This window comes from Prionailurus bengalensis, chromosome E2, assembly GCF_016509475.1.
Source record: "Prionailurus bengalensis isolate Pbe53 chromosome E2, Fcat_Pben_1.1_paternal_pri, whole genome shotgun sequence".
Lineage (NCBI taxonomy): Eukaryota > Metazoa > Chordata > Mammalia > Carnivora > Felidae > Prionailurus > Prionailurus bengalensis.
This window is the reverse complement of record NC_057352.1, coordinates 54,698,964-54,953,903: the sequence shown is the minus strand read 5'-3', so window position 1 is coordinate 54,953,903 and position 254,940 is coordinate 54,698,964. Positions and strand designations below refer to the sequence as shown.

Below are 254,940 nucleotides of genomic sequence, written 5' to 3'. Positions count from 1 at the left end.
AAGAGTTACCAGTGCCAGGAGCAGCATTCAGCCGGTGGTGGGTGGGAGTCACAGGGTAACTTCCCCGGCTTCTTCACCTCTCAGGTGGGAAAACTCACGTATATTCCGCCACAGTCTCCCAGACTTTCCCAGTGGAACCAAGCCTCGTGTTACCTATAGTGGCTGCCTGCTCAGTCACACGGTGCCTCTTTCCCTGACTCATGCCCCCACTTCCCCTGTAGATGCTCCCCCCAAAACTATTTGCACTCAAGTTCTTTTATTATTATTTGAGAGAGAGAGAAAGCGAGGGAGAGAGAGCAAGTGCGAGGGGGGAGAGGGGCAGAGAGAGAGAGAGAGAGAGAGAGAATCTCAAGCAGGCTCCAGGCTCAGCACAGAGCCAATGCGGGGCTCAATCCCACAACCTTGGGATCATGACCTGAGCCAAAATCAAGAGTCGGATGCTCAACCGACCGAGCCACGCAGGCGGCCCGGCACTCAGGTTCTTAACCCAAGGTCTGCTTCCAGTAGAACCCAGTTGTCTTTATAACTAGAAAAACAAATGCAATCTATTTTATTTAAAAGATAACAGTGGGGGCGCCTGGGTGGCGCAGTCGGTTAAGCGTCCGGCTTCAGCCAGGTCACGATCTCGCGGTCCGTGAGTTCGAGCCCCGCGTCAGGCTCTGGGCTGATGGCTCAGAGCCTGGAGCCTGTTTCCAATTCTGTGTCTCCCTCTCTCTCTGCCCCTCCCCCATTCATGCTCTGTCATCTCTCTCTGTCCCAAAAATAAATAAACGTTAAAAAAAAAAAAGATAACAGTGGTTTGGCCACCTCGAAACTCTGTCTCCTTCATCTCTGGCTCTTAAACTCCATTCCAGGGTCCTGCTGTGGAGCCAGATGTAGACGTGTGAGAGTGGGCAGTCACGTAACGCCCAGCACCTGCTCAGGCAGAGGCTGTGGCCACATGGCACTCTTTGGGCGGCCTCAGGTGCACACAGATTTGCCCAAAGGGACATAGAAAGTCATGGTGGTGTTGAGGAGTGTGGCAGAGGAGGGTGGCAGAAGCAGTGGGGCAGGCTGGGCTCCCTCTGACCTTGCCTCATCCACAGAAGGCACTCATTTCTCTTGGCCTCGTGATTGTACAGGGAGGCTCTTTGTACCCCAGTGAGTGTGGGTTAGTATGGTTGGGTCGGTACGGTTCCAGGCTCTAGAGTCAAACCAAGGTGGGCTTGAAACCTGGAGTTGGCATTCGGTATCTCTTTGACTTTAGATGACTTACTGAGTCCCATGGCTCATGTGATTTTCGTGAAATTAAATGGCAAAAATGCACAAAGGACTGTGTACGTGCCATAAAATATAAGTGTAGCAATTGTAACATTGGTGAATATGTGTGTCCACACATACAATACACATATGTGATAATGGGTGTATACATATACATATATCTGTGTGTGTGTTTATCTCCAAAATATAATTCTGTAGTTTGCAGGTTCTCTTAGCGCCAGAAAGTGTGCCTGGCATATGCTCTGGGATATATATCTGCAGAGAGATGAGATCCATAAAGGTAAGATAAGGATCTATTTTATTCAAAAATTGGTCTCAGTATTGGAACTATTTTTTTTAAGGTTTATTTTTATTTTTGAGAGAGAGAGAGGAGAGAGACACAGCATGAGTGGGGGAGGGGCAGAGAGGGAGGGAGACACAGAATCCGAAGCAGGCTCCAGTCTCTGAGCCGTCAGCACAGAGCCCGACACGGGGCTCAAACCCATGAACCACGAGGTCATGACCTGAGCTGAAGTCAGACACTTAACCGACTGAGCCGCCCAGGTGCCCCGCAATATTAGAATTCTTAAATCTACACAGAGGTAGAAAAAACAATACAACGAACCCCCAAATCTCCATCAGCCAGCTCCTGTGGTTGCCTAGTATCACCGGTCTCGTTTTACCACGTCCCCCAGCATCGCGCTCCTGGAGTACTTTGCCGCACGTTCCAGGCATCGAGTCACGTCCGCTGGCATCTCTGGTTTGCCCTGTACCGGATTTAGCCCTGTTCGTCCTCACCTGGGCCTGAGGACCCTGCGGGGAGCCCCACAAGTCGGCCGCCTGTCCGGGGCCACAGGCTCTCGATCGTCCCTCCCCGCAGCCCCGAGGACCCACGTCCCCGCCCTCCACCTGTGTGCTCTCTCCTCCCAGGTGCTGACGTGTGGTGCTGGTTTTGAGGCCGTATCTCATGTGTAGCCAGGTAGCTGCCCCCTGCTTCTCTAGACTTCGCCGGAGTAATTCATGCTGAGCGTCTGTCTCGACTCGGGGAAGGCGCCGCCGCATCCACGTTTCACAATAAATATCTTTTTAAACGGCCTGGTGTTCAGGCTCATTTCTCATTGCCAAGGAGGCTTTTGACTGATGACCTGAGGAATTGCCTCCCTGTGAGTGACAGGGTAATACAGTATCACAGTCTCCTCTTCTGTCCCTACAGGAGGCTGGGTGAGAGCTGTGACTTTAAGTGCCGCAGTCTGCTTGCAGCAGAGGCATTTACCCCAGTTACGCCCCGGCTTCCTCTGCCCCCCTCGGGGCTGCTGGCTGCCAGCCAGACAGGCAGGTCCGTTTTGGGGCGTTCCAACAGAGATGCGTTTTCACAGGGAATCCATGTGAAAGGCCTCCAAGGGCAAGGTGAGGCAGGGCTCCCTGCTCACTAGGCTCTGTGAACACCCTTGCTGGAGGCTGCAAGGTGGTCCACAAAGGCATGGTTTCACAGCCACCTTGAACTCCCCTGAACACGGATGTTCTACCAGGGAAGGAGCTGTGGTTACAAATCTCTCTGACACGGGGGCCCCAAGCTGCAAAGGCTGGTCTTTTTTTTTTTTTTTTTTTTTAATTTTTTTTAATGTTTTGTTTCTGTGACAGAGAGAGACAGAGTATGAGTGGGGGAAGGGCAGAGAGAGAGGGAGACACAGAATCAGAAGCAGGCTCCAGGTTCCGAGCTGTCAGCACAGAGCACGACGCGGGGCTCGAACTCACAAACCGTGAGATCATGACCTGAGCCGAAGTCGGTCGCTCAACCGACTGAGCCCCCCAAGCACCCCAAAGGTTGGTCATTTTAAGATCTCCACAGGCCCAGGCCACTCTCCGTTTGTGAAGCACCTTCTTCTTACATCACATCGGCCATGATAAAATGAACCTGTGTCCCACATGAAATATAATTCACATGTAAAAGCTGAGTTACGGGTAAGTAAAGGCATGGAACACATTCTTTCCTAGAACCTTCTGTGAGAGCATGGTCCCGTGAACATGAAGAGGCCTCGAAAATGATGGATCATAACTTTTTACTCTTCGACCAGACTTACTTACTATTACAGAATCACGGAGGGCCTGAAGAAGTCACCTCAGTTTTTCCAGCTGTACATTCCTGGGTCTCATGGAGGAACAGAATTCCCAGGTCTGGAGTTCTGTGATGTAGAAAACAAGCTTGCAATCCCAGCTGACTCACCGCGGTGGCAAAAGCAAACCTGACCTTAGCTTTCTAGGTGACCTGGGCAGGCTTTTCAGTCTTCGGATGTGAATGGAATCCAGTTTGGATTGACTGAGTTGTTAACTCTGCTTTAAGGATTGATGATGCTTCAAAGCCCCTAACCGAGCCTGCCTCGGAAGTCAGTGTATATACAGTGCCATAAAAGAGAAGGGTCTCGGGAGCAGAGTTGGCTGGAGGCCACGAGGGGGCTCCTGAGTGACTCTGGCCTCTTCACTCGGCTTCATCACCGGTGCGACCTGCCACCAACAGTTTGGTTCTGACTGTGTCCCTCCAAATTAAGACACTGGAGTCTTAGCCCCCAGCACCGCAAAATGTGAGTGTATTTGGAGAGAGGGTCTTTAAAGAGGTAATTTAAGGGGCACCTGAGGGACTCAGTCGGTTGAGTGTGTCTGACTCTTAATTTCGGTTTAGGTCATGATCCCAGGGCCATGGGATCGAGCCCCATGGCGGGCTCCATGCTGACAGTGTGGAGCCTCTTGAGATTCTCTCTCTGCCCTTCATCCTCTCTCTCTGGCATTCTCTCCTTCCATCATCCCCCCCCCCAAATAAATAAGTAAATAAAATATAGAGGTAATTTAAGTTAAAATGAGACCATTAGGGTGGTCTCTAATCCAAACCGAATGGTGTTCTTATAAGAAGTGGGGAGAGGCCTCAGAAAAACCAGCCCTGCTGGCACCTTGAACCTGGACCTCCAGGCTGCAGAACTGTGAGCAAGTAAGTTTCTGTGTTTTAAGGCCCCGCAGCGTGTGGTACTTTGTTATAGCCCCTCTAGCTAAGCAACACCTCTCTAGTTGTGTTAATGGACGTCTGCCTCAAGCCTTTTCTCTGGGACTCCCCTTCCCCACTCCCACCCTAGTCCAGTCCTTCCAACCCCCTACCACGGGCTGGTGTCTGAACTCCACCTGTGTTTGTGGCTTGGGTGTTCGTATGCACGTTTCTGAAGCTAGCTCTCGAGACCCGTGACCGTCGTGGCTCCCGGATCCTTTGCTGAGATGCTGTCGTGGGTCTTGCTTGCCCATCATCCTTCTTTTGGGAAAACTCCCTTCTCCCATTCCATGTGTTTCTAGTAGGGTAATCAGTCATGGGAGTTTCTTTGCCTTTCCGCCACTGAACCACTTGTCCGACGCACTTCCTGTACCCATATTCTTGACCAAGAAACATTTCAGAAGGAGAATCGAACAGTTTTGGTGGCAAACTCAGGAAAGAGTGGAAGGTGACATTGCTTTTCTAGCTTGGGCATCGGGATGGATGGTTGTGAGGCTGAACGTGGAGGGAAGAGCAGCTTTGAGGGGAAATGACGCACTTTGGCTTTCAGCAGCTCCCAACTGAGCGGAAGAATCAATGTCTTAGGAGGGTTCGTTTACCACTGAACGGGGGAGTCTGGAGGCAGAGAGACCAGGGGAGAGACAATAATTGATCCCGGGGTGAGAGAGAGAAAAGTGACGGTATTAACCAGCCTTCTCCCATCCACAGCAAATGCCAGATTCAGCAGAGCCCAGATTTCAAAGGTGGTCCTGGAGCTGTGTTAAGAAGCGAAAACCAGGGAGACGTCATTATATTGCAGTATAGAAGGGAGAGAATTGGAAGTTCCCAAGGGTGGTTAAGAGGTGAGGGGTGAGAGAGAAAGCTGGAAGCAGGGGGGCAGTAGGGCCAGAGATCCGCCATAGCCTGGAGGGTCCCATGTGGAGCAGGGTGACGGGTGTCGCAGAGGCCGAAGAAGCTTGAGCGCAAGATGTACAATGTTGCATTTTAAAGTCTCCGCTTTGCTCCACCCCACCTAAGCTTTTAGTTTTCTCCTAAGCACACAGACTTCTTTTTTTTTTAATGTTTCTTTATTTTTGAGCGACAGAGAGAGCGCGCGCGCGCGCGCGCGCACACACACACACACACACACACACACACACACACGCGCGCGAGTGGGGGAGGGGCAGAGACAGAGGGAGACACAGAATCCGAAGCAGCTTCCAGGCTCCAAGCTGTCAGCACAGAGCCCGATGCGGGGCTCGAACCCACGAACTGTGAGATCATAAGCGGAAGCCTGACCCAAGTCAGACGTTTAACCGACTGAACCACCCAGGCGCCCCACCTAAGCACGCAGACTTCTTGGTGCTGTTTCTTAGATTTTGTTTTTGGAAGGAAATTGAGGAAGGGTCTGAGTGTTGTTGATATTTTCAGCAAAGTGAGCGCATCCAAGATACGGTATGATGCGGGCACCAAGGGGACCCAGCTGCCAGGTGGGTGTCACTTGTGCGTCATCGGCCTCAAGTCCGACCTCACCAACCGGTTGGTTCCGAAGCCTGCTTCCAGGTTCTTGCATCCTACCTCACGTGGAGGTGCTCAGCAACATGTATGGATTGGCCGATTGCCTCAGAAAGGCTCCCCTGTGAGAAGTCCCCGAATGACCCACCTTCCAGTTCCGTCTGGTGGCCTGGCCCTGGCGGTGCTTGTCCAAAGATAGCACAGAAATTGCCCGTCGCCACTTTGAGATCACAGAGAATTGGCTGCACTGAAAGAGGCAAGGTTCACTCGGCAGCTTCAAAAACATTTTTTTTTTCCAGCCAAGTTTCTGTTCTGCTAGCAGTTCTTGCTTGTGACCTAGAAGCGGCCAATGCCCCAGGGAATGATGCTGTCTAAACTTCCTCCTGTTTACTGGCCTGCCCTCCCCCTTCCCCCACCATTGGGCACTTGTGCTTCCCAGCAGCCTTTGCAGGCCAGCCCTTCCTGCACCCCACAGCCCCGCTCGGACCCTCATCCTATCAGATTCAGGCCCGCAGCTGGATGGCAGCCAATCGCAGCCATGAATGTTGGCACCGGGCTTAAATCCACATCGGCCTCCCTCCTCCCTGCAGCGGGTCCAGTCTGGTCTTCCTGTTCTAACTTCTCTCTCTGTTCTGGCCAAGGTGCGTGTGCAGACTTTCTTGGTCCAAATCGTACTCGGACAGCTGGGATTTGTGTTACTACAGGCATTCTGAACTTTGTGGATTTGTACTCTGGAAATGTTGTCTGTAAATTAATTCTGCTTTTGCACGCTGGGTTTGTTTGATCCATTAACATATGCACACCACCCCCTTCCCCCGTCTCAACTTTAGGAAATTCCAGAGTCCCCTTTTCTTTGTCTTTGAACAGAAGTGATTACTTGTCCAGTTGCCCAGATCTGGCTAGGAGCAGGGCCAAGAATCCCCTCTTCTGTGCACCACTCTGCCCACATCCATCCAAAATCCTCTTAAACACTCACACTCATTGCCCTCACCACTATCATTTATTCATTTACAAGAATATGGAAACCCACTGTGTGCCAGGGACCAGGCTGGGTGCTAAGGGCACAGTGCTGAAAACAGCAGTACCCATGGCCCTGCCATCCTGGAGCTTGGTGTCTAGCGGGAGACATAAATAAGTAAACAGTTTGACCAGCGGATGTAATAGGGAAAGATGAGAACACCTAATGCAGACTTGGAGATTCAGGAAGAAATGCCATTCGTGTGGGGCCTACGAGATGTTGCCATGAGGCGGGGAGAGCCGGTGGGTGTTGGCATTCACTGCAGCCTTAAGCCACGCCATACATCTGTCATACAGGCAAATGCCATAATAGCACCAGACATAAGGAAACAGGGAAGGACGTTGGCTCAGTGGTTTTTCCATCTCTTGGTTCAAAGTCTCTTCTGAGGCAGCCTCTAAAAATGGAATTGCGGTGAGCTGCTCGTCACTTTTAGAGCCTGTACTTGGTAGAGTCGAGACTTTTGACTCCGGAGGGTCAAGGCTGGTTCCGTGTCCTAGCGGATTAGCTTATCACCTTGTGGGAACGCTCCACTTGGAAGCCCTCCAAGGTCAGCCTCATCTTGAGCTCCGCTTTCTGGACAACTGGCCGTAAACTTCCCATAAGATGAGTGCCTTAAGAATACGTGTCGAAGGTGGGCAGCTGGGGAAAGAGCACCTATTCATTTTACATACGTGAAACCAAAGCAGCCAGTCATTTTGGAAATTTCAGTGAAATTTGGAGTTATTTCAGGTGACTAAGAGTAGATAACATTTACTGAGCGCTTGCTGTGTGCTCAGTGCCAAGTGCCTGATGGGTATGACCTCACCTCATCCTATAACCACCCTGGGGAGTGGGAGCCACTGGTTCTCCAGTGCGGACGTGAGGGGAACGAGGCACAGCCAGGCTGAGTGACGCGACCCCTGTGTCATGCATGGTCAATTGCCGGGCAGGGGTGAGCCTGGACTCCTGGCCCTGCTGCCTCTCAAGAGTATTACTTGATCTTTGTTTTTTCCTGCACGGACCTGGAGTCCCTTCTAGGTCCCTGGGTTGATTCTTCAGGTTAAGGTTTGGTCTGGGCGATCTGAGCATGAGAAGGGTGAGTGTGTGTGAACTGGCAGTTCACAGCGGCCTTGGCTGGGGAGGTGGGGCTGCAGATCCATTCTCGAGGCTTCTACGCGCCCTCAGGGCCACTCCGGGGTGTGTGGGTGGGAGCAGAAATCCAGCACAGCTTCCCATGTGGAGCCCAAAGGGGGCGCTCCTTTTCACTTCTGCAGCGGCGTCACAGCTGGCCCTGGCCCGCTCCCCTGCACTCCAGCATTGAACAACTTCCCCCCTCCCGCTGGGATGCACCACCCTGTCTGGCCTGCCCTCTGGTGCAGACCCCACTCCTTTTGCCTCCAGGCCCGTCCCGTGTAGGTTTGAGGCTTTGTAGAGTCAACATGGTTCTTGTCGCCCTACCCCAGCCTCACACTCAACTGTGGACATCTAACATTAGGAGGTGGATTCAGGTTCCTGACTTTCCAGGGAGTGGAGTTCCAGCAAGAGCAGAGCATGAGGGAAGGAGAAAGAACGGAAAGACCAGAGAGGGGAAGAAAGAGCATGGGCTATCCATCTGAGGTCACTAAATGAAACCTTAAGAGAAGGGGGCCACACATCCCAGACTGGGTCCAATCCCTGCCACTCAGCCCTTCTCAGCGAACGTGGGAGATAAGTTGGACCTGTGGGGTCAGCAGACGTTTACAAATAGATACAGAGCAGTGGGTTTTCTCTTAAACTTTTTTGATGTTTATTTATTTATGAGAGAGAGAGAGAAAGAGTGTGAGTGGGAGAGGGGCAGAGAGAGAGAGAAGGAGACAGAATCTGAAGCAGGCTCCAGGCTCTGAGCTGTCAGCACAAAGCCTGACATGGGGCTCCAACTCCCAAACCGTGAGATCATGACCTGAGCCGAAGTCGGACGCTTAACCGGCTGAACCACGCAGGTGTCCTGAGCGTTGGGTTTTCGATTTCCTCCAAGTTACCTGTAAGAAATATTAGATGACAGATATGCTTGGGAAGCTAGCTTCCCTGGCCGGAATAAGAAATAAGATGACGTTTGTTTCTTTTTAAAAGATTCGTTATGTTCCCGCAATATAGGGATCCGTGTCAGGGTTCATGCACACGTGTCTGTAGTTGTGCCCACTTACGTGTGTCCGTGCCGGTGTGTGACCGTGTGCATTTGCATGTGTGCACATGGGGCTCTCTGCCTGCAGCCTTGGTAAAGCACCGTGTCACCGCTGCTTTGGAAACAGCATTCTTGCCCTGGCACAGTCGGGGACAAGGGGCGCGACAGGCTGTGAAGTGACTGTGGTTTGTGATTCCCTCAAGCACGTGGAGGCTCTCAGGCAGTTGGTTCCTTCCCTCAGGTCCGTGAGTACTCCTGGGCCATGTAGGTAACACGATGTGGGGAGGTCCCATTCAAGAAAGTTGTAAAGCCTTCATTCGGAAGCCAATCCGGAAGAGAAAGCCAAGAAAGGTGTCGTCGTGCTCTGGGATTCTTGCTTTTCACTCCCTGAAGACTGACACCAAGTCCCCCTTTCAGTGAGGTGTCGTCCAGAGAAGGCAGGTGGGGTATGGTGGTGCCTCTTGCCGGCCTCCGGGGGACACTTTTTAGGGCATCCTGGAGAGCTTTACATAATGGGATGTTAGCAGCCACGTTATATTTTGGGGCAGAGAGGGTTTTTGTGATTCCCACGGCAATGAGGAAGCATCCAGTTAGAGTGGTGCCCTTTCGGGAAGGCTTTAAGTACAAACGTAGATTTATACGCAATGTGTGCTGGTGCGCTTTTTAAATAAGGCGCTTATACTCATACCTTAATAAAGAATGTCATTCAATCATTTAAGATCTCTAGGACCTAAACAGCAAAGATCCAGGGATGACAGATGCAGCCCACGTTCCGAAGGAGTTCGTGGACAGCTGCGAAAGTGTTTGATTCAAGAGATAGTTGCAACGAAGTGTGATGCACGCTAAGGGGAAGTTTCAGGGGTGGCGGAACGGGTACCAGGTGTGCGTGTGGGGGAGGGTGAAGCCAGCGGGGGGTGAGGGTGCGGGTTCTTCTCCCTTTCTCTCCCCAGGCTCCATCTTTGTTCACATCAGCCGGGGCACTTGTTGTTCCCAACTGATGTTCAACTGAGAAGTGAATGGTAATGAATAAAGAACGTCAGTGTCAATATTACTTGGGGGGGAAGAAAAAACTCCCCCCAGCAGGCTCTACAGGATTATTATCTGACAGAGAAAAGTACAGACTGCAAATGGGTGTGGCCGTTAGTGAATATTAAAGTGACTTCTCAAATGATCACCGAGTGTGAGTGAGAATATGGATGCTAATGATCATGACAAGAACAGCTGTCATTTATGTGGTCTACAGGATGGCAGGTGCCCTGGGAGAGGACTCTGCATCCCTTGCCTCATTTCGTCCCCACTCATCCTTGTCCCCAGGGTTTAGTTGAGAAAATTGCACCTCAACAGCGTTGACAGGTAGCAGAACTTCAGATGTCTATGTTTCAAAGGCCTGAGTCGTTTCCACTGACCCCCCCCGCCCCCCATACCCACGGCAGACAGACAGATGGACTATGCACGTACAGTTGTAACGGGCCTCTCGGAGACCGATCAAAATCAACTGCTCTCCTTGTCCCCTGTGCCCACTCCCACCCGCACGATGGGACACGTTCTTGTCTTGCCCCTAGTGGAGGCTGAGATGGGCTTTTCCAGCCACCCTCATATAATACACAACACCCTGTTCACTATACGTCCTGAAGGTTTCTCATCTCAGTAATGGGTATATTCCATCCAACGTAAGGGTCCAAACTCCAGACCTCCCTAACGGTACACTTCGGCTGTGTTCTCCCCTGGCTGGGCCTGCTGCTGACTGCAAGCTGGTGGTGGGAGAGGCTGGGCCGTCAGCCCCACCCCCGTTTCTCTGCCTTTTGCCTCCCCCAGTGTGGTAAACGGTTTCTGATCCCTCCAGGGTCCAAGTGGCGGAGGGAGGAGGGGTCACGAAAGGACAAAAGGTTTTACTGGTTAAGTCCTGTCTTGAACTTGCTGCCATATCACAAGGTTGCATGAAGAGAATATAATTTTAGCACCACACACAAAAAAGGCAGATTTGTTTAATTTTGGAGGAACACTGAGAAATAGTAATGATCTCCCAAACTAACTGAGCTCGTTTTCTGTGCTGTACAAACACATACACTATCAGAAGTGGCTACAATTACTTTTTCCCATTTTATTGTTAGGGAAACTGAGGCTCTGAGAGTAACCTATCAAGGTCAGATAGCTCATTACATGGGAGACCAAGGATTAGGGCCCAGAGAATCTGACTTTAGAACTTGGTCTCTTAACCTCTCTGCTATGTGAAGTTGGATATCTATCAGAGAGGAAGGTATTATTCGTTACCAACTTGACAATTTGCCTTCTTTCTTAGTCTAGGGAATATTGCCAGACTGGATAGTATTTCCTTTTAACAGCTGGCACCAAAGCAAATTTAATGAAAATGAGTAACCTGAAAAAAAAAGAAAAAAAGCCCCACTTTCTGAAATTGTACTAATTTATGATCATAAAGGGAACTCTTGTGTTTGAAAATAACCAACAACTCAATTGGATGATGTGTAAAGAATCAGGAAAACAAAACAAATCTCAAGGGAGCTCATTTGTATAACTAGAAACTATCTCAAGAAAATCATTTCTTGGCATTGCGTGATACTTGGGAGCGTATTTCATACAGTCAAATTCGCACCCAGAAATAATTTGTTGTAGGAAATAAGACACCCTCCCCTCAACACATGGCTTGCGGGGAGAGAGGAATACATCACTGATAATGACTATCACATATACAGCTTTTATGTCAGTTGCTGTATTTGTCCCTTTCCCGATGCTGTAGTTTACTGGTACTCACAACAACTTTGAAGCACTTTTACATATTACAGTTTCCCAAAAGCATGTTTAGTTCAAGGGATTGGGGGATTTGGGGTGGAAGTGAGCAGTGTGGAGTGGCTGCCTTGCACACACCAGTCTTCACCCCTTTGTCTAAGCCGCCCCCTCTGTACGGTCCATCTACACTGTCTCTACCTGTTGAACTCCTACTCATCATACAAAGCCCACACAGATTGTCACCGCTTCATGGAAGTCTTTGTCATCACCACAACCAGATGTGCCGTCTGCCTCTATTGGACCGCAGAATGTTTTATAATTCACCTTTGCAACATTCTTCCTTGTATGAGAGTTAGCCTATCTTTGTCCTGATTAGAGAGTTGTTACTTGCGAGGTAGCATAGTCCGGCTTGGGAGCAGAGGGTGCCAAGCTAAGGCCCCCAGGCCAGATTCTCCCCACTGCCTATGTTTGTGCAGCCCTTGGGATAGGAATGATTTATGTATTTGTTAATGGTTCAGAAAAAGTTAAAAGAATAGTATTTCACGATATAGGAAAATGATAGGCAATTCAGATTTCATTGTCCAACACTTAATTTTTATTGAAACACAGCCGTGCTCTTTTGTTTATGTATTGCCTATGGCTGCTTTTGCACTAATACGGCAGGGTCGAATACTGATGACACCGACCGTGTGGCCCACAGAGCCTAAAGTATTTTCCGTGTGACCCTTTACGTTTGTTGACTTTTGCTTTAGAGCAGGTGTTCTATCAGCAGAACTTGGAGGGCTCGTTAAACCAGACTGTCGGGCCCCACCCTTATAGTTTCTGATTCAGAAGGTCTGGGGTGGGTCCTGCGAATCTGCATCTCTAACGAGTTCCCAGGTGGCCCTTCTGCTGCTCGTTGGAACCCACACTGTGAGAATCGCTGGTCTAGCGGTAAAGGATGGTCTTTGAAATCCCAGGTATGTCTGTAACTATTGTGTCATTTATCAAAGAGCTAACCTCTCTGTATCTAAGTTCTTTCATCTGTAAAATGGGGCCGTGACAAGTTGGTCAGGTTGTATGGTGTCTGTCAAAGTTCCAGGAACATGTGGTAGGAAGTCAATAAACAGCTGTTGGTTTCCTTCCCTCCTTCCTTCCCCTCCTTCCTTCTTTTCCTTCTCCCCACCCTTCCTGAGCAGGAACGGTACGTGTTCGCTCACTGACCCTGACTGAATTGCCTTTCTTCATGAGGCTGCTTGGGAATTTTACAGCAGTGGACAACTCATGATGTGTCTCCTTCCAATAAGGTCCTTTCATGTAACTCAGACAAGTCGGGCAGGGAAAACCCTTCTTACCCAATTTACCCAAGCATATACCGTGCCTAAGCTTCTTCACTAAGGAACAAGATTAAGATGGAGGTCTAAAAAAGAGACAGTCTGTCTACTTCTGAGAAGTTTTCAGGATAAAGGCAGAGGACAGGGTTTAAAAAATTAATGGTTGCCCTTTAGTTAATTGTAATCAGGTGGTTTTGTCTCTCTTCCCAGGAGGAATGATAAAGGGCAAGTACTTCAGGAACAAAACCATGCTGACATCTTCAAGGAACCAGATAGGAGTGCCCCCACAGAACTATATAGGTGATTTGAAAGGAGCTTTTTTTTTTCTTGAGCCGGGCTTTAAAACCACAGTTAAATTAAGCACACAAAAAATACTAAGTTTTCCCTAGGAATATTTTTCTTTGAAACTTAGCCATTCCTGCTTTCATAAAAGGGTTATGAGAATCAAGTGAGATAATTAATATAATTGTATTTGAAAATTGTAAAGTGCTGTGTAAATGTGAGGGAAATCAGGTTTCCCACATTAAGCCGCAGTGTAATTAGGGGAGAAAGGGCGCAGTTTCTTGGATGACTAGCAGAGGCTGCAGAGGATTAAGGGGGTGCTGGAGGACCCCACTTCTTTCCATCTTAGCCCCGGGGAACGTATGCACCTTAATTTACCTGTTAAGCTAATTATAGAGAAGGCCTTTGAACCTTCTTGCTCTCAAATTTCTTACTTTCTTTCTCTACATGTGGCAGAACTGGAAAGAGGAATTAACCTCACGGGTTCCCTCCACCAGGGCACAAAACCTCAGTTGTTTGCTCCCGTTAGGCCCAGTTAGAAAGGGTACTTTTCCACTTCACTTTTACATTTTTGCCCTAGCGCCCCCCCTACCCATGATCTCTTTGACTTCTTCAGCCGTGGTGACATTTGCAAATCATGTTGTTGCACGTTCCATAACCTTCTTCTACTGTCGAAAACCATGTTTTCAGGCATTGGTGTGCGAGTATATACTTACCAACTAGCTCTCTGGGAACATGTATGGAGGTCTATACTCAACATGACTGATTTAAAGGACGTGTAGCTTACACTTTACAGCTGGTGACAAACGACACGATATTCCTCGTTGCAAAGTCCATAAAGCCATCCGATTTTCACAGCATGCTTTTGTTGATTTGTGTCGAATTCTTGTATCCGTATCCAACCTAGGGTTGCCACTGGTCAGCAAGTGTAGTTTTGACATAAATCCAAAAATTGGTTGGTTGATATTTTCCTTCATGTTTATTAGCAGGATACAACTGACAGACATAGGGGATGTTCGTCTGTGATATGAACGACTCCTTTGCTGAACTGGATAATAGCAGTGAATACCGGAAGAATTTTTCCTTCATTTTTTATGGGATCATGACTACAGAAACAATACACGTTTAATTTCATTTGCATGATTGGTTATTTGCATTTGCTCCATCACTTCCTTAAGCCTAGATGATCAGTGAAATGATGAATCAAGTCCTGATTTGTAGCACTTACCGATTTCTGTGGTGTAAATGCTCCTAATGCTAGGAACTTGGGCTCTGACTTGGGACTTCGGTGTAGGGTATGGGCCTTCAGATGGGGTATCGGGCTCTCCCTGGCTTGCCCTCACCTCCAGTGTCTGCCCTCCAAGTTGGGAGTGTCAGCTAAATTTTCACCGTTTGCTACCTGTTCTTTGCTAATTTTACTTCTTTTTGCTTATTTCTTTCAACTTTAGAGGTGGGTTGTGGATATATCATTCTTAGGGGTTTCTCATATTTTAAACATTGCAGAGAATTTTGAACACTGTATAGAGGGAGAAAATGAAAAGCAGTCACAATCTAATTTCTCAAGATGTTGATGTAGTTCTATTGGTTGCTTTTTTGATGCACTCAGATATAAATCTCACACTTTCCTTCTTTAACCAAATTAGGATCATAGTATACATTCATTTTTAAAGCATTTTTTAAAAATCAGAGTATGCCATATATGCTGAAAAGTGCACAGATCAGTAAACTATTGCTATATGAGAATACCTCCATGAACACTACCTGGGTAAGGTAGTGGAATTTGGAGAGGTAGCGGTCTCTCTGAAGCCCCTCGTTAAGCCCCCTGCAAATCTGTCTCCTCGCCCTTTTGTCCAAAGTGAAAGGCTATCCTGTCATGTACTGTAAGTTAATTTTGTGATTATTAGGCTTTACCTTATAATTAGAAGCCTATGGACTATATTCTTCTGTATCTGGTTTCCCTTTCTTAGCCTTATGTTTGGGATTCATTTCTGTTGTTGTGTGTAGAATTTATGCATTTGCACTGAAGTTTTTTTCTCATTATATGCATCTACCATAATCTATTTATCCACTCTACTTTTGATGGATGTCTGGGTTGTTTCCAGTTTGCGTCTATTTCGAATGATGTTGTTATGAACATTCTTTTAATATGTTGGTTAGCGCATATGTGCCCTCATTTCCATTGGGTAATCACTACGAGTGAAGTTTCTGTGCACCCATCTACCTGCAGATGTCAGCTGTAGGTCGCATACCTACAGTTTCAGGAGGTGATGCCAGGCTGCTTTCCTCAGTGCTGGTGACCACTTATACTCCCCTCGGTGGTGTAGGACACTTCCCGTTACCTCCCGTTCTCACCAACACTTGGCATTGTCCTTGTGCTTTTGAACTTTTAAAAACACAATATCACACTGTGTTTATTTGTGTTATTGTCTCATTGTTATTTGTTTCATTATTTTTTTTTTCTGAAATTTATTGACAAATTGGTTTCCATACAACACCCAGTGCTCATCCCAAAAGGTGCCTCCTCAATATCCATCACCCACCCTCTCCTCCCTCCCACCCCCCATCAACCCTCAGTTTGTTCTCAGTTTTTAACAGTCTCTTATGCTTTGGCTCTCTCCCATTCTAACCTCTTTTTTTTTTTTTTTCCTTCCCCTCCCCCATGGGTTCCTGTTAAGTTTCTCAGGATCCACATAAGAGTGAGACCATATGGTATCTGTCTTTCTCTGTATGGCTTATTTCACTTAGCATCACACTCTCCAGTTCCATCCACGTTGCTACAAAAGGCCATATTTCATTTTTTCTCATTGCCACGTAATATTCCATTGTGTATATAAACCACAATTTCTTTATCCATTCATCAGTTGATGGACATTTAGGCTCTTTCCATAATTTGGCTATTGTTGAGAGTGCTGCTATGAACATTGGGGTACAAGTGGCCCTATGCATCAGTGCTCCTGTATCCCTTGGATAAATTCCTAGCAGTGCTATTGCTGGGTCATAGGGTAGGTCTATTTTTAATTTTCTGAGGAACCTCCACACTGCTTTCCAGAGCGGCTGCACCAATTTGCATTCCCACCAACAGTGCAAGAGGGTTCCCGTTTCTCCACATCCTCTCCAGCATCTATAGTCTCCTGATTTGTTCATTTTGGCCACTCTGACTGGCGTGAGGTGATACCTGAGTGTGGTTTTGATTTGTATTTCCCTGATAAGGAGCGACGCTGAACATCTTTTCATGTGCCTGTTGGCCATCCGGATGTCTGTTTCATTATTTTTAATGGCCATATGCAGTTTACGGTGTAGAGCAGGGATAGCAAACTTTTTCTGTAAAGGGCCAGAGAGTAAATATCTTCAGCTTGGTAGGCCACACAGTCTGTTGCAACTACTCAACTCTGCCATTGTAGCACAAAGGCAGCTATAGACAACATGTAAGTGAATGAGTGTGGGTGACTGTGTCCCAATAAAACCTTATTTATAAAAACAAGTGTAGGGGCGCCTGGGTGGCTCAGTCGGTTAAGCGTCCGACTTCAGCTCGGTTAAGCGTCCGACTTCAGCTCTGGTCACGATCTCGCGGTCCACGAGTTCGAGCCCCGCGTCGGGCTCTGGGCTGATGGCTCGGAGCCTGGAGCCTGCTTCCCATTCTGTGTCTCCCTCTCTCTCTGCCCCACCCCCGTTCATGCTCTGTCTCTCTCTGTCTCAAAAATAAATAAACATTTAAAAAAAAATTAAAAAAAAAAAAACAAACCACAAGTGTTGGGCCAGTCTTGGCCCTTGGGCCATAGTTTGCAAATCTCCGGTATTTAGTTTCCTGATTATAATACTTTTCAAACTTGTTTTTAATCAGAAAAAAAGAAAACTTAAACCTGCAATAAACATCATCTATTTGTTTAATACCTACTGCGAGCCAAACACTGTGCTTAGTTTTGGGAATCTGGTTGCATATCACTTGCTGACAAATTCCTCGTGGATCCTATGTTCTGATTAGGGTAGACTGATGATTACTATCCCTGCCCTCCAACAAGAAGTGAATCTTTTTTCTAAAATTTTTTAATTTTTTTATGTTTATTTATTTTTGAGAGAGACAGAGTGGAGGGAGAGAGAGAGAGGGAGACACAGAATCTGAAGCGGGCTCCAGTCTCTGAACTGTCAGCCCTGAACCCGACACAGGGCTTGAACTCACAAACCATGAGATCATGACCTGAGCCCAGGTCGGACGCTCAATTGACTGAGCCACCCAGGTGCCCCCCGAAAAAGTGACTCTTGACTGAAACTCACTATGTAGAACAGATAAAAGCAGAACTGTTTGACTCAGAAATATTGAACTCAGCATCCTAACAACGTGGCCACTTTCTGGCCCCAGTAGTTCCCCGTGTGTTCAATGCTAGGGCTCTACTGATCACAGCTTGAAAACCATGACGAGACTATCAATTGTAGCATGTTGACAGTCTTTTGTTATTATATCACTGCTTTGAATTTTTCTGTACATAAATCTTTGATCACGTTATTTCTACAATAGATTTCTAGCAGAGAATTTAGGAGGTCAAAGGATGTAACTATTTTGAAGGCTCTTGCTCTATTTTGCCAAAACATTTTTCAGTTTGTGCTACCATGAGCAGTGTGATAGGAGTTGTATCTCACCTTTGCCAATATCCAGGATTGGCATTTAAAAAGCATTTGCAAATTTTATAGGTGGAAAATATACATTTCAATTCACATTTCTTTGATTAGTTGAGTGCCAACCATTTTTTTATATTTAGTAATCATTTGCATTTTCCCCCTCTGAATTGATGAGAATAGGACATTTTGAGCACAATGGAAATAGAGTTTTGAAAAGAAATTAACAAATCACCTTTTTTCCTCAGATAGCAGAGTTTGAATTGGAATGGGGTCATGGTCAAGAAAAGCCCATTTCTGTAGAACTCCCCTTGTTATACAAGCGTGTATTTTACTCCAGATACATTACTGTTCTTAATTTGATAAAATATAATATTACTTTTTGAATGTTTAAAACACTATTTGCAATTTTACAGGTACAGATTCAAGTGTGAGAGAGAAACAGCATGGTGTCAGATGGTGAAAAATGAAACTAGATATAATAAAAGTAACGAGGTGTGTGTGATGGCCTGAATGCTTGTGTCCCCAAACCCCTTTCAAATTCATATGCTGAAGCCTAACCCCCCAATGTTATGGTGTTTGGAGGTTGGATATTCAGGGAGGTAATTAGGTCATGGGGGTGGACATTCACGAATAGGATTAGTGTCCTTTTAAGAAGAGATATGCGGGACGTCTAGGTGGTTCAGTTGGTTGAGCATCCGACTTCAGCTCAGGTCATGATCTCACAGTTTGTGAGTTCAAGACCCACATCGGGCTCTCTGCTTTCAGAGCAGAGCCCGATTCAGATCCTCTGTCCCTCCTGGCCCCCTCTCTTTGTCCCTTCCCTGCTCATACTCTCTTTGAAAAATGAATAAACATTAAAAAAAAAAAAAGAAGAGATATCAGAGGGATGATCTCTTTCTGCTCTCCACCTTTTGAGGATTCAAGGTGAATCTTGTCTGCACGGAAGCAGGAATGCCCTCATCAGACAGTGGGTCTGCCTGCACCTCGATCTTGGACTAACCATCCTCCAAAACTGTACGAAATTGATTTTTGTTGTTTAAGCCATCCAGCCTATGGTATTCTGACTGAGATAGAAATTTGGATTAGTCAATGTAGCTTATAATAAAAAAGCTAAGAAAGAGAGTTATCATAAGATATTAGCTCACACTTATGGAGACAGAGAAGTCCCACAACCTGCCGTCTGCAAGCTGGAGAGCCAGGAAAGCTGGTGGTGTAGTCCGAATGCCTGAGAGTCAGAGAACCGAGGGTATAGGTTCAAGTCCAGATCCAAAGGTCTGAGAATGAGGAGCACTGAAGCAGGAGAAGATGAATGTTTCAGCGTAAGCAGTCAGGCAGAGAGTGAATCCCACCTTCCTCCACCTTTTTGTTCTATTTAGGCCCTTAATGGATTGGGTGGTGCCCACACACAGTGGGGAGGGCCATCTGCTTTGCTACTGTCTCAGCACATGCTTCCCTCACCCGAGTCACCCTGCCTGTTTCCTTCCTGCTCCCAGCTCAGAGTTCTTGAACGTCCTCAGGGAAGCCTCACCTGATCCCTGAGATTAGGTCAGGGCCCCAGTTCTGTGAACTCCCTGACCCTTCACTTCTCTGGCATCATCACAATGGTAATTAAATAACCAGTTGTGCAGCTCAACCTTTGATGTCTGCATTATGGTTTCCATGTCAATTAGGGGAGAACCAACTGGAAGGCAGAGTCAGAGAAGTTTTATTGCCCACATACCACACCTCACACCCTACCTGTTAGATAACATCCCAGTCCAGATATTGGGGAGAGAGAGAGAGAGAGAGAGAGAGAGAGAGAGAGAGAGAGAGAGGAAGGGAGAGAGGGAGAGGGACTCATGTATTTATTTTTAAGCTGCATTTCTCTTTTTTCCTCTGATTCTGACCCCAATGGAGAAAACATTATCAAGGGTGACAAGATACATTACCTTGTTGTCGCTACCTTTGTCCCTAATTCTGGGACATCCCTTCCTTCCACCTTCTTGTGAGCTTTTGGCTCTCTGTCTTCAGCATCTGGCCTGAAATGCCATAGAAACTGGGTTTTTAACATCCTAGTGCTTGATTATGCCCCACCCATTATTTCCCAAAGGTGTGTGGGAAACCATCACCAAGGGAAGGGTAATGAGCCAAAGGGTTATCACCTGGTGGCTGTGTTCGCCAGACAAAAGAAACACAAGGTGGGTGGTGGGATAGTGAAACATGACCTAATCCTGGGGACTAGACCCCTGATACCAAGCTGTAGAATATTTGAGCAGTTACTCTGAAGTCATAGGCTCATACCATTAGGCCAGAGATAGGCTGTAAATCCCATGAGTGTGGGGACCTTGGGGGTCTTGCCTACTTCTCTGTCCTAGTGTCCTCACAGTAGTCTAGCTCATAAATTTGTACCCGGTAAACATTTGTTAGGTGTGTGGAGGAAATAAATGTTTATTCAATTTAAATGTTTATTTATTTTGAGAGAAAGAGAGAGAGACAGAATCCCAAGCATACTCTGTGCTGTCAGCCCAGAACCTGATGCGAGTCTTGATCTCAGGAATGGTGAGATCATGACCTGAGCCGAAATCAAGAGTCGGGTGCTTAACCGAGTGAGCCACCCAGGTGCCATGATTTTCCATTTAGAATTTATTTTAGTGTAGACCATGATTTAGAGAACTAGCCTTGTTTTCCCCACCAGTGATCTGTCTGTAACTTCAGTGGTGAATGTCGAATAATTTATCCTTTTCGTATGGACTTAAACCACTACACTTACTGTATGCTAACCTCGTATCTGTACTTGGTGCTTTCTGTACTTTTCTATTCTGTTTGTGAATCTGTTGGTCTATTTGATCCCATCACCATCACCCTTTTAGAAATTGTCCCTGATTATGTTTTCCCAGTAGCCAGTAGTAAATTTCCTTATTTTTATGGAAGGATCTTATTTTCATAGATTGTGCAAGAAGATAGTGCTTGAATATCCTTAAAGCTCAGAGTCAAAATCACAGAATATTATGATACTGCATTGTGTTAATATACTCCAGTTAATGTATACAGCACAGCTAGTCATTTTATTTCCAATTGTGGTGTCATATTTTAAAATTAAAAAATACAGAATGTATTAAAAGTACATTCTACTGAAGGTGGCTGTTTACCGGGTTAAAGGAACTTTCAGCAGCTCGCAGCAATGTCCTTTTCTTTCTCTGGACAATGGTGAGTGAGTTGGAAGAATCTTGACCTTCTGGTCTTCTAGAGAAGACTAGGAAGCAAAAGAAATTGTAGAATACATCATGCATTTCTGGAACGTCTCCTCCTTCCTCATTACTAATTTTCAAAATCTGCTTGGCTATTCTCACTCCTTTATTATTCCTGATAAACCTTACAATTATTGTGTCAAATTCTGAAAGGGAAATCCTGCTGATATTTTGACTAGAATTGAATTACATTTAAAGATTAATTTGGGGAATTTTCAGGTCTTTGAAATATTGAATGTTTTCATCCAGGAGCATGATATGCTTTTTTTTTTTTCTTACTCTGTTGTCTTTGATGCCATTTAATCGCATTTTTAGACTCATATGAGTCCTACATCCTCCCTCTGTTCCTCCCTCTCTTTTTCCCTCCTTCTCTGTCTCTCATCTTGATTGTAAGTGGATGTTTTTTCCCCCACTAACTTTTCAAAACGAGCTATTTACTTAAAAAATAATTATCGGCGTCTGGTTGGCTCAGTCAGTTAAGTGTTTGACTTCGGCTCAGGTCATGATCTCATGGTTCATGGGTTTGAGCCCCACGTAGGGCTCTGTGCTGACAGCTCAGAGCCTGGAGTCTGCTTTGGATTCTGTGTCTCCCTCTCTCTTCTCTGCGCCTCCCCCACTCATGCTCTGTCTCTCTTTCTCTCTCAAAAATAAATAAACATTAAAAATATTTTTTATTTATTTATTTATTTTTTCAACGTTTATTTATTTTTGGGACAGAGAGAGACAGAGCATGAACGGGGTAGGGGCAGAGAGAGAGGGAGACACAGAATCGGAAACAGGCTCCAGGCTCTGAGCCATCAGCCCAGAGCCCGACGCGGGGCTCGAACTCCCGAGCGAGATCGTGACCTGGCTGAAGTCGGACACCTAACCGACTGCGCCACCCAGGCGCCCCTAAAAATATTTTTAAAAAATTAAAAAAAAATCAAGTGCTTGCATAGTGGCCGTCTCATTCTGAGTAATCCAAGCCATTTACTTAAATGTGGTAAAATAAATATAATGTAAAATTTAACATTTGAAGCATTTTTAAGTGTGTAGTTTAGTGGAATCAGGTGTATTCACATTGTTGCCCAAGCACCACTGCTAGCCATCTTCATAACTGTTCCTTGTCGCAGACTGAAACTCTGCCTCAGGCCATTGTCTTTTGAGTAACCAGTGTGATCAGACATTTTAGAAAACTCTGCTATTAGTCTCAGTTATTTTACAATGGATTTTTTGGCCCATTTTCAAGGTATATATTTGTGTTGTATGCAAATATAGCTAAGTCTGCCTCCTTTTTTAGGCAATGCCTCATTTACTTTTCTTGCATTATTACAGTGGTATGTGGAACTTCTACTATAATCCTAAAGAGCAGAAGTGATTATGGACCTCTTTGTCTTGTCTATCTTAATGAGATTGCCTTTAGCATTTTTAAATCTTTTTAAAAACATGCTTATTTATTTTTGAAAGAGAGAGAGAAAGAGCACACGTGTGCAAGTGGGTGGGGGCAGAAACAGGAGGGCACAGAGGCTCCAAAGTGGGTCCCACACTGACAGCAGAGAGCCCGATGCAGGCTTGACCTCAGGAGCTGTGAGATCATGACTTGAGCTAAAGTTGGACTCTTAACCAAAGGAGCCACCCAGGCACCCTAGCATTTTTTTAAATGATAGGTATACTGTTACTTGGTGGCCGACTATTTGATAAGGATATTCTTTGCTAAATTATAGAAGTGTATTTCAATCCCTATTTTGTTGGGAAATTTTTTATTAATCAGGGATAGATGCTCTATCTTATAAAATACTTTTCTACCTTTATTGAAGTGGGCAAATTTTTTGCTATTTAGCCCTAGTAACATGAAACTATTTTTGCATTCTTTTTTTTAAATTTTTTTTTAACATTTATTTATTTTTGAGACAGAGAGAGACAGAGCATGAACGGGGGAGGGGCAGAGAGAGAGGGAGACACAGAATCGGAAGCAGGCTCCAGGCTCTGAGCCATCAGCCCAGAGCCTGATGTGGGGCTCGAACTCATGGACTGCAAGATCATGACCTGAGCCGAAGTCAGATGCTCAACCGACTGAGCCACCCAGGCACCCCTATTTTTGCATTCTTAAACTTCATTTTGTTGTAGCTCTGATTCTCTTAATATGCCACTTTGTTAGGTTTGTTTAAATGTTACTTGGAATTTTAGGGCTATACTTAAAAGTGAGATTTCTGAGAGAGGAATTTTATTTTTTTATTCTTAAGGTTTCCTATTGGTATTTTCTCTCTCTCATTTCTGTTTAAATTTTATCTTCTGCTTAATTGGCCATTTCCAAGAATTAGTTCTCAGATATACGAGTTCTGCTATATTTTCTAAGTATTAGTTTCTCCTTACTGTAATCACTTACTTCTTTTTCTATAGGTTTATAGCTTCATGTGTTGAATGTTTTATCATTTCTTGTTTAATAATGAAAGCATTTAAGACTATGAATATTCACATGAATACAGCTTTGACTGCATTCTGTGAAATTTACTATTTGTTGTGCTTGGAGCTATTTTCTAAATTGTCTCAATATATAGATTTTACTTCCAACCTGACCCAGGAGCTATTTTCTAAAGAGTTTAAACTTTTCTGGTGATAGAGTGGTGAGAACACAGGCCTGTACAAATTCTATTTTTGAAAAATTTCTGAGATTTTCTTTGTAGATAAATAGAAAATGGGTATTTTCTAGGTATACCTAATTTATTTAAAACAGGAAGTCTGTTAGTTTACTTTTTTTTGTCAGTTCTTCCTTGAAAATTTTATAGCAATTGCTTTATGTGTTTTTATGCCAGTACATAAAGGGTCTTGACCATTGCATGCTTATTGGTTCTGCCTTTACCAGGTGGTTGCATTTTGTGTGACGGGAGTGTTCTTGAAGACCTTGCAAATCCAAGACTGATTTTCCATTGGAATAAATGTAAAGCGTGTGGGAGAGGGTATTCTTGGTGTGCATAAATCATTAAGAGTTGTGGTGTATTTTTGCTTTAATGATTCTTTGTTTTTCAGTGTTCTTCTGATATGAATTTCAAAAGGTGTACGATATCATAATGGCTTGTTTTTTAAGTTTAGTTACTTATTTTGAGAGAGAGAGAGAGAGAAAGAATGAGTAGGGGAGGGGCAGAGAGAGAGGGAGAGAGAAAATCCGAAACAGGCTCCACACTGCCAGCACAGAGCCCAACGCAGGGCTCAAACTCATGAACCATTAGATCATGACTTGAAATGAAATCAAGTCATGCGCTTAACTGAGCCACCCAGGTGCCCTTAGCTTCCATTTTAAAGTTTTTGGGGTTACCATTTGTATTATTATTTAACAAACATTCTTATAAATATACAAATAGTTTAACATTCAAGTTTAACAATTACTTTTTATTATAGGCTTATTTTTACTGTGTATTATAGTAAAGTAATAAGTATCCACTAAAGTCATCTGCAGAACTTCTAGTATTTAGCAGCAATATGGGTCCCAGGATAATGACAGACGATAGTCAAAGGGTCTATTTGTTTTCTGCTAACATGGTGCCATCATGTGGCAACATTAATCATCATCCTTCCCATCATCACTGTCAAAACAAACACTATGTAATATACATGGCAGGCTGTGTTCTAAGTACTTTAAATATATTAACTCATTTAATACTCGTGACGTCATATAAGATGGTGATTATTATGATTCCCACTTCATAGATGAAGAAGCCAAGACACAAGTAGTTAGAGCAACTTGTCCAGGTTACAGAGCTTGTAAATGGTGTCACTTGTAAACAGCAGGATTAAAACACACACAGCCTGGCTCTGGAGTCCCCAGTCCTAAGTGCCATGCTATTTCACTGTTTACAATTCACTTGGTTGGAAAGTTCTGTTAATATTGCTGTTTTTCAAGAACTGAAAATGCTGGGCTTTGTATTATTTCAAATTTTGCACATAAAGTACACTTTTTAAATTAGTTTTTTTAAATTTTTCATTTAAATTTTAGTTAGCCAACATACACTGCAATATTGGTTTCAGGTTTCAGTGCAATGTACAATTCAGTGATTCATCACTTACATACAACATCCAGTGCTGATAAAGTACAATTTTCTTAAGGTGTTTATATTCTGCTATTTAACTTACCTAATTCAAAATCACACACAATGTATCTATACTGTTTTTGCTAAATTGCATTACGGAAAGCTTGCCTGAGTTTATATCTATATTATAATCTTACTACCATTATTAAAAAGCAATCTTTGTCAGCAAGGGGAAATGTAAAACAACCTGTTGTTTTCATTTGCATCTCTTACGGAATTAAAAATAACTTTTTTGACCTTTAGTGTCTCTTCTGTAGATTTCCTGCATATGTCAATTTTTCTTCTGGGGTTTGAGTATTTTGCTCTTTGATTTCTGAAAATTCTTTCTGTTTTAAAGATGCCAACCAATCCTTCACATCTAAAGCACCGTGACATAATAGTACAGTTGTGTTCCGTATGATTCTGAATTATGTTTGTTGTAATTTTTTTGTTTGCCTTTATCTCTGAATTTTCTTTCTGAGTTTTTATTCAGTTAATAGAAAATTTACATTTTTAAAAAAAAAATTTTTTTTTTCAACGTTTATTTTATTTTTGGGACAGAGAGAGACACAGCATGAACGGGGGAGGGGCAGAGAGAGAGGGAGACACAGTATTGGAAACAGGCTCCAGGCTCTGAGCCATCAGCCCAGAGCCCGACGCAGGGCTCGAACTCACGGACTGCGATATCGTGACCTGGCTGAAGTCGGACGCTTAACCGACTGCGCCACCCAGGCGCCCCGAAAATTTACATTTTTATGTTATCACCTCAGTTGCTGATTCCCTTTGTGATTTATTACATAAGCATTCCTCCTACCTCAAGAGGTTGATAAATGTTTAATAATACTTGTTCTCTTTTTTTAATGATACAGTCTTGTTTCCTTTAACTCTTTATTCCAGCTGGGATTTCTGTTTGTGTGCGGCAAAAAGAGAAATTCTTGGAGTGAATCTTTACATTCCTCTTGCAGTTGTCAGTTCCTTGTGCTAACATAATTTATTAAAATCACTAGATCTGATTTTAGGTACACCTTTAATTAAATTGATGTACGTGGTAGATCCCATCTCTCAGTTACTGGTTCTGTTCTACCAATTCCCTTTGTCTATTTTCATGTGATATCACACTGTTTATTGCACCTTGAGATAGCGGTTAGGGCTGGTCTGACTCCACTGGTATTTTCTTCACCAGCCAGATTTATCCTCCTACTTTTATTTAAAAGTTAGATAGCAGGGGCGCCTGGGAGGCTCAGTCGGTTAAGCATCCGACTTCGGCTCAGGTCGTGATCTTGCGGTCCGTGAGTTCGAGCCCCGCGTGGGGCTCTGTGCTGACTGCTCAGAGCCTGGAGCCTGTTTTGGATTCTGTGTCTCCCTCTCTCTCTGACCCTCCCCCGTTCATGCTCTGTCTCTGTCTCAAAAATAAATAAACGTTAAAAAAAAAATTTAAAAAAAAAAAAAGTTCGATTGCAGAGGCATTTAGAGCATGGGCACTGGAGCCAGTCTTCTCAAGTTCAAAACCCAAAAACCTCAGGCAGGTTGCGTAACCTCACTCTCTGCCTCAGTTTCCTCACTTGCAAGTAACAGCAGGTATCTTCTAGGAGAACAATAGTAGTATCTTCTGCGTGGGGCGATGGTGAGGGTTCATGGAGCCATGGACCGTATCAGAACTGACACCTGCTGCAGGGAGTAGTAGGAGCTCTCGACTCACCAGTCGCCTCGGGCCTGTGACATCGCAAACGGGGATTAACGTGTACAGACTGCTTCCTCCTCACACGGCTTTCTGAGAGCACTTACTGGCTTATATCCTTTATTTTAGTCAGTTAGTCAACGTTCGATACATTAGAAACTACTATAGCATTCTGAAAAGTGAGGGCTTGCAGACCAGCACAAGATGGTTACTTTTGCTTCCTTATCAAGCACATGCTGTTCATGGACAAATCTGGAACTCAGTCTTCTTTCCTTATCTCTCAAGGCTGGATAACTATTAACAGAACTTACCAGATAAATATTTGTAGCTTTCTTCATAGGCCACACGTAATTTTCATTTAGATGCTTCACAGATACTGTAATTCTTTTGTTATTATTATGGATTGGATTACTTTTTAAAATGTTTTCAAACTCATTATTACTAGTATTAGAGTTACAGTTTTTTTGAATATATGTTTTAGCAAGCCACTTTACTCTTTTTCCTTTTCCTTTCACTGCTTCCCCTGAATTATTTTCCTTATTATCATTCCCCCATCGTTGTCTGGTTTACCAACTATACTTTCTTTTTCTATTTTTCTTAGCGTCTTCCTTAAATTTTTCATGACATATTTGACTTAGGTTTAAAGTTAATGAATGTCTTCGTCCTCTTCCCGAACTTAGGAAGACCTTAAAGTGGTTTATTCTGATCTCCCCTGTCATCTTCCATATTTTTATTATTTAGTGGCTCCCTCTTACTTTTTTTTAACACTTTTTTAAATACTTACAGATTCACAGGAAGTTGCAAAGATAGTACAGAGAGATCCCTGTATCGCCCACCCGTTCCCTCTAAAATTTACATCTTTTTTTATCGTTAATTTTTTAATGTTTATTTATTTTTGAGAGAGAGAGACAGAGTGTGAGCAGGAGAGGGAAACAGAATCCGAAGCAGGCTCCAGGCTCTGAGCCAGGAGCCTGACATGGGCCTCAAACCCACGAACTGCGAGATCACGACCTGAGCCGAAGTCAGACGCTTAACTGACTGAACCACCCAGGCGCCTCTAAAAGTTACATCTTACGTAACTATAGTGCGATATCAAAAAACAGGAAGTTGACACTGGTTCAATGTCTGTTTGCAGTTCTGGGTCGTTTTCTCACGTGTGTAGATTTGTGTGACCAGCACCACAATCGAGATACGGAACTGACCCACCATCGTAAAGATCTCCCTTGTGATACTCCCTTTAGTCTTACTGTCACCCCTCCTCTTTCACCAGCAACCACGAATCTGTTCTCTATCTCAATAACTGTCTCGCTTTGAGAATGTCATATAAATGGGATCATACAGCATGAGACCTTCTGAAATTGGCTCTTTTCACATAGCATAGTGTACCTGAGATCTCTCCGTGTTGTTGAGTGTATCAATAGTTCATTCCTCTTTATTGCTAAGTAATATGCCACCATTTTGTTTTATTCCCCCAACATTTGTGGTTTTTGTTGTTATTACTCTTAGGTTTATTGATGTGCTTGCCAGTTTCTCTACTTACCATTATTTCTTGCATCTCTCTACTTCCTTCTGAGTTCAATTTCCTACTTTGCAAAAGTACTACAGCCTTTAGTTAAGTCTTTCAGTGGGGGTTTGTTAGTGCTAAGTTCTTTCCATCTTTGTTTATCAAAAATTATCCTTTATCCCCCTTACTCTGAATGGTAGTTCAGGTGGATAGATTTTTCTAGATTCGAAGTTATTTTTTCACAAAACTTTGAGGATATCCCATCAGACTTCTGTTGCTGTCAAAAAGTCCCATCAATCTAATTATTGTCTATTTACAGGTAATTTTGTTGACCTTCTTTTGCCGAATACCTAACCCCCTGCTCCCTCCACAGCTTTTTAAGGTTTTCTTGTTGCCTTTTCACTTCCACAGTCTTAGCATGCTTTAAATTGTGAATTTATTTTTATTTATCCTCTTCTAATCTTGGAACAAATTTCTGAAATAAAGAGTTATGATTTTTTTAAGTACTGAAAATTGTTAGCCAATATGTATGTATGTATGTATGTATGTATGTATGTATGTGTTTATTTATTCATTCTTAATGTTTATTTTTGAAGGACAGAATGTGAGCGGGGGAGAGACAGAGAGACACAGAATCCGAAGCAGGCTTCAGGCTTTGAGCTGTCAGCACAGAGCCCCATGTGGGGCTCGAACTCATGAGCTGTGAGATCATGATCCGAGCTGAAGTCGGCCGTCCAACCGACTGAGCTGCCCAGGCATCCCAGTCAGCATACCCTCTTCCCTATATTCTTTCTCTGAAGTCAAGAACAATTTATGTACAATAAAATTCACCTCATTTAGACAGAATGTTTGGTGTATGTTGACATCCATGATCATGTAACCACCGCTAACATCTGTAACAGGGTATTTCCATTGTCCCAAGAAGTTCTTCTGTCTCCTTTGTAGTTGATGCCCTGTTTCCACCCCATCCCCTGACAACCATTCATCTGATTGATGTCTATAGTTTCACCTTTTGCAGATCATCATATAAATGGAATCATACTGTGTAGAACCTTTGTGTCTGGCTTTTTTTTTTTTTCTCCCTCAGCATAATGCACTTGAGCTTTGTTGATACTGTTGCCTGTGTAGTTCCTTCCTTCTTATTCCTCTGTAGTATTTCATTGTAAGACTCCACCACCATTTATGTATTCACTGGTCAATGGGCATTCAGGTTGTTTCCTGGTTTGGGCCGTTATGAATTAGGCTGCCATAAACATTGGTGAACAGGTCTTTGAGGGACAAATGTTTCATTTCTCTTGGGTAAATATCTGGGATTGAAACTGATGGGTCATATGGCAATTGTGTGTGTGATTTTATAGGAAACGGTCAAACTGTTTGCCATGGCATTTTCTATTCACACCATCACCTTGTATAGACATATATTTGCTCCATATTCTCACCAGCACTTAGTACTGATAGCTAAAAAAAATTGTCCGTTCTAATAATGTTGTGGTGTCTCATTTGGTTTTCATTTGCATTTCCCTAGAGACCAATTATAATGAGCATCTTTTCATGTGCCTATTTTGTCATCTATATATCTTCTTTGGTGAAATGTTTGTTCAAATATTTTGCTCAGTATTTTAAACCAGGCTTTTAAAACTGTTGTGTTTTGGGAGTTATTTAAATATGCTGAATATGAGTCCTTTGTCAGATATTGTTTTGCAAATATTTTCTCCCAGTCTGGGGCTCATCTTTTCTTTTCCTTAACTATATTTTGAGCAGCAGATGTTTTTTATATTTTGATGAAGGCTATCTTTTTATGTTCTTTCATAGTCTCTACTTTTTGTTTCCTGTGAAAGAAATCTTATGCTTCCTATGATCACAAAGATTTTCTCTTATGATTTCTTCTAGAAGTTTAACACTTTAGGTTTTATATTTAGGTCTCTGACCTAATTTTTGAATTTGTGGTTGAGGTAAGCACTGAAGTTCCTTTTCCCATTTCCAACCAATTTTGAAAAGTTACATTTTCATTTCCATTTAGTTCAAAACACTTCATAATTTTATAATTTCTCTGATTTCTTCTTTGAGCCATGTATTATGTTTTAAGTGTTTTATTTTGTTTTCACATATTTGGAGGATGTTCTAGTTATCTTTTTTAAAAAATAATGTTTACTCATTTTTGAGAGAGAGAGAGAGAGAGCATGAGCAGGGGAGGAGTAAAGCGAAGGGCACAGAGGATCTGAAGTGGGCTTTCCACTGACAGCAGAGAGCCGAGGCAGGGCTCAAACACCCAAACTGTGAGACCATGACCTGAGCTGAATGAAGTCAGACGCTCACCTGACTGAGCCACCCAGGCACCCCTAGATATCTTTCTGTTATTGATTTCTTTCTTTCTTGTTTTAGATTTTAAAATATTTTTATCATGGTTATGTTCAAACAAAATTAGAATTCCATTGTGGTCGGAGAGTGTATTTTGTATGACACAGATATTTTAAATTTATTGAACCTTATTTCATTACACAGAATATGATCTATTTTGGTAAATGTTCTGTGGACTTAAAGAGAATGTGAAATCTTGCTGTTTTTGCCAGAGTGCTCTGAGGATGTCAGTTACATCAAGTTTATTTGTTTATTTATTTTTTAAAGTTTATTTATTTATTTGAAGAGAGAGAAAACGTGAGTGTACACAAACAAGTGGGGGTATGGGGACAGAGAGAGAGGGAGGGGGGAGAGAGAATCCCAAGCAGGCTCCACACTGTCAGCACAGAGCCTGCTGTGGGGCTCAGTCTCACCAACCATGAGATCATGACCTGAGTCAAAACCAAGAGTCAACTGACTGAGCCACACAGGTGCACTAACATCAAGTTGATTTATTGCTGGTCAAATCTTCTGTGTATTTGCTGATTTTCTCTTTGTTCTATAAATTATTTAGATGGGTTTTGAAATACATTCTAATCATGGACTTGTCTATTTCTCTTTGTAGCTTGATTGGTTTTTTGCTTCATGAATTTTGAAGTTCAGTTATTAGGTGCATACTGTTTAGGATTGTCGTGAGTTCTTCATGAATTGATCCCTTTATTATTATGAAGTGATTTTATTTACCTTTGGTAATATTCTTTCTTTTAAAATATACTTTGTCTGATTTTAATAGATCTACCCTACATTTTTTTTCGTTAGTGGTAGTATCCTTTTACTTTTACCTATCTGTGTCTTAATATTTGAAGTGCTTTTCTTGTGGGCAGCAAATACCTGAGTCTTGTTTTTTTTTTAAATCTAACCTGAGAGTCTGTGCTTTTTAATTGGTGTATGTAAGCAATTTACATCTAATATGATTCTTAATATGGTTAAATTTAAATCTATAATCTTGCTATTTCTTTTCTCTTTGTCTTATCTATTTTTGTTCCTTTTTTTTTTTTGTCTTCTGCTTTCTTTTGGTTTGAGTTTTTTGTGTGTGGGGGGGTATGATTCCATTTTGTTCCCTTTGTTAGCATATTATAGTTAGCTCTTTGTTTTGTTATTTCAACTTGGGGGTTTATAATATAGATCTTTAACTTATCACAGTCTGCTTTCTTGTGATATTACGCCATTTTACGTCTGAGAACTTTACAAGAGTATACTTCCATTCTTCCATCTCTTCTCCCTATCCTTGTGCTATTGTGAGTTATACTTTAGTTTTACATATATTATAAATCTTATTCTACATTGTCATATTTTATACAGCCAATTATGCTTTTTGAAAAACAACTTTACTTAGGAATAATTCACCCATTGGAAACATACAATTGAAAGATTCTCAGTAAGTTTATAGAGTCGTGCAGTTATTACCATAATCCATTTTTGTCACCCCTCAAAGGTCCCTCATGCACATTTGCAGTTAATCCTCATTACAACTTCAGCTCTGTGCAATAACTAATCTGCTTCTGCCTCTATAAATTACATTTTCTGGCATTTCACAACACGTCATCTTTGTGTCTGGCTTCTTTTGCTTAATATAATGCTCCTGAGATCCGTCCATGCTGTTGCTTGGGTTGGTAGGTTCTTTACTTTCATTGCTGAGTAATTTTTCATTGTATGGATGTACGTAGTTTGTTTTTCCATTTGTCCATTGAAGAACATTTAGATTGTTTCCATTTGGGGCTATTACAAGTAAAGCTGCTGTGAACATTCACGTCCACATTCTTGTATGAACATGTTTTTATATTTCTAGGATAAACACCCAGGAGTGTGATTTCTCAATTGTATGGTAGTGTATCTTTAACTTTCTAAGAAACTGCCGTGCTGCTGTTTTTTCACAGCGGCTCTCCCATTTTGCATTCCAGCCAGCAATATGTAAGAGGTCCAACTGTTCCACATTGTTGTGAGCACTTGGTATGGTCAGCATTAATTTTAGCCATTCTAATAGGTGTGCAGTGGTATCTCATTCTGGCTTTAGTTTGTCTTTGCCCAATAGCTAGTGAAGTTGAACGTGTGCCTACTTGCTGTTTCTCTGTTTTTATGAAGTTTCTAATCAAATCTTTGTCCATTTTCTGTTTGATTTTTTTTTTTTCATTTCTTACTGAGTTTAGAGAATTCTCTATATATTATAGATACACCAACTTTCCAGGTTGTGTGATTTGCCAATGTTTTCTCCTGGTCTGTAGTTTGTATTTTCATTCCATTAATAGGGTCCTTCATAGAACAAAAGTTTTAATGTTCAACCTACCAAATTATTTTTAATGGATCTTGCTTTCAGTGTCATGTCTAAGAACTCTTTGCATAAATCTGAGTCACAAAGATTTTCTCCAATATTTTCTTCTAAAAATTTATAGGTTAACATTTGTTATATAAATGACCCAAAGATGGTTTCTGTTTATTGGCCCCCTAGGTTGTTCATTTCTTCACTGCAGGCTGAGCCTTAGTAGCTCCAAAGCCCATCGGTGTAAGTTTTTACACACCCTGATCTTTTTAAAAATATCCCTAAACAAGCATATGTAGAGATTGCTGACTGTGCATACCTTATGAAACCTCACCCAGCATCTGCTGAACATTAGAAAAGGTATAAATCCCCAAGGAGCTCTCTGACCAAGAAACTCTGCTACATGGCTGACTGACAGCAGCTAGGCATGCATCCACCCTCTCTGATTCTCTTCTTCTTCAATGGTCCCCTTGCCCTTCTCCCATCTGATTGATAGCCAACCTCTGGATGGTTTCATACTGTGAGAAATTTTTTTTACGCAATCCTATCCAACCTCCACTCAATAAAGTGTATGTGTTCTGCCTCTCACAGTCGTGTCTTTTTCTTTAATCAGACTCCCAATCCCTTGAACTCCCTAGAACATTTTACATTAAAAAAAGGTTTTTTTTTTAATCTTCATTTATTTTTGAGAGAGAGTCAGACGGAGTGTGAGTGGGGGAGGAACAGAGAGAGAGGGAGACACAGAATCCGAAGCAGGCTCCAGGCTCCAAGCTGTCAGCACAGAGCCCGTCTCGGGGCTCAAACTCACGAACCGCAAAATCATGACCTGAGCCCAAGTTGGACACTTAACGGACTGAGCCACCCAGGTACCCCAGGAACATTTTACATTTAGATCTATGATTCCCCAATGAGTTAATTATTCTTGTATAAAGTATGATTTTTTTTTTTTTTGCTATGAGTTCCATTTGTTCCAGTGCCATTCATTTAATAGGATATCCTTTCTCCGTTTAATTACTTTTGCATCTTTGTTGAAAATCAGTGGGCCATACTTGGTTGAAAATCAGTGGGTCTATTTCTGCACTCTGTATTCTATTCCATTATTGTATTATTTTTAGATACTATTGTGAATGGAATTGTTCTCTTAATTTCATTTTTGAATTCTTCATTACTAGTACATAGAAATACAACTAATATTTGTATGCTGATCTTAGATCCTGTGACCTTTATAAACTTGTTAGATATTATATTGTAATATAATATAATGTTAAGTTTTCTTTTTTTATTGCTTGGTATCTTCTACATATAGTATCATGTCATTTGTCAAAAAAAACAGTTATATTTGTTTATTTCCAATTTTAATGCCTTTTTTCTGTTATTCTTTTTTTTTTTTTTTTTGGAGGGACTTTATTTTACTATCTAGACTATCCAGTATTATGTTGAATAGATTTGTTGAAAGCAGACATTCATGCCTAATTCATGATCTTAGGGGAGAATCAGTCTTTTACCCTTCAATATGATAGAAGCTGTATATTTTTCATATATGCTCTTTATTGCATTCTTGGGTAAACCACAGGGTAAGAATATACTTGGTGTCGTATGTAATTTGCTGATATGTTGGTAAATTTAATTTGATAATGTTATGTTTAAGATTTTTATATTTATGTTTATGATGGATAATGGTCTTTAGTTTTGTTGTAATGTCTTTGCCTTTGTTATCAGGGTAATTTTGTCTTCATAGAATGAGGTGGGGAATGCTTCCTTCTTCTCTGTATCTTGAGCAAATTTGTGAAGAATTGGTAATATTTCTTCTTTAAGTCTTTGATCATATTCACCAGTGAAGCCAAGTTGAGTTTTCTTTGTATGAAGATTTTAATTATGAATTCAATTTCTTTACTTGTTATAGGTCTATTCAGAATTTTATTTTTCTTTTTGAATGAGTTTTTGGAATTTCTTTTTAAGAATCTGTTAATTTTATCCATGTTGTCTATTTTCTTTGGTCTAAAGTTACTCATAATATTATAATTCTTTTATTTTTTGTAGAGTTAGTAATATGTACCCTCTTTTGATTTTGCTTGTTTTCTTTTTCTCTGTTCTTTTCTCAATTGGTTATGCTCAAGGTTGTCAATTTTGTTGATCTTTTCTTTAAAAAAATTTTTTTTCAACGTTTATTTATTTTTGGGACAGAGAGAGACAGAGCATGAACGGGGGAGGGGCAGAGAGAGAGGGAGACGCAGAATCGGAAACAGGCTCCAGGCTCTGAGCCATCAGCCCAGAGCCCGACGCGGGGCTCAAACTCACAGACCGTGAGATCGTGACCTGGCTGAAGTCCGACGCTTAACCGACTGCGCCACCCAGGCGCCCCTTGTTGATCTTTTCAAAGAACGAACTTTTGATTTCATTGTTTTCTGTTTCCTGTCATTTATTTTACTCTTGTTATTTTCTTAATGTAGATGTCAATTATTAATTTGAGACTTTTCTTCTTTTCTGATATAGGCATTTAATGCTGGTTCAAACTGCATTTCATAAACTTTGATGTATTGTGCTTTTGTTTTCATTCAGTTCAAAGTACTTTATAACTACCCTTGTGACTATTTCTTTGAGCCATTAATTATATGGAAGTATGTTATTTAAATTCCAAATAACTGGGTTTTTCCAGATTTCTTTCTGTCATTGATTTCTAATTTAGTTCTGTTGTGGTTAGAGAATATGCTTTGTATTTCAGTCCATTGGAGTTATTGAGCCTTGTTTTATGCCTAACATATAGACTACCTTGGAGAATGTTCCATGTCTGCTTAAAAGGAATGTGCATCCCTTAATAACTGGATAATGTGTTCTAAATATGTTAAGTTGGTTGATAGTATTGTCCAAGTCTTCTATATCATTACTGAATATCTGTGTAGTGTTTTGTCAATTACTGAGAGGTATTGAAATCTCCAGTTGTTACATTGTCTATTTCTCCATTAATTCCATCATTTTTTGATTCATGTATTTTGAGGCTTTTTAAATAATTGCATATAAACCTGTAATTGTTATATCTTTATGGTTTATATTGACCCTTTTCATCTCTAGTAATATTTCTTGTTTCAAAGTTTATTTTGTCATAGATTAATATAGCCACTCTAGCTCAATTGTTACTTAGCATTGTAAATCTTGTTCTATCCTTTACTTTCTGCCTGTTCATGTCTGAATTTAAGATGTGTTTTCCGCAGGTGGCATACCATTGGCTCTGGCTTTAAAAAAAAATTCCAATGCGATAATCTCTGCCTTTTGATTAGGATATTTAAACTATTCATGTCAATCTAATTTATTTATATGATTGTATTTATATAGGTCATTTTCCTCCTTGGTTTTTATGTCCCCTGCCTCCTTTGTTCCTGGGTTCCTCCTTTACTGCCTCCTAGTGTATTACATAAATATTTCAGGTTTCTATTTAAATTCCCTATAGACTGTGTACCATATTTTTTAGTTGTTTTCTTAGTGGTTGCTGTAACAATTCTTATATGCATCTAAATTTATCACAATCTATTTCAGATTAATACAGGCTTATTTTATTTTATTTATTTATTTTTTTGGTTTTGAACCTTTAATAGGAAAAAATATATATCGAGTTCAAGAACACTGTTTCACGTATCACTGGGTCAAGGGTTTGGGATACACATGACCTTGAATCAAGAGATACACAGTTACAGAATGAAAAACCAGCCAACTGGCACCATTAAGTCTCGGTTTCCTCCTCACTCAGCAGCACGCTGGGGATCCCACGACTGATGGGAAACAGACGTCCAGACTCTGCGCACTGCGGGGTGCCCTCCAGCACATCCACCTCCAGCAGCATGTGGTGCATCTTCCTCAGGAACTTCTCATCTTGCTCATACCCTTCAATTGGCTCTTTGGGTACCTCGACCAGGTGCAAGGTATCCGCTGCCCATAGAAGCGCTGCCCACTCCACCTTGTTATCATACATGCCACAAAGTTGGGGTTGACTCCACCGGGTTGATGCGGACCTCAGTGGCCTGGAGGCGCAGAGGGAAGCCGTGGGGCCCCACCCCCCCCACATGCGAGCTCAACAGGTTGTGGGCGAGCAGCTTCATGTCACCAAAACATACACTCCTATCCCCTTTTTGTACTTCTCTTATTGTATACATTGCATCAATATATGTTAAAATGCAGCAATACAGTGTTATAATTATTGCTTTATGCAATGTAAACATTTTAAAACAAGATACAATAGAGAGTATACAATATATTTATTTATGTATAATTAATATAACATTAATATTTTACATTGACCTACATATTTCCCATTTCCAGTGATTTTCATTTTGTACATTCAAATAACTGACATCATCTCCTTTTAGCCTGAAAGGCTTCCTTTATTAGTACTTGTAATATAGACCTGTTAGCAACAAACTCTCTTAATTCTCTTTGTTTATCCGGGAATGCCATTCTTTCTATTAATTTTGTGAAGGATAGTGTTGCTGAATATAAATTAGTGGTTGACAGCTTTTTCTTAAAGCATTTTAAATGTCACCCTCCTGGGGCGCCTGGGTGGCGCAGTCGGTTAAGCGTCCGACTTCAGCCAGGTCACGATCTCGCGGTCCGGGAGTTCGAGCCCCGCGTCAGGCTCTGGGCTGATGGCTCGGAGCCTGGAGCCTGTTTCCGATTCTGTGTCTCCCTCTCTCTCTGCCCCTCCCCCGTTCATGCTCTGTCTCTCTCTGTCCCCCAAAAAATAAATAAACGTTGAAAAAAAAAATTAAAAAAAAAATGTCACTCTCCTGCCTTCTGGCCTCCATAGTTTCTGATAAGAAGTTTATTGTTAATCTGTGTCGTTGGGAGGGGAGCTGCTTTTGCAGTAGCATGGGGCTGTGGCCAGGATGACCCTGTCTTCACTACCAGTGTCCTGAACTCTGCCCCAAGCCCCACAATATGATCCCAAGCTGGTGGTGGATGGGGCATGGGGGAAATAATATAAAAGTGGCCTACACATCAGACCCGCAACCAACACGACTAGGGACCAGGACCGGAGTGTCTCTGGGTTACCAGACCAGGGACACATCTCTGGCTGGCTGGACACCTGGCCTTGTCCTGGTCTCCTTGACATCATGTCATTTTTCTCCTGCTACTTTCAAAATTTTCTCTTTTTCTTTGGTTTTCTATAATCAGGCTATGATGTTTCTCAATGTGGATCTCTTCGTTTACAACATCCTTAGAGTTTGTTCAGCTTCTTAGATGTGTAGATTAGTGTTTTTATAAAAATTGGGAAGTGTTCAATCATTATTTCTTAAAAAGAAAATCTGCCTCCTTCTGTCTCCCATTGTATGTATGTTGGTATGCCTGATGTTTTACAATGTATTTCTTTTTCTTCTTCTTCAATATTTTTTTTCCCTATTTTTCAGACTGGATAATTTCTACTGATCTATCAAGTTCACTTATTCTTCCTTCTACATTCTGTGGGGTTATATAAATATATAATGACATATATCCATCATTATAGTATCACACAAAACAGTTTCTGTGCCTTAAAAATTCTGTGCTCCTCCTATTCACCCCTCCCACCTCCCCACCCCTGGCAACCACTGATCTTTTTACTGTCTCTACAGTTTTGCATTTTCCTGAGTGTTATATAGTTGGAATCATACAGTATGTAGACTTTTCAGATTGGTTTCTTTCCCTTGGTGATTGCATTAAGATTTCTCCCTATCTTTTCATGGCTTCATAGTTCATTGTTTTAGTGCTGGATAATATTCCAGTGTCTGGGTTTGTCGTTTATTTATCCATTAATCTACTGAAGGATAATATGGCTGATTCCAGTTTTTGGCAACTGTGAAGAAAACTTTTATAAACATCTATGTGCACGTTTTTATGTGGATATGTTTTCAAGTCCTTTAGGTTAATACCAAGGAGCAAGATTGATGCATCATAAAGTAAGAATATGTTTAGTTTTGTGAGAAATTGCCAAACTATCTTCCAAAATGGCCGTACCATCTTGCGTTCTCATCAGAACTGAATGAGAGTTCCTGTTGCTCTACATCCTTGCCAGCGCTGGGCATTGTCAGTGTTTCAGATTTTTTCCATTCTAGTAAGTGTATAGTGGTATTTCATTGTTGTTTTAATCTGCATTGTCCTGATGACATATGATGGGGAGCATATTTTCATGGACTTATTTGCCATCTGTATATATTCTTTGTTAAGCATTTTGGTCTATTTTTAAATTGGATTATTTATTTTCTGGATAGAATTTAACTTAGCTATGGAGGAAAGAGAAGCTTCCCTGAGAAAGCCATAACTCAAAAGAAGAAACTTGAATGATGAGTCAGAGTTGGATAGGTCAAGAGTTAAGAAGTGGGAAAGAAAGAAAAATATATAGACAAAAGGAAATAACTCCAATACAAGGAGTGAAGAGGAACAGTCGCTACATATGAAAAAGACTGGAGGGTAATCAAGTAAAGAGGACAGTGACGCCTAAAGTATACGGGATCAAGAGTTCTCTAAGATTATTTGAGACCTGAGATATTTTTCCTAAAATAATAACCAAAATGAAAAGTCCTAAACAGCTGTAAGTGGTGGATAAGTAGGTTACATGAAAGATCTCTCTGGTTGCAGAATAGTGAATGGATTTAGGTGCAGGACACAAGATTGGTTGCTAGGAAGCCAGATTTGAGGCTATTATAGGAGTCTAGTTAAAAGATAATTGTGCCTTTGACAGGGTGGGAGTAGTGGGGGTGAAAAGAGATATACAGACATGACAAATGCTCAACGTGTTGAATCAACATGACTAGGTATTTGAGTGTATGCAAGAGAGAGAGAAAAGGAAAAAATAGCTTTGGGATTTCTGGTTTGAGCAGCAGAATAGATTATGGTGCCATTTACTGAGTTAGGGAATAATGGCACAGGAACACGACTGGGAATGGGAGGGAGAAACATTGTGAGGTCAGGTCTAGCCATATCCAGGGAATCAAATATGTGGATCTGGATGGAGCTCGTGGGAAAGGAGATTTAAGAGATATGGATTCGGGAGTTGTTGACATATTCATGGTAGTGGAAGCTCGGTGAGAAGACGGAGTTGCCCACAGAAGCTGTGTAGATGGCATCAACAAGAAAGACAGAGTCTAGAAGACTGCCCAACTTTAGGCTGGATAAAAGGTGGGACCAGAAAAGGAGAATGAGTAAACCTACTTAGAAAAGGTGGATAAGGAAACTAGGAAAGTTTGACACCTTTGAAACCAAGGAAAAGGATATTTCTCAAAAAGAATACACAGTGGTATCCAGTGTGGCAGGGAGGTCAAGCAAAATGAAGGCTGGAAAGTGTCCTTTGGATTTACTTACAAGAAAACATTGGTTTTTCTTGGTGAGAGAAGTTTCTCAGCGATAGAAGTGGAATGAATGGAAATCACAATGAGTTGGGTGAGGATTAAGTTGGAGGTAAAGAAAAGAAGGTTATGAGAATAGACTGCTCTTTCAGGAAGTTTGACTATTACCCTAACTTCTGGATTGGCTAATCCAAAGGCCACTTTTCAGTTCTTTATTTTTCTTTGAAAACCTGATCCTTGTATGTCTTGGTAAGGGTGTTTATTTGTCAATTTGGGTTATCTTATTCTCAAAAATTAAAAATGCTTAGTTTGTATAAATTCTCTCCAACCATGCTTTTGAATATTTCTTTAATCTACTCGCTCTGTCTTTTGCTGCCCAACATCCACTCATTAACTGAATATTTGTAATCTATCCAATTTATCTGCCAACTTTGCTAATATTTTCATTTTCATTCAATATTATTTTAATAATCGACTTTTAAAAATTCTGTGTTCCTCAAGATTATTCTGTGTGTAATTTAATCAAGTTTGACAACACAAATCTTTACCATTTTTCATACCACTGTTTTCTTTTTTTGATCACAATCTTTTATACTGGTTGTTGCTTTATGTCAGATTGTTCTTATTTCAAGGAAAATATATCCCTGTATCTTATAGAAATAAGACGTGGATCCTCTTTGAACTCTTCTTCATTTCATGAAGTTTAGCAGAAGATCATTTATCCAGGAGTCTACATGTAAGAGTGTATGATGGAATTATTATATGCTTGCTATATCCTTATATTTTTGATTTTTTTTAATGTATACTTACTTTTGAGAGAAAGAGAGATAGAATGTGAGCAGGGGAGGGACAGAGAGAGAAGGAGACACAGAATGTGAAACAGGCTCCAGGCTCTGAGCTGTCAGCACAGAGCCCGATGTGGGGCTTGAACCCATGGACTATGAGATCATGACCTGAGCTGAAGTCGGAAGCTTGACCGACTGAGCCACGCGCCCCTCTGTCCTTATATTTTTGAAAGAAAAAGCATGGTCTGCTTTTCAAAATCATTTATTATAATAACAGAAGAATGATTTCCTGATGATGGGGAGCTCCACTGAGCTGGGTCTGTGATGGTAAGACTGGTAATGGATGGATGAAGAATACCTTTATCCAATGCTATTTTATACTGTGAAAAGCTCATACATTTCATGGGACCAATGTCATTTATTACGGAGCAGGAGATGGCGCCTATGTAGAGGCCGAAAAAGAAGCCCGGAAAAGAAAAGCAGAGGAAGGCAAAGCGGATGACGGATCTTTCCCTCAAGGCTGCGCCACCATTCGGTCTTTTGGCTTCTGTGCGGCTGTGACGTTAAATCCTGTTGATAAGGGACCCTTGTACATCCCTCTCTTCAGATCAACATGGATTTCCTGGAAAATAAAAACTTCATTAAAAAAAGGAATTTGTCATCTTTATGTATGTGTCACTTTTTAAGGAAACAAGTGTAAAGCAAATTCTTTCTGTGTGTGAGAATTGACCAGTAAATGTATTTGCTGTGTTTCCATTATGAAATATTTAGATGTATGTTATGTTTTTCCGTTTTCATGGTGCACACGTTGACCCCAAATGTTTCTCGTGGGTGCAAAGTGGTGATTTGTGTTAAACACATTCTTCAGTTACATCGCATGAAATATTTATGTTTCACTCTTCCGGGATATATCTCTCTCTAAAACGAATTTATTTTTTACTATGTCATAGGTCCCACACAATATTCTAAAATATCTTTTGAAAAAAAAAAATCATTGTGTTTGTTTGTAGCTAAGTAATCTAAATCTGGAAATAACATTTTGTTCTGTAACAGGTCAAATCGCGGACATTCTGGCTAAATGATCTTCCTTTTGTAAAACGGTTTTATGGAAAATTCTTCTTTGAAACTTTCTTGAGCTTTACTCCTTTCTCTGGAGGTTCGGAACATTTTATGATCTCTCTTGATTTCTTCTGTCATCTCCAGGTGGACTGTGCTATTTTTGGTGTGGTAAGGGACAGGAAGAGCAATTGATTCCCGCCACAATAGCTGACATCACCAGTCAACATTCAGAAATTGTCAGACAAGTAATTTAATCATCTTATTATCCAATTTTTTTTTTCACACAGCACAGCTTTTGAGAGAGGTGAGTCAATGTAGATGGTTTCATGTTTGCAGTGTTGCAGGGATAAAGTTGGAAAAGGATAGCAAGATGATCCTGTACTCAGTTGCTCTCAAGCTTATAGGCTCAATATACCCATCTTACTCATCCAGAAGGGAGTTTATTATCGGTCAGCTGCAAACACACCTCTCGAACTACATCTTGCTTCTCTCCACCTCCCTCTTTCATTTACATGTACATTCACTATGAGATGCACAGGCTCGGTGTTTCTCGGAGACATGATCTGACATATTTGTTTAATTCTGATTCAGTAATTCTCTTCCGGTTATTAGAACATTACGTTCTCAGTGATCCCATACATTTCTTGCCGCATACAGAACCTCATACTACAGCCACTCTCCAGATGTGATATTTAGCCAGACAAAAATGGTTTTCTTACTGAATGTACTGTTTTTCAGTCCTGATACTCCACACTGATTTTTATTTTCTGCCTATTCCTTGAATATACAGTAACCTATCAATACCCAGCGCTGGAGAACAATTAGTATTGTTCTCAATTCTCTCACTCCATAAGGATGTACAATGGATGCTGGTTGGTATTCTCTCCCATATCTGAGGTTGATGGTGGGTTTGTGTGTAGTGTGTCCAAGCTGTTACTGGTACATAACAACAGTTTAATAAGATTTCCCAAATATCCAAATTGTCTGGGCAAAATTAATGACCTTTGTAAGTTGTGTTGTGTTTTACGAAAAGGAAGAACTGTGAGGCCAATGTTTTTAAAAAACCGAGCGTGAGATTATTGAAGCCCTAGATCAAAGAAGGAGGAAGGAAGTATCAGAGGAGAGAATTTTGCCCCTTTGATTGTTTAACTGCCAAATACAGGAATGGCCAGGGCTATTCTGGCCGCTGTCAAAGATGGTGGAAGGACTGGATTCGTTATTTTGCAGACATTATAGAATGTCTGTTATGTGCTGGTTCCTGTGCACAGCAGGAGTGACCCCCTATGTGCACACTGCTCACAGGAGTTTTACTGCCTGGTGAGTGAGTGGGCAATGGGGTGAAAAGCAGACACACCAACAGATAATTGTGGCACAGAGTAGTAAGAGCTGTCCACTACGTTTTTTACAAAACGCTATGGCATACACCAATTGTTCAGAGTAGCATTATTCACAATAGCCAACAAGTGGAAACAGCCCCACTGTCCAACAACGGATGGATGGAACAAAATGGAGATTACTTGGCAATGAAACACAATTAAGTACTAATACACGCTACAACATGGATGAACCTTAAAAACATTACGCTAAGTAAAAGGGGTCAGATGCAAAGGACCACATATTGTATGACTCCATTTATGTGAAATGTTGAGAATAGGCAGATTTATAGAGACAAAGCGGATTAGTGGTTGCCTCCTGTGGGGAAGGATGGGGGCGCCATGGCTTAGGAGAGCAGGTTTCTTTTTGGAGTAATGAAAATTTTCTTATATTGATTGTGGTGATGGATGCACAAGTCAGTATACTAAATACTATTGGGCTATACACTCTAAGTAGGTGAATTGTATGGCATGTGAATGATATCTCAATACAGTAGCTGAAAAATGTTAGAGGAGCAAGGAAAATACCTGGGTTGCTGCCAAAGTCATGGGGGTGGGAACTTGGGAACCAACATTTAGAGGGCGCATAATCATGACAGCCTGGGAGGTGAGCACCATCACCCCCATTTTCAGAGATGGATGTCACTTGTCCTGGTTACAGAGCAGAGCCAGGACATGGACCCCAGTCTGTAGGTCTCCAGTCAGCACCGTCTCTTACTTCACAGAGGAAGTGATATTTACTTTCCTCCTTGAAGTACCAGCAGGAGCGCACAAGGCAGAGAGGTCCCAGAGGGGCATTCACATGGAGAGAAGCACACGATCAGGGGTCCTGGCAGAAAACAGGTGGCGCGTGCCATATGGATAGTTTGAGGAGAGGTGGATATAGTGACTGCTTAGGGTATGAGCAGAGTTTATGGGAATCAAACTGGGAACAGTGACAACCCAGGGCATTACCATCCCAGGCCTGAAGGGGGACAGGGAGGAAGCCATTAAGAGAACACAGCTGGGCAGCTGTGTACATGGGGCTGGTTCCTGGAGAGGAGCACAACAACAGCAACCTGGCGTGGGGGGAGCCCAGGGAATAACTTCCCTGACCCCTTCTCCTCCTTCCCTCTGATCTCTGCTGGTCCCTATCACTGGCTGCACCTAAAAAGAAGCCAGATGGCAAGAGAACCCATTGATGTAATTCACACACGTCTTCCTCATAGGGGCAGAGAAAGGCGTGTAACGTAAAACTAGAGGGCAGCACAGGTATGGAGAAGTAATGTTAATGGCATGTTCTAGGAATGGTAATTACTTCAAAACTATTTGTTTGTTTTTCTAAATTTTTATTTAATCATTAAAAAATTTGTGTATAATTAATATACAGTGTTATATTCCTTTCAGGTGTATAAGTAAACAATTCTATACATTACTCAGTGCTCATCACAATAAGTGTACTCTTTTTTTAAATTTATTTTTATTTTTTTAAATGTTCATTTATTTTATTTTTTATTTTTTAAAATTTACATCCAAATTAGTTAGCATATAGTGCAACAATTATTTTAGGAGTAGATTCCTTTGTGACCCTTACCCATTTAGCCTATCCCCCCTCCCACAACCCCTCCAGCAACCCTCAGTTTGTTCTCCATGAGTCTCTTCTGTTTTGTCCCCCTCCCTGTTTTTATGTTATTTTTGTTTCCCTTCCCTTATGTTCATCCGTTTTGTCTCTTACAGTCCTCATATCAGTGAAGTCATATGAGTTTTATCTTCCTCTGACTAATTTCACTTAGCATAATCCCCTCCAGTTCCATCCGCATAGTTGCAAATGGCAAGATTTCATTCTTTTTGATTGCCGAGTAATACTCCATTGTATATATATACCACATTTTCTTTATCCATTCATCCATTGATGGACATTTGGGCTCTTTCCATACTTTGGCTGTTGTTGATTGTGCTGCTATAAACATGGGGGTGCATGTGTCCCTTTGAAACAGCACACCTGCATCCCGTGGATAAATGCCTAGTAGTGCAATTGCTGGGTCGTAGGGTAGTTCTATTTTTAGTTTTTTGAGGAGCCTCCATACTGTTTTCCAGAGTGGCTGCACCAGCTTGCAATCCCACAAAACTGTTTATTTTAATCATTAATTCCTTAAAATTTTTTTTTCCTTATTTTTGCTGATTCCAGCAGCTTGCTATTCATTCTATTTTTTCATTCTGTTTTCTCCTCCTTGTTAATTTGGGTGTTCTAGTGAACTTTCCTGTTTTGTTTTGTTTCCTTTTCTTGAGTTCATAAGACATCTATATGTTATTATTTGCTAACAAGATTCCAATGATGATTTTCTCAAGAAAGGCACACTGTTTCCCCAACATGGTGTCCTGCTCCCTGATCCCAATCCTGAGGGAGATGAAGCCCCTAGAATGTTCCCTTTCCCACTTTCCTCCTCATCACCCCCTCCCCACTCCTTAAGGTGAGATCTTTGCGACATTTCACTTCCTTTCTTTTTTTTTGTTTTAAAGTTTATTTATTTTGAGAGACAGAGAGAGCACAGGTGGGGCAGAGAGAGAGAGAGAGGGAGAGAGAGAGAGAATCCCAAGAAGGATCTGCACTGTCAGCACGGAGCCTGATGCAGGGCTTGAGCTCATGAACTGTGAGATGATGACCTGAGCTGAAACCAAGAGTCAGACGGATACTTAACTGACTGAAGCCACTCAGGCACCCATCTCTCTCTGTCCATTTCTTACTCCTAGGTTTGCCTGGGATTCTCTAGGACTTCAGTTCTGGGTTATTATGAGAATCCCCTCTGTCATATGTCCCTTCTGCTTCCAAAGGACTTGAGTAGCATTCACATCACCCAGTGCCCAATCGTCCATTACTATCCACTTACCTTTACCTATCTGTGTTGTAGTCACTGTTCATCACTGTTTTCTCTCTTCTCCATCTTCCTCTATCTTAAAGTCTTTAATAAAATTCTTCCCTTTGAAAGCCTTTGATTGTTTTCCTCAGGTGGGAGTTGTGCGTGGTGTACTCTCTAAATTCTCACATGTCCATGAATCTCCTTTCACCTTGACCAGTGACTGCCATCTTGACTGGGCAGAGGAGTCCAGGTTGATTTCTGCTTGGTCATTGGCAAATGTTATTCCATCAACTTCTAGCGCCCAGTGTTGCTGATAGTAAGTCAGATAACACTTGTATGCTTTCCCTTTTGCAGATAATTTGTTCTTTCTGTCTGGGAGCTTATCAGATTTTTTATTTTAATTTCATTCAGGAATTTTACCAAGACATACCCACATGAGTGTTTTTCTTCATCAATCAAGTCTAGAACTCTGGGAGTCCTTTTAATCTCCAGACTCTGGAGCTTAGGAAGGATTTTCTTTTATTACACACTTTTATTTATTATTACTTATTTATTTTTATTCAAGTATAATTAACACACAGTGTTATATTGATTTCAGGTCTACAATGTAACGATTCAACAATTCTATACATTACTCAATGCTCATCATGATAAGTTTACTCTTCATCCCCTTTACCAATTTCACCCATCTACCCACCAACCTTCCCTCTGGTAACCACCAGTTTGTTCTCTCTATTTAAGAGTCTGTTTTTTGTTTGTCTCTTTCTTAATTTTCTTTTTTTTATTATTTTATTTTAATTCCACTGTAGTTAGCACACAGTGTTATATTAGTTTTAGGTGTACAATATAGTGATTCAACAATTCCCTACGTCACCCAGTGCTCATCAGGACAAGTGACCTCCTTCATCCCCATCACATGTTTCCCCCATCCCTGCACTTACCTCCATCCTGGTAACCATCAGTTTGTTCTCTATAGTTAAGAGTCTGTTTCTTGGTTTGTCTCTCTCTCTCTCTCTTTTTTCCTTTGATAATTTTTTTTTTGTTAAATTCCACATATAAGTGAAATCATATGGTATTTGTCTTTCTCTGACTTATTTCACTTAGTGTAATACTCTGACTCCATCCATGTCATTGCAAATGGCGAGATTTCATTCTTTTATATGACTGAATAATATTCCATTGTATGTATGTATACCACATCTTCTTTATCCATTCACCTACCAATGAACACTTGGACTGTTCCTCTATCTGAGGAAATTGTAAATAATCCTGCAAAAAACATAGGGGCATATAGATCTTTTATTACACACCTTAAAATTATTGCCTTTTGTCTTGGAATTCATATTATTGCTCATAGTATGTCTCCTAGACCTAGCTCCAGGTCTCACCTTTCCTCTCATTTGCCCATTTGTTTGCTTGCCCTATGCAGTGAGAGGTTTTTTTCCACGTGTTTTCCAGTCATCAGTTGGTATCACGTCAAAGACTAGCCTCTCTTCAATTCATCCACTGAGTTGGCCAATGGTAGAGCTGCCAGATGAAATACAGACCCGCCAGTTAAATTTCATCTCAGAGTGAATATTTTTTAAGTATATTGGAATATAGCATCTGAAGGATATACTACAATTATTTATTGTTTATATGAAATTCAGATTTAATGGAGCCTCTTGAAGTTTTCCTTATATATGCTAAATCTGGGAACCCTATTCAATGGAGAAATCATTTTTTTCTCAGGTCCAGACATTCTTTTTGTGTGCTGCATTCGAATCTCCTGAACTGCCCTTGTTATTTGCTTGTTTGGGTTGCCCTCTTTTGCTTCTAGAAGCTTCATTTCACTGGCCAAATGTTTTATTTTCTCATATTGGTCTTCCTCTCTCTAGCTGCTGGCTTTCCTTTAATACATTATTTTAAAAACAGTCATAGACCTGCTTGTTACAGCTCTCCAAATAGAGGCTGATCTCTGGTGGAAGATAAAGGGATTTCTACTGCAGTGCAGGGATGCTGTATGTGACAGAAGATGGGCAGGAGTCCCTTGCTGAGGGACTGGGAAAGAGCATCTTGGTGCCAAGATGTTTCTGCTCTTCTAGCTTCAAAGATGCAGAGGATTGAGCCCACCTGTTCAGTATCTCCATGGCTGTTAAGGGGGCCCTGGATACCAGATATAATTGTACAGGACTGATGCTGGCTGTCACCTCAGGAGTCACTGTATCCCCATGGCCCACACTCTTTCTGTCACTTATAATCCCTGCCTCAAGGTTCTCAGATGCTGGCCTTATGGCTCTTGCTCTGCTTAGAATGAGAAAACTCTACAGAATCTCTGCGCACTGGAACCCATTCCCTCCCCCCTCCCTTGTCTGTACATGCAAGAAGCTGGCCATATAAAGAGAGGAACAAGATAGTAGTGGAAAGGGGAGATGGGTGTTGGATGCATTGAAATACCTAAAAGATGCATATTGGTACAGAAAATAACTATCAGATTGGGTGTGGGTAAAAGACCAATGATTTTTTTTAGTATTAAAACTTAAAAGGGTTCTGTTCTCAGAAAGTGTCACAATTGTCTTTAAGTTTTCACTCCATTTTAAAGAAACCCAGGCTGAAAATGAGAGAGGAGGCATAGAGGTGTGGTTTAAGCAAGAAAGATAACAGAGGACTCTTATCCTGTGCTGTCCAACACAGCCACATGCGTAGCTGTAGCCACATGCATTAGTACAGATATAGAGCATTTTGATCTTCTCAGGGAGTTCTGGTTTTGCTTATTAGTGTATCCTTGGTACCTAGCAAATAATAGGACATCAATAAATACTGGTTGTATGGAAGATTAAGTGAAAAAGTTAAGAGCTTCATGATCACAGGTGTGCATCCAATGGGTTTTATTCCTTCAAGGAATGAGGGATGGGCCCCCAGAGACAAGAGCATATTTCATTCACATTTATGCATTTGACCCCAAAAATGTCACCGGATTTTGCCACCTATCTACAGTGGTGTTTGGAAAAGGCTATAGACTCATAAGTAACCAGCCTTTTCTTTTTCTTATCAAAGTATTGGGAATAGCGTGTGCTAATTTAAGTGGGCTGCACGGGGAAGAAATAGCGCTGCAAAAGAAAAAAACCCTCGATATTACTTAATCTCAAATGATAACCAATAATTGCACAAGGAATATTAAGGATCTTAAAAATATAAGCAGCCTTTTACATTTCCTTTGACAGCTTAAATGTATGCCCTACCAATTAGAAAAGGATATAAAGTTCATTTTCAAGGACTTGAAATGAAAAGGCAAATGGCAAAGCATATTGCACGACCAGCGGCTGTGAATAACTGGTTATCCCAGGGCTCTCCATGCCTTTGTGAAATAAATATCAATAAGGAAACTTCTTCTTACATAAATAAACTGAAGGAAATATCTTGATTTGTAGAACTGATAGAATTTCAAAACAGGAAAGTCTTCAAAGCAGATGCAATAAAAAAAGAAAAAAAACACAAAATATTTCTTCCCAAGGCAACATTCCTTCTCTAGATACAGGTGGGCAGTCTCTTTGTTGACCTTTCCCCTTGTTCTGAAAGCTTTAGTGGTGACTTGGGCACCATTTGTTTCATCCTGGTCTTGAATAAATGCAGTGGCCTGAGTGTCAGTCCCTAAATAAAACTCTGTATTTACAAATTTTCCACCTTGAGAATGAAATACGCATCTCAAGTACAAGAAGAAAAGGACATGACAGCTTTGCATTTTTCTAATTTGTGGAGACAAAGGAATCTTCATAACAGCAGCTATAGGTTTGCTCTTCAAAATCCTTGTACTTTGTCTATATACTGTCTCCTTTCCAGAATCTTGGGGCATCTGAAAGACTCAAAAGCTATGTAAATGCAATATGTTAGTTGTTGGAAACAGAGTAATTCCTTGTCTTTCCCTTGTCTTCTTATTGTTGGGTTGACAATATTTGTAAAGTTGGCCACATTAAAACAGATGTGGAGTAGAAACAATTGTAGTATGATAGTTAAGCCTTCCAGCTTTGTGCAGGACCACACTCTCTTGTCTCTTTTCCTGATCTTCTTTGCTTTGCTTTGTTTCCTTTGACACAGCTGATGGCAACTTATTCCCTCTTCCTGACGGAGAAGAGCCTATGCAGGAGTGTTGGAGTCTCTTCCAATGGCCATCCTTTTGGGTCCTCAAGTAGAGTTACTTTGAGACCTTGGTGCAGGGTCAACATTTTTGAGGAGAGGAATGATTTAGTAACCCCGGAAACACAGGTTGCCTTATCTAGGAAGCTATCCTTCTTCTTCCTCTCTCACAGTATTATAAACCATTCTCTTTTGTGTGGCACTGCTGTACTCAATGAGATTTCTGCACCAGCACTCACCACACTTGGCTGCAGTTAACTGTTTTCCTGATCTCTCCTCCCCTGACACTTAACTTGATTGTGAGCTCCCTGAGAACAGTCTTAAGAAATATTATCATCACCATAATCATCTCTAACATTTATAGATCGTTGACTATATATCAAGACCTGTGATAAGTGTATTACTGTCTAATTTAAATTTTACAATAATCTTACAGAAGAGTAAACTGAGTCCCAGGGAGGGTAAATGACTTGTGCAAATTGGTAAGTGGCAGAGCCAGGATTAGAACCCAGATATATCTGATTCTGGGACCTGAATTCTGGGATCTGCTTTCTCAAGACTTATTCATGTTCAGATATCTAGCCACTAATAGAGATCATAGCCCAAAGCAGTACTTGGCCAACATTTATTAAATGGGTGAATGAGAGTGTGGTGAATTAGAAAGACCAGCCCAGGCAACAGAATAAACACAAGCAGGGCTGCTCTTGGCCAAGCATGGAAGGAGGCCATTGTTTTCTTCCCCTGCCCCCACCTTAAAGGATGTCTCCTAATATTCTAATGGACTACCATAGCCTTTCCATTTTCCCTTCTAGTCACATTTATTTTTATAGAGGATGGGATCAATTTATGGATGTGGTCAAGATCTAGGAGTAATGGCATTGTAATGGAATATCAAATTTTAAGGAGATATAAGAATACAAACCTGCTTTATGCAGCCCTGTTAGATTCAAGTCTATAGGGGGTTCATGGGGTTTAAAGACCCACAAAACTACTCAATTTCGATGGTTAACAGCCTGGTTTCTCCTAATTGTGCCTCTCTTCGACTGTGTTCTTTTGGTACTATTGGTTTGCCAGTGAATGGCCTGGGTGCAAGCCCCCAAAGATGAGTGAAAGATGAACAATTCATCCAATCATTGGGATTTGCTAGCATACTAAAATTAGCTACATTAATGGTCAACCAGATGTTTTGGCTTTGGCCAGCAAGACAAAGGCAATTTCTGTATACAAACTGTTTAGGAATCTTCTTCATGGAGTCCCGAGGGAGTGCATCATGGCAGGCCAGTCTTCACCCAACTCCATCACAGGAGGCCAAAGATGCATCTAACAGCCCATGCTTTCTTGTTTTTTGTTTTTGTTTGTTTGTTGTTTGTTTGTTTTAGATCTGAAGCCATTGTCAGGTGGTGTTTCCTAGCATTCAGGAGCTAATGGGACAAAATGACAAGTGAAAATCATGTTCAGTAGATCAGTTGTTGCCAAGTGAAGGCCATCTTACCCCAAGGGGACATTTGCAATGTTGAGGGACAGTTTTGGTTGTTGAAACCAGGGAGAATACTACTGGCATCCAGTGGAAAGAGGCCAGGGATGCTGCTAAAAATTCTACAGTGCCCAGGACAGCCCCTCATAACAAATAATTATCTCGACTCAATGTCAGTCGTGCTGAGTTTGAGAAACCCTGCAGTAGAGAGGTCAAAACCAGGAAGCAAAAACCTTCCAATGATGAAAAAGGGTGGTTATGGGGCTAAGAGTAAGAAGCCAATCCAAACAGTCAGAACACAGGTAGATTCTGAAGTATTAGAAGCAAAGATCAAAAAGAAGGAGCAAAATGAAAGAAAGCAAGAAGATTGCAATGGACTATTTTGCAATGCCTGAGGTTCTTTGAACTTGTGTAGTGTGGGAGTGGGCTTGCTCAATTTCTAGGCATGGATTTGGAGTACATGCATTAGTAATAGCAGGTGAGCAGTGCTCCAGAAATGCAGTTGACCACTGGATGGATCCTAACCAGACTAGTGGTCTGGAAGGATTTTCACAAGACATGAGCCACTACAGCCATTAATTAGTCATCACCATATGTTGGCACCACACAGATTCACCAATTCAAAGCATTTGAATGACCTGATTTAATTTCTGTGTGTTTTCATTTCTTCTTTAAAGTGTCATTTCAGTGGACCATAGAAGAAAGTGAATTCATTGATGATGTTTGTCTTGAAATGTCTTGATAGGATCATGATGCAGTATGGTAGAAAAAAAAATTTCTCCCAAAAAAATCACACACACACACACACACACACACACACACACACACACACACAGTTTCTGCCATTGGTGGGAAGAACAACATGAATATCAGGGGTGAATGACTCTCTGATGGAGTACAATACTTTGATGAGACTGTGTGGTTCAGAAAGATGAGCCTCTGTTGTGTGGTTTTTTCTTCCAACTTCCACACAAAGCATAGACTTGTGAGGGTGAGTTGAAGAGGCTTCTCTCACTAAGATAATAAGGATTTTAGTGTTGATGGGTAGCCTAACAAGGAGGGTCTCAGTAATGTGAGAAGAAGGCCCCAGTAATATGACAGGAGGCAGCACCCTAGGTAAAATTGTGGCAGGAGAAACTGACTGTGGAGGAGGAATTATGAAGAACTATATAAAATTGGTGCAGTTTTAGGGGTTTTAAAGAAACCACTTCTGTTATCCCTAAATGCCCCCATAAAAGTTAACCACACCCAATAGCTTTGGATAGTGTTGTGTGGAGGGAGGGGGAAGGAAGGAAGAATTGTGTCAGAGGAAGCAGAGAAAAGAGACGACCTGTAGAAATATAAACCTTACTCCAATTACTCCCCCTCTCCATTTTCAGACCCAGGGAGAGTCCTAGGACTTCTGCTAGTTCTGAGATGGTGGCTTGAACCATGTTATTTGGATAATAAAAGAAAATGTGCCTGCAGCAAGTCAGAGTAGTAGGGACCTCTGGTTTACATAGCTGAGTCAATGACAATTGTCAAGCAGTGATGGCAAAGTGGGTCCTGCCTTTCCATGAGTCTCCTTGGGAAAGTGTTACCTACACAGATATCTAGAAACTTTCTTATGGCTTTCTCAAGGTCTTTTGGTGAATGTGCAGCCTGAAGCTTTTCCCAGGATCTGGAATCTAATTCTTTCTTGCCCAACATGGCTATAGGAAAGAGAGGAAGAGAGATGTGATAGGAGATGGCTCTGAGGTGGGATGGCTGGGGGTTGCTTGAGTTGGAGCCCAGTGATACCAGAGATCTGCTGGAATCACTTTCTTCAGAAGATGGATGAACTCTACATCATCTTCCAGAGCCTGTCCCCTGAAGATCTCGGTTTTGCTGCATTGCAAGGATCATGTCTGCTGTGCCTCCTTGCAGTTCTGGGAGTGCCCAGCTGCCAAACCCAGCGCAAGGGACTGTTGAAGAGGCTGTTTGCCAAAGACGAAGAATTAGAGATGCCAAGGCATTTGCTGCAGTCACTTTTCTTGCCCAATCTTTGTCATCTTCCATTAGTCAGGAGTGCTAATGAACCGTCACAGAGTGTACAAGTGACAATGATTCACCTTTCCCCAAGCCTACCAAGGCTGTTTAAATGTAGCTGTAGAAATCATAATGCTTGTGCATTATTGCTGTGCTGTGGGTCCCATCAACTTCTCTTTCTCCTGGGTTTTTGCTCAACTAGTTCTGACACTTTCTATCTCCCCTCCCTTGTTCCTTCCTTCCCTCTCTCTTGGCTTTCCCCTGGACCTTGCCCCTAAATCCTTACTCAGTTGATTCTTCCTTATTGCTCACATCTTTGTTCAAATGTTACCTATTTGGAGACACCTTCACTGACTTCCCAGTCTACTGTATTGTTCTCCCATCCTCCTGCCATTCTGTAGTAGTTCTTAAAATAATACTCGCCACTATCTGCATTGTCTTGTTTAATCCCTTCTTTCTGTCTTTTTCCTTCTACTAGAATATAAGCTCAGTGCAGACCAGGATCTCATGTAACATGTTCACCCTTGTGCCCCCCACTATCTCTGTACTGTGCCCTGCATGTCAGATGTTCTCAATAAATATCCATTTAGTGAATGACCAAGTGAATAAATGAGTGAAACTATTCTAGGTAATGAAAACTTTATGGTATTTTCTTAGACCATTCTTTTTTTTTTAATGTTTATTTATTTTGAGAGAGAGAGAGAGAGAGAGAGAGAGCGAGCGAGCAGGGAAGAGGCAGAGAGGGAGACAGAGAATCCCAGGCACTACCAGTGCAGAGCCTGATTCAGGGCTTAAACTCATGAATTGTGAGATCATGACTTGAGCCAAAATCGAGTTGGATGCTTAATCAACTGAGACACCCAGGTGCCCCAGATCTCATTTTTTTTGTGTGTCCCTGTGGGTTTCCCACCACATTCAGAATTACGGTTTATCTTTCCACGTATGCAAGCCCTATCTAATCAGAAGCTGGTCTTTTTTTTCTTAATGTTTTATTTATTTTTGGGAGAGAAAGAGTGCAAGTGGAGGAGGGGCGGCGGGGGTGGGGGGACAGAGGATCCACTGTGGGCTCTTGCGGACAGCAGCAACCCTGACATGGGGCTCAAACTCAGGAACTGTGGGATCATGACCTGAGGTGTCAACTGTAAAATGGAAGTAATGATTGCTCCTACCTCATAGGTGGTAACCCCATGGGGACCACGTGCTCGGAGAATTAAGGAAGTCTCTGTGAATGTTAACTTTTATGAACCCAGCATGGTTGGGTCAGGATCACAGATTTCAATTTGCAAGACTTTTTCAGGGAAACAAAAAAGTCAGTCATGGGTTGTGGCTGTGTTCTCTAGTGGGACAAGCATGGAGCAAGGATGTGAAGGGCCAAAGATCAAGTTGTGTGTTGTGTCCACAGCAAGAGGAAGAGCCTTGGAGAGAAGGCGTCCAGAGAGGATGAGAAGCAGACCAGGGCAGCAGAGGGAGGAGCCAGGAGCGGCTTGGGGGGCTGAAGTGTGGCTGCAGATGATGAGGTCAGAGAGATGGGATGGCAGCAGAGTCAGAAGACCCTGGAATGCCATCCAGGACGTCCTGGAATATCATCCCGGGAGCTTGGGATGTCATTTGTTGTTAACAATAAGGTCAGGATCAAGATGAGACCATGCTGGATTAGGGTGGGCCCTAAAGCCAATGAGTGTCTCTACAAGAGACAAAAGGATATGGAGACACAGGGAAGAGGGCCTCATGACGACAGAGGTAGGGGTTCGAATGATGTGATCACAAGCAAGGGAGCTCCAGGAGCCACTAGAAGCCAGAGAAGGCAAGGATCCTTCCCTAGAGCCTCTGGAGAGAATGTGATCCTGTGAACCTCTTGATTTTGGACTTGGGACCTCCAGAACTGTGAGAGAATGAATTTCTATTGTTTTAAGCCACCAAGTTTTAAGTAATTTGTTATGGCTGCTTTAGGAAACGAATCCAATCTCTTAGAGAATTTGATGAAATCTATGGATCCTCTCTCCAGAAAAAAGCATGCATGTATGCACACACACGTACCATTTTGCTTTCAATTTAATGGATGTTCTGAAGCTCACCGATGGGGCCCAAGGGTAAGCACTCTTCCTCTAGATAATGGGGCATCATTAAGCCGACTGGGTCTGAATTTGAGAACAGTAATCATGGAAACCACATAGAGATGAATAGGAACTAAGAGATTTTAAATACTGAGAATTAGTGCAATCACTTCCCTTTTCACACTTTTGCAAAATACTGCATTATTTTTTTCTGGAAACATTTAAATACAAAAGAAAATTAATAAGGTTGCTTATCATGTATCCCAAGGCAGGATTTTTAATAAAACAAAAAGGAACAATAATTTTTATTTCTGCAGTATGCTCGAAAATGATGGTACTGCTGTAAAGAGGAAAAACACCCAAGAGTAAAGACGGTCTTGTCCCAATTCAGTGGAATGGGGTGGAGAGGTGATTGCATTGTTTGCATTTTGTGACTTCTGGGGCCAGAGGTGAGGCTGGTGCTAAAATTTCAATACCTGGGGTGAGGCAGGTGCCTGATGAAGTTGGTGGTCATGACCGAGCAGCTCTGGTGAGAGGCGGGAAAAGCCTTGCTAGCCCTTGTCACGGAGAAGGGACAGTGCCTTGAGTGGGGCTCTCATCCCTTGGGACCCCACCTTCCTTCCCAGCTCTGTGGCAGTGACCCCTCTGCCTTTACAAATTGGGGTAAAGGTAAAGGTCCTGCTTCTTGGAAGATTCTTTATATATTTAGGAAATAACTTTACTGGGATGCTGGAATATATTTTCTAAACCTGAGGGGTGTATTTTTACTACCATTGCATGATGGTGGAGAGAGGAAGAGCAAGAGGTTCAAATCCAAATGTCACCTTGTGTGCACTTGGATAAGTCACATGTGTGAGTCTCAGTTTCCCTGTTAGAATAAAAAAAGTTGTTAGTGTAAAATCAAATGATAACTTCATTGTGGAAATTGTAGTTTACTCAGTCACCATCTCCATCCTTATTTATTTATTTATTTATTTATTTATTTATTTATTTATTTTTGCTAACAGCATCCCAGTTTATTCAAGGGTAATAGACCCTTTCTCAGCCTGGAGGCCTGTGTCATAGATCTGGATAAGCTGATGAAAGGGTGAGTTTGCCCAAGGAGGCAAGGCTTCCAAATAAAAGGACAAAGTCTCACAGGATGATAGCCCTCTGTCCCTTCTTCATTCTGCTTTGAATGTTGGATGTGATTTCTGGGGCTGCAGCAGCCATCCTGTAACCACAAAGATGTAGGCAGTTTGTGAATTATGGCAGAACAGTAAGAGAAGGAGCCCAGGTTCTGAGTATCCAGTATCAGAGGGAGCCCAGTATCACTGAGAAGCTGAACCAAAGGCAGCTGTCACTAACTTCTAGGCTTTTTGTTATATAATTAAATAAACTTCTGTTTTCTACGGCAGACAAATGCAATCTTAACTATGAAACAATGTGTATTCATCCCAATACTTGGCAATAGTGAGAGTTGATAAATGCCAAGAACTTTCTCTTCCTTCCTTCTGGTTTGGTTTAAGTTTTGGTTTTCCTGTGTTATTTCCCAAGGACCCCATTTCTTTTGTGCATACTTTCATTACACATTTAATTTTATTCAATAGCATCTTATTTGACCGACCGTCACCTACCAACCAAACCTACCTTTCTTCAACATAGCTGAAAATCCAGGGGAAAAAAATTAGTGGCAGCTGTGCAGAAAATTAGATGCAAAAAACTTCATATACTCTACAAGTTGTATGAATCTGAAAGCAAGAACCTAAGCAGAGAACCTCAATTCTTACTCATAACTCATGTACTCTAACTTTAGACACAATTTTTATCAGAACTTGGCTAAGTGGTTGGAAGCATGCTCAAAACATGGAGGTTATGACAACATAGGAAGAGACTAAAAAACCTATCAAAAACAAAGATATGAAGTGAGCATTATAGTGAGTCATTTAGTGTAGCTGGAGGCACCATGTACGGTTGAAAATTCCCAAGGGGATCCCTGTATCACAGCACAGTGTGAAAGTTGACATTTCTAATTATCCAGAGACATATAGAAATGGTTAATCTATGCTCCATATATTCTGCCTAAGGCGGGAGAATGTTTTAACTGCTTTTGAAAAGTTTCTATGTTTTTTAAAGCTTTTGGTTGAAAACAGTAGGCTTCTTACATCTGGAACATTTCACTTCAAATATTTGGATAAATATGTTATCTTGTTGCCTGGATATCTCTCATGTTTAGAGATTATCATCCTAAATTCTTAATCTATCTCTCTGCCAATACCTGCTACAGAGCTGAACCATTATGGACCCATTAATCTGACTCACCTTTACTTATACAGGCTGTAGGGCATTATAACCTCATTTACCCTTTCAGCTTTTACTTTCAAGAGTTTGTGTCACACTTAGAAGACTTCAAGTGGCAGAAGTTGTTCTGGTTGGGTGGTTGATCTCAGGATCTCAGGAACCTTTGGAATGCTTTGTCTACAAGGGAAATACGTAATTTTCAGAGTCCCGCGTTACAAAACAAGAACTGGCTAGATAATGATCCCCGGGGCTAATGCTGCACCAGCTCTGGCATGGAAGGAGATAATGAGTGTTTTTAGTCTGGATCTCAACTATCAGTGCCCTTCAGGTAGGGGAAGGAACATAGACCCTTTTTCACTCCACTGTTCGAGAGTAAGATGGTGAGGGAACACAACAGGTGAAATGGACACAGATGTAGGATAAAATTCTAGAGAGAGAGCTCAGGGTCACTCAGTGGATAAAGACATAGAAATCCTAGCATGGGACGTGTGGAGCTGCAAACTTGGGAATCCGGGCAGACGAAACTGGAACAGAACATGTTTCTCCATTACTCTTGGCTGTCATGCATTCCTTTGGAAGGACAGGGAGTCCGATCCGAGCCCCTGATGGACGAACGATGCAGTCCTCATGACCGACCTTGGAATCACTCATTCTCAAAACGTGTTTTGTCAACTTGATGAAACACTAACTTAACCCCCAGTCTTGTCCATTATAGGTATTTGGACTGAGAAGAACCAAGGTTATGACATCCTGAGGGGACAGGCATCAGGTGGACAGTACTTCTATGTCAAAGGCTCTTCCTCTAGATGTCCCTGGATTTATATTCAAGAGGAACAAGACACTGAAAATCCATACAAAATTCTATGTCTAGCTGTACATGTGCACTTCCAAGGCCAGTCCATCAATAGCTTTCATTATATTCTTAGAGCTCTGTGACTCTAATGGGATTGAAGCAACATAGCCCTTTAGGATAGCTTAAAAATGTACTCGGGGCACGTGGGTGGCTCAGTCGGTTAAGCGGCCGACTTCGGCTCAGGTCATGATCTCGAGGTCCATGAGTTCGAGCCCCGCGTCGGGCTCTGTGCTGACAGCTCAGAGCCTGGAGCCTGTTTCAGATTCTGTGTCTCCCTCTCTCTGACCCTCCCCTGTTCGTGCTCTGTCTCTCCCTGTCTCAAAAATAAATAAAAACCTTAAAAAATTTTTTTAAATGTACTATTTTTAAAATACATACATAATACATTGTTGTGGTTTTTAAAAAATGCATTTGAAGAAAAAGGGAAAAAAAAACACCAAAGGCCAATTATTTAGCTATGTTTCCAGTTTTAGATATTAAAAAATTATGTGTGTATACAAATATACACACACAACAACTAAAATATACATGTGTACATATAATTTATATGATATATAGTAATAATAAAATAATGGGAGATAACCAAATATTTTTAAATTGTTTTTTCCTTTTTAAATCATGTATGTCTTTTCTTTTTTTTCTTTTTCTTTTTTTTTTTTTTCAACGTTTATTTATTTTTGGGACAGAGAGAGACAGAGCATGAACGGGGGAGGGGCAGAGAGAGAGGGAGACACAGAATCGGAAACAGGCTCCAGGCTCTGAGCCATCAGCCCAGAGCCTGACGCAGGGCTCAAACTCACGGACCGCGAGATCGTGACCTGGTTGAAGTCGAACGCTTAACCGACTGCGCCACCCAGGTGCCCCTCATGTATGTCTTTTCTTGTAAATATACATGTATATAATCATCCTTAATGGCTATGTAGTATTCCAATATATAAATGTATCATAATTTACTTCACCATTTAAGGCTTTTTAAGGTATTTCCCTATTAAAAAAGACACAGGGATGTTATGTATGTGTAAATGTATATATTTCTGCCCATTTGTCCAGTTATTTTTAAGGGTAAATTCCAGGAAATAGACTTTCTGAGTTACTTTTTAAGTAAGTCTTCAATTTGCCAAATTGCTTTCCAAAAAAAAATTACACTCTTAAGAACAGTATAGGGGAGTGCCACTTTCCCTATTCCTTTGCCAACATCAGACATGATCATATTTTTTATCTGTATTAATAAAATATTCAGAAAAGGAATTCAGCATTTATTACCATTTATTTGGTGATTACTGAGGTTAAATACATCCTAACAAGTTCTGTGGTTAGTCTTATCCTTTATTTTGAGAATTAACTTTCATTAATGTCATTGGCCCCTTAAACATTAATCTTTTCTTCCCCACTCATAGAACTTTTTATATATGAATCCTTCGACATATAAAATTTCCCAGTTTGTTGTTGGCTGAATATTTTGTAGAAAAGAAGTTTTAAACTTTGATGTGGCCAAAGCTTTTAATTGTTCTATTTAAATGTTGTTCTTCCACATTATATTTAAATAGATATAAGATTATATAAACATTTATCAATAGCTTCCTCTAGAGACTTCGTATATTCTTTGTTACATTTCATCTTTCTACTTCTATATCACTCAACTTTTCTTTAGGATATTCTTGGTAATGAATGATCCCCAGATTTCAGTGACTTGTAATAATACATATTGATTCCTCATGCACTTTACTTATTGGCTGTGGGTGAGTTTTGGTACTCTTCCAGGTATGCCTTTGTGTGGGACTCACCCTGAAGGAGCAGCCTATAGCCCTTTCTCGTGACTAAGGGACAAAGAGTGATGGTGGAACCATTTAATGGCACCACGAACTTGTACTAGGATGTGGCATGTCTCTTCTGTTCACATTTCATTGGCCAAATGAAGTCACATGGCTAAGTCTATGTCAGTGAGGCATGGAAGTATAATTTCATAGGAAGGGCAGTGGACAGTTCAGAACTAATTACAGCCTACCATATGTATATTTGGAGTAGGGTTTAACTTTATATACTTTCCAAGTGCTCAGCCAATTGTTTCAATAAAACTTAGTCTTATTTTCCACGCTGCTCTGTGATGCTATTTTTTCACATGCCACTATCTTACAGATCCTTCTTTTAGTTCCTGGACATTGGGTTGGGTTTTATTGATTTATTTTTCTAGCCTTGCACCAAGACTGGTAGTACTTTTAAAATCATCTCGGGGGGCACCTGGGTGGCGCAGTCGGTTAAGCGTCCGACTTCAGCCAGGTCACGATCTCGCGGTGTGTGAGTTCGAGCCCCGCGTCGGGCTCTGGGCTGATGGCTCAGAGCCTGGAGCCTGTTTCCGATTCTGTGTCTCCCTCTCTCTCTGCCCCTCACCCGTTCATGCTCTGCCTCTCTCTGTCCCAAAAATAAAATAAAAACGTTGAAAAAAAAAATTAAAAAAAAAATCATCTCTGGAGGGTGCCTGGGTGGCACAGTCGGTTGAGCGTCCGACTTCAGCCAGGTCACATCTCGCGGTCCGTGAGTTCGAGCCCCGCGTCAGGCTCTGGGCTGATGGCTCAGAGCCTGGAGCCTGTTTCGGATTCTGTGTCTCCCTCTCTCTCTGCCCCTCCCCCGTTCATGCTCTGTCTCTCTCTGTCCCAAAAATAAATAAAAACATTGGAAAAAAAAATTTTTTTTAAATAAAAAAAAAAATAAAATCATCTCGGGAAAGGCCCACTCTATTTCCCTTCATTTAAAAAGTGTTAAATATTCTCTGCATTGATTACTTGAATTTTTGAAAACCTGTATTTATTTCCAAAAGGAAGTCCTATTGAGATATTGGTTGGATTGTACTATGTTTGTATTAGTTTAAAGAACTGATTTGTTTACAATATGAAGTCTTCTCATTCGTGGACACAGTATGCTACTTAAATGTCCAAACTATTTATGTTTTTTAAGAGTTTTGTAGCTTTAAAAAGCGTGTCTTAAAATTTTTTTCATGACATTTCATCGTTTTTGATACTTTTGTGAAATCATTTTCTCCTCTGATATTTTGTAAATGATTACCACTAGTATGTGAAAAAGCCATTGTCTTGTTTCATACATATTTTTAAAATAAAATTAAAACTCTGAACTCATTTTTAAAAAATTTTTTTTTCAACGTTTATTTATTTTTGGGACAGAGAGAGACAGAGCATGAACGGGGGAGGGGCAGAGAGAGAGGGAGACACAGAATCGGAAACAGGCTCCAGGCTCTGAGCCATCAGCCCAGAGCCCGACGCGGGGCTCGAACTCACGGACCGCGAGATCGTGACCTGGCTGAAGTCGGCCGCTTAACCGACTGCGCCACCCAGGCGCCCCTCTGAACTCATTTTTAAAAAATTATTTAGTTTTTTAAATTTTAATTCCAGTATAGTTAATACAGTGATATATTAGTTTCAGGTGTACAGAATAGTGACTCAACAATTTTATATATTACTCAGTGCTCATCACGACAAGTACACACCTTAATTCCCATAAGCTATCTCACCCATCCCCCACTCACCTCCCCTCTGGTAACCATCAGTTTGTTCTCTATAGTTAAGAGTCTGTTTCTTGGTTTCTCTTTCTCTCTCACTCTCTCTCTCTCTCTCACTTTTTTTTCCTTTGTGTGTATACTTATTTGTTTTTAATTGATTCTTTTGGCTTTTGAAAACAAATAGTCATATATACTATTGTAGTTTACATTTTCATTTATTTTTCTGACTTACTGCACTGGCCAAAAATTCCCAAACAATATGGCCAACCGTGGTTATTTCAGGCCTTGTTTTCCTACTCTTGATTTTAGAAGAGGAAATCTTATTGATATTTATGAACTATTTTTCTCACCCTAGTGCAGTAGCATTGTTTAACCAGGCATGCAGTTGAAGTTCATCAAAGTGTTTTCTTATTTTTTTAAATGTTTATTTATTTTTTGAGAGAGAGAGAGAGAGAGAGAAAGAGAGAGAGAGAGAGAGAGAGTGTGAGCAGGGAAGGGGCAGTGAGAGAGTTGGAGATACAGAATCTGAAGCAGGCTCCAGGCTCTGAGCTGTCAGCACAGAGCTGGATTCAGGGCTCAAACCCAAGAACCATGAGATCATGACCTGAGCCAAAGTCGGATGCTTAACTGACTGTGGTGAATCAGATTGATGATTTCATAATATTGAACTATCCTTGCACATTTGGAAATAATGTTCATGGGACACAGTGTATTATTCTTTGAATATATGGTTTTATTTAACTTGCTATAATTTTTTGAATGACTTTTGCATCCATATTTAATATGGTAATTTGTCTTTAAATTTCCCTCTTTTGGGGGTACTTTTGTCAGATTTTTTATGGTATCAGAATTATACTGATCTATGAAATTAGTGTCTCCCTCTTTTTCTACATTTTGGAGCAGTTTCAGGAGTATTGGAAATAATTCCTTTCTTAAAAGTACTCACCTGTCTGGTCCTTATACATGTTGGGGAAAAATTGTTTTGACTTCTTACATTGTCGTTGGTGTTTTTGACTTTTCTACCTCCTCTTAAGTCAATTTTAACTATTTATAATTTCCAGTACATTTTAAATTTCATCAAGATTCTAAAATCGACATAGCATCTAAAGTATCTTGTACCATGTAAAATATTCAGAAGCTATAAATTTAAAACAATTTTGAAATTTCAATTTGCAAGATTCTTAGAGGTTAACAAAGCCCAAGCAAAGGTGTCAACTCTGTGTGCCACCAACAGATGGCGATAACAGTCACTTTATATTGCTAATTTTGATTTAAGAACAAATGGACTTTGAGTTCTTCCAAAACCTGATCACTTCAGAACGGAAGACCTTTTTATGATACTTAGCATTATGTAATTGCGCCCTGTGTATTCCTTTCCCTTCCTGCTTCCCTCATTTCTTCCTTCTTTCCTTCCTTCCTTTCTTTTTCATTCTCTTTTTCTCTCTTTCTTTCTTTCTTTCTTTCTTTCTTTCTTTCTTTCTTTCTTTCTTTCTTTCCTTCTTTCTTCTCATTTCATTTGTTCCTCCACCTCGCTCCTTTTTTCCCTCTCTCCCTTCTTTCTCTTGCCTAGTCTTGGAACGTGTTGGTGTTTTCAAAGAATCAGAGCTTAGATTTATTTTTTGAGTGTCCTTTATATCTTTGTTAATTCCTTGGTTTTAAATTTCATATCTTTCCCAGTTTTTTAAAATTAAGTCCTTAGTTTATTTGTTTTCAGTGTTACTTAATAACGAAAGCATTTAACTCCATAAATTCCGCCACTGATAAACACACCTTGCCTGTACTCTGTAGTTTTGACACCACCTGTTTTTGCTGTGATTAACTTCTAAATAAGCTGTCATCGCAATTTTGATATATTCTTACACATAATTATATAGGACAGAGTTTATTTTACATTCCACGAAGGGAGAGTTCAGCATCGAGAGTTCAGCATCCAACTCCCTGCAGTTATGAAGTCATAGAGGGGAGCAAAATTGTCATAACATGAAATGTTCGTGGATGAATTAATCACTTAGGAAATTGGTCTCATCCTCAAGGTCCCTTCACTAGTGAGATCAGGGGCTTTACCTGTTTAGCTGGTCAGATCTCTTTGTCCAGTCACCGCTAGCTGATTGTGGGGGTGTTTTCCTGACAAAACAAAGCACACACATTATCTTGGATTAAAAAGAAAACCTGCAGAATTTTGTAAGGTTGAAGGTGATGTTGGAGAACTGCTAGAATCACCCAAATTCCTTTGACAACTAAGGCTGTGGCAGAATACAAGAGAAAGAAGTTGAAATTCTACAAGGTAATGACATGATAGCTTCAGAGGAGTAATGTCCAAATAGAAAAGCATTGAAAGGACCCTTGGGAGACTGATAAAAGCTTTCATCTTTCTTTTAGGAAAAACCAGTCTTTTTATTATTCAAACACGAAGGATGTTATCTCAGGAGATCTCAAATTTTGTTGGGACAAATATGCCAAAATCAATATTTTTGTTCTTTAATTTCATTAAATATGCAATAAAATAAACTTACCGTGACAATTTTTTTTTGTTTCATTTTTCAAGATAATGTTCCACTCCAACTTTTCTCCAATGCTCATTGTGAAAATTTCGAACTTCCTTTTAAAGGGATTTACTTTAAAAGGATTATTCTCAAGATCAATTATCTTCAGGTAATGCCTGTCACTAACATGTAATTGTATTGAATTTTGAGTTTTATGTTTATATGTTCTATATTTGTCACTTTTATAATTGTCAGAAAAATGTACTTTTGCCTCACCCCACTTTAAAAATTAAACTTACTAATTTTATGATTTAGATTATGTTTTTTATTTTTTGTTTATCTTCTAGTAACAGTTTATCTTCTAGTGCTGATGCGTCACAAAATCACAGTATTTGTGTTAATTTTTCTTTGTATGTCTAACACTTGTTTCTTTATATATTTAAATGGAGTTTTGTCAGAACAGAGTAACTCAAAAAAGTTATATATGTTATTTTAAATTTGAGGAGTATCAAGCGTTCAGTGTTTCATATGTATTTTTTAACTTCTGAAAAGCTGTGGGAATTGATAAGTATTTGCTGACTATTGCACCATTCTTCATTTTGAACGATACCCATCACTATTATAATGCGTCCCCCTTTGTCCCATTTAGTTTTCTTGCCTCGATTTCTTTTCCCTCCAGTATTCATTTTACCATGTCTTCTTGTGTTCTCTTATTTTTTGAACATATTATATTGCCATACATATACTATACATGTATGTATATATACATGTATATATGTTATATGTGTGTGTGTGTGTGTGTGTGTGTGTGTGTGTGTGGCCAATTTAAGAGAATTTAAGAGTGTTTGCTACCAGGGCGCCTGGGTGGTTCAGTCAGTTAAGCGACCGACTTTGGCTCAGGTCATGATCTCTGGTTCAAGCCCTGTCAAGCTGTGCTGAGAGCTCAGAGCCTGGAGCCTGCTTCGGATTCTGTGTGTCCCTCTCTCTCTGCCCCTCCCCCCTCTCACGCTCTGTCTCTGTCTCTGTCTTTCTCTCTCAAAAAAATAAATAAACCTTAAAATTTTTGTAAAGTGTTTGTTCCTCTTAAAGGCATTTATCGCATTTACTTTTATTATTATAATAAATATTATTACTCTGACCTTAACTCCTGTCTTTTTGTTTTTTACACTTCTTTGGTATCTCCTTTATTTTCTATCTTACTTATGTTTTGTGGACTATATTGACTTTGCTTTTATATTTGTCTGTGTTTTAGAGGCTAAGAGATAGTGTGAATTCTTGTGGTGGTTAACTTTAGTGTTTCAAATTTATTCTCTGGTTGCTTTTTTCTAACTGCAGAGTCAGGAGCAAAGGAGTGTCTTTGGGCTTCCCAATCCTTCAGCTCCAAGTTGAGACAAAGTATTTAGTACAGTTTACTTCCCCTTTCTACACAGGTTTAAGTACAAGATATTATTACATTGTGACTTTTACATTCACTTTCAGTTTTACAACTAGATTTAAAACAGCTATTTAGACTTAACTATTTTGAATGATTTTAGCGTTTATTGCTGGCCTCTTTATGGTTGTTCCATTCCTGAGGCTTTTATTTTGATTGGAGTATAATATATAATTAGGGAAACTTTTTTCAACAAAGTATGTTTTTTGAATTCTTGTTTATATGAGAATGTTATTGTTTTACCTTTACATGTACATGACTACTTTCTTTGTATAAAATGGCTAACATTTTAGATTTCTATAAAGTGGGAAGTCTTTAGCTCACCACTGTTTTCTTCTATTATATCCTTAGATTTTCCTTCTGCTCTGTTTTTCCTCTTCTTCAGTTGCACCTTAAAAAAAATTTTTTTTTTAACGTTTACGTTTGAGAGAGAGACAGAGTGTGAGTGAGAGTAGGGCAGAGAGAGACAGAGACACAGAATCTGAAACAGGCTCCATGCTCAGAGTGGTCAGCACAGAGGCCGATGCGGGGCTTGAACCCACGGTCTGCGAGATCATGACCTGAGCTGAAGTCAGACGCTTAATGGACTGAGCCACCCAGTCTCCCCGCCCCTGCCTTTTTTTTTTTTAATTTAAAAAAAATGTTTACAGTTACAGTTTTTAAACATCATCTTTTTTCTCGATTCTCCCTTGGTTATCTTACTTTCTCTTTTTATCTTAATCCTTTGTCTTTTTATTTTAAATTCTGAGAGGTATTCTTAAGGTTGCTGTCTACACCACATACTGTCCTTTATTATCTGTAATGTTGATTCTCATTCTGTGACAACATTGTAAGTTTCCTTGGAATCTTTTGTATGACTCACCTCCCTTTTTCTCGCTTTCCTTTGCCCATTCATCTCAATCTTTTCCTATGATGCTCTGATCATTACTTATGGCACCTATTACTTTTGCCCTTTTTTTAAGAATCCCAACCAGGTTTTTAAATTTTTCTTCTGAATTTTGGAATAGCTTATCTTTGGAGGCATTTCTTCCCTAGATTCTTCCTCTTGAAATGTTTCTTGTTGTTTAGGTAGGTGTTTCTCTCAGATAAATTCACTGTCTTCCCTCCTATTTTGTGATAAAGGAGAATGCAATCACTGCCTTATGGACATCTATATGTTCAGAAAAATGTAATATTTCACTCTTCTCTTAATGAAGAGAAAAATATTCCTCCTCTTAGTGTGTATTTTTAGCTATGTGTTAATTGAAATTAATACAACAATATTTTCCTCCAGAAAAAAACCTTGGCTTTCATGGCCTCGTACCTATCCCGGAGAGATCATTTCTAAAAATGCTTTTATTTGTTACAGAATGTTGCTTAAAAAAAACTTTCCTCTATATCTTAGGATAGTTTTACATTTACAGAAAAATTCTGAAGAAGTACAGAGAGTTCCCATATACTTCTCACCTGGGTTCTGCTATTATTAACACATTACATTAGCATGGTACATTTATCATAATTAGTGACCAACACTGTTACATTATTATTAACTAAAGACCATACTCTATTTATGTTACCTTAATTTGTACCTAATATAGTTTTTTTTCCATTCCAAGATCCCATCCAGGATACCACATTACATTTAGTCATCAAGCCTCCTTAGACTCCTCTTGGCTGTGACATTTTTTCAAACTTTTGTTGTTTATGATGAGTTTTTGAGGAGTACTGGTGTGATATTTTGTAGAATGTCCCTCAGTTGGGATTTGTCAATTAGACTGGGTTCATGGGATTTTGACAAGTCACAGGGCTAACATACCATTTTTATCACATCATATCAAGACTGCATACTGTTGGCATGACTTACCACTGTTGACCTTCATTTTGATTACTTGGCTGAGGTTGTGTTTATCAGGTTTCTCCACTGTAAAATTACTGTCCCCTCCCACTTTCTTTTTTTTATTTTTTTTTTAAAAATTTTTTTTTTTTCAACGTTTTTATTATTTATTTTTGGGACAGAGAGAGACAGAGCATGAACGGGGGAGGGGCAGAGAGAGAGGGAGACACAGAATCGGAAACAGGCTCCAGGCTCTGAGCCATCAGCCCAGAGCCCGACGCGGGGCTCGAACTCCCGGACCGCGAGATCGTGACCTGGCTGAAGTCGGACGCTTAACCGACTGCGCCACCCAGGCGCCCCTACCCTCCCACTTTCTACATTGTGCTCTTTTAGAAGGAACTCACTATGTGTAGCCCACAGCTAAGGAGTGGGGAGTGATGCTTCACCTTCTTGAATGTGGCATATCTACATAAATTATTTGGAATACTTCTGCAAAGGAAATTTGTCTCTGCTCACCTATTTATTTATGTATTTATTCATTCATTCATTCAATAATTCATTTATATCAGCATTGATTCATGAATATTTATTTTATACTTTGGATATAATCCAATGAGACTTCATTTATTTCATTGCTCAAATTGGTCCAGCTTTGGCCATTGGCAGCTTTTCCAGTTGGCTTCTTTGACTTGCCCTCATAATTATGGGCCTATTTATTAATTTTGAGCACTTTCTTATTTACTGGTAGCATAAGATATTACAGGCTCATTTTATGTATTTCCTACCTTCATCCTAGAATCAGCCATTCTTCTGAAGAGCCCTGTTCTTTTATTGGAGAATGGTATTTGAAACCAAGATTTGGGCATTAGATGTGCTCAATACTACTGAGGTGTCATTACTCCTAGGCCCCTTCAGCTGACAGAGCAAAGAGATATGTGTGTGTATACTAATCTGTGTATATACACACATCTGTAAATATCTGTATGTAGCTAGTTGTATCTATATCAAGCTAAACATGATTCTGATGTCTCCAACTTCAGCTCATCACCGTATGAATCATTCTAGCCTCCCCGCATTGCTGTTCTGTAAACTCCCACTCCAGAACATTGTTTTACTTTTAAAATACCATTTTCTTTTAAAAAAAAGTCTTGGTTTTGGGGGTGCCTGGGTGGCTCAGTCGGTTGAGCATCCAACTTCAGCTCAGGTCATGATCTCGTGGTTTGTGGGTTTGAGCCCCGTGTCCGGCTCTGTGCTAATAGCTCAGAGCCTGGAGCCTGCTTTGGATTCTGGGTCTCCCTCTCTCTCTGCCCCTCCCCTGCTTGTGCTCTGTCTCTCTGTCTGTCAAAAATGAATAAATGTAAAAACACAATTTGAAAAAACAATGTCCTGGTTTTATAAATATACCTGTTTAGGTGTGTACACATTATATACTTATTGTAGAATGTTTACAAAATTCAACAATGTCTATGGAAGAAAGCCCAAATGTACTATATTCAATCAGTGTTAACATTTTACTACACACACACACACACACACACACTCACACACACACAATTTTATGAGCAAAACTAATTACACGAGATACACTATTTTAAAAAGCAGTCTATTTATTTATTTTTGAGAAAGAGAGTGAGAGAGGGGCAGAAAGAGAGGGAGAGAGAGAGAGAGAATCCCAAGCAGTTCCATGGTGTTTTCACCACAAAGTCCGATGTGGGACTCATTCCCATGAACCAGGAGATCATGACCTGAGCCAAAATTAAGAGTCAGTCACTTAACTGGCTCAGTTATCTTGGTGCCCCTAGATACACCATTTTTTAATCTTTCCTTTCACACTCAACTATGTATGTTGAGCTTTTCTTCCACGTCATAGCTATTCTTAAAGGTCATGAGTTTAATTACCTACAGAATATTATTAACCTTTTGGATATTTACATATTAATAATTTTTGGTGTTATAAATAATGATAATAAGTACTCCTAAACATAAGTCATTATGCACATACCTGATTTTTATTTAGAAAATTTTGTGGAAGTTAAATTACTGGGCCCTAGGGTATGACCATTTTAAGGAGAATGATAAACAATGAAAATTTTTCTTCCAGAAAAGATAGCAACAATTTAGTGTCCTGTCAACATTGTATATGAGCCATTTTCTCTACATCCTTAGCAATACTAGGTATTGGAAAATTTTTTAAAATCATCAATCAGTTAATACATTAATTGCTATATATTTTTTACATTGAATTTCTTGTACTACAAGTGTGTTTGGATAGTTTCTTTTTCCTAAGTTAATTTCCCATTATATATGTTCATTTCTCTGTTGCCTATTAATATTTTGCCCATTTTTTTAGTTAGATTAATTAATTAATTAATTAATTAATTATTTAATATAGAGAAACCGCACGTGTGCATGTACATGCAAGCTGGGGAGGGGCAGAGGGAGAGAGGTAATCTTAGACAGCTTCCATGCCTAGCGCTAAGCTTGACGTGGGGCTTGATCTCATGACCGTGAGATCACGACCTGAGCTGAAATGGAGAGTGTGACATTTAACCAACTGAGCCACCCAGGAACCCTCCCCCCCCTTTTTTTATTGTTTCAAAGTGACATTGTAATGTATATTCAATATTCAAAGTAATTCAAAATCATTTATTCAAAATAAAGTATATTCAACGTAGAAAACTTTAAAAACAAGGAAAATACAAAGACATAAATTACCCATGATCTCATCACTCATTGTGATTTCATTGTGATTATGTTCATTTAAATGTGTCTATTTACATACCAGAAATCAGTATTTTACATTTTACGTATGGTCAATGGGTAAAATGATATGTTGGACTCCTTTTGTAGTCTTTATTAATCACTTAGTGTCATATCATTCATATTTCCTCAGCCAACACACAATGTCCTTTTCTACTTAAAGGGAAAGACCTCTTGGGAATGAGTTTCCATGCATCTATGTGTCTTTTCTGCAACCTTCCTTCATCAAGAAGTCCGACTCCATTCAACAGGTTGATATGGACCCAAATCCGGATCATCTATTTCCATGGCCCCATTCTCCATGCCACAGGATTTCTACAGGATTAGCCTTCACCCTACCTCTTGAAATTGTGAGCCATTGCATTCCCGTGTGCTGCTGCTGCTGCTACTTTCCTAGCCTTGGGGCAGGAGATAGGAGGGATGGCTACTTCTGCTTTATCACTACATTCCAATCACATACACAGGCTTGTCTCCGAATTTTCCATAGCCCAACTAAGTTACTGCTGTAACATTTCACAAAACCTGTGTAAAGACCTTGCAATGAAAGAAGATAAATTAAACACAGAGAAAATTGAAATCAATTATTGGACTAATCCTTGAGACCACGGACAAGTTCCTTCCTCTGAGTCCCCAGCTGACACTGCCAGGGCCACTTCCTTGTCTGGGTAATTCTGGTCGTGGTTCAGCTCATTTGCCTCCATTCTCAATGGCTTCCTAAGATGCCTTTCTCTTTCACGGAGCCTCACGTTCCCTCCCCACTGAAAGTACTCGTTCGTCATCTCCAGATTGAGTCCCTGCCATGATGATTGACAGTTGCGGCAGCCACTCCTCTCAGAAATAGAAATGAACCTAATGTTCTGCCCGTAGTGATGGGGCTTGTTTTTGGACACCTTCTCTCCCAACATTGTAATGATTAGTACCTTTTTGAAGGCAGGTTATTCAGTACAAAAAAAATCCCCCTATAGCCTAGCCAGAATTTTAAAAGACACAGGCGTAAAGCTAATCAGGCATAAAGCTATTTGTAACTTCAAAAGGCTGCAAAAATTCATCGACAGGATGAATAGCTCTTGCACGACCACATCATGGAGCATTATGCAGCTGTAAAAAGAAGAATTCCAAGTAATGCTGAAGGAGATATCCAAGATATAATGTTTAGTGAGAAAAGCAAGGTAGAGAAAAATGTGCATAGTATACTAGCATTTATCTAGGAAATGACGATATATGAATGTATGTGCAGATTTGTTTATATTAAAAATTCAATAATACCCCATGAAATAAAAAGGTTTGCTACAAGGGGAGGGAGGAAACAGAGTGGAGAAAAAAATGGTAGGAGCTAGACTTCCCTCAATATATCTTGTTTGTAGATTTAACTCTGGAGCCATGTAAATATTTGCAAATTAAAAAAAATTAAATAAAAATAAAAATATTGTCCCTAAAAATCAAAATCAAAAAGGAAACATGGAAACAAATGAATGTAAATGTGTAGTGAGTTGGTGACTTAACCAAGAAGTTATTTCAAGTGACTCTAAAACAAAGTAAAGTGGGGCACCTGGGTGGCTCAATTGGTTAAGCATGCGACTTCAGCTCAGGTCATGATCTCATAGTCTGTGAGTTCAAGCCCCGCGATGGGCTCTGTGCTGACAGCTCAAAGCCTGGAGCCTGCTTCAGATTCTGTCTCTGTCCCTCTCCTGCTCATTCTCTGTCTCTCTTTGTCTCAAAAATAAACAAAAACATTAAAAAAAAATTTTTAAACAAAGTAAAATGACTGGATATCTCTTGTGGCATGTACCCTAAGGGCTAAAAGACCTACAAAAAATTTGTAACTTTGTCCATTGAAAAGGCCCCCAAATGATGACCTATCTATAAGCACAATTTGGTGTTCACTTTATGGTAACCTAATGCCATTTCTCAGTAAAAAGAACAAGGGATCATTGGTGAAATAGTGGATTCCAGGTCTGGTGCAGGAAGTGGTTAAGATGTCTGAGCATCTTCTCAAACCAGAAAGCAAGGATGTGTTTAATGTCTCAAGAACCAACAGGAAGAGGCTCCTCCCAACTGCCAGAGGCTCCTCCCAGCCAAACTAGGACCAATTTGAGCCATAAGAAGAGGAACATTGGGGTGAAACATACTAAACATGTTAAAATTCACGGGTTCATAAAGACACTGAAACAAATGTATCCTGATTCTTTGGAGACGTTGGAGAACCAACTCATGATTTGGAAGACTGATAAATAAAAGGAACGAATGAAACTTTTAGCCAGCCTTTCCTGTACAAAAATATCTTAGGACAGCCAAGGAGTTGATCAGGAAAGAGTTCATGGTATTATCCAATTGATAAATAAGGAAGACATGATAGATAACACCATTTTGCAACCCCAATGAAATGAATCTAGTGAAGAGTCATCGGTGGCAGCTAAAATCACAAAAGATAAGCAGACATATTCCTTATGGCAAGTGCACAACACCAGCTATGAAGCCCTCTTAGCCCCCAAAACAAACCCAGATTAGATCTAGCTACCCACTTGTAGGAACTACTGGGGAAAGAAGTACATGCTAAGTGACACTACTGACAAATGATCTAGTTTCTCTAACAGCACCAACAACAAACTTATAAGGAAAATAAAAAGGAAAGAGATACCTGAAGTTTAACAAAATTTTAAGAGGCACAGCAAGCACGTGCATGTGTAGACGTTTGGATGCTGATTTATACAAACCAATTGTCAAAAAGTATTTATGGGACAACAGGGGAAATTTGCACATTGGCTGAATATTTGATATGAAGGAATTAGTGTTAATTTAGGTGTGGTGGTGGTATTGTGGTTACATTTCGAACATTTAGAGATACATATGGACACATTTTCAGAAGAAATGATAGGATGTCTGAGAGTTGCTTCAAAATAATCTAGCCTGAGGGGTGAGGGAATGGGGTGGTAGAGATGGAAGCAGAATGGCCTTGGACTGTTGTTTTTGTACCTGGGTAATGGGTACATGTGAGCTCACTACATTGTTCTTTTTCTTTTGCATAGATTTGGAATTTTCATATTATAAAACAATAAAAAAAGAAGAGAAAAATGAGAAGGAGAAGGAAGGGGAGGAGAAATTTTCCTGTAGGGCTTCACCAGTACATTTGGTTGTGTTTCCTTGGGTTTCCTTGTGTTCCAGAAGCTTGTGGTGGCAAAGGGCCCACTCAGGTCCTGTGCAGGGGGCTCTGGGCCTCTATTCTGGGCTCCTCTGAGGGAACTTTATGAATGAGAACATGCACACTCCCCTCCCAAGATGTAAGAGCAATGAAGCTTAAATGTATTTAGTTAAAAGAAACCATTTCTGTACAATCTTCAAAGATGTAATTTTACCTATAACAAAGATAGGTTTTACACGATTCTGTAGAACTATAATTCTCAATGTGTGGTCCAGTCAACCTTGGGGCCACTGAAATCATTTCAGGAATCCATATGGTCAAAACAATTTTTATAATAATACTAAGATATTTTTGCCTTTTTCACTCAATCTCTCACAGGGTACTGGAGAGTTTTCTAGAAGTTACATGATTCTAGATAACTTGATTGCTCTGGCAGCTAACAGAGTGCGAGCTTGTGTGTTATTTTTATGTGCGTGAATTCCTGTGTTTTAAAATTTTTTCAGCTTAACAAGTCCAAATTCCTCCTTCTTACAAAACACACACACACACACACACACACACACACACACACCTAAAAATTTGATATTGTTTCCTTCCTAGAATCCACTCATCTCCCACCCTAAGATTTCTTAGTTAAGACTCCGGATCAAATACTTGGGTTTTCTTTCTCCTGTGATGGTCTCTGCAAAAAATCTTTTCCCCAGTACGCATTGCCCACAGGGACTATGGGCTACTTTAGGCCACAGAAGCTCTACCTGCCCCTTGTAAAGCATGTCCCTTGGGTCATGGCCTTTTCTTCTTGCATCGATTAAGATAGGGCACCAATGGTTCTTACCTTGTTGAAATGATAAAATGATACAACATGCATATATTAACTGAGTTCTGCCTATAGTGGCTAGAAGGAATGGCAGGTTCACTGGACGTCATGAATAGCTCAACACATTTTCCCTTCTTTTAAGGTCAAAGAATATCTTGGTTGGGTTTTCCAGAAGGTCTTTTTTTTTCTCTCTCTCTGTCTTTCCCTCATTTCTCAGCCCCACTCCCAGCCCCAATAACTGTGGTCTTCCCCCCCCATCCCCCGCTCAGTTCTCACCCCAGATTCACCCTCTCTTCTTAATGTCTTCAAGGTTCTGAAAATTGATCCTGTTGCCATCCTCCTGATACAACAGCAGGTCCATACAGCATGAGTAAGGAAGCAAGAAAGAAATGAAGGAAACAGGATGGTCATGCAGCCCAAGGTAGTTGTTCAAGAGTGGTTAGCCTTCCTTACTGACTGCCCCATTTCCAGAGTCCTAACTCCATCAATTTTTATTCCAATCCATTGACCAACACCTTGGTTTTTATCCTCTCCATTGCAGCCCCCCTGTTATCACTCCCTTTCCCCTCTCTTCTTCCACTGAACACACCTGGCTAATTCCAACCTTGGTTAAACCCAACACCCAGCTTGGCCCTGAACAACTAATGTGACTGGATAAACCACCACCATGTTTACTGGTTGATTAACTTATTAATACAAATATCCAGTGGGTCTTTAGTACCTTCCTACAATGCCACTCTATTTTCCTAGTCAATCCTACTCTTCTCTCTGAGTTCTTCTCATATTTTTATTAAATGTTTATTTTTGAGAGAGCAAGTGAGCAGGGGAGGGACAGAGAGAGAGGGAGACAAAGAATCCCAAGCAGGCTCCACTCTTTCAGCAGAGCCTGATTGGGGGGGGGGGAGGGGAGGCTCCATCCCATCATGACCTGAGCTGAAATCAAGAGTTGGACACTTAACTGACTGAGCCACCCAGGTGCCCTGACTTCTTATAGTTTTAGAGCTGTCCTCAAACATCAAATACTAGAAACATCATACATTTATTGTCTAAATATGGGTAACTTTGGGAGTGAAAGGGGATACTATTAATAGATTTGGGAGACAACAGACTAAACCAATGTTGTTCCAGGCAAATCACATTCCCCTATCTGATACTTTCCTTTCCCTTGACTTTCATCTGGTGATTTCATGGCTAATCTCATGGAGAATACAGAAATAAGAGAAATGGGTTCCAAACCTGCCAACAACTTCATCTACATCCATGTGCTTGGACTTCCTTGTTCTTTTGGTGGATGGTATATTAGTTTCCTGTGGCTGCCAGAATAGCTTACTATAAACTTGGTGGCTAAAAACAACAAAAATGCATTCTCTCACAGCTCTGGGGGCTAGAAGCCTGAAATCAAGGTCTTGGCAAGGCCACCTTGGTGGTTGTTTGCAATCCTTGGCATTCCTTGGCTATGCACACATTGCTTCAATCTCTGTTCGCATCGTCACATGGCATTCTCTTGATGTGTTTTAGTCTCTATTTTCTCGTCTTATAAGGGCACTAGTTATTGGATTAGGGACAAGCTGAATGTTATATGATCTCATCTGAGCTAACTACATCTACAAGCAAGGTCACATTCTAGGTTTCTGGGTAGACATGAATTTTAGAGGACACTATTCAACCAACTACAGAGGGACTCCCACTTCCAACCCCTCCACTTTGGCCTTCTGCATCTCTTCCCCATTGGCCTTTTCAAAGACTCTGTTCCAGCATTGCTCTCTTCTTCCTGTTGCATGACCATTTCCTCCCATTTAGTGCGTCATTCCTATCATTGCTCAGACGTGCTGTCATATTGTCTATATTAAAAACCCTTCCCACATGTAGTGTTCCCCTCCATCTACTGACCCACTTCTCTGCTCTTTATAGCAAAGGGCCTTGAATGAGTCACCTGTGCTTACCATCTGCACCTCCTTTCTTCCCAAATTCCCTCTAACTCGCTTTAATTTACACTTCAACTTTACTGCTCCGCTAAACCTCGTCCCATCAGGGTCACCTGAGATTTCCATGTTGCCAAGTCGTATGGTCAGTGCTCTTTTCACCCAAACTCTCACTGACGTTTAATGATCAGCCTTCTGTCTCTCACTTGGATTTGGGACACAGCACTCTCTTGCTTCCTTCCTGTTTCAGTCCCCTCATTCTCAGATTTCTTTGCTGGCTCCTCACCTTCTTCTTCCTGGTCTTTAATGCTAAATGGCTTTAGGCCCTCTCCTCTTTTGGGTCTTCGCCCAGTCCGTCAGTGACCATAACTTGTCCCTTTGCTTGCCATTGGTATGCTGACCACTCCTACCACATGTCCAGTCTGAGTTTCTGACTTACATGCTGAATATTCCTTCATCTTCATTTGCATACCTAATTCACATCTCAAAATTAACATGTCCTAGGAATAAACTGTTGATTTCCCCCCTCCCACGATTTATACCACCTACAAAATGCACCCCCCCATTTACGCATTTCAGTAAATGGAACCTCCATTAATCTAGCCTCTCAGACCAAAAATTTAGGATTCTTTTACTTCTATACATATATCTTCGTGTTCCCTCAATCCAACCACTCCCCCCCATCTTGATGCCATCCTTCTTAAGCCATGACACTAGGATCTTACATCTGGACTTCTGTAATGCTGTCCAGCATCCCTCTTGCCCCTCTCCATTCCATTGTTTACCCAGGAGCCAATCCTATCATGCCATTCTCTTATCCACTCCCCTCACTGACCTCTCATTTCACTTAGAGTGGAATCCAAATTCTTTGCCTACAAGTCCCAACATATACCTGGACCTTGGTTAGCTCTCTGGCTTACTTCTTCCTGAGTTCCCTCCTCTTCACCTATATTGGCTTAATTGCGGGACCTCGAACATACCAAGCTTCTTCAGCCTCAGGGCTTTGTCTTTGCTATTTTCTCCCTCTGACATTCTCTGCCCTCTGATTTGATTTGTGTTCTCTCTCACTTTGTTCAGGTTTCAGCTCAAATGTCACCACTTTAGTGAGGTCTTGCCTAACTACCTTATCTAAACCAATTCCCCCTTCTGGTCCCTGTATGCACCCATCTCAGTTCCTCTCTGTCATCTTACTTAGCTTTATTTTTCTTCGTACGTCATATAAATACCTGAAATAATATTATATATGCATTTTGCTTTCTTGTCTGTTTCTTCACTGTACTGTAAACATCGTGAGGGCAAGGCGTAATTTGTATTGTTCAGTGAGAATAATACCTAGCATGTTGTACTGGGTAAGTATGACTTTACTTCAATTATTCTTATTATTGAAGTAAAATATTTTTCAATTAATGCTAAAAATAAAGTTTAATTAGTAACAAGAGCTTCTGTATGGCTTGAGAAAAATATTCCTTTTGAAGGTTTTGATTTAATGACTTTCTATAGGAATCTTGAACATTCAAGTATATTAGTGATACATATCAAGTTTGAAACTGGCATTGGTAGGTTTTTTAAAAGGTAATTTATTATTCTTTAAAATGTTTATTTATTTATTTTGAGAGGGAGAGGAGAGAGTGAGAGAATGTGTGTGTGCGCAAGCAGGTGTGAGCGGGGGGAAGGGCAGAGAGAGATGGAGAGAGAGAATCCCAAGCAGGGTGACCTGCTCTGAAATCAAGAGTCGAATGCTTAACTGACTGAGCCATCCAGGCACCCCAGGTATTAGTAGTTTTAACAGTAATTACAACAAACACCATCATTCAGCCCGTATTGTAGTGGTATGTGCTTTGCATGGATTATCTTATCTAATTCTTAAAACAGCTCTATGGGGTATTTATCACTTCAATTTACAGGTGTGGTGGGGTGATTTAAAAATATGCCTACAAATTCTTTGATAGCCCTCCCTTTAAAAGGTGGGGGCCAGTTTGCCTCCTCTTGTGTTGGGGCTAGGCATAGTGGCTTAGTTCTAAAGAATAAAATAGAATATGGTGGAAGTGACAGTGCTTAGCTTCTAAGATGAGATGCCCAAAGCCATTGTGACTTCCTCCTTGTACTTTCTCTGGGATCACCCAATGTAGGTCTTAGTTTTCTCATCTTTAACATGAGTGGTGTGGACCCGACATCCGTAGTCGTACAGTTTGACGTGCTAAAGATCGCCTCTGCATCAAACAAGGTTAGCATGGACCAACACATCAGCTTAATTAGGGGCTCTGTTCTAGAAAGACCTGAAGCTTTGGCAGTTTTGCTCTATTTTGTTGGGTTTTGGGGACTAGATGAAATGATGTGAGGGTACTCAAGCAACGCTGTGACGAGATCTGCATGGTTAGGAGCTGAAGCTCCTTTGTGTGGGCACCATCTTGGAAGTAGAGCCTCCAGATTCAGTCGAGCCTTCAAATAACTGCAGTCCTAGCCAACATTTTGACTGGAACCCCAGAAGAGACTATAAGTCAGAAATTAGTGATTTCTGAAGCTGCTCCTGAATCTCCAACACACAGACACTGTGAGATAAGAAAAACCTTTTGTTTTAAGCCACTAGGTTTTGGGGGTAGTTGATTGTGCAGCAAAAGATAACAAATACATTTGGAAATGGAAAGACAGAATGGTTAAGTCAAGAACCTCACAGCATCTAGCCAGTAGTGGTGATGCAAGAGTTCGAACCCAGGCCTTCTGACTCTACGGTCTACATGTTAAACCACCATACTATACAGGCGGTCAAGATTCACGTCTCAAGTCATTGTCACATTGTAATCCGCTGTCAGGGCAGTGAAAACAATCTGTCCTTGGCTATTAAACTGGCTGGTCTTGCTCCATCGCAAGGTCATGTTCTAGGCAGCCACTGACCTTGCTTCTACGTCCTCATTCTGCCCCAGGTTTGTTCCTCCAGATAGTGGATGCCTATCTTCCCACTATGCTTTCTCCCATTCCTTTGGGCTTCTGCTCATCCCCACTTCCAATCATGTAATTCCGGTAAAGCTGCCAATCATTGTACTCTCCTTGCCCCATAGGTGGGTGTGTGAGTTAAGCTGGCCAATCACAGAGTACTATCAGTGACTGACTACAGTAATTGGGCCAAAACAAGAACATGTGATCTACAATCAGCCAAGCAGAGCCTTTGCCTGGGAATTTTATGTGTTTTATGTTATGTTATGTTATGTTATGTTATGTTATGTTATGTTATGTCCTGTGAGATCTTGAATCCAGCCAACCCTGAGAGCAATTCTATCCTTTTGTAATCTGTGTGAGTCAATAAATTCTTTGTTTTAAATCAGTTTGCGTTGAGTTTTATCACTTGTCCCTGAGTTATGAGTAGCATGAAGAGCTTATCCCAGTTTTTGGAACATTGTAGGTGTCTTCCATTCTCCATGAGCAACAATGGGTCCATGTCATCTGAAGAACCTGGAGCAGAACTTTCCATTGGTTGGGTCAACCTTCCCACAGAAGATGAGGAACCTTCCCTTCATCCTTCAGGAAGCATCTGGCTTTTCTGGAGGCCAGCAATGGTCTGGAGGCAAGCTCAAAATAGAACAATGTTATGACGGATAGGTCTCTCAGTCACTCAGTTTAAAACCTTAGTCATCTCTGTATCCTTTCTTTCCTTAGTTGCTGACCCCTCCCCCAACTCCCAACACATACACACACGTACACACACATCCTGTTAGTCATCAAGTCCCGTTGATTTGGATAAAATGCTTTATGGAAGTAAGTGGAATAACCATAATGAAAGTTGGTGGCTGGTGAGGTTCTTCCTTGCAAGTCCAGTTTTCTTCATTTCTATTGCCACCACCGTGGACCACGGCAATTGGTCTCCCTGCCTCTAACCTCAACCTCTGCAGGCCATTTCTCATATTTCTTCTAGAATTTGTCTTCTAAGGCACCCTTTTGATTGCCACATGTTTTTGATGGATTTGCAAGTCTTCACCAGTTTTCCACTGCTGACTTGCTAAATTGCAAACCTCTTAGCTTGGCATCCAAGACTCTCCATGACTGACCTGCATTTGCTATCCAATGTCCTATGACCTCCACCGATCAATCTTCCAGTTTTCTAGCACCCCTCCCATTGCGGCACTGCCCACCACCTACTCTTACCTCTTTCCCAAATTAAAACACTGTCCTTCCTTTCCTAGGAGTCTTCAAGATGCACTTCAATTCTACCTCTTTCATCAGCTATCCCCTGAGCATGCCAATCCACAGTGAATATCCTCTTCTGTGAACTCTGTAACAATTGCTGTCTAGACAAGGGTTTTTCAAAGTGTGCTCACATTCCCAGGGAGCATTTGGCCAGCACAAGTCAAGTTTTTGGTGTTTTTATAAAACTAGTGATTATATATTCAAATTTGGCTGAGCAGATTATTTCCAAACCCAGTTTCTTTCTTGTCTTCTACTTCCAAATTACATCCTCATGCTATGGTGGCACGTTTATTCCCAAGTACAAATTAAGGATCATTAAAATTTGTTTTGTGACCTACAGATTGAGAGCTATTTATTATTGTTATTTAAAACCATAACCATTGGGAAAATAGTATGAAAAGGGGAGAGAATTGCTATAACTATTTCTACAGTTTTTAAACCAAATACACTTTGTTATTTCCACACACTCACCCTTCTCCCCCCCGCCCCCACTGTTTTAATATGGGATTTTAACTAGAAATTGGTATAAAATCTGTTGTATTGGCATAGCCTGACAAACATTCATTGTGTGCTCACTCTCTGCCAGGAATAGTGATAGATGCTTGTGATACAAAGATAAACAAGCCCCTGCAGGAAGAGGAAGAGTTTTCCAGATGGATTCCATGTGGAAGGACATTCTAGGCAGAGGGAACAGCATATGCAAACTCACGTATCCTAGAATGAGCCAGACGTGAAAACTTTGTGGTTCAGATTCTAAGAAATTTTTTTTGAAATGAAAAATTTGATGTCCTTTAAAAGTCTGACAGCTTCTAGATTAAACCCTTTCTCTTTGTCACACATTCTCCTTCAGCATCTTTCCACAAGGGCAGTTCAGGGTCCAGATTCAGACACGAATAACCTTTATTGAGTTCTGCTGCTATATGCCATTTCTTATACACATAGATCCCCTATTTGATTCTGACATCACTTTAGGTGTTTATCACCATTTCCAATTTAGAGATGAGTATAGCGACATGTCCAAAGTCTCATACAGAGGAAATGAAGGAGGAAGGATGTGAATTACGTCCATTTCTCATCTGGAGAAAGTAACCAACTAGGCATTTTGGGGGCTGTGATGTGGAAGACCCTTCTTCCGAGTTCAGAACCGCCTGTCTTCCCAGGTTCTGAGTTAACCGTATCTCTTACAGAGAGAAGTCTTTAAACAGAAGGGAGACCATTTATCCAGGATCTTGGTAGGAACAGACGACTTGATTAAGGAGTTTGGACTTCAGGGAGCTTCTTCAATACCTCGAGCTGGAGCCTGGCACATAGTAGGAACTCCTCTGTGTGGCACGACTGAATCCTCCTCACGTCTGTGAGGCCAGTTTCTCCTCTTGGATTCAAAGTCCCTTGAGGGCAGGGTCCCGGTTGAGCCTGTCTACGGACACCCGTGTAGTTGGGTAGCCTGGAAAATGTTTGCTGAGTAGTGGATGAGTGAATGAATGGGGGGAGGCGGCTGTTGAAGGAAGGCCACGCCTGGCTCTAAAGACTTTCCAGGGTTTATGGGGTGCTGTCTTGGCGCCTCTGTATGGGCCATGTCGTCCCTCCTCCCTGGGGCCTCCACGTCTTACAAACCAGACTGGAGGGAGGGGCTATGTAGCCGGGGAGGGGCTGCAGAGCCCCAGAGGGGCCAGGTCTCCCGGGGTGGCGCCCACTCCCTCCCTGGGTTGGGGGTGGTAGGTGGGGGGTGGGGTGGGGTAAGAGGTGAGGCCCCCGGTCGGCTGAGCCCAGCTGGGGCCCCTTCCCTGCGACCGGCCACCGCTGCTCTCTACCTGCCTCCCCGGCCGCCCCTTCGCGGCCCCGGGGCCGGGTGCGCCCGGCGGGCACCTGGCCGGTCACCCCCGGGGGGAGCCCCGCCGCCGCCTCCGGAGCCGGCCCGGGGCGGCGGGGCGGGCCCTGGCGCTCCCGGACTCCGGGACCGGTCCCCCGGGGCGCGGCCGGGCAGCCGCCCCCGCCCCCCCCTCCCCGGGGGCCGGGCCGGGCTCCCGGGGGGCGGGGACTCGCCCAGTGGCAGCAGCGTCCGGGCCGGCGGCGGGCGCGGGGCGGCTTCCTGCAGGCGGCGCCGGGGCGAGCCGTTGCCCGCTGCAGCCACCGCCGCCGGGTCGCCGGGTCGCGGGGGCCGCGGCGCTCGGGCCGCGTCGGTGCCTCCCGGGCGCGCTGCGCGGCCGTCGCTGCTGCCCGCGCTCGTGCCGCCGCCGCCGCCGCCGCCGCCGCCGCTGCCGGTTACGCCAGCCCCGCCGCCGCCCGCTCTGATTCTGCGCATAGGCAGCCCCCAAGCCTGTCATTCTGCAAAAACACAGTTTACTCAACACACCACACACACACTCACACACACACGCGCGCACACACACGCGCACACTGGCCCCCTCGCGCACAAGCACGGAGGGCGCGAGCGAGCAGACGCGCACACCCGGCGAGCCAAGTTCCGCAGCCTGGCATGGCTTCTGGGGACCTTTACGAGGTACGGGGACGCGGGGGCGCGGCCGGCCCCGGCCCGCGGGGCGGCGGGCGGCGGCGGGCGGCGGGCGGCGGGGACCGGGCCGGGGCCGGGGCCGGGCGCGAGCCGGAGTTGCCGAGCCCGCGGCGGCGGCGGCGGCGGCGGCGGCCGGAGGGCGGCGGGGGCCGGGCGCGCCTCCCGCCCGCCGCCCGCCCGCCCTCCCGCGGCGCCCGCGCCCGCTCCCTCTTTCTCTTTCTCTCGCACACACACTCTCTTACTCCATCTACTTTGCGGCCTTGGAGGGGAAGGAGGAAGCCGGGCGGAGCCGGGGCGGGGGAGGTAGCGGTCCCGGGGAGGTGTTTCTCGCCCGACGAGCCGCCTCGAGTGCAGAAAGTACAGGTAAAAGTCGGCGCCGGACGTGCCGGGAATGCCGGGGGCCGCGCGGCGGCCGGCGAGGGTGCGGGGCGGGGGGTGCGCGGCCCGGGCTGGGCCGGGGGCGCGGGAGAGGAGGGGGGCGGGCGTGGGAGCGGAGCCCGGCCCCGGCCAGGCGGGGTCCGGGGGGCTGGGGGGAGACCGCGTGGGGGTGGGGGCGGCCGGGTGGGGGTACGGGGGACACCCGCCAAACCGCTCCCCGGGGCCACCAGGCCGTCTCCCCCCTCCCCCCACCTGCTGCCCCCGCCACGGGCTGGGAAGCCCTCCAGGCCGGGGCGTGGGGGCGGTCCTTGCGGGTGTCGTGCACGCCGGGGGCGAGAGGGGGCGCTGCAGAGGGCCCTGTGTGGAAGGGAAGAGAACATGGAAGTCAGAGGTGGGTGGTAACATGTTGCTGGAGGACGTGGGATGTGAGCCGTGCTCTCGACACTCTGCGTCACCCTCAGTGGATACCTGTCTCCGGGTCCACCCAGGTCCACACAGGTAGTGGCCATCCTGGGAGACTTTGAAAGCGTCTCGAAAGTGGTCAAGGAAGACGTTAGTCTGGCATCCGTGAAACAACGGAGGAATAGCCGTGGCCTCCGGGAGCTGGGTTGTAGCTGGCCCTGGACACAGCTGTTCCAGCTTTTGGGTTCCCGACGAGTGGACAGAAGGAGAAATGAGCCCCACACCCCGGGGAGAATGCGTTCAAAACGGTGTTGGCCCCAACCAAGATGGGTGTCAGAATAAGGAAGTGAAGAGGCCAGACGTCTTCAACCAGAAGGCCTAGTGATCCTCCAAGAAACCAGCGTCACCGCTCAGCCTGGACCTATGCTACCCGCGCACGAATCTGTGAACCCTAGCCCTGCTTCTCGGGGCTCCTGACTAAATCGAGACGAGCACCCCAAAAGGGTGAAATTAACCTAGTGGGTAAGAAACTGCAGAAGTGATTCACCCACGAGAGACTGTAGGGGTGATTCACCTACCTTGAGCTTTTCCCCCTGGGCCCTCTGGGCGGCTGAAGCTTTTCAGATGGTAGATTTGCTGGCTGCAGTGGGAGAAGAATGGAGAACAGGCAGATTAGCTCTTGGCGTCCTGTGTGACCAGGGTCTTTGGAAGATTGTGGACTTGGTGAGGCCCAGTCATGGACCACCAGCCAGTGGGCTCAGATGGGACAGATGGGTGATATTGGAAGTCTTTGAAAGAACCTCTGCAAATTGACCTCTTCTTAGCCCTATTGCCTTCCTCATCCTTTTGCTGATAAGGAAGGTGAAGTTGGGTAGAAAACTGGTGTAGAACTTTGGCAGATCAAGGCCAATGCGTGGTGCAAGCCCTTTGGTCTGTTTCAAGATGGCGGAGCAATTTCTGAAACCAGAAGTTGAAGCACAGCAGAATGGGAGGTCTGATTGGACTTTCCTGAGTATCAGCAGCACTGTTAGGATATTGGTCAAGAGTCGATACTGTTCAGGGGCAAAACTCGACTCCTTAGGAGTATGGATTTTTCTGTCCACTGATACTGAGTCAACTTAGAGATACTCCCATTGCCTGAGTGCATCCTGAAGGTGTTAAGAGGATGTATGAGGAGCTGTCAGTATTTCTACATTTAAAGTTTGGAACTTATGAACCTTCTGGGGATAATTTCTTGTTTAATGTTCACTTGAAACTCTCCTCCTTAACACTGGTAATCATAGTTGGTTAAGGGGAATTTTCACACTGGCCTTAGAACTATGTTAGCACCTCAAGAGTTCTTACTGGAGAACAGGACAATAATAATCATTACCTCTGTGACAGTAGGTAATTGTACTAGATGTAAAATAGTTTTCCCATAGCTGATTATTGGCATCATCGTTACTAAAAGGGCTAAATTGCATTACAAGAGTATAACCAGTGTCAACATTTTCATAGTCTGTGTCTGTGTTATATAACCTATACTGAAGAATTTAATTTGTTGTCCAAATTTAGCTTGAAAAACAATTAAGTGCTGGGAGCTGTACATTTCTAGCATATATATTTCTAACTTTACATTGTTGTGTGTGTGAAAAATAGGATGTTGATTTGAGGACAGATCTTGGAATACCTAGTACGTTGATTGACCTTGAGAGAAAAAAAAGAAGAAAACTGATTTTACTCTCATTTATGGTATTACATTAATTGACTATTATATTCAAGTATATATAAAATGGCTTCTCGTAACCTCTAAGAAACCACATCTTGAGTGGGCTGAGAACTATTATATTTGTAATTGATGCACTGTACCTGTGTGTCTACTGACATTATCCTTGACCCTTTGTAGTGAAGATGTGGTTTGGATTGTAGAGATTCTTCATATTCTCTTTGGTGCTTCAGATAATTTAAAGAGTCAACCCTCTCCTCAGATAGAATTTTTTTTTTTTATGGAATAGGTACAGAAAATGAAAAAATGTATGTAATGGCACTCTTCATAATGAGGAAATACAGAGTCAAGCTCACTTTCCAAAATTTTGGACCTTGACAGATGGTTCCACTTTGTTTCCCCTGTAGAAGACTTCTCATCTCACCAGAAGGTGTGTTGTAGCCATCGCCTATAGAAAGGTGATCTTAAACATTGGTTGATCTTCTTAGAGTCAGGTATCTGGCTACAAAATGAAATGCTAATCCTGATGCTCAGGTCTACATTCTGCTAAATATGATGGTCATAAAGTGGCAGTCTGTGAACAGGTTTGGGCTATTTGTGTGTGTGTGTGTGTGTGTGTGTGTGTGTGTGTGTGTGTGTTTGCCTCCACAGTAGATAAGAAAAATGGATTTGAGTACCTTTAGATGGTACATGTGATCTCTAGTTTGTCATTGGCTCAATGCTCCCTGGTACCGCGTACCCATTCTGCTTCACTCGTATATTACTTACCTGCCTCCAGCAGGCATTAGAGTTTGCAACCCCAGAAATTTAGTTAATCTATTCGCTAAATGTTTGGGTATCAGGAAGACATAGGGAATTAGGAACCTGGTTCTCTTGTCTTGTCCCTCTCTGTGTCCCTAGCTTCTTGCACATTCAAATACTTGTTGACAGAGTCAGTGAACAGAAGACCGAATTAAGCGTGGATAAAGTACCTTGGCTGACCTTTCTTATCCTCATATTGAGTGTTACCTTCTGTTCTCTTTTCTTCCCCAGCTTGTGATCTCTCAGTGGTGGCAACACCATGTGTACGGGTAGCTCTTAGTTCTCCCTGAAAGGAAGTGTGGCTGAGTCTCTTTCCCGAGAGCCAGTCTGTTATTCATTAGAAGGATTGATCGCATCTAAGCTTCAACCATGTGGCTTTCCATGTGGCTGTTGGGTGGTGTTTTACACCCCCTCCCTTGTGATTAGCTGACAGTTGTGGAGGCGGTCTCTCTCTACTTCTTGGGCAAAATTGTTCAAAGAGAATGCTGTCTGTCTGTAGACAAAGTCAGTTGTGGCCAAGATGAACTTGACAGTGATAGTTCCTTTTGGGTTTGTCAACATTCAGTTTATGTATGCATCCCAAGGTTCTATCCTAAAAGCAGGAAATGTGCCCTATGTCTTGTTTTTGGGTGGGGGTGTTGATAGGCATGCATGCACCCATCCATATGTGATATATACGTGTGTGTGATTATGTGTATGTTTGTGTGTGTGTGAATACTGCATTTCATTCCAAATAAGATAAATAATAATAATAATAGGTTAATTTTAGTTTTGTTGAAAGAAATTTACTTCTGTTAAAAATCAACTCTGCAAAAGTGATGACCATGGGCATTTCTGCCCTCGTGTTCTGCAAAATCACACACTAAAAATATGGGAAGATATAGGCTTATTGGGAAAACAGGATTGAGGCAGACTGCTGAAAACTTATGGAACTTTGTAACCGGAAACAAAACCAGACGTGACTCTGATAAAAATACAGCTTGGTTAAATCTCCACCTGGCTGGTGTTTGCCCTCAACAGGTCAGTCTATCCTTCACAGCATTCAGACTGGGTTTGTACCTCTCTTCTCTCTGTAGGTCGCCGAGGGCATTTGCTTCTAAAAGACACCATTTTCATCAAAATTAAATCCTCCCCAGAGCATAGCCCTCGTCATTCATCTCTATTGGGAGAAATGTTTTCATAGCTTCTTCATCTGTAACTTCTAGCTTCGCCTGGCAGGTTAACGTAGTGGAAATCATAGTGGTTCTTAAAGCCACAGTCTGCTACCACTCATATTAAAGGAAGGCACTGGAATGCATTTCCAGCTTTGTTCTATGATCTTCATACATCATTCAGTCTTTCTTTTTCTCTGTGACAGGGCTTTCCTATGATTGCTTCAGAATATTAACAAGCTAGGAAAAAGAACACAAGAGTCAACACAACTTACTTGTTATACTGACATCGTTTCCCTATTTACCAATCATACCCGAGGCAATTCCTGTCAAATGCGTAGTAGCAGAATAGATGATCAGTGATACAACTTCTCGAATCTCTGTACCAGTGTTAGAAGGGACAGATCTCTGCAAAGAAAATTTATCGGTTCAGTTGAATCGATTCACCTGGTGAATATTGAATGGAAGTATGATTCTCCCATCTTTTGAAAGTTATTTTAAATTGTCGTCTGTGGGCAGATACCAGCTTATTTTCAGGTAGACTTTTATGTCAAGTCATTCTTCATTGCATAAGATCATTTCTTCAGGGGATTAAACTGTCCTTGAAAGGAGTTTAGATAGCTCCTTGCTACGGAATGGTTCAGGCATGGTAGTTTTCAAAGATCTGACATATTAGAGACACACATTTAGAGTCCAAAGTTATAGGTCTTTCCTCATCTCTTGGATGGTGAAGACAGGTATAGATGTGGCTGAATTCATAGCACAATCTTTCATATGTTCTTTTTACATTCATAGAACACAAAATATATGGCATGCACTAGGGAAATGGTGAGATTGTGTTCTCCAGAAGTCTGTGGTCTCGTGGAGATATAGTTAAGAAAATGGGCAGTTTACAGGGCAATGGGGAAAGCGTTAATACGGGGGAAGATGGGGTTCTGTGGGAGCACAGAAGGCTTATTAAAAGATGTGGTGGCTACGGAGGAGTAGAAGTTAGGAAATGAATGGTACCCATCCCTCATCCCTTCAAATTGAGGGAAAGGCAGGAGTTGAGGGATAACTCTTTGGTTTTCATTTTGGTCTCTTAGGTGGATAGTGGAACCAGTCATGGAGATAGAGAGCCTGGGAAGAAGCATTAATTGAAAGTAGTGAATCTGTGGAAAGGACAGTGAGTTGAGAGTGTTTGTGGAACATCCATGTATAGATGTCCACTGCCATGGTCATGTGAGCCTAAAGCTCAGAAGGGGCACCTGTTATGGGGGTTTGGGAATCATTAGTGTATAGATCATAATTAGAGCCAAAAGACAACGTGTAAACCTGAGGAGGGCCCAGTGATGGAATATTGGAGAAAATGGACATTTAAAGGATAGAAGAAGAGAGAGAAGTGACACCAAATTTACAAGGACTAGCAAGAGAGGTAGGAGGCTTTGCTGTTGCAGAAGGCATTAGGAAATTGCATTTCAAGATAAAAGGTCTACAGTGGCCTTTGGAGTTAACAACCAGGAAGTCATTGGTACCTTAGGGTGCATCTATTCCATAGAGTGTGTTGGTGGTGGGTGAGGGAGGACCCGATTGCAGTATGATGGTGAGCAAGGGGATGTGGGAATGTGGATGCAGGGACATCTTCTGCGGGCAATACTTTTAAGAATCTTGGGCATGATAATGTAGATAGAATGAATGTGATATCCGGGGGTGATGTTAGAGCCTGGATCAGCCATCTCCATTCCCCTGGTTCTGTACAAGGCTCTGCTACTTTGGATGATTTGGATGACAGTTGTCATGTAGACAGTGGGTATTGGACTTACATTTGTAAAAGAAGGGATTTTCCATAAACCCTACAAAGCCCTCTCCTGCTGACCTACGACAGTTGGGTCTGACATCTTCAGTAATTTAGCTGGAGAAAAGAGTAGAACACCTATAATGTAGTCATACAGAACCTTTCTAAAGGGGTTGGTCAACAAAAAGATCTCGCTAAGTTGAGTACAAGGAGGTAAGTAAATTTTTCATTAAGGATTTTTCATACCAGCATTTTTCCGAGAGGAGAGGTATGGTGGACAGATCACTATGGTGTTATTGGTAAATGGACATGATGGAGTTTTACGTGTTAACTTAGCTGGCTCCAGTCCCTAGTCATTCTGTCAAACGCTAATGTAGGTCTTGATGGGAGGCTATTTTGTAGATGTGATTAAAGTCCACAATCATTTGCATTTAAGGGAGATTATTCTGGATAATCTGGGTGGGCCTGATTCAGTCAACTGAAAGGCCTTTAGAACTGGGGCTTACTCGAAGAAGAAATTCCACCTGTGGATAACCGCTTCAGCTGGGAGGAGTTTCAGCTTGCCCTTCCTAATGACCTGCCCTATGGACTTTGGACTTGCCTAGCCAGCCCCCTACCCCCCCCCCCCCAACCACATAAGCCAGTTCCTTGCAATAAATCTTTTAAGGTGTATATCCTAGTGGTTCTGCTTCCTTGACTGAATCCTGATTGGTACAGTCAGGTTTCTGGTGCACACGCTACCATTTGATAACAGTGTGCTGTTAGCGGCGTCCCCTAGGCCTTGGTGGCCTCTACCGTACGATGGGATCTCTTCTGTGTTTGAAGTCTCTCCGTCTGATTGAGTCTGCCACCTCTTCGAATAAACCTCACTTATTAGGGGGTGTCGTCATCTCGTCTTGTCTGCATGTGTGAAGGGCTTCAGGAGCCCTGCCAGGCCTTGGCATTCTGGCACAGGGCACTCATTCTTGAGCGTGGTGGGCACGCACGGCCATGCCAGGAATTCCCCAACCAAGGGGCCCCCACCCTATTCTCACTTTCTTCGTCAGGGAATTTTCCTCTCTGGTTTTCATTTCCTTGTCTTCTAGTCCAGTGTTTTAAAAATGGCATCGTCGTGGGCCTTACTAACAAGCCATGGAGCTTCTACAAGTTCTGGATTTGAATTTTCTTTAAAAATAGTCATTTTCTAAATAGTCCATCGATCAAACATTTATTATATGTCTACTGTGTGCCTAGAACAATGCCAGGTGCTGGAACTGCAGCCACAAATGTCTTTTAAACTGTCGTTCAGAATGTGATAGCTAAAGGCCTAACTAACACCCACATATGGTTATACACCACGCTTTTAACACATTGGGCTGTTCAGTACATTAAAAGGAACAGCCAGGTCAACTCTTTTCTTTGGTGAGGAGACCTCAGAATATAGCTTTTCCTGCCATCTCTGGGCATATATTTGAACTTCTGGTAAATGCACTGCTTTAGCAACATTTTAGGTCTGCAGCATTCTTAAAAATTCAGACCTGTTTATATCTCCTCACATAAAATGATACAGGCAAATATGCTTTTACAACACAACGCACCCACTCAATGAAATACCACTCAAGGTTCAGATGGTGGTGGTTGGTGAATATTCTGGACATGGTGTCATAATCAGTGTGTGATAATAACTATCTCTTTGTATTGTACCAAAGGTGATACTGGGGTTTATTGAGAGTACCAGGCCACTTTGCCCTGACTTTTTAATTTGAGAGAAGGAATGCGGGTTGTTGTTACATGTTAGATGGTCAACCACAAAATACATTTCCTCTGTTTCTTCTTTCAGACTTTAGGGTCACTTAGAATGCAGAATACCCTCAGCTTGTAAGACAAGATCATGAAAACAAAGCAAACCTAACCTGACACTACTCACAACCATTTTTTATAGCAAATCAAAGATTGCTTTCTTATTTACAAGCAGACCAAATGCAGAAATAAATTGTTGAGGCTGTAATAGGAAGACAGCTGATGTTCTTGGGCCTCATTGAAAAAATTCGTTATTAATCAAAATAGGCTGGCTTTATTGCTCTCATGAGTTATAAGAAAGTAGCATCACTTAAACTTACAAAAGGCTTCTACACTAAAAAATTATTGCACGTATCTGATTTTATGTTGTTAGGTTTCCTAGAACCATTTTGATTGGGAAAAGGGGTCCATAGCTCAGCTCCAGGGTTTTCTGCGAGGCTCTAAGCTCTCTGAGGGCAGGACCATGTCTGTATTAGTTGTGATGGCATTCCCAGCTCTTGGCACTTTACTGGGTACATGGAAGCTTTTCAATAAATATTTGTTGAATGAATGATTGAAAATGTTTGAAGCTGATGTGCTTACGCCACCTTGGCCTTCTCTTGAGTGAGCTTCCTTTATTGCTTCCCCTATGGTTTTACTCTCTCCCTTTACTAAGATGATGCCTTCAGATTGTCCTTGATGTTCAAGATTCCATTTTGCCCTCCACCAGGTCTTGTATAGATTAGGTAACAAAAGTCCCTTAAAGCCAGTTGGAACATTCAAGGCATTGTCCTTCTTGATAACTGAGTGGAGAGTGGCCATCCTCTGAATCCGGCCTGTGACAGAGCCCCTCTCACACGGGCACACACAAAACTGTGGTTTGTAGCTGCCCCTACTGTTTGCATCTCTCTGCCTGTTGGCTCTGCTCTAGCCTCAGTGGCTTGGCCCCTAGTTTGATATACACCATGCATTTTAGGGGGGTCACCTGGAACCAGACTCAGAAATGGAGAATTACAGGCAGAGGGTTTACTGAAGAAGGCTCTCATGAGATACACTCGTAAGGAAGTGAGGAAGGCAAGATGGGAGAGGTGGAGAAGCTGACTTCCAGTCAAGTTACAGTTGAGATCTCACCTGGTCCCACCAAAGGCTCTGCACCTGTGATAGCCCTTCAGAAATGACCTAAACTGAGGGCAGGGAACGGGGCCCTTGTATCCCTGTACCATGTAGACACTGCTGGTAGGCTGTCCCATGGTGAGTGGGGAGGGGTGGGGGTGTATTCTTGGGCAGAGGGCAGTTCCCTTTGAGGGACACAGCTGTGAACCTTCTGCAGCAGAGATCTTGCTACACGCGGAGGGGATGGGCATGTAGACCCTGAAAAGAAGACCTGGGTGTAATATCACATGATCTACTACACTATCAATTCTTGCCATTCATTGATTGGTGAGTCTGTCGCCAATCCGTCTGTCCAATATGCATCTGTCTCCCTGCTTCTATTTTATGTTTTTGGTGCCTCCCTTGAAGACATGATTTGTCATTTGCCTGCTTCTTGGGAAGCCCAGGTCTTGAGTACTGACAGACCAGCCATGTGTTAAGATCATGCCTGTGGTTTGTTTCCCCACACAGCATGTAGCACAGGGTTGCGAGCAGGGAAGTATTTCAGATGCCGTCATTTCTGTTGGGTCTCCATCCCTTATTCTTGAACTGTTTTCCTTGACTGATTCTCCCACTCCTGAGGTGCCTCTGTGTCCCCATCTTCTGCTGTCTGTTTCTTAAAGTTTGGAGATTCTTAGAGTTTTGACCTTGAGTTCTTCTGCTGATTATGATGCAGTGGCTGTGTGGATGATTTCCAAGTCTCTGACACTTGCCTGGATTTTTTTCCCCCTCAACTCCAGGGCTATCCATCTAACTCCACTTGGACTCTTTTCACTCAAAATATCCGAAGTTGAACTTATGATCTTCCTGTGTAAATCTTGCTTCTCTTTCTGGGTTCCTAGCCTCAGTAGTACCTCTATCCATTGGTCTCTCAGCTAGAAATATGGCCTCCTTTATTTTGCCCAGGCACCACGTATATTCTCTTGGATCAGCATCCTGCCTGTTTCCTGAATCTGTCCTTTTCCCCTGCATATTCTCTCTCCCCACTTGAATTCAGAAGACAACTCCCACGACTTAGATCACTCCAGAACCTCTTAGCTGATATCTCTGCATATGGTCCAGTGTTTCCCCAAATGCTTATAAGGATCTTTCTCTAAAATACCAATGTTCTCATGTCTCCTGATGAAATACTATTAAGTGATGTATTAGCTCTTTGTGATGTGACCGCTTCTCACTTCCTGCTGGTTCTCCGCTTATAGCTGTAGTCTCTTCAGAGGTCTGCTCTTGGTTTCTGAAACACTCCACATGCTCTCTTTACTCATACCTTTCTGAATGGCTGGGGCGCTCTCTGTTACCAACCCTGCCACCTTTTTGCTTGCTTAAATCCTGTTCGTCCTTTATGTCTCAATTTGGATGTTGCTCTTGGCAGACCTTCCCTGGCTCATCAGGGGTTTTCTTTGGGCTCCTGTAGCACCCCATTCTTATCTCAGTAGAGCATTCACTTCAATATGTTGTAATTTATTATCTTATTTTCTGAGTCTCCTACCAGGTTTTAAGTGTTTTGGGGGCAGGGATTCTCTCTGTCTTGTTCATTCTTTAGCACCCAGCCCATGCAGGATGCAGAAGGCAATCTGGGTAATGAAAGAATGAATGTATACAGGTCTTTCATTTACATAGACGTTGAAACTGATCTTGACAACCTGTTTTGTATGGAGTTTGAAGGACTGTCAGTCTTTCAGTTTTCCTCGGGGCATCTAACATTCAAATCTGTGTTCTATATCTTTTATTGATCAGTTGATCAGTGGACATTGGTTTCTTATAGGCAGAACTCACGGACAGTGTTTGGCTTTGTAATATCAGTAAAGCTAATGCAGTCTTACAGTCAAAGGACTGCCGAGTCTTGGGTTTGGGTCGCAGTTAAGTCATTTGCTTAGTCTTTCACCAACATCTCCAAGAAAGGATCGAAAGCGAGGGCCTCTTTTACTCTACTGAAGGAGACAAAAAGCTTGAAATGCTAGAACTGGCTATTTTCTTCACTAAATTCTGAGTGCATCATACATGAGCTAGACGATACCTTGCCGGACTCTTCCCGAGAGTTGCTTGAAAATCGTGACATCGTTATTGCTTTCTCGTGCAAGACTTACTAAAGGAGGACAGTGAGGCTCAGCACAGCCTTGAGTCGTGTTTAATCCTCTTGGTGATGAAGAATGGGATCAGGACCCGCCTCACCGACTCATACCACAGGCCTTGACATTATGGGAAACATTTGATGTCTAAACTTTTCCTGGAAATCCAAACTTATTTGTGAACTATTGGAAGTCCGACTGAGTAAGGAAATCCAAACCTCCTGTCAGGACAAAAGGTGAATGGGTAAGATTTTAGTGTCTTATTGTTTACATTGCTGTATTGGCTGGTCTGCGTTGCTCCCTGAAACCACATTCACTTTGAAGAATGTGGTACACATGGCGACTGGTGAAACCGACTTTGGTGAGGGTCTTATAGTTAATAGAAGGATAAAGGGAACCACAGAGAGGTTGGGATGCAGACACATATGGACCTTCTTCAAGTGATAGACCTAATTTTCTCTCTGAATTGGTGTGTATTTTGGTACTAGGCAGAAAGTCATAGCTTGTTTTCTTACCTTGATCATCACACATGGAAGAGATTGCAAAGTCTTTGATATCTTGAGGCATTTCTGTTTTACTACCCTGGCCCTCCCACTCTTGTGTGGCCATGTCTATGGTGTTATGATATTTCAGGGAAGCTGGTGCAAATCCCGGTTGCTTTTGACGTAATGAAACAGTATGGTCTTTTGAAGAAATCTAATCTCTGGTCCTGGCTGATGCATGAAGAGGTTAGTGAAGTGCAATTTCCTATGATTCTCTTTCAAGATAATATTTTGTTTTAATTTTAAAGTTCTAAAAAATGTTTATTCATTTATGTTGAGAGACAGAGAGAGACAGAGAGTAGGGGAGGGACAGAGAGAGAGGAGAGAGAGAATTCCAAGCAGGTTCACTGTCAGTGCAGAGCCTGATGTAGGGTTCAAACTCATGAACTGCAGATCATGACCTGAGCTGAAATCAAGAGCCGGGCACTCAACCAACATAGCCACCCAGGCGCCCCTAAGATGATCTTAATGGTTAAAAACAGTAACAATAGCATTCAGTGAGTGTTTACTATACATCATACACTGTCTAAATTCTTCACATTATCTCATTTAGTACTTCTTCTGGGATGGGCACTAATTTTTTTTTAATCCCCATTAATGATTCAGAAACAGACTCACACCTACCAGATGGTAGAACCAAGATTTAAACTAGGTCATCTGAAGGGTGCCTGGGTGGCTCAGTTGGTTAAGCGTCCAATTTCAGCTCAGGTCATGAAGTTGCAGTTCAGGGGTTTGAGCCCTGCATGGGGCTCTGTGCTGATGTCTCAGAGCCTGGAGCCTACTCCGGATTCTGTTGTCTCCCTCTCGCTCTGCTCCTCCCTGCTCACGCTCTGTCTTTCTCTCTAAAAAATAAATAAACATTAAGAAATTATAAAAAGATAAAATAAACTGTTCATCCGAGGTACCACCACTTAGCTCTTGTTAAATTATAAAATGCCCCCGGTTTCCCTTCCAACTTCCCTCCTTTTCTTACTAGGTGGTACTGTAGCTGTTGCATTGTCTGTACCTGTGCTTTGCGGAGGATCATAGGCACGGGTAGGTGAGTGTTGCACTGAGAACAAGAATATTCTTGCTTGTGTAGTTCCACGCTGGTGTTGATACCCCTGCCATACTTAAATATAGACCTATCAACTGACCTTTAAAAAACCCCTTTTAGGATTTTTGCCAAGAATTCACAGAAAGCTCTCTAGTTAGCAGTTTGTACAACAGGAAAATCAGGGTATGTGTTTCTGTTCTACGTGCAATTCTTATTTTCCAGGAATAAAAAATACTGCCGGTCATCCTTCTACAACTTTCTTTTTTTTTTTTTTTATGAAATTTATTGACAAATTGGTTTCCATACAACACCCAGTGCTCATCCCAAAAGGTGCCCTCCTCAATACCCATCACCCACCCTCCCCTCCCTCCCACCCCCCATCAACCCTCAGTTCGTTCTCAGTTTTTAAGAGTCTCTTATGCTTTGGCTCTCTCCCACTCTAACCTCTTTTTTTTTTCCCTTCCCCTCCCCCATGGGTTTCTGTTAAGTTTCTCAGGATCTACATGAGAGTGAAACCATATGGTATCTGTCTTTCTCTGTATGGCTTATTTCACTTAGCATCACACTCTCCAGTTCCATCCACGTTGCCACAAAGGGCCATATTTCATTCTTTCTCATTGCCACGTAGTATTCCATTGTGTATATAAACCACAATTTCTTTATCCATTCATCAGTTGATGGACATTTAGGCTCTTTCCATCATTTGGCTATTGTTGAGAGTGCTGCTATGAACATTGGGGTCCAAGTGGCCCTATGCATCAGTACTCCTGTATCCCTTGGATAAATTCCTAGCAGTGCTATTGCTGGGTCATAGGGTAGGTCTATTTTTAATTTTCTGAGGAACCTCCACACTGCTTTCCAGAGCGGCTGCACCAATTTGCATTCCCACCAACAGTGCAAGAGGGTTCCCGTTTCTCCACATCCTCTCCAGCATCTATAGTCTCCTGATTTGTTCATTTTGGCCACTCTGACTGGCGTGAGGTGATACCTGAGTGTGGTTTTGATTTGTATTTCCCTGATAAGGAGCGACGCTGAACATCTTTTCATGTGCCTGTTGGCCATCCGGATGGCTTCTTTAGAGAAGTGTCTATTCATGTTTTCTGCCCATTTCTTCACTGGGTTATTTGTTTTTCGGGTGTGGAGTTTGGTGAGCTCTTGATAGATTTTGGATACTAGCCCTTTGTCCGATATGTCATTTGCGAATATCTTTTCCCATTCCGTTGGTTGCCTTTTAGTTTTGTTGGTTGTTTCCTTTGCTGTGCAGAAGCTTTTTATCTTCATAAGGTCCCAGGAATTCACTTTTGCTTTTAATTCCCTTGCCTTTGGGGATGTGTCGAGTAAGAGATTGCTACGGCTGAGGTCAGAGAGGTCTTTTCCTGCTTTCTCCTCTAAGGTTTTGATGGTTTCCTGTCTCACATTTAGGTCCTTTATCCATTTTGAGTTTATTTTTGTGAATGGTGTGAGAAAGTGGTCTAGTTTCAACCTTCTGCATGTTGCTGTCCAGTTCTCCCAGCACCATTTGTTAAAGAGGCTGTCTTTTTTCCATTGGATGTTCTTTCCTGCTTTGTCAAAGATGAGTTGGCCATACATTTGTGGGTCTAGTTCTGGGGTTTCTATTCTATTCCATTGGTCTATGTGTCTGTTTTTGTGCCATACAACTTTCTTTAGAAGATTTTCAGGTCTTTCGGGCACCTGGGTGGCTCAGTTGGTTAAGTGTCCAACTTCAGCTCAGGTCACGATCTCACTGTTGATGAGTTCAAGCCGTGCATCGGGCTCTGTGCTGACAGCTCAGAGCCTGGAGCCTGCTTGGGATTGTGTGTCTCCCTCTCTCTGTGCCCCTCTCCCACTCATGCTCTCTTTCTCTCAAAAATAAATAAACGTTAAAAAATATTAAAAAAAATTTTCAGGTCCTCAGGCTAATAGTTTTGGGGCTAGAGGTTTGAAATCAGCTACAGTAATAGGTGCTCCTGTGTCTTCTCAACTATCTTAGTTTCTTCTCTCCATTATTTGTTCCCTAATATATTAAAAAATCAGGTTATAAAGCACATACATACTCACAGAAAATTTTTAAAAAAGAAAAAGCAGAAAAAATAGCTCATGATTCTTTAATTTAGCAGTCCACTTTTAACATAGATGTATATCCTAATCCTTGTCTACTTACATAAAGAATATCCAAGTATATGTATGATAAAACTAAATATGAAATTATGGCCATACTATACAAAACATTGTACAACTCTTTTATTTTATTTTATTTTTAAGTTTATTTATTTATTTTGAGAGAGAAAGAGAGCATGAGGGGGGATGGCAGAGAGAGAGAGAGGGAGAGAGAGAATCCCAAGCAGGCTCCCCACGGGCAGTGCAGAGCCCGACATGGGGGCTTGAACTCACGAACTGTGAGATCATGACCTGAGTCAAAATCAAGAATTGGATGTTTAACCGACTGAGCCACCCAGGCACCCCTGTGCAGCTCTTTTAAACAATATAAGTATTTCCTTTATTTAATCGTATCCTATAACATCATTTCAACATGCTGTCCCATATAATTCATCGCCTTGTACTCTCTTAGATTCCATATTTAGCTTGTTTTTAAATTTTCACTATTTTAAGTCATATATAACTAAGCTGTCTTTAGACATCTTTGTATATGTTGCTGGTACTTCCTTATGATAAATTTGTTTATGGGGAAGTTCAGTGAGTACACCCTTGATGAAAACTTTTGCTAATACTGCCGATTGCTCTCCAGAAGGGATATGCTTGCCACACAGTAAGGGTATTACCAGCCTTGACTGGCATGTTTATTTTACTTGGCTCTTAGCATTACTGGTATTGTTCTTAAAAACTGTAATTTATGAGGTGTTTTTCATTTCTTATTGATATATAAAGATTTAAAAAAACTTAATTTAAGGGCGCCTGGGTGGCGCAGTCGGTTAAGCGTCCGACTTCAGCCAGGTCACAATCTCGCGGTCTGTGAGTTCGAGCCCCGCGTCAGGCTCTGGGCTGATGGCTCAGAGCCTGGAGCCTGTTTCCGATTCTGTGTCTCCCTCTCTCTCTGCCCCTCCCCCATTCATGCTCTGTCTCTCTCTGTCCCAAAAATAAATAAACATTATTTATTTATTTTTGAAAAAAATAATTACCAAATTTATGCATCAGGCTCTGTTTTGTTCTAATTTATTTTGAAAAAAAAAAATTAAAAAAAAAAACTTAATTTAATCATTGTCTATAACATTCATTAACAAAAAAGATATTTTTTTCTTTCTGGTTAGTTGTTAATTTCTTTCTGGTTAGTTGTGATTTTTTTTTTTTTTAATAAGGAGCGTGACTTAAACATTTATACTAGATTAGATATATGTCTATTTAAGATTCTTTCTTTTTCACTTTCTAAATTTCCTCCTTCCTTATTTGCTTCCTTCTTTCCTTCCTTGAGGTAGAGAGAAAGTTCTCCTTGTGCGAAAGCCTATACCGTTGATCTTAAGCCTCTTCTGTTTCTTTTATGGAATAATTTTTGTACACTTAATATAACCGTAATTTATTTTGCTGGATGGTGTGAAGTAGGGATATGCTTAGTGCTGTGGTTAATCTGTTGTTTCAACACCACTACTTATTAAACGATTCATTGTTCTCCCTCTGATTTGAAATGCTAGGTTTATCTTTGATGAAATTTTTGCATATAGTAAGTAATATGAATGTGTTTTTGAGTATTCTCTGTCGTATGGTTTTAATTGTTGGGGTTTTAGGAAACATTTTATTGTTTGGTAATTTGAGTCTACTTTCATAATTCTTATCTCAAAATACTGTGATTATTTCGGTTGATAAAGTTCCCAAATAAGATCCAGATGAGATTCTTCCTTTAATTGCACTAGATTTACAGATCACTTTGGGGAAAGTTGACATCTTTGAGATCTTGAGTATTCCCATTCAGGAATCTATTTCTCCTCGTTCACTTAAACTCTTTTCTATGTGTGTTAGCAAATCTTTCTAGTCTTCTTGATACAGATCCTCGGTTTATTATTAGGTAGTTTAAATTGTTGTTGCTTTTGTAAATAGAGTTTATTATTGTTTATATATTAGAAGAGTGATTTTTTTGTATTTGTTTTTAATTATTCACTTTCTGAATTCTTATCAGTCTAATGTGTTTCAGTCAGGTCTTTCTGGCATTCTGGACACATAATCCTCAAATAATCTTACTGTTCTTTCTATTAGTTATACATTTCCTGTGTTTTTCTACTCTTAGTTTTATTAGCCAGAATTTTCAGAAAGCGCTATAGAATAGTGTGATAGCCAGCATTTGTATCTTATTTCTTTCTTCTGATTTAATAAAACTACCCTTTGTTTCACCATTAATTAAGACAGTGGCTGTTGATAAAAGGTAGATAGGATGTTTCCCATTAATTAAAGTTTCTGTACCTCATTTACTGTTTTCTTTTTAACAAGGAATGGGTATTATACTTTATTAGGTATTTTTTTCATACGTACTAAGGTTATCATGGAATCGTTCTCCTTATCATAAACTTGCTGTAATTTAGTAACTGTAATTTCCCAAGGCGAAGTTTCCACATTTTGAACGAAACATACTTGGTGCCAATGCATTTTTAAATTTTAATATTTTGCAAAGTTCGGCCAGCTGCTATGTGTGTTTAGGATTGCAGTATTGATATTCAGAAATGTGGTTGGTCTTTGGTTTCTTTGTGTGTGTGTACCAATTTACTCAGATTTTAATGTCAGGATGATGCTGGTTTCATGAAAGTAATTGATTAACCTTTTATTTTTTCCTCTGTTTTTGGAAATAGTTTATACAACATGTCAATTAAGCTTTCTCTTGAATATTTTTTTGAAAGAAATAAGTTGATTATGATATTTTCTGTGTCTGGAATATTTTTTGGAGACAAAGTTTTTTAAAAATGTTTATTTATTTTTGAGAGAAAGAGAGAGAGAAAGAGAGAGAACATGCACACATTTGTGGGGTAGGGGCAGAGAGAGAGAGAGAGAGAGCGAATCCTAAGCAGGCCCTGCACTGTCAGCACAGAGCCTGATGCAGGACTCGAACCCACGAATGGTGAGTTCATGACCTGAGCCCAAATCAAGAGCCAGCCAGATGCTTAACTGACCAAGCCACCCAAGCGCTCCTGGAGACCATTTTTGGTAGCATTTTCCATTGTTGATTTTTTTTTTTCAGGTGTCCTCTTCTTGAGTAAATTTTTGGTAATTTATATTTAGTAAGAATACCATTCATATGTCTCTATTTTAACATTTATTTGAAGAGGTGTAAATAGTTTTATATTTTCAAGATCTCTTTCATATATAGTATTTGGTAATGCTTTTCTCTTCCTAAGGCTGTAACTTCATGATTTTCTTCTTTTTTCCTGTTTTTTGGATTGTCATCAGTTTGATTCTTCTGTTGATTTTTTCCCTATAAAATCAACCTTTAATTAAGCTTTATTTTCCCATTTCACTGTTTCTGCTTTACATGAATCATTGCGATTGTTATCATTCATTCCTTTATCTGTTTACCTGTTCTGCTTTTATTTCTGAACTATACTACACAAACAAAACTGTATATAATGTATGTGTAAAATTTAATAATAGTAATAATTACGAGTGTACTAAGCACATACTTTAAAAAATAGGATATATTTTCACCCCTTCTTCTGCCCCTTTCTCCGTGTATATCCATCCCTCTCTCTGAGAGGCAACTGTTCTTCTGAATTTCTGGTTATTTCCTTTACTTTCCCTACAGCTTTGCAACATAATTTTGGATCCCTAAAATTTACATTGCTTCATTTTTCCTGGGTCTGGACCTTATAGAATTGGATTCAAATTGTGTGAATTCTTGTGCATCTTGTTTTTTGCTCAGTGTTATGCTTTTGAGATTTATCCTTGTTCATGCGGTTCATTTTTTTATTGGAGTATAATGTTTCTCTGTAAGAATTTATGAATATATGTATTTACATATACACAAAAATCTAGTAAGATACAGTATATGGTATTATATAATATACAGATATAAGGTATGCAAATGTGTGGAATTCCTTGACCTGTTTTATTATGGTTGGACGTTTGGCCTATTTCAGTTTCTTGTTTTATTTTCATGCTTTGCTGTTACAAACAGTATTGCTATGAGTAATTTTTGTCGCTTTCTCTTGGCACATCCACAGCAGAGATTATCCGTTGTAAATACTTTGATGCTGGATTCCTGGGTTCTAAGTGTACTCAACTGTTCAACTTTTCTAGATTATACCAAATTCATCAAATTATTTCCAAGATATTTATGTGTTCTGTAGGCCTCATTTATTCCTAATTTTCTAGCTACTTGAGTTCAATACTTAACTTCTTTTCACATTTGATATTTGAAAATAAGAAACAAAAATATTTACAGCTATGAATTTTTTCCAGAGTATGGTTTTGACTACAGAAGTTTTATCATGTAGTCTTCTCTAATTGATATTTTTTCTAAATACAATACATTTTCAGTTGCTATTTGCTCTTTTACGCAAGCGTTATTTAGAAGAGTGTTTTAAATTTTCCGTATAATAAAATTAATATTATTTTTTTGATTCTCCTTTTGTTGTTCTTAGCTTCAAGTTTTTATGCATTAATTGGAGATTAAGACAGACATTTCACTCCTTTTTGCAGGGTTACTAAATTTTTTGTGACTTAATATGTGATCAATATTTTATTCATATTTGAAAAATGTATAGTTTTGGGAGCACAACATTTAATATCTATATTATACAAATTAACATGTATTGATAATTAAGATATGTACCTGGTAAATGAAGCTATTTAATTATAGCAAGTAAATTGTTTAGATCCTTATTGACTTTGTCAGGAGACACAGCTTGAAGTCTCAAGGTCTCCTTGTAGATGCATTTATTGGGTAGGTTTCCATGACAGTGCATATGGGTAACATTTATTGTGAATACTAATATGTCTGAAAGTATTTATGGTATCATATTTTATATTTTCTGTTTATCATGCTTCTTTGTCTTCCTTTTCTTGGGATTATTTTATGACATTTCTTTTTCTTTTAGTATTCTGGTAGTTATGTGTATTACTTATTCAAAGTCTTTTTTTTTTTAATGTTTATTTATTTTTGGGAGAGACAGAGTGTGAGTCGGGGAGGGGCAAAGGGAGAGGGAGACACAGAATCCTAAGCAGGCTCCAGGCTCCCAGCTGTCAGCGCAGAGCCGGGCATGGGGGTCGACTCCACAAACCATGAGATCATGACCTGAGCCGAAGTCAAGACACTTAACTAACTGAGCCACCCAGCCGCCCTGATTATCTTTAAATTCTTAACAAACTTAAAACAAAATGTTTATTTATTTTTGAGAGAGATTGAGCAGGGGAGGGGCAGAGAGAGAGGGGGACCGAGGATCTGCAGTGGGCTTTGCACTGACAACAGTGAGCCTGATGCGGGGCTCAAACTCACCAACCATGAGATCATGACCTGAGCCGAAGTTGGACACTTAACTGACTAAGCCACCCAGGTGCCCCTATAGTCTTAAAAACCATATTTGGAACTAGTTTTTCTAGTAGCGTCTAGAGGCAAACAAGTGTTACACTCTCATTCTTGAGCAAGATAAGCGACTCAGTCACTGTTTTCTCTCTGTCCAGCCTCTCTCCTGTCTTTTAAATATTTTAATTTTAATTTTATATTCAGATTTTTGTTATTATTGTGTTTTTATACTGTACTTACTTAGGCATTGCATCCTTAACATTTCCTTAAGTAAAGTCGGTAAATTATCAACAACGACTCAGATTTGAATAGAAATTTACTTATCTCCTTACTTCTTACATTCTTTTATATTCCATAATTTTCTTTTTTCTTGGACTCGTGTTTCATGATATTGGAGTGTTTTTCTCAGATTGCTCTTTCCGATGGGAAAAATGCATGGAAAAAATCTTCTGATCCCTTGAACATGTTATAATTTTCTAACTTAGACAAGTCTTTCTTTCTATTTTACTAAATCTTCCTCTTTTGATCACTTGATATAATTTACAACAAATTACTGACCGTCTATATTTTAGAATAAGTTCTACTTGGTGGTGATGTTTGTTTGTTTAATATGCGATCAGTTCCTCCATTTATTCTTCCTGTCGTGGCCTCTGCCTGTATCTTACTAACCTTACCTTTCTTTTTGTACTTTGTCCCTTCTGACCTTCCTATTGACCTTTATTGTATCATGTTTCATCCTATGAACTATTCAAAATACTCTCCCATCTTTGCCTCGAGTGCTCTCCTTTTGCTACACGTGTTAATTTATGTCCATTTTTTGCCTGTTATTTCAGATGTCTCTTTCTGTAGGAATTCTTCCTTAGTATCTGAGACCAGAAGAGGTTTCCCTGTCTTGTTCCAGTATCATCCCTTTATTTTTTTTTCCGTAGGGCTTATTTTGATTTGGAATTTATTTGCATGACTTTTGGTTCATGTCTGTCTCCTCTGAAGTTCGTGAGGGAAAGAGCTTTGTCTCCCTATTCCATAATCCTGGCCCCTAGTCCAGTGAGTGATACATAGGAACGTGCAGTGAGTGTCTGTTGAGTTAATTCTGCTTTGGCTTGGTCTCTTTGGATTTCTTTTTGTTTTAATGTTTTTGTTCTATTTTATCCATTTATTTTAGCGTGTGCTTATTAATTGCCAAAATTACAAATATGCACCGTAACGTATTATAAAGTGAATGCCTGTCTCCTTCTCATCGGGTCTTCACATTGTAGAAATGCTGTCAGTCCCTGAAGCCCCCTGTGCTTGACGTGTGCTTTGGCCATTCCTTTACCTCTTTAAGCAGGATAGTGATTTTCCCTTTTTCGTTCCTGAGGCTGCTTACATTTATCCCTTTTCTCCTTTTTTTCCCCTGAATATTCTTGTCAGTGGTTCAATTTTTTTTTTTTTAACATTTTGGGTGACTCTTAGCTTTGTGGATTTTTCTGTTGTATGTTTTCTATTCCATTTATTTCTCCTTTTATCTTTATTATTTTCTCCTTTCTCCTTTTTCTGTTTTCTTTTTTGTTACAAAAATTCTTTGCTTTAATTAATTTATTTATTTCAGTCTTTTAAAGTTTATTTATTTATTTTGAAAGAGAGAGCGAGCGGGGGGTGGGGGGCAGAGAGAGATGGAGAGAGAGAATCTCAAGCAGGCTCCATGCTGTCAGCACAGAGCCCAATGCAGGGCTTGAACTCACAAACCATGAGACCATGACCTGAGTAGAAACCAAGAGTCAAATGCTTAACCAACTGAGCCACCTAGGTGCCCCTGTTAAAAAGTTCTTAATGTGGTTGTTAGTTCATTAAATTTCAACCTGCCTTTCCCCCTAAGTATATCCATTAAAATTATACCTTTTTATTTAAGCACTGCTTTAGCCATATCTTGAGTTCAAAACATTTTATGGTTTTCCTTTCGATTTAGAAGTGTATTTCTTAATTTCCAAACCTGATGGTTTTCTAGTCATTTTATTGAGCTTTAGATTAACTGTGTTGTTAGAGAAAATACTCTGATAGTGACACTTTATTTTTATTTTTTTCTTATTAAGCTTTTAGTTTTAATTCCAGTGTAGGTAATATACAATGTTATATTAGTTTCATGCTAGTGAAATTAGTTTCAATACAGTGATTCAGCACTTCCATACGTTACCTGTACTCATCACGACAAGCGCATTCCTTAACCCCATCTCCTGTTTCACCCATTCCCTCACCCTCCTCCCCTCTGGTAACCATCAGTTTGCTCTCTATAGTTAAGAGTCTGTTTCTTGGTTTGCCTCTCTCTTTTTTTCCTTTGGTCATTTGTTTTGTTTCTAAAATTCCACATATGAGTGAAATCGTATAGTATTTGTTTTCCTCTTATTCCACTTAGCATTATACTTTCTAGCTCCATCCATGTCACTGAAAATGGCAAGGTTTCATTGTTTTTCTTATGGATGAATACTGTTCCGTTGTATGTATATACCACATCTTGTTTATCCATTCATCTGTTGATGGGTGCTTGTGCTGCTTCTCTGTCATGGCTATTGTAAACAATGCTCCAATAAAAATAGGGGTGCATATATTCTTTTCAATTAGTATTTTCATATTCTTTGGGTAAATACCCAATAGTAGATTGCTGGATTGTAGGGTAGTTCTATTTTTAACTTCTTGAGGAAACTTAATACTCTTTTCCAGAGTGGCTGTCCCAGTTTGCATTCCCATCAACAGTCCATGAGAGTTCTTTTTTCTCCACATCCTCGTCAACACCTGTCTCTTGTGTTTTTGATTTTAGCAGTTCTAACAGGTATACATGATATGTCATTGTAGTTTTGATTTGCATTTCCCTGATGATGAGTGATGCTGAGCATGTTTTCATGTGTGTGTTGGTCATCTGTATATCTTCTTTGGAGAAATGCCTGTTCATGTCTTCTGCCCATTTTTAAATTGGATTATTTGTGGTTTGGGGTGTTGAGTTGTATGAGTTCTTTATATATTTTGGATACTAACCCATTATCGGATATGTCATTTGCAAATATCTTCTCCCATTCAGTAGGTTGTCTTTTTGTTGATAGTTTCTAATCTGAATGATATTGACATGTTTAAACATGTTGACACTTGCCTTTTTAACCTAATATGTGGCTACTCTTTCTGTTTTGTGTGTATTAAAGCAGTTGTATTCTGAATTTTTTTGTATAGCATTATGGGTATGTCCTTTGTGTCAAGATTATTAATTGTATATTCAAATATTTAGCTTTTCTGAATTTTTGGTCTGCTTATTCTATCAGTTATTGAGAGGAGTGTATGAAAATTTATGTTCTGATTATGGATATATCTGTTTCTCCTTGTAATTTTATATTTTGATATAGATCTTCCATTTTTACATTATACATTTTGAGTTTTTGATGTTAGGAACACACATATTTATAATTTTTATATATTTCTGGGAAATTGATCCTTTTACCATTATGAAAGAATACCCCTTAACTCTAGCCAAGCTTTCTGTTTTAAAGAATACCTTGCCTGAATAAAAAAAAAAAAGAATACCTTATCTGATATTAGTAGAAACACAGCATATTCTTTCAACAATGTTGGCATGGCATTTCTTTTTTCATCATTTTACTTTTAGCTTTTCTGTATTCAAATGTTTTAGATGTGTTTTTATGTGGCATGTTAGGATTTTAAAAAAAACAATAAACTTTATGTTTTAATGAGAATATTTAGACCATTTATATTTAATATAATTATGCATATATCTGGGTTTAAAACTAAGACTAAGAAATTTTTTTATCCCATTTTACCTCTATTATTTTACTTTTCTTTTAGTAGTTACTCTAGAGATTACAACATACACATTTGACTTAAAATTTAATGTTAATTAGCATGTTACAGTCTTCTTGGACAATGCAGAAGTCTTAGAAATCTTAATGTTCCAATATGTCCTTTTTTGCCTTAGATGCTATTGTGTTCCTAACCTGACTTGTTTAGGGAGGGCTATAACCAATGCAAAGAAAGCTTGTGGACCTTAAGAGAGGTTAGTTTAGTTTAGTTTTGTTTTTGAGAACAAATTGGAAAAAAGGAGGTCCTTGTACAACTGTATGGCAATTCAAAATCATCTTCATCACAGCTGATACCCTTCTTCCATCTCCATTCTAGAGAAAATAAAATCATTCCAGGCCTCAGTTTAGTTCTACAATTTTTTTTTTCCAAATACAATTCCAAGAACACAGGTATAGGTAAACAGGCACAAGAGGAGAGAAGACAACATTAGTCGTGAGAACTGGCAGAAATACCAGACTGTACAAGCAGATGTACAGGGGTTCGAGATGTTGAAATGTCAGACAAAGATTTTAAAGTAACTATCCTTCATATGTTCAAGGAGCTGAAAGACCACACTAAAAATTTCAACAAATATATGGAAACTGAGAAAGAACAGCTTTCTAGAACCAAAATATACAATACCCCAAATTAAGGTCTCGGGGGAAGAATTTAAGACATACTGGACACAAATGATTAAATAGTGAACTGGAAGGTGATTTGGAATATAACAAAAATGAAAGAGGAAAAAATGATTAACAAAGAAGACACCGTGAAAAGGTTTAATGTGCATTCAGATGGAATGCCAGAAGGAAGAGGAAAAGCAGGGAGGGAGAAGGGCTAGGCATTCCCCTAAATCAGTGAAAAATGTCAACTCCATAAATTCAAGTATCCCCATAAACACCATGCCAGCCAGAAGACAATGGAATGGCATCTTTAATACACTGAAGAAAAATCATTGCAACCTGAGAATTTGCTACTCAATAGAAAAATCCTGGAAGAATGAATGTAAAACAAAGATTTTTTAGTTGAATAAGAATGAGGATAATTTGTTATTAGCAGCTTCTCACTAAAGGAAATAATAAAGAGTGTTCCTCAGGAAATAATTTCAGATGAAATGTTGGAGATGCCTAGATTCTTAGACTTCCTTCTAAATATTTTTAATGCATTCATTTACTTAATTATTTAAAAAATTGTATTCATTTTTGTTTAGGTAAAATATCCTCATGGTACAAAACTCAAAAGGAGCAAATTTACAAATAGGGAAAGTAGTTTTAAATTCTTTTGTTCTGCTGTTTTGTCAAGAATGAAATAGAATTTTTAGTGGTTATCTGCTTTTTAAGCAGTTTTGTTGGAATAATCAACAGTCGGTGGTGTTATATATACATATATGTATTATATACATTATATATATGTATATAATACATATATATATATATACACACACACACACATACATATATAGGAGGAGCATGTGTATGGGTAATGTAGTTTTATGCGCTCTTACAGATGTGCAGATGGAAAGTATGGTTTTTTTTTGTCCTTCCGCATGAACAATATTTAGTTTCACTGGTTGTGAAGACTTTGTTGCATGTTTGTTTCTTTGAAAACCATGATGCGGAGGAGAAGTCTGATGCTAACATGATTAAAAAATTAATAACCTTTCTTTCTGGTTCTTCTAAGATTTGTTCTTTTATCTTTTAAATTAAGAAATTTTAGAAGTATATATCTAAAATGGAGCTTTCATTAATACGGGTTATTACCTGGTCTTTTCATCTGTGAAGTCCTTCAGAATTTTGTCATTGGGTATTACTTTCTTCCTTAAATTGTTTTACATTGATTCATATATTGTAGTTTTCCTGGATATACCCTCAGTATGTTTTTTTTTTTTTTTATAATTTTGCTCATCATTTTTTTTTCCTCTTTAATTCTCGGAGAAATTTTTAGCCCGTCTTCTAATTCACTATTATGATTTTTTGCAGTGACTATTGCTGACTGGCCCCATTTGTTTTGTAAAATAGTTCCATCGTTTGCATAAAACCTGGTTCTTTATAGCATAAACAGCACAGAAGCTTGTATTTCATTTAATCCTGTTGTACTTAATTTATTCTTAAACCCTTCTTTGCCTGTCATAGGTATCATATTTTCAATATCATCGAGAATACACAATATATACTGTGTAGAGGCTTGCGAACGTTTCTCATTACTGTTGTACTGGGAAATGGGCAATCCCATTTGTCAGTTTAGTCTTCCTACTTTCATCTATGCAAATATGTTTGTAATTTTTTTTGCAGTGCCCTTATATATGTTTATTTGTCCAGTGTTAGGAGTTTAGCTGAGATTCTGCCAGCAAAAGTCGTGGTCTCTGTTCAGAGTTTTCACGCTGACGTGAAGGGAGCCAGGAGGAGTTTATACTTCTTGCACTTTTGCTTTGCCATATTAGCAGAAAGAACTGTAGCCAGAGTGTTTATATACCAGAAGTTTCTAATCTGTGCTGAAGGATTCCTTCTCTGTGTTCATGGTGACAACCTCGTATCAGCAGGCACAGGGTCCCTTCTCTAACTAACGAGGCTTTCCTCATTAGGAGCCAGCCACACAGTGACTGTTATTTTGCCTAGCATGCCGATGCTAAGGGATGATAATAGCATCTACCTTTTAGACTAAAAGAATTAGTTGAGGCAATGCTTGTTAAGTTTCAGTATAGTTACTTGCACCTAATAAGTGCTCAATAAATGTTGGCCTCCACCCTTACCTCCGTCAGCTTATGCTTGGGCTAATGTTTTTCTAGTTCTGTGGCTCTTTGATCCATCATCTCGATCACACAACGACTTAATAAATCACAGCCGATTAGAATGTGACCGTATACCTGAATACACGTGACCTTTAGTACTTGAAACCCTTCCATTTCTTCCATTTACTCATGAAATGTGGAGCCATGGGCTCTAGGCATGGCTGAAGCACATGGTTGGAGTTGTGGGGGGGTGATAGTGTAATGAACGTTTGGTGCCTGCTGGATGTAGGCTGTCAAATTTCACGTTAGGAAGTTTGGTCTTGATTCATAGGTAATAGGGAGCCCTTGGAGGTCTTAAAGTAGGGGGATGGTGGTTAGAACAATGCTTTTGAGCTTTGTGAGTAATAGAATCGTGTTAGTAACAACAGCTAGCGTGTATGAATACTCTTATGCCAGTTGCTCATCTAAAGTGCTTTATCTGCATCATGTCTTTTAATCCTCAGGCCCCTTTTTTACAGACATGAAAGCTGAGTCACTAAGAGGCTGTAGAAGTAAGTTACAGAGCTAGTCGATGGGGGAGGCAGGGTTTGAACTCAGGCTCTTGTGCTTCAAGTAAGAGTCCTGGAAGAATGGACACCAGGTAGTGCAGCTGAGAGCTTCTTGAGGCGTTGCCTTTGGGGTTAGTAGCAAGAGCAGCGAGGAGAGGGATGACCAGTGATGCTCCACAGGGAACATGGTGCCATTTGGTGACAACTTTAACTCTAGTTCCTTTCCCACCTTTTAAGAGAGCTCCAGATCCTCCAGTGCCTGACACAGAGTAGGCGCTCGGTAAATATTGGCGGGATGAATTCTTCGGTGCCGGCCAGCATCTCGTTCTCTAGCGTCCTGTGACTGTGTAGACAGAGCAGAGCTTCTACTGAGTGCGTAAGGGTGGCCTTGGCCACCTCTGCTGCTCACGCCTCATCTACCGTGTTCGTGATTTGAAGTCTTTGCGGATGCCTTGGGCAAGAAAGAAATGATTGGAAACAAAATTATCTGCCATCACGTGTTCAGATGTTATGACCACCTGATGGTTTTTCATTTAGATGGCCCATTTTCTGTAAATGCCGTTGAATAGTGGAATCTGAAAGCGATGAAAACCCTGTGCCAGCATCAAGGGCTGCGGGTATTTTCCCTGTTGCATGAAACCCCTGTTGAAAGTCACAAATGAAGCTTTCCTTCCCTGAGAAATGCAGCGTGGTATATTTAGTCTCCTCAAAGGAAAATCCGCTCAGAGAGTTCTTTGAAAAGTGCTCTGCAGAAACACAGTTGAGGTATTCCTTGATATAGTTTGGCATTTAGGGAACAAAAGGAAAGATCCGTCTATGGATTTGTTATATAGTTGAGTCAAAGTTCTATCCTGCTGGAGGCTGATTGTCTTCTATTTCTCTGCCTTTTTGGAGACTGTAAAAAAGGCAGTATGGTGTATGGGGGGGAGTGCACAGGTTCTGGGGCCACATGCTTAGATTCAGAACCCAGCCCTGCCACTAAGTAGCCACGTAACCGTTGGAAGATTTACTAAACCAGTCTGTGCCTTAGTTCACTCACCTGCAAGATGGAAGTCGTAATAGGGAGTAATAGCCGGCTTCGTAGGGTAGTTGTGGGGCGTTAAGTGGGTTAGTATATAAATCTCTGTATATAAACAGTGCCTGATGTGTATTAAGCACTTCGTGAATGTTCTATTGTGATAGACGCCTGCAAAGATTGTGTGACTGGTACTTCTTCCATTTTTCCCCATTGATCTCTGTTTTGTGGTGTTGCTTTTATACTTCTATCTGGGGAGGCAGTTTTGCCTCATGTTCTGGAGCTCAGAATCTGCAGTCAGATGTGCGATATACATGGAGTCAGCTCCCTGAGTTACTAGTTGTGTTACTTTGGACAATTTCTAGACCTGTTAAAACCCCAATTTTCCCATTTGTAAAAGAGGTTAAATGAGAGTAGTCCCTACCTTACTGGGTTGTGTTATTTTTTAAAAGCTTTGATACTGATTCCTATCCTTTTTTTTTCTTCTGGAAAGCTTATACCGGTTTACGCCTTCGTTACCAATTGGAGAATGCTGTTTTTAATTAAACACTGACTGACACTATTAACTATTAAAAAGCCATCAGTAAATTTATAGTTGAAAAATGGATTTTCACTTTATTTAGGATTTTCACTTTAATTTTTAAAATAAGTTTATTTATTTATGTTGAAGGAGGGGAGGAGAGAGAGAGCGAGAGCGAGTGAGCACAAGTGCAAGTGAGGAGAAGGGGCAGAGAGAGAGGGAGAGAGAGAACCCCAAGCAGGCTCTGTGCTGTCAGTGTGGTGCTGGACATGGGGCTCGATCCCATGAGCCATAATATCATGACCTGAGCCGAAATCTAAAAGTTGGACGCTTAATCGACTGAACGACCCAGGTGCTTCTGGATTTTCACTTTAAATTTATTCTTTGATAGTAGAGGTTAAACTTTCCCCTCTGTGTCTCATTGGCCATTTGCAGGTCGTCCCTTGCGAATTTCCTTTCCTTGTCTTTTGCCAGTAACAGTTGTATTACGATACGACTCACATAACGTACAATTGACTCCTTAAAGTATGCAATTCAATGGATTTTAGCATATTTACAGAGCTGTGCAACCATCGCCCCTCCGTAAAAACCCATACCTATGAGTTGTTATTCTGTATACTGCCCCCTGCCCCAGCCTCCAGCTGTAGGCAACCCCTATGGATTTGCCTGTTCTGGACATTTCCTATAAATGGAATCACATACTGTGTGGTCCTTCTGTCTGGCTTTTCTCACTTAGCAGTGTTTTCAAGGTTTATCCATCTTGTAGAGTGCATCAATCCTTTATTCCTTTTTGTTGCTGATTAATATTCCACTGTGTGTAGATGCCACATGGACACGGTGGGTTTATACGTTCACCCACTGGTGGACATCTGGATGGTTTCACTCTGCCTATCATCCAGGTACAAGTTTTTATGTGGAGGTAGGTTTTCATTTCTCTTGGATGCTAGTGATATGTCTGTGTTTAACTTTTTGAGGAATTGCCGGACTGTTTTCCACAGCATCCCTATTATTACTTTTAAGTTTTTATTAAAATTCCAGGGGCGCCTGGGTGGCTCAGTCGGTTGAGCGTCCGACTTCGGCTCAGGTCATGATCTCATGGTCCGTGGGTTCAAGCCCCGCGTCGGGCTCTGTGCTGACAGCTCAGAGCCTGGAGCCTGTTTCAGATTCTGTGTCTCCCTCTTTCTCTGACCCTCCCCTGTTCATGCTCTGTCTCTCTCTCTCTCTCTCTCTCTGTCTCAAAAGTAAATAAATGTTAAAAAAAAAAATAAAAAAAATAAATTCCAGTTAACTACAGTGTAATATTAGTTTCAAGTGTGCAGTACCGTGATTCAACCCTTGCATACATCACCTGGTGCTCATCAGGACAAGCGCCCTTCTTAGTCCCCATCTCCTGTTTCCCCTAACCCCCTCACCCACCTCCCCTCTGGGAACCATCAGTTTGTTCTCTGTAGTTAAGAGTCCGTTTCTTGGTTTGCCTCCTCTCTTTTTTTTCCCCTTTGCTCATTTGTTTTGTTTCTTAAATTCCACGTGAGTGAAATCATATAGTATTTGTCTTTCTCGGACTTATTTCACTTAGCATCCATGTTGTTGCAAATGGCAAGATCGAATTCTTTTTTATGGCTGAGTAATACGCCTTTGTGTATGTATACCATATCTTTTTTATCCATTCATCTATTGATGAACACTTGGGCTGTTTCCATAACTTGCCTATTGTAAATAATGCTGCAATAAACCTAAGAGTGCATGTGTCCTTTTGGATTAGTATTTTCGTATTCTTTGGGGAAACACCCAGTACTGTGATTACTGGATTGTAGGGTAGTTCTACTTTTGACTTTTTGAGGAGCCCTTCATATTGTTTTCCAGAGTGGCTGCCCCAGTTTGCATTCCCACCAGCAGTGCACGAGGGTTCCTTTCTCTTTGCATCCTTGCCAATACCTGTTGTTTCTTGTGTTGTGGATTTTAGCCATTCTGACGGGTGTGAGGTCGTATCTCATTGTAGTTTTGATTAGCATTTCCCTGACCTGTTATTTTTTAATTGGGGTAGGAAGTGCTTTTCTTAGAGGCTGCTTCTTTCTTGCTTGCTCTTTAAGTTAGGGATTTAAGATCTTTGTCAGATTTGTTGAAAACATTTAGCCTGTTTGCTTTTTAATATATATTATACATATGTATGTATGTATGTACAATTTTTTGTAGTTAAATCTATTATCTGTGTCTTTTGTCATTTCCTCCGTCACTTTTAAACTCACAAACCTTCTGCCAGCAGGGATTAGATGAATGTTAGATGAATGTGGCGCAGGATGTGGGCCAGCCTGGCCAGCCTTCGTCTGTTCCACACCTTGCAGTGAGCTTTTGCGCTGAGGACCCATGACACCAGAGCCCTATTTATTGGGCTCTGCAGAAAGAGGCACAAGGCAGAGTGGCACCCCCTGTCCATTCCCCGCCCTCCCTCCCTTCCAGTGTCTCCCAGGCCACACGCTCTCACGGTGGAAGTGGCTGGGGGAGGGCCTTTCCCGTGGGTGCCCTTTCCAGTTGTTTGTTTTGTTTTCATGGGAGAAGTCATCAGAGGCAAGTTGGTCCCCAGAGCATCCCTGAAATAACGAGGTGGGTGCTAAGTCCACTTCAGCTCCTGGCAGGGCCTCTGTTTCCTTAAGAGTCCCTCCCCCCCACCTGCTGTCCCCACCTGCAGGTGTCTTTCCACCAGAAAGCAGCTGGCATCTGCCCCAGCCTTTTCTCTCTGAATCCGGGCTGCCTCCTCATGGCCTCACTTCTCAAAACCTCATTAAGACCGTCAAGGTCTGTATGTGATGTTAGTCCCACCACTTTATATTACTCAAGGGGATCAACACAGTCTCCTGACCATGACAAAATTAACTCTGTTTTATTGCACATTTAGATGAAAATGTCCTATTGGACACTAAAAGTAGACAGCATGCTTTTTTTTTTATTATTATTTTAATTCTCGGACGTCCAAAGGGAAACCATAATAGCAATAGCTTGTGCACCGTTCTCAGTTGCCAGACCGACACTGCCCTTTTGCTCATCCTCTCCAGTGAGATGAAAACCAGGGGGACCTGTAAGAACTCATTTATGCGATATTAATTTAGCTTTTGCTTGGCGTATAATCAGTATGGAATTAATTCAGGCATATTCTGTGAGGAGCAGAATTCATCCTATTCCGGGTTCCTAACCAGTTGACACAGCTCCATTCATTTGCCACGTCTCTTTCTCCACTGATGGAGATGACTCCCGTGGTCGGTACCCGAGACCACGGATGCTGCTGTCTCACTGCTCGTAAATGTGCATCAGCGAGTTTTTACTCTCTCTTCTTTTCTGTAGATCTGTTTTTGTCCTGGCAACGTACCCTTTCATTCATTATAAATATTTTAGTATTGACACTGCTTGTCTCTTTTAATTACTCACAGTAAAAGATTTTACTTCCTGTTCTCCCGCTGGGATAGGGATTGGAATTGGATCCGTCTTAAAGTTTAATTTGGGGAGATTTCGATACGTTACTCTCTCCGGTCTTCCTCTCTGGAATAAGACACCCAGCTCCATTGTTCCAAATCTCTTTTTAGATCTCTCAGAACAGTTTTGCAGTTGTCTTTATATAGGTCATGTATATTTCTTAGGGCCGTTCTTAGGTTTGATACAGTGTCTGAGGCTGCTACCTAAAGAAGGTTTAAAATCATGTTTTATAATAGCTGTTGCTGGAATATAGGACAGTATGTGATTTTTATTTATTCATTTTATATCTACCTACTTTTATTAGATGCTTATTTTTATTAAGTGCCTATATTTCACATTATTCTTTTTGAAAACATATTAAATCAGACCATATTTAAAGACTTTTTTTTTTTTTGGTCTCGTCGTTTTTAGCATTTGTAACTGTCATATCTTTTATGTACATCCCTGATTTCTCCACTGATTTTCCCGGGTACCCTATTTCCATTTCAACACCCCCTCTCGCACCTTGTATCCCCTTCCCTACTTTGTCTTTTTTCCCTAGTTCTGAACACTCTTTGATGTACTATATATTTCCATTAAAAAAAACCCACAAACCTTCTGTATGGTCTCCCAGGAAAGTGTAAGCTCTTGGAGGATAGGGTTTTTTGTTTGTTTGTTTGTTTGTTTGTTTGTTTGCTTTTGGTTATCTTCACATCTCTATCCCTGAGACACAGCACAGCTTTATGCCTCAGCAAATCTCTGTTGAGTGAATGAATCTGCATTATTTTGGAACTGCAGATTATAATCTGAGCTCAGAGTTCTGAAACTCTAAAGTGGACTGGTGTTCGCTTCTCTCTGACTCTGTTTTACCCTTTCCGATCAGAACGACCCTGGTCTCTACTGGACGTGGCTTTGAGCAGCTCCAGTCGGTTCTCACTGTCATTCATTCTCAGTGCCCACTAATCCCAGCAGTTGTGTTCTTTATAAAGTTGCCCTTAACATGGAATCAGCCAATATTGAACTATTCCCCCAGGGGAAATAATAGGGTTTTGTTCTTTCCAGCCTCTGGTCACACTTTTGCCAGCCTATCTATGTATTTCCTCGTTTCATGTGTGTGTTTGAAGACGCTTTGTTTAATACATATTGTTGATTCATTATGAGCCTTGAACTCACGGCCAGCCGCTCTATCGCTCCCACCTGAAGGAAGCTCATCTAACACACATGGCGTCCCCACAGGGCCCATCACAGCCTTCCTGTGCTTACGGACACCAAACAGCACTTGAGCACTGTTCTTGGGGCTAAACAGCAAAATCACCAAAAAGCACACAAATGCAAAATGTGACACGAACAGACCCCCACAGAGGACACCTGCCTGCCGTATGAGCTGGAACAAAAAGGCAGAGCCTCCCCTCTTCCCACCTCAGCTGGGAGCATGCCAGTAGGATGATTCCCACTTTCCCCATTCTGTGCATGTCCCGGAATGAGCACTGAATCCCCTGGGTACCGATTTTGGGGGTTGGACACAAATTTTAGTAAGTAGGCAAATTCGTGTATAGGGAATTTGCGAATAATGAGGCTTGAACGTCCTTTCATTTGCTACGATTGTAGCATCTTTTCCCCGTGGTAGAGCCACCTCCCTTGAATGGCCTTTCCGTCTGAAGTGACTTGATTCTGACAAGTCACTGAGTCTTGATTCTGACAGCTTGGCAGCCGTGAGCTCCCTTTGGGTCTCCACGTCGCCCACTGTATTTGGCCAAAGTTCTCTTCTGTTCCTTCCCCCATTGGTTCGTGTCCCTCTGGAGCCAAGCTCACCTCTTTGCCCGGTTGTATTCTCTCAGGCACTTGCTTTTTTCTCTTTCCTGAGATTGTCCCCACCTGCATGGTCAGAATTTCCTTTAGGGGCTCCCTTGAAGTTCACTTGAACCGTTTTTTTCTTAGCATCCCTGAATAATAGACATAGCTTTTGAACCTCAAAATGTTTTCAGTTGGCTTTTCTGAGTTCGGGTTCTCAAATGGAGGCACACATCTAAATCACCCGCGTGGTTTTATGAAATACCGTTGTTCTGGCCTCACCCATACATCCCGAGTCAACAGTGGCAAAGGGTGTGGTCTACGTATGGATATGTTAAGAAAGTTCCATGGGTGATTCTAGAGTGAAACGTGAGAGGCAGTTGTATTGAGATACAGATTGTGATAAAGATGACTATAATTAAAAAACATCAAAACCATGACTGACAACATTTATGATACCTTCAGTAGGTATCAGTCTCATTAATAAGGAGCTCCTTGTGTGTTTCAGTCCTATAACCCTTTGACACAGGTACCTGAACCCAGATTTACAATGAGAATATAGATGTTCACTTAGCTTCTAGGCAAATGACTGGAACCCAGATGGCTGCTCAACCTTAGTGGTTCAACCCGAGCTTCTGCCAGAATCCCCTGTAGGGCTTGTTAAAGCAGATTACTGGCCCTATGCCCTGAGTGTCTGATTCACAAGGTCTGGAGTGGGGCCTGAGAATTTGCATTTCTAACAAGCTCCTTGGCTGAAGTTCTTTACCTTCTTTCCTTTGTTACAGTGGATTTGTAGCTTTTCCTTTATTAATAGCTATCTCTATTCTAAAATCAACATGGCGTGGTCCACTGGGTCTAAAATCAGCAGGGTGTGGTCTAGATGGTCAGAAATCCACAGGGTGTGGTCCACATGGTCTGAAGTCTGTAGGGTGTGGTCCACATGATCTGAAATTCACAGGGTGTGGTCCACATGGTCTAAAATCCACAGGGTGTGGTCAACATAGTCTGAGGTCCACAGGGTGTGGCTCACATGGTCTAAAATTGACAAGGTGTGGTCCATATGGTCTGCAGTCCACATAGTGTGACCCACCTGATCTGAAGTCCACAGGGTGTAGTCCAGTGAATCTAAAATCAGCAGGGTGTGGTCTAGATGGTCTAAAATCCACAGGGTGTGGTCCACATGGTCTGAAGTCTGTAGGGTGTGGCCCACATGGCCTGAAATTGACAGGGTGTGGTTCATATGGTCTGAAGTCCACAGGGTGTGACCCACCTGATCTGAAGTCCACAGGGTGTGGTCTAGATGGTCTAAAATCCACAGGGTGGGGTCCACATGGTCTGAAGTCTGTAGGGTGTGGTCCACATGGTCTAAAATCCACAGGGTGTGGTCCACATGGTCTGAAGTCTGTAGGGTGTGGTACACATAGTCTAAAATCAACAGGGTGTGGTCAACATAGTCTGAAGTCCACAGGGTGTGGCTCACATGGTCTAAAATTCTCAGGGTGTGGTCCATATGGTCTGAAGTCCACAGGATGTGATCCACATGATCTGAAATCCACAGGGTGTGGTGCACGTGGTCTAAAATCCACAGTGTGTGGTCCACATGGTCTGAAGTCTGTAGGGTGTGGCCCACATGGCCTGAAATTGACAGGGTGTGGTCCATATGGTCTAAAGTCCACAAGGTGTGATCCACGTGATCTGAAGTCCACAGGGTGTGGTCCACATGGTCTGAAGTGAATACGGTGTGGTCTATATGGTTTAAAATCCACACGGTGTGGTCCATGCGGTCTGAAGTCAATAGGGTGTGGTCCATATGGTTTAAAAGTGACACAGTGTGGTCCACATGTTCTACAAGGTGTGATCAACATGGTCTGAAGTCAGTAAGGTATGGTCCATGTGATCTAAGATCCACAAGAGTGTTGTCTACAGGGTCTGAAGTCTATAGGGTGTGGTCAACATGGCCTAAAATCAACAGGGGGTGGACCACATGGTCTGAAGTCAACAGGGTGTGGTTCCTACCACTTTCACCTGCCCAGTTAATTCCTTTTATTACCTTTATGCATTCAGTCCACAGAAGCACTTCCCCTCAATGATTCTTTTAACTTTTTGAGAGAGAACTTGTCATTAGGGTGAGTCCAATCCTAAGTTTCTATGGTTAAAAAATTTTTTTAAATGTTTTTATTTATTTTTGAGAGAGACAAAGTGAGAGCAGGGAGGGACAGAGAGAGAGGCAGAATCCGACAGGACACAGAATCCGAAGCAGGCTCCAGGCTCTGAGATGTCAGCACAGAGCCTGACATGGGGCTCAAACCTATGAACCATGAGATCATGACCTGAGCCAAAGTCAGATGCTTAACCGACTGAGCCACCCAGGTGCCCCCTAAATTTCTATGATTTTGAGACTATGTCCTCGGATAACTGGTCACATCTGAATCTTCCTGCACTCATCTCATTCCTCCTGTGTTCTAGATGAATTCCTCAGTGTTGTGGTTAGTGATTGGTCTAGCCTATAAGAGTTTTATCTTTCTGCCAACAACAGAAGTCTAGGTGAGATGATTCTTACAAGGAATAAAATCATTTGGGCAATGTTGTTGTTTTTTCTTTTTTTTAGCATGGCAGAGGCAATGCACTTTCTCAGGTTGTCGAGGATGCTTCCTTAGGGCTTATTTCCATTGACATTAACTTCTTGCCTAACTTAGTTGGGCCTTGCCTGTTGAGTAGATTGATGCATTCGCAAGTCGGATAATACTGCAGTTGCATGAGGGCAACCTGCTAATTTTAAAGGAGTCCTATAGCACACCATCTTTGTAAAGCGATCCGTGACACTCAATTAAAAAATCTAGATTTTCGCCTTTTCCCCCGAAAGGGAAATATGCCTTGCAGGTTGGAGCCCTGATTTCTGAAGAGAGTCTTTGTGCCTCTGCAGTCAATTTACCCAAAGACAGTGATTTCTAGGAATTCCTGTAACTCTAGTAATTTCAAACTAGTCTGAGTCAATTCTGATAGAATTTAGGACAGGACCTCAAAGAAAGAAAAAATAATACACTTTAAGATTTTTCCACATATTTCAGGGAATCTTAGAATTCCCCTGATAGTTTCCCGGTCTTAGGGAAACTTTTGCAAGTGTGGTTACACTCGAAGCAACTTGTGCAATACCTGAGCTGGTTATTATTATAAGTTTGTGTGTTTGTTTTCCTCAGTGCGGGTCCTCCGTCGCAACCACATGTTTGTAGTTAGGCATTAGCTTCCAGGTACCGTCTCATACCCCTGAGTGTGGTCTGTTTTGCTGCCTCGAGGGGAGGATAGGTTGTCACCCCCTGTCCTCTTACCCAGATGAGCGGCAGACACTATCCACAACCAAAAAGAAGAATTTGAATGCTGTACTCATAGCCACGAGCACAAAAGTACGCCAGTATTTATAGTGCTTACGATTTAGTTATTGTTTCCGGGCCATTCTTTCAGCGTGTTGCTTTAAAATGAGACGGTATTCCTTTGGCATATGGGTCACAACCCGAATCAATAGTTAAAATCATTCACTTACCCGAGAGTACACATGTGAGGCCAGTTCATGTTGAAGGGCTTGCTAAAAACCACATTACTTTAGGACTGAACCTTGTTGCATATTTAATAATCGTCAGTACCTATTATATTATATTATAATATATTATTATATTACATAACACCTTTATTTTTATATTGGAAAATTGTATTGACTACACTAGCCCAGTTATCTTCCATATGAATTTATGCAATCAATTTTCAAGTAAAAAAATAAGTACTTGGTAGGTGGGATTAGAATGGGTACTTAATTTATTAAACTTGGGAAGAGCGGACTTATTTATAATAGACCAATTGGCTTATCTCTCTCATCAGCCCAGGTCTCATATATGTCTTTTGGTAATTTTGTTTGTTTGTTTCCTTCATGTGGATTTTACACATTTCTGGTTATAATTTTTCCTATGTATTCTGTTTTATTTTTCTTGTTATTGAGAAATATATCTTTATTATATTTCCTGTTTACTAATTTTATAGGGGAAATTATCGGTTGACTATTTTTTATAACATGCCCTATTTTTTTGATTCTCTTATTAGTCTCCTGCGTAATTTTTGTACATTTGAAAATGTTTTTATTTATTTTGTTTATTTGTTTTATTTAAATGTTTTATTTATGTTTAGAGAGAGAGCGAGCATGAGCAGGGGAGGGGCAGAGAGAGAAGGAGAGAGGACGAACTGTGAGATCTTGACCTGAGCTGAAATCAACGCTTATCTGACTAAGCCACCCAGGTGTCCCCAGTACATTTTTTAAGTTCAGTTTTACCTCAAGCAAATAATGGTCAATTTCTCTGTCCTTCCTGATAATAGATGCTCTCATTTCTTTTACTTGCTTTGGTTACCAGTGTTGAATACTTTTATGTTTCTTTACCGGGGTGAAATACTAATTGTGATAGGTGCCTTACCCATGATTTTAATGGGAATGCCTGTATTATGTCACCTGAAGTTTGATGTCAGCAGGTGGTTTAAGACTAGGGATGTTCTTCTGGTTTTAGTTTGCTATTTTTTAAAAATAGGGAATGACTTATCAGATGCCTTTTAAAAACTATTGAGATTGTGTGATTTTTTTCACTAAGTAATATGATTCTGTTTATTAATTTATTTTTTTGGGGACAAATCCTTGCTGATAGAGTTGTATTTTCCTTTATTATCTTGGTGGATTTAAAAAATATTTTGGTAGAAGAAAAAGAAAACATAAAAAAATATTTTATTTAGAATTGTTTTGTATATATCTCTAAATAACACCAGGCTGTAGTGTGTGTGTGTGTGTGTGTGTGTGTGTGTGTGTGTGTGAGATTTTTCTGTCAAGGTCACTAAATGTCATAAAATGAAAAGAATCATTCCTTTTTTTTACTGCATCTGGAGCATTTTCTAAAGCTTCAGAGATCATTTTTTAGCAACTTCTTCATATTCATATGTAGCTTTTGCTTATTTTGATGTTCTTAATTCTTATTAACTCAATTGTCTTCATTTGTATTTATTTAGAAAATTCTCTATTTCATTGAGAATTTTCAAATTTCTTAAGTTGTAAATAATTTCCGCTCATTTTTGAATGACTGCCATATTTTTTTGCTAATTATCATTTTCCGTTCTTTATTGTGTCTGTATTTTCTCGTTTCCTTTAATTAGACTAGATAGAGGTTTGTCTGCTGGCTATAGTTTTTCTTTATAGTAGTGTTTTTCAGAGAACCAGCTCTTGAATTCTGCTGGTTTTTAATGAATTCATTTGTGCTTTTAACCTTATTAATGCTTTGATTCTGTTTTTCTTAGGTTTTGTTTTGCGGTTCTCTTTCTAACTTCTTGAATTGGATTGTTGGCACATTATACTTTCATATTCAGTAATAAAACCATTATACTTTCATATTCAATAATAAAACCAATAATAAAACCATAATTTTGTTATGATTATAGTTTTGGCCATATCTCTATTCTGGCATATGCTATATGGTCTTATCATTATGGCTATTTTCTAACTAATTTGTAATTTCATTTCTTTCCCCATTGACCCAACAATTATTTAAAAGCATCTTTCCTAAGTGGCCCAGGGTTTTGTGTATATGTTTGTAACTTTTTTAATAACATCGTAATGAATATTTTACATTTTTTATATCTAAAATTGTCCTTTTAGGATAGGTTTCCAGAAGCAGGATTAGCAGGTTAGAGGTAAGAGTATTTCTAGGTTTTTTTGATGGATATGGCCAGATTAAAAAAAACTTTTAATGTTTATTTTTGAGAGAGAGAGAGGGAGAGGGAGAGGGACAGAGCGTGAGTGGGGGAGGGGCAGAGAGGGAGACACAGAATCTAAAGCAGGCTCCAGGCTCCGAGCCGCAAGCACAGAGTCCAACATGGGGCTCGAACCCATGAGCCATGAGATCATGACATGAGCTGAAGTTGGACGCTCAACCGACTGAGCCACTTAAGGCACCCCTCAGCCAGATATGTTATTGGCCTTTTTGGCTTTGGAGCTATGCTTCTTCTTGGTTGTAGGTATTAAGAGTCATTCCCATTAACCTTAAAAAATTAAAAAAAAAAGCGTCATTCCCCACAGCTACCAGATCTCTGTAGCCTGTGAAGTGCTGAGTGTGTCCTCCACTGTTTTCTTCTCTTTCAAGCGAGGTCTCTGTGGTGAGAGGTCAGGAAGCCCTTTCTGCTCATCCTGACATAGACCAAGATGCCCCGACTCCTTGATAGATGAAAGCATAAGAATTCACAGTTTTCTCCACTCTCCAAATGTGAGCAGCCTCCCAGCATCCCTGCTGACACACGGAAGTGTGTTGACACATGCTGAGCAACCAGGAAATGTGTGGCATTTTACATGTTGTGCCATCCTAAAATACCTCTACTCATTAAATGGAACGTGGATGAGGAAACCAAGACTCCAGGGGAGGGGAAGTGAGAGCTGACACCTGAAGTGGGCGGCCAGTAGGGATTAGAGCCCCTCACTATCCTGCCCCATCCACTTACTGCGGGGGTGGGTTGTGCAGGTGGCCATTGCCCAAGTTCAGGAGTACAGTTCTGACGCTACTCCTGGGAAGTCATGTGGGCTTCTCACCCAACCAGCAGTGTCCCCCTTCCCATCTGACACCCTTCTCTTCTCTGCTGCGGGAGGGTCCCCTGGTAGCCCATAGCTTCCCTGGTTCTTTAATATTTGGGAGGAAAGAGGGCAGAACCCTGTCATGCTCCCAAATGAACTTTAAAACCTTAACATAGTAATATATTACCATGTCTCCCCATGGATTCCCCTGCAGAGTCCTTCCTGGTGGAGGATTCTTTTCACCTGCACTGTACAGATAAGGGCTTAGGATGGCTCAGTGACTTGTCTAGAGTCATACCATTGACAAGCCGTGGAACCTCATGGCTAACCCTGGACTGTCCTTCTCAATGGTATTATTCCTGGCTGCATGAGGCCGCACTTTCTGGATGGGCGGATGTGACAGCTCTCAGATCCTGGCGTATTTTCCAAACTATATGAAGTTTCTCTGCAAAAAAATCCTCTTTCCTAATGAGCATCCCTTCACTTCTGATACTGGGGAGGACTTGGCTGTTGGCTTAATCTCCATTTGTCCTGAATCCCAGACTCTTGTCCATGTGGCCCTCAGAAAGCCATGTAGTCTCAATATCTCACCCTGGACTCTGACCCACCCTGTGTTGTTTCAGCCCTTCTTCCCACGTGGACCAGTGACATATTCACCTCCTTGTTGGCGCATCACAGATGGGCAATGACTGATTACAGCTTGGGTCTAACAAACAGCTCCGTCCCCTTCCCTGTGCATGGTGGTGGCTCTTGGGTGTGTGTTAGAGACTAGGTTTATGCCAGGCCTGTAACATGGGGATAAAAAGTGTAGTTTGCCTCAAAGGGATACTGTGGGGATCACATAAGATGATGCGTAAGGCATGCTGCCGTCATCACTGTCCCACCGTGACCCACGCTCCCGGGGTCTCCTTCGTCTGTTCTCCCCAGAAACCTGGGCATTTACCCTGGCTTTTGACAAAATGGATTCTATATTCTGCAAATAAATCCTTTGTCAGGAATATGTATTTTACACATCTTCTCACCATCTATGAATTACCTTTTTATTTCCTTAATTGTGTCTTTTGATGTGAAGTTATTAACTGTCAATGAAGTCTGATTTATCAGTCTTTTTCTTTGTGTTGCTTTCATGCTTTTTGGGTCCTGGTTTAAGAAAATGATGATGAAGAGAGTCTCCTGCGATAGCTTCCAGAAGATTCACTGTTTTACCCATTGTGTGTAGATAGATGGGGAGTCTGGAATTGATTGTTTTGTATATGATGTGAGGTGTAGGGGTCAACCTTCTTTTTTTTTTAATGTTGGGAAGCCACTGTTTCTTAAAAAGGCCATTCTTTCACTATTGCAGTGTTTCCTTTATGATAATTTGATTGACCATATATGTGTGGTTCTGTTTCTTTGACTTATTGAAGACTAATATAAATGAGGATTTTACTATTCTGCAGGGCTTAGAACATTGACTTCATTTGCCCCACTTTTTATTATTAATCTTGTCTCATTTTAATTCTACATCCATTTTTTTGACCCTATAAGCCACCGTATTGTTTTCTGCCATGAAATCAATATTCGTTGATATTTACTCACCTGTTTATTCTTTTTGTTGATTTCCACTTTCTTACATTTACAAATTTCAGTATGGGAGAATTTTTCTTTTTCCTAAAGAATTCTTTTTTATTTTTATTTTTTTTTTTTCAGTTTTGTTGGTGACAGTGGTGTCCTCCTGAGAGCTGACTGGATACCTCTCTTTCTATTTCTGCGTTCGGTGATATCACGTTGGTAGCTTAAACTTGGCTGTGGCGGGAATACTTACACCACAGAAGCTGGCAACTACAAATTGGTGCCTTTTTGTTTTTGTTTTTGTTTTTGTTTTTTGCCATTCGTTAAACATTTACTAGCACATCACTGATTGGTAGCGAATTCTTTCGGTTGTTGTGCATCTCAAAGTGTCTTTATTTTACTTCACCTTAGGAGAGTATTTCCGTAGAATAAAACATTCTAATGGTATTTTCTCTCAGCTTTTCTATTTTTTTTTTAAGAGACAGAGCCAGAGAGCACATGCATGGTGGGATAGGAAGAGAGAGAGAAAGAGAGAGAAAGAGAGGGAGAATCTTAAGCAGGTTGCATGCTCAGCATGGAGCCTGACGCAGGGCTCAATCCCATGACCCTGGGATCATGACCTGAGCCAAAAATCAAGAGTCTGACACTCAACCAGCTGAGCCACCCAGGTGCCCCTCTTTTGTTTTTATTGAGAACTCAACTATTGGTTTTACTGTTGCCTGCCTTTCTTCCTTCCTTCCTTCCTTCCTTCCTTCCTTCCTTCCTTCCTTCCTTCCTTAAAGATAATGTGACTTTTTTCCTCATCTTGCTACTTACTGGTTTTCTGAAGTTTTTTTTTTTTTAAAGATTTTACTTATTTATTTTTAATTGATTTTTTAAGTGTTTATTTTGAGAGGGGGGTGGGGAGCGCAGGGAGGGGAGGGGCAGAGAGAGAGAGGGATGGAGAGAGAGAACCCCAAGCAGGCTCTGTGCTGACAGAGATCATTGTGGGGCTTGATCTCATGAACTGAGATCATGACTGAAGCTGAAATCAAGAGTTGGACACTCAATTGACTGAGCCACCCAAACACCCTTTTAAAGATTTTATTTTTTTAAAACATTTTATTTATTTTGAGAGAACGCAAGCAGTGGAGGGGCAGAGAGAGGGGAACAGAGGATCTGAAGTGGGCTCTGTAATGACAGCTCTTGAGCCCAGTGCGGGGCTTGAACTCATGAACTATGAGATGGTGACCTGAGCTGAAGTTGGTTGCACAACTGACTGAGCCACCCAGGTGCCCCTTAAAGATTTTATTTTTAAGTACTCTTTACACCCAACGTGGGGCTCAACCTCACAACCCTGAGTCACATACTCTACCACCTGAGCCAGGCAGGCACCCCTGTTTTTCTGAAGTTTTACTAAGGTGTTTGTTTCTAGGTATCATTTTCTTTTTATATATTTTGCTTGGGATTTTTATGACTTGATGTTTTCTTTATTTTTACAAGATTCTTGGTAATTGTCTTTTCACATAATGCTTCTATGCTATTCTTTCTCTTTTCTTCTTGGATTCCTATCACACCTAGTTAGACTTTGCCTCCACGTTCCGTAGGACTACTATTGGTTTTTTTTTTTTAATTTCTTCCTGTTTTTGCTTTCCGTTTCTACCTGGATATTATTTTCGAATCTGTCTTTCAGTTTACTGATTCTGTGTTTCATATGCTATTAAACTCATGTATAGAATTATTGATTTTAGCTCTTTTGTTTTTCAGTTTTAGATTAACTCTGCTTGGTTAAATTCTCCATGTGGTTATCCTTGTCTCATTTATTTTGAAGGCTGTGTTTGATAACTCCAGTGTTTCTGTTGCCTGTGGGTTTAATGTTTAATTTGACTCTTGGTCCTGCTTCTTGGTGTGCCTGGTAATTTTTGATTGAATGGTGGACATTTATTCATGTCATGGATGATGCTCTCATTTTACCAAGAAGATCCACTCAGCCTCTCTCCTTAGAGGATTACCTTTTCCTCCTTCAGGCAGAGAAGAGGTAGATCATCTCATTGTAATCAGACATTGGGGCTGGTTTGTATTCTTTTTAAGTCTTGGTTACTTCTGAGAATCTTGTGTGTTTATTTTTTGCCTTGGTCAATCCTGAACTCCCAACATCATTTCCCCAGAACCACGAGCATCCTGAAAGCTAAGCCCAGATATCCAGCCTCTAAGTTCTCAGCACTTTTAGTATTTCACCCTTCTTTGATAAGAATCATCAAATACTTTGAAGGGAAAGTTTGTGCAGAGCCCATTCATGCTTCTCTCTGCCTGCTTTCTCTCCCAGCTTTTGGACCCTCAAGCCTCGGTTGGACCCTCAAGCTCTTGCTAGCTGCTAGCCCCAATATTTTTCTTCCCATCTCTGGAAGGCTGTATAAAGCTCTGCTTAGCTTCCATGTGCTTCTTTGCCTTCTGTTTGTATTTCTGCCAACGTGTGTAGCATCTAACCCCACACCGTTTAAGAGCTGGTGAATAACCCACGGGGAAGAGCAGCATGCAGAATGTCAGGCACACCTCTGTGAATTTCTTTCTCTGGCATTTTGGTGCTTTAGATCCTGGCTGCCTAGGCAGTTCTTGAGTGTTTCAGAACAGGTAATGGATCTTAGCAGCTTTCCTAGTTGTTCTTGGCAGGGACATTGGTTTCCTAAAAGTTGCTCAGTCTTGGCTGGAATAGAAGTCTAAGGTTTCTTGTTTTTATTTTTCTTGCATTATCTGTGTTGGCTTTGTAACTAGAGTTATGCCAGCTACAAAATAGACCGCGAGATTCCCATATTTTCCTGTAATCTAAAATCTGTTGATTAGCTTTTATATTATCCTTTGAAAGTTTGAAAGAACTTAATAAAACCATTTGGGCATGGCACACCCTCCCCCCAGCCCTGCTTATTCGTTGGCAGCTTTTACTAATTTCTTTCCTGGTTATTAGTTTTGTCAGGTCTTTTGATAATTGATTTTTGGGGGGACTGTTTTAATGCAGTCATTAATTCTGTATTTTCCAGTTTATTGGTTGCAGATGAAATTCAAGAATTTAAGGTCTCTCTGTGTTTATAGCCTCTTTCTCATAGTGTTTTAGGTTTTGTGTACTCTCTCTCTCTTTCTCACTCTGGTTTGGTTTGCTAGAGGTTTGTCTTTTTTTTTTTTTTTTTTTTACCAGTCCTTTTATAAAGAACCAATTATTAGTTTTTTCTGACCCAATATGCCCTTTTTACTTTTTATTTTTTCTTAATTATTTTGTGGTTAAAAATTAATCCTTTTTTCTTTCTTTGATTAGGATCATTTTGGGTTTTTTTTCAGCTTTTTGTACTGAATACTTCACATATTTTCATTTTCTTATTTTAAAAGTTTCATATAAGGTTATTTTTTTTCACTTTGAGCTCAGCTTTGGCTGAATCCTGTACATTTTGTGGTTTGTGTTGGAGTTGTTATCACTATTTTGTATGTATCCCATAATTTATTTGGTTTACCTTCCTTAGCCAAGACTTTACTATTGACTGGGGTGTTTTTAGGTTTTATTTTATAGCTATTGATTTTGCTTTTTATTGTTTTACAGACAGCCAAATAGCTGGTCAATTTCTGGGTTTTGATATTTATTGAGTATTTCTGCTAGTCTAGTACTTGTTCAATTTTTTGGTAAATGTTCCAGGGACATTTTAAAAGACTGTGTTTTGCATTTGTTACTGTGAAAAACCTTAGACTACTATAGACAAATCACCAATTGCTTTAATATCATCTTTTTAAATGTTGGTTTATTTTTGACAGAGAGATAGAGAGAGACAGAGAGAGAGATTGGGGGAGGGGAGAGAGAGAGGGAGACACAGAATCTGAAGTAGGCTCCAGGTTCTGAGCTATCAGCACAGAACAGGCTTGAACTCATGGACTGTAAGATCATAACTGGAGCTGAAGTCAGATGCTTAACCAACTGAGCCACCCAAGTGCCCCCACCAGTTGCTGTATACATTTTAAATAATTTCTTTACTTTTTAAACACCTATTTAATTGATTACTTACACTAAATAAGACACTGCTACACATTCAGCAGGGTTTCACTTTTTTAAGTCGTAAAATAAAATGTGATTACTGGAGAAAATTTGGAAAATAAAAGTAATAAACCTGAGTGACCCATATCATTACCTTAACATTTTGGCCGTTTCTTTAAGTCTGTTTTGCTGTATATATTTTGTTTAGACACAAAATAGAACCAAACTCTGCCTACAGTTTTGTACCTACTTTGTATTTTAAGCCTTACTCATATCTTGACTATATTTTTATACCTTAAATATTCTTTTTTTAATGTTTTTTAAATAATTTATTCTTGCGAGAGAGAGCACGCGAGCACACGTGTGTGCACGCGTGGGGGAGGGGCAGAGCGAGAGAGGGACGCAGAATTGGACGCAGGCTCCAGGAAGGGTAGTTATCAGCAAAGAGCCCAACATGGGGCTCGAACTCACAAGCCGTGAGATCATGACCTGAGCTGAAGTTGGACGCTTTACCGACTGAGCCACCCAGGCACCCCCTATATCTTAAATATTCTTTACGGCAATATTCAAACATGTACAGAGAGACCATACAATTAGCTTCCTTTTTTTTTTAAATATAGCATTATCTTAGTTTCAGTTGTAAAACATGATTCAACAATTCTGTATATTACTCAGTGATTATCATGATAAGTGTACTCTTTTATACCATAATCAACAGAATTTTAATAATTGAATACATATAATGATTACATATATATGTGTGTAAATGTATATGTGTGTGTGTATGTATATGTATATACATATACGTATATTCATACAAACACACGCACACACACACACGCATAGAGTGGTTTAGTTCCAAATATCCCTTATAAGAGAAGGGTATTTTTGTCTGTTTTTGTTTGTTTAAGTTTTTATTTAAATTCCAGTTAGTTAACATATAGTGTTATATTAGTTTCAGGTGTACAATATAGTGATTCCACAATGACAATACCCTTTCAACAATTAATTCAACGATTAGTCCCCTTCACTTCCCCCATTCTCCACCCACCTCCCGTCTCACAACCACCCGCTTATTCTCTGTATGTAAGAGTCTGGTTTTTTGTTTGTCTCTTGTTTTGTTTCTGGTTTGTTTGTGTTTTAGATTCCACATCTGAGTGAAATCATATGGTATTTGTTCTTCTCTATCTGACTTACTGAACTCAGCATTGTGACCTCTAGGTCCATCTATATTGTTTCAGATAGCAAGATTTCATTCCTTTTTATGACTGAATAGTATTCCATTGTGTGTGTGTGTGTGTGTGTGTGTGTGTGTATACACCGTATATTCTTTATCCATTCATCTATTGATGTATACTTTGGTTGCTTTCATATCTTGGCTATTGTATATAATGCTGTAATGAACATAGGGGATGCATGTATCTTTTTGAATTAGTGTTTTCATTTTCTTTGGGTAAGTACCCAGTAGTGTAATTACCAGATCAAATGGTAATTTGATGTTTAGATTTTTAGGGAATCTCCATGCTGTTTTCCACAGTGGCTTCATCAGTTTGTATTCCCACCAGTGCACAAGGAGTCCTTTTGCTCCACATCCTTGCCAACACTTGTTGTTTCTTGTCTTTTTTGTTTCTCTCGTACCCCCTCTCTTGTCTTTTTAATTTTAAAAAAAAAAAAATTTTTTTTCCAACGTTTATTTATTTTTGCGACAGAGAGAGACAGAGCATGAACGGGGGAGGGGCAGAGAGAGAGGGAGACACAGAATCGGAAACAGGCTCCAGGCTCTGAGCCATCAGCCCAGAGCCTGACGCGGGGCTCGAACTCCCGGACCGCGAGATCGTGACCTGGCTGAAGTCGGACGCTTAACCGACTGCGCCACCCAGGCGCCCCTTTAATTTTTTTTTTTAACGTGTATTTATTATTGAGAGAGAGAGAGAGACAGAGCATGAGCATGGGAGGGGCTGAGAGACGGGAAGACACAGAATCCAAAGCAGGCTCCAGGCTCTGAGCTGTCAGCACAGAGCCTGACGCGGGGCCTGAACCCACCACCTGTGAGATCATGACCTGAGCCGAAGTCAGATGCCCAACTGACTGAGCTGCCCAGACGCCCCTTGTCTTTTTGATTCTAGCCATTCTGACAGCTGTATGGTGATACCTCTCTGTGGTTTTCATTTGCATTTCCCTGATTGTTAGTTATGTTGAGCATCTTTTCATGTGTCTTTTGGCCACGTGTATGTGTTCTTTGGAAAAAGGTATTTTCCAATTAGCTTCCTTCTCTGACGTTTTCCTGTGATGCATTTCTTTGTGCAGAGTGGGCTGATTTGGAGCCTGTGGCCTTTCTGGGTCCCTTACAGCTCTCAGCAACGAGTTGGAAGTTAGGAAAGTGCAAGGCAGGGCACAGCTGAAGTTCAGGGCTCCCAAGTTAAGTTGGGGATGGGGAAGAGGGGCGTTGTTTTTGGTGGTAGTGTGGCGCTGGGGCTGATGATGGCTGGGGGTGCTGACAATAATGCGCTGTGTTGTTTTGCTAATGTTATTCTGTGGCACCTTTTGTTAACTCCTTCTTCCATTTGTGCAAGCCCGGCTCTGAGGATTCAGTGGACTTGCTCGGGATTTCCCCCCTGAGTTTTAAATGGCAGAGCAGGATACACACCTGTGCTCTTTCCTTTATGCCCTGTGGTCTTCTCAGAGTCACCTACTGGTGTGACTTGACCACATGGGTCACCTCACGTGCTCTGCTTTCGAAGGGCTCCTAGTCTAGTGGGGAGGACGAACCCATGGAGAACAGGATTCAGGACTCTTGCCCAAGAATTCAGGAAAGGCTTCTCAGTGCCTATGTCTGATCAGAATCTTTAAATGTAAGTAAGGGCTTCCTGGGGAGACAGAGGTGGGAAGGGTGTTCCATTCAGAGGGGAACAGCAGAAGTCAGATAAATAGGCATGCATGCAGGAAACAGAGGAGATGTGGTGGGAGTCTGCAAGGCAAAGAAACGAGGGTGCACGTTCCATGGTTCTAGAGGAATCTGTAGGGACAGCTCTTGGGTGTGGCCATACCTCTTCCGAGTGCTGCAGGCTTCCCTGGCCTCAGGAGTTGGGAGGGAAATAAACCCGTTGCTGATTCAGAAGGGGCTCCAGAGGGCAAACTATCATCTTGTTCCTACCAGCTACCACTGCGGCCGCCATCACTCTTGCCGCCGGTGACAACATTAATCACAGTGACTGCCACTTACTGGGTTCCAGGCCCTGTGCCTAGTGCTTTGTACGCAGTATCTTTTTAAATCCTTTCCTAAGCCCCATGAAGCCTATTCCTTTAACAATGAGGAAGCTGAGGCTTGGAGAGGTTAAGCACATGCCCGGAGTCCCAAGAAGTTGCCCCGCCAGGATTTGAACCCAGACACCTCTGTCACTACATGCTGTGCTCTTCACTGTGGGGTCCAGGCTGATATTGCAAATGACAGAACAGCACGTGCTGGACCTTTGCCCATTTTTCTTGAAACACGTGGGCTTTTTTGTCTATCTTTAGTTTTACTTTTATCTGTTTTTGATGCTTTTGAGTACAAAGAGATATTTACATGTTATAAGAAAATCAGCAGCACATATATGATGATGAATGGCCCTCAGCTTTGGGGACACAGTAGGAAGTAGTGGGGATTGTGGTAAAATCCAGGAGGGGTAGTGGTTTTTAAAATCCAGTCAATTGTTGAAATATAGACCCGGGGCTACCAATTTTCCCTTCTCTTAATCCTTTGTTTGTTTGTTTGTTTGTTTAAAAAAAATTTTTTTTTAACGTTTATTTATTTTTGAGACAGAGAGAGACAGAGCATGAATGGGGGAGGGTCAGAGAGAGAGGGAGACACAGAATCGGAAGCAGGCTCCAGGCTCTGAGCCATCAGCCCAGAGCCTGATGTGGGGCTCGAACTCACGGACTGCGAGATCGTGACCTGAGCCGAAGTCGGACGCTTAACCGACTGAGCCACCCAGGCGCCCCTGTTTGTTTGTTTTTTACAGAGATGCTGGGATCTGGATTTTAAGTAAAATCTATCAGTTTTTAAAAGTCAGCTTGGGGTAACTGGGGGCTCTGTCAGTTAAGTGTCCCACCCTCTATTTCAGCTTAGATCATGATCTCACGGTTTCCTGAGTTCAAGCCCCAAGTCAGGCTCTGTGCTGACGGTGCAGAACCTGCTTGGGATTCTCTCTCTCTGTGCCCTTCTCCCACTCACGCTGTCTCTCTCTCTCTCTCTCTCTCTCTCTCTCTCTCTCTCTCTCTCAAATAAATAAACTTTAAAAAAATTTAAAAGTCAGCTCAGTTTTTAAGTGACTCTAAGCCAACAATAGTAGGGGTTGGAGGAGAGCATAGTCTCCTAGTGAGTGGTGTCTACGCCGTGCTGTCCTGCCTAAGACCTCCTTGCAACCTCAGGGGCTCCCCCACACCAGGGAAGGGGCTACGCTAACCTACCTGGCAGAGTTCTTTCCTGGCACGGCTGGTGGCCAAGCGAAGATCCTGTCCGGGCTGTCTTTATCCAGGAATCGTTCTGAGTCTGTCTTGGGCACTTGACTTCCAGTGCCTTCCATTCTTGGGGTTACTTTTCTTGTCTTCAACACCCGATTCAGAATAGTCAGAAGATTCCAGAACACTTGAGAGGATGCAAGGAAAATTGCTTAGAATCTGCCCTTGAAAAAAATCCGGCTGCGAGAAGAAAATAAGAGGTGACTACCAGGGTCATTGCCAAATGGAACATTTTGAGCACGTTTAAAGAAGGCCTTTTCAAAAGAGAAAAAAAAAAGCCCTTTTCTTCCCAGTGGCACAATTCACTCCTGAATTCATAGCACTCAGGATTAGAGAGTCACGTCTTCCCCGGCCAGCGGGCTAGGATAATTTTGTGTCCATTTATCACACACTCAGCCCGTGCTTCTGCTCAGCTTCCCATCGTTTGAAGTTCTTCAAGGGCATGGGGGGATCATCGCCCTTCCTTTCACGCTGGCCCGGGAGCTGGCAGAGAGGCGCCTTGTCCCCGAGCCCAGAGGGGAAGGAAGGGGGTGGGGACAGGAGTAGTCTCGTTCCCTTCCCTTTCCATACTACTCTTCAAGGTCCACGGAATCAGGTGTGGATCAAGCTGACTGAGCTCAGTGGCAGACTTGCTGATGGACAGTGGGAAGTGGTGTCCTAACAGCCAGAGGGCTGTTTCTTCGGGGGGGGGGGGGACGACAGCATGCTCCCTGCTTTGGGTAGACCAGCAGCCTAGAAGCGTTTCCAAGCAAAGAAGGACAGCTCAGTGTTTGGTGTGGAAACCCTGGCCACAGGCGGAGTTGATTTCAAACTCAGTGACGTGACAGTAGTGTCCTCCTGCTGCAGAAAGCCACCTCCGGGAGCCAGATCACCTCTTGTTACACGCTGCCAACTTTTGTGGAGTCGTCCCTCTATAGCAACAGTGATGCTAGTCATGATCGCGAACGTGAAGGGTGCTCGTCGTAACAGACGTCGCCTGAAATGTTTTGCAGGCCTTAGCTCATGTAATCTCCATATGAGCTCCAACAGGTGGCTCTGTTATCGTCTTTCATGGATGCGGAGCTTAAAGCACAGAGAGGTCCAATGGCTTTCCCAAGGTGACACAGCTAGTGTTGCGGCTAGGATAATGGATGCAGCCCCGGTGCTTTTGATTCCGTCCTGCGGACTGCCTTTCGCCTTGCTTGGGGTGTTTGAGCGTTTGGTGACGAGGTTTCATGTGACTCCCGGTTTCAGGGTCGCTGATGTCATGGGGAGGGGACATGGGGCTTTCCAGGGGTTCGGTTCGCAGAAAAGAGGTTGCCTGGTACCATGCACAGACCCTGGGGGTTGGAATCAGAGAGGCCCAGTGAAAGATCGGAGGCCCCTGTATTCTACCTTCAGGACCCCTTGGCGGCTTGCTGGAGCGCCCTACCTCGATGGCTCCGTTCGATGGGCGGGGTGCTAACAACACCTGGCCCTGGGGGTGCTTGTGCAGGACAGGGAGACAAGTGTCGTAGGTGCCCTTAATCAGTTGGAGGGCCTCTGGAATGGGGATTTTGTTATTTCACGTCTGTCACTCACCCCCAGGTCAGGGATTTTGCACCTCTGTGGCACCAGAAGGGCCCCCCGGGGGGCCCCGTGTGCAGAGCTGTCCTGAGGGGGGAGGGGACCAGTGGCTCAGAGCCACGGGTTTCTTTTGCTGGGCTTCTAGAACCCACAGTAGAAGGGCGGTAGTCCGAGACTCGCACCTTTGTGATCACGCGTAAGCGTGCTGCCGCTTGTCACGGGGATAAAGTCACTGCCTCGCTACCTTGTCGGTTGGGAAGAGAGCCTTCCAGGGCTCAACTTAACTCGAAAGTCCTTTTGCTGTGTAGACATAGGCGGTCCAAATCTTAGTTTGGGTGAGACCGCCGCGTGGCCTTTCACTGGGGGCCTTGGTGAGCTGGTGTGACAACTGTGGCTTGGGCAGGTTGCTCGACCAGAGACTCAGTTCCTTCACCTGCGAGTTGGGCACAATGACATTTTCTTGGAAGGGTGTTGGTAGGGTTAAATAGCGTGGTGGAGGGGAGGTACCTAGTATAGGGGCTCCCATTGCTTCGTTGCCTTCTGAGGTCAGGACTACAGAGCAGGGCTTCTTGCAGGAAGGAGATGTCACCGTGTCCGGTGTCTGGTGTGAAGCAGGTGTTAAGGGATTCGACATGCGAAAGGGGAGGGATCCCCGAAGGCTTTCCGGGGCCCTCCGAGTGGCTTACCGGGTTGCTCTGGGAATGGGGATGTGGGAAGATCAAGGCAGGAAAGGAAAAGCATGGGAAACTGGGTCCCATCTGCCCACATGTGCTACCTCCTTCCCAGAGTGAGTTTCTAGGGATACCCACCTCTTCTACATCTCTAGGCTGAGAATCACACTGATTTGGTTTGAATTTCTTGCTGCTTTAAGCGTGTGGCTTTGATAAGTGGCTTTAACTTCTCTGTGCCTGGGTTCCTTTTCCTTTCTTTTAAAAATTTTTTAATGTTTATTTATTTTTGAGAGAGAGACAGAGCACAAGCAAAGGGAGGGGCAGAGAGCGAGGGAGACACAGAATCCGAAGCAGGCTCCAGGCTCTGAGTGTCAGCACAGAGCCCACGAACCATGAGATCACAACCTGAGCCAAAGTTGGACGCTTAACCCACTGAGCCACCCAGGTGACCCTCAGTTTCTTTATTTTTCAAATGGGAAGGATGATCCCTAACGCCCAGGGGTTTACAAGTATTAAATGAGTGAATAAATCCATCAGTGGGGGGTGAAGTTTCCATGTGATACACTCAAAGACTAGAATGTTCCTTTCCACTCAGGGGTGTCAGCAGGGGCAACAGGAACAGCATAATCTCACCACCAGCCCAGCCACTAACTATGATCACTCGAGCACTTACTAGGTGCCACTCCTGTGTTCGGATGCTTTATCTTTCTTTTGGTTTCTTCTAATCACCAGGCTGTTGCCTTCAGTTACCAGTTCATCCCTAATCGCATTTGAAGGGGTTGAATGTTTTAAAAGATAAATATAAAAAACTTAAACTAATATAATGGTTGTTCTGGAAAACAATCTCACTTGGATCAAGGTAACAATTGAGCAGAGAGCTCACAGCGTCGTATGGTCTTGGGGGGTTAATGCCAGACCTTCCTCACCTAGGGTGTAGGTGAGTTCCATTCACTGTACCAGGAGGTAGGGAGCATCTCTTCTGGCTTTGTTCCGAGTCCTCTGATGTTGTTCTGATTTTTACACCATCCTCGGTAATCTTCTGTGTCCCTCACACTCCGGTCCACACTGGCATGCTGGCTCCTTCTATCAGAGCCGCTGCATCAGCGCAAATGGTTACCAGACTTGTTGTCTGTGGTTCTTTGAGACCTAGACTTTAAAGATTTCACACTTAGTGACTTCTTTTGAGCTCTCCCTATTTTATGAAAGAGAGAGGTTTTAAGAACTTTGGGAAGAGAACACCTCACAATGTCTGTTCTTGCCATTTCTTCCTGGGAGCAGAAGCCTTCGGTTTTGCCATTTAATTTTTTTCCTGCCAGTTTTGGCAAGGGCTTAATGGTACTTGAAAACTTGCCCACCATGAAGTTAATGTTTAATGCATGTGAGTAGAAGGAAAAATGAGGACAGATCCCCAAATGAATGTTTTGTGAATTGAGCCCTCAATGCCCCCACCTATTTCCCTATCCATCCTCCAACCCATACCCATCCACCAACCCATCCATCCGTCCATCCATCCATCCATCCATCCATCCATCATCTCTCCATCCATCCATCTGTCTATCCATCTGTCCATCCATCTATCCATCCATCCATCCATCCATCCATCGTCTCTCCATCCATCCATCTGTCTATCCATCCATCATTTCTCCATCCATCCATCCATCCATCATCTCTCCATCCATCCATCCATCCATCTATCCATCCATCATTTCTCCATCCATCCATCCATCCATCCATCATCTCTCCATCCATCCATCCATCTATCCATCCATCATTTCTCCATCCATCCATCCATCCATCCATCATCTCTCCATCCATCCATCCATCTATCCATCCCTTATTTCTCCATCCATCCATCCATCCATCCATCCATCATCTCTGCATCCATCCATCCATCCATCCATCATCTCTGCATCCATCCATCCATCTATCCATCCATCCATCGTCTCTGCATCCATCCATCCATCCATCCATCCATCCATCTATTAATTCTCTTGTGTGCATATGACAGGTATATTTATTCAATCCCTTATCGTTGGGCATTAGGTAGGATTAACATTTTGCTGTTGGTATTGAAGCTTTCCTGTTGGCATCTTAGTGTTTAAGCATCTGGGCCTAGGTGGTGCTCCCTGGCCTGGTTTTGAATCCTGGTTTCAGCACATATTAGTTGTGGGACTTGGGAGGATTTTCTTGATTTCTCTGTACATCAGTCTCCTCATCTGTAGAAACAGAGATCATATCAGGATCCAGATACTATTTTTTTAAGGATTAAATTCATAATCAATTGAAAGCATAGAACTGTGCCTAATAAGTAAGTGCACATGGTGCCCATAACATGTGATGATGATGTTGAAACTTTGCACATAGTTCTGGTTATTTCCTTAGGCCATTTTCTAAAAGTGGAACTACTGATCAAAAGATGTGACTATTTCAAAGGTTTTTCATGGGCATTGCCAAATTGCCCTTCAGGAATGTTGTAAATTAGCCCAGCATTTACAGCTCCCCAGCAGTATATTTACCTGAACATCTGCCAGCTCTGGTCCATTATTTTAACTTTTGCCAATTTTGCAAAAAAATGCCCATTCATTGTTTGATTTTTCAAACTTTCATTACTGGTGAGTTTAAATATCTTTTATAGGTTTCCTGGTCATTTCATGTTTCTTTTTTTCCTCCCATACTTCTTTTTCCTGATATTTTCCATTGATGTGTTCATCTGTTTCTTACTGGATCATGAGATTCACTTCTTTTTTTAATAAAATTTTTAAAGTTTATTTGTTTATTTAGAAAGAGACAGCATGAGTGGGGGAGGGACAGAGAGAGAGGGAGTAGATAGAGAATCCTAGGCAGGCTCTGCATGGTCAGCACAGAGCCCAACACAGGGCTCAATCTCCAGAAACTGTGAGATCATGACCTGAGCCAAAACCAAGAGTCGGATGCTGAACCGACTGAGCCAGCCAGGTGCCCCATAAGGTTCATTTCAACATCAAAATGTTTATCTATCACTTATGTTATGAGTTTTTCCCTTGTAATGTTTTTTTTCAAGTTTAGTTTATGACATTCTTTGATATACAGAAATTTAAAATATTTATGTAATGAAAGCTTTAAAAATTTCCTGTAAGCTCAGAAAGAACTTGATCCCGATATCACACCTGTGTGTTAATTCATTTATTTTACATTTAATTTTTGAATTAAACTGTATTCATGTTGATTTTTGACATGATGTAGGCATCTTATAATTTTCCTTTATACAGTTCACCACTCAAACCCACTTTCTTTCCTGAATCCGGAATGTAACATGCCGGTAAAAAAAATTTTTTTTAATGTTTATTTATTTTTGAGAGAGAGAGACAGAGTGCGAGTGGGGGAGGGAGAAACAGAATCCAAAGCAGGCTCCAGGCTCCAAGCTTCAGGCTCCAAGCTGTCAGCACAGAGCCTGATGCAGGGCTTGAACTCATGAATCCCAAGATCATGACCTGAGCTGAAGTTGGACGCATAACCGACTGAGCCACCCAGGCGCCCCTGTGCCATTTTTATTATATACAAAATCATATGTTTACACGCACATACATGCATATATATGATGTATACATAGATATGTTTCTGGGATTTTTATGCAATTTCATTTTTCATCTATGCTTAGGCCAGTTACTACTTCATTGTAGTTTTATGTTTGAATAAATGGTAGTACAAGTCCTGAATTTGTTTTTCTCTTTGTTTAAAAAACTTCTGGGATATTCCTGCTTTTTATTTGCTTAAAGTAAATTTGTTAATTAAAAAAAAAATCCACATCAGATTTTGATTGAAATTGCCTAAAATTTAATTTTGAGAAAATTAATGTGTTTATAGTAATAGAAATGTTTATTTGGTAAAATGATCTTTTTTAAGTGTATCACAGTGGTTTTGTGGATTTCTTCATTTGATATTGTACATTTTTTGCTTAAATTTATTTCTAGGCCTTTTGTATTTTTGTTGCTACTATAAATAGGACTGTTTTCCTATTGTATTTTTTAACTAGTTGTTGCTGAATGTTGATTAGATCTTTATTTTGAAACCAGACATCTTTGTGCATTTTCTTAGTCATTCTAAATTCTTTCAATTCATTCTCTTGGGCTATTTATTTAGATGTATGATGCAAATAACGCAAATAATGTTGTTTTGATTCTTTCCTATAGATTACCTCCATATTTTTGTTTCCTGCTGTATCGCATTGGTTGGAAGTTACTTTTTTTAATGCTTTTTTTTAAATCTATTTTTGAGAGAGAGAGAGAGAGACAGAGGCAGAGCACGAGCAGTGAAGGGGCAGAGAGAGGGAAAGACACAGAATCCAAAGCAGGCTTCAGGCTCTGAGCTGTCAGCACAGAGCCTGACATAGGACTTCAACCCATTAACTGTGAGGTCATGATATGAGCTGAAGTGAGATGCTGAACGGACTGTGCCACCAGGTGCCCCTCATTGGCTGAAGTTCTTTAAAATTTTTTTTTTCAACGTTTTTTAATTTATTTTTTGGGACAGAGAGAGACAGAGCATGAACAGGGGAGGGGCAGAGAGAGAGGGAGACACAGAATCGGAAACAGGCTCCAGGCTCCGAGCCATCAGCCCAGAGCCTGACGCGGGGCTTGAACTCACGGACCGTGAGATCGTGACCTGGCTGAAGTCGGACGCTTAACTGACTGTGCCACCCAGGCGCCCCTGAAGTTCTAAAACAATATTTAAAGTAATGGTTTTGGACATCAGGGCTGCATTAAAAAAAAAACAAAACAAGATAAAACATTTATTTTGTGAGAGAGTGAGTGTGCAGGTTGGTGGGGGAGGGGCATTGGGAGGGAGGGAGAGAAAGAGAGAGAGAGAAAGGGAGGAAGGGAGAATCCCAAGTAGGCTCCACACTCAACACCTGAGCCTGACCTGGGGCTCGATCTCACAAGTATGAGACCGTGACCTGAGCTGAAGTCTAGAGTCAGATGCTTAACCATCTGAGTCCCCCAGGTGCCCCAGGGCTACATTTTTAATGGTGGAATTTTATGCATTGTAGTGCTTGAAAGAGTGGGTGTCATAGCCGTACCTCTGGGTTAGGCCTTCCAAGTACTTCCCAGAGTTGTATGCCTGTGCTTACATCTGGCTGTTTCTGTACTTCCTCTAATGCTCCCCCGACCTCTATCATTTTAGAAGTGAAAGATAAAAAATGAGAATATATCTTTAGGATTGTGGGCCTTTAAATGGAAGGGAACACAGCGGATTTTAGGCACCCTGGTTTTTGCTGCCACATCTCCCGGGATATGCTCATTCCACATGCTGCTTCGGGCCTGAGGGGGGACACTCAAGGGACAAACATCCTGTGCATGTTAACCCTGCAAAACGTAGTCTTTTTTTTTTTTTTTTTCCAAGTTAGAGACCTGGAGGCAGCTCTCCTGTCTTCTGGAATTTCTTCTTAGACCCCTGTCCCGCCTCCTCCAGCAACCCCACGCACAGCCACGTGGGGGAAAACCTAACAAAGGGCAACCGTGAGGTCGCCCCAAAGTCTGATGTTGCTGCACCTCAGTGTGACTCAGCTTCGTTCTCGGTGAACTTGGGCTGTTCCGCTGGGACCATCCAGCTCAACATTTCTGGGGAATTGGGCTGTAGGGCCTGTGCACGGATGGGAGGTCCTAGGTGGGAGTCTTCTGTTCTGGGGAGTTCCCTCGACTGGCAGGGGGTGAGTCGGTCTGTCTGAAAGCAGAGCTCCCGTGACTCACTCTTGATCCCACGCCCCCGAGCTCTGAGCTGGCACGTCGTGCTCCGTGGGCCGGTGCTGGGTGGCAGAGCGGATGGCAGAGGCGGGAGGAAGGCAGAGTGCTTCTGGAAGACAGTGCTGGGGTCTTTCCTGGGGCCGCCGGCGCTGAGATGCTCCAACCCCCTGTGCCGTTGAGGCGTTAGCTGCAGGCCTCTTGTCCTGTGAGGCTGTCCCCAGCTTTCTCCCTCCTTCCCCCAGCATCCCTCTCTGCAGCTCTTGCATCCCCCAAACTTCTTTTTTTTTTATTTGTAGTAAACTACCCATAACATAAAATTTCCCTTCTTAACCATTTGTACGTGCGCAGTTTGTTCGCGTGGTCCGCTGTCCCTGTCCAGAGCTCAGCATCTTGCACAACTGAGTCATGTTCTCGTTAAACGCTAACTCCCCCCCCCCCCCGCCAGCCCCTGGTAACCACGCTCTACTTTCTTTCTCTATGGGTTTGGCTGCTCGAAGCACCTCTGTAAGTGGACTCGGCATTTTGTCTTTTCGTGTCTGGCCTCCTCCACTCGGCATCATGGCCTCCAGGTTCACCCACGTTGCAGCAAATGACAGAATTTTCCTTCCTTTTTAGGCTTGAATAGTATTCCATTGTGTGCGTATACCTCGTTTTGTTTTTCCATTCATTGTTTGATGGGCACTTGGGTTTCCTGGACCTCTTGCCTCTTCTGAATGGCCCCTTTCTTTTACAGCTATCCCTCTGGTTTTCCACAGGCGTTTAAGAAATTTTTTTTAATGTTTATTTTTCAGAGAGAGAGAGAGAGAGAGAGCGTGAGCAGGGGAGGGGCAGAGAGAGAGGCAGACACAGAATCCCAAGCAGGCTCCAGGCTCTGAGCTGGCAGCACAGAGCCCAGCATGGGGCTCGAACCCACGAACTGAGAGATCCTGACCTGAACCGAAGTTGGATGCTTCACCGCCTGAGCCACCCAGGTGCCCCTAGAGTTGCTTTATTTTAAAAGCAGCATTATTAAGATAAAATCCACCCACTTAAAAGTGTTTAGGTCAGTAGATTTGAGTGCATTCACAGATGTATGCAACCATGACCATTTTTTATCACCTCCCAAAGCAACCCTTGGGTGCCTGGGTGGCTCAGTTGGTTAAGCATCAGCTCAGGTCACAATCTCCTGGGTCGTGGGTTTCAGCCCTGCACTGGGCTCTGTGCTGACAGTGCAGAGCCTGCTTGGGATTCTCTCTCTCTCTACCCCCGTCTCTCTGCTCCTCCCCCAAGAGCTCGCTCTCTCTCTCTCTTTCAAAATCATAAATAAAGTTAAAAAAAAAAACAATAAAAACAACCCGTCTCCCCTCCCTTTTCCTCCCCAGCCCTTGGCAACCACAAACCTACTTTCTGTCTCTATAGATTTCCCTATTCTGGACCTTTCCTATAGATGGAATCATCCACTCTGGCCTTTTGTGACTGCTTCTATTCCTCCCATCGTGTTTTCAAGGTTCATTCAGCTGTAGCATGTATTTGCACTTCATCCGTTTTGGGGGCCCAGAGTTACCTTCCGAACCCGGAGCCCCAGACTTCAACCCCACCACTGCCCTGCCCTCCCTTCTCTCACAGACAAGGTCATGTCTACTGGCTGTACGTTCCCAGCTCCTCCTCAGATCACGGGGCGGGGGCTCAGCCCTGTACTCCCGTCGCCCACCGCTTCTGTGGCGCGTCGCAAGTGCTTAATAAAATGAGCGAACGAACAATTAAGTGCTTCGTGTGTTGACTGCTGTGCGTCGGACAGTTTTGTAAACCAGACGCACGCGAGGGGTCATTCACATTAGTATTCTGTGCATGACGGTTATGTGTCATGCTTTACCATTAGAAATGAGAACAGACAGACGAGAAAATGTTCATTAAAGGGCTCTGAGACGAGGTGAATCATAAATGTATTGATGGCGGGGATGTGTGACTGTTTGCAATTAGATTCCGGAGCAGACAGATGCCTCCCGGAAGGAGGTTTAGACACGTTGCCCCTGGGCCTCTGGCCAGTGTGACAGCTGGGTGTTCCACAGTCTCAAGGTCACTGGCCCGTGCCATGAAGGGCCGGTCACCGAGGGCAGGCCGGGCCGGTGGCCCTTAGTCCAGAGGCCGCCCCTGACCGAGGTTGGAGGCGGCTGTCGAGCTGCTCGAGGCCCCCTGAGCTGGTGGGTGGAGCCCGGGGCCCGGATGCTCTTTTGCTGCTGTCCCTAGACTTTGTCTTGGGCCCGCCCTGTCTGTCGGAGGCCGGCGAGGGACAGATACCTCGTCCGGAAGAGGGAGCTGATTGAAGCTCCTCGACTGGCTTAGGTTTCTTTTGGAGACACTGTGCTCAGGGAAGGTGTGGCCCGAAAGCAGTGCTGTGGCTCCCAGAGCACTCTCTATGGAGTCCACCTATTACTTCCATGAGGTCCTTTGAGAAAAAAAGTCTCTACGGGCAAAACTTCCAGGGTGCTCTTCTAGACCACACCCCCAGAGCTCTAGTTTGAATCTGCTGCCGTCTTCTGGGGGGTCCATGCTGCCTCAGAGCATTCCCTCCCCACAGCCACCTGGGCCACCGGAGCCTCCTAACATCGGGTGTAGGGATGACGATCACTCCCCTTCAGTGAGTGCCTGTGTTGTACCAGCCTTGGAGGCAAGTGCTCACAGGAAATATGTCCCTTATTTCTGACAGTGAGATGGTCCTTACCAGTCCCATTTTACAGATGAGGAAAGTGAGGCATAAAGTGGGGGGGAACTTCCCGAAGTTTCTAAGGATGTGATGGACTGCATTTCGTTAGGTACCGCTCTAGGCAGCACCGCTTATGATCTACGTACTGACCCGTTATAATACCGGAGAGTAGAGTTCAGTGTCAGTGTTCTTCGTGGCTTCCTGGCACGTCCATCAGCTTGGGCGTCGTTTGTCTTCCTGGCTGTTGGGTTCTAGCACGTCCCTTGCTTTTGAGGTCCATCTCAGTCTGTGTGTTTACTTCACCGGGGCCTGGCTTCCTGCCGTCGCTCTGTGTTCTTTCGAAGAGTTCTAGCCCTTGATGGTGGAGAGGAGGTGAGCAGGTGGCGTGGCTAGAAGAGCCAACCTCTGTGGTGGCTTGAGGCGGGTGCACCTTTGTGGGAGGGGTGCAGGAGGCAGTTTGAAGCTTGGCGCTCAGTGATCTCTGGGGAGCCTTTGACCGGAAGGGCCTCGGCCATATCGCAGTAGCCTGGTGTGTCCAGTGACTGGTGGGGGTTGGAACATGCTTTCATGGGAGCTCCGTCATGACCTCCTGTGCTTAAATTGAAGAAACGGCAGTGTCTTTCAGGTTATAAAATTGGGGACCAGCTCTCGAGAGAATGTGCACATTCAGGGAAGGAGTTGTCCAGCCCTCCCATTTCCTGGGATACATCCTTTTTAAAAACACTTTTCCTTTAAAGTTTATTTATTTATTTTGAGGGAGACAGAGATGGCATGAGAGAGGGAGGTACAGAGAGAGAGGAAGAGAGAATCCCAAGCAGGCTCTGCACTGTCAGCTCAGAGCCCGATGCGGGGCTTGAACTCTGGAAACTGCGAGGTCGTGACCTGAGCCGAAACCAAGAGTCACACGCTCAGCTGACTGGACGCTTAACTGACTGAGCCACCCAGGCTCCCCTGGGGTACACCCGTAAACTTCAGGGAGCAAGTGTGTATCCCCAAGGCTCATCACAGCGTCTTGCACATAGTTGTAGGTGTGAATGCAGTAAGTCTTGTTGAACGAATGAGTCCAAATCCTCACCTCTGATTGCCAGATAGATTGACCTCCTATGAGAAGAGCTTCCTCTCATGCCCTTTCTCACATCCACTTCCCTTTGCTGAGTTTCTGCCCCGTTGCTTTTTACCCACACGTCTTCTCCGCCCAGGTGCTCCTGGTCTACCCACCGTGTGCCTGGTCTCCAGCTCTGCCTTCACCCTCGTGTGCCTCGAGCACTCCCTTGTCTCCATGGCCCAGATGTCAACTGTCACTACCTCATGCCCTGGTGAAAGGCACCCCGAAACTCCCTAATAGTGACACATAGGTCATCGCGAGCCCAAAGTTGTACTGTGTGTAGCCTGGCTACCACGGTTGGTAAATTGGAAGCTTTATTTTTTTCCCCAGAAAGTTCAGTAAGACTTACTCATTGGCCAAATAATGTCTCAAAGTAACACTATCGAAATACCAAACTTTGGGTGATGGCATTTTCAGAATCAAGGTCTACGAGAAGGTAACTGCCGTGAAATGTCCACCTAGGTACAAAATGAAGTATGGCGTTTTGGTATCATTAGGTTAAATGAATATAACTTTTTTTTCCCCACATATACTAGTTTATCTGTTACCTTCCCTCTTGACAGCAATGAGTTAGCAAAGCCAGTTTCTCATTTGGAATAATTCCGGGAGGCCGAGTATGTCTTGCCACCGGGAAGGGACTTAATCCTACGGTGAGCTCTTCCAGAGTTTTAAGAGGGGGATAAGAGGGTAAGGTTTAGATTTTAGAAAGCTCAGCCTGGCTTCTCAGTGGAGACAAGATGGGAGGAAGGAGACGGAGGGCAGAAGGTCATTTAAGAGCCAGTGCAGTAGCTCTGTGTGATGGTGGCAATAATCATCGTGGATGTGACCCATTATGAGAGCATCTCGGACCCTTGACAATGTCAGTGAGGGCAATGACTTGTCCTCAGAGCATCCAGGGTAGTGGCACCAGTCTCTTTGCTTGAGTTTATTGGCACAGCTCTGGGGAAAAGGCCCGTCCAGGACAGTCTGCTTCCTCTTGCTCAGATGGGCATTTCTCCATCTTGGCGTCGCAGCAATGTCCCCAGGGGCATGGGGCTTTAGAAACTGCCACGTCCTACTGGACATCAAGAGAGGCCACAGATGCCTTCCAGGAAGCTTCCATAAACCTGTCCAGGGAGCCTTGGAGCATGTCCAGAACTTTCAAAATTTCTGGAACGTAGGAAGAGGCTAGGCCATCCTGTGGCTGAAGTGGCTTTTGTGAAACTATTCCGAGTGCTTTCAGCAGATACAGAAATCGGTTTCCTACCTGTTCCATCCCTGCCCACTCCCCAACCAAGGCTGCAGTATCGTCCCTTTGAGGGTCTCAGGGCATCTTAAAATACACACAGCTGAGGTTCTGGAATAACGTCAGGAGGTTTTTGTTTTCTTGACAGCTGATTTTATGAATCCATTTCCTCAGTTTCCTCCTGACTTCATACTCCTTCTGGTAAACTGCCTTGGTCCCATCCACCAGGGACCCCAGGGTGTGGGGGTGTGGGGGTGGGTGGCAGTGGTTGTGGGAAGAACATTGCCCAGAGACACAGAGTACCTTAGCTTCTTGCTACAACCTTTGCCCTTTTCTGTGGGTGTCTTTGGGTCTGTTTTGGTCAATTGCCTTTTCATATCTTTTGATAGAGTGAATAGATCATGACAGCCTGAGACATGACAAAATTAAAATGTGTGTGTGTGTGTGTGTGTGTGTGTGTGTGTGTGTGTGTGTGTTTATTCCTCAGTGTTCCTAACTTGACTCTTGTTTAGAGAGAGCTAGCACCAATCCAAGGAACCTTAAGAGAGGTTAGTTTACTTTTTTGGGAACAAATGGAACAAAAGGAAGTCCTTACACCGCTGTGTGGCAATTCAAAGTCATCATCTGATACCCGGACTCTTAGGCTTCTTCTGAATGCTTTGTGTATATGCACTTACTTGGTTATTTAAAAACCTTCTTCATTTTTATGATATTTGGTAAAGCATGCTCATGGTACAAAATTCAAAAGGAGCAAAATGGTAAATGGAGAAAGCAGTTTTCCTCAAACGTCAAACGTCTCCCAGGTAAGGCAAGGATGAGTTACCAGCCTCGTGTAAGAGACTCCGTGCGTATTCCATTATGTCCAGAGAGGAGAGTTGATTGGGCAGATTTGTGTCTTGCTCTGTATTGCAGCCTACGGAGAGCAGAAGGCTCTTGCCAGGATCTTGATGAGAAGGGGTCTCCAGGCTTGGGTGTAGCTACTCATGTAGGGAACATACCCGGTTTCACTGAAACTAAAATGCTGTCAATGACAAGATACACCCTTAAGACAGAAAACAGTAGGCAGCCAGTTAAACTACGATACCCCCTCAGTTGTAAGATGTATCCCCGTGTCAGAGATGTTGAAATGTGGAAAAGGTGGTCTCGGCCTCGGTGAATAATGGTGCTTTATCTCCTTGTCATTTGGTCCCCATCCATACCCTGATGTCATTATGAAGCTCATCAGTGAAAGTGATGGTTCTAGAAACCACATTATGTCCGTTTTTCTGGAGAAAAAGTGGCTCTGAATACAGAGCCTTGCACTATGGGAGGCCAAAAAAAAAAAAAAAAAGAAAGAAAGAAAAAGAAAACAGGCGCACCTGCTCCAGTCTGGACTGCTTCCCCCACCACCCCCCGCCCCCACTGAAGTCTGCACGGCTGTCCCCCCGGGTCCCTTTACTATCGGTGTGGGGAAGTCTCTGTCTTTTCACCTGTGCTCCATTTCTTACATAGTCTCTTTCTTGATTTGCACCCTGACGGGGAGCATGGTCTCAGGCAGTCCCTTGAGAAGGGTGGATGGAAGTTAAGTTTTTGAGATTGTACATTTCTAAAAATGTCTTTATTCTGCTGTCCCCCTTGGTTGCCGATTCGGCTGAGTATAGGACTCTAGAATCCTGAAGTCTTTAGGATTTTGAAGGTACTGCTCTATTGCTGCTCATGTTCATGTTGCTTTTTGAGAAAGCAGCAGCCGCTCCGATTCCTGGTTCTTTGCATGTAAGACTTTCTTTTTTTCCTTTATGACAGATTTTAGAATCTTAACTTGGAAATCCGGTTCTAAATTTCAGTAGGGATGTGTTTTTGGTTAGTCTGTTTTTGGCCATTGTGTGAGATACTTGATGGCTCTGTGAATCTGGAAACTCATATTATTTGTTGTGGGAATTTTCCAGAATTTTTTTTTTATATGAATCTCTTCCCTTTGAATTTCTCTCTTCACGTCCTGGAACTACTATAATTCAGATGTTGGATTTCCTGACTCTGAGTTTCTTACGTTAAGTGTCCCATGCTCCTTCTGACTGTATCATTGTCTTATATTCTGTGTCCCCTTGTCTTCATCTTCCAGTCCTTCTGTTTCTGTCCTTAGGTTTTTAATTGTCAAGAACTTTATTTTTATTCTTATTTGTTCCAAATAAGAATCCTGTTCTTCTTTTGCATGCATATTATTTTATCGTTTCTTATTTCTTGGAGGGTATTTACCTAACAGCTTTATGGAGATACAGCTGATATGCAATCAATCATATGTGTTTGAAGTATAAAATTTAATGTTTCGACATGTGTACCTGGGATATTGCCACTTCAGCCAATCTAATGAACATATCCATTACTTCCAGATGTATCCACTTCTGGAATCATCTGGAATAATCCCTCCTTCCCCTCCCACTGCTTCCACCCATCCTGAGTTAACCACTGATCTTTTTTCTGTTAGTTTGCATTTCCATAGTTTTATATAAATGGAATCGTACAGTGTGCTTTCCCTTTCATCTGGATTCTCTCACTCAGTGTAATTATTTTGAGATTTACCCATGTCCTTGTGCGTATCAAGAGTTCATTTTAAAAAAATTTCTAAGCGATAGCCCATTGTAAAGATATACTGTAATCTCTTTGTATGCTTTGATTTCTTTTGGTAGGAACGGAGTACAGAGATCATACAGGAGGTGTGTGTCTTAAATTTTTAAGAAAGTGCCAAACTATTTTCCAAAGTGGTCGTATCATTTCACATTCCTATCACAATTAGCGGAGAGTTCTAGTTTCTCCACATCTAATATTTGATATGGCCACTAACGTTAATTATAGCCATTTTTCTACATGTACAATGTGTCCCATTGTGGTTTTAATTCACGTTTCCTTAATGAATAATGATGTTGAGAATCTTTTCATGTGCTTATTTGCCATCTTTCTAGTTTCTTTGGTGAAGTGCTATGCTCAAATCTTTTGCCCATTTAAGAAATTTTATTATTATTATTATTATTATTGAGTTTTATGAGTTCTTTATTCCGGATATAAATCTTTTATCAGATACATGTTTGAAATATTTCCTTTCAGTCCATGGTTTGCCTTTTCATTCTCTTAATGGTTTCTTTCAAAGAGCAGAGGTTTTTACTTTGTTTAAGTACAATTTTCCAATTATTTTCCTTTATGGATTGTGCTTTTGATGTCACATCTAAGAAATCTTTGTCTAACCCGAGGTAACAAAGGTTTTCTTGTATATTTTTTTTAGAAGTTTTTAGATTTTTTTGAAGTTATTTATTTATTTATTTATTTACTTACTTTGAGAGAGAGGAAGAGAGTGGGGGAAGGGCAGATAGAGAGAGGGAGAAAGAATCCCCAGCAGGCCCCACACTGTCAATGCGGAGCCCGATGTGGGGCTCCAACTCACGAACTGTGAGATCATGACCTGAGTTGAAATCAAGAGTTGGATGCTTAACCAACAGCCACCCAGGTGCCCTAGAAGTTTTGTATTTTTAGGTTTTACATTTAGGTCTATGATCCATTTTGAATTAATTTCTGTATATGGTGTGAGGTATGGAGTAAAGTTCTTTGTGCATATGGATATTCATTTGTTCCAGCACCATTTGTTGAAAAAATTATATTTTCTCTACTCGATGGCTTCTGCCCCTTTGTCAACTCTCAGTTGTCTGTATGTGTGTTTAGATTGACTTCAGGGCTCCTTATCCTATCCCACTGGTCTGTTTATCTTTATACCAATATCCCACTGTTTTGAATACTGTACCTTTGCGGTAAGTCTGAAAATTAGATACTATTAGCAATTCAAATTTGTTTTTATAATGTAGGTTCTTTTTAATTTCCATATGAATTTTAAAATCAGATTTTTCATTTTTACAAAAAAGCCCATTGGAATTTTGGTCAGAATTGTGTTGATTCTGTAGACCAGTTTAGAGAATTGAAATCATAGCATATTGAGTTTTGGACCTATGAACATGATATTCTTATTTACTTAGGTTTTTAAAATTTTTTCTTGAAAGTGTTTTCTAGTTTTCAGTCTATAAGTCTTCCACATCTTTTTATTGTTTTCTTAATATGGTGAGTTACTTTGACTTTTTTTTTGAATGTTAAACTAATCTGGTATTCTGGGGATAAAATTCTACCTGATTATATTCTCTAATCTTTTAAATATATTGTTGGATTCTATTAGCTGAAATTAAAGAAATTTTGCATTTATGTGCATGATAGATACTAGCTTGTAGTTAGTTTTCTTTTCTTGTAATATCTTTGTGTGGTTCTGGTGGCAAGATAATGTTGTCCTGGGTAGAATGAGTTGGGAAGTATTCCCTTCTCTTCCTTTATCTGGAAAAGTTCGTGTTGAATTGGTATTACTATTATTATTAGTAGTAGTAATAGTAGTAAATGTTTGGTAAAGGTGGAGTTTCCTTGTGAAAAGATTTTAAACTACAAATTGAATGTACTAATAGATACAGAGTGATTCAAGTTGTCTGTTTCTTCTTGAATTCAAGAGCCTTGTCTCTGTGTTCCTCCAGGAATTTGTTCATTTCATATAAGTTGTCAAATTTATTGGAAAAAAAGTTAAAAAGATAATATTTCCTGATAATTCTTTAAATACTTACAAAATCTATATTGATATCACCTCACTCTTTTCTGATATTATTGCCTTATTATATTCTTCCTTTTTTCCTGATCAGTCTCCATACAGGTTTATCAATTTTATTGATTTTTCTCATTGAATTGGCTTTTGGTTTCATTGATTTTTCTCTCATTTTTCTGCTTTCCATTTTATTAATATTTCCTCTGATATCACTTTCTTTCTTTTGCTTCTTTGGGTTTAATTTGTTTCTCTTTTTTTAGTTTCTACAGGTATAATCTGAGATAATTGATCTGAGGCTTCACTTCTTTCCTAACACAGTCTCTTGCTGCATATCACAAATTTGATATGTTGTGTTTTCATTTTCATTCAGTTTATTTATTTTTATTTTTTAAGTGTTTATTTATTTTTGAGAGAGACAGAGCATGAGCAGAAGAGGGGCAGAGAGAGACACACACAGATCTGAAGCAGGCTCCAGGCTCTGAGCTTTCAGCACAGAGCCTGACCTGGGGCTCGAACTCACGATCTACGAGATCATGACCTGAGCTGACATTGGACTCTTAACCAACTGAGCCACCCAGGCGCCCGTCATTTTCATTCAGTTTAAAACACTTTCTGGGCCGCCTGGGTGGCTCAGTCAGTTAAGCATCTGACTTCGGCTCAGGTCATGATCTCACGGTTTGTGAGTTCAAGCCCCACGTTGAGCTCAGTGCTGACAGCTTGGAGCCTGGAGCCTGCTTCAGATTCTGTGTCGCCTCCTCTCTCTGCCCCTCCCCTGCTCATGCTCTTTCTCTCTCTCTCTCAAACATAAATAAAACATTAAAAATTTTTTTTAAACACTTTCTAATTTCCTTTTGATTTCTTCTTTGACTTATGGATTATTATTATTTTTTTCACCTATGGATTATTTACAAGTATGTTCCTTAATTTCCAAATAGAAAATTTCTAGACATTCTTCTCTTATTAATTTCTAACTTAATTCCACCTTGGTCAGAGAACATACTTTGTATGACTTCAGTTCTCTTAACGTTATTGAGACTTGTTTTAAGGCCCAGTCTGTGGGCTATATTGGTAGATATTCTATATGCATTTAGCAAGAATGTTTATTCTTTCATTACTGGGTATAGTGTTTTAGTCAAGTAGGAGTCAATAGTACTGGTGGATTGGCCACGAGGTCAAGTTGGTTGATAGTAGTGTTCAAATTTTTCCGTATTGCTCTTTTATATATGAGCTGAGTTTTTGTGTACTTGTTTTATTGATTTTTTTTGAGAGAGGTGTATTTAAGCCTTTGACAATAATTGTGGATCTGTCTTCTTCCATTTTTTTGTCAGTTTTTGCCTTTGGTATTATGAAGCTCTGTTATTAGGTACATAAATGTTATGCTTATGTCGTCTTGATGAACTGGCCCTTTCAACATTAGGAAATAACTCCTTTTCCCTGGTGATACACGTTGCTGAGTAATCTACTTTGACATTCAAATGGCCACTCCAGCTTCCTTTTGAAATTTAGCATGACACATCTTTCCCCATCCTTTTTCATTTAACCAATTTGTGTCTCTGTATTTAAAGTATGTTTCATGTAGCCAGCATATAGTTGGTTTTTGCTTTTTAATCCAATTTGGCAATCCCTTTCAATGGGGGTGTTTAGGTCATTTAAATATAATATTGTTATTGGTATGTCTAGTGTTATTTCTGTCATTTTGATGTTTGTTTTCTATTTGTCCTATCTATACATTGTTCCTTTCCCCAACTTTTCTACCTTCTTGTGTAGTAATTGAATAACTGAAAAAAATTTAAATCTCCTTTGTTGGAGTATTAGCTATACATATATTTTTTTTTGTTATTTAAGTGTTTGCTTTACAAGAAATACTGTGTTGTTTATCTTGGGATATCTTTACTCTGCTTTAATTTTTGAAAGTTATCTTTGCTACATATTGTATTCTTGGTTGATAGTTTTTCTTTCCTTTGAATGTGTTGTCCCACTGCCTTCTAGTCTCATTGTTTCTGGTCAGAAGTCACCTATTAATCTTGTAGTTCCCTCATATATGATGAGTCATTTTTCTCTTACTCTTATATTGATTTGTTCCATATCTTTGGCTTTCAGCATTTAACTATGATATATTCAGGTGTGATATTGTGTTTATTCTATTTAGCATTTGTTGAGCTTCTTGGGCTTGTAGATTAGTATTTCTCATCAAATTTGAGATATATTCAGCCATTATTTCTTTTAATATTTTCTCTTCTCCTTTCTCTTCTTTCCTTCTGGCATTTCCATTATGCATATATTGGTGTGTTTAATGGTGTTCCGCATCTCTCTAAAGCTCAGTTCATTTTCTTTATTCTTTTCTCTTTCTCATTTTCAGGTTGTATAGTGTCTACTGATTTATCTTTAAGTTTGCTGATTCTGTCTTCTACTAACTCAGATCTGTTGTCGAGCCTTGCTAATGATATTTTCATTTTGGTTATTGTACTTTTCAACTCCTGGTTTTCCATTTGGTACTCTCTTTAAAAAAATAATTTCTATCTCTTTATTGATATTTTCTATTTGGTGTGTCATAGTCATCATACTTTCCTTTAATGTTTTAAGCATGGGTTCCTTTAGTTTTATTTGAACATATTTATAATAGCTGTTTTGAAGTCTTTGCTATATCCAGTGTGTGGGCCCCCTCAAAGACAGTTTCTGGTGCCTGCTTTTTTCCCCCTTTGTATTCGTCACACCTTCATGGTTTCTTCCATCTCTCATAATTTTTGATTATGGGGCATTTTAGGTAATATATTGTAACAAATCTGGATACTGGTTCTTCTTCTCCACCCCCCACCATGGCTTGTTGTTGTTTATGTTTGTTCATTTATTTATGTGTTTAACAGGTAGGCTGAGCTAATTTTGTAAAGTCTATTTTCCCTGCATTGTGTACCTTCTGATGTCCCTGCTCAGCTTTTCCCTGTTATTTTTATCTGTTATCCTGGTTTCCCGAGGATTCAGGAAACCTTGGGTTTCCTTGTGTCAACATAAGATACTTATTGGTTAAAAGTCGTGCTTATGCCCCTCCAACCAGTTAGATTTTCACTCTTGACCGTTGGGTTTGTGTGTGGTTTGGAGACTACTTTCACAGCTTAGATGGTTTACGATTTTGCTCTGTGCTGGGGTCTGGTATCTGGGATGTTCCTTCCCTGGTTGCTTCTGAAAGGGTGTAGCTTAGGCACGCACACAGTCTTAGGCATGCAGACAGACCAACAGGGATGAGTGTGGTTTTAAACCTATCTTCCCAGGAGTATTGTAGTTTATTGTTCAGTCATGTTTGATCAGAGGTTATACTTAAACCCCTTGAATCAGTAAGGCGCCTACGCTTTGCTAATGGGTCCATTAGGCGAATGCTTTCAAGTCTGCTCCACATCCAGCTCTGATTGCTACTGAGTGGGCATAGCCTAACACATATGCCCGGGCCTCTGGATTTCCAGTGATGACTGTGATCCCAGAAGGTCCCTTCTTGATTATCCCCTTTCTCTGCTTCTCTCTTTTAAACTTATGACTTGTCTGTCATTTTGTGTATTCCTACTAGTTTCATGGAACTACTAGTCCCCTCTTAATTGCTTGCCATGAATATCTCCATTGTTTTCAACAATGTCCTTAGGCATGATCTTCTCCATGCTCTGTTCCAAATAACATCAGTTTGCCCAGGCCACTCCTGATGGCCTCTCTCCACTGGGGCAGAACCTCTATCCCACTGCAAGGCTAGGGGTGGGGACAGAAGCTCACATCTCCTGGAGTGACATTTATGCTGTATGCATGGACACTGGGGAAAGGATGATAGCCCCTGGTCTTCTCATTTGTCACAATGAGATTGCTATTGGTAAGTCACTACTGATTAAACTTTACACTTTGGACTTCGTTAGATTTTCCCTGACATCCTTTTTTTGATGTTGTTATTCCCAAATCGAGGGTTTTGGGGGCTGGTCAAGGAAAAAGATAGGATGGTAAGGTGTCAGTAGAACGCACAAGCTTTATTCCGGTGATGCTTTGACAGGTTTGCATGTGGAAGATACCCTTCACAGCGTGAGACTGTCCAGAGGCTATGGTAGACAGAGGTTGCTACTCAACGGGGAGAGCGGAGAACTCCCAGGGGAGAAGGGACAGGTGAAGGGGTATTGTTTCCCAGCCCAACAAAGTGTCTTTGGGTCAGAGACTTCCAAAGGGCAACAGGAGCCTGCGGTCTTTATAGTTACAGAGTTTATCTTACCTATCACCAGCAAATAATGGGCACAGTTTTGCAGAGTATTCAAAGCAAGCAGACTGTAAATGGCTGGAAACTGCTCATCTGGGCTATATTTAAAACAATTAGATGTGCAAGATTTCGAGTTTTGCACCATGAGCTTCACAACCTGCTATGAAGAAGTAAACAACCCAGAGGTCAGTAGACAGAGGCCGTCTCTGGCTCATTTATAGAACATAGGATCCCATCTAGGCTAACACATTACATTTAGTTGTCATGTCTTCTTGGCCTCCTCTGATCTGTGAGTTTCTCAGACTCTCCTCATTTCTGATGTTCTTGACAGTGTGGAGGAATACCCGGCAGGTATTTTTTGCATAGTGTCCCTCCGTTTAGGTTTGCCTGATATTTTCCTCATGATGAGACTGGGTGATGAGTTTTTACGAGGAAGACCCCAGAGGTGAAGTGCCTTTCTCATCACATCATCTCAAGGGTGCCTGCTGTCAACATGACTTGTCACTACTGGTGTTGACTTGATCACCTGGCTGAGGTCATGACTGTCTGGTTTTCTCCACTGTGATGGTTCTTTTCTTTTCATATGGAGCTCAGCCTACACTCAAGGGTGGGGAGCTAAGTGCCCCCTTCTTGATGGGGGAATATCTACATAAATTATTCAGAATTCCTCTCTATGGGAGATTTATCTCTTCTCCCTTAGTGGTCTAATTATTAGATCACCAATTGATATGATCAGATTCGTGGATATTTATTTTATAATCTTGGTTATCTGGTTATAAGCCACCACTGCATTATTTGTCGTGTTTGCTTTGTTGTTTCAGCTTTGGCCCCTGGATGCTCTTTCAGCTTGGCTCCTCTGTCCTTTTAATATGCCTCTACCCTCTCCCCCCTTTCCGGGTCACTTTTTTACCTATTGGTGTCACAAGATGCTCAAGGTTCATTTTGTCTATTCCCCGCCTCGCCCCTAGAATCAGCCAATTCTCCGAGGAGTCCTTGTTCCTTTTATTGGAGAAGGGTATCAGAACCAGGATCTGAACCCTAGATGTTATTAATCTGGTTTTTTTCATTTTACTTAAGCTAAAAATAGCTTCACTTCTTTGTTTTTTTAGATGCCTCAGCTGGTCTTTCATTCAATAAATATGTGTCGAATGCCAAGCTCTGTAGTTGAGACGTGTTTTTAGTTATTTAAAACTTGCTCTAAATAGAATTTTACTTTTTAATGTAATTAGAAATTCCTCCATAGTTTAATGTTATTTTAGTAAAGCATTATAATTACATTGGAGATAGGGTTGTACTATTGTTTGTTGCACTAAAAGCAATCTCTTTACAGACTCCTTCATTTCATTGCCAGTTTTAAAAACAAATTCTTTTTGGAAGCAAACATATGGATGAATATTGATTAGAGTCACTCAATACTCATCAAATAATTTTCAGTGTTCATGTGGAAAGTGTCAAATATACGCAAAAATAGGATATTGTACTGACCTTTCAAGGACTCGTTAGCCAACTTCTGCAGTTTGAACTCATGACCAGTCTTAATTCATCTGAACTTGACATTTTTTTCTGGATTAGCAAATCATTTTCGAACTTGAAATAGATGTCACTGCTTTTTTTTTTTTAATTGTCACCCATCTTCAGAATATGAAAGCTCGACGTCCCAGCATATTAGAAGCTTGTGGGTGGAATGATACCAAGAATGTTTGGGGCAGGTGAGGACTTGAAAAAATGGGGTTCACTCACCTGGACCCTAGAGAACTCTGATCTCCACTCCCCCAGAGCAGGGGGACACGTGCTTGTCACAAAAGCACACTACCCACCTGAGGCCGGCAGGCTTTCAGGAGAAGAATGTGCCAAGTATTTTCCAGTTCTTCCTGGGTTCAGGTTTCTCAGGTTAGTCGGACACTGACTTGCTTGAGCACTGCTGGGACTTCCGATACAGTTTAGGGCACGGTGACTGAGTAAAGTTCCTAAGCGTGGAAATGAGAATTTGACGTTTGTGGGCTGAGATTTGCAGAGAGTAGGGTGAGATTTGTTGACCGAGTCATTCAGTGAGATGTCCATTCTTGGATATCTACCGGGGACCAGGGGGACCTGGTGGGGACACGGCGGTGGACAGGACACACTTAGACCTTGCTACATGGGGCGTGCCGTCTACTGGTGAAAGGGGACAGTCACCATGAATCACAGATTGCCCATTATAACTTCAGTAAGTGTTGCAAGGGATAGAAGAGAGCGCTAAAAATATAGCATCCCTGATATAGGGTGTCAGGGAAGATACTCAGAGGAGGTGATGTTAAAGTGGGGACAAAAGGGTGGACAGGAGTTGGTGAGGCATATGTGAGTGTATGTGTGTGGGAACTGGGAATATTCAAGCCCCTTCTACCCCCAACATAGTCCGTTAATGTATTTACCTCACTTAACGAAGCCCCGTTCAACCCCAGCATCCAAAGGGATGATACCTACCCACAGAGACTCTGGAGTGGCCAAGAGCTCAGCATGTCCCAGGAACTGATAGAAGGCAGCACGGTTGGAGTGTGGTACCAGAGTGGGGCAGGCAGGCAGGCTCCAGACCATGGCTAATGCCATGGGCTGGGATAGGAAAGCTGGGTTTAGTTCCTAAGGCCATGGGAAACCACCCGGGGGCCTTTCGGAGTTGGCCACCGTGTGCCGAATGCATTGATAGGGCGTCAAGGCCGGAAGCAGGAAGACCTTGCAGGAGGCTGTGGCACAGGTCCAGGTGAGAGGTCTTGTGACTTGGTGTTGCAGAGAAGTGGGTATCTGTGAGATCTAATTCATAGAGTTCTTTTTAGCGTAGTGGCTTGCAGACTTTTTGAAAGTGAATCTCCCAAAAGAAACTTGCGTTGTGGACTCGGTACACAAATATGTGTGTATGTCTGTGTGTGTGAAACAATCGCTTCATAAAACATCGCCCCTTACTGCAAGCAAGGCGCACATACCCTTCATGCCATGCGTGTGTCATGTGTTTGAGGTGGATGGAGGGCCTTACAGGATCTTATGAGCCATGCTAATGAGAGGATCTTCACCTTGAATGAAGGAGGATGTCTCCAGAGTTTTCTTTTTCTTTTTTTCAAAATGTTTGTTTGTTTGTTTATTTATTTATTTATTTATTTATTTAGAGAGGAGAGAGAGAGAATGAACAGGGTAGGGGCAGAGAGAGAGAGAGAGAGAGAGAATGAGCAGGGTAGGGGCAGAGAGAGAGAATGAACAGGGTACGGGCAGAGAGAGAGAGAGAGAATGAGCAGCGTAGGGGCAGAGAGAGAGAGAGAGAGAATAGGCAGGGTAGGGGCAGAGAGAGAGAATGAGCAGGACAGGGGCAGAGAGAGAGAGAGAGAGAGAGAGAGAGAGAGAGAGAGAGAGAGAGAATGAATAGGGTAGGGGCAGAGAGAGAGAGAGAGAGAGAGAATGAACAGGGTAGGGGCAGAGAGAGAGAGAGAGAGAGAGAGAATGAGCAGGGTAGGGGCAGAGAGAGAGAGAATGAGCAGGGTAGCGGCAGAGAGAGAGAGAGAGAGAGAGAGAGAGAGAATGAATAGGGTAGGGGCAGAGAGAGAGAGAGAGAGAGAGAATGAGCAGGGTAGGGGCAGAGAGAGAGAGAATGAGCAGGGTAGCGGCAGAGAGAGAGAATGAGCAGGACAGGGGCAGAGAGAGAGAGAGAGAGAGAGAGAGAGAGAGAGAGAGAGAGAATGAACAGGGTAGGGGCAGAGAGAGAGAGAGAGAGAGAATGAACAGGGTAGGGGCAGAGAGAGAGAATGAGCAGGGTAGGGGCACAGAGAATGAGCAGGGTAGGGGCAGAGAGAGAGAGAATGAGCAGGGTAGCGGCAGAGAGAGAGAATGAGCAGGGCAGGGGCAGAGAGAGAGAGAGAGGGAGAGAGAATGAGCAGGGCAGGGGCAGAGAGAGAGAGAATGAGCAGGGCAGGGGCAGAGAGAGAGAGAGAGAGAAAGAGAGAGAGAGAGAGAGAGAGAGAGAGAGAGAGAGAGAGAACCCCAAGCAGGCTCCATGTTCAGTGCAGAGCCCGACGTGGGGCTCAATCTTATGATCGGGAGATCATGACCAGAGCTGAAATCAAGAGTCACATGCTCCAACGACGGAGCCACCTGGGCGCCCCTATCTCCAGAGTTTTAGAGCAGATGTGTTCTTTGAGAGAAAGAGCCGTCCTAGCACAGAAGTAAGAGCCCTGTGACAGGAACATGAAGACAGAAGTCATTTCTCTCAGCGCCCGCATCCTCCTTTTCTTCTTTGTTTCTGGCAGGGATCAGCAAACTGGTTAAGTTGAAGGGCAGAGAGTAATAAATATTTTCAGTTTTGCAGGCCATTCATTCTTTGTCCGCTGCTCGGTTCTGCCCTTGTGATGGCAAAGTGGCTGCATAGAGACAATATGTAAACAAACATTGGCGTGACTATGTTACACATAAAACTTTATTTACAAAAATAGGCCGTGGGCCAGATTTGCAGGCTGTGGTTTGCCAACCCCTCCGTGGGGAACAGAGGGGAGTAACCCACAGGATCGAGCAGAAAAGAGGAGGATTTGTGTAGGTAAAGTCAGGGAGGGAGGGCCGTTTGTCTCACCTCGTCCCCCAGTGGGATCCCAGCATCTGGAGTGTGGTGGTGCTTCCCAAGGCAGGGTGCATTCTGACCCTTGAGGTCAGCATCTGGTGAATCTGGGGTTCGGGAGGAGTTGGACTTAAGGTGCTTACTTAGCCACGTCCCATCTCCCAGCCTCAGAGTCAGCCACAGACAGGCTACAAACAGTAGATTGGATGTTTGGCTCGGCTCCTGAGGGCAGTGAGGCCAAAGCTGGACTTGATAACAGGCCAGGGATTAATTAATACAACCCTTCTGGGCAAAGCTCCCTACTCTCGGGGCCACGCACCGGGAATGCAGCCTTTGTGCCGGGAGACACAGCTCTTAGTAGGAGACCGCTCGAGACAGCTCTTGGGGCTGCTTTTCTTCTCTCCAGGAACTCCCGGACCTACGTCGCATACCTGCATGCACCCAGAGGCAGACGGTAAGCCTAAGCAGGTGCCGGAAGCTGGCACCGTGGCAGTTCAGGAGGCTCTAGAGGGAGGGTATACAGCACGCCTGTCGACCTTAGCAGGTCAGAGGCCTTCACCCTGCGGCAGGGTGGGGTCACGGCTCCAGGGCCCCTCTGTGCCTTTGCCCTTTCCCTCTGCTGTGCTCGTAGAAGCCCTTCTGACCCTCCAAGGGCCAAGTCCAGAGAGTTCTTCTTCATGGGAGACGACTCTTCCTGTCAAGGGTCAGCTTTCCTCTGTGGACTTCCTCAGCCCTTGGCGTGCTGGAGAGCTCAGGGTGATCTGGAGGGTGATGTCTCGGGTGCCAGTCTGCCTCCCGGAGTGGATTATAAGCTCTTGGAGTTCAGGGTTTGTGGGTCACGTACCCTTGGATTCTGCCTCCTAGCCCTGTATGTAGAGGGAACACAGTATATGGCAAAGCCAGCATGCTGTTTTGGAAAGGGCACAGGCTTGGGGACCTGCCAATGACTTCCTCTGTAACTTTGGGCGAGTTCATGGAACTTCTTTGAGCGTCAGCTTTCTAATATGCAAAATGGGCCTTATAAAGCCAGTATTATGTATGTTCTGAGGAAGACAGAGAAAATATACACGAAGCCCACAGAGCCATCCTGTTGCGGATCGTTTCGCTGTTGTTGCCCTGATGCGGTTTCTCATGAAAGGGAGCGGGAGTGTTCGGGGCATCTGAGTTCCTCGGGTAAATTCTGAGCATTGAGCACAGCCTTTGCTTTCACTGACTCTGAGACACCTTTGATTGTAAGGTGCTCTGTTATTTTACGTACCTGTAAACATTGGAATCACACCTCGATGCCCAGGCCATATCCCAAACCCAATTACATCAGTAATTTGGGGTTTGAGCATTGGTTTTCATTCGTTCATCCATTTATTCATTCTTGTCTTCTTTACTTACATTTTACTGGTATTTAAAAATTTTCAAGTATGTTTGTTTATTGAGAGAGAGACAGAGTGCGAGCGGAGGGAGGGACTGAGAGAGAGAGGGAGACACGGAAGCCGAAGCAGGCTCCAGGCTCTGAGCTGTCAGCACAAAGCCCGACACGGGGCTCGAAGTCACGAACCGGGAGATCGTGACCTGAGCCGCAGTTGGACGCCTAATGGACTGAGCCAGCCAGGCGCCCCTGTTGGTGTTTTAAAGACTCCCCAGGTGATGCCAATGTGCAGCCAAGAACCTCAGTACTAAAAAGAGTGCTGCTATCGATTATATGACGACTCAGTGCACTATCCCTGGGCACTTTTGTTTTCATTTGTTTACAGAGCTCTTTTAGAAGTTTCTTGAGCTCCTGAGGAGTTCCCTAGCCCCCTCGTCATCAGGGAGCATCTCCACAGGGGGCATTGGCATAGCCGGTAGGTACCGGCCCTGGGCAATGGTCGGAATCTCTCCCTGGCCTTGCCTGGTGCCTGGCCCCCCAGTGTGGAGTGGGGGTGGGGTGGGAGGCGCTCCTGGCCTTGGGTTCTGTGGGTGGTGGATGGGCGGATGGGCCACTTCCTCCAGTAGGTCCCAATGGAGGGATTCTCCTGCGGGACAGCGTTTTCTCTGCTCAGACCCGCTTGTGCCTTGGGAAAGAGCTCAGGCTTTAGTCAGTTTTGGGTTTGAATCCAGGCTCCAGGGTGTGACTGTAGGCAGACCCCTGAGTTTTGCTGAGCCTCGGTTTGCTCACCTATCAGCTGGGAACGAGAGCAGTGGTTACTGCCGAGGAATTCTTCGGGGAATCTGTGAGTTCCTGCACGTGAAGTCTTTCACGGTCCCCTGCACGTGGGGACAGCCAGAGGATGGCAGCGATCATTCTCCTCAGTGTTCTTGTCCTGGGGGGGGGGGGGGATCGTTCTCATCGCGATTTATTGTACTCCTGGTTTTGTTCGGGCCCTGGGGACACCGAGGAGGATGCCTCCGACTGCCTGCGAGCAGGTGACATTTTTCTGGGGTCGCAGCGGAAACGTGTGTGCCGTGTTCAGAGTCTCTTGAGTATGAGCACATCATCTCTCTGTGGCCACTTCCTCGTGATGATAAGATGTGGGTTCTCTCTGGTTATTTTAGTCTATTCTCTTATTCAAGATCAGTTACCCCCATAGTGACTCTAAAGAAAGCCTTTAAGCAACCACACACACTCCATTTCTGAAGTTGGTTGGGCTCTCAGGGTTTAATTTTAAAACCGGAAACGGTATTGCAAATATTACAAGCCCACTGCCGCGGTCACTCACTAACGAGCGAGTGTAGCTGCAGCCAACCCTCATTTGTGTACTGGCCTGGGAGGAAAATGCATCCTGGGGCCCAGGGAGAAATGCCCGGGGACTTGCATTTCGGGCAGCAGCGACTTGTTCAGAAGCCACACCGAAGGCACGGGTAGACAGTTCCTGGCAAAGTGCCCTCGACGTTGAAAGACTGTCAGCAGAGCACGGTGTTCCTTTGCTCTTTAGAAGAGCGCACACTCATCGCCCGAGTATTTCCTGTTGGGATCAAATGAAAACGACAACAAGGTTTGTTGGAGGCATTCATGTGCGTGGCTTGTTTGTGCACTGCCCGGTCATTGGGCACTAAATGGTGAGTGTTCGCAAACATGGCAGGAAGTAGCATCAACTCTGCACAGGCAAACCTAGTCCCTAGTCCTTGCTTCATTGGTTTCCTGGCATCCAGAGTTCTGGTGAGTGTCAGTGGTTTCCAGGATCCAGCATGGACCGGACGGGGAGGGAAGGGGAATGGAGGTGTGCTCCCAGAACCAGCTCAGTGCGTTCATCTCAGTCTGTGTGCATGTTATGTAGTCTCGGGGCCCTGGAGAAGCCCCAGTTCCCTCTCTTCCCACCTTTTGTTCTGTCATTAAAGGCTGGTAGCTTTACAGTATGGAGGCATGGGGGGCAGGGGACACTGTTGGCAAATGATCCAGCACGGGGAAAATGGATGGTGCTTTGGAAGCCCCCTGAATTAACGGTGTTTAGAGGCAGAAATGCCAGAGGAGGGCTGGGCTGGGAAAGAAGGTGAGCAAGGAAGACCTCGGTTTCCCCTTGGGCCGATTCTCTTGCCATAATCTCTGCGCAGACAGACACAAGCTGTGAGCAAGGTGCTTCCTGTCCTCCATGACTGCACAGCGTGAAGCTTGTTGGGGACGTCCTCCTTGTTTCCTGTCACTATGTCTAGCCTCCTAGGACAGATGGCAGCACGAAGGGGTTCAGGATTGGGATCCCAGGTGACCGTGGTTTCCTCCAGGGAGCTTGGGGTACGGATACTTGTTTGTCTCAATTTTGAGTTGCTGGCTGGTCCCCATATTGGAAAAGCAGGAACTGTCCACAGAGGTAAAAACAAAATTTATCGCATGCCAACGACTAGTGAGTGGTCTTGTTAAAATGAAGACTCGCAGACCCTATTCCCAGGTGATGATGCAGAAGATGAAAATGATGGTCATGATGATCTTGGCTTGTATTGAATCCCTAGTTCAAGCTCACGGTGGGTAAGGACTGCATCTGTCTTATGTAAGGCTCTATCTTCAGGGCCTCTCCTGGGCCTGGGACATAACAGGTGCTCATTCACTACTTGCCAAAAGAATGTTCTTCTCTTCAGAGGAGTTCTTTGGGAACCTCAGGAGCTCTTGCTCGGTTCTCTGGGAGCATTTAAGTTACCAAGCTCAGAACTTTGGTCTTGTTGCCTAGAACAATTCCGCCTGGCTTCCTGATTCTGCTCCTGGATCCCTGCATTGTTCCCTGACCCTAAGTCCTTGCCTCCTCTGTACCCTCCTTGTGTTTCCAGATCCCAGGCCCTGCCTTGCTCTGGTCAGTACCTTTCTTCGGGACTGGCATTCTGTCTCCACAAAGGCCTGGCTTCTGGGACCCTCTTACCTGGGCAGGTTTCCCCATGCCACCTGCTGGCCCACTGTTCTGGGTTCTCCATCCCATGACCCACCACCAACCATCTGCTGCTGAAGCCTTTGGCATCAGGTTAACACTGAACAGACTAGACTGAAGCTCTTTCAGCTACATCTTAGTATGTAGTGGCCAGTTCCGCTCCTGAGCCTGGCCAACTCTCCTCCAACCTGCCTTGCATCAGAGTGTAAATCAACTGTGTTTATGACGGTCGGGCGATATGGATCTCAGGTAGTGGGGTAGGTAGGCCTGGGTTCAACGGCTGGTCCTTGAGCAAGCACTTCAACCCTCCAAACGTCAGTTTCTACATCTGTAACTCTGGTATGATGGTCCTAACCTCTTCATCAGTGAATTGATGCGAAGAGCAAATGGATTTGTGCATGTCAGGTGCTTAGTGGCATGGTAGCCATGAGGTTGTCACTGTTTTGTCTGTTATGTGACAGTTTCTCATCCGTCTTTAAACAAGTTGTGAGTTTTACTTGCAGATTATTTTGACAGTTATTATGCATTAGCATTTTATTTTTTTCTAGCATTTATTTTTTTTATTAGCATTTAATTTGATTTTTTAAATGTTTATTTTTGAGCAAGAAAGAGAGACAGAGCACAAGCGGGGGAGGGGCAGAGAGGTGGGGAGACACAGAATCAGAAACAGGCTCCAGGCTGCCAGTGCGGGGCTCGAATCCACGAATGGTGAGATCATGACCTTAGCCAAAGTTGGACACTTAACTGCTGAGCCACCCAGGTGCCCCAACATTTTATTTTAAATTAGGTCCCTCGGTTTTGTGCAGAGCCAGAACAAAACCCATGTCTCACTCCCTGTGTGTTGATGTAGCAGTAAGAGCGTGAGCTTGGGGAACAGTCTTGGGTTACCCTACTGGCTTGGCCATGTGACCAACTCACTTAACCCCATCTGAGACTCAGTTGCTACATCTGTAAAGTGGGGATAATCACCTTTCATGGGTTTCTTGGGGTACTTCGGTGCCAGTGCTTGAAAAAGCACCCAATCTGCCCGGGACAACAGAGGCACATCACACATGTAGGGAGAGCTGGGCACCCTTTGTGCCTCTCTGTGAGTCCTTGTAGCGTTGTTTGGCCTTTCTGGTGAGAAACTGAATCGAAAAATGCCTTCCCGGTGCTCCCCTCTTTTGCCTTCACCGACCACACGGGAGAGCTGTTCTAACAGCCGTGTCACATTTTGCATGCCAGGGAGTCTCTGGTATATGATCGAGATTCCTCCCCCACCACCCTGCATTCACTTGTATGCCCTGTTATTTGCACCCTTGTAATGAATTAATCGCCTAATTATCAGCTTCCTGTCTGTCTTCTACATACCGTGGACAACCCCCAGGGTCAGGGGCCTCATCTCTCCACTCCATGTGCCCAGCATGTCTCATGAATGCCTCCCTGATAGTGGAGAACACCTGAGAAGGGATCCGGCTCAGTCTCCAATTTTCCACGGAGGTTTGCGCTTCTTGGCTCCAAGAGGGGCAAACAGCCTCCTTAGATGGCGCCCTGGTAGAATCTTGGAAGGAGGGCCGGGGGCTTTCGAATGCCCCACCTCAGGCTACCTGTGTCTCTGTTGGCCTCTCTTTGAGGCAGTGGCTGTGTTCAATGTTTTACCATTAGGGTATCTTAGTGTAGCGCCATCAGGAAATTCAGTCCCCCTTGGACTGTAAGATGGGGCCCACCGAAAATAGTGAGGTGGGAAAGAACCGTTGATGTTCAAGATCATCATAGAAGACGCACAAGATAGTCCAGGATTCTGTGTAATCCCGAAGGTGAAGCTGCTGGGTGTAAGGTTGGTTAGTTAGGAGTGGCTAGCCTCCACACTCTGTGTCATCTGGACTATCTCCATCCATCCATCCATCCATCCATCCATCCATCCATCCATCCAGTTACCCACTCATCTGTCTTATATATATTCATCTTCTCATCTATGCATCCATCTATGTGTCCATTTGTCCATTCATCCATTCATTTACTCTTTTATCCATCCATCCATCCATCCATCCATCCATCCATCCATCCATCCGTTATAGGATTTTGAGTATCTACTGTATATCAGGAGCCATGCTACGTACTGGCATATTGGGTGAGCAAAAACAGACATATACTCTTGTGAGCAGTGGGTAGAACCTACAATAATCAAATAGTCCTACTAAAGGATGCATAATTATGAAGCAGCAAGTGCTTGAGGCAAAGGACATTTAGGAAGGATTCTTATTATGGGGAGCCACAGAGGAGGCTCCTTTCTGTGGAAGTGATATTTGAGCTGGTTTAAGAATAGGGAGCTAATAGTTACTGAGTGCTTTTTATATGCTAGGTCCTGTTGCAATTGTTTTTACCTAAGTTACAAGTATTAACTCTTTTGTCCTCATAATGACCCCATGAAGCAGCAATGATTATCATCCCCAGGAGCAACTGAAACACAGAGATGTTTAGGTCTCTGCCCCGCCCTCCCCCCTGGGGCATAACTACAAGTCATTGGCAGGCCTGGACTTTGAACCCAGGAAGTCTGGCTCACAACCCAGTTCTCCTTGAATCTAAGGAGTGGGTTGGAGTTAATTGGAGGAAGAGGTGTGGGAGATGAGAGCACCCTCCAGGGCATCAGGGCCAGGCCCTTAGGTGAGGATGGGAGGTATAGACGATTCCAGAAAGCAGCAGGCGAATAGAGAGTGAGGAGGCAGGAGGTGTAGGTAGATGTAGATGCCCAACTTCAGTGCCTTGTAGACCATATGAAGGATTTTTCACTTTTTCCTTTGGGCACTGGGAAGCCACTGGAATTTTAAGTGGGAATGGCGCAGGGGGGTTGAGTGACAGGATTAGATTCTTGTTATTATAAAGAAATCTCTCTGGAAGCAGTGTGGGGAATGTGGGGAAGGTGGCTGAGATGAAATAGGGATTTCCTTTTTTTTTTTGTTAAGTTTATTTATGTATTTTGAGATAGACAGGGACATTGTGAGCAGGGGAGCGGCAGAGAGAGGGAGAGAGAGAGAATCCCAAGCAGGCTCTGCACCTCCAGCACAGAGCCAGTGGGCTTGAACTCACAACTGTGAGACTATGACTTGAGCCGAAACCAAGAGTCAGACGCTTAACCGACTGAGCCACCCAGGCGCCCCTGGAATAGGGATTTCGTCTGGAGGGCTGCTGGGAGGCTATGGCCTGCTCTTCCAAAATGGAGAACCGTAAATGTCTTAGAAAGAAATTCAGGAGGTAAAATAACAGGTCTTTAATGTGACAGGTAAGGATGGAAACCCCGTGGTTGTCATGATGACTACTCTCCTCCGACAGGTGGCTTCGTTGCAGTGTCAGTGGTGGTGCTTATGGTCTCCCAGCGCCCTGGGTGACTGTTGACCATGAAGGTGTCATGACTTGGGGCCCACAGAATCCCTGTGTCCTCCCTCAGGCCTGTGTCAAGATACAGGAAGGTAGTGTGTGCTCTCAAGTCCCTCCCCCTTTGGGGCCTGAGCCAGACACAGCCTTTCTGCCTCTTTGCTGCTCTGGTCCGCGCAGCCATATAGTGAGCTTGCTTGGACCAGGGTCCCGGTTCTGTCGGTGCGACGTTGCTTCGGTTTCACTTACTTAGATCTCATCTCGGTCGCTCCTTCAGGGAGTGAGATGTGTCCACTCAGATGCAGGAGCTTAACCGTCCCTCAGTGGCTATTGATATTCCAAACTGGGGATTATGTCTGATGCTGCATGCCTCCCAGGGCTGCGAGCCTGTTCCAAGGCTCTGGAGACCTCCCACTTGGCGGGATGGATTGCAACACCGTATCAGAGCTGCTCTTCGGCATCTTCCTGTCCACGAAAGGAGCGTTTTAAATGCTCTTCTTTCATCTGATCTCTACAGCGGAGTTTTTGATTAGATGCGATGATAGTCTGGGGCGCCTGGGTGGCTCAGACGGTGAAGGGTCTGACGTCGGCTCAGGTCATGATCTCACAGTTCGTGGGTTCGAGTCCTGCATTGGGCTCTTTGCTGACAGCTCAGAGCCTGGAGCCTGCTTCAGACTCTGTGTCTCCCCCTCTCTCTGCTCATCCCCCACTCACTCTCTCTGTCTCTGAAAAATGAATAAACGTTAAAAAGATTTTTTTAAATGTGGTATCAGACTATCAGTCTATTTTTGGAGTAATTCACCTTTCACTGAGCAGCCTTAAGTGAACCTTAGAGTTAGTTGGATTGAATATGAAGAGCAGAGATGGTATTTCTTCTCAGGGTTTCCAGGTTAGCATCTGTACGAGGTATGTTTGGATTTTATGGAGTAGAACAGCTGGGAAGCAGAGAGAGCTAGTGTCAAGGATAGGCTAAATGACTTTTTTTGAAGTGTCCAGAACTTGTTGCAAAGTCTAACCTAATGCCCAAGACGCAGAACAGGTGTATAAATGGTGGGTGACAAACCAGGTCGACAGCAGCCTCTTGGTTTATCTATTTTGTGGGTGTTAGGTATGAAGACCCTAAAAAGTATCTAAGGCTGTAGGAGGAAAGGGCACCCCCTGCACTTCAGGGGCTAACAGGACAGAGGCTCGACGTCAAGGCTCAAGCTAAGTGGTCTGGGTTTGGGGACAGTGTTTCAAGTCTAGTGTTGCAATTAACATCGCCACAAAACAAACCATCCCATCAGTTAATTGTAAAACATTCTTATTTTAATGCTCCTGGATTCTGTGGGTCAGGGATTCAGACAGGGAATGTGAGAATGGCTGGTTCCTATTCCGTGGTGTCTGGGGCTTCCACTGGGAAGACGTAAAGCCTGGGGTGGCTCGATGGCTGAGGACTGGAACCGTCTGGAAACATTTTTGCTTGCACGTTTGATGGTTGGTACTGGCTGTTTGTGAGGACCTGAGTTGCGCCATTGGCTGGAGCACCCACGTGCGGACTCTGTGTGGGGGCTTGCTTAGGCTTCCTCACGTCAGGGCTGCTGGGTTTTAAGAATGAGTGTCCTGAGAGAGCATGGTACAAATGGATGGCTCTTGATTCTCTAGCCACAGAGCCCCACACAGGATCACTTCCACAGACTCGAGAGAGGCAGGGTGGTAGAACAAATAAATGTCAAGGTCTCGGTCATCTCTAGATGACTATTGACTCCGATTGAAGCTAATCAGAAGTTCAGAGGGATATTTTGAGCTTCTGGGTTAAGCCTCAATATGCAACTGGAACATCTTCGACAGTAACCCACAACTGCTGCTACAGGGCATCTAAGTGGCCATTTGATTTAATTTTAAAATGACTGCCAGTCTCCTGAATGGTGGTTTAACAAACGGCAGATGACAATCTGGTTGAGCCACCTGAATTTATTTCAGACTTTTCCCCCAGTGCACTGTGCTCACAGCCCCTCTCAGCTCGCCTCAGAACTTCATCCAGCTCGCTGTCCATCAGTGCGTTCGTGCATAATTCCACCGCCCCTTGCACGCATCCACCTGGCACTTAGTAAGTACGTACTATGCGCTGGACATCGCACGGGGCATTATGAGCAGGAGGCGGAGGAGAAGACAGAGCTCAGTTGATCCTAGGCCATACCCTCAAGGGCATACCCACATTGTCTTGGAGAGAGATTCTTGTTCAAGTTTGCATGCAGCCAAGTGCTTCGTTTATGAACCCACACCCACTGGACCTCGGTGCCATTGGCTTCCAATGTCTGCGTGGCCTCTCCTCTCGTCCCTCTGTTAGATAATGGCAGAAAGTCCACCTTTGCTACCAAGGAGGCCAGGACACTTTGGGGCTGGATGTCATTGAGCTGGCAATACCCAATGGACAGCAAATTGACGAGCTAGCTGTACATCCTACGTGAATCGGATGAGGGAGAAGAGATGTGTCTGGTGGCCATTGCATTTCCTTTTAGCCCCTCGTCTCCTTTTCCTCTCAGAGCTGTGCCCTGCGGCTCAGGGCTGCGTTACGGTAGGCACCTGCCAGGGTGGGGGCATTCGGAGTTTCCTTCCCAAGCGCCCTGCTCGGGCCTACAGAGGGCTCCTTCCTGCCTCCTTCTGGCCGCCCGCCTTCTCCCATGTGGCGGAGGGAGGTGCCACTGCCCCTGTGCGGCTACCAGGGGGCAAGGGGGGGGGTGGTTTGGGAGTGTTCATCTTCTCGCTGCTGTGGCGAGGCAACAGGGAGACCTGAGGGGCTAGCTGATGTGTGGAGAGGAGCCGGCAGCCAGCATCCACGCGATGCTGACGAATGAATCCGAGAGAAGTACAAGGGCAAATGAAGGACACCAGGCAGCGATAATCTACACCGGCGATTTCACGCACAGACCCCAGGTGATCAAGTGGTTACTTTTGAGGGACTTTCTGGACATGACTTTAAAGCGGGCACAAACTTAATTGCATTCAGTTGAATCACAATGAGCAGGAGTTGGATTTTTTTTTTTTTTTTTTTTTTTTTTAGTGAGAAGAACATTGCTTAACACTTAACACTCTCTTGCCTCCCAATCTCACCGTCCCCTACACATACTGGTGGAAGCTGGTTGGCCTGATCCAGTGTTGGTTGGATAATGGATCCTTCAGGATCCTGCATCCTGTTGGATTCTGCATCCCTCAGTGTCCTATCAAGTGTGTTCCTTCTGGGGACATCAGGCCTGACGTAAACTTTGGGAGTAGAGGCAATAGGAGGTGTCTCTTGAAAAATTAAGCTTCAGATTTAATGAGTATTTATTAAGCCCCTCTTAGGGCCAGGTGTGTTTCTCATAAAAACATCTGTTCCACAGAACAGCCATGCGAGAGATACTGTTATACCTGCATTTCTGAAGAGGAAAGGGAGGCTCTGAGAGGTAATGTCGTTTGCCGAGGTCACACAGCAGGTAGCTTCCATTGATTCCCACAGCTGTTAGGATGCAAAGCCTGAGCACTCTGGTCTACAATGCATCCCAGGTGTTCAGAGGAGGAGAGAACTCTCTGGTGTGGGAAGGCTGACTCATGAACTGTTCATAAAAACAGGACTTTCTGTTAAACATTCCAAGTAATTCCGCCTTTGCCCCCTCTCAGGTGTGCGTGCAGGCCTGCCTGCCCACCCTCAACCCTCCCCACCCCACAGTCAGCATCTGGTTCTCTGCATGAGACGTTGGGCTGCTGAAGAGATTTTGACCCCAATGGCTCAAGATACGGACTTCGTATTTTTCCATTGGGTGATTTCTCCTGTGCTAAACATGAAAACACCTCACTTCCTGTTGGCTGTCTGGTTTGTCCAGAAAGTCGTCTTCATTGGTAATAGCCCTGCTTACATCAAACCCTCCCACCCGCTTTTCTCCTATTAACACAGTCAACGGGCAAGCTTCGAGTTGTTTGCCAGGCATTTGACAAAACCTTTACTTTCTGTTGGTATGTTTTGCCCTGTGTGTTGACGTGTTGCAGAGGGACTATTGTTTCCCTATTTACAGCAAGAATCAGGGCTGCAAATTAGTTTTAGTGACTACTGAAGATAACCAGCTGTGGTTCAGGATTCAGATTGGTCCCGTTACAAAAATATGTATTCAGGAAACTAAAATTTCAAATCACTTCCTTCACGTCTTGAAATAAATAGTGCGTTGGGTATGTGATACGCAGTGAAGAACTATTTCTGATTTTTAGCACAACTGAAAATTAGCATATTTAAAACCCTTCTTGGTGACTCGGCTTTCTAAAAATTCAAAACGCAAATCCCGCTTGTGTGCGCATGTGAGCAAATACCATTGTCTTCTCAGCTTTTGTTTTCATACTATTCAGTTTACATCCCTTTCTCCCCCCTTCACTTCGCAAACAATATGTTACGATCGTTTGCCATTTGGTTACACAGCCTTTGTAATTGCAATGCTTGTAGCTGTACAGACACACACACACACATTGGTATCACAATGAGCATCTTCATGCACACATCTAGTTTCCTTTTTCATGTTGCATTATGCCCACAATCCTCACTGAATTATGTTTTACTTGGCCCAAAGATATGGGATTACTTGCTCAAAGGACATGGACAGAACCTGGTAAATGCTGGCAGGTGACTGCTACAAGGGTAGTAGCATTGTGTAATGCTGTGTTACTGCCTTTAAGTAATCAGCCATGAAAAACGTTCTTCCACCTACGGTAGAGCGTGCTGTCATGTGACTTAGGTCTTCCTCAACATCACCACGCTCTCCAGAATCAGGGCTTACGGGAAAAGCGGGGGTTAAGGCACAAAAGTCAAAACGTTTGTCAGGGACAGTAAAGAAAGAAGGGGGCACAGTTTTGCACGTAGGAAGCAGTCGAGAAACACACCGGCCCGCAGAAGGGGCTATGAGAAGGCCAGCAGCGTGGGAGTGACCCCGAGGTGGGGCGAGGAGGGCTGCCTGACCCGAGGACGGCGTGGACGGCACGCACACGGGGAATGGAGGCAGCGGACGGCCGTGTGAGTGTGTGCGCGTTGGGTGCGTCCTCGGGGGCTCCGTTCGGCCGGCGTGGGCTTCTGCCTCCCCTAGTATTTCTCGCGGGCGAAAATCGTGTACCAGCAGATGCCAGATTCACATTAGGCCCCAGTTGTCCCCTCCTATGATTTACGTTGGAACAGATTTGTGCTTTCAAAACAAGTTCCAGCAGAACTCACTGTACCTTTCCTATTTGTATTTTCTCTTGTACGGCGACTTACGCTTCTATTCCATTTGCAAACGGGCTGCGTGGCCCGAAGAGCGTTTTTATCTTTGTATTTAAAAATAAGAATGTAGATAGGTAATTGCCTCATCTTGCTTGATAACAAATAAAGATTGCCTCAATTTTACTTCATAATAAAGATTCCATCATTACCTGATTCCTGTCTGCTCTGTCTTCATTATTTGGAACCGAGAACAATTTGTACTCCAAAATGAGTGTCTAGTACTTTCCGTTTATAAGGGGAAAAAAACCACATGTCATTCATTCATTCATTCATTCAATTTTACAAGGAAGTCTGACTCTCAGTGAATATTTATCAATTGCCTCTTGGGTACAATGGTGCCTTTTGCAGTCAAGGGGTAGGTTGAGTTTTCTCCTGGATGGAAATCCTGTCTGAGTCTCATCCTCAAAATGGGATGTGTTGGCACCCTTGGAGGAGAGTGGTGAGGCTGTCCCCTGATAAGGATGTGACTTTTTCTTTTTTTTTAACGTTTATTTATTTTTGGGACAGAGAGAGACAGAGCATGAACAGGGGAGGGGCAGAGAGAGAGGGAGACACAGAATTGGAAACAGGCTCCAGGCTCTGAGCCATCAGCCCAGAGCCCGACGCGGGGCTCGAACTCACCGACCGTGAGATCGTGACCTGGCTGAAGTCGGACGCTTAACCGACTGCACCACCCAGGCGCCCCGGATGTGACTTTTTCAATTCCTCTTGGATGATTGAGTTTCCTCTCATGTATCCATCCCATTCTGCTTTTCCTTTCTTTAAAAAAATTTTTTTTAATGTTTATTCATTTTTTGAGAGAGAGAGAGAGACAGAGTGTGAGTCAGGGAGGGGCAAAGAGAGAAGGAGACACAGAATCTGAAGCAGGCTCCAGGCTCTGAGCTGTCGGCACAGAGCCCGACGTGGGACTCGAACTCAGGAACCGTGAGATCATGACCTGACCTGAAGTAGGACGCTTAACCAAGTGAGCTACCCAGGCGCCCCTCATTTGGCTTTTCCATTGACCTGACATCTTCCTCAACCTTCCGATGGGATACTGGGGAGGGAAGGGCACTGCCTTTGCCCCAGCAGTGAGGAGCTTGGTGCCGGAGCCCTTCTGGAAGGGATACCATCTGCCTTGCTTTCTGGGTAACTGTAAGGTGCTGTGCTGTAGCCTGCCTCAGTATCCTGACGTCCTACTGGAGAGAAAGCACTTATGGTCCAAGGGACATCGACGATCTCTTACTAAAGTTTTCCCAGAAAAAGGTGATGAAATGCTTGTGCCTTATATTATAGTGTCCTTGAAATACCAGTGCTTAACCCATGCCCGGGCTCACATAAACTGCGTTCCCCTAACTTTATGGGGCTATCTCTATAGAGTGCTGGACTTGGTCATTCTGTTATAAACAAGGATTTTTTTTTTTTTACGTAAACTTGAATTCTGTTAAAAATTAGGAAAGGATTATGACCTCACTGTTGGGTCTGGACATCAGAATGACGCCACTAAAATGTCTGGAATTTGGGGAAGCCAACCTGAGGAGGCTTTGGGTTCTGGCCTCTCTGAGGTCGCCTTCTTTCCAGGGTATTTAAAATCACACAACTAGAGAGGGTAGCCTTGGCTGTCTGGAGTGTTACAGTGAAGAAATAATTCGCTCAGTGCTTTTGTGTACTACATTCTGTGCGGAGCATCTTGGGTTCGTCTGGGGGATTGGGGTGGAGGCTGCGATTGATTAGTGATGTCTGGCATGGGTGAGTGGAGGGTAAGAAAGGAAAGAAGGGAGTTAGTTGGTGAGTATTCAGAGAGCACTGCGTGATGTATCTGACTGATCAATGGGGCAAACAAACATTTTGTTCAACTCAGGTATTTGAGTTTTTACTGGTCACTTTCACTGTCCAGCCCCCCCACAACTGCATGCACACATCTGCCACCTTGTGCAGCTCAAGAAGTCGCCTCATGTGAGCTTTGGGGTTGAGTGTAAGGTGCTGTGAGGGGCACACAGAGAGCTGTGCAGCTGGGAAAGGGGGAGTGGGGCCCCTATGCCTACCTGGATGCAAGGTTTGATTCCAGCACGTTGGTTACACAGGGTGAGGATGTTATCCAAGGCTGGGCAAGGCTAGGTGTGGTTCTGGGAGGGGATTGGGGAATCCCCATCAGGGAGCAGGACTCAGGGGAGCCCATTTACAGGATCCAGGCATGGAGTAGACCCTGGCCCCTATGTTCCAGTTCTGGGGGAAGGGCTGGTCACTTGTCTCTCTCCTTGAGCCCGAGGATGATGCAGGGTAACCAGAATGGTCCCTAGAGGGCCCCACAGTCCCTATGGCCCGAGCCGCCACAGGCTGACTAGGAGACCTTCTGTAGGGCATCTGGGATGAGTGGCCATTGACCCACGGGCACCTGTCTCCACCAGGGGATGTTAGGGCAACCCAGGGTACGGTGGACTCCAACAGCTGCAGCCCCGTCCTGAATCTGGGAAGGTAACAAGCCTAAGGCTGCCCATGTTCTTTCATTTATCAAACATTTATTGGACACCTACTGTGTGACAAGCCTCGTAGTTCACGGTTGAAAGACATAGCTTCTGCTAACAAGGAATCCACAGTGTAGTTGGTGAGATAACTTAGTTCATCGTAATGCTATAGATGTAGATTTTCTATGAATAAAAGGAAACTTTGTAAATATAAGAGTATAAAGAAGATAATTAACTCTAATCCTACTTCCTGGAAATAACATTCCTATTAACATCCCTTCTTCCCTTTTCACCCGTGTGTGTGTGTGTGTGTGTGTGTGTGTGTGTGTGTGTTCTACGTGTTTGAGATAATTCTATAAATAAGGTCTTATATCCCCGTTAACATTTTCTTCTTTTTGTTGAGGGTTATGTGTGTTATGTGCTACATGACGGAGCTAACTCTGTAATAAAATTTTGTATTGTGGTGTATCAGTTGTAGACTCAGTGGCTGAAAATAAGTTCATAATTTCTCATGATCGGTGGGTGCCTGTGTTGGTGACATCTGGGCTCACTCATGTAGCTGGGATGGAAGGTCCAACAGGGCCACACCCACCCTTCTGGCTTGCAGTTCTGGCCGATGCCTGGGTACCTCATGTCCTGTCATTCTTCAGTAGGCTAGACTAGCCTCTTCATGTGGTGGTTTCAGAGCAGTGAACCAAGGAGGCAAAAAGTAGAAGCTATAGTGTCTCCTAAGGCTTATTTAGCATCTGGAGTTGAATAACGTCACTTCGACCACATTCCGTTGGGTAAAGCAAGTCACAAGGCTCGTCCAGATTCAAGGGTTGGAAAACAGACTCCACCGCTGATGGCAAGAGAGGGAAAGTGGCACTGCAAAGGGGCATGGGCACAGAAAGATTGGTTCACTGAAAGCCATTACTGGAACAACCTAGAATTCCCTGCAGTTATGAAAATCACTGTGTTTAATATTTCATCACTTTAATATTTCATCACTTATCCACATCATTAAAGCCTATTTGTTAGATACAATTTTAGAGCATGCATGTTTCCTCTTAACTTCTTTGTGAGAGGGTTAGGTTTTAGTTAATTTCCCCGTTAATGCTGCAGTAAACATGCTTGATGCTTTGCCAAGTTTTCGGAGTCCTTGAGGAGACCTTGCTGGGTCAAAGCACAGGGGCCGGTGAAGACTCGTAATACCTACGGTCACAGTCCTTTCTGAAAGTTGTACTATTTCACAGTGCTGCCTCAAGCGTGCCCATCCCACCTCCCCCTCGCCAGCTTCAATGCATTATTGATTTTCAAAGAAATCATTGCTAATTTGATGGATTAAACACCACAATCTCCTTCTTGTTTTTGTGTACATTTTTTGTTCTTTTATGAGATAAAGTGTTTTTACATATTGAATAGCCATTTGTGTATCCCATCTGTGAACACTTTCTTCCTGTCCTATGCTCATTTATGTACATTTCTTGATGATATTCTTGAGATCCTCATAGGTTGATTTATTAAGTAAGCTTTATCTGACATTGGCCTTGGTTTTTTCCATTTTACTGTGTGCCATTTGATTTTGTTTCTGTTTATCTACAGTTTTTTTGAATGAAAAAGTATTCCTTTTTTTTAATATTCTTTTAAAACGTAGGCTATCTTGGGGTACCTGGGTGGCTCCATCATTTAAACACCTGACTTTGGCTCATGTCATGATCTCATGATTTGTGCGTTCGAGCCCCGCATTGGGCTCTGTGCTGACAGTGCAGAGCATGCTTGGGATTCTCTCCTCTCTTTCTCTCAAAATAAATGAATAAACTTTAAAAACTGTAGGATACCTTTCAGCTAAAAATCAGATGGCTATTTACCTTTATTCCTTTTTTATTTTCTTGGATTTCATGGTTTTATGTGTGGAGTGGGGAGTGTGTAGTATTGTGCGTGTGTTTTAACTTTCTGACTGTTGAGACCACCTGGAATTAATTGGTAAATAAACCCCAAACTCTTATCCCTCTACTGTGAAGTGAGGATGTGTTTTCCATCTCATCCCTATTTAATTGTTCCAGTGCCACTAATCCAGGAATTCTTCCATTCGGCATTGATTTTTGATGCTACTTTTTTTAAAAAATAGATTTTCTGTTTACTAAGGTATGTTTGTGAGCTTTCTGTCTTGTTCAGCTGAATTTTTTCTTCCTCCGCCCCAATACTACGCAGACAATGATTGCGGCTTTATATTGTTTTATTATGTAATTGTGGCAGTGCTTCCTCATTATCCTTCTTTTTCAAAACTTCTTGACTATTTTTGTTTAATTCTCCCGGAGGTACTTGAGAATCATTCTGTACAGTTCTGAAAATGGGCCCCACTGGGATTTGGGTCGTAACTGCATTATATTTATCGACTAGCTTGTTGCAATCTGACATCCTTAATATATGAAGACTTCCCATCCAAACACATTGTACATACTGCTCCATTCATTTGAGCCCTTTAAAATATCTCTGCAGGACTTTGTGGCTTTTCTTCTGGTTTCTCAATATTTCTTGTTCAAGTTAAACTTTGCTATTTTAATCTTTTTGGTTGCTTTTTTGGAATGTGTTCATGCTTCCCATTATGTCTTCTCACTGGTCATTTAAGTTGTATGGGAAATACGTTAATTAAAAAAATATGTTTTTTATTTTTTAATTTTTTTAATGTTTATTTATATTTGAGGGAGACACAGCGCAAGTGGGGAAGGGGCAGAGGGAGAAGGAGTCAGAACCCAAAGCAGGCTCGAGGCTCTGAGATGTCAGCAGAGTCCTGACGCAGGGCTCAAACTCAGGAACCATGAAATCATGATCTGAGCCACCCAGGTGCCCCTATATATGTATATATGTGTGTATATACATATATACATAAACATTTAAATAAACATCATATATATGTACATACATATATATGATAAACATATCATCATGATAAACATGTTTATCATCATATATATGTATGTACGTATATATGATGTTTATTTATTTTGAGAGACACAGGTAGAGCAAGAGTGGGAGAGGGACAGGGAGAGGGAGAGAGAATACCAAGCAGGCTTCATGCTGTCAGGATGGAGCGCAATGTGGGACTCGATCCCACGACCCGTGAGATCATGACCTGAGCTTAAATCAAGAGTCAGACACTTAACTGACTGAGCCACCTAGGTGCCCCTAAAAAATATATATTTTTATTGATTTAAATGTGGCACTGAGGCTACATAAATAGCTTGCAATTGAGAACAGTTAAACAATACAGAAGAATATTGAATAAAAATGAAAGACCCCCTTGGTGCCTCTTTCCCATCCCACTCCCTGCTTGAGAGCCAGCCATTTTTTTAAAAAATTTTTTTGATGTTTATTTATTTTTGAAGGAGAGACAGAGTGAGAGGCAGAGGGGCAGAGAGAGAAGGAGTCACAGAATCCGAAGCAGGCTCTAGGCTCCGAGCTGTCAGCACAGAGCCCGACGCGGGGCTTGAACTCATGGAGTATAAGATCATGACCTGAGCTGAAGTCGGACACCCAACCGACTGAGCCACCCAGGTGCCCCGAGAGCCAGCCATTTTTAATGATTAGGCAGTGGTTACAGACAATTAGCAGTGGATTATTCTAGACCTTTGTCATTTGCATATGCATATATTTTTTTTAACGTTTATTTATTTTTGAGACAGAGAGAGATAGAGCATGGCAGAGCATGAATGGGGGAGGGTCAGAGAGAGAGGGAGACACAGAATCAGAAGCAGGCTCCAGGCTCCGAGCTGTCAGCACAGAGCCCGACATGGGGCTGGAACTTGTGAACCACGAGATTATGACCTGAGCCTCATGACCTGAGCCGAAGTCGGACACTTAACTGACTGAGCCACCCAGGCGCCCCATGCATATGCATATTTTAACATAAGTGGGATCCTACTGTCCTTTCAAAGCATCGAGCTCTATTTTAGTTCTGTTAACCATGCTCCTTAGATAGGTGGTTACTTATAGTCTACACTTCGTTCTTTTCCCAGAATTGGATACCAGAATCCAAATTTCTGGGTCAAGGGTTTGTGCAGTTTTTTTTTTTATTCCCAGGGGATCAATGCAACAAAGGTTTATTTCTCAGTCCTCCTGTAGGTGCAGGGATGGTTGGTGGGGTGTTCAGTTCCACCCAGTCCCTCAGGGGCCCAGGCCTATGTTGGAGACTGGACTATTCCTTACCTGCAACCAGAAGCAACTCAGGGCATCCTTGGGTACTAACTAGCATGAAAGAGAGAGAGCAGGAAGTGGAATGCTATTGTTCAGAAAAGACACACATTTTTTCTGCCCAGGGTCCCTTTGGACTCAGCTAGTATAATGTGACTCTATATACCCTGTGTGTAGCAGGGGGCATTTAAAACATTTTAAGATGTCTGTTAAACGTGCTTTAAAATTTTCTGTAGGTACCCAATTACCCTCCCTAGAGGAGATACCATTTTACACTGTGACCAAGGGCACGCGTGGTTGTCTTTTTCCCCACACCCTTGCCAACATATATTATCAACCTTATTTCTGCCTAACTCTCTCATTGTTTTGTTTTTATATTTCCTGATGAAGGATGAGATCGACCTTCATTTTTAATTTGTTGTGTTCATTCTTAATTCTTTGAATTTTTTATCTTTTTTTTGGCCCATTTTTATTGGTTTTTAATTTTTTCAGTTTATTTAAAAGTGTTTTTTTAATAGTCTGGATATCAACCCTTTGTTATATATGTCAGTATCTCATCAATCTATCATTTGTCTTTTTTTTTTTTTTTTAATTAATGAGCCTACATTGACACATCGTTATCACTCAAGGCCTGTAGTTTACATTAAGGCCACTCTTGGTGTTACACATGCTATGAGTTTGGAGACCTGTATATGACACGTGTCCAGCATTATACTGCACAGGGTAGTCTCACTGCCCTAAACTTCTCTGTGTTCCCCCAGCCCATGGCAGCCATGGATGGTATATCTAAGCGTATCTGGGTCTCTGTTGGTGTCCATTCGCTCTTTAATTCCTGTTGTAGGTAAATTGTCTTTTCACTTTCTTTTCTTTTTTTTTTTCCTGTGTCTGGCTAGAAGTTTACCAGTTTTATAATGCTTTCAAAGGACTAGCTTTTGGTTTCATTGATATTCTCTGTAATCTTAGTGTTTTTAAGTTCATTTATTTTTCTTACATTTATTTCTTTTCTTACATTTATTTTCTTCTTTCTGCTAGCTTTGAGTGTAATTTGTTCATTGTAGTTTTTTAACGTGGAGGCTTAGACTTTTCTTCTTTTCTTAGATAAGCACAGAATGCTATAAATTTCCCTCTGAATGCTGTTTTACCTGCCTCCCATGAATTTGAATATGTTACCTTCTTTTCACTATTATTTACTTTAAAATATTTCTAAAATTTTTCTTAAGACTTTTTTGCCCCATGAGTTAATTTTAGAAGTATGTGTAAGGGTGAGATTTCCAGATGTATTTTTTTTTAATTGGTAGTTTAATGTTGTTATGGTCAGAGAACACAGTTTTAATTATTTCTATTCAGAACTTTCTATGGTTTGTTTTATGGCCCAGAGTGTGGTAGTTCTCTGTGTGCACTATGTTTTTAAAGTATTTTGTTTCCTTATTGATTTATATTTTCTTCCTCTGTTAATTACTGAGAGTAATGTTGAAATCTCCAACCATAATTGTGTATTTTTCTCTAAATATTCTTCCAGTTCACTCAGTTTTGCTTCATGTATTTATAACTTTGTTAAGTGCATAAAAATTTTGGACTGTATAGATTCTTAGAGAATGGACTCTTTTATTGTTGTGTTAGGTTCCTGTTTTTCTTTAGTTTTATTCTTTGTCTTGAACTCTACTTTGTCTGATATTAATATAACCATCCAAGCTTTCTTTTCATTATTGTTTCACGGTATATTTTCCCATCATTTTACTTGTACCCTAGCTATGTCTTTATATTAAAACATTACCTACAACAGCATATAATAGAAGGGCGCCTGGATGATTCAGTCCGTTAGGCTTCCGACTCTTGATTTTGGCTCAGGTAATGATCTCATGGTTTGTGAGATTGAGCCCTGCATTGGGCTTTGCTCTGACAGTGTGGATCCTGCTTGGGATTCTATTCTCTCTCTCTCTCTCTGCCCCTCCACTGCTTGCTCACATTCTCTCTTTCTCAAAATAAATACCCCCCCCCCTCTCCAATAACAGCATATAGTGGAGTCTTGCTTTTCATCCAGTTTGACCATATGAGTTTTTTAAGTTGATGTTCGTGCCATTTACATTAATGTAATTATTTATATAATGGTATTAAAATCTTGCATTTTGCAAGCTGTTTTTTATTTGACCCATCTGTTCTTTGTTTCATTTTTTTTCTGCTTTTTCTGCCCTCAGGTGAATTAAACTTTTTTAAAAGCTTAACATTTCTCATGATGCTTTTTTTTAACCTTCACAAGTATTTATACCTCCTGTTTATGTTTTCAAATATTTGCCCTAAAGTTTACATATCTTTACCCAGTTTACCCACATGTAGCTTACACTGTTTCCACATGTAGTTTTATGATCTTGCAACAGTATATTTCCATTCCTCTCCCCCTTCTGTCTTATTGTTGTCTTTCACATTACTTTCACATTTGCTATGAACATACATATGTCATTGCTCTTTTTACTTAAGACATTTAACTTTAGAGCAATTCAAGGTAAGAAAAATTTTTATTTTTACCTTCATTTATCCCCCTCCCAGTGTTCTTTATTTCTTTGTGTAGATCCAAGTTCCTGTCTGGTGTCCTGTTCCTTCATCTGAAGAATTTCCTTTAAAATTCTGTGTAGAGTAGATTTACTGGTGGTGAAGTCCCTTAGTTTCTGTCTGAGAAATCTTGCTTTTTCCTTTATGGAAGATATTTTTGCTGGAAATCAAGTTGTTGATTGATAGTCTTTTTTTTTTTATCACTTTGAAGATATTATTTCTCTCTGTGCTGTCATGCACACATGTTTTGTTTGTTTGTTTTCGGTGTATATATATGTTTATTATCTTAAAATAACCTTTTTCTTTTTTTATTATTTTTTATTTTTTATATATTTTATTTTTTAATTGATATCCCAGTTAGCGTATAGTGCAATAATGATTTCAGGAGTAGATTCCAGTGATTCATCCTCTCTGTGTACCACCCAGTGCTCATCCCAACAAGTGTGTTGCTCAATGCGCCTTGGCCATTTATTCATCTCCTCAACCTCTCCAGCAACCCTTAATTTGTTCTTTATATTTAAGTGCCTCTTATGTTTTTTCCCCCTCCCTGTTTTTGTATTATTTTTGCTTCTCTTCCCTTATGTTCATTTGTTTTGTGTCTCCACATATGAGTGAAGTCATATGATATTTTTCTTTCTCTGACTGATTTTGCTTAGCATAATACCCTCTAGTTCATCCACGTTGTTGCAAATGGCAAGATTTCATTCTTCTTGATTGCCGAGTAATACTCCATTGTATATATATACCACATCTTCTTTATCCATTCATCTGTTGATGGACATTTGGGCTCTTTCCATACTTTGGCTGTTGTTGATAGCACTGCTATGTCATGCATGGTTTTTGATAAGAAATCTGATGTAATAGTTATTTTTGTCCTTTTATATGATATGTGTTCTTTCTCTCTGATGGCAAAATTTTCTCTCTGTATTTTGTTTTTCTGCAGTTCCAGTATGCTATGACTTGGTATATTGTATTATATTATGTTCTTTTTTGGGGGGAGCATTTATCCTGCTCTGTGGATTAGTGGTCTTGTACTATCACTAATTTTCAACATTTTTGTCTGTTCATATTTGAAATATTTTTTCTGCCCATTCTCCCTTTCTTCTCACTCTGGGATGCCAATGACACCTATGTCAGACTGTTTGGTTTTGTTCTACAGATCTTAGATACCCTTCCCCCCACCTCTGTTCCCAACTTTTAAACATGTGTTTCTATTTGACTGATTTCTATTGATCTACCTTCAAGTTTTATGATTTTTTCCATTAGTTATGTTGACTCTCCTGATCACTATCAATTGCAATTCTTATCTCTTTTGTTATGGTCTTGATTTCTTGCATTTTTACTTGATTATTTCTTATAGTTTCTTTAAGAATTTTTTTAGGAATTTAAAAAATTTCTTTAAGAATTTTTCATTAGGAAAATTTTTCTTTAAGAAAATTCCACTGAATTTTCCCATCTGATCTTGCATTTTTCACCTTATCCATTAGAGCTGGTATCCAGGGGCATCTACTTGAGATAAGCGTCCTCTTTAGTCTCTCTCTGCAAACATCTGAGATTCTGAGCTAGTTGTTTTTTTCTCAGTACCTGCTATCTGATGAGTTTTAGATAAGTCATGAACATAGGTTTGTCTGGATCTTTGTTGTTGTAAAGTGGGGAGCAGTGCTTTCTTCTAACTCCACATATTGAGTAGAAAATGGAGGGCCAGTCCTTAGATTTTTCTTATCTATCATTTTTTTTGTTGATTCATAATTTTATTAGAACAAATTGAGAAATTATGGCTTGTGTGATTTCTGTTTTTCTAGTGTGTTGACATTTTCCTTGCAGTGTAATATATCCTTGTTTTTGTGAGTACTAATGCATATTTGAAGAGAATGTGTTGTTTCATTTTGGAGCAAAGTTGATAGTGAATTATTAATATTATTTTTATACTTAATCATTTGCTAAATTTTATACATTCTGGTCAAATTTTATATCACATTTTCTAGACATATAAGATATGTAATCATATTATCTACAAATAATGATAATTTTGACTTTTTTCCTATCTTCATGTCTCCTTTTCCTGTTTAATATTTTCTTGTGCTGTTCCTTTCACCCAAAATAGCTCAATAACGAAATCATTATATATATCTTTGTTTTGATCTTGACTATAGTGGGAGTGCCTATTACATTTTATTGTTAACATTGATGCAAACTGCTAATTTAATATGGCTTTTTTTGTTATAGATATTTTTAGTCTCTTTTTTTTCAAGGGAAGATGGTCTGGAGTGAATTTAAAATTTGGGTAATTGACTGTTAATGCATCTATTAAGAGCATGTCATTTTTCCTTCTTTTACCAATTAATGTGAAACTTATCTTAGTACTTTTAAAATTTAACCATCTGTAACTGCAAGATATTTTATTCTTTAAATATATTATTTCTTTTGAATGTTCTTGTTCAGTGCGTTTGGAAGCTTTTCATTTTTTCTCTCTGCACTAAAATAATATCTGTACTATTGGAACTACCTATATCTTAAATATCTGAAAGATTTTTGGGTAGTCTTATTTTAGTTTAGAACCTTTTCTTAGGAAATCATTTAATAATTACCCATTTTTCCCTGTAGTTATCATTCTGTTCAGATGTTTAATTTTAGTAACTATATCTGTTTCTTTCCAATTTCATTTTTTTTCTGAGTCATTTTTGCTAATGTGTATATTATTTTACAATATGCATATCACCCCGCATTTCAAACTTTCACCATATTAGAGTACATGGTATTGCATGTATTTAATTTCAATCTGTTATATTCTCATTTAATTTATGATTAATTTTATTTGTATTTTCTCTATTTCTTCTTCAGTGGGATTAATCAGTAATTCATCCATTTTATTGCTTTGCCTCAAGAATCAGTTTTTGTATTATCATGTTTTGATTCCCTTGTCATTTCCTTTACTGTACATTTTAAAGATATTTTCTTAATGGTACTATGGGGTTTACCACTAACATCCTAAGTTTTGATTTCAGTGTAGCTGCAATATCATAGAAAAACTCAGCTTATGTACAGATCCCTCCACCTGTTTTTATTATTATCACTAATTATATCTTTATATAATGTACCTATTAACGTACATATGTAATTATTGCTGTATTCATTTGTCTTAAATCATACAGGAAACAAAAGTTACAAATCAAAAAATACAGTAATGCTGGATTTTATATTTACTTATTGCTTATCATTTCTGGAGTTTTTTATTTCTTCATATGGCTTCAATTTACTACCTTTCATTTTAGCCTAAAGGACTCCTTTTAGTATATATCGTAGGGCAGGTCTAATAGAGATGTCATTACCTCAGTTTTATTTATCTGGAACTATCATAATTTTTCTCTTTATGTAATGTAGATGTAAAATTCTTGGTTGACAGTTTTTTTTACCCAGTACTTTAGATATGTGGTTCCACTGCCTTCTTGCCTCCATAGTTCCTGATGAGAAATTAACTGTTAATCTTGTTGAGGACCTCCTGTACATGATGTGTTATTTCTCTCTTGCTGCTTTTAAGATTCTCTCTGTGAATTTGTCTTTCAACTATTTGATTATAATTTGCCTCCTGTCGATCTCTTTGAGATTATCCTACTTGGAATTTGTTGAACTTCTTAAATGTATAGACATATATTTCATAAAATTTGGAAAACTTTGGCTCTTATTTCTTCAAATATTCCTTTTGCCCATTCCTTTTTCTCCTCTCTTTTTTTTTTTTCAACGTTTATTTATTTTTGGGACAGAGAGAGACAGAGCATGAATGGGGGAGGGGCAGAGAGAGAGGGAGACACAGAATCGGAAACAGGCTCCAGGCTCTGAGCCATCAGCCCAGAGCCTGACGCGGGGCTCGAACTCACGGACCGCGATATCGTGACCTGGCTGAAGTCGGACGCTTAACTGACTGCGCCACCCAGGCGCCCCTTTCTCCTCTCTTTTATTGTGTGTATGTTGTTACCCTTGATGGTGGCTTACAGATCTCTTGGGCTGTGTTTTTTTTTTTTCCATTTTTTTCCATTCTGCTCAGACTAGATAATTTCAATTGAGCTACCTTCAATTCTTCCTTCTGTCTGCATAAATCTTCTAGTGAAACTCTCTGGTGCAATTTTCATTTAAGCTGTTATAATTTTCAGATCCCAAATTTCTATTTGGTTCCTTTTTATGATTTTTAAAAATCTCTATTGATATTTCTATTTGTCGAGACATTGTTATCCTCTTTGAAACCTCCTTGTCCATGGTTTCCTCTTGTTCTTTGAGCATATTTAAGACAGTTGATTTTGAAGCCTTTGTCTAGCAAGTCCAATGTCTATCCTTCCTCAGGAGTAGTTTCTATTAATTTTTTCTGTTAATGAAGGGCCATATTTCCTTATTTGAGTGCTTCATAGCTTTTTTGTTGAAAACTGGACAGTTAGAATGTTATAATATAGTCACTCTGGAAATCATACTCTTCCCCCTCCTCAGGCTTGATTTTGTTTCTTGTTGTGGGCTGTTGATGTTTGTTTAGAGACTTTTCTAAGCTCTTTTTGTAAGGTCCATATTCTTCGTCATGTGTGATTTCTGAAGTCTCTGTTCCTTTAGCTTGTGCGAAGTTATTTATAACAGATTTCCTTGTATTCCAGGAGAAATAAATATAGAAATAAAGAATAGAAAGGGAGAAAGAAAGAAAGAAAGAAAGAAAGAAAGAAAGAAAGAAAGAAGGAAGGAAGGAAGGGGAAGGAAGGAAGGAAGAGAAAGAAAGAAGGAGAGAAAGAGCGACTGTCCTAGATTCACTCTGTTGGGACATTCCTTCAGTGCCTGGCCAGGCCATTTACAACTGCCTTAGTTGTCACTTGTCCTTGCACTAAGCCTCGAGATCAGTCAGAAGTGAAAAGTGTAGGTCTGGCTTAAGTCTTTTCTGCGCATGCATTCTGTCCTGGGCAAGTGCGTAGCTTTCTAAATTTCCAGTATACATGGGCACTTTTGAATGCTTTAATTTTATGAAGAAACTCTCCAGCTTTTCCTCCCAGGCTTTCTGTGCATCTATTGTTTTTCTCAACAGCACTCTTTTGCCCCAGTTGGCAGCAGATTGTTCACTTGCCTTACATTGTTTTGAAAGAATGACTCTGCATAGCTACTTTTCCAACCCCAGTAGGTTTCAGGATTAACAAAATGAAAGCAAGTGCTTGTATCTGTCTTTCAGGTAGCCCAAAGACCAGTTAGAACAAGCACAGTTCTTTGAGGATAAGATCTTCTCTGCTCTCTCCAGAACCAAGGATCATGGTCCTACCCTGGGAATGTGGGCCACCATGTTCAAGACTGCTGATGAGCTGGAGAATGGGAGGGTCATGGGCAAGCAAAAAATGACTCAAAGCTTTCCTGATGTTTTTAAGTTGTGTTTTTCTTGATTTAGTGTTTGTTTGGTTGCTATTAACTTTGTTTTCCAGAATTCTGAAAGAGTTGATTCTGATGTTTTTGCTTGATTTTTGGTGTTTCTCTGGAGGGGCAGGCTTTTAGAACTGCATACTCTTCCATTTTTGCTCTTTATTTTCATTTTTTGAATGTCAGTAGGTTCATCTTTGGTGTATTTTCTAGTTTGTTTATTTCTAATTTGGTATTTATTCTTTCCTCTTACTTCCCAAGAGTGATTTTTCATTTACTGATTAGTCAGTGTTGATATTGAACTCCTTCCTTCCTTCCTCCCTTCCTCCCTTCCTTCCTTCTTTCCACATACCAACTACTTTGATAATACGTGTGTGTTCAGTTTTTACTTTTTAAAAAATTATTATTATAAGTTTTCTTAGGCCTTCATCTGATGGTTGCTGATTTTACCAGTTACCATTATTTTTTTATTTGCAAACTTGTTTAGGATTTATTTTTAAATTGTGCTTTCATTTAGTGTTGTAGCATTGTATTTAGAGAACACAGTCTGTACAATATTTTCTTTCTGGCATTTATTAATTTTTCTCTCATATTTTAGTTTATAATCAATTTTTATAAGTGTTCCAAAGTGGTTTTCTGTAGATTTTTTTGGTAGATTTTATATTCTTTACAAATTATGAAGTTAAAAGTTTTTGTTTATACAAATACCTGCAATATTTACTAGAATGCCTATCATATTTACATTATTCAGATTTCTTATATCCCTAGTTTCCATCTGCTTGATTTCTCCATGTCTGAAAGTATTGAGTTTAACTCTTAAGTTCAAATTGCTTCTGTCAATTTCTGTTGAAGTTTTTAGTGATTGTTTGATCTGTTATTTGCTGTAGAAAAGTTCATGCCTATTATATATTTAGTGAATATTTTTAATTTAAAATGTCTTCATTTTGCTCCTTAATTTTACTTTGATATTCTGTACAAATTTTGGTACTGCCTGATATGTCTTTGCTCATTCTTTTCATTTCTATCACTAAGCAAATAAGTACATAACGAGTGCTTAAAATTTGTTAGGTTTTATGATCGTGGTTACTATTCAGGTTCTTTTTGTCTTTCGTTTCATTATACAATTGTGTATACTAAATGGTATACTTATACTTTTTAAAAAACATTTGGAATAATTATAGACTTTTGGAAGAACTATGAAGATGGGGCACAGAGTTCCCGTCTCCCCTTGAACCATTTTTCACAGTTACTTACATTTTATACCATGCACATTTATCGGAACTAAGAAATTGACATTCGTGCTGCATTATGACCTAAACTGTGGACTTCATCAGGATTTCACCAGTATTTCACGGACATCCTTTCCTGTGTCACAATCCAGTCCAGAATACCACATTGCATTTGGTTGTTACTTTCTCAGTGTCCTCTAGTCTGAGACAGTATCTTCATCTTTCCTTGCATTACAAGACCTTCGTAGATAGTTTCTCAGTGTGAGTTTGTCTAGTGTTTCCTCATGAGATGATGGGTTTGGGGAATTACACTGCAGAGGGAAGTGCCCTTGCAAGTGAACCGTGTCAGGAGTATACATGGCATCAGCATGATTTATCATGGACGACATAGCCTTGATCACGGTCTTTGCCATATCTCTCCTCCACTGTAGTTAGTGTTTTTCCCTTCACATACTCTACTCATTAGAAAGAAGTCATTAAGCCCTGTCACTCAAGGGGAGAGGAATTAAGCTCCAACCCCTAAAGGAGGGAATATCAGTAGGTGGGCATCTGTTACAATTACCATGGTGGTCAGTAAGTATGTTGGGGGATATTTTGATGCTATCCAAATATCTCATTTCTCTTCAAAATGTTACCCACTAATTTTAGCATCTGTCTGTGGATCTTTCCTATAGCAATTATTTCTGTGGTATTCTGGTGGTGATTTTTCTATTTTCCTTATTCCTTTTTTACATTCCTTATGTGGAATTCTTCTGTAAGGGATATTGGTATTTTCTCCCCTACTTGTTTGTTTCTTCCAGAGTCAGCAAACCTTTTCTGTTATAGGCCAGATAGCAAATATTTTAGACTTTATGGACCATGCAGTCTCCACTACACAGCTAGCCCTACTTTTGTGGTTTGGAACACCCATAGATGATACATAAATGAATGGACATCGGTACGTCCCAATAAATCTTTATTATTAAAACAGCCATTGGGCCAGATTTAGCCTGCAGGCAACTTCTGATAAGTAATTCATTTATTTATATCAGATGAACTCAAGGATATTTATTTTACTCCTTGGGTTGTAAATGTAGTACTATCACTATTTATTTTCTTATTCAAATTTGTCTAGCTTTGGCCACTGGGAGCTCTTTCAGTTGGTTCCTTTTGGCATTCTCCCATCATTTAAGGCTTGTTTATTTTAATTTTTAAGTAGTTATTTTCTGGCACTGCAGGATAGAGTCATTTTTTAAATGGATAGTTATATATATTTTGTTCTTCACACAGGAGATCTTTTCCTCCTTCGTTTTCATCTGAAGGCCCACCTCACCGGTTTTAGAATTCTTAAGTTTGCAATATTTATTTTTTTCAGTTTGTATCCTGGTATTTTAATGTTCTCTGAAGTCTGCCTAATTTTTTTGCCTACCATTTTGGAGAGTTGGGGTGTGAGAGTGGGGGGTTTAATTTTTTGAAGTTCTGCAAGAAGAGAAATAAACAAAGTTGATTGATTCTCAACCTCTGCATTCCCCATCACTGAGATCTTTCTTTCCTTTTTTTAAAGTCTTTAATGAGGTAATATTGTTAAGCGATTTTATTATTTATTTATTTATTTATTTATTTATTTATTTATTTTAATATGATATTTATTGTCAAATTGGTTTCCATACAACACCCAGTGCGCATCCCAACAGGTGCCCCCCTCAATGCCCATCACACACCCCACCCTCCCTCCCACCCCCCTACAGACTCAAGATGCAGGGATTTCTTCTGGTAGGACTCGTTAGTGTTTTGGCCTATTTTGGTTTTTTTCCCCCTCTCCCAGACTTTACCTTGGTTGGAACTCTGTTAGCCCTCCTAGATAGATGTCTATTTGTCATGTTCCTCAAGGTTTTCTTTAAAGACCTCTGTGTCCTTGGAGAGCTTTTCAAGTACACTGTCTCCATCATGGATTTGATTTTCTGCATGTTGATTCTGTCCTTTTCTGGTTCCAATGGGAATTTTATTTCTTTGCTTGTGTTTTTTCCTTTGGTTCCCTTACATCCTTTCTGATGTAAATGAGCCTTCTTTCATTTCAGCTTCCTGCTCAACCTATTGGTTTCATTTCATCTTTTACCTTTCTCTCTTTTCTAAAAACAGAGGTTGTATTTTCTGTCGTCTTTGAAAACATGACACAAATGCTATGTAAAAATGCGCAGTGGTGCTTTTCCTGGTGAGGATTTTACTGAGAACTTTTAGTGATGTTTGTGTTCGGATGTGTTTTAGAAGTTCTCATAAATATGTCCTGCAGTGATGTTGCTATTGCCGGGTTCTGTCTGCGTGTTCTTGATCAAGGAGCGGTCTCTCTGGTTCAGTGTTTCCCAGGAGAGGGGTGTGGGAATTCCTCTCGGTCCCTCATCACTTGGATGCTGCTGAATTTTTCACTTTAGACTCTCACCTGGAGGCTGGCTTAAATTACGTGGCTCTGAGCCAAAATTCTTGGTCTGGCATCTGTTTCTCTAGTGCGGTTTTGCTGGACTGGGTGGGAAACACTGCCTATTTATACTGCCTTCTCTGATTAGATAATCTGGAGCAATCAGTCTTCCAGACCTGAAACAGCCCATGCCTAGTTGCTTCCAGAACGTGTCCTGTCTTTATCCTTCCTGAAGACTTCATACCCCAAGTTGTAGTGATGGGGTCCACATGCCTTTCTGCCCCCACGGGAGTTATCCCAGGATGTTGGAAGGATGCAGAGAGGTCCTTGCAGATGTGGGCTAGGGGTCCAGAATCTGGGGATGTCTAGGGTTGAATGTGCTGGTGTATCCATGGGTACACAGCAGGCGTGGGCATCTTCCTTTATTCTTTCTTGCTTTGCTCTTGGCATTCAGAGGGCAAGGCATGAATTAGTAATGCAAAGTTTCTCGGTCCAACTCCCTCTGATGTGGGAGGCATTCCTTCGAGCGTCTGGAAAACCTTTGGTAACCCTGGGTTCCTGAGCTATTGTAATTTCATATACTGTCTTCTTTGGTGGGAAGCTGGGGTTAGGGAATATGAATGATAATTGGTCTGTTTCCATTTGAACCGATGGAGAATTGGAGCAGCCGTAGAGGGAGGCCCTCAGGGCAGGCTGGGAGAGTCAGGTGCAGGAGACTTACTCCTAAGCCACCTAAAGGTGATAGAGGTCTTCTGTGACCTTGGCGGTGCTGAGGACAAATGTCTGAAGCTATACATAAGCTGTCAGCCTCAGTCAGGTTGGGCCTACTGGACAAGAGGGGGTGATGGATGGAGTGTAGTCACTGAAAGTATGGGGTCCGGAGCCAAGATGCTTCTGACCAAGCCTTACCTCTCCACTGCTTGTAGAGGTGAGGCCTTGGCCAAGGACCTTAACCTCTTGGTGCCTCAGTTTTATCCTCTGTTAAAAAATAGAGAGGGGATGCCTGGGTGGCTTAGTTGGTTGAGTGTCCAACTTTGGCTCAAGTCATGATCGTGCGGTTCGTGGGCTTGAGACCCGCATTGGGCTCTGTGCTGACAGCTTGGGCCCTGGAGCCTGCTTCGGATTCTGTGTCCCCCTCTCTCTGTCCCTGCCCTGCTTGTACTCTGTCTCTCTCTCTCAAAAATAAATAAACATTACAAAAAAGAGAGAGGGAGAGGTGCCTGGGTGGCTCACTTGGTTAAGCGTCCATCTAAGTTGGTCTTGTGGTTTGTGAGTTCAAGCCCCGCGTGGGGCTCTGGGCTGATAGCTCAGAGCCTGGAGCCTGCTTCAGATTCTGTGTCTCCTTCTCTCTCTGCCTCTCTCTCTCTCTCTCTCTCTCTCTCTCTCATAAATAAATAAACATTAAAAAAAATTTTTTTTAAGAGAGAGAGAGAGAGGGGCCACTGGGTGTCTCAGTCCGTTAAGCATCCAACTCTTGATTGTGGCTCAGGTCGTGATCTCATGGTTCCTGAGTTTGAGCCCTGTGTTGGACTCTGTGCCGGCACTGCAGAACCTGCTTCAGATCCTCTGTCCCCATGTCTCTGCCCCTTGGCACGTGCTATCGCTCAAAAATAAATAAACATTAAAAAAGAGAATGAAATTACCTGCCTTGTTGGGTTATTTTCAAGATTAAATGAGTTCACATATATAACATATGGTCAGTCTATGGGGATCACTTTCAGAAATGGCTGGCATTTCGTCAATTCTGGATAAATGTTGGGTGGTGGTGTTTTTCGACTGGCCTGCTAGCAGAAGACTGAAGAGGAAGGTGGGGAGGGACCTTTCTCCTTTCTGCTTGGAAAGTCCCCTCACTTCACCAGCTCAGATTTTCTCCACCTCTGAAGGCCCATTTTGGTGTTAGCTTAAATTGTTCTGTCTCAGAGGAGTCTTGCTACCCTTTCGATCTGAAGTAACCCCATTCCCTCCGCCGTTGTTTCCCGCGTGACGTTATCTTCGCCATCATTTGTTACCGTCATGTGTTACTTCACGCTCGTTCATTTAAGGGCTGTGTCCCCCATTAGCCCGATGGTTTCCCAGGGGCGAGGTGTGGCCAGGGGGCCAAGGACTTGGGCTGAGGGGTCTGACGAACTAGAATTCCAATTTTGGCTAACCCCCTACTGACTGTGTGATCGAGGGAAGGTTTCCTACCTTCTCCGAGACTCAGTTTTCTCACCTTTCAAAGGGTGAGTATAATGTCCAGCTGCCTGCCTGGGTGCAGAGATCAAGTCTAAAACCTCATGAGTGCTTAGCACAGTTCCTGGAACAGCACGTACCAATAAAGGTGATTAACATCATTATCATTCCTAACGAGACAGCCATCCGCTCGACATCCTGGCAGTGGTAATAACTGCGTTGGAAGTTCCCTGCCATCCCCCCCTGCCACTTCCCCCTGTGGCAGAATATTGTCTCATACTGGCTGGGATCACGGGGAGTAAACGGTAATTAATGATTTGGTTGAGCTGTAGGAAACAGTTCAGGGTCTCAGATTGCTTATCTTTGAAAGAAAGGAGCCAGTGGGTGTGTGTGTGAGCATACAAGGTTTTAATGCCGTTCATGTGTTTGTTACTCATTCCAAGGGGAGGGAGTTGATGATTGTTTCCATCTGGAGGGACTGAACTTCAGGTAGTGCAGGGCAGGTAAGGTGGGCGTGGTGCGTCAGGAACAGCGCTGCTGAGACCTGGAGGCCCAGGTGCGTGCTTTCAACAGGTGTGAGGAGTTAGGGGTCAGCAGAGGAGGCTGGGAGAGGGTAAGGGGAAAAGAAAGGATTTCCCCAGAGACTGTCGGAACCTGAGCAAGATCAAGTCCTAAATAGCGTGGCTGTTGTTATCACCAGCACAGATTAGAATTCTGGTTCTGTTTGAGACTCTCCTGGGAAGAAGTGGAAAAGAGGGTCAGAGAACCTATACAGGGATGTAAGGAAGGGAATTCGGTCCTAGGAGGCTGCAGATTCCAAGTATGATGGGAAATTTGGAGCCAGCTTTCCTCTGAGCTCCCGGTGGGTATTTTCGTCTTTCAGAAAAAGCAGGTTCATTTTGTGTACCTCTTTTACAGATGGGGAGACTGAGGCCCAGAGAAGTTGGGCAACTTGTGCAGGTCATGTGGATAGAAAATGGCAGGGCCAACAGTTTCCCCACACACATCAGACTATTCGGGATGATCCCGTTAATACTATTTGTTGTTGGTATTGGGTTAATTTAAGTAGAAATGGCTGTCAAGGCACCCAGTGGCTTTGTGGACGGGACCAGAGGTGGAGGCAGACCCACTTGTGACTCTGTGACTCAGTCTTCCGGTAACTAGGAGGGAAGAAACCAAGCCCCCCACTCACAGTGTGGGCCTCAGTAGCCGCGTAGACACTGCACCCTTGCAACTCCCCAGGCTTCTCGAGCAGGACTGCTCTGCACAGCCATCTCCCACGCTTGGAAGGACTTATGCAAGTAGGTTGACTGTCTCTTCAGGGAGGAGTTGGTTATCCTTAGGGGGGGTCGTATTCCGCAAGGTGAGGAAACATTCTGCCTTTAGATACCACCAAGATTTGTATTCACAGGAGGATATGCAAGATTAAGTGACCTTTACTATGGAATGCAAAACTACTTACTTGTATATTCTCCACAACCACCCTGTGAGATAGGTGCTGTTATTTCTCCCTTGCCTGGTGAGTCATCTGAGGCCCAGAGAAGTTTCATTTGCTCAAGAACACATAATAAAAGGCTTACCAGGGGATTTAAACCAGATAGTGTTGTTCCACAGCTTGTGTTCTTAAATACTATGCTAAGCTCATTTTGATGAGTGAGTGCCATCCATCATCTACCCATTCATTTCTGAACTCATCTCTTTACCCACCTTTCACCCATCCAGCCAGTCATCTGTCCATTTATCTGTCCTTTTTGTCATCCACCCGTCCCATGTGTTCATCTCTCTGCCAGCCATCCATTTTTTCCTTCCTCCCTCCCTCCCTCCCTCCGTCCCTCCCTCCCTCCCTTCCTTCCTTCCATCCATCCCTCCCGTGATCCACCTATCTATACATTCATCCACTCAGCCATCCATTTTCACGCATCCACCCACCCACCTATCCATCGTGTTGGCTCTTTGTCTAACATGGTTTTCTGCTTTGTCCTGGGGAAGGAGTGTTCTCCATATATTTTCTGAAGCTGGAGACCTCCATGCCAGCACAAATCCCTTAGCTCCTAAGAAGTATCTGGGCTCACTCCTGATACTCCTAGGCTGGTGCTCTTGGGAATGCTGCTCTTTCAAGGCAGTGCCAGCTTGCTTATTCCCTGTTCCCTCTGTAAACCTGCAGAGGGTTTCCCCCTCCAAAGACCTCCCAAAGTGCAAAGGTGCAGGCTCCTCCAGAAATACTCTGGACTTTCTGAAGCATTATCAGAAATAAATACTCAACTAGTCCCGTTCCTCGATCCAAAGATTGGGAGTTGGATTAGTTTGGCATGGTTTTACTTTTTTAAACTGTTACAGAGTTTGTGTGATACATCTAAAAATTATGTAATGAATCTAAAACAGATGTTCACAGAGCATTTTGTAAGGAAAGGAGTTTTAATAGAAATAGGCCAATTTGATCGTAGATAAATCAATTAAGGAAACCATTTAAATTGTCTCTAAAGAAACAGTATTATGAAGAGGCAGCATGGCCTAGCTATTTGCATATTTATTAAGTGCAAAGCAATGAACATCGCTTAATTATTTTGCATAGCCTCTGTTGTACATAAACCATTGGGAGACAGTCTTTTCAAAGTTATTTTTTCTTTTTATTATGTAAAATTTTAAACAGAAAAATTCAAACACGTAAACATAAACAGTCATATAGCGAACCCCCCATGTATTTGACAGCCATCTTGAAATATGATCGACTATACGCGTATTGATTTCTCCCTTCTCGCTTTGTTTCTCTTCATGAGTTTCAAGGACATATTCCTCACTTATTAATTTCATGGGGTCAAAATCCCATGATTTTGAATGTAGTTGTTTTATTTTTTCACTGAAATTTAGCTTTTTTAGGGTAGAGCATTGGGTATTTTCTGTCGGTTTTTTTTTTTTTTTTTTTTAATTTAAAGAATTTTACATCTAGGGTCAAGTTGACAGCGTAGTAAACGACCCTCACATGCTCTTCCCCTGGATTGACCAGTTATTAGCATCAAGACTGGCATTTTCCTAACCGTGTTCTTCCGGGAGATTACTTGAAGGCAGGGATTTTCATAACTTTGAAGGTATGTGGACAGTTAGCACAGAGTTTTAGAGCCAGATGGATAGAGGTTCAGACCTCACCTCTGCCACCGCTTAGCCCTGCCTGGTAGGCAGTTTACCTCATACTCAATCACTTCATCTATCAAACAGTAAAAACAGCAGTTACACCCATGGGGTTATGCAAGGCATATAATAGGCTCTCAGTGAGCGTTACCTATCACCTGGCCTACCAGCTGTACCCTCCATGTTGTGGGGAGGGGGGGGTTGAGTTTTGTTGATGCAAGTCATATTTGGTCAGTATGGAAGATTTTCGTAGTAGAGAGAGTTGGTTTGGCCTGTGATTAAGAAAATAAGTCTGGGGTCAGAGTGGTTCAAATCCCAGCTCTGCCCTTACCAGCTTGGAACTTGGTTAAGTGACTTAATCTCCCTGAAGCCTTGTTTCCTTAAGTATAAAGTGGGGATAAGAACGAATCCGTACTGACTGCACTGGGTTGTTGTGAGGGGAAAATGACATGGGAGCGTCCAAGCCCAGCATTTAGTCACTCCAATGAGTGTGACTAATCATTCCTATTATTATAAATAAGGATACATTAGCATAGTGCCTACCATGTGAATGCTCAATCAATGTTGCTCGCTATAAGTAAGGGTGAAAAAGTCACACCGCAATGGTCTCCAAACATCTGATTTTACTTCAGTGCAGTGAAAAGAATAAAGATCTTTAGTGAAAGCTCGTGCTGTGATTTCAAGCAAGAGTAAGCCTTGGAAGGACAGGCAGGTGCCACCAGCCAGGCATGGCCTCACACAGTTGTCATGGGAAACAGCCGAGTGCCTTTGGTTCCATTCAGTGATGTCCTAAAATAAACCAGCCTTCTTGAACGCTCCTGGAAGTGTCAGCTTCCGATGTTGAACGGCCTGTCCCCTGGCCCGTGTGTCTCTGTCCTCCGGGCTTTGTGCGGTTGTTGCCTGGGCCTGACTTCTTTCCTCCACCCTTTTTTTCTCTCTCTTCCCTGACTCTCTTATCTCGTACCTCAGGTCGAAAGGATTGTAGACAAGAGGAAGAACAAGAAAGGAAAATGGGAGTATCTCATCCGATGGAAAGGCTACGGCAGCACGGAGGACACGTGGGAGCCAGAGCACCATCTGTTGCACTGTGAGGAGTTTATCGACGAATTCAACGGGCTGCACGTGTCCAAGGACAAAAGGATCAAGTCAGGGAAGCAGGCCAGCACCTCCAAGCTCCTGCGTGACGGCCGAGGCCCGTCGGTTGAGAAACTCTCCCACAGACCTTCAGAGTCCGGGAAGAGCAAAGGGACTTCCCATAAACGGAAGCGGATCAACCCCGCCCTGTCCAAGCCGAAGAAAGGGTATTCGGCCAAGCCCCCCGCAGGAGGTGACAGGGCCGCCAAGACGGTGTCTTACAGGACTACCCCCAGTGGTTTGCAAATAATGCCGCTGAAAAAGGCTCAGAATGGGATGGAGAATGGGGACGCCGGTTCCGAGAAGGACGAGAGGCACTTTGGAAACGGCTCCCATCAGCCTGGCTTGGATTTGAACGACGTCGGAGAGCAAGACCTGGCGGAGTGTGGTGTGAACCACGCGGCACCGGCAGAGAACGGGCTCGGTACGTGGCTTGTCTTTGTCTTGTGTTCGCTTCTGGCTGTGGTGGCCGGGCACTTTGCATGCAGCCTGGGGGAATGCTTGAGACCCCGACTCTTAGCTAGGCGGTCATTCCCCTTCCGGCTCGCTCACCGAGAGTCGCGTGGACTTGGTCGTAGGCCCACACTGGTTGCAGACGCCTGTGCATGTGTGAAGGCCAAGCCACAGACGCTCCCTTACTACTTGAACACACCCAAGGCCATGGTAACCCCTCGAGAGCCCCTGTTCTGGAGGGCAGCTCAAAGTCCTCACCCACCGGGACCTGAGACTCGTGTCCCCAGAGGGCTGGCCAGTGCCTCTCCGGGGTAGAACGCGCCTCCTAGAGGCTTTGCTTTCGAGCTCATTGAGCCCCCACCCCCAAAACCGTGTAGCCCAGAAAGGCGGGGTCTGCCCCTCTTCTCAGACCCAGTTTGGACTTGAACTTCTCCATGCCAGTTCTTCAGCTGGAGCCTCTGCCCCTCCTCTATCACTAGCATGGGTGCTCTGGCCCCACGTCCAGGGTGGGTGTGAGAGCGCCCTGACCCCGTCCTAGGCTAATTCTCTGAGAATTCCTCTCTCTTACCAAGTCCCCACAGGCAGAGTTAAGGAAAGAGGAGGCAAAAGGTCATTAACGCTCCCAAGCCTGACGTTTCCTTAATGGTGAAGTTACTCCTTGACTGGGCCTTAGTGGCCTGGGGCCGCCAGGCCATCTGTACCTGTTTCGTGCACCCCCTCATTTCTCGGATATCCGTGTGCCTTGGTGGTGACATTTCCCTCTTGAGCTGCCAGAACCCTAAGCCTTGGCATCAGCGTGGACGACCCGTTCCCGACCGAGCAGGGACATCTGATGCCCTGGGTGGAACTAGAGTGTGTGTGGGAGTAAGGGAAAGGACGCAGGTGGGATGGGCTGGCAGCGCTCCCAGGAGGGGCTGATGGAGCCGATGCCCAGCAGCGCGACGGTGATTTCAGAGTTCAGAGCGCTCAGGGCACGCCCCGCTGCAGCGAGAGCCCCGCGTCTTGAGGGAATCTTGCTGGGGAATCTGAGGCCTTTCTCCAGAGAGAGGGATTTCACCCAAACAGGATTTATTTAGCAGTGTCTGCCCCAGATTGACTCATGTTTCCGTCTGGGGATCCCTGATGCTGACATGACTCTGCCTGCTAACATATGTAAAAGCTGTTTGTTTTAAAAATTCATCTCTCGGGGAGGAGTGGGCTTGTGTAAATGAGGCCTGGCATAAACATCCGTGTCTGACGTTCCGCGACAGCTGCCGGCGGGAGAGGGATTCCCCGGCTCGGGGAGGGTGGCTGGCGGGCCGGTCGTCTGAGGCTCCTTGGGTGTGGGTGCAGGGGACCCGGGGGTGACTCCTGGGTCCCCGGCCGGCCGGCACGGTCCCCTGTCCTGCTTCGAATGTGGCTGCCTTGGGAGTGGGAGGAACAGCACGGAGGGAGGAAGGCTCGCGGACTGTAGCCGCCAGACTGCAGGGGGAAGCGGGGAAGCCGGACGCGGAGAGAAGGGCAGATGGAGGTAGGCCTCTCCTTCCACACGACTTTCCGAAGTTGCCCTCCATCTATGGGCCTGGTCGGTGCCCTCTGGTTTACGATCTGCCGGTGGGGCGTGGTACCCCCCCACCCCCCCAGCAGGGGGAAAGGCCAAGGATGAGCCTGCTGGGATGCAAGGTGGCCTTGTTAGATCCCCGCCTCGGCTCTATGATGCTTCTCTAGACCTTTCTCATCTCTGGTCTCTTACTGGCCTCATTTTTTTTTTTTTCCTGAAGTTGAACATTCTCCACCTGGGCCCGTGCCTGGGTGGAGAGGAGGAGGCTACCTGCCTCTGTTGTGTTCTGTTTTGGGTGTTCTTAAAGGGCTCTTTCTCTTGATCACATTGCCTAGTGTTGGTGTCCTTGAGATTCCCCTGCAAGGTTAGGGCTGTGACTCTCAAATGTTATGTGTGTAGATTACCCGGCCCCTTGTTAAAAATGAAGGTCCCGTGGAGTCTGATTTACCAAGGGTGGGGTGGTTAGCCCAGAAGATGGGTTTTTAAATAAGCAGCCCCACGTGACTCTAAGGCATTTTGAAATGTGCTCTGTAAAATGGGGGTGGCCATTAAGGTTCACATCAGGTGTCAGTTTAAGTCAATTCAGTGTTTTTTCTTTTCTTTTCTTTTCTTTTCTTTTCTTTTCTTTTTTCTTGTCTTTTCTTGTCTTTTCTTGTCTTTTCTTGTCTTTTCTTGTCTTTTCTTTTCTTTTTTCTTGTCTTTTCTTGTCTTTTCTTGTCTTTTCTTTTCCTTTTCTTGTCTTTTCTTTTCTTTTTTCTTGTCTTTTCTTGTCTTTTCTTGTCTTGTCTTTTCTTGTCTTGTCTTTTCTTGTCTTGTCTTTTCTTGTCTTTTCTTTTCTTTTCTTTTCTTTTCTTTTCTTTTCTTTTCTTTTCTTTTCTTTTCTTTTCTTTTCTTTTCTTTTTTTAGCACTTCCTAAGAGTTAGCCACCATGCTAGGCGTTTGGAGTAGCACAATAAAACGATAGGGGCTTCTGCCTCCAAAACTTGCAGTTTAGGGACACCTGGGTGGCTCAGTTGGTTAAGTGTCTGACTGTTGACATTGGTTCAGGTCAAGATCTCATGGTTCGTGAGTTCGAGTCCTCTGTGCTGACAGCATGGAGCCTCTCTCTCCCTCTCTGCCCCTCCCCTGCTATCCCTTTCTCTTTCAAAATAAATAACTAAACTTAAAAAAAAAAGTGTCTGAAACTTAGTTTGCTCTCTAGTTAAGTTGAGAGTGAATGGTTCCGTGTCAGTGTTGAGAAGGTTCCTGAGGCTGGCTCATTGGAAGAGGTAATGTGTATTTTATTAAAAAAAAAATTTTTTTTTTAACATTTATTTATTTTTGAGAGAGAGACAGAGTATGAGCGGGGGAGGGGCAGAGAGAGAGAGAAGGAGACACAGAATCTGAAGCAGGCTGCAGGCTCTGAGCAAGCTGTCAGCACAGAGCCTGATGCGGGGCTCCAACCCACAAACTGTAAGATCATGACCTGAGCTGAAGTCGGATGCTCAACTGACTGAGCCACCCAGGTGCCCCAGTAACATGTATTTTATACACATGGTATATCTTTGCCATGCCCACTTTCACATTTTCTGTGGTCATTGGGCTGATAAGTTCTCCAAACACGGTCAGCCTTTAACATTCTAGTTAGAACTAGCTTACTGTGTAGGTCTTGGGGAAATTGGGGAAAGGAAAAGACTGGGAATCCTTGCCAAAGAGAGAAAGCAGTTTGGGGCTCTTAGATAAGACTCAAGACAGAGGGGCTTTGTGCTTCCAGAACTTGTCAGCAAGGGGCCAGAGGTGTAGTCAAGCAAAACATGGCTCCACTTAGGTTTTCGACCAGAGAAAAGTCTCAGTGAAGGCAGTGTCCCTGCCCATGTGGAAACCTGAGCATCAGCTGTCTCCCTACCTCCACCAAAGGATCCAGCTCCTTGTGGCACAAGGTGAGCCCGGGGGGGGGGGGGGGGTGGCAGCCCCGTGGAGGGCTCATCTTTGCCTGGCAGAAGGCAATGGGGAGATCCTGGCTTCGCTTTCCCGGCATTTGTTTTGGGGGCGGGCTTACTTTTTTTATGATTTCAACTTCTCGTTGGTGAATTAAGGTTCTGCATACAGAAAAGCAACTTATATAACACGTTACTCATTTACTGCTGACTTCCCTGATCTGTGCTGTGGGAACAAATGCTAAATTGGGGCTCCGGCGGGGGGGGGGGTGTTTTGGTTTCAGACTGCATTTTCCCCAGCAGTGTTTGTATGCGGCCACTCAGTACTGCTTTGATTCTCACTCCTCTGGTAATGACAAATGGCTCTGTGGTCCAGAACCATCTGCCTCGGTAGCCCTTGGGGAGCTTGTTAAAAAGTGGGCTCCACCCCAAATCGAATGAATCCAGATCTCAGGGGCAGGGTGTGGGTTATGCATGTTCAATGGTGAATTTCAACTATACAGTAGTTCTAGGGGAGGCATTTCGTTGTCGGCAACGAACGGTTCCCGGATCCATTTGCTGGTAGAGCCCAAGTTACGCCTCGGATTTTAAGCTTGTTAAGTGGGAATGTGAACTGGTCCTTCAACAGTTTAAAACATGACATAACTTCTTGCTGCGGATGCACTTTAGTCCCGAGCATCTCTCCCTCCTTCTCCCTCTCCTTCTCACTTAAAAAAAAAAAAAAAAAAAAAAAAATTTTTTTTTTTTTTTTCCTAAAATGCACCGGTTTTATCTGTACGGAAAAGCTGTTGACTTAGTTAGCTTCTCCCTTGGTCTGGGTCCAGGAGAACTGGTTAGCACGCTCTAGTCTGAACAGATCAAAGCATCAGTGCTTTACTGACTCAGATGAGCCTCTATCCTGTGGCAACCCCCTAACCAGGAGCCAGCGTTCTGCTCAGAGCCCTAGCGCTGCCCACAGACGCCCAGCGTTTTCCAAGTGTCCGTGAAGCCAATGCATTTCTACTGTGCATTTCTTTGCATTTTGAGAATCCTTCTCCTCATGTCCTGATGTCTGTTGTCTGTCGCTTGGGCACTGCATCTGAGACATGGCTTGATCAGAATTGTTCTGATCGTTGAGTGAGCCGTCCCACACAAACGGGCAACATTTGCCATTTTCTCTCCATTGACCTTTTAAAATGATCTCAGCTTTCACTCCTGTAACGTTTGTGTATCTCTTTCCTACTCCCCTTCCAACATGATTATCCTTTTCCTCTTTATTGATCACAGGGGAATAGCCATCCTTTAAAAGCCCCTCAGAACCCAGCAAGAGCCTGGGTAGTTCCCTGTGGCTTTAAAAAACTTAGGGTTCTCACTCATGGAGCCGGCATCAGAATCCTCTGAAAAGTGTGTTAAACACAAGAGTGTGGGGGCGCCTGGGTGGCTCGGTCAGTTCAGTGTCCAGCTTCAGCTCAGGTCATGATCTCGCTGCTCATGGGTTCGAGCCCCATGGGGGTTCTGTGCTGACAGCTGGAGCCTGGAGCCTACTTTGGATTCTGTGTCTCCCTCTCTCTCCCCACCCCTGCTCCCCTGCCCCCCCCCACCCTGCTCATGCTCTGTCTCTCTCAAAAATAAACATAAAAAAAATTTTAAAAAAAGACCCACAAGATTGTTATGCCAACCTCCAGAGTGTCTGATTCAGTGCATATGGAGTCCAGCCCGAGAGTCTGCATTTCTAGAAAGTTCCCGAATGCCACTGCTGGTCCGGGGATCCCACCTGCAGAACCATGGCTCTAGACTAGTAAGTGCCAAGAGGGTTGAGATGAGAATGACAGACGGTGGTTGTAAGTGCCAGTTGGTGGTTCTGGAAGGAGTGAAAGTAGTTTTGCTCTGGACCTGGAATTGGCATTCTCGAGAATTGTTAAGTTGAAAGTTGGTGAAGTGAAAGGTTATTCAGTTGAACGTTTTAAGGCTATGGGGACTCCCTTACGATGTGGCCTTGGGGTTTACGAAGTATTTTGTGTGATCCTCATAGGGTCTTTAGGGGTCACTCTTGTTATTCCAACCATTTTACAGAGGAGGAGACTACGGATACATGTGCCCAGGTTTGGGACTAGGAGAGGAATCCAGGCAGTTCGACTCCAGAGCTGGCCTCTGCATCCCTGTCCTGCTGGCTTGCCGGCAGGATAAGGCAGTCCCTAAACCCTGATCCCTGGCAAACACATGCCCCGATTTGGGGGGCGGGGGCCACTTCATGGACTTGCCCTTGTTGCTTATTACGGGAAGGATATAATCAATCCTTCCAAGCCTCAGAGAGTGGGACTAACACTGTGCCATTCAGTTTGGAACCCTGGATAAAATGGTCAGTCTCCTAAAAAAAAAAAAAAAAAAAAAATAGAGCTTAATGGAATGGACTTAGGGATGACCAGAAAACCTGCACAGATCACTAACTATTAAAGAAATTATTAACTCTGTCATCACCCAGCTCATAGAAAACAGGAAGAAGGCACACAAGGCCCAGATGGTTTCACAGGCAAGCCTACCAGATATTCTAGAAGAGATAATCCCTCTCTTCCCGAAACGATTGCGAGGAACAGAAACAAAGGAGATACACTCCAGCTCCTTCGACGAGGCCAGCGTAACCTGGATTTCCAAACCAGACAAGGAGGGAAGAGCAAGGAACATTATAGGTCAGTTCTACCTAAGGGTATAGTGCTAAAAGACCCAGATACTTCCTCAAAATTGTGACCTCCACAAGCTTCTCACTCTGTACCCTGAACTTGACCCCAGTTCATGACCTTTGAATCACTACTGCTTCTTGAGGTTCCCAGCTTGTCTCCGGAAGCGGCCGAGGGTCAGCTGGCTGCGAGTGTCAGGGTCAGCGGCTCCCTGCCGTGGAGTGAATCACATCAGCGGTGTCGTTGACGCAGGTGTCTGTTTCCCCGGGGCCCAGCTGTTTAACACACTTCAAACACACACGCTCCCAGGCCAGCAGACTTGGACCAACCTTTTTGTTCCTCAAAAGTGGGTCCTCTTCCAAACCAGTAATGACAACAACAGCCTAGGGGGTGTATCTGGTTTGTCTTTCAAAGTGTAGCACGTAAGTGACTCTGTGCTAATGGATGAACTTTTAAAAGTCTCTTCTGTGCCAACATGAAGACCTTCCAGCTTGGCCACTGCCTTGGAGTGCAGACCGCCAGATGGTGATGGAAAATCTGACTATCACCTGACCCGTGGCAAATCCGAGGGGGAGATCAACATTGTGGTTTGCTCCCCACTCCCGGATTTGCTTTTTGGCATCCATTGAGGCTGATGTCAAGATCCGGAGATCGACTCATCACTTTCCTTGTCAGCTCAGATATTGTTTTCCTGTCTCAGCTACTTGAAAACAAGTCTCGGGAACCATTTCCAAGTTGCCATTCATCATGGTGAGCCCAAGCACGCGGGGTGAGGAGTGGAAGTGCCCCCCCCTCCCCCGCCGCGTGCAAGCAGTAAGGGTGTGTGTTGTCTGCAGAGGGTCTCAAAACAGTAATGAAAGTTGCCTTGCCACCTTTGGTGCAAAGCTGCGCCTTCCCGTCAGGGTGGACCCCCGGGCCCCTGGCCCACCCCACACCCCCACCTCTCATACGAAAGGTCAGCCGTCTTTAATGATTATAATAGTGGTGGTGCTGAGCTCCCTTTTTGTGTTCAGCACACTGGATAGCATTTAACCCCCGCGGCGTTCCTCTGAGTTAGCAACTTAATAACACAGCAACACAGCAAGGTTTGCTATGATTGGCCTTGCCTCTGGGTGGGGAAACTGAGGCTCAAAGAGGTTGAGACATAGAGGACCAAAGGGAGGAGTTGGGGGTGTGGTGCCGGGATTCACTGATACTGAAGCTCTCGGTGGTCTGTGATCAGTTTTTGTCGTTGTTGTTGTTTTTTAAATTTTTTTAATGATTAGTTTTGAAGGAGAGACAGAATGTGAGTGGGGGGGGGGGGGTGGGGAGAGGGAGAGAAAGAGAGAGAGAGAGAGAGAGAGAGAGAGAGAGAGAGAGAGGCAGAATCTGAAGCAGGCTCCAGGCTCTGAGCTGTCAGCACAGATTGGATGCGGGGCTTGAACTCACAAGCCATGAGATCATGACTTGGGTTGAAGTTAGACGCTTCACTGACTGAGCCACCCAGGCGCCCCTGTGATCAGTGTTAAGAAGGGAAAAAAAGGCACTGTAGTGATTGAAGTTCAAACCAGCAAATGTTTCCCTGTGTCCTAGGGCATGATTCTGGCCAGCACCCCTGGGGCCTTCCTTTGAGACATCTTTAGTGGTTCCAAAGATGCTGACCTGGTGTTCCAGGGAGGTAGAATGACTAGGAGTGAGTGGTTTCCCTCTGGGCCTCAGATGAAAAGACACGAACACACACACACACACACACACACACACACACACACGCACGAATCCCAGGCCTCACAGAGAAGGTGACATCCAAGCAGAGACTGGAAATGGGGAGAACATCTTGTTTTAACTTAAAAATCCAAAATCCATCTGTGTCAGGCATTTGGAGAGCTGCTTCCCCCTTCAGGTGCCCGGAGTTTTCTAAGTGTCCACATAAGCTGTCCTCTCCCTGATGGACGTTTAAGTGGCCTCCAGCGATACCCCTGGCTATAGCCAGTCTTTGTCATGTTTTTCCAAACTCTGTTGTTGTGATTTCAGTTAACAATCGAGGGTGAGCGTCTTCTCATGTTCTTTCCCTGGGGATGGCCGAGCGAGGTCTTGCCGCTGACGCTCTGTGTGGTGGGTGGACAAGGGCGTTGGTCCACGTCGCCCCTGGCCAATGGCTCAGCCTCTCTGGGTCATGTTCTTCATTCATAAACTTCATTCATACAGATATAATCCTACCTCGTGGGACTGGGGTACAACATCAGTGAATTCATTACTCATAGCATGCCCTTAGAATATGACCTGCCATGGGGTAGACTTTTGGTAAATATTAGCTACTGGTATTTCAACGCTTCCCCAGTTTTCTAACTGTATTTTCCCACTTGCGTTTTAGAATACTTTATATCTTGTGAGTACTTTTTTCCCTAAAGTTTTATTTATTTATTTTAAGAGAGAGAGCAGGAGGGTCATCTGAGCGGTTAAGCGTCCGACTTTGGCTCAGGTCATGATCTCACGGTTCGTAGGTTCGAGCCCCGCCTCAGGCTCTGTGCTGACAACTCCGAGCCTGGAACCTGCTTCGGATTCTGTGTCTACCTCTCTCTCTCTGCCCCTCCCTCACTCCATCTCTCTCCCTCTCCCTCTCTCTCTCTGTCTCTCAAAAATAAATAAATATTAAAAAAATTTTAAGAGAAAGACAGGTGCACATACCTGAGAGAGTGTGCACGAGTGGGGAGAGGCAGAGAGAGAGGATCCCAAGCAGGCTCCGTGCTGACTGATGTGGGACTCGAACCCATGAACCGTGGGATCATGACCCGAGCCAAAATCAAGAGTTAGATGCTTAATTGACTGAGCCACCCAGGCACCCCATTAATCCTTTCTTATATATGTTAACTCAGCCAGCGCTCATTGGGTGACTACCACGTACCAAAAAGCGTTTAGACAGGTAATTTCAGTGCCTTATACCATGAAGAGATATGCCAGTGATATTGAGGAGCGGTGGGCAGGGATGCCTAAGCCAAGTTGGGAGTGGAGTTAGGAGACAGGGCTTCTTGGAGGAGGTGCTGCACAAGCAGAGTCTGATAGAATGAGCCAGAAAAAAAGGCAGGGATGGTGGGGGTGATGACAGTAGGCACAGGGACATAGAGCCAGGGGTCCACATGTGGGTGCCGGGAGCCACATCGCAAGGAAGGTAGCAGTCCAGCTACTTCTGGACCAGCCCGCAGAGGAGGCTGAAGCTCCAGGGAATTCTCTGCGCAGTCGGGGTTGGCTAAAGACCCAGACAGGCGGGGCCTGCAGGAGGGAGGTGTTTTGGGCTCTTTCGGGAAGGGGCTGAGGAAGTCCTTCCCACAGCCCGCGCTGTGGCTCAAAGCCTGCCCGGTCCGGCCTGCCTCGCACCGTATTCACGCCTGTCTCCCTGTGCGCCACGTGCGTGTTCCCGTCCTGCCAGCTCTCGTGTGGGTGGTCGACCTCTCCTCCTCCTTTGGGCCTCACCCAAAAGGCGATTCCCTGAGCAAACCCTCCCGGACTCCCAGTGTAGACAGCTTTCAGTTAGTGCACGCTGAACAGTGTCTCTTCAGCGACAGCCCTTACCTCTGTGTCATGATCCCGGCCTGATTAGGTGGATAATCTCCGCCCCCCTCACTCCAGGAGATCCTGAGCTCCACGAGGGCAGGGCTACCCTCTGTCTTGCTCACAGTTGTGTCTCTGGCACCTCACAACGCTGGGCACCTAGTAGGTGCTTAAGAAGTATCTGCCGAACGAGGGAGTGTATGTGTGAATGGACCAAAGAGAGAAAGCAAGAGTCCCTCACTGCTGTGAGGTGTGGGTCCTGGCCCAGGTCTACCCCCCTCACCCCATTCACTCATGTCAGCGTCCCCCCCCCCTCAACCTCGGGCTGTCCTGCGTGCTCACACTGGGCTCCCTGCTTCTGGGGACGTGTCACAGAGAGCTCATGTTTTGTCAGGGTCTGTAGCCACGAAAGATGTCTCTCTTTCCTTATCTGTCTGACAGTTGTTTTCACCATCTGCTGTGAGCGCCCTACTTGCTACGCTCCTTCTCCCTTAACAGTCACGCTGTCTCACAGGCTCTTAATTAAATGCCTGGGCTTTTCCCCCAACCCTCCACCCTGCCCCCCCACCAAGGGTCCTGGGGATCCATTTCAGTAGACTGCATTTCATCTGGGTTGCATTTTCTGTGTTTTGTATTGACCTTTGCCGTGGAAGAGAAAACGCAGTGGACTTCTGAGTAGAAATCCCAGTTGCAGAAAGGGTTAGACTTCTCCTTTAAACTTGCTGCAAACTCTGGAGGCAGCATGGCCAGGAAGACACGGGAAGGGTGAGGATGGGCTTTGGAGACAGAGGGTCTGTTAGTCAAGTACAAAGTCTGCCTCTTGGGGAGCCGGTGACTCTAGGCGAATCTTGCCAGCTCGGGAGCCTCGATTTTCACCTCTGTGCTCTGGGAATCACAGTACGTACCACAGAAGATGAAATGGCGGGGTCTGGCTCCTGGTCAATGCTCAGTGAATGCCGACCTCTCTTCTTCCCCTTTGGTAGATGGTGGTGCTTCTGGGGCATGCTTTTGGCCCTACCGCCAGACGCCCTGCAGCTTTTTCGCAGACGCTAGGATATTCATCTTCATTCTGTGTGTAAACCAATAAGGCGAGTTCACGAGGCTCCTCTTCTGGGCAGGAGGATGACCAACCTCGTCACTTACATCCCTGATGGAAGTCAAAGAGTCTTGAGTCTTCTCTCACCATCTTGGTGACAATGGTCCTGGGTTGGAGGCTCCCGTCTCTAGGTGTGTGTTTTCTTCTATAATATAGAGATCTGGTGGGGTTTTCTTTTCTTTTTTTTTTCTTTTCCCACCTTTGGCCTCTTTCTTGCTTGATTCCCTCCTACTTCTCCACCCTGGTGGAGAGTGAACTTGTGCTGTGTTCCTGGAGTTTAAACAAGATGTCCCCTTGCTGGCCTGGCTTCCCACCCACAACTCCTCACCTTCACTGGGTGGGAAAGAGAAACCAGAGTGCCAGACATGGTGTAGGATGGTGGGACTTCAGCTGTGTGTGAGGCATGATGAGGTCCTTGCCCAGCTCACCCTCTTGTGGGAAAGCCTGAGGAAGTACGCACACATTGCAGTGCATGGTGATGTGGGAACGCCCCGTGTGCGTGAGGGAGGGAGGGACCCGCCAGAATTGGGAGGTTAGAGGCCAGATTTGCAGGTGGAAGCAGGATCTGATCTGAGACCCGAAGGATGCGTGGAGTGTGGTCGGGCAGAGAGGAGAAGGAAGAATGTTCCAGACAGTAGAAACTGGGTCTTATTAAGATTTGTAGAAAATACATAACATCTACTTCAAACATCATCAATAAACTACGCTTGTGTTTTCTTCCTCAAACATTTACTTACTGCTGTAAGCCAGGCACTGTGTACCCAGAAGTGGGTCACTGTTCTGGGAATGTGATGAATGACACAAGATGCTCACAGTTTAGGGAAGAAAAAAAATAAATGGGGAAAAGACAGATCAGTAATTTCCATACCATACCAAAATAGCCAGTGTTTGTTTATTGAGTCCATACTATGAGCTATACCCTGTTCTTTTTTTTTTAATTAAAAAAAAAATTTTTTTTTCAATGTTTATTTATTTTTGGGACAGAGAGAGACAGAGCATGAACGAGCGAGGGGCAGAGAGAGAGGGAGACACAGAATCGGAAACAGGCTCCAGGCTCCGAGCCATCAGCCCAGAGCCCGACGCGGGGCTGGAACTCACGGACCGTGAGATAGTGACCTGGCTGAAGTCGGACGCTTAACCGACTGCGCCACCCAGGTGCCCCATAGCTATACCCTGTTCTAAGCACCACATACATAGTAACTCAATTAATCCAGGAGGTGGGGCCTATGTCTCTCCCCATTTTACAGGTTAGGAAACTGAGGCATATGGAAGTGAAGTAATTCTGTGATCTATCGATCAGTAGATGGCTAGTCCAGGATTCAGATCCAGTTGGTCTGGCTCCAGACCAGTGTTCTTAATTGCTGCTGTTTTGCTTGAGGGATGGAGATACCTGGGAGCTCAGAGGAGAGCTACGTTAAGTTTGAAAATGATTCCTTGAGTGGGGCAGGGGGCACCTCCGTAGCTCAGTTGGTTGAGCATCCAACTTCAACTCAGGTCATGATCTTGCTCACTCTTTTTCTCTCTCTCAAAAATAAATAAATAAACATTAAAAGAAAAGAAAATAATTTCTTGGGGTGCCCAGGTGGCTCAGTCGGTTGAGGATCCAACTCTTGATTTTGGCTCAGGTCAAGATTCCAGGGTCGTGGGATCGAACCCCATGTCAGGGTCAGGGTGGAACCCACTTAAGGTTCTCTCTCTGTTTCCCCCTTCCCGTCTCCCTGGTTCATGTATTCTCTCTCTCTCTCTCTTTCAAATAAAATTGAAAAAAAGAAAATGCTTTTTTTTTTTTTTTAGCTTCTTGAGATCCCTTTTTCTACAATTCAGTTAAACAGGGGTTTCCTGGTGCCCCCTGCGTGCCGGGAGCTCGCCTCACCTTCCAGAGAATTTGAAGCTAATGAAACTGCGTAAGGAATCAGAAGGTCCCAGACGACCCGCTGCAAAGCCGGATGTGCTGAGAAGTCAGGGGCTGGACGGTTGGCCAGCAGGCACTTGGGGCGGAATGGACAAGCCGCCTGCAAGAGAGGTCTCTCGGGTGGCCCTGAGGGTCCCACGTGCAAGGTTGAGGGAAATGGCCAGGGTGCAGCTGAAGCAGTGGCCCGGAAGCAGGAAGTGCAGGGGGCACCTGAGGACTTCGAGCCGTCCCGGGAGGAGGGTGTTTTAGGGGCAGACAGGCGAGGCCAGCTGGCAGAGGTTGGGAGCAGAGCCACGGCAAGAGAGGATGAGAAAATGGGTTTTAAACAGAGTCCTTGTGCCCTTTGAACACCCTGGGGAGCCCCTCCGAGGTCTAGGATTCTGGCCTGATGGTGCTTTGAGGGTGGGCGTGGCTCTGGAAGGGTTTTAGCACCGGAGACGTGATGTGAGCCGTGGAAGAAGTTATTTTTCATCAGGTCTTTTTGCATATTGCATCCATGCTTGGCTCTCCTGTTTGAAGCATTTCGTCATCTGGCCATAAGCGTAAGATGTACGCTCCATCCCTCCCAGCAGTTCTAAGTAATCTTGGAACCTCAGCTTTCCTAAGATGCATGGTGTGTCAGGAGGCATCATTATAACATGCCAGATGATGGCTAACATTGCTATGTATGATTTTTAAAAATCTACCTGCCATTTTGGGCTTGGCTCTTGAGTTCGGGGACAGTTAAGGGTCAGGACAGTGACCAGCCATGAAATAAGCATACATATATTGAGTTCAGGTGCAGGTCGGGCACTCTGAACTCTCGGGACACCAGTGGGTGCAGTGATTTGGGGGGGGTCTTTTCAACTGCAGCCCCCACCCCCTACTTCCGAAGGTCCTGACCTCTGAACCATGCTTCTGTTGAAAGATGCTGCTGAGTCTGATTCCTCCAGACATGTGATGTGCTGGACACATAAACGTTGCACCTCCCCTCCACCCTTCCCCTCTCAGCGTGCTCTCAGAATGGTCCACAACGCTTTAGGGATCTTGGGTGAGTCAACCACAGACCAGGAAACGGCTCTCATGCACAAGAACTATCACTTTCTCTTCTGAGAACTGCAGCTGGAAAACCCTGATCCTGCAGTCAACGAAGAGGTGGCTTTGCTTAACTGTGGAACTGATGTGTCCTCTCAGTGCCTGCACACAGTGTCTGGTAGACAGCAGTGCTGTGCTCCGGTGTGAACTGCCCTTAAGGTGGTCCCAGCCCTCCCTTTTCTCTCTGGAACTGCTGACGGAGACTGGAGCAGTGGGAAGGATGGGCAGGAAGGGCCATGCCCAGGCTTGCATCTTCCTGTGAGGCCAGCAGCACCATCCCTACCCTGCTCTCCAGCCTTTGGTGCCCCATCTCTCCTTCCATCAGGGGACAGAAACTTCTATAGGACTTCCATTGTATGTGTAGCACTTACTCAGTTATCCACTCGTTCACTGGTTTAGCAATGACTGAGGCACTTCTGTGTTTGGGCGCACTGGTTCTGGAGATTTAAGAATGATTGTCTCACACTTGATGAGTTCAAGCCCCACGTCGGGCTCTGTGCTGACAGCTCAGAGCCTGGAGCTTGCTTTGGATTCTATGTCTCCCTCTCTCTCTCTGCTCCTTCCTCTCTCTCTCTCTCTCTCCATATGTGTGTGTGTGTGTGTGTGTGTGTGTGTGTGTGTGTGTGTGTTTGCGTGTGTGTGTATACTTACATAAAAAATAAACATAAAAATAAACACAAAACATAAACATAAAATTTTTTTAACTAAAAAAAAAAAGAATGACCAACACGGCCCTTGTCCTTATGAATCTGGCTGAGGGTGAGGAGAGAGTCAGACATGTGAGAAAAGGTATGTTAGGATTCCCAAGGTGAGCAAGATAATTATGCTGCAGCATGGTTACCTGCACTGTCCAATATTGGGGCTATGGGTCACGTGTTTAGATTTCAGTGAATTGAAATTAAACAAAAATTTTAAAGTGTCAATAGCCATATGCGACTATTGACTACTGTGTTGGGCAGTGCAGATATAGAACATGTCCATCGTTGCAGGATGTTCTGTTAGACAACATAGAATGTGGGATCCCTGTCTGGTTTTGCCCATCAGTGTGTCCCAGGTGCCAGGCACGTCATAGGCACTCACTAATTACGTGCCAAATGGACGGTGGAAGGTAGAGTAAAGAAAGGCTGTAAAAAAAAGAAAAGAAAAGAAGGATGTATAAACAGCCACAAGAAGAGGGGGAGCTTCCCTGGAAGAATTCCCGAGCAGGTAAGAGCAGAGCCGCATTGAGAGGGGCGAGACCTTCAGCAGTTGGGCCTTCCAGTACAGAGAAGGGCTCCGGTGTCTCCACCTCTTCCTTCTGTGTGCTGATGGCTCCGACCGCGAATGGTGTTACTACTTTCTGTGCAAGGGAAGGAACATTCATAGCACTCACAATGCTCTCTTTTTCTGGGCGTCTCAGAAGTGAGATCTCGCTCGGCTGCGGTGAGGCAGAAGGCCTAGGTGGGATATGAGTCATCTAGGTGTGAGATCAACCTGATTTCAGAAAACAAATGTTTTTCTGCACGGGACTAATACACAGGTGTGGGAGCGTGACCAACACATTGAGCAATGAATACGGAATGCGTCCCAACGTCACAAGTGTTAATTATGAGGTTGGCACGTAGCATGATGGGGTTGCTCCATTTGTTTGTCACTCATTCGTTTCGCCAATGAATGCTCTGCAGAGCCGTTGCTGTGTACCAGGCACTGGGCTCCGTCTTCTAGCCACAGAGGTGAGCAGCTCTCAGACTCATCCCCAAAGAGTTCAGTGGGGGCATCAGGCAAGTGTACAGATGATGATAATCCAGCAAAATGAGCTTGGCTTGGGAACAGCATCACATGACACACGACACCAGGTGTCGTGTCCAAATTTTCCTTCCTGCATTGTTGAGCAAAGACTGAGCTCTTTGGAAGAAAAGCAGAGCCAACACCAGCTGGAGGGCCCAAGACTAGTGTTAGGTTTGAGTCTTGGTGCTTGAATTAAGTGTCAAGTTTGAAATCAAGATGCCAGAGGTTGAACCCTATCCTGGAACTTCCTGATGGCACAGTGACCTTGGCTTTTGGTTTTCTCTTCTGTAAAATAGGGGTAAAATAATGCTTTACAGGGCTGCTGTTAGAATTGGATGAGGGAAGCTACGTGAATCACATAGTAAGCCCCCTACAAAATATAGGTATTGCATATGGTGAGCCATTGAGAGAAAGGATTGAGGATGAAGCTTCCTGACCCTGAAGTCTCCATTTTGGTTTGTTCTGGGCAGGTGTAGATCTCTCCTAACCCCACTGTCCATGATAACCAAAGAGCTGCCTGAATTTCTGTGAAAGACCACGTTAAGTGTGGAAGCAGCATGGACAGTACATCCCTCAGTTGGTGGTAGCATCCTCTGTGATCTGTCTAAAGTGCCCCTTCCTTCTTCCCTGTCCAGAGGAAGCCTGGTGCTCTTTTGTGCCTGATGTTTGACATGGTCTTGGTGTGGAAATTGGGCAAAGACCCTGAGTCCTGCCTGGCCTGGCTATGTTTCCTGAAAACTGATCCTATATGGTACAAGTCTCCTGCGGTCCATCCCTTATCTGTCCAGTCCTCTGTGGCCCCCTCCAGCCCTTTGCCTCTGCCTTCCCCCATCCCAGGGCAGGTTCTGTGTTTTTCTGTTTTTCTTTCTGTATCTTGCAAACTGTAGGGCATTTCCTGACACATCTTTCTTTCCTCCTGCACATTGACAACCGCATGCCATTTCTTGGTACTTTCAGAGTTGTTCCTCCATTTCTCGGTTGATTGGCCACGTTTCCTTCTCCCTGTAGCTGAGCTAAGATGACCTTTTCTGGCTTGAAGGGTCCCTCCCTAGGGAATCCTTCACACACCCAGATTCTTTCATCTGATTATCCCTATCTTTTAATATATTAATCTAATCTTCTCTCAGATTAATGTGATTACTAATATATATTTGGTTTTTTTCTTTTATTTTGCTCAACTATGAAGTTTTTTTTCAAACAAATATGATGTCCTCCTATTGAATATAGCAAGGAGGACACTAATTGGCTTTAAATTCTCATTGGACATCTTGTTTTTTGTTTTGTGCACCCCATGTTATTAAACACCAAAGATTATGTTTATTATTTTATAGCCAGTCATCACATTTATTGAAATTTTTTAAGGCTAACTTTGTTTCTTGTGTCCTATGTCTCCCTTTGAATTAACTGTTTTATATGGTGAAGTTTCTCTTTATAGTTCCTCCAGACTCTGATATATAAATGCTGTTAGCAGTGGGATATCTGAAAATGCCCATTTACTCAGGCCTTTAAATGTTGTTTTAGCTGGGTATAAAGTTCTTGGTTGACATTGTATTCTTAGCATTCCGTTGGTAGAAGTTCCTTTTTCTTTCCAGGCTAGTGTTATCGCTGTTGCTATCAGTCTGTCAACCCTTTTTGATAATGTGGGTTTTTTTCCTCTAGGCTGCATTTTAAGATCTTTACCCATGACATTCTGCAGTTTCATTATCATTTGTCTCTTTATCTTGCTTAATAACCAGAGTGCTCTTTCAAAGTGAGAACTTGAATTCTTTTTAAAGTTCTAGAAAACACTCAGCTATTGTCTCTTCAAATACTCATTTTCTTTTTTTCTTAAATGTTTATTTATTTTGAGAGTGAGAGAGAGTATATGCATGAGTGGTGGGGGGTGGCAGAGAGAGAGGGAGATATGGAATCTAACGCAGGCTGTAGGCTCCACACTCAGCGCAGAGCCCAGCATGGAACTTGATCTCACAATTGTGAGATCATGACCTGAGCTGAAATCAAGAGTTGGATGCTTAACCGACTGAGCCACTCAGGTGCTCCTCAAATATTCATTTCTTACAGTTACCCCATGTATGGAATTTTAGTTTGATTCTTACTTGCAGGATATTTGTTTTTAAATGTGTATTTAACTTTTTGTTGTAAAGTAATTTGAAGCTTACAGGGGGCGGCTGGGTGGCTCAATCATTTGAGCATCAGACTCTTGATTTTGGCTCAGGTCATGATCCCAGAGTCGTGGGATCGAGCCCCTCATTGGGCTCTGTGCTGGGTGTGGAGCCTGCTTAAGGTTCTCTCTCCCCCTCCCTTTACCCCTCCCTACAACTTGTATGCTTTGTCTCTCTCTCTCTCTCAAATAAATAAATAAATAAATAAATAAATAAATAAATAAAGTAATGAAGTAATGAAGTAATTTAAAGTTTACAGAAAGCATTGGAAAGAAGCTCTTTTCAATTCATCAGGCTTTTATTTTTTAAAAAAATGTTTTAATGTTTATTTATTTCTGAGACAAAGAGAGACAGAGCATGAGTGGGGGAGTGGCAGAGAGAGAGGGAGACACAGAATCTGAAGTAGGCTCCAGGCTCTGAGCTTGTCAGCAAAGAGCCCGACGTGGGGCTTGAACTCACAAACTGTGAGATCGTGACCTCAGCTGAAGTCAGTCACTCAACCGACTGAGCCACCCAGGCGCCCCTCAGTTCATCAGGTTTTTTAATATTTTACCATGTTTGCCCTCTCTTGGTACATATGTTTATGTACATATATGTATATGTTTAGATATAGACTCACATACATATATACTCATAAGTTATGATAAATGATTATACAAATTTTATATAGATTATTGTTCTTTTTCTGAACTATTTGAGTATGGATTACATACATCATGCCCCCCATAGTAATCTTTTTTTCTTTAAAAAAAATTTTTTTTACATTTATTTATTTTTGAGAGACAGAGAGAGACAGAGCATGAGTAGGGGAGGGGCAGAGAGAGACACACACACACAGAATCCGAAGCAGGCTCCAGGCTCTGAGCTGTCAGCACAGAGCCCTACATGGGGCCCAAACTCACAAGCCATGAGATTATGACCTGAGCTGAAGTTGGACGCCCAAACGACTGAGCCACCCAGGTGCCCCAGTATGGGTATTTTCTAAGAAAAAGGATATTCTCTTAAGTCAACACTGTACAGTTGTGAAGTTCAGAAATTTAACATCGATACAATACTTTAATCTATGATCCACATTCCAAGTTTTCCTATTATTCCCCAAATTTCTTGCATTCTAATCCCACTGAATTCTTCCTCTCCTTCCCCCATTTCATATTCTTTTGACCCTTCTTTCATCGAGAGAACGCTGTCTGTCCACAACATCGTGCATTTACTTGTTTGCTCAACCCTAGACTGCCTATAAAATAGTTTTGGAACTGATCCACCCTTACCACTATGCAAACCAACACACTAAGGAGAGTTCAAGGTTTGTTTGAGGATATATAAGTCGTAATATTGCATTCAAAAGTCATTCATATTGGCTCTCTATTCTCCCCCTATGTACCTATGTTATTCATTTGAAATATGATTAAATTCCTTTCTTTTGATTTATGTTCAGTTTATTTTTCTTCATCCTTATTTATTTTATTTTCTTGACGTGCTTTAATATATTTCTGGGACTTAAAAAGACACACTCAGAGAAGCGTCAGCCCTCCTTCACCCCTTCTTCTCTTCTTTCTGCCAACCACTTGTGCTTGGGTAACCAGTTTCATTGTCTCCTGGTTTATTCCTCCTGTATTTCTTTTTGAAAAAAAAATCAGATGTATCCATTTCCCCTTTCTTCTCCTTTTTAAAGTTTATTTGTTTATTTTGAGAGAACATGAGCACAGGAGGGGCAGAGAGAGAGTGGGAGAGAGAGAATCCCAAGCTGACTCCACACTGTCATTGCAGAGCCCGACGGGGGGTTTGAACTCATGAACTGTGAGATCATGGTCTTAGCCGAAGTCAAGAGTCCACTCAAATGAGTGAGCCACCCTGGCACCCCTCCCCTTTTTTCTTACCCTAAAGGTAAAGTACTTTTGTACCTTGTCTTTCTCCATGTGAAGATATATTTTGGAAACTGTGTCCTATTAGTTCATGGAGAAAGAGCTCATTCGTTTTTTTTGTTTACAGCTGTGTAGTATTCCATTGTGTGGATGCACCCTAGTACTTCTCCAATCTCTGCTTGGATATTATTTAGATAGTTTCCAACATTTTGAAATTGCAAATAGTGCTATAAGGAGTCACCTTAAACATATATTTTTGTGTTGTTAGAAGTGTATGTTCGTGTCACATTTCTAGAATTGGATTGGTGGGTTGAGCGTAAGCGCATAAATAGTTTTGTCACGTGTTGCCAAATTCCCTCCTATCACTGTTGTGCCATTTTGCCTTCTACCCACAATTAAGAGAGTGCCCAACTCCTCACATCCTCTCTGGCAGAATGTGGTGTTAGGATTTTGAACTTTTGCCAAGCAGGTGGCTAAGAAATGGCATCTCCATATAGTTTTAATTTTTATTCCATTAGTACGGGTTTTAATTTGCATTATTAAAGGAAGTTGAGGTCTTATGTTTAAGGGCCATTTTCATGTAATATTTGTGAATCCCTGCCCATATCTTCTGTCTTTACTAAAGGAGGAATTTGAGGGCTTCTGTCTCCAGTCTGTGAAACTTCTTATGGAGGGGGGGCACATGGGTGATTCTGTTGGTTAAGCAACCTCCTGTTGATTTCAGCTCAGGTCATGATCTCACCGTTTTTGAGTTCAAGCCCTGCATCAGGCTCCGTGCTGGCAGTGTGTGGAGGCTGCTTGGGATTCTCTGTTCCCCCCCCCCCCCCTCTCTGTCCCTCTGCATGCTGTCTCTCTTGCTCTCAAAAATAAATAAATAAAACTTTAAAAAATAAATAGGGACACTTGGGTGGCTTAGTCGATTAAGTGTCCCACTCTGGATTTCAGTTCAAGTCACGATCTCATGGTTTATGACTTCGAGCCCCATGTCAAGCTCTGTGCTAAGAGTGTAGAGCCTGCTTGGGTTTCTCTCTGTCTCTCTCTCTCTCCCTCCACTTCTGTCTGTCTCTCTTTCAAAAATAAACTTACAATTTTTTTTAATTAAAAAAACACGTAAATAAAACTTCTTACAGCGTGGGAATCTTAGCTTTCTGTCTGTGATATGGAAATACTTTTCTCCCGTTAGCTGTTTACTTTTTCATTTGTTTTTTACCTTTTTGTTTTTTCTGTCTGCTTTTGTCTGAGAATTTCTCGTTTATTGTCAATGAATGTGTTTTTGTTTTGTTTTTTTTTTCCTTGCACCTGTCACTTTGAATATTTGAGGCATTCCTGTTTTAAAGTCCTTGTCACATCATTCCTTGATACTCATTTCATCTTCTTCGGAGCAATTTATGTCACAAGCGTTGATATTGTTGGCAAGGTTTCTAAGCATGTCTTCAGGTTTGGGGATTCTGGTGTATGGGCTCGTTCCAAGAGGGGGGTCTTTGTTTTGTTTTCCTTTGCTTTCTCTCCCCCTGCACCCCTGTAACAGTTGGTGTTTGCCTCCACCTGGCCCAGAGCTGCCGACAGAGCCGTGGCCGTGGACGTGGTCGTGTTACTGCTGTTCTGTCTTCACGGAGGGGACCTTATGCCACCCCCTGGCGTCCGGCCGTGGGCCTGGGTCCCCTCTCCCGTCTCGCGTGGGACCCTGGTGTGTGCCGTCCTCGAGTGTGCTTCCTGCCCGGCGCTCCCGGCCCCACGTAGTGCTTTGTGTTGACATTCTGCCTGTCACGCACAGAGATGATTATCTTGTTTGTGAGTCCAGTATTTATCTGCCACTTCCGCGTGCTTGGAGCAGAGGGGCTGTGTCAGGGCGTGATTTTATGGAAACTTCTTCACGTCAAATACTCCTTTGTGCTTAGTCTGAAGGAAGGAATGTGGGAAGGTTTGAAGGGAAAAGAAGGAAGGAAACTGTCCTATGTCCCAGGAATGCAGCTGACATCACTTCCTTTCATGGGCCACAGTCCCGTGAGGCAGGAATGTTTTTTCCCAGTCCACAGGAGGGAAAGGGGGCCCGGAGTGGGTGAGTGAGCCACCCAGCCTCGCAACTCATGAGAGGGAGTGTGGGGTGTATACGCTGGCCCTTTATTGGGTTTCACCCTGACTTATGGGTTCACAGTCTGCTCTGTGCCTGGAATGCCACCTCCTGGGTTTGTGCCTTAGCCTTAGGGGCCGGGAGGACATGGCCGGGAGGACTCACCAGTTCATGCCTCTTTTTTGCAACGACTTGGGGTCCTTCCACTAACATCTGTGACGTGCCTAGGGTAAGCCGGGCACTTGCTAACCTCATATTAGTTCTTCAGCTGAACCCAGAACAACCCGGGGCGCCTGGGTGGCTCGGTCGGTTAAGCGCTCGACTTTTGATCTAGGCTCACGTCACGATCTCACCGTTCGTGGGCTCGAGCCCCGAGTCTGCGCTCACAGCACAGAGGCTGCTCGAGATTGTCTCTTTCCCTCTCTCTCTACCCCTCCTCGGCTCACACATGTGCACCCCCCCCCCCAAAATAAATAAATAAACTAAAAAAAAAAAACCCAACCTCGAAAAGCAGGTACTGTGAGCCTCGTGTTATCATCAAGGAGACTCGTGCTCAGGAGCTCACGTGGCTTCTTAGCTTCTCGCAGGTACCAAACACAGGCTGGGGTGTCCATGCTTCTGGCATGTTGTGTTTCCCCCGGTGTCTTCCTGGTCCGCCTGCCAGTTTTGGGAAGTGTGATGCCCCTGAAGGGGAGACGCTTTGAGGGCAGAGTCCGAGGGGCTCTGGGGTGCAACTGTCCTCTGCATCTCCGAAAATGCAGGGCCATGTTAGCCACTCAGGTTCCATGTGAATTCAGGCCCTGGGCCCTGGGGGGTGCCCAGAGATGGTGCACCTTCCGAGTCACCATCAGAGGTCTGAGCCCAGGGTCCTGATAGAGGATAAACAGGTCTGTTTTCCTCAGAACGTTTTATAGTTTATTTGGTCAGATGGTCTTTTGGGGGTTGGTTTTCCTGTGCAGACGGCCATGCAGAGAGCCCATGGGCATTGAATTCAGAGGCCCCTGCCCCTATTAGTTTCCATTTTGTCTCCTGTATTTTCCCATCTGTCACTATTTTATTTAGGTAGTAGTTTGCTTGTTTCCTTTTCATCTCCTGCACACGAAGCAAACTCTGTGAGGTCAGGGTGAATAAATACAATGAGGGAGAGCTGGGCTCCAATCCTGTCTGTACCATGGAAAACCTTTGTGGCTTCCTGCAAAGTTACTCACTTTTCCTTACCTGCAAAACGGACACAGAATGGCACTTTACCTAGGACTGCTGAGAAATTCGTAGACCTCACATAGAGCTGCTCACAAAAGGTAAACCCCATCTCCTCCTCTCTAATAGAATTGTAAATTAGCGCCTTGACCTGGTTGGGGGACAGGAGGACTCGGGTCAAACCTCTCCCAGCTCTGGAAGGCGCTGACATGCAAGGGCCCCGGAGCTTCTGACTTGTCACCGGCGGGAACCAGTGTCCTCCGAGAGGCGCTTCTGCGACGCGCTAACATCCGCCAGCAGGGCCGTGGCACGGGCCCTGTGCCCGTGGCACACGATCTGCCTGGGCTCTACAGAAACCAGGGCCAGCTCCAATTAGGAAGCTCTGGCGGGGAGCTGAAGATTTTGAGGTTAACCCTGAAGAAACAGCTCCCTCTACACCCGCCTTTTAATTAAATGCTCACGTTTACTTTCCGGAGTTCATGGAGTCGTTTCACCTGCATCGCGGGGCTTGACGAAGCCCGGTTGCCTTGAGTAACAGAAAAGTACAGAAGGAGGAGGCTTCAAGGAAGCTGTGGACAACACGGGCCTGCTGCTTCTGTGCCCCTTTGTGGCTGATCGCTCACCTCGATAGGGACCCAGCAGGCAGAAGGAGGGGTCCAGGGAACCATTTCTGCTCCCTGCCTTGGCCTTGGTTCTTGAGATCCCGAGACCCACCTAAGTAAGGATGTGAGTCCATCCCTAGGGTGACCCAAGACTCCAGGGGCCAAGGAACAATTCCTGTAGACTTCTTGGTGCACAGGTAGTAGGCTGGGCTATGCTGTGTGTGCCAGCATCGTGCCCTTAAGACCCTTGCAGTATTGTTGGAGAGACAGGGTTCATGCAGAAAATATTACCGGAATACTTTCGTGCTGAGCAGGGTGATAATGACTATAAAGCAAGTAAGAGCCACCATCTATTCATTGCTTATTATATCCTGGGTCCTTTACTTCTTTTTTTTTTTTTTTATTTTTTTTTTCAACGTTTATTTATTTTGGGACAGAGAGAGACAGAGCATGAACGGGGGAGGGTCAGAGAGAGAGGGAGACACAGAATTGGAAACAGGCTCCAGGCTCCAAGCCATCAGCCCAGAGCCCGACGCGGGGCTCGAACTCACAGACCGCGAGATCGTGACCTGGCTGAAGTCGCACGCTTAACCGACTGTGCCACCCAGGCGCCCCATCCCGGGTCCTTTAAATATATTCTCTCTTTTTAAAAAAAAATTTATTTATTTTATTAAAACAGTTTTTTTAAGTTTATTTATTTATTTTGACAGAGACAGAGACAGAGACCGCGTGAGTGGGGGAAGGGGCAGAGAGAGAGGGAAAGAGAGAGAATCCCAAGCAGGCTCGAACTCAGGAAACTGTCAGATCATGACCTGGGCCAAAACCAAGAGTTGAATGCTTAACCGACTGAGCCACCCAGGCGCCCCAGATGTGTTCTCTCTTGTAATACTCATAACCTGCTCTTGGAGGGTCAGCAAAAGGCATGTTCTCTCTGTCCATGCAGTCGTTTTCTGAGGGTGGGGGCCGGCTTCCGGTCGCGTTCCAGCATCCCTGCCAAAAAAGGTTCCAACAATGGTCCACACGTAATAAGTCCCTCTGTGTGTCTCCTTGTGCCCCTCCTCCTACACCACGGCAGCCCATCCTACGTGGGTCGGTCAGCCACCACCCCGGGCAGAGATGGTGACACTCCACACGATTTTCAGACCTTCGCCAGCGCTCAAGCATGGGGCTCACTCGACATCAGGGAGGCGCCTGGTGATGGACGACCCCCTGGGGTGTCTGGACCCTGGTTTTCAAAGCCTGGATGTTGAAGCAGTGGTGGCAGTTTGGGATGGGCCCAGCAGGTGGATTTTTAACAGTTCTTCAGGTGCTCCTGATGTATGTTTAAGCGTAAGAGCCACTGGCCCGGGTTCTCAAAACTGCCTGCCTGTCAGAATTGCCTGAGAACTGTTTTGTGGGGTTTTAAAAATTTTTTGTTACTAACTTAATTTTAAAATAAAGGAAAACTTTTAAAACCGCTTTAGATTTACAGAGATATTGGGACGATAATACAGAGAGTTCGTCTACACGCCACACTCTGCTTCCTCCCAACGTCTTACGTTAGTGACGCATTTGCTACAGCGACGAACCAGTAACAATGCATTGTTATCAACCGAAGTCCATGCTTTATTCGGCTTTCCGCAGTTGTTGCTTAACATCTGTTCCAGAAACCCTTCTTGGGATTGTCGTGTTTCCTTAGGTTCCTCTGGGCTGCGACAGTTTCTCCGACATTCCTGGTTTTTGATGACCTTGACAGTTTTGAAGCATACTGATTAAGTGTTCTGTACAGTGCCCCTCAATTTGGATTTGTGCGACCTTTTACTCCTGCCTAGACCGGAGTTGTGGGTTTGGGGGAGGAAGACCACACACGTCGTGAGGGCACACGCCGTCGCCGTTAACTCATCGCGGTTGATGTTGGTCTTTGTCACCTGGTGGTGGGGGACACTTTGACTTCTCCATCTGCCCCAGTCAGGTGTCCCCACTGTCCAGCTACTGCTCCCGACCCCAAACTTTCCACGCTGTGCCGTGTGGAAGGAAGTCACGGGGCACAACCCGCGCCTATAGAGTGGGCACTCAGGCTCCACCTCCCTGTGGGCAGAGAGTCTCCGTAAACTGTTGGGAATTCTTGTGCCTGGGAGACTCGCCTCTTCTCTCCCATTTATTTATCAATTTAATGATTTACTAACGACATTATGGACTCCTGGATATTGATTTTGTACTTCCGGTTAGAATGCAAATACTCCTTTGTTGTGTGGCTCAAGTTGGTGCAGCGTTGGCCGTTGGGAGCTCTTAAGATCGGCTCCCCACATGCCTCATCGTTGGGGAGGTTATTTTTTTATTTTTTATTTTATTTTTTGCTACTTCATTCCTTTCCAGCCACTACAAGCTTATCTCATGTGTTTCCTGCCCCAGGCCTGGAGTCAGCCATTTCTCCAGGGAGTCCTGGTTCCTTTTGTTGAGAATTGCATCAGAGACCACCATCTGGGCCCTAGGTGTGCCCACTGCTGTTGGGATGTCACTGGTTCTGGGCCCTCTCCGCTGACAGAGCAAGGACATACATGCACGTCTACTACCTTTGTACGCACACATACCTGTAACTAACAATGTAACTGTCTATACCAGTATTGAGCTAAGCGTGATGCCTTCCACTCTGAATCCACTATCCCATGGATCGTTCTAGACCCCGCCCCTTGCCTATCTATAACCTTATACCCCAGGCGGTCGGACGTGTGGATCCTACCATCTGCCATCCATTTACTGAATTGTCCAGTTCCAGCATGCCTGGATAACGGTATCAGAATTCTGAACACTCCCCCACCTCCTTAGGAATCGGCTTTGCCAACTACAGTACAGCATTTCTCTAGCAGGCTGTTTTGCCTTTAGTTTTTACAGACTCCAGTCATTCCTAGAGTTTCTGAGGTGCTGAGGCACTCCTGCCCCCTTCAGTGAGATTGTTTCTTTTCTTTCTTTTTTTTAATGTTTATTTTTGAGAGAGAGAGACATAGAGAGAGACAGAGACAGAGCATGAGTGGGGGAGGAGCATAGAGAGAGAGGGAGGCACAGAATCCGAAGCAGGCTCCAGGCTCTGAGCTGTCAGCACAGAGCCCAACACGGGGCTTGAACCCATGGACGGCGAGATCATGACCTGAGCCAAAGTCGGATGCCCAACCAACTGAGCCACCCAGGCGCCCCGAGGTTGTTTCTTTCGTGTATTTGTCTTACAGTCAGATTCTTTGATCACATTTCTGTATTCCCTCCTTGGATCCTGCCAGTCTCGTAAATGTATTTATTTTAAATGCATACTTTAAGCCTAACTGTCTGTGCTGCAAAGTTCTTTGGGTTTTGACAGATGCTTAATGTCCCGCATTCACTATCAGGGTATCCTAGAGAATAGCTTCCCCACCCTCAGAAATCCCCTGTGTTTCATTGTTCCACCTGCTCTGATTCCACCTGATCCTGGTAACCACACATCTCTTGCCTGATTCTCTCCTTTTGCCTTTTCTAGAATGTCATGTAATTGGAATCATGCAATGCACAACCCTTCTCACTGGCCTTTTGCACTTGGCATTCTGTGTTTAAGATTCATTTGTGTATTTTCATGGCATTTTCTTTTCATTGCTGAGTAATATTCCCTTATACAAACGTGCCGTTTTGTTTATCCATTCACCTAGTTAAAAGACAGATTGGTTGCTTCCAGTGTTTGGTATTTATGAATAAAACTGCAGGGTTTTTTTTTTTTTTTTTTTTGGTTTGTTTGTTTTGTTTTTCAGCCATCAGATTTCAAAGTAGGGGGTTCCTTGTTGCCGAAGGCCTCGGAACAGAAGCTGAGGCTCACAGGCTATCAAAGATGATATCAGGCCCTCCACAGAGCTCTCTCTCTTAGTTCAAACTTGGAGCTGTGGCAGTTAAGCCCTGGGCCATTCTCCACCCAAGGACAGAGGAGGGTGAATGGGGGGGTCCCAGCCACATCCAACCCTTTCTGTGAGAATCTGAACGTTCTGTGATCACGCTCTGGTGTGATTGCTCCTATGTTGGTTTCTCACTTTTTTTGTCTGATTTTGGAAGGCTCTGCTCTGACCAACGGGGGATTAAACTTGCACAGCCCCGTGAAGAGGAAGCTGGAAGCAGAGAAGGACTATGTCTTTGACAAGAGGCTCAGGTACAGCGTCCGCCAGAACGAAAGCAACTGTAGGTTTCGGGACATTGTCGTGCGGAAGGAAGAGGGGTTCACACACATCCTGCTGTCCAGCCAGACCTCGGACAACAACGCGCTGACCCCTGAGGTGAGAGACAGGGGACCAGAGGGGAGGGTCAGGCTGGAGAGGGCTTCTTGTTCAGAACGGGGCTCTGGCTTCCTCTTGTGTCCCACACACAAACTTGACTGTGGGGCACAACGAGCTCATCACTTCACCTACATTACCCATTTGATCTTTATGTCCGGGTAGTGATCCTATCCCATTTTATAGACGAAGATCTCAGCAAACAGAGAGATTCAGAAAATGAGTCAGGGTCACACAGTCAGAGGGCAGCCCCAGAATCCAAATACCATATCTCGGGCTTTGCGGCATGTCAAATTTTTTTTTTTTTGCTTTGGACGGAATTATGTTCACTCGGCTCTCTTGCTGTTTTTTTTTTTTTTTCAATTGAGATATAATCCACGTGCCATAAATTTCACCCTTTTAAAATGCACATGTTTTTTTAGTCTGTTCACAAGGTCATGCAACCATCACCACGATCTGGTTCCAGAGCATTCCCGACACCCCCAAAGGAAACCCTCCGTCTGCCAGCATCCCCTCCCCATTCTCCCTCATCATGTCCCTGGTGACCACAAATCTTTCTGTCGCTACGGATTTGCCAATTCCGGACATTTTACATAAATGGAAGCGTATGGCGTGTGGTCTTCTGTGACTGGCTTCTTCCACTGAGCGTGAAGTCTCATCCGTGCTGTAGCGCATGTCAGTACGTCACGGCTTGGCCATGGTATGGATGTGCCACATTTTGTCCCTTAGTCATTCCGTGATGGACATTTGTGTCGGTTCCACTTTTGGCTACTACGTTGTGACTCCTGTTGCCACGAACACTCGTGCATGGGTCTTTTTTGTGCGTGAACATGTTTTCAGTGCTCTTGGAGATACTCCTCGTCGCGGAACCACTGGGTCGTGTGGTGACTCTGGATGTAACTTTCTGAGGAACTGCCAGACTGTTTCTCACAGAGGCTGTGCCATTTTACATTCCCACTGGCCGTGTGCGAGGGTTCTGATTTCTCTGCTTCCTCGTCAACACTTGTTATCATCTGTCCTTTTTATTATAGCCGTTCGAGTGGGTGTCGGGTAGTGTCACCGTGGTTTTGATTTGCATTTTCCTGATGACTAACGATGGTGGGCATCTTTTCGTGTGCTTATTGGCTACTTGTCTTCTTTGGAGAAATGTCTCTTCACATCCTTTGCCTATTCTTAAAACTGTTTTTAATTATTGAGTTTTAAGCCTCCTGTATCAGATGTAGGGTTTGAAAAGATGCTCTCATCCTCTGAGTTGTCTTGTTTCTTTCTTGATGGTGTCCTGGGATGTGCAATGTTTAAAATTTTAATCAAGTCAATTTTACCTGCTTTTTTTCCACCTTACCTTCTTAATGCTAATGAGGCTTATATTTTAGGTGAACGGAACGGGGAAACAGTGCATACTTAATGCTCTTACGTAGACAACACCATTTAAGATGTTGTCTGTGGGTACTTGGGGGGAGCAATGAAGAAATAAGATGGATATTTTTTAAGAGATTCTTGATGGTGCAAATGTGGGAAAAGATGAATCCAAGCAGCCCTCTCCAACTAGACCGACCTGGGACAGGGTGGCAGAGTGGTAAACAACAAAAACAGTGACAGTACCAGCTCCCCGTGGCTCTTCATGCTCTGTGTTTACTCTTTATCTCATTTCCTCATCCAGGAGCCTTCCGATGTAGGGTTGTTACGACTCACCCCTTACAGACAAGATGATGCAGGTTTAGAGACCTTGACGGGCTTAGGATCATGCAGCTTAATGGAATGTAACCTTCAGGGAGCAGGACCCTTGCTACTTGCGGCCACCGTATTGTTTCTTACACTCAGACCGGTGCCTGGCCTGCGGAAGACGGCGAAGTCCACACCCCCCTTTCCCTGTCCTGCGATATCCTCCCCGCTCTGATTTCCATAGGAGCAGCAAAGACACAGAGGCTTAACCTCAGGGGTGTGTTTTGGGGTCTCTCTCTTGCACGTTCAGGAACCACCTGAGGGTTCTCTGCTGTATAGACCTCTGTCGTTTACCCTGAAGGCTGCCCTTCCCATATTTATACACATGGAAACCTTGTTATTTTAAGCTCATCATGAAATATTCACATGAGACCAATTCTTCTTGGATTTTTTTCTACTTCACTACATTTTAAAAGCATGCTTTTAAAAGGCACAGCGTTTTCCTTCCGCAAGTCGAATAAATGTGAAGTCTCCCAGTTCGTTCTGTCTCTTTGGAGCAGCTTTGTGTGTTAACCATTGCCTACTCACCACGGACGACATGTGGCGTCCAGCTGATGTCAGGTGCACAGGTTCTCCGCTCCTGGGACGCGGGCTTGGTTAATTAGGGGTTCCATTCCTAATTGGTGTCTGTCAGTAACAGAACAGGAGGAAAGTGGAAAAAAATATTGATCTGGTATTTTCAGCTGTCTCAACAACCAAAGTGGATTGACTCTACAGATAAGCTGGCCAACTGGGTAAAGTAGCCCTGAAAGAAAGATCCCAGTGAAACGAAATGGGCGGTGTTAGAGCAATATAGATTTCGGAGGCTAGTAGACTAGGTTTGCATCCTGCCTCCACCATCTCACCTTGGGAAGTTACCTTGCCTCTCTGGAGCTTCCTCATTTGTAGAAGTTGTACTATATCTTGCTTGTGGGATTAGAGATCATGTCTGCAAAGAGGCTCACAGAATGCCTGGCACACAGGAAGCGTTCAATAAATGTTCCCATCATTGTTAAAATGAAACAGAGGTGATTTAATGGTCTCCAGCAGACCAGCCTTACTTATTCATGGAGCAGCTGGGGTGAGGCCACCCTGCATGTCATGATTGAATTTCTTTTTCTGGTTGTACGTGGGACGTTGGTCGGATTGGCCTCATGGGCAGAAATTCGTACATTACTGGGTGTGTTAACTAGATTCTGAGGCTAGAGGGTATGTTGTAATATTTCTCCTGTCTGTAATATTGCAAAGAACCAGGAAGATAATGAAAATGCCCCTTCAGGAAAGAGCCAGCAAAATAGATTGCCCAAAGTGTTGGTGATTAAAAGCTCATCTACTCCCCCTTTGGGAGATGACCCCAAGCCTTCGCTCAGCTCCCGGTTTTCTGCGATTCTCCCAGACTCAGAGAGTCGCACCACCGCCATCCCCGGGGGCACAGTGGACACGCGGGAATCACAGCTCACACCCCTGGATCACACCCACCACGTCCATACTGCCCCCAAGGCCTGTTGTTAGCTTTAATCCTTGAACGGCCCGCTAACATGCTTTTTTCTCCCTGTTTCCATCCTGACCAATATGTTCTGGACGGTTGCAGTAACCTGCTAACAAGTGTGCTCTTTCATATTTCCTCCCCTGCAATCGGTTCTCCGCACGGCAGGCAGAGTGATCTGCCGTGAATGCAAATCTGATCAAGGCACGCCTTCTACACATGCACGTGCACATGCACGTGTACACGTGTGCTCCTGCATTTCAGATGCATCTGTGATTTCCGGTTGCACTGATTAAAAATCAGAACGATTCACGCGGCCTGGTGAGGCCGCTGTGTTCCAACCTGCCCAGCTCTGCGACCCTCCTCGCCTTGCACCACACAGCCTCCTTCCCTCCTCCTGCACTCCAATCAGCCTGGCTTGCTTCATGTTCACACCTGCACCAGGGCCTTTGCACATACCTGTGCCTCCTTCCCTTCCTCCTTGCCTAGTGGCCTTACACTTCGTTCAGGTCTCAGCTCAGCCACCACATCTGCAGGAGTGACCCCCACCCCCACCCCTCCCCACCCAGCTCCTTGCCCAGGTTATATCCTTCTCTCACTATGCACCCCTCCCCTCTAGAACTCGTTACGGTTGTTAGTGAACGTGTATTTGTGTGGTAGGTTGTTAAATGTCTGGTTCCCCCATTACACTGCAAACTTCTTGAGGAGGTAAATACTGTGCTACACATTCGATTCAGTAAACACTTACTAGGTTTTGTTTATATGCAGGGTTCTGGATTAGGTGTCACAAGGGTTATACAGATGAGTAGAAGACTGTTTTAGCTTTTAAGGAATTATATTAGTTATCTGTCACTGCATAACAATTTGCCCTAAACTTAGCATCTTAAAACAATGAATATTATCTCACAGTTTCTGTGTGTCAGGAATCCTGGTGTGGCTTAGCTGGATGCCTCTGGCTCAGGGTCTGTCAAAGCCTGCAGTCAAGGTATGTTGTCTGGGGCTGCAGTCTGAACTGAAGGCTCAGTGGAGGCGGATCCACTTGTAAGCTCACCCAAGTGCTGATGGCAGGTCTGAGGTCGTCAATGTCCAGAGACATCAGTTCCCTGTTATGTGGTTACTTCCTATGGGCTATGGATTTGCCTCTCCCTATGGCAACTCATGACATGACACCTTGCTTCCCCAGATTAAGAGCCCCAAGAGGAGAGAGAGAAAAACAGGATAGCCAAGACAAGCTGTGCCCTTTCATATCCCAGTCTCCTCTTTTAAAAAAAAATTTTTTTTTCAACGTTTTATTTTATTTTTGGGACAGAGAGAGACAGAGCATGAACAGGGGAGGGGCAGAGAGAGGGAGACACAGAATCAGAAACAGGCTCCAGGCTCTGAGCCATCAGCCCAGAGCCTGATGTGGGGCTCGAACTCACGGACCACGAGATCGTGACCTGGCTGAAGTCGGACGCTTAACCGACTGCGCCACCCAGGCGCCCCATCCCAGTCTCCTCTTGAAAGGCACATCCCATCACTCTTGCTATATTTCACGGTTGGACGTCACCGGGTCTAGTCTACCCTCAAGGGGAGGGGGTGCCACAAGCATGTGACTACCGTGGAGGGGATCCTTGAAGGCCATCTTCGGGGCCACCTATCGGGGATTTAAATCAAGCAGGAGGTAGGTTGAGGCCAAGATGCTCACATCCTACAAGGGGGCTTGTCACAAGTGTCTTGGGGGGATTTAAGACACTTGGGGTGTCAGGAGGACGAAAAGTTTGCATTTAGTCAGGGATATGTGGGAAAGCATTCATGAAGGTGGTCACAGCTGAGATGGGCCCTGGGTGACTGCTTTCAGCAAGTAGAGATGAAGTAGAGAGGGGGACTCTGGTCTACTCCCCCCTTTTGACCCACTTGTTTTTTTTTTAAGTTTATGTATTTATTTTGAGACAGAGAAAGCACATGGGAGGGGCAGAGACAGAGGGAAAGAGAAAATCCCAAGCAGGCTCCATGCTGCCAGTGCAGAGCCCAGCGTGGGGCTCAAACCCACAAACCGCAAGGTCATGGCCTGAGCTGAAATCAAGAGTCAGACACTTAACCGACTGAGCCACCCCGGTGCCCTTGACTCCCTTGTGATGAATTTGGTTATCTGCTCCCAAGGCATGGCAGATCAGAAGGTAGGGGTAGCAGTGGGCATTGTGCTTTCGCCAGCAGATACATCTGGAGCAAGTGGCAGCTAATGAGGGCAGTCAATCTCAAGAACGTATTTGGGGCTTCAAAATGTATAGCAGTCTTGGACCATTTGTTACAGATGCATTCTCTGGGAGCCTCTGAGGGGACTGGTCTGTTACAGGCTAGCAAGGGACCATCGAGAGGCAGTTATGTGTGTGCCGAGTATCCTGTTTGGGAAGGCAAAGGAAGTAATCATTTTAGAATGTTTCACTTTAAGCAAACCGGTTGCGTTGTACAATTGGGGGTCCTTCAAGGAGGTAGAACCTCCAGCCGTCTCTCCAAATTGGATTATCAACATGAGAAAGAAAAAGGAAAGCTATACTAACCAGACATAGCATTCTTGAAATTACAACATATAGTTTGTACTTTTCTCACATGAACGAAGCACAGATCGACTTGGCGCTTAATTCATAAAGGAGGTGGTTGTTTTGCTTGATTTTGTCTTTACTAATTGACTAGTAAATGTGGCCTCGGTGAGAGAGGCCACTCTCTGAGTCCTGTGTAGCATGCCAGTTCGCATCTTTACAGCAGGGTTTTCTTTTATTTGCCTCTCAGAGAAATAGAGTTCATGGATTGCTCAGAGCATGTCTATTTCTGGAGGCAGATGGTTTAAAGGACCCACAAGATAGTGGCCCATTCGCTTTTTTTGATGTTCAAAGGAAATCTGTGGCTTATACCCAGTTAGAATGGAGAATGACTCTCCCACCCTCACAGAGCACCAGCTGGGAGATTCTCTATTTAGATTGACATCCAGCCCTACTTTTGTCCGTGAAAATTCACCCATTTACTGAAATCATCCTACAGTATGGAGTAGTAGAAAGAGAAGGGGTCTGGGGGTGAGATTTTCACCGTGGTTCTGCCTCTTGCTTCTGACCTCGGGTGACTTATGTCACTTCTCTGTGTTTTCCTCGCTCTCCCTGCAAGATCAGCATCCCATTCCCTCCTCTATGGGATTATCGTTTGGAGTAAAATATGTGGAAATTACTCGACGTAGTCCCTGGCACTTCCAAGGGCTTAATAAGTGGGTTCTTTAAAAAGTCTAATTAAAAAAAAAAAACTGGCTCTCACAATATTTTCCCATTGTACCCTATGATGATGCCTAATGAAAAATTAACAATGATCCTTTAAAAGCCTGTTCACTTATTGTCTCCCCAGTTGGACTCTCAGCTCCACCCAGGCAAGTGCATGCCTTGTTTTCTCTTACCATGCCTTTTCTGCACTGATTTTTCCCTCCTTCCCTGACTTCTGTTGGATTGAGTGATTGAGCTTTCTTTATTTTACCCCCCTCCCCATTCATTGTAATCCATGTACTTTTAAGAAGTTATCCTTAAGTTACAAACACATAGTGAAGCCTAAATGTGATCATCGCCTCTCCACCACTCCCAGACATAGAACCTTGGCATGTGGTTGTCATTCCTCTCTCATCAGACACAATATTATCGCCTGGACTCCAGTTCTACCCTTGTGCAAACCCTCACCCTCAGCTGGTCAATATCAGTATGATGATTTTACAGTCATTCTTATATTGATTTATCAACACATTCACCATGTTTCTTTGCTGGCTGTTATTATTCCTTGCATGTCAGTCTTTTCTTTCTGAATATAGTTTTCTTCTTTCTGAAGTGCATCCTTTTTAAATTCTCCCAGTGAGGGTCTAAGAGTGGTAAACATTCTTTTGCTGAAAAATGCCTCATTTTTACCCTTGCTTTTGAATGATAGTTTAGCTGGATACAGAATTTGTGTTTGACGGTTGTTTTCCTTGGCACCTTGAAAATTTTATGAGTTCTGATGCCACAGCCCTCTTCCCACGTGCCACCTACGAGCCATGCAGAAGTCTTAGTTGAATTAAGGACAAGCAAGAGTATAATTAAACCTGGCCTCCTAGAGAAGGCTAACATACTTCACCTGGCTGCTCATAGGAATTTTTTTCCCCACACCTTTGAAAAGAGCCAAACGTGTAAATGCTGGAAGAAGATTTGCAGAGACTTACCAGGGATTACACGGCTCCAAGCCAGGCTTCCCAGCCCGTGGCCAGTGACCTCACTGCCACCTTCTTAGCACTCTGTGACGGCTTCGGGGATGCTGCAGGGGAGCTCTGGTTTTGGTGTTTCTTTGCTTAGTCTGGATGTGGCTTGTATTCAGGAGAGACTTCCTGCACAGGAAGAGAACATGTACTTGGCTCTGCCCTCAGGGGTGAGGCCTCTGGCAGGCTTGAGGTCTGAACGCCCCTGGCTCATAGGTAGACACTTAACATCCCCACAAATCCATCTCTGCCCGCAGATTATGAAGGAGGTCCGGCGAGCGCTGTGCAACGCGGCCACGGACGACAGCAAACTGCTGCTTCTCAGTGCAGTGGGCAGCGTATTCTGCAGCGGCCTAGATTACTCCTACCTAATTGGCCGGTTGTCCAGTGACAGGAGAAAGGAGAGTACCCGGATTGCAGAAGCCATCAGGTGAGCTCTGCTCATGTTTGGACACTTTGGGACCTGCCTCCTTTTGATAAATGTAGCACATAAAAATACAGGCTGCTCAGCAAAATTTGAATTTCAAACAACAAAGAATTTTTTTATCATAAGTACATCCTATGCAATATTTGGGATATACTTATACTAAAAATTTTTTTTGTTGTTTATCCAAACTTGAGATTTTAATTGGGTATCCTGTATTTTCTGCCCAAATTAGGGTTGCCTCTGCTGTCTAGATTAGATCCCACCTTATTGTTTCCCTCAAAAAGAGATTTTATTTCCTTATATTAATTAAGCACAGCATCCGGTAATGCCCATGTGTGAATCCATACTACTCCTGCCCTTTGCCTGATGGTGAAATCTTGGATTTTCTGGGTGTTCCTGTGTCCTGGAGCTGATGTGGCTCAGCCCTGGGGAGAGGATGGAGGGCTACCCTGGGCAGCTGGGCATCTTCAGACCCAGTGGGGTGGGGAGTGCCTCTCCCTCTCTTGTTGCTTTTGGGATAAAAGTTGGGATCCTGGGGTTGACATCGGATCCCAACAATCAGTATCTCTTTTGGGAGCACTGAAAGGTCGTCTTTTCCCCATTATTCATAGGTTGATCAAAAGCAAGTGAGTGTTCTTTCGAGCAAGGGCCGTCACTCATCCTCCACTCCGGGAAGGGCTTACGCTTGCTGCATCTTGTGCCGTTCTCAAACCAGAGTCACGGTGCAGTAATGCCTCCTGCTGTTTTGGAAAGGGGCACCCATCTATGTGGGGTCATGGAGGCCGAGGCCACATGTGAGGGATTTTCTGGGGCCTCTAATCTCACTGCGCCTGGCAGCGTCCTACGGAGGCTAATTTTCCTGAGCCCATAGCCAGGGGCTATAGTCTCCATGAGCTGATGTGCAGACACTGTCACTGGTGAAGTTCTGAGTCCTTTCTTCAGGGTGAAGCATCCGGTGAAGTCTGCTCCAAAACACCCGTGTGCTTCATGTTGCCAATTTCTTGCCCAAAGAGACACCACAGAAAGGCCGAACACGTTATTAGAAAGAGCATCCTGGTTGCATGATGCTCCCAGGCATCGTGGGTGCAGACAGTCCTGGCCATGTCCACAGCGGTTTTTTCTCTGCTTGGACTCAGCTGTGCCTTTTAGCAGCTTCCTCGTCACATGGTGAGGGGAATAGTAGGGGCCCCAGTAAGCCTCCTTCATTTACGGGACCATCAGAGACGGGGCTCCCATCTCTGTGGCCTGAGGAAAGCCTTGGTTGTAGCTATCATGTGGTTTATGAATTTCAGTGGGTGCATTAGCTGGATTCCCAGAAGTCCCAAATTCGAGAATTGGGAGAATGCATTCGCTCACCTCTCAAGAAATGCAGACAGTAAGATTTAAGACATTTTCTGTCTCGTCAGGAAGGGGAGTTTCTCCTTGGCAGAGTGGAAGGGAGGTGACAGAGGGAGTCCCTCCCAGTGCTAGAAGGGAGTGACGTTCCTAATTTCTGAGCCGGCAGAGACCCCGGGCGAGGGAGGGGAGGATGTCCCCTAGACCAGTGCTTCTCAGCCCCAACAGCACAGAGAATGGCAGGGAGCTTTTCTACGACCCAGTGGCTCGCCAGCAACCCCAGAAGATTCCACATCAGTGAAAGTGGGGTGCGGCCAGCGCAACTTTGGTTTTCAATTTCCCTCAGTGGTGCTCCTGTGCAGCCGGGGTGGAGAACCCCCACCGCACCCTAACCCAGGGGTTTCTGCACCACTGACTGAGAGCACTGGAAGTTCTAGAAACAACAAGATCCTTCTTTTTGTGTAACAGAAAAGGTTGTTAGAAGAGGGTGAGGGAGAAGGTGCTGGAAGGAACAAGGGTGGGTGAGGAGCTTCAAAAGGGCGTGGATGGGGTGCAGAGCGGACGGCCCTGTAGAGAAGAATGCCCATGGGGTCGGAAAGCGACTGTGTCCTGCTCTTTGTCACCGGATTCCTGAGGGAAGGCTCCAGCTCCACCAATTTTGGAGTGCTCCCCCCGGCAGCCACACTCCAGAGTCTGGGACACGGTGGAGCAGGGAAGCGTTTCCCAGAGAATGTTCTGGATTTCCCGAGAAGCATCATGAGTGAGGGGCACTGTGGTTAAGTTTAGGCCATGCCGCGAGTCCTGTCCCTGTGCCTGCAGATTTTCCAGGCATATTAACGTATTTGCAATCTGAGAAGTCTCTTGAGAAAGAACTTTTTTCAAAATCTAGCATGGCTGGAACAGATCTTGGCCCCAGAACCTTATAACCCACTGACAGTCCCTTGCAGTTTTCTGGGGGCATGCGTGCTGTTGGCTGGGCCGACCTCCAGGATCCGGCATGCCGCGGGTCCTCAGCGCCCCCCAGCGCTGCTCCCACCCCATCCTCATCGTGTCCTAGAGAAAACACGCGCACACGTGACCCAGGACGCCGTGTTCACTCTGCAGATGTTTGTTGAATGAACTAGCAGATGTGAGAAGGGCTCAGATGATTCATTCAGTGCAGGCCTCTGTCCAGGACCCAAACGAGGCTGTCCGCCCCATCCTGAAAGAGAGGGTGCCCTCACCTGAACTCCTCGCAGGTGATGCGATGGCCTGCTGGCAGGTTGCTGGGATTAAGAGTAAGCAGATAACCCGTGTGAAAAACTTGCACTGGCCTGGCACGCAGTTGGTACTTCCAACAGCTGTAAAGAATTATCTCCATCGCTAGTTCTGTGAACGTCCGGCCATGAGTTCTAGCTGAGCCTGGTCTGACTGTGGAGTGGGCTTCGAGAGCACCCCTGTAGGGGCCCCGGGATGACCGTCACCATGTGTGTCTGGTGCGCGTAGGTCCCGTACCGGCTGACTTGGCTCTGAACATTGGCAGTGGGAGGGCTGCACCCCTCGGCTCTGGTTAAAGGGACTGGGTGACCGGGTCACGCAGAAAATGCCAGTTGCTCTGGGTGGAATGTGGACATCCCTGCATTCAGACTATGGCTTCAGAGTCTCCTTTGGGCCTGGAGGGCGGATCTCCGACCGCTGAGAGTGGAGCGAGAGCAGTGCCTGCCCTCCCCGGCAGGTGCACTGACTGTGATAATAGCAGCAGTGACCGAGGGCTCCTGCATGCCAGGCAGGACACGTTTGTCCCTCTGGGGACAAACCGTTGGCTTTGCCATTTGACAAGGAGTAAAATGGGGTTCCAGAGAGTGAGTGACTTGCCCAACATCTCATGACTAGTTAGGGGCAGAGTAGAGACCCGACCCCAAAGTTCCTGCTGTTTCTGCCACAGGAACCCAGCACCCAGACAGGCAGAGGCCACAGGGCTCAGGCTCAGTGGAGGAAGTGGCAGGGGTCGGGGTCCGCATAACCCCAATCCCAACAGATGGACTTGAAGCCAAAGAAGACGGCATGTCGTCCCCACCCCCCCCACCCCCACAGTCCCACTGCCAGAGTCAGGATCAGATATCTGAGCGGCAGTGTCTGTAACGCAATATCCTGTTTGCTGTCTGGCTTCTGTGTCCACTGGGCCCTTGTGATAGAGATCTCCTCTGAGTGAGAGGAAGAGGATGGGGAGAGTGGTCTGTGCATTTGCATTTTCGTATCTAGGACGCGAGCCCACCGCGTGGCTTGGACAGGAACAGGACGGGGTGGGGGTGCAGGGGCAGAGCTGGGCACACTCGGTCCCCTTAGCCATCCTCGGGGTACTTAATGCCTCTGCACAGGGCTCAGGTTGGAGACCGCAGAGGGAAGGGTTCTGGGCTCCAGCGCGGTGTGCTTTCCATACGGTCGTGAGGGCAGAGGTGAATTCCCAAAGGGCTGCCCTGTGCAGATTGGGGCAGACTGGACCTGCAAGAGGTCCACAGTGGGGAGGCGTCTTGATAGGGAAGAACTTCTTTACTCAACATGTTCCACAGCAGCTGGGGTCTGGTGCGTCCTCAGGATGCCCGGAAGGGAATCCTGCGCTGAATGGAAGATTTGGCCCAACGACTTCCTGAACTCCTTCCCGGCTCCAAGATGCAAGGTCCTGAAATTGTGTATGAGGGGGGTTAGATGTGGAGCGTTGGCCCCAAATCACTGAGACCCTGTGGTTCCAAGGACCCTGCCAAGAAGCCCCACGTACCGTGCAGCCTCCAAATTACATTTGGTAGAAATCACACGTTAAGGCCAGTGACTAAAGCCTTGAAGTTAGGAAGTCAGGCTGGGAAGGGGGCCACCAGAAAACCAGGAATCCGAGGGCCACGGTGCCAGAATGCAGCAGCATCCTTTTGGGGGTGAGCTGCAGTGGGGCCGGCAGTGGCTGAGAGAACTCCCCCCTCGACTCACACATCGCTGCTCAGGAGTCAGGAGATGGGATGCCTCCAGCCTGGATTAAGGGTGAGACTTAAGTGGCAATGTATAGGTCGTGAGACAGTCTTCTCACAGTTGAATCCAACCCCAACCTATCACTGTGGTGCCCACATCTCTTGGTGAGGATTGGGGGGAAATGCTAATCCTTGAGAAAGGATAAATCAGCCAGCCATTTGTATTAGTGAAGTATTAGCTGCTGTAACGAATGAACCCCAAATGTATGTAATGGCTCGGTTGTGATAGAAATCTACTTCTTATATATGGGAACCTGAAACAGATGTTACTTATCAGCCCATGGCTGTCCTCCAAGTGTGACTCAAGAGCACAGACCCCTTCCATCTTGTGGCTCAGCACGTGTCTTCCAAGACTGCCATGCCTGTCAAGGTGAGAGGGCTTGCAGACCGCATGGCGGGAGGTTTCCGTGCACGGGCTGGAAGTGTGCGTATGGTTTCAATTCACATTCCGTTGGCCAGCGTTTCGTTCCTTGGCCACAGCCACCTGCCAGGGAGGGGGAAATGTGCTCCAGCAGCAGACTCGGGAAGAGGAGGGAAGGGAAATCGGGTCTGGTGAGCAGCTAGTGTGTCCCTGCCGCACGTCTCCCATCTTCAGTCTCAATCAGAGATTGCTCCTCTGTTTGTTCGGCATCATTTGCTGAGTGTGAACTCCGGTACGTATGGGCACCAAGCCGTGCACAAGGCAGACCTGTAGGTTTCCGTAAGGAGCTGGAGAGGGAGGAGAATCCAAAAACAAGTAATCAAGCAAGTGATGAGGATAATTGCAAATTGTGAGACTGGTGTTTCCCAAGAACCCTCAGAAGGCCCGTGCAGCTCACGCATCATGAGCAGACACGAGGGAGACGAGATGTGCCTGGAGCGGTAAGCAGAAGCAGACCAAGGTCATGGTCAGGGGTGTGGATTTTATTCTTGTGAGGTCTCGGTAGTTTCTCGTCTTCTACCTGGGAATAATGAAGGATGCAGGCTTTACTAGACATCTTGGATCTTTCCTCCACGTCCAGATGAATATTAACATTTTATAGATCTTATATAGTGGCTAGGGGAAGGGCGAAAGGCATTCTAGGGCAGAGGAAGTAGAGAAAGGTGTCTCTGCTTAATAGGTACAGATGCACGCAGGAACTTTGCTCACTGCAGAAGGGGAGGGTGATAAAATGTCTCCTGATCCCAGAGCCATGATCCCAGATGCCTCATGTCTCCATGCCCAGTGTCCTTCCCCACTTTTGGTCGAAGCCACCCTAACATGTGGATCCTCATCAGCCCTTGATGAGTCTGGCATCCCTTTGGGTCATTCAGAGTCAGACAATCGTAGGACTGAAAGAAATGTTAAATATCATCAGTCCTCACCTGTGACCACCATCTGAAGCTTGAGTTTCTTTCTTTCTACACCCAAAGTGATCATCCAGCCAAAGTTGGAATACCTCCAATATTGAGGATTCATACTTCCCAGCATCAGCCTTTCCACCCTCGGCCAGTGCCGTCAGAACTTTCCTTCTCTCCTTGTGTTCACATATGCCTCCTTTCTGTTCTCTTTCTGGTTCTGAACCTTGACGTTCAGGTTGGCTTCCTTAGGATATTTACAGTTTGTCAATATCCAGGGAGTGAGTGCAGTACTGGGACAATGGGCATGACCTAGGACCATCTGGGCAAACTGGGAAAGGCGGTCACACCCATGAATTTCTTTCTGAAAACCTGCCACCAACCACCAAGTGTGCCCGGCCTGTGACTGCAGCTCAGTGGCTCAGTGTCCAGGAGGATGAGACGCTTGCCTGGCACCCTCTTCCCTCTGATGACCGGAGGGTGCCAGGCAGCACTGGGGAAGCTTGTCGCAGCCTCGGTAGGTTCAAGGGTGTCAAATAGGTCTCGGCAAGCCTGGCCACCTGCTAAAGAGGGTCTTCTCTTTTCTCCCAGGGACTTTGTGAAGGCCTTTATCCAGTTTAAGAAGCCTATCGTGGTCGCCATCAACGGACCTGCCCTGGGCCTCGGTGCCTCCATCCTGCCCCTCTGCGACATCGTGTGGGCCAGCGAGAAGGCCTGGTTTCAGACCCCGTATGCCACCATCCGCCTCACGCCCGCTGGCTGCTCCTCATACACCTTCCCTCAGATCCTGGGCGTCGCACTGGTAAGCCTCCTCGGTCCTTGGGCAAGATCCCTCTCTGGGATCCCGACAAGACCCCTTCTGTGTCCTGGGTTTAGGATATGGCCCTTCATATGAATAAGGACCTTGGGGGTGCCCCTCGTGGCGGAATCTGCTGACTGTCTCTGCTTCCTCTGCCTCCCCAGAGCAGCTGGGAGGAGGGCAGGCTGATCTTGGAGCCTTCCCATGCTGGTGCCAGACGGCACTGGCGGGTGTGGCCAAGGCCGAGAGGATGATGGCGATGTTTGCTTACCAAACACACACTTTGTTTACGTAACTGAGTTAACTGGATTCAGTTAGTTCACATAATGAGCACTTAACTAGTTAAAGCACGAAGTCGTCTGAGCGAACTGAACTAAGTTCAAGCACTTTGCATCCATTTTTTTCATTTATTCCTCTCAAGAGCCTGATAAGATCCCGTATCAGAATGGACTGTGTGCTGTAACAAACGATCCCACAATCCTAGGGTGCAAACAACAAAAACTTCTCTCTCCCTCTTGCTGCAGTCCAGCCGTCCACACTGACTGGGGGCCCAGGCGTCTTCCATCTGGTAGAGGTACCTCCGCTTTGGCCAGTGGATGTGAAGAGAGAGGCTGGGCATTTTCAGGGGCCTGGCTGCAAAGGGCATCTTCGTCCCCGCTCACTTTTCAGGGGCCAGGGTTCCGTGGCGTAGCCACACCTACCTGCAAGGGAGGCTGGGAAATGTAGTTTTGCTGCGTGTCCCAGAAGCAGGAAGGGATTTTGGGTGATCACACGGCAAGTTCCACCTGGAGAACCTGTGTTGCGGTTTCCATCACACAGATGGCAAGCTACACTGGAGACGTTCAGGAACCTACTGAGTCCTGTGTCAACAGGCAGAGGGGTGTCTGAGTGAGTGGTGGCGTTCACTGCAGGCTGCGGACAGATTCTGCGCCAATAGCCAGAAGCAGGTGTGGTCAGGGGCCGGTAATAATAACAGCTGACACTTGGAAAGCACTTAGCGTGGCCAGTGCTTGATGGCTGCTAACTCAGTCCATCCTCCCACAACCCTGTAAGGTAGGGCTGTTGTCATCCCCACTTGACAGATTGGAGGCTGAGGCTCGGGGAGGGTGAATTGTGCAGGGTCACACAGTGGGAGGGGCAGTCATGGCATCTGAGCCACAAACTGTCTGGCTTCAGAGTCTGTGCTCTTAACCAGTGTGTCCCAAAGGAGGACCCGCCTCCGAGGAGTGAGTCTGAAATTGGGGGCAGGGGTGTGTGTGTGTGTGTGTGTGGTGTTTGTTTGACCAAGACCCTATTGTCTGAAATCAACTTGAGTCTCCTCCTAATGGCTTGTCCCTCCAAGAAGGACCTCCAGACCAGTTCTGGAAAGTCCCAGCACCCGCATATGCAGGTGTAGGTGCTCTTTCTTGTCTGATACTGGAGAAAAAACTGGCCACATTCCATTGCATGGGACACCTGTGACCTCCTGTTAGTTGAGCGTGGTGGGCCTGTGGTCACCCCTGACATTGTCTGCTTGCTCTGCCTGTGACAGATGCTCCTGGAAACTCTTTCCTCCATTCTCTCCGTTCCCGGCTTCTTCTTGACCCTCCGGTAATCTATCTGTTTGTCTCTCACAAAGCCTTTGGGGAGGTCTTCTGGTTTGAGTTGGAGCCCTTTGGCAAGGAGCAAAAGGTTTGAATGACCCAGGCCTTCTGGTTCCTTCTCGTGTTTGGTCTCTGGCCTTGATGTTCACATCCCACAACTCGGAAAGGTTAACTCCCGTGTGACTTCCGAGGCCTTGTGGGCTCAGTGTGGCCACCACCTGCTGAGCAGACCAAGGTTCGTGCCTCTTCCATCCTTAGGATTCCGGATATTCTCGGTCTCCCCTCCCCCCCTCCCCCCAACCCCCCCCCCCCCCGCCGCCTCCCCTCAGGCTGAGGTCCTTGGGTGAAACCCTCAGGTGCCAGCTGCCTCCAGGAGTTAGTGAGGCCCCTAGTGAAGTGCTCTTGGTACTGAACTCCTGCACGGGGAAGCCCGATCATTTTGGCACTCCCTGCCGTCCCTTGGATGCTTGCACTCTGCACGACGTGTCCACTGTGTTGCCATCACACACCAGAACCACATGGGCACTTTGATGGCAGAGGACCGAGTGGGTTGTCCCAGCAGGATTCTCCAAGCATGTGCTCACCATCACATGCGGGCTAGTTTACTGGTCACTTTCCACATGATGGTCTCACTCACTCTCTCTCACCACCTGCAAAGGTAGGTCCTGTTGCCCTCCGTTCCGCAGAGAAACTGAGGCAGTGGGGTGATAGCCTAGCAGGTGCTGCTCCTTCTTTGCGCCCACAAACCTCAACGAGCTCCCGGAAGGCACCAGGCCTTTTTGCCCTCCCTGCTTAGATGTGCCAAGATGAGTAACCCAGGGGGCTCCGTCCCTGATAATCCTGTCTGTGGGCGCTGATGCGTGGCTGGCGTGGTGTTTCCCTGCTCTCCTGTTGTCTCGTTGGATCCTCACAGGTGGTAATCGGTACCCACTTCAGAGATGAATAAACAGATTCAGAGAGGCAAAGAGATTTGCATAGGGTCACAGGGCAAAGCCAGAGGCGGAGCAGGGGTGTCTGATCTGCGGCCCATGCTTCCCTCTGCCCCGGTCCCGTTAACCTTGGCTTTCCTACCTGGGAAGGGAAGAGACTCGTAAGCGTCCACACTGCTATGCTGTGGTGAGGTTCAGAGGTGGTTAGGGAAGGCCCCCAGAGGGGGCACCCCCCCCGAGTGAGTCTGCAAGAATGGGCACCCCCGTTGTACGCCTTCAGTGTGGGCCCGTCACTCTCTGATGGTGGCACGAAGAGGAGGAGCAAGTACGAGATCATGGAGACCCCCAGCAGCCCATGCCCGCGGCACCACCCCGTCCACAGGGCAGGGCCAGCAGGGGGTCGGTAAGGCCATTCGGATTCAGGACCTTGGGGCCGGCTCGAGGCTGCTCACGGTCTCAGCAGTGGCAGAAAAATGAGGCAGGCGGGGAGCCCAGGAAGCAAACACTTTCCCTTTTGATCTCGGCCACTGTGCTCTGCCCGAACTCAGTGCCGCTCCTGTTCCTCCCCGTCCTCTGTGGTTGCAAAAATGTGAACACTGTACAGCCTTATCTCTTTCTGTCTCTCTTTTGTTTCAACCATTTCTGAAACTCCAAGAATGTTGCTGACTGAGACGTGTTCTTGCCGACCGTGTCCTGTTTGGCTCCTTCTGTTGAGTTCCTCGCTTTCGTTTCCCCTTCCTGAGACAGAGGTGTTTCTAAATAAGTATAATGGCATATATTTGTCATTGCCTACAGATGCATGCTGTAGGCTCGTTACCGGCCTGATAAATTTCTCCACCCCGGCATAGAAAGATGGTCCTCTGGGTCATCATGACCCATCAGTGACAACTGCAACAAAGGGAAAAACACACATGTAGATCCAGCAGCTGAGACAACCTGGCATGTGAGCATCGATCCCAGAGCGGCTAAGCATGCAGGGGGCAGGCAGATGGATGGCCGGTCAGGGAAGGGATTGTGTGCTGCGTGCAGGCGGCGGGGATTTATCCTGAGGGAGATAGGGACCCCATCACCTGGCGGTAGCCCTTCCATCCTAGTTATCAGCGGGAGAGTCACTTGGGAAGTCGCAGTGGTGGGTGCACTGTGCTGTCGGTGCCTGGGACCCCCTCCATTAGGCTCCTCCCAGAACAGGTACGGCAGCTGTGAACTACGAAGCAAGAGGAAATTCTTTGAGGAGTGGGGTTCAAAAGGAAACCACAGAAGGCGAGTGGGCAGGGGGAGGTGGGGCGGGGAGGGTGCTTTTGGCTCTTCACAAGTGGGCACAGCCCTGGGCCACTGGGAGAGACGCACCTCTCTGCTTTAGTATTAGGGTATTATTTAGGACCTTTTTGGCTGCCAGTGATGGAAGCACTTTAACTGGTTTAAAGGGGAAGGAAAAAGAACGCAGTGGTTGTCATAACTTGCGTATCCAGAGGCGGAGCCTATCGCTGGGGTCCAGGAATCCCAGCCCAGTCAAGACTCTTGTTCTCCATCCTTCCTTTCTTGGTGGACCCACTTCTCCAAAGAGTGGGGACACGGCAGGGGGTGGCCCTGGGCTCTTTGACTTGAGCATCGACCAGGCAGGGAGAAAGATTCTTCCCCCTCACCTCCAGCTTAGGACTTTATCGCATAGGGTGGATATGTGTTCAGCACCGAAATGGACTCAGCCCGAGGTGCAAGCCCACTGCTGTGGGTCCGCCTCCAGACGTGGGGAGGGGTGTCGGGCAGACGGACCCACAGTAGGTACGCGGCTTCTTTTGGGAATTTAAAGAAAGCTGTGGACCCCCTGATCAGAAGCATGTGCACAGACACAGATGTCTTCAAGCAGTTCCCAAAGCTTATCTGACCCTCCCAGCTGATGATGACCCTGCCTTCGGGAGCCGGGACAGTTGTGCGTGTCAAGCCCAGGCCTCGGTAGCAGATGTGGGAGGCACTCTGGGCTCTCAGCCTTCCCTTTGCCTTTGCTTTTTTCAGGCCAATGAGATGCTCTTCTGTGGACGGAAGCTCACTGCCCAGGAGGCATGCAGCAGGGGACTTGTGTCCCAGGTCTTCTGGCCAACCACGTTCAGCCAGGAGGTCATGTTGCGGGTCAAGGAGATGGCATCCTGCAGCGCAGTGGTGAGTTCCTGTGTCTTTGTGTGCTTGTCCTTGCAACAGACCCATTTTACAGATGCGGGTGATGAGTCTGGAAGGGACTGACTGACTTGCCAGAGGTCACGCAGGGTGTATGTGTCACAATGCCGCAGATGCCTCTTCTCGGTGCCAAGAGCTTAAACCCGGAGAGAGAAAGTCCGCATCCTTAGATATATTCCCCATCATCTCCAGTTTGAAAACCACACAGCAGAGATTTATGCTCTGGGGTAGAGTACGTTGCCTTAAAAGAAAGTCCTAGACACGCACGAAAGCACAAAACATCTGTAGTTTTTAAAGAATATGAGAAACGAAGGCAAATAAGGACCATGGGTTTTAAGCCATCCGGGAGATGAGAGAAACCGGCATATCCGCCCTCGTATTTCACTTCTGCCCACTGAGCGCTTGACACATTTAAACATCACCCCTGGACTCTGAAGACACACCGAGAAATGGATAAATAAATAACAGCTCTGCAGAGGCGCCCCATTTTAATTAAGTGTCGATTTTATCTCATAAAAGTCACTCTGAGCACAGTACAGAAATATCCTGTTGAAAGGTGGAGCGGAGGCTGTTCCTGGAGCCACAGGGCTGGTCTAGGAAATGAGAAAGGTGATTTGGGAGAAAAGGGCCCACGTGAGGGAGAGCCTCCGTGTGTGCTCCAGAGTCAGGGGGCTGCTGGGCTGGAGTTACGGGGTCAGACCCGTGAGCACCCCTTCCTTGTCTCCCGTCTGCCCGTCGCCCCTCGCCCCCAGCTGCCATGCTGCTTCATGATATGCCTCATCGGCCTCGATCGGGCGCCTACTATGTGTAAGCTCTGCTCCCTGGAAGCCAGTGAGGATGATGGAGTGGCCCTGGGCCCGCATCGTTGGTGAACACTTACTATGGGCCACACCTTCTGCTGACCTCTTTCTGTGGATTCTCTTTTAATTTTCCTGATAACTTCGGTGACTAGCTCATCCCACTTGGCCGGGGACCCTTCCTGACTTGAGCACAGACAATCCCATGTCTCGGGAATTCCCGGGCAGAAAAAAGCCGATGACCTCTAGGATCAGCTACCCGGAGACGCGTGTAGAAATTCTCAACAGAGGAAGTGGTGCGAGTGAGGTCACAGGAGTCCGAAAACTCCTGCGGGGTTTAGGCAGCGGCTCATAGCAGTCTATGCAGGTACACGGGGTGTTGGAGGGACATTGAAGCTGAAAAGGAAGGTAGGACAAAGGCCTCAAGGTTCCCCCCAGCCCCGCCCCAACCTCCGCAAGGAGTCTGGCCTTTGGGCAGTGGACGTACTCAGGGGAACAAGCTGTTGAAGAAATACTGCAAGGAAATGTCTCCTGTCAACAGTCCTGAAATCAGGAGCTTTGGGGTGAGCTGCCCGAGAAAGGAATCTGCCCTACGGCCTGGGAGACGGTGTTCTGCAGGGTAATGCCTGTGAGGCAGGAGGTGGCCTCCAGCCCAGGCCAAGGAGGAAGACCCCAGCTCCCTGCCGGCCGGCTTGAGCAAGGGAGCTCCTGTCTTGCTTTTCCTATCTGAAAGCACGTTGGGAGACTGTGAAGCGAAACCTTGACATCAGCACAGGATGGTCGCGGCCGGTGCAAGGATGCCTGGGGCCTGACGGTCCCACGGCGGCTGTGCCCAAGCGAGGCAGCGGTCCGTCCGGGGCAGCCAGGTGACTGCAGGCCACGTCCGTCACAGAGCCCCGGGCACCTGGACTTCCTTTATCCGTCATGTGGTGACCAAAATACTACCTGTTTATGGAGTTATCCTGAGGAAGAAATGAGAGAAAGCAGGGAGAGTACTTCTCATGCAGCCTGTTGGTCAGTAGTGATTGTGGTGGCCTTGCTGTTGTTACTCTGATCTGGTCGTTGTCGTTGTCGGGTCGTTGTCACTCATCACTCTGATGAGGATCATTACCATTATTACCACTCGTACCGACGTCACTGCTCTCGTTGCTGTCCTCGGACGTCACTGTCCTAACACCATGGCATCGTCACCACCATTGCCCTTCTCACCACCACATTACTAACATTAATTACCATTATTGTTGCTACTGTAGTACTGTGGCATTATTACTATCTGTCATCGCTGTTCTCACCCTTCGCTGCAGTTACTGCCAATTGTTAGTGATTATTGCCACGATCGCCACTGCTTTTGGGCCGATGGATACTTTGACAGCCGTCCGTGTCCGTTCGTTATCTTACTCTGTGGTTCCAGCCATCCTTAAGCCAGGTGTCATTGTTGCTGTTTCACAGGTGACAGAGAAGCACGGGGAGGTGAAGTCGGGTGTCTCCCAATCTTTTCCATGCTGCCTGTACAGAATGGTACTGAGTTTGTGTCAGACCCTCGGGGAAAGGACAAAGCTCTTGCGGTCGGGGGTAACATGGGCCCCCACCCCCACCCCGGCCATCCCAGGGGCCGAGGGCTCATCATCTTGGCATGCCTGGAATCCATCCCTGGCATCGCTGGGGTCACAGGCCTGGGAAGTTCCGGACTACAGGAGGCAGTCTCTTCTGGCTTTGGGCATCGGAAGGTTAGCTGGTGCTTCATAGGCCAAGTACGTTCTCCTGGAGCAGAGTTCCCGGGGCCGGCTAACGAGGCTCATGCGTTTCCCTTCAGGTGTTGGAGGAGTCGAAATGCCTCGTTCGGAGCTTCCTGAAATCTGTGCTCGAAGACGTGAACGAGAAAGAATGCCTCATGCTCAAGCAGCTCTGGAGTTCTTCCAAGGGCCTGGATTCCCTGTTCAGCTACCTGCAGGACAAAATTTACGAAGTCTGAGGAGCCCCCGGCCACTCGCCCCCACGCTCGAGGGCACCTGACTTCCAGCTTTGCGCCGTGCCTCGGAGATCGGAGCACAGAGTGTGCTGGCTGAGGGGTCCGTCAAGGTGTCTCTCTCGTGTCCATTTCCTCCTGTCCTTTGGTTGTTCTGCATTGGTTTGATTTTGTATAACAGATGGGAAACTCAGCATACCTGGCCTCCCCCGGGCCCTCCCCCCACCCGCCCTTCCACTGGCTAGAGAGCTATCGAGGGCTATATCTTCCCAGGCCTCTGCCAGTCGGCCCCCACTCGCCGAAATGCACCACCCTGGTCCAGGAAGGGGAAGACCGGTCTCCCCCTTCCTTCTGACTCAGGCTGCGTCTACACAGTGCCTCTGCTTTGGAGACTTGGCTGTATGGCTCTCTCCGGTAAAGTGCAGATCCGGTGACAGGGGACGGTCCATCTTAGGGAATTTCCAGACCGATGAGCGAAAACGGTTGTGTAGAGCCAGCCTCACTGTTCTCTCTGATGCAAATCTGTGTGACTTTTAGGGCTTGGTCTTAAAACCCAGTTGAGCGATTTGCAAACCCAGATGTTGTACGTTTAGGAATGTTTTGTTAAATATATATTTTTAAAACAATGTAAGTGGAAATTCTGATAATTTATGTGTATTATATGTAAAGCTAGTTTTACAAACACACGAACTACTAGGAAAAATTGTTTTTCTTTAATCAACCTTATTTAATTTATTTATTTTTGTTTATGTATTATGATATCTGTTGTCGACACAGATATTATTTTCATACTGCCCTGGACCAAATCCCACATGAGGTTCATGCCGTTTGGTGCATTCTAGCAATGAACCACGCAGAATTAAAATTCAGAGAGATGTAAGTGAAAGGATCCCTGTGGGTAGAAGGAATAGCTTTGCAGATCCTCGTCATGTAAAATGGTTCTCAGCTGTAATAATTGCATACTTGTTGTTGGGAGAAATTATGGGAGAGTTTTTTTCTTCACTCTGCTGCCTTGAAGGAGATAAAGGGGCCTCCGGCCTGAATGGTACTGAGACAGACCCAGTCCCTAATTTGTGACGTCAGGAAGAGCTGATCGGCTCTGATGAGCTGATCGGCTCTGATCAGCTGATCGGGGGGCGGAACAGATGGTTTCCGGTCTCCTTCTGGCCCTTTCTCTTTTAAAGGTGAGCAGATACAATGGGAGGGGATTCACGGCCCCGAGCTTTGTGTTTTAAGAACCGGTTGAGCTTCTACACTATGACTAGAGACGTGGTCTCGTAGACGGTGCGTGTGGAATTCATCTGGACGCGATCCTTACAATGGTCGTGGTTCCCTCTATAGACAGCCTCTCTCCTTTTGAGTTGCCCATGACCTCAGGAGGGTCAGGGAAGAGGAAGCTTCTTGCCTTCCCCTCCCTTCTTCTCCTGTCTCTGCTTGGTCCCCGTGGGATCCTGCAGGAACCACAGACCTAGGCCGTAAGGGATTACTCTAGGGAAACAGCCGCTTTTGCCCAGATACCTGCTGTCCCATCTCCACTTGGGTCTGTCTCTTCCTCTGGGAAACCAAATGTATGCTTTCCCTAAGCCCCTGGACAGACATCGTTCCCGTCTGTTGTGCGGATAATCTCTTCACCACTGCTAAATCCTCTGAAGAAAGACCCCCGTGCTTTCTGTGTACTTTCTGGGGGCAGATGGGTTTCTGTCTGTAGAAGCAGTGTCTGGATTCTTGTTAGGGTTGGCAGAGGATGTTTGGAAGTTCCTTTGGGTCAATGTCCACCTCTCTTCTCTGCTGAAAGGACCTGAAATCCTGTAGCTTTGGACATATCACAGATCCAAACTTCTGAACATTTGAAGGATCTCTGATAAGGTAAGAATATGAAACTGTTACTCAGGTAGATTTCCTGGCCGTCAGTTTGTCGGTTCTGGGTACCACAGGAGGTGTCTTAAAAGACGGTCTGTGTTTTGGTTGTTTCTATACAGTCTATTCGAGGAGGATGTTCCACCAATTGGGCAGAAGTGGGTTAAATCTGTTTGCTGTGGGGTAGACCGCATGGCTGAATTCTCCACTTTCTGGATGGTTGTTTTGATACTGTGAAGATGAAATCGAGGTAACTTTTAGCAATTTGACCTGGGATGGAAAATGCCAGAGCTGTGGATGTGTCAGGGTTTATCCTAACAGCTTTCTCGAGATGGAGTGGGGGAGGGGGGAGCGGTGCTCAGGCTGTCACTTCTTATCTTCGGTCACAGAGCCCTGTCTCCACCCGTAGCACCCTTTCTCCCCTCTCTGAACCCTGTTTTACCTCCACACCACCCTGTCTGTCCCTTTCCAGAGCCAGGGCAGGTCTCTGAGGAATTGTGCCTGCTCTTGGCAGACCTAACCCAGAATGACCTTTGGGGTTGGAAGAACAGATACGGGTGGGAAGTTAGTTGAGAGTACTGCTTCAGTCAAGGAACCTTCTAGGCAACCCGCTCCTTGCCATCCTGTCAGCCATGCGTTAGAACTCCCCTCCCTTCTCTGCTCCAACCCCTGGTGGTCAGCCCCCAGCGTCTTGTGGTGGAACTGCCGGACTTAGTTCCGGTTCCAAGAGGACTTTGTGCGGAACTTTGCCAAGTTGGTCAGAGCTCCCCACCATTCAGAAACCACACTCTAGTGCCCTTGTGCCCAACATTCCCCTTCCTGCGTTCAAATAATGTCTGTGGGCAAAAACTGTCAAGAACTACCCTCTAAGAATGAAATTGGGTAGCTTTGAGAAGGCAGCAGAGAATTGATTTAAAATGTTATTCTTGTTCACTGTAGACTAAACTAGGAAGTGTTCTCTCTGAAGCATGACAATAGGTTTTTTTTTCCATACGAAGTTCAGTATGAGGATGGGAAAGTAGTAATCAGAATGGACCCTGATCAGTACAACTGTAGCTCCAAATATCCACGTTTAAAAATAGCCTTGACTGAATGCTGAATGGCGTTTCCCATTAATTGTTGGTTTAGAGAATTTTGTAAACTTTTTTTAATTTGAAATTGAGTCACATTCATGCAATTTTCCAATCTAGTTTCTGTGGAAAACAATTTTTTAAGAGAAACAAAGAGACACGTCTTCAAACCTTCCTACGTGAATATTTAAAATGCAGAATCGCTTCTCTTCTGTGTTTCTGGATTCAGACACTTAGATCTGTTGTACATATTAGTTTAGACACTCTCACTAATATACACAGTATTTAAGACTCTAAATGAGATTTCTTAAGTATTTTATTTTATTCTCTGTAAATGGTTTTGTATAATCTTTAAAAATCTACACTTTGCCTTTGTAGATATTTAAGGGAAACCATTTGGGGGTTGTCTTGCATGTATATTTTTGTTGTAGATAAGTGTTGCTCAGTTATTTCTGCAAATTTTGGTTGAAATGCTTACAGACTTTAATACAGTATCTATTTTCAGAATATAAACTTTTATATTTCTGTGATAAGTTAGGATATGCGTTTTAGGCAATCTTTTCCATTAATATCACTTGTTCTTTCAAAAAATAGCATACTGGTTTGTTGCCAATGGTTTCATTTCGTTTTCTCATTAGAATCTACTGCTCTCGTGTTGTCAGAGAGCAGGTTTAATCTTCTTTTTCTCAAAGTAGTTGAGTTTGAAGCATCATTTGAAAATGTATTGAATTTGTGGATAAGCCTTACCATTAGGATCAGTAAATTTGCCAACCTTTGCAACTACATATGTAGTTTAGGACCTCCCCATAAAGTCTCACTGTGTGGCAGTTGATGGAGTCTGTGAACAGAGCCTTAAGCTTGTTGCAAAAAAAATAAAAATAAAAATAAGGGTAATACGGGTTGTTTCTTCCAAGCAACGTAAGCCATGTTGATGGACTCAGTGCAGTCTGTAAGTCATGGCTAATCCGAAGAGTTTGGTTGAGCTGATGGCAGCAGGGGCCAGATAGGCACCTTGGTGATTTATCTTTCACCATACGAATGGACCGAGGACAGGTTTTCCGGAGCCACCTTCGTACTATTCACGTGGTTTAGACATGGTCACAGGGAGGGCTTGCTGGTCTATCATTTGTTCTGAACAAATGGCATTTCCTGCTCTTGACCTTGGCGGCTGACCCCGGGTCCCTTGTGGTTGACCTGGAACCATCCAGCCTGGCTGAGGTCAGCACTCCTTGAGAGGTGTTAACAAAGTTTACATGTGAGTCTTACTGTGTAGACAATCTGAAGTCAATTTCAGTTACGTAATCAGCATTCCCATGTGCCCTGAGTGTCTTATCGATGAACTGTGCTTGTTAAGCCATACTAAACCTGAGTTTAGCAGGGCAAAGGCAAACTAGATGAAGAACATCACATCAGCTGAGTCCTTTCACCAGGGGCCGTTTTAATGGAGTAGAAGTCGCGGAGCTCATCGGTGGTGCATCCACTGTGTCCGAGACCTACCAAAACCATCTGGGATTTGGACTTAAATTTTTGCAAAAACTTACGATTCCTTTCAGTTGGCTGCACTTCCGTAGCTACCAACTGATTCTCCTCACGAAGGCTTTACAGGTGACTCGAGACCAGAGCTGTTGTATGGCTGAAGTCAAGTTATCGTGCTCAGCTCTAGTAAGCGTTGACACAGTCTACCATCAGGGTGGAGATTTGCTTCCAGTGTTTGCAGTGTGTGAGGCAGTCAGAAGAACTGACGTCTGATCTTAAGCCTCAGCTCTGGTGTCTCCCTGGGTTAACCATGCCTCATTGGCCCAGCACCTGGCCTGACGCTGGAGCTCGTTCAGGGGGTTCCTGGAAGTTTGGAGGGTGTAGAACGTTCCATCTGGTATTAAATTTGTCCCTATGCCATGAGTCCCAGCTGGAAGTCATTTTGCTGATGTCCACATTGACAGGATTGTGAAAATATTGCCTTTCATAAAACCAAGGACCAAAGAATTCCATTATTCCAACAAAACCCGAGTTTCATAGACTGTGGGCACATCCAGACAGAGGTGTGCGTGCTTTATGGCACAGAGAAGCTGCTCGCTTCCGCCAGCCTGGCTGGCCCTGCAGAGGGATTTATCACCTTGAGAAGGCTCTGGAAGATGAGTTTCTCAGATTGAAACTTGCTATCTCAGGTGGGTGTTTCTGCTGTGCAGTCCCAGCCTTTATCCATATCATGGAAGGTGGAGGTCTGGCATTCTTCCCGATGACCTGACCAGTGTAGACTGTTCCATCTGAATGGGAACCTCTAGTGTGAGTTTTAAAAAATGTGTCTACACTGTGCAACATCCCACAGTTGCCAAATTTCCACCTCCTTTTGTTCTTCATTGACCCATTCCAATGTCCTGTTTGGCATGAGAAGAATTTCCCTCAATTCTCACACCAAGGGATGCCCCATTTCTCGTTCATGATGAAATCACCGATCCATTAACTGGTTGAGAAATGATCGACACTGACGAAGGGACATTCTAGTGGTAAGGCTTATTACCAAACTTCTGATAATGAAGCAGGCTACCAAAAACTTATCCAGCCCACCCTAAGAGTGTTTGGATTTGATCATGGGTGTAGCACACACACCGAAATCCAAGGAGACCTTTGCAAATTAGGCTACTTGTTTTATTTTGCCAGGTTATCATGGGAGAGTCTTTAACTAGTTCTGAATATTTGTAAGTATGAGTACTTCATAGAATTATAAAGCAGGTACAGCTGACCCTTTCTCACTGCGTTGTAAATATTTCCCGAGACTGGGTGCAGTCCTGAGGGATAATAATCTTCTGACTTATCAAATGCTGACTGTCTAGAGCAAATTGTACACTCTCTTTGTGAATGGTCCTGTAACGTGTATGAACACATTTCTGGGTGCCTTAGAAGTTGTATTTTTCATGTGTGCTAATATGCAGTATTTATACATTGTGAGAAGCTGCTTTGAATAAAAAGGTTGAAACTTCGTCAGCATTTGCTTGTGTGCCTGAAACTCACAAACCTGTGGTTTCTGAACAGGGAAGTTTCTGGGCTCCCAGGGGGTTGAAACACCTGATACTTCTAGGTTGCGTCTGGGTTCCCGGCTTGAGGCTTCAATGATTCGGGCTGGTAGCTACTGGGCAGCAACAACTTGACACTAGAGGACTGTGGAATGGGGGTGGGGGAGGGATTATCTTTCATGGGGGGTTGGTAGGAGCATTCATCCCTTCCCTGGTATGCGTGGAAGGTTACTTGCACAGGGCTGCCTCCTCACCAAAGATGACCCCCATAGAGCTTGATCTTGCACAACCCTAGCCGCCATATGTGGCTGGCGACAATTTTTGTCCCTGTGGAATTATGTGAAATCCTTCCATGCGCGTGATCTTGTTGCTTCGATCATCACCACGTGGCTCTTATGAGATGCACGTGGGGGGTGGGGCGCCAGGCCTCCAAGGCCTGGCCCCGGTGACATCCCAGGGGCTGCAGGAGAGGAAGAAGGAGTTTTTCCAGGGATCTTGGCCAACAGGGGATCCTGGGAAAGGGATCCGCCCAAGGTCAAGGTCTAACTGTCCGTCTGTCCAGCAGCAGTGTTGAGCCTCCTGCTCTGTCTCGGGTGCCACATTGGTGCCGGAAGGCAGGGATTACTCAGTCCCTGTCACACAGGAGCTTGGGGTCTAGGATCGTTGGAAAAGTGGGTCATCTCGCCACGATCCTCAAACTCTCCAGGATGCAGTAATGGAGAGGACGCCTTCCCGTCCGATTGTGAGTGCCCTCAGAGTGGAGAAGATGGTGTACCACTCATCGCTCTTGTTCCCTCGGGCCATCCGTCGGTCCACGTGGGCCAGCCAGCCTTGGCTGGAGCCCGGGATCTTCCCTCTGCTGGCCATTCTGCCCTTTTTCTTTCCGTTGTTTTTGGTGTCCTCATCATT

The 254,940-nt window shown here is 43.7% G+C and overlaps 2 protein-coding genes and 1 long non-coding RNA gene across 3 annotated transcripts in view; 2 read left to right on the top strand and 1 right to left on the bottom strand.

Annotated features, from left to right (window-relative positions):
* Positions 1 to 2,333, top strand: part of LOC122494501 — an 11,924-nt gene extending 9,591 nt beyond the window's left edge. Inside the window, exon 2 of the long non-coding RNA XR_006300181.1 lies at positions 2,170 to 2,333. This is a non-coding gene — a long non-coding RNA (uncharacterized LOC122494501). The remainder of the gene's footprint in view (positions 1 to 2,169) is intronic.
* Positions 2,334 to 36,456: 34,123 nt separating this feature from the next.
* LOC122495234 (multifunctional methyltransferase subunit TRM112-like protein) lies at positions 36,457 to 37,196 on the bottom strand. Its single transcript, XM_043600985.1, is given in 3 exon segments — positions 36,457 to 36,936; positions 36,939 to 36,965; positions 36,968 to 37,196. Coding segments are annotated over 3 exon segments (492 nt in total). The 5' UTR covers positions 37,194 to 37,196; the 3' UTR covers positions 36,457 to 36,697.
* A 46,072-nt stretch (positions 37,197 to 83,268) lies between these two features.
* Positions 83,269 to 253,998, top strand: CDYL2 (chromodomain Y like 2). The gene is made up of 7 exons (XM_043599735.1): positions 83,269 to 83,683; positions 198,097 to 198,685; positions 226,137 to 226,354; positions 234,033 to 234,205; positions 240,442 to 240,652; positions 245,172 to 245,315; positions 247,941 to 253,998. The coding sequence occupies exons 1-7, from the start codon at positions 83,660 to 83,662 to the stop codon at positions 248,097 to 248,099; spliced, it is 1,518 nt and encodes a 505-aa protein (XP_043455670.1). The 5' UTR covers positions 83,269 to 83,659; the 3' UTR covers positions 248,100 to 253,998.
* The last annotated feature ends 942 nt before the right edge of the window (positions 253,999 to 254,940 follow it).

Bases quoted from the DNA above. Each gene is read 5' to 3' on its own strand.
- CDYL2 (XM_043599735.1), top strand. From the start codon at position 83,660: ATGGCTTCTGGGGACCTTTACGAG. The intron at 83,684-198,096 runs GTACGGGGACGC...CTCGTACCTCAG, and splicing joins CTTCTGGGGACCTTTACGAG to GTCGAAAGGATTGTAGACAA. The intron at 198,686-226,136 runs GTACGTGGCTTG...TGATTTTGGAAG, and splicing joins ACCGGCAGAGAACGGGCTCG to GCTCTGCTCTGACCAACGGG.